This window comes from Mus caroli, unplaced genomic scaffold (genome assembly GCF_978045245.1).
Source record: "Mus caroli unplaced genomic scaffold, Mus_caroli_1 scaffold_2, whole genome shotgun sequence".
Lineage (NCBI taxonomy): Eukaryota > Metazoa > Chordata > Mammalia > Rodentia > Muridae > Mus > Mus caroli.
The window spans coordinates 149,683,744-149,926,848 of record NW_028227257.1 but is presented as its reverse complement, the minus strand read 5'-3'; the positions used below and the strand labels follow the sequence as shown (position 1 = coordinate 149,926,848).

Sequence of the window (243,105 nt, the reverse complement as noted above, 5' to 3'; positions counted from 1 at the left end):
TGGCGACCGGAGCCCGTCAGAGGATGAGTTTCTGTCCTGTGACTCGAGCAGTGACAGGGGTGACGGTGATGGGCAGGGGCGTGGTGGAGGCAGCTCAAAGGCCGAGATGGAGCTGCTGATCTCAGACGAGGCGGGCCGAGCCATCTCTGAGAAGGAGCGGATGAAGGACCGCAAGTTCTCCTGGGGCCAGCAGCGCACCAACTCAGAGCAAGTGGATGAGGATGCAGATGTGGACACGGCCATGGCTTCCCTTGATGAGCAATCCAGAGAGGCCCAGCCACCATCACCAAGGTCTACCAGCCCCTGCCAGACCCCAGGTATCTGTCAGCCATGTCAGTGTTTGGGCCACTGGGAAGTCACAGCTTGTAAGCCCTGTGCCCATTGCCTGCCTAGCACTAACATGCTAGAGGGTGAGGGGTGGGGTTAGACTCCGCCCCCAAGCCTTCCTCACAGGCTGGGAGCAGCCACAGCCCTGCCTAGTCTTGGACCTCAGTTGGAAATGGACTGGATGGCATCCCCGTGTGTTGGATGGGGTTAGGGATAGACATACAGGAAGATGGGGAGTCAGGCATTATGCCTAGGAGGAGATGCTGGCAGGCTCTCTTGCTCTGGCCTCAGAGCTGGCATGGAGGGCACCAGCTTGGCCACCCTGGCCCAGAACTTCCCCTTCTTGTCCCCAGAACCAGACAATGAAGCCCACATACGCAGCTCCTCTCGTCCCTGCAGCCCTGCTCACCACCACCACGAGGGCCACTCCAAGCTGTCCAGCAGCCCTCCTCGTGCAAGCCCTGTGAGGATGGGGCCGTCGTATGTGCTCAAGAAAGGTTCGGGGCAGTGATGAACTCAGCTGGGGGTGACATAGTGACCAGTTTGGGGCACTTCAACCTTTGTCTAGGCTGTGTGCTGCTCACTTGAGCCCTTGAGCCCTTGGAACAGCCTTGGGGTGTGAGAGGGAGCCCCATTTTATAAACAGTAGCGCTGAGGTGCCAAGGGGTGAAGGATGTAAACAGTGAGGGTGCCACAGTGTGGCTGAGGAGTCCACTGTCTGTGCCTATGCCTGCCAGGCAGGGGAGACTGGCTTAGCCCTGTGCTGTGCTCCTAGCCCAGGTGCCAAGCACTGGTGGCCGGAGGCGGAAGGAGCAGAGCTACCGCAGTGTCATCTCAGACGTCTTCAATGGCTCTGTCCTCAGCCTGGTGCAGTGTCTTACCTGTGACCGGGTAGGTACCTAGGGGAGGCTGGCATCGCTTACCACCTGGGCAGGATGGACTCTCCCATGGCATTCCCCCTCCCAGGAGCAGGCTGTCTGCTTTACCTGTCTGAGCAGCAGACCCTGGCAGGAATGGGCAGCAGGCTGATCTTCACCATTTAGGTGTCTACCACAGTGGAGACATTCCAGGACCTGTCATTGCCCATCCCTGGCAAGGAAGATCTAGCCAAACTCCACTCTGCCATCTACCAGAATGTACCAGCCAAGCCAGGTGCCTGTGGGGACGGCTATTCCTCCCAGGGCTGGCTGGCCTTCATCGTGGAGTACATCAGACGGTATGCCCATCCTCCTGCTAGCTGGGGCTTCCAGTCTGGCCTGGCTTTCCTGGGTCTACAGCAAGGCAGGGACAAGTATTCATGGGGCCATGGAGAGCCCATGGATCAAGGGAGCTGGAGCCCAGAAGATACAGAGGAGTGTGCTGGGTTCAGGGTCTTGGTCACTTTGGGATAGCCTGGACTAGACACCCCTTGAAGGTGGAAAACAAGTGACAACCCAGAGAGTGACCAAGCAGCACATAAAAAAAGAGGCACCATCTCACCTACCAAGGCCTGATCCGAAGCCACAGGCAACTTCCTTAACCCCTGAGGCAGCTGGCTTAGGGCGAGAGCAGTAACCCCCACCCCCCCCTCCAAGCCTTTGTATACAAAATGTCCAGCTCCAGGCTGAGTCAGGCTGCCAGACAGGTCCTAAACCGACTGCCATACCCCATGCCCTGGGCCTCCAGCACTATCGTTTCTTTCCTGTCTGTCTAGGTTTGTAGTATCCTGTACCCCCAGCTGGTTTTGGGGACCTGTTGTCACACTAGAAGACTGCCTCGCTGCTTTCTTTGCTGCTGATGAGCTGAAGGGTGAGTGGCCTGGCTAGAGAGAGAGGGGATTGTGTAGGTAGAGCCCGTTGGGGGCTGTGCCTCAGCTAGTCTGCAGCCCAGACCTAATGGACCCAGGGCCACTTTGCTTTATGGAACTGACCCTCTTAGATTCCACTGATAGCTTACGGGGCAGGGGTGGTGGTGCATACTTACAGCCCAGTGCTTCAGAGGTAGAGGCAAAAGATTGGGCTTTAGGGTTATTCTAGGCTACATAGTGAGCTCTAGACCTCACTACCTGAGGCCTGGGCTACATGAGAAACAAGAAAACAAAGGAGATAGGTAAATGTTCACCTGCTATCTACCGGGGCACGCTTGGATACCTGGCCTCCCAAACTGCTGCCTGTGACTCTTAGCTGTTGACCTGTTGTTATTTTCCACCAGTTCAGTGGACAGAAGGGATGTTTCACTTAAGCTCTGTGCTTCCTTGAGTATTTGGGTTTTTTGGTTTTGTTTTGAGAGTCTCTTGCAGCCCAAGCTGGCCTCAAATTCACTGTGTAGCCCAGACTGGCCATAAACTACTGATCCTCTAGCCTCTGCTTCCTCTAGCTGCGGTTATTGGTGTGTACCACCGTGACCAGCTTGGATGCCCAAATGTAGTTTAAAACTATTTATCTATTTACTTAGTGTGTGCGCAGACCACTCTCCTAGTATGGAGTTGATCTGTCCTTCCCAAGTGTGGCTCTGGGGATTACACTCAGGTTGTCAGGCTTGGTGACAAGCACCTCTACCTATGGAGCCAGGTATCAGCAGCCTCCTGACCTTTTCTTCTCCAGTTGTAAAAATACACCACATTTGCCAGGCGTGGTGGTGCACGCCTTTAATCCCAGCACTCGGGAGGCAGAGGCAGGCGATTTCTGAGTTCGAGGCCAGCCTGGTCTACAAAGTGAGTTCCAGGACAGCCAGGGCTATACAGAGAAACCCTGTCTTAAAAAAACAAAACAAAACAAAACAACAAAAAAAACCACACCACATTTTACTAGTTTATAAGTGTTGTGTATATTAACATCACTATGCAGCCACTACCACCTCCATTCTTAGAATATTTTCAACTTGCAAATATAAACCTATATCCATCCAACAGCTCCTGCTCCCCCTTCTCCAGTACCTGATAGCCAACGTCTACTTTGATGTGTGCCCCCTGCCCCCATCCCGCACACATAACACATTTTTTTTGTGATGCAAAGGTAGAATGCAGGGCCTTGCGTTTGCTGGGCTTGTGTTCTAGCACAGAGCCACAGCCACTGGTCTGAGTGTGAGACTGACTCTTCTGATTCCTCCTGCTTCCTTAGGAGCACGGCGCCCTCAGAGTTCACCATGGAAACGTGGCTCAGAGCTTTCTTCCCTTTTTTATCTGTCTAATGGATAAGATAAAAATTTCCATTTTTATCTGTTGTGTGGACAAACCACAGCCTCTGTGACTCAGTGTGGACTTGGTCTGCCTCTGCATAGGCTGCTGTGAGTGCCACTGCTGTGGACATCTGTGAACACTGATGTGACCTCTGCCTACCTGTGCTCAGCAATAGTCTGGCTAGATCCGTGGACGCCACAGATTTTTTTTTTTTCTTTTTTCTTTTGGTGCCATGCTGCCTATCCCCCGACCCTGAAGAGGTCCACACGACTCAGGTTTCCTTCCCCGTTTCTTGCCAGGTCATTGCTGCTTTTTCTGAATAGCTGTGAACTTACTGAGCATGAGGCGTTACCACTGTGGTTTCCATCTGCATCCCCAGTGATCAGTGATGCTCTGCGTCTTAAAAATGTGGGGTGGGGAGCTGGTGAGATGTCGCAGCAGTTAGGAGCAGTTGTTCAGCTTCCAGCACCCACTCGGCAGCTCACAACTGACTGTGACTCCAGTTCCAGGGCATTCATTCGGCCCTCTTTTGATCTGACCAAGCACTGCATACATGGTGCACAAATATACATGGCAGAATACCTGTACACAGAAAGTAAAATAAGTAATCCAAAAAACAGCCTGTTTGTCAGTGGGGATGGGCGGTCACTCAGTGGGCAGTGTGTTTGCTGAGCTCAAATGCCCAGCAGCCAGGTGAGAGCCAGTGATGGTGGTGTGTGACTATAACTCCAGTGCTCAGGGTGGGCAGATGGGGGAGGGGTCCAGGGCCTTCCTGGCCAGCCAGTCTAGATAAACTCCAGGGGTTTGGTGAGAGACCCTGTCTCATAGAATAAGGTGGAGCTTAATAGAGAAAGATGAGCTAACGTTGACCTCTGGCCTCTGCACATGAGCACACAGGTGACTGCTTAAATGTGCACCGACAACGAGTGTGCATACAACAATTTCAGTCTTTGGCGACATCTCTTCTAGTCTTTCGTCTGTTTTGATATCAGGCAATTTTGCTGTTGAGTTTTAGTAGGTCTTTTTTTGTTTGGTTGGTTGGTTTTTCAAGACAGGGTTTCTCTGTGTAGCTCTGGCTCTCCTGGAACTCACTCTGTAGACCAGGCTGGCCTCGAACTCAGAAATCCGCTTGCCTCTGCCTCCTGAGTGCTGGAATTAAAGGTGTGTGCCACCACTGCCTGGCAGAGGTCTTTGTATTAACCCCTGTCAGGTACAGATTTGGAGGGATTGGAGGGGTTGGAGGAATGGCTCCGTTGATAGAGATTGCCTGGTTGTACCGGCATTGCACAAACCAAACATGGCAGTCCAGCACCCCAGAGGTAGAAAGAGGAGGATCGGGGGCTCAAGCTTGTCCTGGGCTGTGTGGAGGAGGGACGGCCAACCCTGTTTCAGGAGTGGGACACAAAGATGGGGTTTGCGAGTGTTCTTCCCTACCGTATATTGTTTTCCTTTTTATATTTAGCTTTACTATTCTGTGTGTGTGTGTGTGCGTGAACACGCTCATGTGCAAAGGCCAGAGGTCTTGGGAGGTTGAATGTTTTACCTGAAGGTGTGCACCACGTGTATGCAGTGCTGCAGAGTTTAGAGAAAGACATAAGACCCCACGGGGCTGGAGTTACAGCTGTAAGCTGCCGTGTGGGTGCTGGGAACTGAACCTGGGTCCTCTGGAAGAGCAGTCAGTGCTCTTAACCACTGAGCCATCTCTCCAGCCATAGCAGTTGGTTTTCATTCTGTTAGTTATATTGTTGATTCACAGAAGTTTAAAATTGGTATTGAGACAGGGCCTCATAGTGTAGCCCAGGCTAAGCTCATACTTGCTGTGCAGCTGAGGATTATTTGAACTCCTGATTTCCCTCCACCTTTTTAATGATGAGAATATGGGTGCATGCCACTACACCTGGGATATTAGAGGCTTAGCCTCTACTTTTACTTAGATTTTAAAAAAAATATTTATTTGTTTGCTTGTTTGTTTGTTTATGTGAGTACACTGGAGCTGTGCAGATGGTTGTGAGCCTTCATGTGGTTGTTGGGAATTGAATTTTTAGGACCTCTGCTCCCTCTGGTCAGCCCTGCTTGCTCCAGTCAACTCCGCTCGCTCAGTCTCTTCTCTCTCTGGCCCAAAGATTTATTTATTATTATACATAAGTACACTGTAGCTGACTTCAGATGCACCAGAAGAGGGTGTTAAATCCCATTACAGATGGTTGTGAGCCACCATGTGGTTGCTGGGATTTGAACTCAGGACCTTTGGAAGAGCAGTCAGTGCTCTTAACCACTGAACCATCTCTCCAGCCCTTTACTTAGATTTTTGATCTATTTTTAAAAATATTTTTATTGTTCTATGTGTGTTCACAAGCCACATTGTGCAATTGGAGGCCAGGGGACAACTTGAGGGAGTCGGTTTATTTTGTAAACAGTGTGAGCCTAGCACCTGCCTGCCCTCAGTGTTGGGTCCCCTCCTGTTTTGCCTCCACCTTTTCATTTGTTGTAGTCCCGCACATAGGGGAGTTTCAGTGCTTCTAGGGTCAAATCGTCTCTTTTTTGTTTGATTTGTTTTCTCTTTTTGGTACTATCTCTGGAATCCTGTCACTTCCTGCTGGATTTCTTTCCCCCTGAATGTAATTCACGTTTGCCCTTTCTGTCCCCATCTCCTATCCCTGCTGACCTCTGGCCCTCTGCTCCCCTGTGCAGGTGACAACATGTACAGCTGTGAGCGGTGTAAGAAGTAAGTGAGCGGTATAAGAAGTAAGTTGTCCTTGGGGCCTGTCCCCAGCTTCCCGGTCCCAGAGTCCTCTTGCTTGCACTTGCCTGGGGCTCCCTCAGCTAGCCGTGCTGGCTTCCTAGGTGACTGGGGTTGGGAAGGCACTGACCGAGGCTCTCATGTCCTCCTTTGTAGGCTTCGGAATGGCGTGAAGTACTGTAAAGTCCTATGTCTGCCTGAGGTGAGTGAGCCACCCTGGCCTTGTCGGGCCAGGGTCCCAGTGGATAGGGTGTGTGAGTGGCCTGTGGCCTGCACATGCACAGAAGGCCGTGAGACCTGCCTGAGATACCCCAAGGACGGTTGACAGAGGGATCCGTCGTGACAGGTGCCCCTGAACTTGAATTCATTCTTCTCTTGGGGCTTGCTGAGCTCCCCAAGGGAGCAGGGTAGCTGTGGCTGGTACAGTCTCCTGTAGTTGGAACAGACAAGGCCCAGGCTATGGCTGGATGGTGTGCTGGAGAGTCTCCTCAGAGTCCCCAAGCCAGTGCCAGAATTCTTGGGAAATAAGCGTGGCAGGCTGGGGCAGCATTGGGCTCCCTACAGGGACCAGTCCCTCTGGCAGCCACACCATAGGCTGCCAGTCCTTAGAAGATGGGGCTGTTGGCTCCCATGTGTAGGTCTCTGACATGTGTGATAGATTCCATGCAGGTCCAATGGCCTGGACCTGGGCTGGAGCTTATCTGTGAGCTTCCCTGCCATCTCCCCCAGATGCCCAGCATGACTGGCACCTGCCCTCTCCCCTCAGATTCTGTGCGTCCACCTGAAGCGCTTCCGGCATGAGGTGATGTACTCCTTCAAGGTCAGCAGCCATGTCTCTTTCCCCCTCGAGGGACTGGACCTACGCCCTTTTCTGGCCAAGGAGTGCACGTCCCAGGTCACCACCTATGACCTCCTCTCTGTCATCTGTCACCATGGCACAGCAGGCAGTGAGTATGGCCCACCAGGCCCCGCTTGCAGTGCCTAGTCCCTGTGGTCTCCATAGCCTCTTGCTTGTCTCTCAGGTGGGCACTACATTGCCTACTGTCAGAATGTGATCAATGGGCAGTGGTACGAATTCGATGACCAGTACGTCACCGAGGTCCATGAGACGGTAGTACAGAACGTGGAGGCCTATGTGCTGTTCTACAGGTGAGACTGGGGACCCTGCTGCATGTCTCCCTGTGGCTGCAGTCTGAGCTTTTCCTGTGGTGTCCCAGCATGCTAAAGGGTGGCTCTGCACACACCCTGGCCATGGCATGGCTTGTGTCCATGCACAACCTGCCCCCAGCTAGTGGCTCATACCACACCCTCCATCCCAGGAAGAGCAGTGAGGAGGCCATGCGTGAGCGGCAGCAGGTAGTGTCCCTGGCTGCCATGCAGGAACCCAGCCTGCTCCGCTTCTACGTGTCCCGAGAATGGCTCAACAAATTCAACACCTTTGCCGAGCCAGGGCCCATCACCAACCACACCTTCCTGTGCTCCCATGGAGGTGAGCAGTCCATGCTGGGGAGGGGTATGAAGGGGGGGGGTGCGGTGGGCCAAGCCCCAGCTCCCCCCGTGCTTCTCTTCACAGGTATCCCACCCAACAAATACCACTACATTGATGACCTGGTGGTCATTCTGCCGCAGAGCGTCTGGGAGCACCTGTACAGCAGGCAAGTGCTGGGAGCCGTTTGGGTGGAAGCTGGGAAGCACAGCAGCAGCCCTGCCTTCTCAGTCCCAGTGAAGGAGGCAGTGAGAATCAGTCTGCCTGAGGGCTGTGCTGTGGAAAGCCCTTTGAGTATTGCCTTCAAGGCTGAGGTTGGTGGTAAGCTCCTATCAGTAGCCTCACCCAGCACAGGCTCCCTGGTGTGGGGCCGGGACTGGTCACTTATTGACGACTGATCTAGCCTGGGGACTTCCAGGGTCAAGTGCAGTGACACCAAGAGTAGGCAGCTCTCCCTGTAGCCCAGTCCAGACCCAGGTTCCTGTGGTGCTGGGTTTGTGGGATCTGCCCTTGGGAAGGAGCTCCTGCCAGCTCCAGTGGGTGGTGAGAAACAGTCCCTTGACCTGTAAGGCCTCAAGGCTGGTGACCTTACCTTCTACCTGCAGCCTCACTGCCCTGCACTTGGGCCACGAGGCCCCAGTGCCGCTTAGGATGAAGCAGAGCTCTAGACACCTTGAAGAGAAGCAGACACTGGGGACCTTTGCCAGCCTCTGTGCTCAGGAGTATGATAGAGCTGATGGCTGAGGGCACAGAGGGGACCTCCCTGCTGATGCTGGCTCTCTCTATCTCTTCCTGAGCAGGTTTGGGGGCGGCCCTGCTGTGAACCATCTGTATGTGTGCTCCATCTGCCAGGTGGAGATTGAGGCCTTGGCCAAGCGCAGGAGGGTGGAGATTGACACTTTCATCAAGGTGCATGTGGGCAACGGGGACCTGGGGACCGTGTGCAGTCAGGCTAGCAGAGGCACTGGCTGTAGTGAAGTGCATAGTGCTCTGCTTGTGCCTTGGGTCAGTGTTTCAAGCTGAGTGACACAGGAGTACTGCTGTCCCTGGGGAGCACTCCTAGCTGAGGATCGCTAGGCTCTCATGTGGAAGGTGCCTGAGACTCATGGAAAGTGTGAAGAGCTCACTCGCTACCTGGGGAGTGGAGCACTGGCCTGTCAGGAAAGAGGCTGCTGGGACAGGGATTGCTGTGGGTGGGACCGTACCCGTCCTCATACTGGTTACAACAGGATATAGGATGGGTCTGAAAGCATTTAAAATAGTAGAGGTCTCCTTTTGTCCTTGGAGAGGCGCTAGTGCCAGCCCATAGGTGTGGCTTAGCACCTGTGCTGCCCTGGCCTCATGCCCAGCTCAAGCACTGGAGCTGTTGGAATGGCGAACCTTGTGAGCAGATGTTCCGTCCAGTCAGTGAAAGAGGAGAGTCTGTTCTGTGAGCTAGTCGGCTTAGGAGATGCTAAAGGCCTTATCTGCCATGACCTGGTGGGTCAGTGGGGGAATTGCCCTCTTTCTGTAAGATTGATTTCATGTATTTGAATGTTTTGCCTGTACATCTATGTATGTGTACCATGTGTTGCCTGGTGCCCTCAGAGGTCAGAGGAGAGTGTCGGAATTGGAGGTATGGATGGTTGTGAGCTACCACATGGGTGCTGGGAATTGAACCCAGGTCCTCTGCAAGAGCAGCAAGTGCTCTAAAGCACTGAGCCATCGCTGCAGCCTTATGAATTTTCTTTTTTCTTAAGTATGTCAAGGAGTCCTTGATTTTCTGTCTGGGGTATCCAGTGTTTATGAGAGGTTCAGGGTCTGGGGTGGGACTTTGGGAAGTCATGAGGAACAGGGGACAGATTGACTGACTGCCTCCTGCCTTACCACACAGCTGAACAAGGCGTTCCAAGCTGAGGAGTCTCCTGCGGTCATCTATTGTATCAGCATGCACTGGTTCCGAGAGTGGGAGGCCTTCGTCAAGGGGAAGGACAGTGGTGAGTAGCCGCCCAGGCCTTCTGGGATAGGGCCTGCCTAGCAGGGCATTAGTGCTTTATCCAGGGATGCAGAGAGCATGGCTTCCTCCAGGCTAGCTCCACTGCTCTCTTAGCCACTGTGGGAGAGCCCTGTTCCTACCCTACATCCCCTGTCTACTCCTGCTGACCCCTGGGCAGCTGCCCTTCCCTCCTGCAAGGCTGTGATCTTGGGGTTTGATTGCCTCCTTGGGGTTCCAGACCCTTAGGATGGCTGGAGGACTTGGATGTGCAGAAATGAAGATGGCCTGGTGATAAGTGAGCTCTCAGGATTCCTCAAAGTCACCAGTAAAGAGTAGCAGTCCTGGAATTGGGCCACTGTCATAGCCAGGCTCTTGGGGGCCTGGCAGGTTGGCAGAGCCCAGAAGTGTCATGTTGATAGGATTTGCCTCCATCTTAGAGGATGAACAACCAGGACTGGAGAGCGTTAGACCACTGTTGCCCAGCACACTGTGCCCTGCTGGCTGAAGCAGTCAGTGCGGTTGTGGTTTGGAAAAGTGCTGGGCTTTTGACTGTGGCCTGGCTACTGGCCTTGCCTTCCATCAGCTCTGAGCTGGGCAATGCTCTCCATCTGCTCAAACCTCTGTCCTATATAAACAGTTCTCATTCCCATAGCCGCTGAGGGCTAGATGAGGTGGAGGATCAGAAAAGTGCACTCAGTGCACGGCAGCTACCACTGATGGCCATTGCCAAAACACTGGTCTAAAATGAACTCAGGTTTATTAGGTGTCCCCTTTTCTGGGTCCAGAGTCTGAGAGGTTGGGTTAGAGTCAAGAGGAAGGCTTTGGTGCACCAAGTTTCCTTTGTTAGCCATGGCTGTGACCTGAGGCTAGGCTGGCCCCGTGGGCGCCTTGATGAAGGATAGTCCGATAGTCCTGCCTGTAACACTAAGCTGTCTATTCCAGAGCCTCCCGGGCCCATCGACAACAGTAGGATTGCCCAGGTCAAAGGCAGTGGCCATATCCAGCTAAAGCAGGGTGAGTCTCCCAGGACCCACTAGCCCTGCCACCCTTTCCCCCTTCAGACCACCAGGTCACCACTGAGAGTTCCCGTCCTTCCAGGAAGCTTTACCATCTGTCTCAAAGTCTTTTATCCAAGTCCAGGCCATGTAGGGGGATTTCAGGCACTTGGCCTCCGTATGGGTCCTCCAGGCCCTGCACCACACCCTGCCTCTTCTACCCCCTGCTAGCCTAGTTGACCCTTTGTCCTCTGGCCCTGGGAAACAAGAGTCAACAGGCAGAGTCCTGTCGTCCTGGCTCTTCTCTGTGCAGTAGCTTGTGGGAGGGCCTGAGGCACCATCCCCATCCCAAGGTAGGTTCCCTACCTGGCAGGTGTTCCCCTGGCCTGGTACAGAGTATGGCCTCTGTGTAAGGGTGCCTCTCCTATTCCACAGGGGCTGACTGTGGCCAGATTTCTGAGGAGACCTGGACCTATCTGAGCAGTCTGTATGGGGGCGGCCCTGAGATTGCCATCCGGCAGAGTGTGGCCCAGCTCCCAGACCCAGAAAGTTTGCATGGAGAGCAGAAGATTGAGGCTGAGACCCGGGCTCTGTGACTTGGGCCATGCTGTGTTGCTGTGGCTGGCCCTACTCCCTCTCCAGACAGCCCTGCATCCCTCTGAAGGCTGTGTCCTGCTGAGTGCCCACTGTCCCTGAAGGCTGGTGTTCGACATTTCCCCAGAGGGTGTGTCTGCCCTGCAGCTGAGCTGCTGTGTGCCTGGTACAGAGGCTGAGAGCGGCTGGTCCGCCCTGAGAGATGCTGTGCTGGGAAATATATTCGCTCGGACTTCTGAGGACTCTGACTGTCATCGCTGTGTCCCCAAATTTGCCCTCTTGCTAACTTGGGCCCAGCTTTTGTCCCAGGAGCCCCATGCTGCCCCTTAGGTAATGCTGACCCCTGGGATGGGGGGCTAGGAGCAGCTGCAACCTTTTGGGTATTATCTGCTGTATACTTGGCCCAACCCCTTGGGGACTCAGAGAAGTAGATGTCTACACACAGGGGCAGAATGGATGCAGGGCTCTTTGTGTAGGCCAGCAGCCCCTATATCATGATGGAGGCCCCTGCTGCCCGTGTTTGTTCTGTTGACTATTGTAGTGGGACAGAGAAAGGGCAAGCTTTGCTTTAGAGGGTAGAGGACCTGCTACCTTGTCCTGCTGAGACCACTGGCAGATCAACTGTCATTTGCTCTGTGAAGCAGCTCCTAAGACCCTGGGGGGAGGGAAAACAGATACCTCATGCACTGGCCCACTGTTTGCTGCTTCTTCATCCCTCTGTGCGGTCTAGAGTGAGCCTGGTCCCCTAGCCACCCCCTAGCCTTGGTGTCTTGAGCCAATTCTGAGATGTGATCTGTGGCCACTCACACAGGCATGTGTCCTGCTAGGCTGCTGCAGAGGTCCTGGGACCTGCTGAGCCTAGAGAGATTGTCCTATGTCTGAGATCCTGGAGAAACCTAACAGAACTTCCAGAGCAGGGTGTTCAAAGCTAAGTCTGGAGTGGTGAGGGGGGAGCCTGGGACCAAGAGGGCTCCAGTGGCCACCTGTCTCTTCAGAAGTGGGTACCAGCAGCTCATCCCCAAAGGCCTGGGTATTTAGTGTCCCACTGTGGTAGGTGGCAAGTGGGTCCATGGCCGGCTGCTGCTGGGACGTGCCCTGTTGGCTGCCATCTTTTGAAGTCTCTGTTGTAGAGCCCTTAGCTCATTGCACTACTGTGACGCAGTCTGGTCTGTGTTCAGAATGTCACAATAAATACTTGTTCCTCTCCTGTCCCTAGCTTGTACTGTGACACTGTGGTGTCTGCCTTCAGTGGTGATGAACACAGCCAGAGACCCTGTGAAAGCTTCTGGCAAGAGCTGGTGGAACACTTGAAATACCAACTGTGTCTTTACCCCACCAACCACACAGAGGGCCCAGCAGGGATGTGTTAGTGGCCAGCACATCCCACATGTTGGCTTCCCAACTCCAGACCCATCTATATTTGCTTTCTGGGGGAAGAAGAATTAAGAGTTTGTATCACTTTAAAAGCATTGAGTTAGGGACTTGGGGTGTAGCTCAGTGGTCAAGCCTGTGATGGGTCCCACGTTTAATCAGTTCTGTGTGGGAGAGTTGACTGTGGCCATTGATGTCCCACCATACTAAAGGGCTTAGGAGCACAGAATAGAAACCAAGGTTAAAACCTTTCCAAAGCCAGAAGCAATGATGATCTCCTCTAGACCAGCGTTGGCAAGGCAGAGGGAGGAGGGTCAGGAGTTCAAGATCACTCTCAGCTGCATAGTGGGCTGGAGGCTAGCCTGGGCTATAGACTTCATCTCAAAACAAACAAAAAGTCCATTAAACCAAAAACCACCTGTAGAACTGGGATGTGCCTCTGTTGATAGAGAATCCATCTATCTGATATGCATGGAACCCTGGGTTCAGTCCCCACCACTTAATCCAGGACTGGTGGAACCAGCTTGAGATAGAAACTACAGGATGAGGCAGAAGGGTCAACCTTGGCCACCTGATGAAACGAGGAGGCCGGTCTGGACTACACGAGCCCCTGTGCCCCGCCTCTGTTTACATGTAACAAGTTACTACCTGTGGGTGGCTTCCCAAGGTGAAATTCTGTCTGGAGTTATTTCAGGGGCTTGGTAACTGTGGGAAAATGAGCAAGCTAGAGATGACCCCAATTTGCCTCAACATACATCTGTAGTTTTTCTTGAAATAAATACTCAGCTCTTAAGATGCTCTGGTGAACCTATCTAGCAACTCAACTAGTTGGTAGCTATTTACCCAAGCTGAGACACACAGGAAGTTCCTGGGGCCTGGAAGGTGGGACCAGTTTCCCAGCCCTAGGGCAGGTTCTTTGAGGAGGAGTCTGGGAAGGATGGTGCCTCTCTGTAGAAGCAGGTGACCATCCATCACTGCAGAGCAGGTGGCTGGCCCTTGGGGACCCATGCAGTTCCTAATTGTCTACGGTTCTGTCCACAAAGTTGCATGGACTGCAAGCGCGTACTTTCTGTCCATGTCCTGCTTTAGATCCAAGGCAAAGACAACCATCCTGAGTCTACCTAATTCTGAGCCAGAAATCAGTCGAATTTTAGCATCAGGCTTCCTCTCTCTCCAGGACCTGGAGAATGGAGCAGGGAGAATTGGTATAGATGCACCAGTACCAACCTGCAGGGAGCCTGAAAATAGAGCAGCTAACCTTGCGGTCCTCACATGGAGAGGTTGTGTGTGTGTGTGTGTGTGTTTGTGTGTGTGTGAGGCCACACAGACTGTTTGGTGCTGTCCCTTTCTGGAGCACTGTCCAGCAGGACACTGCAGGATTGGAAATATCCTTCCTGCCTGCCTGGTTCTAAGGACAAAGGCAGTTTGTCCCTAGTTGATATCACTAAAAACCAACTGGACAGAGACGGGTGTGTTCCAGACGGAGTGTAATGGGTACCTTATGTAACACGGAGGGGCTACTGGGTGCTGGTTGGTTGCCTCCCCGTGTTTGGACACCAGAGGGAAGGACTGCAGGGACGAGGGAAGTGAGGATTCCTTTTGAGTGATGGGCAGAGTCAGAAGACATCTATCCCTCCAAGCTTAGTCTACCTTTTAATTTTTTGCTGAAACAGGGTTCTGCTATGTAGCCCAGGCTGGCCTGGAACTCCTGAAAGCCCGGGTTACAGCTGCCACATTCACTGCCCAGCCACCACCTACTTTCTCAGAACACAGTGCTCACGTTTGATAGCAGCAATTTGAGAGTCCTTTCTTTTGATTCTCTGATTTGGGAGCCACAAAGACTCTGCTGCCTCCATCCCCTGAGCCATTCTACTGTCCAGCAGCAGCAGTTAAGAGTGTGACTTGGCGAGCCGGGCGTGGTGGCGCACGCCTTTAATCCCAGCACTCGGGAGGCAGAGGCAGGCGGATTTCTGAGTTCGAGGCCAGCTTGGTCTACAAAGTGAGTGCCAGGACAGCCAGGGCTACACAGAGAAACCCTGTCTCGAAAAACAAACAAACAAACAAACAAACAAACAAACAAACAAAAAAAAAGAGTGTGACTTGGGGGCTGGTGAGATGGCTCAGTGGGTAAGAGCACCCGACTGCTCTTCCGAAGGTCCAGAGTTCAAATCCCAGCAACCACATGGTGGCTCACAACCATCCGCAACGAGATCTGGTGCCCTCTTCTGGAATGTCTGAAGACAGCTACAGTGTACTTATAATAATAATAAATAAATAAATCTTTAAAAAAAAAAAGAGTGTGACTTGGGGGGGCTGGTGAGATGGCTCAGTGGGTAAGAGCACCCGACTGCTCTTCCGAAGGTCCAGAGTTCAAGTCCCAGCAACCACATGGTGGCTCACAACCATTTGTAATGAGATCTGACTCCCTCTTCTGGTGTGTCTGAAGACAGCTACATATAATAAATAAATAAATCTTAAAAAAAAAAAAGAGTGTGACTTGGGGTCTCACAAAGCTGATATTGGAGGGGATGAGGGGAGATGAGGGATTTCCCAGCCCCTTAGGCTTCCTCCATAGTCACTTAGGGATGCTACTTCAGTTCTGCTTTCTTCCACTAGGGGGCGACATTCCCTCACCAAGGCGCCTGGGGCCTGGGTGTGGCCAGGGCAAGGGGGCCCGCTGAGGGTGCCTGGGCCAGCTGGTATTTCCAGAATATTTGGAGCTGGTATTTGGAGAAATCCAGCCGAAGAGCATGTGGCTGTTCTGATCTTGTGAACTAAGAACGTCTCTGCAAACCCAGTACCAGGATAGCAATTACAGCCCAGTCCCTGGTTTGGAGCCATGTCACCTGCTTTGTTAGAGTGTCAGAGCCAAGGAGACACCTGGTTCAGATCTAAAGTCCTTTCTGAAGTGTGGTCTCTCTTCTCCCAGCCTGGAATTTGCCTGCTCTAGGGCGGAGCTACCGGCTCATTCGTCCTGCCACGCCCACTGCTGGAACCTGACTCTGCTGCCTGGAGTCACACACGTGTTTGTCCTGCTACTGGACCCTGAGTTACTTGGCGGGAAATTGGGTTCCCTCCTCCTTCCTTTATAAACTGAGTGTCTGGAAATATTAAATTGAGTCTTGATCAGAATCTGTTTGTCTTGACTCCATTGTTTCTTCCGCCCTATCTAGTTACCTCTCTTTGCAGGGAACTGCCATTCTCAGTGAACCGTTCGTGTTGTGGACCGCGGGCGGGCCGCAACAGTTGGCGCCAGAACTGGGACCTGAAGAATGGCAGAGAGATGCTAAGAGAAACGATTGCTGTGTGGAGCTCCACAAGAAAGGAAAAAATCTTCGTATCGGAGGAGGAGCATCGGAGCAACGGACAGGTACACATGCTAGCGCTAGCCCAAAAAAATTTCAGTTTTGAAAGTGTTGCGGGGATGCAGTAGGATACAAAGCAAGTTTGAAGCAGTGCTAACCCAACACTGGTTCTGCTTGGGTTCAGCAGTTCGTAAATCAGAACTAGATACAGAGACAGGCGGTGTGCCGCAGTTTTTTTTAGAAAAAACTGCTTAGGTAGAGGAAAGAAGGGTTCAAAATCATGATTAGGCCGTTGAGTTTAGTTTTCAGGAGTTGCTTAAGGATAAAGAAAATTCATACCGGAAAAGGTATGGGCTAAGCTGAGACAGCGTTAAGCCCAAGCGCTGGTTCACTTAGGTTCAGCAGTGAAGCTTAAGAGGAGCTAGGCACAGGCGGTAGGCCGTGGCTAGAAAAAAGCTACATTGTTAGGTGTGAGAAAGGAAAGGGTTTATTAAAAAGAAATTAATACAGGCAGATTGCCCCAGTTATAAAAACTGCATCATGAGGGAGGAAATTGTCCCAAATAGCAGGAGTACTCTGCCCCATTTTGTGTCTTGTTTATGTCTGGTGCACCAATCTGTTCTCGTGTTCAATTCATGTATGTTCGTGTCCAGTCTGTATGAATAAATGTTCTATGTTTTATGTTGGATAATAAAAATGGTATAAAAAACTTTATCTGCAAGGCCGAGAGCTGCCACGTGTTTCAGCCAAAAACCAGACACGTGGCAAAAAGGCCCCTGATTGGAAAAAATGTTCGTTTTAAGAAAAAGCAGCGAGTACACAGCCTTTTAGTTTCGAATCTGATAAATGGTTCATGATTAATGTGTTTGACAATGGTAAAGTGCTTTTTTATTCTATGATTGTAGCTACAAAGATTAATATTCTCTGATTGGTCTAAAATTAACTGCTTCATTTGGTTCTTTATTAAAAATGTGCTCTGCATGTTTTCGCATTCAGCTCATAAGTTGTTGGTTAAAATTAATAATTGTTACATTGCTACAGATGGTTAATGTTAAATTTGATAACTCAAGTTTAGAGTCCTTCCGACACGTGGCCTAAGGCAGCCCTAGAGGCTGAGTCTCTTAAGATATTTCTAGTTTAGATAATGATTAATGTGGTTCCTATCCTAAATAGTAAAATTTAAGATAAGATATAAAGCAATGCCTCTTTATTAAAGCGTTAAAGCTTGCTTTAATAGGTATTCATAGGTATTAATTGATATCCAAACTTCGTAATATGATAGTAATGCTTCTAATATTGATTTTAACAGTAATAAATTGTTTTAAACATAGGTTTTGCTTTCCCAAAGTTGTAGGTATTATCCTAACCTTGCACAAAAACTTAAAAATTATGGTTAAAACTGCCATTGTTCCATTGACTGCAGCTTGCAGTTTGATTGCAAATTTAAGATTGATGCTCAGATTACAAAGTATTTTACCTTTGAGTCAATACAGGGCTCTGGGCAGTCCCAGAGCGGCTTGTGGCCTTTTCTTTTGTTTTACAAACAATACCTAAAAAAGTTTTTCCCTGTGTTCAAGAAAATTTCTTTTTAACAGTGTTACAGATCTATTCAGATGTTTAAAATAATGCTTAAATTCAAAGATTTTTGCTTCTAGTAAACTGGTAATCACTAGAAAATTTTGCCTCTATGTATGGCTAATATAGCTTTACATTATGTAAGAAAAATGTTTATTGTTTCTGCTTCTTTACAAGAAGCCAAAAGTTTTAATCTTTCAGTATATATTGTTTCCTAAGTGGAAAATATTTTATTAACTAATGCTTCTCAAGGAAAGTTTACCTTAAATCCTTGCTCTCACCCAAAAGATTCAGAGACAGTATCCTTTTGTTATTTGGTGTTTTGGTTTGCTGCAAGGAGTTTTGCAAGAAATAAAGAAAGCTTTTATAATTGTTGTTAATTGGTAATTAAAAATTAGTTGTGCCCAAGACAATTCTTTGGCCAGAAAAAACATTATTGTAAAGTCATTTTTCTCATCCTCCCAGCCGATCGTTAGCCCACGTGGGCCCAACTAGCTGCTGTAGAGCGGAGTTTTAAAACACACAGTTGCCCCTATTCCAGCACAAATAATCTGGTTGTGTGCTGTAGATGGTGTTTTAAAATGCTGAACAATCAAACCTTAATTTATATATTGATAGTCAATGCTATATCTCTGAGCTCATAATTACTTAAAATTGTTCGTCCCTCAGATACTATTAATTCTCAAATTTACAATTGCTTATACATATTTTTAGTTAATAAATAAATAAATTATGCACGTGTGACTCTTAATAACTTTTCTAGCTTTCTAGTTACAACCGTTCCTTAAGAAAAATAATTAAAAGTGCAATTAGTCACTGCCCCTTTACAGCCAAATATTTAAAATGTTTTGTCCAAAAAGTTATTAATTCAAAAGGTTAGATATTGTAAAATTTTAAACTTTAACCTCTTAAAAGACAAAAAAGAGAAATTGTATCCCCATATATACTGTTTAGTGCATTTCCATGCACACTATTTAAAACATACCTTTATTTTCAAAATTTGAAATTAATATGTCAAATTTAATAAATGCCTTTTAGTATCTTAAAAAGATCTACTTATTGGCTTATAAATTGATCCTAAAACAGCTACCTTATTAAGAAAAAGGGAAAAACAGGTTCTCTCCACAGAACTCTACAGAAGCATATTGGTAATTCGTGTGCTGAGCTAACAGGTAAGTTAACTCAGTGTCCTAATTAAAAGGACTAAAAGATTAAATTCATGTTTTAGATCCATCCTTGCTTGTCATTTTTCCAGTTTGGACTAGCTTCTAGCCTTTTAACTTTATGGCAATAGTACATCAGAGACTGTATATTCAGACTTAGTAAAATTAGTCATTTAATAGAGTCATAATGATTTTTCACTCTTCTTCAGTGTGACCAGCCATTCTAACTCAATCTTAGACTGGTCTAATATTCAGTTCAATTATTAGAGATTCCTATATTCTAAATTACCTAGTAAAGTTAATTCAGAGCATATCCCCCAAGGTCACCAAAGGCTCACCTTGCCTTTACCTCTAAAGACTAAAATTCCTCTTGACCTGGGAGTGAAAGCTCTCAAAAAACACTGTTTCCTCTGAGCCAATTCCCCTACAAAAGGCCGAAGACAAACTTTAGCTTTACAATTTGCATCCAAATAAAGTACCTTGACTTCTCCAAACAGAAAATTTACATTACTACACTCTAATTGTTTAGTATTCTTCCTTCTCTCGAGCAGGTAAATCTACATTCTCCGCCCCTAAGAGCAAACAGGTGGTTCTGCTAATCTCAGCATGTGGCCTTTCAGTGTAAGATAAGACTTAGATTTACCAGGAGAGCTAGGGAAGTAGAAATTTCATATATATTTACAAAGATTAGTTCTTATTTTGATAGATATAGGCTTAGTCCCTTAACTGGCCTCTGGCTTTTCACCCTTGCTGTTACTGCAAGGTGTCCTTAGTTCCTCAAGCTACTGGGAATAACAGAGATAAAGAAAAAAGACTTTTAGCTCCTATTTTAACCAAAATTAATGGTGTTAATACTGACATAATTCTTGTCTAGGCCTTACTAAATCTGAGGTTAACAAGTCTCACATAGAGGCCTCGCAATAACTCAAAATTGCGATACTGATTCATAATCATATAAATACGGTATGGGTACCGCTTGGCGCAGGAGATCACTGCAGAGGAAAGGTCCAATTTGACCGTTTCTGAGTTCCCTGTGAGACACACCTGATTTAAAAAAAGGTTGGTATCTGACTCCAGATAAAAACCAAAATACTTACGGCTCTGCCTCCCCTCCCCAAAAGATACCAAGAGCCACAGATGTGAGTTGTTACGATACTCACGGGAGAAATCAGGTTAATGTCCACCCAAGTCAAGGTTAAGGCCCACTCATCTACGAATGAGAAAATCTTTTGATCACCTCTGTTAAACATTGCCTATTTAAACTTAATTAACAGGGGGGAGAGAGATTGGAGACCTTGCTGTCGTAAGAGCAGGCCCTTCACTGCCTCCCACCCAAAAAAATAAAAAAGCCAATTGGCCTTGTACTAGGAGCCAGCCAGTCTTAATCGCTTCTCACTGTTTCCCCTGCCTGTCACCCAAAATTGTGGATAATTATCAGTTCAGTGTTATTCTAAAATTGTTTAGCTAAACTCAGCCAGGGTTCCAACGCCCTACTTAAAAGGCAAACAGGTAGCTACCTATTCAGCACTAATTAGCATTATAAAGTCAGAGCCTACAGCCTTAGCCAGATACAGTTTACCATTAGAATAGTTAAGAAATCCCACGGAAATAGGTTTTTTCTTTAGCCCTAGGAACTTAGGCAGAACTATTAAACATAGATAATCTTTCTGCCACAGGCCACCCCTTTTTTATTTTTATTTTTGTTATCTAATGGGGGGAAATGTGGTCTCCCTTCCCCCAGCCTGGAATCTGCCTGCTCTAGGGCGGAGCTACCGGCTCATTCGTCCTGCCACGCCCACTGCTGGAACCTGACTCTGCTGCCTGGAGTCACACACGTGTTTGTCCTGCTACTGGACCCTGAGTTACTTGGCGGGAAATTGGGTTCCCTCCTCCTTCCTTTATAAACTGAGTGTCTGGAAATATTAAATTGAGTCTTGATCAGAATCTGTTTGTCTTGACTCCATTGTTTCTTCCGCCCTATCTAGTTACCTCTCTTTGCAGGGAACTGCCATTCTCAGTGAACCGTTCGTGTTGTGGACCGCGGGCGGGCCGCAACACTGAAGGAACAACCAAGTCTTCAAAGGACATTCTGGAAATGGCTTTCCAAAATTAATCTTTTGCTAGCAACAGTCACCTGCTACCCTCCAGCACACTGTCCCTATGATGAATGGTAATTTACTAGCCCAGACCAGCCTTGAACTGGCCCTGGCCCTCCTGTGTCTACCTCCTGAGTATTACAGGCTTTCAAAGCCAGCTGTGGGACCTTGCTCTCCAACAGGCAAACCAGTGGTTATCAGGCATGTGCCACCCACCCGCTTTAAGACAGGGTCTGACTATGTAGTCCTAGCTGGCCTGGAACTCACAGAGATCCTCCTGTCTCTGCCTTCTGAGTGCTGAAATTGAGGGTGTGTGCCAACACTCCAGGCCTGCAATGTGGTCCTTTAGAGTCAAAGGGTGCTGACCTGGCTTACAGATCTAGCCTAGTCATCGGGAAGAGGAGCATAAGTGGACCGTGACCATGTCCTCCCTGCTTAAACTCCCTCACACACATCGGCATCCCTGAGGGCAGAGGCCAACCAGCTGGAGGAGGAGGGGCATAAAAGGGAGTGCTCACTTTCCAAGGAGTCACCCCCATCAGAACTACTTCCCCCACATGCCTGCCATTCCTGGACACCATGTGTCACTGTGATACGACGTGGAAGTGACATTTATAGATAAGGAGGTTCCTAGCCTTTCCCTGGGACCAATGACTCCTCTTGAGTTTACATAGTGATAGAGAAGACCAGAGGCCAGCCATCAGCCTTGGGAGCTTCCGTGACTAGAATCCTTCCCTCCCCGAGTGTGTGTGTGTGTGCGCACGCGCGCGTGCACTTTTTTATGGGTGTGTTTCATCAACTTACACATATAGCAGGCCAGATCACTATCATTGGGTATTACCCTCTGTCACTTTCTTAAGTTGTTTGAGGCAGGTCACACTGTGTAACCTTGGGTGTCCTGACTGTCCTTGAACTCACAGAACTCCACCTGCTTCTGCCTCCTGGGAGCTGGGCTTTCCTTACTTTTGTGCCCCCCACTCCCTAGTGTTGAGGGTTCAGGCAGGCGCCTGCTGGGCTCAGCTTTTTACCCACTAAGCCATCTCCCCAGGCCCAGCGTCATTTCTTCATACAACAGAGAACCAGGTACACTAGAAGTTATACTTTATTTAACATTGAAAGGACTAACATTTAATTACACGGGTAAGAGTGCTCTCTACTGAAAGCACTTTGTTTGGTTTTAATTCCGCCTCCAGAGTCACAGGCAAGACCAAGACCTGACAGCTCTGAGGGCCTTCCCAACAGTGCCCTACCCTCAAGGCTTAGAATTAGCACACACACGCGCGCACACACAAACACACACACACACAAACTTGCACACGCATGATTTAAAAGGTGCTTGATGTCAGGTTAAAAGAGAAGTTGGGGCCAGTATTAGAGACATTTTGGATGTTATACATACAGACACAAAATCAAAAGGAATCACAAAATGGCAATTTCTGGGAAAAATACTGGCAGGAACGGAACTTTTTTTTTTTTTTAAACTTCATGTGGACATTCTACGTTCACTACAGATGCCACCAGAAGGCATTAGTGGCCTCCCTGTGTGTTGTTTGGGCTGGGGCCCTGGATAAGCATGCTCAGCCTAGAGGGAGGGGCCATTGCAGCTTCACGTCCTGCATAGAAAAAAAAAAGCGGTAAATGTCACGTTCCTTTATTTCCTTCTCTAAGTCATTTGCAGGGCAGGTTCTTTTACAGTGAGTCATTCTTGTCTCAGCACACTAGCAGCTAGGGGTGACAGGCAGTGGGGTCCTGGGGACAGGGAGTGTAGAGCTTCTGGGGAAATCCTGCATTCCCTTCCCCCCACAGCCAGTACAGTTCCACAGGATGTCCACGGCAGACCGTCTTTCTCAGAGAACGGCCTGAAGACGCTCAGCCACCATCCTTTCTGGATGTAAGGTAGTACAGGAAGTTAAAAAAAGAAGTGAAGGGACACAGGGACAGGCGCAGGCTTTAACGGTCATCTGAAGATTGGCAGCCTCTCCATTTTACCTTTGTGGCAAGTCTTTCCTTGTCCTTCATGCCTTAATGAGATCTGTGAACAGACCCATAAAAACCACTCTGGAGGGGACTGTGGTCAGCCCAACTTAGTGAAAATCAGAGGTTCTGGAGTTAGATGCCTGGTAACCTGCTGGAGCAAAACTGCCTGGGCCACAGGTCAGACTGACTGTGTCAGTGCTGAGACCCTGACAATCTTCACTCTTAGGTACCAGGCTTCCATACTGTCCCCTAGGTCTTCCTCATGTGAGTCCTGAACAGCCTCACAGGGGCCCCAGAGGGCAGAGGGCAGTGTGCCGGGCTTGGCCTTACCTGGGAGGAGGCCAGGCCAAGAAAGCCTGAAGCTAATCCTTGCTTGCTCTTGAAACCCAAAGCCAGGCCACCTTGTCAGCTGCTCCCCCACCTTGGTACCCTCCCCTCTGTTCTGAGGTGGTACCTCACAAAATGTCTGTAATACCGGCCCCAATGCATGGATGTCAGCACTTCCACAAACCGTAGACAAAGCACAGGCCCAACCCTGAGGACCTGCCCTCTCTGCCCCTGTCTCTGGTTTTGTAAGACTCCCCTGTCTTTTATCCTCTGACTTGATGCTAAGCTACCAACTGCCCAGAGGAAGACGCCAACCTCCTCAATCTTATACTTGTGGGGCACCCTTCACAGGGGCTTGTGGCCAAGCCTTGAGTACTTCTGTACTGGGAAAGGAGAGAGAGAGTGGCTCAAAGGTGTGAAGGACCACCTCCGTACTCCCCCCAACAAGCTCCACCACTCTAGGAGGGCAACAGCTTCAAAAGCAAGCTCCATCCATTCTCTGGGGCTTCTGGAGAACAGGATCCGATGAAGAAGCAGTGGCCAGAGCCATTGGAGGGACCACAAGAGGCACAAGGTCTTTGGTGGGAACAGAGGAGAGTCCTCAAATGCTACTTATAGGACTCCGCAGGCCCGCCTTACAGTAACTAGTGTGGCTGTGAGGCCCTCCATCACAAGGTACCACAAACAGGTAGACACAGACAAGACAGCGGGGCTGGCCCACAAGCTGGATTTGGGACTCCAATATGGATTAGGGCCATGTAGATGGTTTAGAACCAGAGTGGGGGTAATGGGGGCTGGGTGCCCCAGTCCTACTCTAGATCCCCTGGAATGGAGTGTGGAAGGTAACAGTGCTAGATGACAGGGAAGGCCTGAGGCAGCAGCCTCTGGACATGAAGGACACATCTGACGATGAGTCCCAAGAGATGCATGGATGACAGCTGGGTGCTCAGTCCACCTGATGCACAACTGGCCCTCCTTGTCAGGATTCTGTTAGTCACCAGGAAACCAGGGGTGACAGTTGACAAAGGCACAGTGTGAGATGTGCAAGGAGTGGCCAGGCGATGAACAGGTGGACTGGGAGCCCGGAAGGGGCAGGGACACAGGGCACATGTCCAGCTGTCTTGGTGGCCTGGGTGGGAAGGGAGCAGAGTAAAGTGGACAGCCCCCGTGGGGGGCTGCAGGAGAGAAACACCCGTGCTATACACAGGCAGAGGGGCTGGTGGAGCCACAGGAACATGCTGTGAAGGAGAAGGGGAGGCAGGATATGGGGACCCAGCCTGCAGGTGGGCTGGAGGCTGCCCAGCCAGCCTGAGTGGTGCTGGAGGCCTGTGGAGACAAGCGGGCTGGACGATGATGGCTCCCTCCCCGGGAGGTTCTCAGGGGACTCTGGCCACATGCACCATGCCTTTAGGAACCTGCGGCACAAAAAGAAAGAAGAGAAAACCCTGAGTTAGGAAAAGCGGCAGGTGAGAGAGAGGCAGGTAGTTTGCCGCTGGCAAACTGCTTGCCTTGTGGAGAAGGGAGGGGCTTAAGTAACTGGTTACCACAGTGGCTCTGCCATGGGGAGCTTTCGAGGCTAAATCTTCTGTTTGGAGACAGGCTCTCAGGTAGTCTAGGGTGACCTCAAATTCTCTATATAGCTGAAGATGAACTTAACCCAGGATCCGCCTGTCTTTGCCTCCCATCCTCTGGCACAACAGGCCTGGCCTTTTAGTTCCCATGTTTAGCTGGCCCCATTTCTGGACCAAAAAAGATTAATAAGTTTTCCCACTTGCTCATCTTCTTCACAAACTGAATCTTTTTTTTTTTTTTTTGGTTCAGGATGGTGTGAGGAAGTTAAAGGGCAAATTCTCTCTCCCGTTGTGACCACAGGTCTCTGTAGTAAGGTGAACCTTTAGTGAGAGGGGAACCTAAGGCTGCCCGGGGCCTCACTAAATGCGAAAGCTCTCCATCGCCAGAGGGAGACAAGATGCAAGAAAAGCAGATGCTCCAAGCCCTCAGGACAGGAGGCGTAAGAAAGAGAGGCACAATTATTTGCGAGGGGGAAAAGTATTTGGCTTGAAAAGTCCTCAGTACTAGAGATGAAAGTGTTATACTTATTACAGAGAATAATGTTCTCAAAAAAGAGAAAAATCACTTAAAATACACAGCACTGAGAAAAATAATAATATTTATTAGAGAGGCAGATACGAGGGCACAACTGGAAGGCGACAGAGAGATTGTTTTCTCTTAGGATAAGAATAGAAAGATGCAATCATGATGGCTATATTCAAACGACTTACTCAGAGCCCAGGGGTTTACAATAAAGTCAAGTGCGCAGCAGCCAGCCGGGGACCTAGCTACAGTGCAAGAGTCCAGGGGCCTCCCCAGCAGTTATAAAAACAAAAAGGTGGTTAGGCAGAAGAATAACAAATAAAACAACACTACGTAAGGCATCCTTCTAGGTTCCAAAGTGCAATATATACAAATATATCCTGCCGTGCAGGATCACAGACATGGTCAAACAGGAAGTGATGTCAAAAGCCACCGTAAGGCAAAGGTTTGGAGGAGTCTAAGGAGTTTGGCAATGGTTAGGTACATCATTGATACCAGAGAGAGAGAGAGAGAGAGAGAGAGACAGAGACAGAGACAGACACAGAGAGAGACACAGAGAGACACAGAGAGAGACACAGAGAGAGACAGAGAGAAAAAGTGCCCTTGCGTTATTTTTTAAAAATCTGAGAAGTGCTGAAGTGCTTTGAGTTTCTGGGAGTTGGGGAAGAGCAGCTGGGCCCACTGGTGTGGGAGGCAGGAGGGCAGGGTGTGGAAGAGGCTAGCTGGGGGCGGCTCCTGCATGGCTGCTAACCTCAGATATGGTCCTCAGCTAAAAGGCTGCAAGCAGCTCAGCTCTCCCCTTATTTACTTATTTTCTGTTGTTTTGAGTCAAGATCTTACTCTGTAACGCTGGCTGGCATAGAATTCACTATGTAGACCAGGCTGGCCTTGAACTGACAGGGATCTACCTTCGTCTGGGTCCCAAGTGCTGGGATTACAAGCATAGACCACCACACCCAACTGTCTAGTTTTTATTTTTTTACATTGATTTGTATGTGTTTTGTGTAAGTGTGCACATGTGCCATGGTGCACGAAGGTCAGAGGTCAACTTCTGGGACACAGGTCAACTTAGGGGAGTTGGTCTTTTCCTTCAACCATGCGAGTCCCGGGGACAGCACTAGAATTCCTCAGGCTTGGGGACAAATGTCTTTCCATACCGAGCCACCTTCCCCTGACCACATCTCCAGTCTCCCTTTTTAAACAGCAAACTATTGGAAGAAATTTCTGTGTTCACCACTGAGGAGACAGAAACTACAGAGCATCACTCAGTTAGTCAATGCTGAACTCATTCATCTGTTCGGATCCTAAGGTAGTCAACTTAACAGCACACACTTAAACCAGGACCTGCACAAACCAGAGGGGAACCCCTCCGGGTCACCCAGCAGGCCGTTCACCAGCTCACGGCTGGACCTCTCTTTGAGATGTTTTGGGTTTTGTTTTTAAGACAGGGTCTACCTTATGTAGTTCTAGTTGTTCAGAACTCACTCACTGTGTAGACTAGACTGGTCTTGAACACACAGAACTCTGCGGGCTTCTGCCTACCAACGGAGTGGGAGTGGTGCACGCCTTTAATCCCAGCACTTGGGAGGCAGAGGCAGGTGGATCTCTGTGAGTCTGGGTCCGGCCTGGTCTACAGAGTGAGTTCAGGCTGTCCAGGATAGCCAGGGCTACATAGTGAGACTCTTTCTAGAAAAACCAAAAAGGAGAAGGAGGAGGAAGAAGAGGAGAAGAAGTAGAAGTGGAGGAGAAAAGAGAAGGAGGAAGAGAAAGAAGAGGAGGAAGAACAGGAAAAGGAGGGGGAGGAGATCACAGCCAAGAAGTGAGTTCTGGATAAAGAGGGCTTCTCCAGTCTTTCTAGCCACCTGGTCACATGCCCAATTTGCCCTTCCTCCTACCCAGTCAGAAGGCTCTTCAGGGGTTCAGGGTACCTGCAGGGGGATTGAAACTTTGCTCCTTCAGGAGCCCCACAATGGCTGACCTTAAAAGTACTGTGACAGCAAGACTCACTCAGAGAAAATGTGAGCTACAAAGCTGATGTGTATTAAACAGGTCCGGTGGGCTGGGTCAGCTCGAGACTGCACTAGTGTGAGGTGTGGCTGCTGGGGCTTCAGGAAGGCCATGAGGACCTCTTTGTGTCACTTATGTAACTGCCAAGAGCCAGTCACTACTATGAAATATTATCTTTATCTTGGCTATCACGAGGCTGAGGCAGAGGAATTGTGAGTTCAAGGCTATCTTGGGTTACACCGCCTCAAATTTAAAAAAAAAAAAGAGCAAAAAAACAAAAGCTGGGCAGTGGTGACACACACCTTTAATCCCAGCATGGAGGAGGCAAAAGCAGGTGAATCTCTGAATTCAAGGCCAACCTGGTCTACAGAGGGAATTCCAGGATAGCCAGGGCTACACAGAGAAGCCCTGTTTAAAAAAAAAAAAAAAGAAAGAAAGAAAGAAAGAAAAGGAAAGGCTGGATGTTTTCTCATTTCCATCCATTTACAGCTGGCTCTTGATGGCCTTGAGGGGGGCTGTCATGATGGGCACCATTCAGTCCTGGGCTTGGCAGCTGCCTCTGCACATGCCCAGTGTTATCCTCCCCCCCACCCCCAACCAAGCATCAGTACTGACTTAAAAATGCAAATTCCCACATGGCCCAGATTCCTTTAAAACACTAAGACTTTACTCTGGCTGTAATTAGGCAGGTCAAATGTGCCAGCCATCTCAAAGCCTCTGGTACATTCTAACTTTGAGTCTTATAGATGTCAACGATTAAAAAGGAAAACAGCCTTCCACTTAAAAGGGAACATGTTGAGTCCACTGCTTGCAACGGCTGACACACCAGGCTCTTTTGGCAGCAAAGCTGCTCCTCTGGCCACAAACAGGAGTTGAACCAAGTCTGAGCAAAATCAGGCCCACAGGGGCGTTGGGGCACTGGGCTGCTACGCAAGCTTGCCTCAACAGCTTGAAGATACTCTACTACCGATGGAGCCAGGAGATGAATGTCAAGTCAAAATGAATCACTCAAGGAGCGCACCTTCCTGGGCCTCTTTTGGTTGTTTGGGACACTCAGATAATAAACGGGTAACACAGGAACCCTGAGCTGCAGCTTCAGGTTACTCAGTGTGGGTACCAGGAGAACGTTCCAGGCTTTAATCAAGGGCAGGGAGATGCTACTTCCATCGATGAAGGAATTTTTATTTATGACTTATTTTTACTGGGTCTTACTCTGAAGCCCAGGCTAGCCTGAAACTCACTTGGATGCTCTGAAGCCCAGGCTAGCCTGAAACTCACTTGGATGCTCTGAAGCCCAGGCTAGCCTGAAACTCACTTGGCTACTCCTGGCTCTGCTTCCTGAGAGCTGGAATTATAGGCATGAGCCACCACCATACATCGTATTTTAAATTTACACATTTTGTTGAATGGAATGGAAACGCCGATCAGATTTCAAACGACACAGATGTAAGCTAGCCGGTGGCAGTTCTGTACACAGCCAGATTGGACAAGTGAACCCAGGCACAAGACGCCCCCAGTTCCCCGAGTGTCTGAGTCGCTTGCTCTCTGCTGACCTCTTGAAGGCCTGAAACAGCCACAGTGGTGGGGAGAGACAACTCCAGTGCTTTTTGTTTTGTTTTAAGTGGATTAAATATAAGTCTTAGCACCTTTGGCGTTTTTGTCTAAATAGACTTCGACGTAGGAAGTGGGGACATAGCCCTCCTCGTCTTCGTTTCTGCGGATGCGAGTCCACCCATCGCCTTTGTCCTCCTCAATCACGCTCAGCGTCTCTCCTTCAACTACGGAAATGGTGCCTTCGTTCTGACCTGCAGGAGTACAGTGAGGCGTGAGGTCTCAGGCAGTGCTGGGAGGGCCCTGCCAATGGCGTATTAGAGGCAAAGTGAGATCTGTGCACAGAATGTCCCCTCGGTCCTCTGATGCACGCTGGATTCTCCGCCCTAAGTGCTTTCCTTCCGCTTGCGCATCTCTAGGTTCCTCCTACCGTCTGTGGACCCTTCCTCAGGTCCTCTGAGGTCACCCCTCACCCTCCTACCCGCCACTCTGGACTACTCACAAGCCTTGCAGAACCTACTCCTCTAAGCCACTCCCCTCAGGGGTTTCCTGGGCCAGGGGCAGGGGCAAGGGTCCTCCCTCAGCTTCCACTGTACCCTCATCTCTTTCCTTTCTGGCATTTTCTAAAAAGTCAAGGTTCTACTTTCCCAGTTCTTTAATGTTGCCTAGTAGCCTAGGAGACTCGGGTTCCCTGGGACACTCTTCTCACTAGTCCTTCCCCAGGACATCTCGAGGACCTAAGGATGAGCCAGCGGGCTAGCCTTGGCTCTCCTCTACCTTTTGCTCAGGTCTTTCAACCACAGTATGGCTGTGTCCTCTTTTTTAGCCAAGGCCGCCAGACAGTTCTCTAAGATCATTTAAAAGCCGGCCACACCTGTCGGCTGGTGTGGGAAGCGTGTGATAATTAGTTCTCAGCTGTGAAAACCACCAGGAAGAGTGAGTGAGGAATTGTCTACAGCAGGTCGGTCGGCCTAGAGGTATGCCTGTGTCTGTGGGAGGCTGTCTTTTTTTTTCCCCCCTCTGTGTAGCCCTGGCTGTCCTGGAGCTCTGCTCTCTCTGTACACTAGGCCTGCCTCTGCCTCTGTCTGCTGGGATTGAAGGCTGGGATTGGTGCCACCACCACCTGGCTGGTGGGAAGCTGTCATAACCACCGTAATTGATGGTTAAATCCCTGGTAAGGTCCTGGGCTGTGTAAGAGTAGAAGCTGGCTTAGCACAGGCATGAGCAGCCATTTCTGCCTTGGCTGCCCTCCTCTGATGGACTGAGACCTGGCCTGTGAGTTAAGATTAACCCTTTCTCCCCCGACTCTCAGGATATTTCATCCCAGCAGTAGAAATGAAATAGGGCAGGCAGGGTCAAGTGGTTTAAGGACCTGTCAGCAGGGTCAGCGATGTGCTTGTGTTGGGTGTGACACAAAGCTAAGCCTCACTGATGAAGCCCTGGTACAGCCTTTATCACAGGTCCTCAGAGGCTCTTCTCTCACAGCATCCTTTGTACCTCTCTGGACTTCATTATGTCCAGGCTGACGCTCCACCTGTTACCCGGCTGATCCTACGTAGGGGACAGTGGTGTGTCTATCGGCAGCTTAAATACCATCAGCAGCTCCTTAGTGCCAGGCAAGTAACAGCACCCAGGTACCCTATTCCCTACTCTGAGGTGTTTGTGTGTGTTGTGTAATGTGTGAGTGTGTAGTGTGAATGGATAAGAGTGTGTAGTGTGTATGTGAGTGTGTAAGAGTGTAGTGTGTGAGTATGTAATATGTGTACGTGTATATGTGTATGTAGTGTGTAGTGTAAGAGGGTGTTGTGTGTGAATGTATAGTGTGTAAGGTATGTGAGTGTGTAATGTGTGTGTTGTATATAAGAGTGTGTGTGTGTAGTGTAAGAGTATGTGGTGTGTGTGTAAGAGTGTGTAGTGTGTATATGAATGTGAAATGTGTGAGTGTGTTGTGTGTGTGTAATGTGTGAGTGTGTAGCATGTATAAGTGTGTAATGTGTGTAGTGTGTATAAGTGTGTAATGTGTGAGTGTGTGTGAATATGTAGTATGTGGTAGCCAGAGGTTGATGTCAGATGTCTTCCTTATTGATTTTCCATCTTATTTATTAATTTAAATTTCTTTTTCTGGAACTGGAGATATGGCTCAGGGGTTAAGAGGGCTAGCTGCTCTTCCAAAGGACTGGGATTCAGCTCCCAGCACCTACATGGTGACTCACAACCATCTGTCACTTCAATTGCAGAGGACCGGATGCTCTCTTCTGGCTTCCACAAGCACCAGGCACTAACACAGTTCACAGACTCACATGCAGGCAAAACACTCATATGCATAAAGTAAATAAATACATTGTTTCTATAATTTTATCATATGTATGAGAGAGGGCAGCAGCCCAGTCAGTCTGGGAAGGCAGAGGGCCTCCCGTGGGCAGCGGTACCTTCAAATGTGTAGAGGGCCTTGCAGGTCCCTATGGCCGGGAGCGGCTCCTCGTCATCAAATTCATCGTCAAAATCCGGGGCCAGGGCCTTGTGCTCGCTCTCCTGGCTTTGCTCCTCTGTGTAACTACCATCTGGGCTGCTCAAGAGAGGAAGACACAGGACAACTATAGCGAGCAACCTGGAGACTTGCTCTGCCCCACCCCGTGGAGCAACGCTCAGCCAGGCTGTGGGAGCTGCTGCTACCTCAGACCACCAGCCCGGACTGGATGGTAAGGTAAACTGAGATAGTCTCCCGTTGGATGAATCAGAGGCCACACAATAGACACTCTTGCCTTCTGTCCGTGAGAGGTTATTCCAGAATTGAAAAGTAAGTACAAAGCTAGACCGTCTCTCTGCTAGAGGCAGGGCCTTGCAGGTACTGTACCTCTCCCGGTCCTGGGCACAGTTAGTGACCGTCTGGTGTGTCTGGCCATCATACAGTCCACTCTGCCGGCGTGCCTGCTCACTCCGAGCTGGGAGTCTGCCTTCCACCTCAGCCAGCCAGGCCTGGGAGCAAAAGCCACAGAAGACTTAGACCCAGGCTAGCCTAGGCTACATCATGAGCTGTTGGGCCTTAATTCAGAGCTAGACAGTCACTTAAAGCCTGATGTCTCAGACCCTGCACTATACAGGTAGGCTCACAGGCAACAGCTTCCTTCTTCTGAAAAGTTGGGGGAGAAGTAGGAAAGCCCCCACTGACCAAATTTACCAATCACCTCACAGGGCAGACAGCAGGCTCCACTGGGCCAAACTCTTGGGCAGCCATGTAATCACAGATAAAATTATTCTATACTTCCTTTTGACTCAGTCCGGTGACTGTGAGGTCACCCTGGGAAACCCCACACTCCACATGTCAGGCGGTTGGTTTTCCTCTCCTGGGACACAGCCCAGCTCTCCTGTAACACCTACCACTGAAAAGGTAGGGGGTGGGGGTGGGGATTCCCCCGGGGGCCTGCCCAGAGACACCCTTCCCCTTCCCACTTCTCCCTGTTCTCCACACCTCAAACTTCTGAGCCTCCAGCCGCAGTTTTTCTATGTTCTGGGTGACTTCGGTGAGCTTCTGGTCCAGGCTGGCTGGGTCTCCCATCTGAGGGTTCTTTAGGTACACATCTTTCATTTTGGTGATGGCATCTCTGAGAAAGGGATAACAAAAACACGGGGGCTGAGACTGAAGCCAATGTTTTTGTTTGTTTGTTTGTTTTTTTGTCACTGTCCTTTCCAGAAAACCCCATCTCCAACATCACAGGCTCCACACCACCTCTTACTCAATTTTTTTTCTTTAAATGACAAGGAGCTGTTGGGCTGGAGAGATGGCTCAGTGGTTAAGAGCACTGACTATTCTTCCAGAGGTCCTGAGTTCAATTTTCAGCAACCACATGGTGGCCCACAACCATCCATAACAAGATCTGACGCCCTCTTCTGGAGTGTCTGAAGACAGCTACAGTGTACTTAGGTATAATAATAAATAAATCTTTGGGCCAGAGCGAGCAGGTCAACCGGTGCAAGCGGAGTTGACCCCATCAAGCAGAGGTCCTAAAATTCAATTCCCAACAACCACATGAAGGCTCACAACCATCTGTACAGTTATAGTGTTCTCATATACATAAAATAAATAAATCTTTAAAAGAGAAAAGGTGCTTTTTTTTTTTTTTTTTGGTTTTTCGAGACAGGGTTTCTCTGTGTAGCCCTGGCTGTCCTGGAACTCACTCTGTAGACCAGGCTGGCCTTGAACTCAGAAATCCACCTGCCTCTGCCTCCCAAGTGCTGGGATTAAAGGAGTGCGCCACCACAGCCCAGCGAGAAAAGGTACTGTTAAAACCTATCACCCTGCTTGCTTGGCGACACACACTGGTGATCTCAGCACTCAGGTGGTCAAGGCAGGAGGCTAGCCTGGGCTACACAGTGAGACCATCCCTTTGCTTCAGATGAATCTCTTTATAAGTTCACTGATTTTAGTGTGTGTGTGTGTGTGTGTGTGTGTGTGTAGGTATGTGTGCACATGGAGGTAACGTTGGGAGTCTTTATCTGTTGTCTACCTTTTCTTTTTCTTTAAAACAACAATTGTGTGTGTGTGCTTGTGCACACTCGTGCCCGTGAGACGCACACCTGTGTGAATATGCAGTGGCCACTGGAGGCAGTCCTGTGCCTGCATCACTCTGTCCCCTTTCCTCTGAGGCAAGGCCTGGAGATCCTGCCGACTCCACCCACCTCGGAGCTTGGGTTAGAAGTGTCTGAGGGATGTTGGGTTTGTTCTGAGTGCTAGAGTCTGAACTTGGAACCTACGATTACACAGCATGGGCGCATAATTGCAGAGCCATTTCTCCAGCCACCTCACTTGTTTTGTGAGTCAGGACCTCTTACCAGCAATGGGGTTACAGACTCTCACTACTGTGCCTGGCTTTTTACGTGGGATTAAAGGCGCACGCCACCACCGCCTGGTTAAAACACCCTTTTTAACCTCTGAGAAAAACCTCCTAAGACTCCCTGTACCCAAGGCAGAGCTGCACACAGGATGCTAGTTTGTTAGTGACCAGAGCAGACCAGTTGCAGTTTGTTTCCAGACCACTAAACCACTCAGAGAAAAGACATACGGGGTGCAATCCTGTAATCCCAGCCCTTGGGAGGCTGCAGCAGGAGGATTGCTACTCTGAGTTGAGGCCAGCATGGGTGACATAATGACTTCCAGGGTAGGACTCTTTCAAAAAACAACCAACCAAGCAACCATCAAAACAACGAAGGTGTGTTGGGGTGCTTATATCTCCTGTAGTCTCTTTCAGACGGCAACCTGGACTGCAAATCAACTGACAGACAAACAGACAAGAAGAAGGAGAGGGAGAGAAGAAGAAAGGAGGAGGAAGAAGAAAGAGAAGGAAGAGAAGGAGGAGGAGAAGAAGAAAGGAGGAGGAGGAGGAGGAGAAGGAGGAGGAGGAGGAGGAGAAGGAGAAGGAGAAGGAGAAGAAGAAGAAGAAGAAGAAGAAGAAGAAGAAGAAGAAGAAGAAGAAGAAGAAGAAGATGACGACTACGACAATGGGGGGTGGGAGGAGAGGAAGGAGACTTGAGAATCTGCTGGAAGTCTAATATTTAATTATCCTCAACTAAAAAGAGAAACAGATTTTTAGACTCAAAGGCAGGATATGGGGGAGAAAGGAGAGAAGCTTAGCCATCCTTTGTACAAAAACAAAAAACAAAAACGCCTTTGACCTCCGAGAGAAAACCCCTAAGAGTACTCATATTGAGGCGCTGTGGCTGATGCCAACAAGAAGTTCACAAGGGCCCTGACAAGGGAGACCCTCACGCTTGAGGTGGAGTCCATCACTGAGACTGTCCAGACCGAGACCCAAGACAGAAGACATCCTGTCTGACCAGCAGCAGCTAATACTGGAAGGCAAGCAGTGGGCAAACGACTGTCTACTGTATGACTACGACCTCAAGAAAGTGTCTACCTTGCACTGTCCCATCGCCAGTGTGCCCAGAAATAAAACAGAGACACCGTGATGCTCTGCTTGGAGAGTCATGGATGCCTGCACCCTGTGCCTTGATGCCTGCATCAGAAGTACAGCCGTGCCAACCTCTGTACCTTGGGGCTGAGGGACGCTCTGGTGGCCTCTCCAGCTCATGACCCTGGGACCCTAATATCTTCCTTCCATTGACTGGGAAAGCAAACAATATGCCATACATTCACTCAGAACAAGAGACCTATGAAAGCTAGCCACGTGCGTTTTGTTTCCCAGACTCAAAATACAACCTCTGCAGAGAAGCCCTGCACTTGACAAACAAAAGCACCCGCCAAGACTATGCCTTTCTATGTTTTAGAGGCCGAAGAGACGGCTCAGCAGTAAGAGTGTGTACTGCTTCATCACAAGGAGTAAAGCTTGGTTCCCAACTTGCCTATAATTCCAGCTCCAGGGGTTCTGATGCCCCCTTCTGGCCTTTATGGGTACCACATGCATGCGTGTATATGCACACACACAGACTCATACACACACACACACACACACACACACACACACACACACACTGGATTTCTTCTTTCCAGACTGAGCTTGGGTTCTTTGACAGGGCCTTACCTCTGGTCCGTCTCCTTCTGTATCTCTCTATTGAGATCATCAACTTTCTGTTGTAGTTTTTTCCTTCTCTGCTCAGGTGGGAAGTTGCTGAAGTCTTCTGGTGTGACCCCCTGCAGACACAAACATAAATGAGACACCAGAGAGCCTGGCAGTGCCCCTCGGCAGGAGCAGGCAGACCAAGCCTGCAGACCTGCTGAGCCAGCTATGCTTCCCTGCTGCACCAGCTGAGATGCAAAAACCAAAACACATGCAGACCTGGGAAGTCCCACAAATCACCACGTGTCATCTGCAAGGGCCAGAGCAATGCAGGGAAGGCCAGGATCAACCACACCGCAGGAGGAGAGATGGAGGGAATAGATCTGACCCAGAAGGAGACCGGAAGACACATTTAGAGACTTTGCATACTCGGACTATTCCCACCCAGGACAGGAAGTGACGCTTCTCTAATGTAATCCAGTCCCTGTCAGTGTTGTGTCTAGGTCTCTGCTTTCCCCTTAGTTGAAGTGTCCCTAACCACCTCTCCTCTCAATGCTGAGGCAGTCAGAGCTCCTGCCCCTGTGAAATGACAGACAGGCTTTCCACTGTGAATGTGAGCAAAAAGTACGATTTAAAAACCATCACCCCCTTCTGGTGTCACTTGTCCCTCGCTGACTCTGGAACCCCAGAATTACTTCCCACAGTGTACAAAACCAACCTCCCGTGCTTCTACTGTCAGAGCGTGTGGTAACACACCCTGACCCCTTCTCTGCAGGGTTGAACCTGAGGTCTACGTGTGCTAGACAAGCATTGTACTTCCAGGCTACAGTCTCAAACTCACAGTGATCCCCCTGCCTTAGTTTTCTAGGTAGTGGAATTAAAGGTGTAAACCGCCACATCTAGCTCCTGATCCCCCCTCCCCAAACTTAAAAAGATTTTAAAATTGTATGTGTGTGTGTGCGCGTGCCCATAGCCCATATGCACACGTGCACCTGTGTGTTCAGTGAGTCCAGAAGAGGGCATTAGGGTCCCTGGAATGAGTTACAGGTGGTCGTGAGCTACAGGATGTTGGAAAAGAACTTGGGTCTTCTGCATTCTCCTAACTACCAAGCCGTCTCTCCAGCTCCGGCTCAGCTGAGTGCAATCCTTCAGACTCAGACTCCGGAGTGCCAGGGTCGCAGGCATGAGTCACCACACCTGGCTGGGACTCTCTTAAGCTCCTACTGCACTGTTGGCTCTTCCTGTACTTTCAGTAGGCGCTCTTGGGGAGCTGGTCTTCCTCCAAGGACCGCCTCCTTGGCTTCAGGGCAGTACAAGAGCTCTTCCTTAAGTGAGGCCGTTTTCATAAAGAATGAAATGTATTCAATGGACTCAGAGAAAGCCAGGAAATTTACAAAAAGAGATTTTCCTTGAAAACCTCAATTCTTTTCAAACAAGAACGAGACTGACTTGGTGGCCCAGAGAACGTGATCCTGGAATCCAGCTGAATTTGCCAAGCAGCTTACATGGGGGCTTGTGACAGAGGCTTCTAGGCTGATTAGGAGAAGCTGCTGGCGAGGGAGCACATGAGTCAGCAAATGGCCGCCTCTTAGGCCAGGTGGAGGTCAGCACTCCATCCTGAGACCCCCGGGTGTGTGGTGGGTGGGTGTGTGAGCGGGAGAGGATGGGCAATATTCCTGTCACCAAGCCAAGCATGGTCCTACAGGCCAGCGGCTCTCCTCTCCCACGCACAGTAGTGAAACATCACTGTCTAGCTTTCTACTCATTCTATTTAAGCACTGAGCTTGGAGGAAAAATCCATCTTTACAATTTGTATTCATTCTACAATCTGTGGGAGTCAGCTCCATCTTTCAACCATGTGGGTCTCTGGAATTCATCGGGTTAGCACCAAACAGCCCATCCCCGTGAGCCAGCTTGGCGACCCTGATCATTGTTTCCTAGATTGGTGTGTGTGTGTGTGTGTGTGTGTGTGTGTATGTATGTGTGTAGTTTGAGACAGGGTGTCTTGGTTGTTTCCCATTGCACACTCTATCTACCCACACTGTGCTAGGCTTACATACACGTCTGCCTGCTGCTGGGCTTATAAATAAATACTTTCGCCTCTGGACTCATCTTCCCAGCCCTGAGGTTTTGTTTGTTTTGCTTTTAAATCTCAGACGGAACAAAATTCAACACAAGTCATGGAGTTGTGGCAGCGAGGTGATCTGGGCAGTGGCCAGAGAGCCCTCTAGAACTTTCTGTGATACTGGGGACATTGTGTGGCTGCACTGTACAGCTACTACAGCTGACTGCCCTACTTGAACGTGGCTGGTTCTGTGGTGATCTGACTCTCAGGACATGTGTGAGGCTTGGACAGCATCTGAATGGCTATGGAGACGCCTGTAAGGAACACTGCAGGCTGGTGGCTTGTGACTGGCCACAGAAGAGGCAGGGCTAGTTACTCATGACTACAAAATCATCATCTTCAATTGATAAAAGGTCTACCGAAGAGCCAGGTCCCTCTCAATAGCTACCCTGGCTATGTCAATAGTGTTATTACTTGAAAACAAGTCACTGGGGAAAGCCTCACACCTTGGTTGCTATGGAGATTCAGGTCAGCAGCTTCTCATATAAACTTAGGATCTATAGAAAGGGTGCCTCACCCAATTAGGCTTTTGAAGTTTACATTTTCTCAAACAAAGCTGTGGCAGGTGACTCACTCTGCGGAGAAGGGGCTCTTGTTTCTAGCGCTGAGTCATGGGGGATGTCTCTGACACAGCCAGAGTGACCCAGTTTGTAGAATGGTAGAACCTGCCCTGGAGGGTGTGGCCAGACACACCCAGGTTAGAGGGGTCTGTAGTCGGCCTTGCCCCATCTTCTGATGGGACCCACATTGCTCCCGGGCACAAGCCCAGATAAAACAGATGTTTGCTTGTACAGCCAATTCATTTTCTACCTCATAGTTCACGTGTGTGTGCATGTTTGTGGCACATGCAGATGCGTGCATACCCAAGGGGTTGCTCCAGCTGGACGTCAGGTATCTTTCTCCCTCTGTACCTTACAGCCTTGAATCTGGCTTTTCAGAGAGGCTGGGTGCCCAGTGCCTTCCTCACACTTACCTATCTCCACCCCTCAGTGCCGGGGCTGACGATATATGCAGCCATACTTGGCTTTCTTGATGGTATCAGGATCTAAACATGCCCTGAAGCTTGTAAGGACAAGCAGCCCTACCCACTGTGCCATCTCTAAATGCCATGGAAGCAACAGCCCACTCCCAAGCTAGTGAAAGGATTTGTTTCCCAAAAGGAAAGACTGCTTCAAGTCATTCAGCATCCAAACCTCTTCCGTCTCTGAGAGAGACCTCTCTTGACTGCAGACTCTTCCCGGGGCTTCGTTTTTGAGAAATATTATTTAATAAAAAAATTAATTCTATATGTCTTTGAGATTGACTGGACTGTGGATAAAATAGAGAGTCAGTTGAGAAATGATGTATGTACACGTATGCACGTGCACAGCTACAGGACATTCATGGGCACATGTCATGCCAGGCCATCAAGAGTAGGACACCCAGCAAGAGTGATACCCCAGGTACTACTCTGTGGTTAGCCTCCGTGGTTAGCCAACATGGTCCATTACTGTGAGAATGGAGGAATTGCTCTGCCTTGGCATTCAGGAAGATTCCATGACTTTAATCTTTGTGTGTGTGTGTGTGTGTGTGTGTTGTTGTTGGGGATGGAATCTGGGACTTTGCCTGTGTTAGACAGACTCTACTACTGAGCCATGAACCATGTCCACAGTCCTCATTCATTCTCAAAGCATAGTGGGTTATGTTGGTTAAGATTTTCTTTGAATAAATCAGTTACTCAGGCTGTTTGCTTGAATTACACCATGAAGGAGAAGCAAGACAGACAGACGCTAGGTAGATAGCTCAAGCAAGGATGGACCAGGGAGTTCTCTTTGTCCATCAAAGCATCTGTGGCCCCTGGAATCAGCTTTACCCAATGCTCCCACCGAAGGTCCTAGCTTCCCACTGGTCTTCCCTACCAGAACCCTGAGCAGTCATGACAGGCATGACACAGGCGTGACTGTCTCCTTCAGGGTCTCTCTAAATAGCTCTGGCTGGCCTGGAACTCACTCTGCAGACCAGGCTGGCCTCAAACTCACAGAGATCCGCCTGCCTCTGCCTCCCCGGTGTCTCCTTTAGGCTCTCAGTTTTGTTTTGTTTTGTTTTTTGTTTTTACCTATCTACTTCTGTGGCTCCCAGGAAGGGGCTACCTACCCAGGATGATCCAGTAGGAAGACCACCCTGCTCCTTAATTTCTGACATTTACATTCAAATGAATATAGATAATTGATCAGTGCTTGGCAACTCTAAGGTCCCCAAAGTAAAAAAAAAAAAAAAAAAATTAAATTAAATCATGTTAAGCATTAATTTTCTTAGTAAATAAGACAGTCACACAACCAAACACCAACAAAAGCACCCACAGGAGAACGAAGGGGAACAGTTAATGTCGGGGGCAGGCTGCCCGGGGCATAGCACACACAGCACACACCAGAACCCAATTAGACCAGGGACATGCACGGGATGTGGTGCTTACCAGCTTGAGAGAAAGCTTCGTGGGAAATTGAAGAGGTAACAAACGGGAAAGAGAGGGAGAGAGAGAGAGAAACACAGGTCAGAAGAGGAGGCACTGGCCGGTCTCACTGGACGCATAACAGCGGCTCCCTGCCGATTTGTGAAATGGCCAGGCAGATCTGTGCAAAAGTTCACAGGAGGGGCTGCTCGGGAGAGAGACTCTTTTTAGCATCTTGGGGGCCAGAGCTGAGACAAGGTGTGAGAGGGTCGCCATAGCCCTGCAGAGTCAGTCACCTTCCACTGGATGCCTCTGAAAGTCAGCTTCCTGGGGAGGGTGACTTGGGGAAGTGCTGGTAACAGACCCTAGGACTTTAAACCTGCTAGGCATATCGGTGACACATAATGACCCTAAGAGGGAAAAAAATTGCATAGCACTTCTCTCCCAGGACATCTCTATGCAGAGTCTTTTTAAAAATTTTACTTTTGAGACAGGGTTACCCAATGTACATCCCTGGCTGGGATGGCCTCAGTTTTCAGGGAACCTTCCTTCCCTTCTGTCTCCTGAATGCTGGGGTCATAGGCAGCTTCTCCCCATAGCCCCCCACTCCCCACGATTCTTCTCTTCTGTCTACCACCCACACCCCACCCCCAGTGCTGGGGTCATTGGCAGCCAGCCCTCCTTCTGGTGTTTAGTTTTTAATTTTTTTAACATTGGCTTTTTAAATGAAAAATACTTATTTTTACTTATGTGTGTAAATATGTGCACACACACTCTAGGGCATGCACAAGCTCGCCTAAAAGAGGGCAACAGGACCCTTGCAGCCGGAGTCATGGGGTGTGAGCAGACATGTAGGAGCTGGGATAGAATTCTGGTTCTCTGTAGTAAGAACGGCAAGGGCTCTGAACTCTCTCCAGCACGTCCCACCTTATGCTGATGGTATGTGTGCTCGGGGTGTGTGTGTGTGCTCCTGAGCGCATTTGTGTAGGCGTGTGGTGTGCACACATACCACAGCCTGTATGTGGAGGTCAGAAGCTGGAAGGCCGCTTGACAGCAGGATGGAGATGCTGGACAATGTGATTTCCCACCTGTCACCAGCACCCCTCCTGGGCCGGGAGGGTGACTTTCAAAGCTTGGTCTTTTTCAAAATGAATTGCTCTCCTTTGAGGGAGCTTGGGTCTTGCTGTGTAGCTCAGTCTGGCCTTGATCTCTTGATCCTTCAGCTCCTGAGGAGTGGGATGCCAGGCTGCCTGAGGCTATTGGACACCATGCCTGTCCACAGAGGCTACACAGCATTGGCATGGGACCAGGAGCTGCAGCTTGTGGAAGCTGACTTTAGGGTGGGGGTAAGCACTGCCTTAGGTCCCAGTGCTGCTACTGCTGTGTGTGTGTGTGCGCGCGCTAATTATTACAGGGCCACAACAGCTCCGTTGCTGCTGGGCCTAGAGACTAGAAAGTTCCCTCGATCGCTGGAGTAAAGCATAGTAGGACAGCTCTGAGAACTCAGAATAGAAACCTGAGACCCTGCTGTCTGCCTAGGGAGTGCTCAACATGAGACACTCTGACGATCCTAGTAGGGGTGATATGGTGCAGACATGGATAAACTACCAAAGAAAGCACACTTGGATTGCTAGGCTGCATAGGGAGGAGTTAAAATTTCTTAGCCAGTTTTTATATTATTTGCATCCTTAAGATTATTTAAAGCTGAGACCTCTAGCTAGGCTTGATGGCGCACACTCAGGAGGTAGAGGCCTGGTCTGCACAGTGAGTACCAAGCCAGCAGGAACTGCATAGATGCTGTCTCAAAGAAAAAAACAAAGTTGATACTCCTTTGCATATAGGCAATCACTTTTTAAAGAAACTGTTCCCATGTAGAAGGAAGAGATTGTTAAATAGGAGAGAAATTGAACAGCTTTTCAAGAAGTGTCTGCTTAGGCACGGCCGTGAACTTGTTGAGCCTCCTGGAGCTAAAGCACAGATTGTCTGTCACAAGCGGAGCTCATCATTCAGACAGACAACACCCATGGTGCAGAGCAGGAGACGGCGCCCACAGAGCACACCAGCAGACACTAGCAATTCCTCACACACAATCCTCTTGTGAAGTTCTAGAACCCGACTCACTATATATTCTCTATGGGGCTCCTCTCATGACTTGAGATTATAATCGAAATCTCCTCCCATCGAATTTGTAATATCAATTGGAAGGTTTCCAGTTCAAAATAAGAGCAAATGATTAAAACTGAACACCTGATCCAAGAGAGGAACAGGAAATACTAAATTCTCACACTCAGTTTTTTGGAAACACCGGAACTCTCAAATTCCATTTTCTGAAGTGGGTGGTGACAGATCACCTGCCAGAGGTGCCACCTCAGTGTGCGGAATTCTTTTTAAAGATGACTAAAGTGTTTTTCAGGTCGTAAGTCATAAATAAGCCAGACAATTAGGTCACTTCCGATTAGAAAGCAGTCTTCTCCTAGAAGAATAACGGCAAAGACCCCATGGAGTGTGTGACTAGACACTAAGGGACCAAACGCCATCAGCTTCAGGTGACAGTTAGGGGCTCTGGGAGAAGCAAGCATCAATAACACAGGAGGGAGACAGAGCCAGCGTGTCCATGTGTCATTGGACGGTCACAGCTACTAACCTCAAGCGCAAAGAAAGGGGACGGTAAGTGCCCGAGCAGACACAAGTTGGTGAACTCTCCTGGAACCATCTCTGCCCATGCTTCTTTGAGTTTTTGTTCTCCAGGCTTGTGACATGACTCCCTAGTGACCTACAGGCTACAAACACAGATGTGGATCTCTGCACGGTCAGATCACCAGCCCTAAACTGTTGCTTTCTGTTGACCACACTCAATAGCTGTATTTGGTGGGTAAATTTCTGCCATAAAACTCATATCCAGAGATACCATGGATACCTCAGGAGGCTGCTGCAGCTCTTTGAAGATTTTACCAGAACTAAGACAAACAGTGGGCACTCAGAGACTAGACAGTGAGCTAGCTCAGTGGTATCACTGGGGCATTGGATGCCCACGAGAGGGCTTGGATCTTTCTATTCAGGTTTTGGAGCTACGGTAGCTGTTAATTTTATACAGTAAGATCCCCTCCTTGTCCCAGAGAATTTTGTTCGGTGGGATAGAAGGGTTACAGCTGCACCTGTGTCCCCAGTCTTGGCGCTGTCCAAGGAGTTAGTGCTTTGGCTGTGACTGTCTTATCTGCATCACAGGCGGACTTACAACATAGTCCCTAGCCTCCAAGGCGTGTGTGGGTTTCCCTAGAGTCCTCTTCATGAGCTCTTTGTGGTAACACAGAGACTGAGTCTGCCAACAGTCAGCAAGAGAACAGGGTAAGAGAAATAAAAAAGGAAAACCACGCATTCACAACGTAACATGCAACAATGGACACCTAAAATGTCTTGCTCTACTATGATGGCTTTTCCTAAGATTAACTCTAAACAATGAGGGAAGCCATCTAGTTTTAGCTGTACTTTGCACAGGTTCAAAAGGAAACCCTCATTTAAGACAACAGAATTACCTTTTGTAGACTCAAATTAAGGACAGGTTCTAGCTATCATCTATCTATCTATCTATCTATCTATCTATCTATCTATCTATCTATCTATCTATCTATGCATCTATCCATCCACCCATCCATCCATCTCTATCTCTCTATCCATCTATCTATCCACACATCAATCTCTATCTCTTCCACACCCCTTGCCTTTCCTGTCACGTAGCTCACACCAGTCTCAAATTCCCTGTGTAGGGAAGATGACTCTGATCTTCTGGTCCTCCAGTTCTCACCTCCCCCCCTGGTCTGGAATCATAGGCGTGTGCCTTCGCACACAGCGCTAAGGACACATTCTCCACTCTAATCTTTATTTGACATGTGTAAAGATGGAACAGTGATGGTCTGGCAGTGCAAACCCTCTGTAAATATCACAAAACTATTTAATCTTGTTTAATTATTTTAAAATAAACTAAGCTATGTTAAGAAATGTTTGCACACTGAGCCAGGTGGGGGTGGTGCAAACCTGTAGTCCCAGCACTCAGAAGGCAGGGGAAGGCAGATCACTGTGAGTTCAAGGCTAGACTGGTCTACATAGCGAGTTCATGGACAGCCAGGGTTACACAGTGAGACTCCGTCTCAGAAAAAAAGAAAGAAAAGAAAAAGAAATGTTTGCATACAATTTCCACACACTCGTCATTAAACCAGATACTTAGAATTCAAATCTGAAGGCTGTGAAATATGATAAATTATAAGACACACCACAGGGCCCGGGAGAGATGGCTCAGTGGTTAGGAGCAAGTGCTGCTCTTGCAGAGGATTTGGGTTCGATTCCCGGCACCCACGGGGTGACTCACAACCATTGGTAACTCCAGACAGAGCGGATCCAGTGCCTTCTTGTGTACTCTGAGGTCAGTGGACATACATGTGGTGCAGGCATGCCCACAGGGAACGCTCACACAGACAAAACACAAAATGAAAAAATCTGAAGGGAATGAATGAGAGACACCACAGCCACAGCCACAGCCAAGTTATTCTCCGAGAATCCTCCCTGGAGCGCATTTGCTCAAGAGTCTCAAGTTCAGGTGTAGGGGAAAGTGAAACGGGAGAGAGGGCTCCCTGCCCCTGGCCTGCATGGACCTACCAACGGCATCCCCCCACCCCACACTGAAGCTGCTTAACAAATAGGGTCTCTCTAGTTCCCCAGATGTTGGGTTTAAGATGTTTTCTTTTCCAAGGCCTGCTGTTCCCCTCTTCCTTCCTTCCTCCCTCCCACCCACCATCCCCCAGTTCCCTTTCCCCCACCGCTCTTGGCCAGAAGAACCGTCAGATCTGACCCTACACAGATCTGACGACAGCACAGCCGCTCTCCCTGTCCCCTGTCACAGCTTCTAGCTTGTCTGTCCCTGGGAGAATGCACTTACCTTCCAGGAAAGTTTCCATCAAAGAAGTTTGCTGAAATCAAACTTTTTTTTAAACCATCTTTTCTTGTACTAATCGAACACAGACATTCTTTGGCCTTTGCCAACACACTCTGGGGACACCAGAACACAGACGCAGAAACCATCGATGACCAGGAGACGGTGGGGTATGGTGTCATGGACCATACACGCAAATGGATGGTATAACTGAAGCCACTCAGCACGTCTCATCCCCCATGTCTGACAGACAGATGCAGATGTTTATAAACACGAATGATCATGTCGTAATGTGATGTAATTAATGACTCTGAGCCTGGCTCACCCTGGTTACATTCATGGAAATTTCTCTGATGAAGAGTGAAGTTCTAAAAGCCAGAATAATCGAGCCAGGAAGCGGCCGATTGCTTAGCCAGTCCCAACAACAGAGCTCAGCACAATCCATCATGCACGTCTGAAGCTACTCTGCCTGCTGACAGTGGCTGTCCTGACACTTTTAGGAAATTAAATTTCTGATTTAATTAAAAAAATGATTACATTCATTTATTCAGTGTGTGTGTGTGTGTGTGTGTGTGTGTTCAGCACTAAGGTGGGCATGTGGCGATCAGAGAGCAGCTTGCAAGGGTTGGTTCTCTCCTTCCACCTTGTAGGTCCCAGAGATGAAACCTAACTGTCAGGCTTCGCAGCAAGAGCATGTACCCTGAACCACCTCACCAACCCACATTTCTGATTTCTTTTTGTTTTTCCAAGACAGGGTTTCTCTGTGTAGCACTGGCTGTCCTGGAACTCACTTTGTAGACCAGACTAGCCCCAAACTCAGAAATCCGCCTGCCTCTGCCTCCCAAGTGCTGGGATTAAAGGCGTGCGCCACCACTGCCCGGCAATTTCTGATTTCTAACTTGGCCTACTAAGTAGCCTTAGAACAAGTTCTCTCAAGTGTGCCCTTCCTTCCTTCAACCTTCATCTTTTTGGATACTATTCTTCTTTTCATATACTCTTCCTTATTTATTTATTTATTTATTTATTTATTTATTTATGTATTGATTGATTGATAGATTGATTGGCTGTATGCATGCGATGGCAGTGGGCAGCTTTGGGGAGATGACTCTCTTTCACTGTGGCCGAGGAACTGGACTTAGGTGATCAGGCTTCCCTCAGCACTTTCACCTACTGAGCCATTTCTCCACCCAGGCTTTGTTTGTTTGTTTTATCTAGACGGGGTTTCTGTGTAGCCCTGGCTGTCCTGGAACTCAGAAATCCACCTGCCTCTGCCTCCCGAGTGCTGGGATTAAAGGTGTGCGCCACCACTGCCCAGCTTCTCCACCCATTCTTTTATTTCAGTTTTGAGACAGGATCTCACGTAGCCCAGGCTGACGTTCTGATCTTCACAGGCTGAACCACTGCATGTTTTGTGCTGTGCTGGGAATTCGTGCAAAGTAAGTACTCTATCAGCTACTCCACACTCCAGGCCCCTCCCTCCCTTCTGTCTGTCCGTCCTTCCTTCCTTCCTTCCTTCCTTCCTTCCTTCCTTCCTTCCTTCCATCCATCTTCCTTTCTCTCTCTCTCTCTCTCTCTTTGGAAATAGGATTTCATTATGAAGCCCAGGCTGGTCTTAAACTTACTGCAATCCTCCTGCTTCAGCCTCTGGAGTACTAAGGTTAGATATAGACCAGAACACTGTTCCTATGAAATGAAGAGTCTCTCAGTACTGGGATTCTGCAGATAAAGAGATCCGCCAGCGGATGGATCTGAGGCAGACACTCATCTAAGTAGCCACGGCTGAAAGTTCTTCCCATGCCAGAGGACGGTGGGGTAGAAAACACAAAACTTGGGAACTTTCCATTTGCAAGAATGCTGCTTATCAGCCCACGGTCTGGACCCAACTCTGGCTTTAGGGATAACTGAGCTCTCAGGGACTACACTGAAGTGTCTCCAGCTGGCCATGGTGGCACATGACTTTAATCTCAGCACTCCAGAGAGGCTCTAGGCCAGCCTGCGCCACAGTTTCAGGACACACAGGGTTAAATGTAGAGATTGTCTCCAAAAAAAGAAAAGGAAGAAGTGTCTCAGTACACAGCTGCTTGGATGTTTGGAGATCCCAGAAGGAAGGCATTCAACTACAGGCCAGGACCTGCAGATGGGTGCGGCACTGACCATTCCGCTACAGACTTCTTGTCTGTTTGAGGCAGGGCCTCACTTTACATCCCAGGCTAGCCTGGAAAGACGTGTAGTCCAAGCTAGCCTTAAACTTAACATTTTCCTGCCTCAGCCTCCTAGCTGCTAGGATTACAGATATGAGCCGCCACGCTCAGCCCAGACATTTATTATAAATACAACTAGAGGAGGCTCACTTAGTTTTACTTGGGGGGTCACAAATTACTTTTTTTCCAGCCTTTTCCCATTAAGCTAAGCTGGTATCTATGCTGGACGACTGCCCAGTTCCCATAGAGGTTCATGTATGGTAACAAACTGTTTTGTGACAGACTCTCATGTAGCTCAGACTGGCTTGGGACTTGTTCTATACCCAAGGATGTCCCTGAACTTCTGATCCTCCGAAGGATTTCAAACCTGAGTCGTAACAGCAACGGCATTCTAAGAGACTGTTCCCTGAACTTGGGTGCCACAGAGCACAGGACCATGTGAGCTGACACTTATATCCTGGCTCCACAGCTTCCAGTAATTCACTGGCTTCACCACAGAGGAAGGTGGGGACTGAGTGGAGAGGGAGCCGTGGAGGAATGTCGCTGCTGTGGTGCCTTCTCCCTTTGCAGAGAGATGCAGGTGTGAGAGGTATTCTATTGTTACCCCTTAGCTTCACAAGGGAACCAGTAAGCCCGGTCCGCTTCCTTCCTCCTCGCCAGCAGCATCATTTGGGCAGCAGAGCCTGTGCTGCATCCCTGTCTGTAATTACTCAACACAGGTTTTCTGACTGTCCAGTCGCTTCCACTTCCTCATCTTCTACATTGTCTGAGAGAGCCAGTCAGAGTTGGTGAGACCAAGGAGGAAAATGAATGACTCGGGAGTCTCTGAAGGGGAAGTGTGGGGTGCATCCAGCACGGACTAGAGAGTCAAAGACCTCAGGCCTCCTGGCTCTCTGCTGCTCATTCCCCTCCACACGGCTCTTTCCTTCCTCTCTTTCTGTCATACGTCTGCTCTCTGGGAGTCTAGACTTGGGCTCTCTCTCCCTCTGAATGTTACAGGAAAACACACTGGGTCCACTCACAAAGTAAATACGCAGAATGAGACATGCAACACGGTGCGCAAGAGACGCAGGACTCCGGAGCGGAACTTACCCCACGCTTTAGGCTCCGGAAGCAGTGGATTTTGGGTTTGGAGGTCATGAACTCGTTGAAGCGGTGGGAGAGGGGTTCCTTTGGCTGCTTGGGAGACTGGGGGCCGTTGGGAACAGCAGAGGGTGAGGCAGAGGCAGGGGGCGGAGGGGGAGGCTGATGGGGGGATGTTAAAAGGGACATAAGCTACAATGTGAGGGGTGGAATGATGACAGAAAAAAAAATCAGAAACAAGAAGACACAAAACAGAAATAAGCATCAAATCATATTCAAGATCCAAAGCAAGTAAAACACAAACCATTAATATCGATGCCACGGTACAAAAGAAATCATGGAGGATGCGGTCCACAGAGGGGGTGGAAAGGAGAGGGTCCGTGAGTACGCGACAGGACAGCAGAAGATTATGACCCAAAGCTCATGCAGACAGTGACATGCAAGCTAGGCTCTCGTTAGTCGTTCTAGAACCATTTTAAGCCAGAGGTAAACACGTCCACATCTAAGCTAACGCAGTTCGATGTGGGGAAAGGGGTCTAAAACAGGGGGACAGTCCTGTCCTGGAAAACTCAGACAATCAATCTAATCTAAGGTTAATACAGTAAGGCCACTTCCATCCGGTTTAGGCCGCCGGGTTAGCTGTCATGCACCTACATACCACGCTATGAAAAGAAAAGGGAAAAATATTCACAGAGACAGGTTAAAGTGTCAAAACCAAGGTCAGGCTGGCAAGCTTGATTAGCTGGGACTCGGTCCCCTTGCTCCCAGCAGTCTGGGAGGATGGGGGTGGGTGAGAGGGCTGTGAGGTCAGTGATGTTAGTGTGGGTGACCCGGTCCTGGGACAACGCATCTGCAATAAGACAGAGGCCATGGCAAAGACTCCAACACCAGAGACAGACCGTTTGAATCGTGAACTGAACGCAGCACGCTAACTGTCCTCTCTCGCTCTCTGGAAGTCCAGATCTTAGTTTGATTAAAACCAAAAGATAAACTCTGAGACTCTGCACCTGTAGCTCACAGCCCACGCAGGGTCCAAATGGCCAGTACCTTGTTTTTCTTGATGAACGGCCAGAGCTTGCCTTTGGACTTGCCGCCAAATCTGAGCTCGGGCTTGCCTTCTTTGGAGCTGGAAAGGCTGTTGTCTGACACCGTGCGTTTCATTGGCTGTGTGTAATCTTCGAATTCAATGTCTCCAGGAGGCTCGAATCCTGACTTATAGGCTTCTACGACCAGCTGGGAGTCCTGCAATCACACCCACGGACAAGCAGGTCACCACCAGAGTGGCGATGATACAGACCAAGGAGGACCCAAGAAATGCCGCTGAGAATCCCATTCTTTCTCAGCACTGTGGCCCTTAGCACTGTGTTTATTGCTAGAGAGATTGTCTCACAAAGTTTTGCCTCCACCTCCCATGATGCTTTGCTTTTGAAGGACTCATCCTTTGTCCACGTGTTGTATGACGTGTCACTGAACCCTTAAACAGAGTGCCTGGAGGGAGCTTCGCTTAGACGGTTAAACTTTTCTGAGAGATCTTGAACTGGTGACATAATTATGAAGAAAAAAGAAATTCCAGTCACGGTAAGATTGGTTTGAGCACCTCAGGTAGAAAGCTCTCCTGTAGGATGCAGTCAGAGGCGGGGAGGGTGCTGTTCCTTTTGGACCACTGATTTTTTTTTTCTTACAAATGTGGCGGAGGCCCCTGAAGGATGCTCAAAGCCAACATGTCTTAATGAAATGGGAGGCAGGATATCTTACCATCAAAACTCTACACAAGAAAACCACCTATTGCCCGGCACTTCCTCTTACAGAAATCTACCATTTAAAACATTCCAAGGCAGCAGGGCACACCAGGCTGACAAAACTCTTTTCAGAGATCATTAAAAGTGGAACGTGGGCTGGCAAGATGGCTCAGTGGGTAAGAGCGCTGATTGCTCTTCCGAAGGTCCCGAGTTCAAATCCCAGCAACCACATGGTGGCTCACAACCATCCGTAATGAAATCTGATGCCCTCTTCTGGAGTATCTGAGGATAGCTACAGTGTACTTACATATAATAAATAATAAATCTTAAAAAAAAAAAAATGAAACGCAGGGAGCCGAGCATGGTGGCGCATGCCTTTAATCCCAGCACTTGGAAGGCAGAGGCAGGCGGATTTCTGAGTTCGAGGCCAGCCTGGTCTACAAAGTGAGTTCCAGGACAGCCAGAGCTACACAGAGAAACCCTGTCTCAAAAAAAACAAAAAAAAAAAAAGTGGTATTTTCAACAAAAGGCAATTTTGTCTCCCAGGGGACTTTTGGTATCACCTGAAGGTGACATGGACTATCCAATGAGGGGTGCCATCAGCATCTGGTGTCAAACACCCCACGCTCTGCAGGCAGCTGGGTCCCGGATGCCGCAGAGAACTTTGAATCTTTCCAGAAATCAGTCCAATCCCAGCAAAAAACTTCCATTCAACTTAGTGACATCCCTGTGTTTTGTGAGTGGGGACTGGGGGACTAAACCCTGAAGGCTTCAAGAAAGGGCTTTCAGGTAGAAAAAGACAAAGACCACACCCAGCAACTCCCAGGGTCCCTGAACGAGGTGCTGCTGGTGGGACAAGGAGAGAGACGATGGCCCCAGGAGAAGCCCAGGGAGCGTGCTTACGTTTTTCTGGTCGATAGACTCGGCCGCCTTCACTATCCCGTCCAGGCACTTCCCGATGATGGGTATCACCTGCCGGTCCACCTCTGCATACGTCTTCATGGACTCCCCAATGCGCACAATCCGCCTCTCCTCCATCTCTTGTATTTTCTGCAAAAATCAGACAGTGTATAAAATGGTCTGCGGCTAACCCAGGTAGTGGTTTGGGGGTGACTATTGCTCCCCTGCGTTTACTGTAGGGTCATAGATCAGCCTGCTGTGCTGTGTTCAATGAACGGCTGGGCTGCATAGTGATTGCTTCACACAACTGTATTGTAATTGCTGCAAGACTCCTGTGATGTGGAACGTTGATTTCAACTGGCAGGATCTACCATCACCAAACATCCTCTGGGCATGCCAAGGAAGGAGTTTCTTGATTAGTTTAATTAATTAGTTTAGGATGACCCACCCTAAATGTGGTGTCATTATTCATTGTGTTGGGGTTCCAGCCTAGGGGAAAAGGGCAGACCCACAAGACCCCTCAGCAGGTGTGACGGCTCATGCCATCAAGCTTGATAACCCAAATCCAAAACCCAGAGCCCACCTAGCAAGGAGAAAACAGTATGTCTTCTGCCCAGTGTGTGCTGTGATACAAGCATCTACCCCACACATAGCCACATACTAAACACATGAATAAATACATGTAAAAGTGTTTTTATATATATATGGAGAGGGGGCTGGAGAGATGGCTCAGTGGTTAAGAACACTGGCTATTCTTCCAGAGGACCTGGGTTTGGTTCCCAGCACCCACATGGGGGGCTCACTATCATCTGTAACTATAGTCCCAGGGGCTTCAGTGGCCTCTTCTGGCTAATGCAGGTACTGCATGCATGTGGTGCACAGACTACATACACGAAGACAAAACACTCAAATATACAAAATAAAAATATAGGAAAAAAATTAAAATAAGAAGGCGAGCCAGGCTCTAGCATGCATCATTCCTTGTCCCCAGCTCCTGACAGCATGTGACCTCCTGTTGCAGTCAAGGCCAGGATATCCTGCTCCATACCCTCAACTGGGAGCCAATAAACCCTTCCTTCCTGAAGCTGGCCTAGAGGGAGGACCTTATCACAGTGCCAATGAAAGGAAGTACAACCCATCACAGTGGCTCTATTATGCTATTTATTATTATTACTTTGTTGTTTGGAGACAGGCTAGCTTTAACATGATCCTCCTGCCTCCACTTCCCAAGTCCTGGGATTACATCAGAGGGGCATGTTTGATTTTAGTTAGTTAGTTAGTTAGTTTGTTTGTTTGTTTTTAGCTTTATTAGTATCCTCCCTGTCAATATACATCCCTCCACTTTCCATCTTTTACAAAACCATTTTGGTAACAGTCTCAACACAGCCCAGGCTGAGACAGAACTAGAATCCTGCCCTCCACAGCACACAGCAGTGATCTCAGCCCCTTACACTGTGACCCTTTAATCCAGTTCCTCATGGTGTGGTGACCTGCCACCTCCAACCATAAAAGTATTCTGTTGTTATTGTACCTTTGTTACTGTTATTAATCATAATGTAAATACCCGTGGTTTTCAATGGTCTTAGGTGACCTCTGTGAAAGGGTCGTTCAACCCCTAAAGGGGTCTTGACCTACAGGTTGAGAAATACTGACCTAAAGATTTGTGGTGGGGACCCTGAGAACCTCATTAGGGGTTTACTTCAGTCAGTCACTTTGGCTTTTCTACATTTGGACCTCAAATCCTAAAAGATTCCTCAAATGGCGTGGTGATATAATCCTTGTGTTCTAAAAGCTGAGGCAGGAGGATCACTAGTTTGAGGCTGGCCTGGAATACATAGCAAGACTCTATCTCAAAAACAAATAAGAAACAGACAAAAAGTTTCCAAACAAGAATGTGTGTGTGTGTGTTGACTGATTGATTGATTGATTGATTGATTGACTATCATGCTGAAATGGAAGGTAAGGCTTGCTGTGACTGTGACAAGCCAGTGCTCCACAGTAAGCATCACCCAGAGTCTCTTATACCATTTTGAGAACTTGAGATAGAAAAAAAAAAAAAAAAAAAGATGCAAGAGCCAGTAGCAGCACACACTTTAATTCCAGCACCTCAGGAGGCAGAGACTGGTGGATTTCTGAGTTCAAAATCAGCCTGGTCTACAGAGTGAGTTCCAGGACACAGAGAAACCCTGTCTTGGAAAAATAAATAAATGGGATCCAGGCTCAGTTGGTAAAGTGCTTGCCAGAAGGACATGTCAACAGTCACGCAAAAATGCCAGAGCAGGGTGGGATAGGGTGCAAATAAGCCTAGCACTGTGGCAGCAGAGCTAGGAAGATCTCCAGCACTGGCTGCTGACCAGCCCAGCTGGGAGGGAAGGCTGCAGATCAGTGAGAGAGCCTGCCTCCACAAAGAATAGAATGGTGGTCCAGCGTAGTGGTGCACACCTTCATCCCAGCACTCAGAGGCAGAGGCAGATGGATTTCTGTGAGTTCAAGGCCAACCTGTCTACAGAGCTAGTTCCAGGACAGCCAGGGGGCCACAGTGAGATTCTGTCTGTATGCGCTTAAGAGTGTGCTTTCGTTCTTTCTCTCTTCTCTCTCTCTCACAAAGATTTTAAAAAGAAAAAGAGAACAATTCCAGGGAAACAACAATACTTGTTTGTTCAAATCCCACAGCTCTGAATGCTGCTTTGTCTCCTAAAGCTAGGCAGGCGATTCTTGTAGCCAGAGTGTGCTTTAAAGAGGAAGCGCTCATCTAAAAGGCACAGTTGTAAAATCTCAGCCCCTGCAAAAAATGAGGGTGCAATGAAAACCAGGATGTCCACACAGGCACCCAGTGAACACCGGGCTCACATTGTGCTTCATCCTTATTGCTGGCCATCGCTTGATCTACATGCTAAGGGGAAACGACTCAGCGGGGGCCGGGGAGATGGCTCGGTGAATAAGATGCTAGTCGCGTAGGCATGAGAACCTGAGATTAATACCCAAAACCTCTATAAAAAAGCTGGGCGTTGGAGGAGGGGCGGGGAAAAAAACTGGGTGTGTGGGACACACCTGTAAGGGTACCCAAAATAGGAGAATCCATGGGGCTTGCTGGCTAGCTACCCTAAGATTTTAAGATTTATTATTTGTGTGTGTGAATTTATGTATACTATGTATGTGCAGATGTCCTCAGAGAGGATGGCAGATCCCCTGGGGCTGCAGTTGAAGGCAGTAGTGAAGTCACCTGATGCAGCTTCTGGGAAACTCCCTACAAATTAAATTGACCTCTGACTTATGCACACACACATACACACACACACACACACACACACACACACACACACACACACACACTCACTCAGTGGGCATTTGGGAAGCCAGATGTGTTTATGCATACTTGTTATACCAGGAGGCCAAGGCTAGGTGATTGCCAGCTGAGGTACAAAGTGACTTCCAGGCTACAGTGAGGCCCTGTCCCATCCTGTCTTCACAAACCCTGAGCACTGGGGAGCGCTTACCTGGAAGATGTTGGGGATGTGGGTATGGTAGTATTCCCATTGCTCCTGGTTGAATCTCTGCAGGATTAAGGAGTAATCTGCTTTGCTGTCCTCTGCCATTTGCTGGCGTATCTGAGCTTGTTGTCGTGCCTTGGGACAAAAGTAAGAAAATACTGTTTATACAGATAGACAAAAGCCTACATCGGGGCATACCAGAGCCCAAATCACTTGATAGACTGTCTATATCCTACACACTGAAAAATTACTTCTAGGCTACTAAGAGGCTGAGGCAGATAAATCTCTGTGAGTTTGAGGCCAGCCTGGACTACAGCATGAGTTCCAGGACAGCCAGGGCTGCATAGAGAGACCATGTCTAAAAAAAAAAAAAAAAAAAAAGGAAAAGAAAAAACAAAAAAAAATTACCCTTTTGTGGTACTGGGGACTGACTGAAGAACTTCATGCTTGCCGACCAGTGGTCTCCCACTGAGCCACACCTCCAGGTCAGCAGGTGCTTAAAAACAAACCAAACACAGTCTCAAATCTACATTATCTATCTATCTATCTGTCTGTCTGTCTATCAAGACAAGGCCTTGAACTCCCAGGTATCACAGTCAAAAGCGCATTTGCTTTTAGAAGGGCTCAGCTTTCCCAGGGCACATGAGCATCTATCTCACTTGCTTCGACTGTCTTGTCTGCACCCATGCCATAGAGGATTAAGATCCAGGACTGAAAGAAGGCATGTTCAGATGTGAATACAAAGACCAAAGCTGCCTGCCATATCTGCCCACTGCCTGGCACAGCTCAGATGAGGTTGGGTTTTTTTTGTTTTTGTATTATTTTTAACATGTATTTTTTTAATAAATAAATAAATAAATAAATAAATAAATATATTGTTTGTTTGTTTGTTTGTTTTGTTTTTGTTTTTCGAGACAGGGTTTCTCTGTATAGCCCTGGCTGTCCTGGAACTCACTTTGTAGACCAGGCTGGCCTTGAGCTCAGAAATCCGCCTGCCTCTGCCTCCCGAGTGCTGGGATTAAAGGAATGCGCCACCATGCCCGGCAATAATTTTTTTTTTTTATTCTTTGACAACTTCATACATGTACACAATGTATCTTGGTCTTGTAAACCAAAATCCTCCCTCCCATTCCCCTGACTTTTAACATTTACTCATTTTGTTTATGAGTGTGTGTGTGTGTGTGTGTGTGTGTGTGTTTGAATAGGTTTGGCCCCCACAGACTCGTGTGTTTGAATGCTTGGCCCTCAGGGAAGTGTGGTCTAATTGGAGTAGGTGTGGTCTTGAGGCTTGCTTTAGCTACACCCAGTGTGGAATTACACAGTCTCTTTCAGATGTAGATGTAGAAGCCTCAGCTCCCCGCCCCCCCCCCCCCCCCAGCACCAAGTCTACCTGCAGGCGGCCATGCTTCCCGCCATGATGAGAACAGATTAAACTTCTGAACTGTAAGCCAGCCCCAACTAAATGTGTCCTTTTTTAAGAGTTGCCATGGTCATGGTGTCTCTTTACAGCAATGAGACCTAACTAAGACACACACTTACCCACTAACCGCCGCAGGCGCCTCAGGAGGGTTTTATTTTGTTTTAAATGTACTTGGATGTTTTGTGTGCACATATATCTATGCACTGTGTGTGCTATTGGCCAAGGAGGCCAGAAGAAGGCATTGGATCCCCTAGAGTTATAGGTGGCTGTGAGCCGCTATGTGGGTGCTGGAAATCAAACCTCAGTTCTCGGAGGAAAGAGCAGCCAGTGCTCTTTAGTGTCAGTTTGGGGGAGGGGTTCTGGGTGTCAGTCAAACCCATGGGCGGGCTCATGCTAGGTGCGGTCTCCAGCCTGCTCAGGGGAGTTTTCATTCTCCAAGGTTCTCACTGGCTTCTGACCTGGTGACCTTAACCCGAGTTCCCACTTTCCCCACATGTTCCAGTCTTGCTGGGCAGGCCCAGGGGACAGTCCTGGTGGACTTCCTTTATTTTCTTCCCTATTCATGAGCAAATGTCACCTAATATTTCCAAGTGTTTCCTTATTCCCTGGGGCTTTTCGGTCCAGTATGGCCGGAGTCTTCTCAGCTAACCCAGGCAGGTTTCAGCCACCACCTTCTTCCCCTTCGCTGGCAACCTGGCAGCTCATCCTAGCCATATGCTCAGCTAACCTGGGAGTGTTTCAGCCACTACCTTCTTCCCCTTTGCCAGCGAGGAGGCCTGTCAACATCCTGGCCATGTGCTCTGCCTTCCGCCACCGACAGAGTCCCCCGCCAAGCGCATTAACTGAAGTCTCTGTGACAGTCATCCCTAGCTACCTTCAAAAATCCTCCCCTCATGGCAGACGGCAGCCATCCAGATCACCATCTGCTGCCCGCCTTCCATCTCCATGGCCAAGGGCTCCGACCTGAGCACCCCAACTCCTCCACTATCATCGTCACAAATATTCTAAAAGGGGAATTCCCAACTGTGCTAAAACTTCTAAAACACCTGCTTCATTCATAGACCTTCCTCGGAAAGTCTCATAGTGGAGGGAAAGAGAGGGGAGGGCAGGGAAGGGAGGGGATCCCACTCCAGACACAACATTGCTGCAATCAGATAAAGCGGTTGCCTGTTTATTTCAGAGAAATAGTCCTAAAACAGAATATGTATGTGTGGATGTCACACACACACACACACACACACACACACACACACACACACACGCACACACACACACACACACCAGAAAGGGGTGGTGGTGGTCTAAATCTACTCATGGCGATTTAACTGCTAATAGCTGTGGCTATGGTCCTCCAGCATTGTCTGGCACTGTCCCTCAGCTCCCCTGAACCTCTCATAATGTCTCAACCCTGCCATGGAATCACTGGTATAGCTTATTAACACCTGAAGTTTCAGGTGTCCTTCCCCAAGTCCCATGCAGCAATGAGGATGAAACCATTCGGGACCTCAAGGCGAGCTGCAGAAGTTCCTCCATGAAGCTGCAAATGGGACACGGGGGTGGGGAGGTTGGCGGGAGGACGGAAGGTAACAAGTCTGACACGGTGTGTCTCCTGGTATCTAAGGCCTTAGCCAACATGGTTTCTCATTTCTCGGTAAACTTGTGTAGAAACAGCCATGGTCAGTAGGGCATAGGTGGCACAAACATTTAACCCAGCACTGGAAGGCAGAGGCAGTAAGATCTCTGTGAGTTCGAGACCAGCCTGGTCTATAGAGAGAGTTCCAGGACAGCCAGGGATACACAGAGAGATCTTGTCTCAAAAAACTAAAACCTAAAACTAAAAAAAAGGAGGGGGGCGAGGGGAAGCTGTGGTTAGCTATCTCAGAGGCCGAATTTCCTCTCCTAACCCAACTCACTGACTCACCAGCTTAAAAAAAAGTTCCTATTCTAAGAACATCTTACATGCAACACTGCTGTAGGACAAAGACACACCGAGGTGGTGTGTGTGTGTGTGTGTGTGTGTGTGAATGAATCAGACTTTCAGAATGGATCTACACAATTCAAAAGGCCCACATCGCCAGTGGACGTAAGTCAAAGACAAACTGAATGAGACTCAGGTTATCTTGTTGCCATTGGAAAGATCAAACCTTTACTTCAAAATTCTACTGAGAAACCCCGGGGAATCTCCCCAGATAAATCCAAATGAGCCAGGTGTGGGCCCTACCATGCATGATTTTGCTTTAAGAACTTTTTTTTTTTTTTAAGTAAATATTTTTACTTAATGTGTGTGTGGTATTGCCTGTGTGTGGTCTGTGTACCATGTGCATTTATCGTGTCTGTGGAGGCCAGCAGAAGGCATAAGAATCCCCTGCGACTAGAGTTACAGACAGTTGTGAGCCGCCATGTCAGGGCTGGGAACGGAATGAAACCTGGGTCTTTTGCAAAAGCAACCCGTGCTCTTTACAACTGAGGCATCTCTCCAGCCCCCTCGGATCTCACTTAACACTGTTCCCACCTGGCCTCTGGATGGGAGGGAGGCCTTTGGTTGAAAAGGTCAGAGGGCCATTGTTAACCAGAAACAGACTACAGCCCAGTGTTCTGTACTGCTAAAGATAAAACCACTCGTCTTCTATTGGGTCATCTCATCTCATACTCTTCAAAGAGAGTTGACTACTATCTGGTTAATCCAGTGTGATTTTCCTTCCTTGGGGCTTAGAACATAAAGGAGAAAATGACAGTGTGGTCTCTGTCCCCACCGTCATTAGCCAGGAATGCAGGGTGCGCTAAGAAAACATGCCAGGTGTGCTCCTCTTAATGGTTATTTCATGACTGTATCTGGCTCTCAAGAGACTGTATTTGCTTAGACAAAGGCTGGTTCCATTTATGTATGGCCCGAGCATGTGAGTGACGAGATTAAATATTATTACATTGCTTTTTATAAAAAAAAAATTATTTATTTAATGTATGAGTGCTCTATCTGCATGTACAGCTGCATACCAGAAGAGGACATTGGATCCCATTACAGATGGTTGTGAGCCACCATGTGGTTGCTGGGAATTGAACTCAGGGACTCTGGAAGAGCAGCCAGTGCTCTTAACCTCTGAGCCATCTCTCTTGCCCTAGATTGCTTTTTTTAAGACAGGGTTTTCCTGGGCTGGAGAGATGGCTCAGCAGGTAAGAGCACTGACTGCTCTTCTGAAGGTCCTGAGTTCAATTCCCAGCAACCACATGGTGGCTCACAATCACCCGTGATGAGATCTGACACCCTCTTATGGTGCATCAGAAGACAGCTACAGTGTACTTACATAATAAATAATAAATACATCTTTTTAAAAAAAAAGAAAGAAAAAGATGTGTTTACTCCAAGAATAAACTAACATATTGGAAAAAAAAAAAAAAAGACAGGATTTTACTACGTAAACCAGGCTGGCCTTGAACTCAGAGGCCTGCTTATGGCTCCTGAGATCTGGGGTTAAAGGTGTACGCATGCCATTACGTCTGCCCAGTTGTTTGGCATTTGAAGTAAATTGGAAAGGTGTCCAAGTACAGGATACCTCACGAACAGCTGTCCTCTTTTGTTCTATGAAATAGTAGAGTCCTTTTCTGGACACGTTGTGATGTATGATTAAAAAGTAGGTTGTGCTGGGCGGTGGTGGCGCACGCCTTTAATCCCAGCACTTGAGAGGCAGAGGCAGGCGGATTTCTGAGTTCGAGCCCAGCCTGGTCTACTGAGTGAGTTCCAGGACAGCCAGGGCTACACAGAGAAACCCTGTCTCGAAAAACCAAAAAAAAAAAAAGTAGGTTGTATGTGACAAACTGCTCACTGGCTGGAAGGGGTGCCATCCCCAGTGTTTCCCAAAGCCAGTTTGTACCAGAGAAGGTCAGCCACAGCCAGTCACTGTTTGGTAGTCATGCATGGGTTCTGATCCTCTGCAGCAGTGGTGTAATCTCAGAGAGCCCGCACATCAGATATTTACATAACAGTTCATAACAGCAGCGAAATTATGGTTGTGGAGTAATAATTTTGCGATTAGGGGTCTCCACCACATGAGGCACTCACTGTATTAAAGGGGTGAAGCAGCGTCAGGAAGGTTGAGAACCACTGCTCTCTCTAGCTTTGAGACTCAGTGAAGCCCTGACAACAAAAAAGGCTTGATTTCTTTCCATGGCAACACCTAAGGGGATACCGCACAATCAACCCTTCAAAACTTGAGGGAGCTGGGCTATAAATTCTTCTCACCTCTCACCAATTGACTAACACTCCTTCAAGGATCTCAACAACTCACTGCAGGAAAAAAGCACCTCCACAAAAGTGCAGAAACTTCTCTCTGAGAGTTTCCGGAATCCCAAACCATGGGGTAAGGGCTGGCAAGATGGCTCGGTGGGTAAAGGCGCTTGTTGCTAAGCCTGACGCCTGAGGTCCATTCCAGGGTCTCACATAAAGAAAGGAGAGAACCAACAATACTCTTTGTCATGAGTGCGCGCGCGCCCACACACACACACACAGGATAACAAGGGAAAGCTTTGGACCACAGTGGATAGTATAACAGGCAGTCTCCTCCCAGCTCTAGGTTCCATTTGCAGTGCATCCTGGGACGACAGAGGGCCCATGTGACCCTCACTCAGGTAAGACCACAAGTTGGAAGCCTTGCCATCGTCCATGTGACTTTAGTGAGGTTGAAAAAGTGGTACACTGACCTTCAGCCAGACTTGACAGTCTTGGAGACAGAAAAATGCCGATCAATCAGAACTCTTTTTATTTCCATGGCCACCCTCAGGACCTCAGCCTTTTCCTGTGTCATGATGACCATGATGACCCCGAGTACTGTCACCAACTCCTGGTGAGTGACAGACAAAACCAACCTAAGCTGCATCTTCTCATCTGTTGTCCCATGGCACCTGTGACAGCCAGCGAAGGGGACAGCCTTGTTTGCTTTGATACAGGATATTAGGAATAAAAGCAAGCTAGGGGCATTGTGGCACATGCTTTTAATCCCAGAACTCAAGAAGCAGAGGTAGGGGATCTCTGTGAGTTCAAGGCCAGCCTGGTGTACTGAGTGAATTTCAGGACTGCTAGGGCTACATAGTGAGATCCTGTCTCAAAGCACAAACCATTCTCTGCTCTTGCAGAGGACCGGAGTTCCCAGAATCCCACATAGTAGCTCATAGCTATCCTTAACTCCAATTCCAGGGGACTCAATGCTCTTTTCTGGCTTCCATGACCTACACATGTAGGCAAAACACTCATACACATACAATGAAAATAAATAATAAAAAAAAATTATAAAGATCCAGATGGGTGGTGGCAGAGGCAGGGGGATGTCTGTGTTTGAGGTCAGCCTGGTCTACAGAGTTAGTGTCAGGACAGTCAGAACAGTTACAGTTTCAGGACTAGGCAGAAAAGCCCTGTCATGAAAAACCAAACAAATCCAGAAAATAAAAACCCTATCTTTTATTACCAAAAGTTTGAGGCTTGGGGCAATCAGTAAAGACCACCTTAGGAAGCCCAGTGGTCAGAGCTCTGCATGGGTCGGTTTTTCAGGAAGGCCTGGGCTGGGGTTTACATTGCAAGAAGAGGCGGCTCACACTGCCCTTCATCCCCCTGCCTCGGGGAGGGCTCCATGGAGCATGGACACAGGCTGCTCAGAACCCGCAGTGCTTGGCAGTCTGTCCCTGGAACTGGCAGATGGGCCTGACTTCCCTGCAAGGGAGGCCCTGGGGGAACCCAGCAGGGTCTCTGGATTCTGGCACTCCTCAAATTCCATGTGCCAAGAGAAAGGTAAACTCAGAAGGGTAATAGTGGGGTCAGTTAGCCTTTCTCCACCCTGCATTCATTTTCTTGGGATGACCAAAACAACAACAACAACAACAACAACAACAACAACAACAACAACAACAAGGGGTTGCTGAAAATAACTTGTTTACAGGATGTTTTTCTTATCTGTCTGTTTTGTTCTATTTAAATAGGACCTCACACCAGAGCTCTAGCTGGCCTGGAGCTCCTTATGTATCCCAGACTGGCCTCAAATTCACAGCAATCCTCCAGCCTCAGTCTCCTGAGTGCTGGGATCACAGACATGCACACTATAGCCAACATTAAACTTAGAGTTTATGTAGTTTATAAAGTAACACATTCCTGCCCATCCCAACTGCCGAGCCTGTCTGTCTGTCGGATGCGGCCAGGAAAGAGAGCAGGACATACAGATACTAATAATGTGATAGGATGTTAGTAACATAGCACAGTATTACCTGTTTTCTAGGCACTTCTACCTCAAAAGATACAAACCCACAGATGATCCCAGGATACCCTAACCAATAAAGCGAAAGCTCTCTAGACACTGCTGACACTTAGGGGCTGGCCAGAATGACTCTCGGCCAGCCTCCGGCCAGCAAGCAACCTCGAACATATTTGATTGATTCGACTACTTATTTTTAATTTCGCGGCAGACCCCCCTGCCTGCCTAGGCTGGCCTCCAGCTCCTTGTGTAGCTGAAAATGACCTTGAACATCGGGGCTTGCCTGACCGCAGGCAGGCTGAGACGGCAGCTTGTGCTGCTTCATGCAACCCACAGCAATCCGGGCTGCTAGGCAGGCAAGCCCTTTAAGGACTCAGTTGCCTATCCAGCCCCAAAATGCTCACCACAGGTAGCCTACAAACCAGGCCTAGAGTGGACCACTCCTATAATCCCAGCATTTGGGGCGGTGGCGGGGGGGGGGGGGGGGAGGCTAAGATCATGAGACTCTGTCTCAACAAACAAGCCAAAAGAAAAGAGCTAGCTAGTGCACTGGCTTTACTCAACAGCTAGTAATTTGAACTGATCATCGGAAACTAGGGCTGGAGTTTGGCTCAGGGCCTGCTTCGCATGCACAAGGGTTAGCTCAGCCTCTGCATTAATAAATAAACAGATAAACAGAACCCAATGTTCAATCTGGTTCAAAAAGAATCATGTGGGCCAGGTGTGGTGTAACACACCTTTAATCCTAGCACTCAGGAAGCAGAAGCAAGAGGATCTCGGTGAGTTTGAGGCTAGCCTGGTCTACAAACAAAGTGAGTTCCAGGCCAGCCAAGGATACACAGTGGGACCATGTCTCAGAATAACAACATAATAATGATGATGAAAAAAAAAAAGAAAAGAAATGAAAGCTTCGTAGCTTTATATAATGTTTTAAAGACGTCAAAACTATACATTTTTTATTATTTTTTAAAAGATTTATTTATTTATTTAATGTAAGTACACTGTAGCTATCTTCAGACACTTGTTAAGGATGGTTGTCAGCCACCATGTAGTTGCTGAGATTTGAACTCAGGACCTTCGGAAGAGCAGTCAGTGCTCTTAACCACTGAGCCACCTCTCCAGCCCCCCCCAACTATATTTTAAGATTTATTTTTAATTGTGTGTGTGAGGGGGAGAGCAAGTGAGTGCAGCTGCCTGTGGAAGCCAGAAGAGAGAGTCGGATGCCCTGGAGGTGGAATTGTAGGTGGTTGTGAGCCTCCTGATGTGGGTGGTGGGTCCTCTGCAAGAGCAGCAAGCGTCCTTAACTGATGAGCCCTCTCTTCAGCTCCTAAAGAGCATACCCAATGCACACCCAACCGGGATCAACACACACACACACACACACACACACACACACACACACACAAGCTGTACCACAAGCTAGAGGTGTGGCGCATGCTTTTAATCCCAGCACTCAGGAGCCAGAGACAGGCGGATCTCTGCCAGCCTGGTCTACAGAGCGAGGTCAGCCAGAGCTGCACAGAGAAACCCGGGGTGGGGGTGGGGTGGGGAGCTGTACCTCAATGCTAATCCACCGGCATGAACAATATTTATAGCCTAATTGCATTATTAAAGAATATCATCCTTTGTCCGAGTCAGAGGTTGGAGAGGCAGGCTGGCCTCTGAGGACCGGCTCTGTGAAGCCAGCAGAGGGGGGAGGGGCAGGAACAAGGGAGAAGAAGCCAGCCTTTGTCCTGTCCTGTGGTGGTGTAAGTGGCATTGTTGAACTTTTCCAGCAAAGGGTTGCATCTAGAATACATTTTCAACTTCAAAACTAAGAGACAATTTCTATTCAGTCAGAGTGCTGGGAGCTGGTGTTGGGAACGGCTAGGCCGAGGGCTTGCCAAACAATGCAGTCTGTCTGGGATAAATTATGAGGCAGTGAAAACACAAAACAGAAAAAACTTCAAAATAAGTTAACCAAAGAAATATGCCTGAACTATTCCAGCAATTTCCTCAAGTTGTTTTTTTTTTTTTTTTTTTTTTCCAGTCTTACAGAGTTCCAGCCCCAGGACTGCGGGTTACTCTGGTGCACAGTCATTGAAATAGGAGAAAACAAAACAAAAAACCCAAAACAGAAAGACAGCAAATGAGACCAGGATCTCCATCCGGAGGCCATTCACTTGCTAAACAGGGTTATAAAAGGCTTTCTGTTGCCCCGTACCCCAGTTACCCAAAGTAGAATTCAAAATCTCTGTTAACTCAGGCAGAAAGGCAGCTTCTGCTGAGCCGTGCAGGCTGTGCGGACCAGTCTCCAGTCCAGAGAGGAGACCGGAAACAGTCCTGGTGTGAGCTCATACTCGCCGAGGTAATGAGTCACGGTCCCTAGGATAAGACCATGCTCCCCCCACCCCCTGGCTTCTACACTGCCATTGCAGCAGTCAGGAGTGTTTCATCATGGGGTGTTTGAAACTGATATCTCACTATGTAGCTAGCCCTTGGTAGCCTGGAATGGAACTTTCCATGGAGACCAGGCTGGCCTCGAACTCACAGACACCCGCCTGCCTCTGTCTCCTGAGGGCTGGGACTCCACTCCCTCCACCTTCTCTCAACAGCCAACTCCACCCAGGGTCCCCAAAGCTCCCAACACCCGTTGCCGAGGATGCTCTGGAGAAAGGTGAAGGGCAAGGGCACACAGCCAGCCTAGGCCACCGGGGTTAACATAACAGTGCTGCATTTGCTTCTCTGGGTCATGGTAGAGACACTTAAAGGGTTTGTAAATGCAGCGTTAGAAAAGAAACACCCTAAAGGAGGCTCACACAGAGTCCTGCTCACACAGAAACAAACCCAACATTGTCTTAGGGTTTCCATTGCTGCAATGAAGCACCATGACCAAAAAGCTAGTTAGGGAGGGGAGGGTTTCTTTGGTCTACAATTCCACATTGCAGCTCATCATCTGAGGAAGTCAGAGCGGGAACTCGAGCAGGGTAGGCGCTGATGCAGAGGCCATGGAGGGGTGCTGCTTACTGACCTGCTCAGCCTACCTACCCAGGACACCACCAGCTCAGGGATGGCACCACCCACAGTGGGCTAGGCCCTCTCTCATTGATCAGATAACCAAGAAAATGCCTTACAGTGGGATCTCAAGGAGACAGTTCCTCAAGGGAGGCTCCTTCCTCTCTGAGGATACTAACTTATGTCAAGTTGACACATAAACCAAGCCAATACAAACATGCTTCCTTTATTTTATTTTTTTTCTCTTTGGTGTGTGCGCATGTGTGTGCGCGCACCTTCGCGGTTGGTGAGTATATGTGCATGTGTATGTACTTGAGCTGGAGCCCAGGATATTGTTCCTCAGGCACCAGCCACATTTCTTTATTGACAGCCTGTCACTAGCCCCAAACTCACCAACTAGGCTAGTGTGCCTGACCAGCAAGCCCTAGGATCCAACATGTCCTCACCTCCCTAGTGCTGGGATTGTAAATGCAAGCCACCACACTCAGGGTTCTGCTTATTTATTTTTTTATTAGATATTTTCTTCATTTACATTTCAAATGCTATCCTGAAAGTCCCCTATACCGCTCCCCTACTCACCCACTCCCACTTCTTGGCCCTGGTGTTCCCCTGTACTGGGGCATATAAAGTTTGCAAGACCAAGGGGCCTCTCTTCCCAGTGATGGCCGGACTAGGCCATCTTCTGATGCAACTGGAGACACGAGCTCTGGGGGTACTGGTTATTTCATATTGTTTATTTCTTAAACAAAGTAGACTATAGGATTGCACTCTGGTCCTGGTGCTTGCCCCCGACTGAGCTGTCACTCTGGCTCTTTCCTCCATTTCTGAGGTTAATCTGAACTTTCCTGGTAGCAGCTGTTGTCCTTTATTGTCTACGTCACAACAAGCATCTAATGAAGACTGCTTGACACAGCCAGGTAGTGGTGCCACACACCTTTGGTTGGAACTTAGGAGGCAGAGGCAGGACAGATTTCTGAGTTTGAGGCCAGCTTGGTCTACAGAGTGAGTTCCAGGACAGCCGGGGTTACACAGAGAAACCCTGTCTCCAAAACAAACAAAACGGAATGCCAAGCTTGAGACAGCTCAGTGCTTGGAGCACTTACTGTTCTTCCAGAGATCCCAAGATTGGTTCCCAGCACACACATAGTGGCTCACTGCTGCCCCGCTGCCTGTAAGTCAATTTCCAGAGGACCCAAAGCCTGGAGGAGGCCATACCACACACTTGATGCACACATATATATTCAGACTCTCACACACATATGCATAAAATCATCAATAAAAAACTCTTTGAAGGTGACAGCAGATGCTGGCGAGGATGTGGAGAAGAGGAACACTCCTCCATTGTTGGTGGGATTGCAAGCTTGTACAACCACTCTGGAAATCAGTCTGGCGGTTCCTCAGAAAATTGGACATAGTACTACCGGAGGATCCAGCAATACCTCTCCTGGGCATATATCCAGAAGATGTCCCAACCGGTAAGAAGGACACATGCTCCACTATGTTCATAGCAGCCCTATTTATAATAGCCAGAAGCTGGAAAGAACCCAGATGTTCCCTCAACAGAGGAATGGATACAGAAATTATGGTACATTTACACAATGGAGTACTACTCAGCTATTAAAAAGAATGAATTTATGAAATTCCTAGCCAAATGGATGGACCTGGAGGGCATCATCTTGAGTGAGGTAACACAATCACAAAAGAACTCACACAATATGTATTCACTGATAAGTGGATATTAGCCCAAAACTTAGGATACCCAAGATATAAGATACAATTTGCTAAACGCATGAAACTCAAGAAGAATGAAGACCAAAGTGTGGACACTGTGCCCCTTCTTAGAATTGGGAACAAAACACCCAGGGAAGGAGTTACAGAGACAAAGTTCGTAGCTGTGATGAAAGGATGGACCATTTAGAGACTGCCGTATCCAAGGATCCATCCCATAATCAGCTTCTAAACGCGGACACCATTGCATACACTAGCAAGATTTTGCAGAAAGGACCCAAATATAGCTGTCTCTTGTGAGATGATGCCGGGGCCTAGCAAACACAGGAGTGGATGCTCACAGTCAGCTATTGGATGTATCACAGGGCTCCCAATGGAGAAGCTAGAGTAAGTACCCAAGGAGCTAAAGGGATCTGCAACCCTATTGTTGGAACAACATGATGTACTAACCAGTACCCCGGAGCTCTTGTCTCTAGCTGCATATGTATCGAAAGATGGCCTAGTCGGCCATCACTGGAAAGAGAGGCCCATTGGACTTGCAAACTTTATATGCCCCAATATAGGGGAATGCCAGGGCCAAAAGAATGGGAATGGGTGGGTAGGGAAGTGGGGGGCGCTATGGGGGACTTTTGGGATAGCATTGGAAATGTAATTGAGGAAAATATGTAATAAAAATATTAAAAATTAAAAAAAAAACTCTTTGAAAAAGGATGCCAAGCCCACAAATTAGCATACAAGTTGCCTGGCATAAACAATGCACACCTTCACTAGGTTGGCATTTCCACAGTCCTACACCTCCAGAAGAGAAGCAATCACTGTTAAAGATAAAGATTACAACACACCAGGGAACAAGCTACCATGAGACCCAATACCACAGAGAAGAATAGTTACCACAGAACCTAGACTATCCGAGTGCCTGAAAGAAATAAGACAAGATGCAAAAAGCAAATCTGAAAGTAAAAAGCAACAGAGGTCACGTTAGTAAGAAGTCATCAGTGAAGGTCTGAAGACTCAGGGAAACTTCTAGAAATGGAAAAGGAGTTGCTGAAATTGAAAAGCTCAAAAAAATGAGCTAAGAGAATGAATAAATGTTACACAAAAGTTCACATCTGGAGATAAAGGAACACAATGACACCAGAGAGATGGCTTGGTGGGCAAAGGCTCCTTCCACACAGGCCCTGTAAGTGGAGTTTGATCACCAGAACCCATGTAAAAGTGGAAGGAGAGAACTGACTCCTGACGTCAATGTGTCACCCTCACAAGGATGGTGGTGGTGGTGGTGGTGATATGAAGAAGAGGCCAACGGGATACATTGAAGAAACACACATACATTTAGCACAAGTCCCTGAACCATCAGTCACAGAGACAGAAAGATATAAATAATTTTTGAAACTTTTTGTTTGGTTTTGCTTTTTGAAATCAGGGTTTCTCTGTGTAATAGCCCTGGTTGTCCTGGCACTTCTTTTGTAGATCAGGCCAGCCTTGAACTCAGAGAGGTCCACCTGCCTCCGCCTCCCCCTACCTCTGTGACCGAGAGCTGGGATCAAAGGTATGTGCCACCACACCTAGCAATTTTTGAAGCTTTAATGCCTAAAGTTTCCTTGCATTTATAAAACAAATAGATACTCAAGGACGCCTAAAAAGAGGAAATTAAAAACAAAACTATGAGTTTTGAAATATGATAACCATGCCATAGAACATTAAAGACAAACATGGGGTCTCAGCCAACAGAGAATAAAGCCAGCTCTCTCGGAAGAATGCTAAAGCTAGGTAGATGACAAGTTCCTAACAAAGTATGAGGTGGCTGATAAGGGAATAATTGCTTCAAAATGTTGAGAGAAGAAAAAAGACAGCCTTCTGAGTTGGAGGCCAGCCTGGTCTACAGAGTGAGTTCCAGGACAGCCAGGGCTATATACAGAGAAACCTTGCCTTTCAAAAAAAAGGCAGCCCGGAATTTAATACCTAGCCAAACTATCGCATCAACATCATGGTGGGTAGGTGGTGAGTAATAGCTGTTCCTTTAGAAGGAACCTAGGCTGCCTGGTCCAGGCTAGTTTACACCTCTGTGTTTTGGATCTTCACACCTTGTACTGATTCCCACTTGTTGGTTTTAGTTAGCCTGCTCACTTACTCTCTTCTGCTTCTTTCATATCAAGAGCCTTGGCTGACAGCAAGGATTGTGAGTTTGAGGCCAGTATGTGCTACATAGTGAGTTGGCGGTCAACAACGGTCACATAGTAAGATTCTTTCTCAAAAAAACAAAAACAAGAAAACCCACAAGTTTGAAAGAGAGAGAAAGAGAAGATGATAGACTATTGAGATGGCTCAGCAGGTAAAGGCATTAGCCACCAATCCTGATGACTGGGTTTAGTCTTAGGGACTCAGGTGGTGGAAAAAGAGAACTAACTCTCTCGCACACGTTGTCCACTGACCCCCATGTGTGCACTATGACACACACACATAACTTATATAGGAATAGACTCGAAGGAAGGAGGGGAGGAATTGAAAAGGTGGCTTAGAGGCAGAGCGGCTGGGCCATGGAGAACTCTTGCACTGCAGAAGGCCCACTGCACGTGTGGCCTTGCAAGAGAGGATGGGGGACCTGAAGTGGCGAGATTGGGGACCCTGAAGCATCTCAGAAGCTGGATGTAGGGTGATTGTGACCTTCTGGGATGCTCTGAAGCCCCTTCCTCAAAAAGCGTGCACTGAAAATGCATTAGTCTGAGCCTTCCCCATAATCATCCCACAGCCATACAAAGGAAAAGAATGGAGCTGAGAATGTGTTAAACGTCAGGTAGCCTACATGGGCATTGCCAGTATTGGGGGTTGGGACGGGGTGGGGTAGGGTTCTGTGCTACATGGTCATGGGTCATGGTTCTTGCCAGGTGGCTCTACCACTGTGCTGCACTGAATAAACTCCTTGCTGTCAGCCAAGGCTCTTGATATGAGAGAAGCAGAAGAGAGTAAGTGAGCAGGCTAACTAAAACCAACAAGTGGGAATCAGTACAAGGTGTGAAGATCCAAAACACAGAGGTGTAAACTAGCCTGGACCAGGCAGCCTAGGTTCCTTCTAAAGGAACAGCTATTACTCACCACCTACCCACCATGATGTTGATGCGATAGTTTGGCTAGGTATTAAATTCTGGGCTGACTTTTTTTTTTTTTGAAAGGCAAGGTTTCTCTGTATATAGCCCTGGCTGTCCTGGAACTCACTCTGTAGACCAGGCTGGCCTCCAACTCAGAAAGCTGTCTTTTTTCTTCTCTCAACATTTTGAAGCAATTATTCCCTTATCAGCCACCTCATACTTTGTTAGGAACTTGTCATTTACCTAGCTTTTGCATTCCTCCGAGAGAGCCACGTCTGGCTTTGAAGGTCAGTCTTGAATGTAAACTTGATTGGACTGAGAACTACCCATGAGGTGAGGCACTTCTGGGTGAGTCTGCAAGGGCTTGTCCACAGAGGGAGATGAGGGTTCTGGCACAGCCAATGGACTAAGCCTTCCATTGAGTTAGCATTTGAGCAAACCACTGAGAGAGGATGGGCTGTATCAGGTGAGGCCTGGCTAGAGGAAGCAGGTCCCTGGACATGTGTCTCTGAAGAGCTCTTGTCCTGCCCTCTGTCTGGGTCTCTTTTTGCTGGCTTCTGTGATGGGAGCTGCTCCTCTACACCATGCTTATTCTGCTAGGACAGAAAGAAACTCCTAGAACCTTGAGCAAAGCCTTTCCTCCCTCTAGCTGTTTCTGCCAGGCCTTTGGTCACAGTGATGATGACACTAACAGGCCACTTGCTTTTCACGGAATGTTCGCCATCCATATCCGACCACCTCCACTCTTTGTGTGTCTTCTCTTAGTCGGAGTCCTCATGAAGGCATCTATTATGACCTAACTAGTGCGAAGCGGTACTTGCCCAATGAGTGCTCTGCTGAACGCCTAGATGCTTGCAACTCCTTGAGGCCACCTATATTCACTTGATTAGCAGAGCATTAAAGCCATGTGTGGTGGCCACGTGCCTTGGATCCCAACATTTGTGAGCCTGAAGCATGAGGACTGCGAGCTGGAGGTTAGCCTGGGCTACTTAGCAAACTGTGCTCTCAAAGACCTAATGTCGGGTTGGCGAAACGGTTCAGTAGGTAAAACGCTTGTATGCTTGATGGCCTGAGTTTGGTCTGCAAAATTCACAGTGGAGAGGACTGTCTCCCAAAAGCTGTCCTCTGACCTTCGTGTGAGATCTGAGGCACACGCATGTGGTCCTGTAGGAGAGGGCTAGGCCACCCCACTTACCATTCATCACAGGCCTCGGAGACCTCAGACAGCCCCTGAGGTGTATAATCCTATTCCTTAGGAAGGAGACCTCAGAGATAAAGTAAATTGCCTCTGCTCTTCCCATTAGTAAGGCAGGGATACACTCTCCGAGCGGTGGACGGCTTCCTGCCCCCGCAGGAGCTAAAGTGTTTGGGGTTCACTGGACATTTTTGCAAATTAACTCAAAAGCTGCAGGTTTGCTTTTAGAAGGAAATGCAGTCTCCACAGCTCTGACTCCTGATTATAGCCCAGAAACAAACACAGAATAACAAAGTATCTTTTCAGGACCCACTTATAAAAGACCAATATCTACGATTTTCCTTTTAGTTTTCTACAAATTTCTCTTGGTTTAAATGAAAAGTATTTTAGCTTGGTGTCTCTCAGCAATTTGGTAGGCAGAGGAAAACCGATCTGCGGGGTCAAGAAAGACAAGTATTGGGCTGGCGAGATGGCTCAGCAGGTAAGAGCACTGACTGCTCTTCCTAAGGTCCTGAGTTCAAATCCCAGCAACCACATGGTGGCCCACAACCACACCTGACGCCCTCTTCTGGTGCGTCTGAAAACAGCTACAGTGTACTTATGTATAATAATAAATAAAATCTTAAAAAACAAAACCAAAAAAAAAGAAAAAAAACAAAAACAAAACAAAAAAACAAACCACTGGTTGCTTTTCCAAATGATCAAGTTTCAATTCCCAGGACATACATGGCACTGTCTGTTAACTTCAGTTCCAGGGGATCTGACACCCTCTCACAGACACATGAATGCAAAACACTAATGTATCTAAATATAAATGTACTTAAAGATAAATAAATCATTGCTGGGTAGTGGTGGTGGTGGCGCATGCCTTTAATCCCAGCACTCAGGAGGCAGAGACGGGAGGCTCTCTGAGTTTGAGGTCAGCCTGGTCTACATTGCAAGTTCTAAGACATCCACGGTTACAACAGAGAAACCCTGTCTCAACCTCCTCCTAACCCCCACCCCCAAAAGCAAAGAAAGTGTTTTTAAATTCTTTTAGGTTCCAAGATGAAGCTGCAGTTGCAAAATATATTTCCTGCATTTGTACCAACCAGTTCCTCTTTTGATCTTTCTTTTTTTTTTTAATTGTTTTCTAGATCTCTATCAGGCTATGGGTGTCCCAGGTACTGACAGGATCACACCATTGCTGTCTTTAAGAAACTTGCTGGGTGCTGGCGAGATGGCTCAGTGGTTAAGAGCACCGATTGCTCTTCCGAAGGTCCCGAGTTCAAATCCCAGCAACCACATGGTGGCTCACAACCATCCGTAACGAAATCTGATGCCTTCTTCTGGAAGATCTGAGGACAGCTACAGTGTACTGTAATAAATAAATAAATAAATCTTAAAAAAAAGAAACTTGCCTTCCCAGGAGGAAGAGGCAGGCGGATTTCTCAGTTTGAGGCCAGCCTGGTCTACAAAGTGAGTTCCAGGACAGCCAAGGCTATACAGAGAAACCCTGTCTCAAAAAAACAAACAAACAAACCCCCCCCCCCCAAAAAAAAACCAAAAACAAAACCAAAAAACCTTGCCTTCCATGGCCTTCCTGAGTCCTGCAGGATTCCGTCAGAGAACTAGTCAGACCCTTTCATCTAAAACAAAATTAGGGGCAAGCAAGCAAGATGCTTACACATTCAATAAAGATGCCAACTCAGTTGCCCAGGGACTGCAGAGGAAGCTCGTAACCATGTCATTCCAGATGTGCCCAAAACGAGCTGGAGACACACTATTTCCTCAAATGGTAAAACAATTTAACACTCTGCGGCCCATCTGTATCCAGTCTCAGCAGATCTGCACCCCCGGTCCCTGCTTCAAGCACTAGGACTGGGTTCTTAGGGTGGCTGTGTCCTAGGCTGCCCATGGCAAGGGTCTTAAGACAATTACCAGACAGTCCTGTGAGCAAAGTACCTTCTTGCTTAATAATGGCAGATGTTCTTGGCTTCAATTCTCTTTAAAACAGTTTATCATATAATCTAAGACCATTAAAACACACCACATATACACACACTCTCACATGATCCATGGACATCTAAAATATTCTATTTTTATTTTTTAATTGTGAGTGTGTGTGTTCGTGTATATGTGTGTGTATTCTGTAGGGACCTGAGGAAGACAGACGAGAGCATCAGATCCCATAGAGCTGGAATTACATGCAGTCATGAGCTTGCTGTGGGTTCTGGGGAACTAAACTCCGGTTCTCAGCCAAAGCAGAGCACACTCTTAACCACTGAGTCATCTCTCCAGCCCCAGAACACTTTTCTTTCTTTCTTTCTTTTTTTTTTTTTGGTTTTTCGAGACAGGGTTTCTCTGTGTAGCCCTGGCTGTCCTGGAACTCATTCTGTAGATCAGGCTGGCCTCGAACTCAGAAATCCACCTGCCTCTGCCTCCCGAGTGCTGGGATTAAAGGCGTGCGCAGCATCCTATCTCTGACACATTTCCTTAACTGATGTTTTACATGGGAGGACATAGCTCACTGTGGGCGGTGCCAGCCCTGGGAAGGTGGTCATGGTAGGATAAGGAAGCAGGCTGAGCAAGCCACGGGGAGCATCCAGTAAGCAGCACTCCTTCGGGGCTTCTGCGTTCTCGTCCTTGCTTTCCTTCATCACGGATTGTAAGTAGCAAGATGCGATACCTCTTTTCCTCCTCACGTTGCTTTTGGTTACGGTATTTTGGTTATGGTGTTTACCAAGGCAATGAAAAGGCAAACCAGGACAGGCTTCACAGTGAGTTCCGAGCCAGGGCTACAGAGTGAGACCCCTGTCTCTCTCTCTCTCTCTCTCTCTCTCTCTCACACACACACACACACACACAAAGGAATCAAAACTAAAGCCTGAAATCAGGGGTGAGCAAGATGGCTCAGAGGGTAAAGGTGCTTGCGGCCAAGTCTGACAATCTCCAGAGCCCACATGGTGGAAAGAGAAACTCAACTCCTGAAAGCTGTCCTTTGACCTCAACTGGTGAGCTAACCCCCCCACCCCACCCCCTATGAATATCTAAATACAAAGACAAATGTAAAATGCTGGACTTAGCTTCGTGGGAAAAAGTGAGAGATTCTAATTCCATGCCCAGGACCTAAATCAACCACACCCCAGCTTCCACTCCTCTGTCCATACCTCTTACAATTCTTTTTTTTTGGTTTTTCGAGACAGGGTTTCTCTGTGTAGCCCTGGCTGTCCTGGCACTCACTTTGTAGACCAGGCTGGCCTCGAACTCAGAAATCCGCCTGTCTCTGCCTCCCAAGTGCTGGGATTAAAGGCGTGCGCCACCACGCCTGGCCCCTCTTACAATTCTTACAATTCTCCCTTCATAAAGACTCAGGCCCGCCTCCTGTCCAACTTCAAAATGGAGACATTTGTGTTATGGCTTCCACTCAACTACCTTCAAACTCTTAGAACTTCTACGCTTTTATTGTCCTTACTTCCGGGAGGGGTGATCAGAGAGTCTTTCTCTGTCTCCTAGGCTGGCCTGGAATTTGCTGTGTTGCCCACACTGGGCGTGAACGATCATCCTGAGTGCTGGTGTCACAGCTGTAAAGTGTTTCCCCCCAGCAAACTTCTAGAAGTCATATTACCATAGAGAAATGAGAGGCACAGTCTCACAGAAACCGGGCTGCTCTTTGGAATTTATATTGAGAATTCTAGTCTAATTTAACCTTTTTGTTTTGTTTTGTGTTGTTTTCTGGCTGGCCTGGAATTGGTAGACAAGCCTGGCCTCACAGTCATGGAGCTCCACCTGCCTCTGCCTCCCGAGTGCTGGGACTAAAGGTGAGAGCCACCACACCTGGCAATAATTTAACTTTTCAGTATTTCCTCAAATTAAGTTGTGTAACAAAAAGCCCTCAGGATTAGGCCAGAGAGAAGGTCGCCCAGGTGGCGGTGGCGCGCACCTTGTGTCCTAGCAGGCAGATCTCAGTTGGAGGCCACAAAATGAGTTCCAGGACTATAGAGTGAAACCTTGCCCAATCATGCCCAATCATGCCCAATCATGCCCCCCCCCAAACGCACAAAGAGGAAGGGGAGGGAGGAGTGAACACACAAAAAACATCTAGAGTTCTGCCTTGTCACCCCTCTAGAAATGTGAAGAGAAGCCGTACAAACTCTTTGTGGCTAAGAGAGACCATACATTGAGACTGGAACCACAAAAGAATTGTATTTCCAAGAAAAGTAAAGGGGTCAGGAGATGGCTCAGTGGTAAAGACATCTGCTGCCAAGCCTGACAATCCGAGCTCTGTCCCCAGCGCCCACACGGTAGAGGGAGAGAACCAACTCCTGAAGAGCACTGTGGGACACACACACACACATACACACACACACATACACTCATACACACACACTCATACACATGCACACATACACACACATACATACACACTCATACACACACACACACACACAAAACAAGAATTTGATACTGCAAGTTTATAAAAAACAAATAAAGAACCCAGCTCAACCATCACTGTCTATCTCTGCAGCTGCCGTAGCAGCCACTGCCTGTAGTTTGTTAGACAATGCCCTGTCTTGCAGTAGAAGTTACAGAAGGGACAGCAGTCACAGGACAGGGTCAGGCTCTGCACCAGGCCTCAGCTACACTTCAGTTTAACTCGGGTGTGTAGAAAACAGTGCACTCTCTGTCAGGAAGCTGCTTCTCAGGCTGCTTGTGTTGATGGCCTTCCCCTCCCAAGCCCTACCGGGCTGGCAAACCATGGCGCTTTGGGGACTCCAGGAACCCCTGCCTGGCTCATCCAGCGTGGCTTGATTCTAAGCAGTTTCATAGCGATCCTGACATCACAGTTTTTGCCACTTGAAAGTCATTCCAGAGTCATCTACAGGAAAAGCCACTGCTCGAGAGCATTGGGGAGGCCACGGAAGGCAAGTCCCTTTAAGGCCGCAAGGGTGACAGCCACACCTCACCAGCAGTAAAGAACAAAGGATCAGAAATGGATTCAAACAGTTCAAATATTAGAGATCCCGTCAACTTGCTAGATTTTCTGAAAAAATAAGACATAGGTCTGGATGTGTAGCTCTGTTGGAGTGTAGCTTGCTTGCCATGGACATGACATGCATAGGATGACAGCATGGAATAAGCTGTCATCCTGGTACTTGTTACGGTCAGCCTGGTCTTCAAATGGAGACCCTGTCTCAAAAAGTAAAATACAAAACCAAACCTCTAAAACAAATACTGAAATCTCCTATCTCTAAGGTAGGACCAAGGCCCAAGAGAGCTGGTTGGCATCCCTTATCTTGTTCAGAGGTTTCAGGAGCTGTCACCCACACGATGGGGCCATCGGTCTCCAGGATCCACTGGGCTCTGCTTCCCAAGTGCTGAGATTCAGGCATGTATTACCATGCCTGGTTTTTACATGGGTCCTGGAGATCCAATACAAGCACTTCACCCACTGAGCCATTTCCCCAGCCCCAGAAGGGAGCTTAAGGGTTTGTGTTGGGGAAAGGATATGATCTGTTTTTACAAAAACCAGAAAATATATTCCAACATATTTAGATTCTAACATAACTAGATTAAGCAACTGAACCCCCCCCCCCCCAAAGCTGATGAGTCCAGACTCTCTGACAGCTGTGTCTTGGTAAAGGACAACTTACATTCAGCCTGTCCTCTTGTGCATCACCAGGCCTCTGAGGAACACAGTATCCAGGTAACATGCAAATACATGCTCCTGCCCAGAGAGAAACAAACCCTTCCAGGGAATTAACAGGCCCCTGGCCACGGGCGTCATGAGGTGGGAGGGATTGTTTATGCAGGAACTTTGAACATAGTGCCATGGCAATCACGACATACAGCCACAGCAAGAGGGACAATGACGTCTTCAGAAAGAAAAGGAGATTCAGCTCATAACTAGACCCAGACATTCATGCAAACTTATACTACATCCCCTGGGCAGAAACTAGAGTCTACACAATGTAGCCTGGGAGATACATCATAGCACTCTATAACAACAGGGAATTCAAGGAGAAAAGCTGACATCATGCCTCCACGTGGCCTGTGCTAGACAACAGATTTTAGGTCACCTTCAAAGCCAAAGGACTGAAAATATGCAGTGTTTGGACACTGATGCTTGTGGTCTGATGTCTGTGTCTTCCAAATTAGGATCCTCACATTCCTGAGGAGGGCAGCAGTGGTGCTTTCAGGAAAAATAGCAGCAGCAACAAAACCACGGCTTCACAGCCAGGAAAGCTCAAGCACAGGAATAGGCAAGGAGTCCAGGTAGAGATGGCTCAGTGGTTAGGAGCAGTCTTCTCTCCAGTGGGGGAGTGAGGAATCTGCGTTCCTTGGGGGGTGGGGTCCTAGCTGCCAGTAACTCTAGCTCCAAGGGATCTGACACCCTCTTCTGGTCTCACGTGGTACACAAACATATATTCAGGCAAATGCCCACAAAGTAAAATGAAGATATTTTGGCAAAACAAGAGCAAAAATTTCTTTCATGATAAAAAGGACACTAAAATCAGTCTTTGGCTTCCTCTTTCTTCCCCTGCCCTCCCCTTCCTTTCTTTTTGTTTTCAGACAAGGTCTCCAGTAGCCCTAGCTGGCCTTGAACCCCTGTCCTCTTGACTCCACCTCAGATTAGAGGCCTCTGCTTTAAAATCTAAGTAGGAAAAAAAAAAAAAAACGCTGAAGCACTCTCCACAATCAAGAAGAAGATAAAGAAAGCCACAAACACTTCTGCTCTGGATACAAAGAGGTCACAGAGTGTGGAAGAAGATAAGAAAAATAAATACAAAGTAGAAAGACAGAGGAAGTGGTAGACTGACTACCATCAGTACAGGCTGCTGAAAGCCAAAACAGGGTCACCAATGGGAGGTTCGGGGCTCCAGTAGAGATAGAGATATGCAGCCTACATTCTAGACATCCGAGAAGGAAGGTCTCAGAAACAGTGTTGAAGGTTGCTGGGCCTGCTACCCAGCTACCCAGGCTCCCTGAAGCGCAACCACTGCTCTCACCCACCGAGCCATCTCTGCAGTCCAGAATTTCAGATTTTTTGAGAGCCCACTGTATAGCCAAAGATGGCTTCCCTCACCTGACTGTCCTGCTTCCACTCCCAACTGCTGGGACCTCAGGCTTGAAAGCACCACCCTCAGCAAGGTAACACTTTTTTTTTTTTTTTAAGATTTTATTTATTTATTTATTATTTGTAAGTACACTGTAGCTGTCTTCAGACACTCCAGAAGAGGGAGTCAGATTTCGTTACGGATGGTTGTGAGCCACCATGCGGTTGCTGGGATTTGAACTCTGGACCTTTGGAAGAGCAGTCGGGTACTCTTACCCACTGAGCCATCTCACCAGCCCCCTAGGTAACACTTTTAACGTCTGAAGAGCGGCTGACCGCTGCAGTCAAACTCGTTGATTCCCGGGCCCCACGTGGTGGGACCACCTCAATAAAGTTACCCTCTGCCCAGGCCACATGAGTGCTACCAGTCACAAAGATGCTCACACAAAAATAAAGGATTTCAACTTTAAAAAAAATTAAGCATCACTTTAAATTCCTAGTTAGTAGAAATTTATGGTAAGTATGGTCACTTAAAACATGAGTGTCTTGCCGGGCGTGGTGGCGCACGCCTTTAATCCCAGCACTCGGGAGGCAGAGGCAGGCGGATTTCTGAGTTCGAGGCCAGCCTGGTCTACAGAGTGAGTTCCAGGACAGCCGGGGCTACACAGAAAAACCCTGACTCGAAAACCACAAAACAAACAAACAAACAAAAAAACATGAGTGTCTTTTGGTAAAGTAAAAGTCTATCCTCATGATGTCAAGAATATGCATTTTAGTATGCTAAGTAATTAAACACACACACACACACACTTTTCCAACTGAGACACTGCCCAACTTGAGGCATTTCAAACTCATCTGGCAGAACCGAGTGGTACCAAGAAAAGCAGGGTTTTTCCAGAGAAAAGCTCAGACTGCGGTGCCCAAATGGCCCTGGGCATCGTGAATGAATGCCACTATTTAATGGCATAATTGTGTTTACATTATCTTGATGACTTTCATAAAAAGAAAATGGGGCTTCTAGGGAAAGCCCACATCCACTGGCCCGGAAGACAAGGAGCACTTTATGTCTGAGCCGTCAGAGGAAAGCTCTCGCTCGCAGACTTCCAAATGCCCCTCTCACCCCAGCCCAGAGGAATCCGTGACGCAGCGGGCCAGAGGGATCGGCCTTTCTGATAAGGCTGAACTGACGGACTCTCCCTCGTGGGCTGAGATGGCTGCTTCAGCTACCTGGACATGGAACTCGGCCTTCGACAAGCCACTACAGAAGAGTGTGGCCTCCTGAACCGCGCCCGCTGTGACGTGTCCAGGTCTCCCCATTATACTCGTTGGTGACTAAGCACATCACCTCAACCCTGGTCCCAGGGTGATGACATAAAATGAAACCCTTCCTCCCATCAGGTACCCTCTTGTGGTTATGACTGAAAGAGGAAGCCAAGGCCGGGCCTCTCAGCGGCTGTGCAGGAAGCACGCTCCAGGGAAGTGAGACCGAGACCCCTTACCTTTTCCACATCCGCCTTGGTCACGTTGATGTCAGCGTCCATTTTCTCGAAGTACTGCTGTGCCCGGTCGGCTTCCTTACAGTCCCGCTCAAACCTCCTCTTACTCTGCAGAGAGAGCAGAGCCAAGTCTGCTGGTCACCCACCCTCCCTGCCACCTCTAGAGAGACCTCCACGGCCATTCTCCCAGGAACCCAAGCCTCATGCTTGGTCATTTCCAGAAGTGACCTGAGCACTTATCTACACTGGAGTGACCCCATCTGTTCTCTGCACAGGAGCTACCTGCCTCTACCAGAACACACTTAATGAGTGTGTGTGCGCCTGCTGCTTGCACAAGAAGAGGTCAGAGGTCAACACCGGGTGTCTTTCTCAATCATTCTCTACACTGTTTTAAATAAATAAATAAATAAATAAGATTGCTTTTCATTTTGATTGCGTGTGGTTATGTGTGCACCGGAGTGCAGCGTAGGTACCTTCAGAACCAGTGGTATTGGATTCCCCAGGAACTGGAATGTCAGGTGGTTGTGAGACACCTGACATGGGACACACCAGGTCCTCTGCAAAGTATCAGGTGCTTGTGCTAGCAGAGCTGTTATCTCTGCACCCCGCCCACCTTGCTCGCTGAGAGTCTCTCACTAACCCTGGAGCTGATATGCTAGGCGGCCTGGCCGGACAGTGAGCCCCTGCGAGCCTCCTGTCTCTGCATCCCCAGTGCTGGCATTATAGGCGTGTGCCGCCGCGCCCAGCTTTTTAAGTGGTGCTGGGGATCCAAACTCAGGCCCTCCTGGTCCCTTGGCACATGCTCTACTCACTGAGCCTTCGCTCCAGCATCCAGTATGTCCAGCTCAGCAATTTGCCATAATAGTTTTAGGAGCAAAGTAAGTGAAATACAAATGAGAAAAATCTAGAGAGAAAGAAGCCTCCTTAGAGGTCTCTGCCTGATTTTTTTTCCCTCTTAGTGAGCCATTCAAGCCAGATTCAGATAAAAATGAGCTGGTCTGGGGAAGAGACTGGTTTAGCTGCCGGCTTCCGGCTACCCACTTACCGACTCCAGCTGCTTCCAACACGTCTCAATGTGCTGCTGAGCCTTCCGTCCATCGTGGAAGTTCTGTGAAGTAGAAATCAGAGCAGGGGTCAGCACCTACCCTCCTCATACTAATGCAGGAGGAAAAACCCTCTATCAACTTAAGTAGCTTTAAAGATTTGTTTTTTATATATGTGTGGTTTCCCTGCGCGTGTATGTGCACTGAGTTTATGCAGTGCCCGTGGGGGCCAGAAGAGGGCATCAGATCCCCTGGGGCTAAAGCTATAGATGATCCTGAGCCACTAGGGGGATGCTGGGAACCAAATTCAGGTCCTCTGCAAGAGCTTTAACTGCTGAGTCTCTCCAGCCCCTTAAGTAAGCCTTTAGGCATCATCTGGGCTGGAGGTGCAGCTCAGTGGAAACCTGTCTGCCTAGTATGTGTGAGACCCTACAAAACGAATAAACAAACAAATATTGAACTTCTAGTCTGTGTGGTCCAAAGAAATGTAAGAGTTCAGGCTGAGCCAGGCGTGGTGGCGCATGCCTTTAATCCCAGCACTTGGGAGGCAGAGGCAGGCGGATTTCTGAGTTCGAGGCCAGCCTGGTCTACAAAGTGAGTTCCAGGACAGCCAGAGCTACACAGAGAAACCCTGTCTCGAAAAACCAAAACAAACAAACAAACAAACAAACAAAAAAGAGTTCAGGCTGGTAATCCAGGACAAGTGTGGTTGATGCAGGGGGATTTCCAGAAGTTCAAGCCAGACCCTAAACCCAAGTGAGGTCCCCATCTCAAACAACAACCAAAGTTTAAATGATAAACAAGTTAAGGGGAAATGAAAATAAGACGGCTTGAGGAGTTCCTTCTCAAGTTTCAGACACAGCAATATTGAATGTGAAATTGTGTGTCACTTGCAAAAACAACAGCCACGCCTCGCTGAGATAGTCCTCACACCAGGAGACGTGGCCCAGCACACCTTTCATCCCAGGCTTGGAAGGCAGAGGCAGGAGGATACTTGAGACCGGCCAAGGCTGCACAGTGAGACCCCATCTTAAAAAGAAAAGCATACAGCAATCACTGGGGTCATCTTTTTTTTTTTTTTTTTTTTTTTTTTTTTTTTTGGTTTTTCAAGACAGGGTTTCTCTGTGTAGCCCTGGCTGTCCTGGAACTCACTTTGTAGACCAGGCTGGCCTCGAACTCAGAAATCCGCCTGCCTCTGCCTCCCGAGTGCTGGGATTAAAGGCGTGCGCCACCACGCCCGGCTTGGGGTCATCTTTTGAGCACTGGTCATTTAACATGTTATATTCCACGTCCCACAAATGAAGAATTGTACTTCTTAGTTGTCCCCCAGCCTCTCCTGACTTTATTTCTTCCTGTTCACATGAAAGAACGCTTTCAAGGCTCGTCCTGTCGTAGTACGTATCTGCCCACTAATTCTTTTGTCTGGCTGAGTAAGATTCCACCGAGAGGATGGACCACATTTCTGTAGCTGCTCACTGGTTGGTGGATATTTGCTTTGTTCCTAGTTCAGGGAGATACAGATGTTGATGGTACAAGCAGTGCTGTGGGCTCTCTGTGAATAGAAATTGCACCTTAGAACCTTTAAAATGGTGAATCATTACTGTGTTTGGGTGAGCATATGATAGGTGGATGCCACAGCTCATATGGAGGCCAGAGCATAACTTGCTGGAGTTGGCTCTCTCTTTTCAATGTGTCGGCCATCTCACTAGCTCTAGAATCTTTTAAAACAGAAAGGCCTCACGGCAGGCATATGACTAGTGTTAACTTCCAAGGACCCCAGAGAAGCAGGTCAGGGTGAGTTGTTAGGAAAGGGGATGAGAGAGGGGACCTGGTGGCTCAGGGTCTGACTGAACAGAGACCGTGGGTGAGTCTGGATTTGGATGGTGTGAAGGGAAGATTCCAGAATGGAGGCTGTTGCTGGTGACGCTGCAGGTGGGAGAACTCTAAGCACGCTACTGCCAGCTCCACCAGCAACCACCATAGATGTCCTCTGATTAGCCAAGCCACTGGGAGGTCAGAATCAGACATGAATAAACAGAAGTCCTGGGTCTTTGAGATAGCTCCGTGGATAAAAGTGCTTGGTGCCAAGACGGATAGATACCTAGAGTTCTACCTGGGGTCCCACGGGGTAAAAGGAGAGAATGAGAACCACCTTCCCAAAGCTGTCCTCTGACCTCCAGTCACGTGCTTCCCCTGTGCACATGTGACCTGAAGGCATGTTAGCAGAGTCTCTCAAGGCAGAAGGAGAAACCAAATCAATCCACAGAGCTGTCCTCTGGCCTCCAACTGAACACCGCAACACACATGCCCAATAAATAAGTCTCTTTTTAAAGTCCAGAATGACCCTGCGTTTGGCCTGAGTTTCAGAGGGAGGAAAAAAGGGGGACCATGGTGGGAGGGGGTAAATATATCTTGAGTTTTAAGGCTAGTATTTCTAGAAGATCCCAGAGTCCTGTCCAATGCAGCCTGGGGTCTGAGAGCTGAGAAGGGCTAGCATGAAACATACACCAGAGAAACCTCCTCCTTAGGTGGGTAGTTAGAGTCAGGAGAGACCACCGAGGACGAAAGCGCTAGGAAAACAAACAAACAAACAAACAACAACAGCAACAAACCCGCTACAGCTACACAGAGGAAACAGCATCTCTCTCACTCAGCATCTTAAAACTACCACTTCCCTTTAACATACTTCCAACAGACACATTAATGGGATCAGTAGACCTTGTCTGCGTGGCCAAAGGCTGAAGGACCTGTGCTGGGTAAAGGCTCTGCCCTCTGGGTCTGATGAGATTTGCTGCCTGAAGCTGCCCAGCCAGGGAGGTTGCCAGCTTGGCTGAGTCCCTTGACCAAGGACACTGTAAACTCAGGGGTTCCCCCTTGACTTTGAGGACAAGGAGCAGGGGCAGCCCCCACTCCCCCGGTTTTCCTGGTAAATACTCTCCTGTGTGTATGTGCACCTGTGGAGACCAGAGGTCAAAGGCTAGTGGCTCCCACCATCACTCTCCACATTATTATTATTAATGTATTTATTTTGGAGCTCTCTTACTGAACCTAGAGCTCACTGGTTCTGCTAGACTGGTGGGCTGGTGACCTCCTGGGGTCTGCCCACCTCTGCTTCCCCTCGCTGGGTTACAAGTGTGCACAACCACACTGGGGTTTTACATGGGTGCTAGGAATTCAAATTCAGATGGTGTTTATAAAGCAAACAGCCCACTGAGCCTCCTGGGCCCCTACATGCTCCTTTGGATAAACTTTCCCTTCTTAGCCACTTGCTTCCTGACTGTCACGGTAAGGAGGGATGGCAAAGTGATTAACAGGAAGTGTCAGGTCCCTAGCATCCTACTCTGGGCTTCTGCAAAAACCTCCTTTCCTTGAGCCTCCGTACTCAGATCTATTAACTCAGCAGAGTCTGGGGACAACCAAGTGCTGGGGAAGCCTGGGGGACAAGGCCAGCCTTTTGCCTGAACAATGATACTTTATAAAGGGACAAGTTCTTGTCTTTCCGGAGGTCACTGTTCCAAGGTCTTACGAAGTTCAACTTTGAACATCCTGTTTTTTTGTTTTAAAGATTAAAGTTTCTTTTATTTTGCTACTTTAATTTTATATGTCCAAGGGTTTTGGGTGCGTGTATTTTGTGTATCTTGAGCATACCTGATACTGAGGAGGTCAGAAGAAGGCCTGGGGTCTCCAAGGCTGGAGTTATAAATAGCTGCAATCTTTCATGTGGGTGCTAGGAACCCATAAATCCAGGACCTCTGTAGATGCTCTTAACTGGGGAACCATCGCTCCAGCCCTAACCCTTCAGTGTTTGGTCTTTACTGCCTCAAAGGGCAGGGGAGAAGGGAAGACACAGCCTCAGGCTTAGAGGAGCCAGGGGCAAGGCTAAGGGAGAACCAGCTTGCGGATTACAGGGTGTGAAGAACACTGCAGGGGAGGATGGACCGGAAGCTGTGCACAGCTTGTAAGAAGGAAGGAGTGGAGGCCAGGAAGAAGCGGGAGGGATGTCCTGGGGGAAAAAAAAGGCAGTCAGAATGGAAAGCCCATCTCAAACCACACCCCACTGGGGTCTTCTATCCAGAGAACCACTTCCACACTTCCCGGGCTGTGTGTTGAAAAGAACTTGAGGTTCAAAGAGCCAGAAGGTGGTATACAAACAGAAGTCCTAAACACACAGGCTGAGGCAGAGAGAAGGGAAGGTAAAGGCCTGCCCGGGCGATTTAGTACATAAATCTTTAGCCCTGTCTCAAGATAAAAAGCAAAAGAAGGGCTGGGGATTCAGCTTCCTAGTGAAGCTTAACCGGGCTCAACTCCCCTTCTATCCCAACACAGACACACACACAAGAATAAAATGAATAAGCTGATATGTACAATGAAAAATGAAAAGTCAAGACTGGACAGAGACTCAGTTCCCCTCTCAGCCCATGTGCCTGGTGGCTCACAGGAGGGTCCAACGCCCCCTCCTGGCCTCTGCAGCCATTGCACTAACGTGTACAGACACACACAATTTAAAAACAATAAAAGTAGCCAGGTACGGTGGCATACCTTTAGTCCTAGGACTAGGGAGGTAGAAGCAGCTGGATTGCTGTGAGTTTCAGGCCAGCCTGGTCTAGAGAGCAAGACCCTGTCTCAATAAATAAATAAACCTTTAAAAAAAAATCATAAGCCGGGCGTGGTGGCGCACGCCTTTAATCCCAGCACTCGGGAGGCAGAGGCAGGCGGATTTCTGAGTTCGAGGCCAGCCTGGTCTACAAAGTGAGTTCCAGGACAGCCAAGGCTATACAGAGAAACCCTGTCTCGAAAAACCAAAAAAAAAAAAAATAAAAATAAAAAAAAAATCATATGTTGGGTGATTCTGAATAAAAACCCAGACAGGAAATTCTCTGGCTGTCCGTTAGGTAAGTGTGTGGGAAGCACTCACATTTGCTATGCGCCTTACATGGCTGTCTTCCATCAGGGCACCTCAGAGACTGACCCTCACTACCAACACCCAAACACTGAGCATGAGGGGTACTCCCTCCAGCCTTTCTTCTGCTGGGCGTGCCCTCCCCCTCCCCCATGGAGACACGCACCCCCCCCAATCCCTCTGCGCATGACTGCCCTCAGGAGGAGGTCACCAGCTCCAGCTGGCTCCTTGGAGGGGAAACAGTGGTTTGAACAGTTAGAAAACTTAAACAAATAAAGCAGCTTTGCCAGATGCACTTGTTGTTTACGAACAAACAATGGCAGGGCACTTCTTCCTGGGACAGTGAGGGAGTGTGTTGGAGAACCATGCCCTCACGGCTCAGAATAAAGAGTGATTGTTCCCAGGACAAAGATATAAGGGCTGCTTTGGGAGCCCAGGATGAAGTCACCAGCGCTCTTCTCTCCTGTCAGAAAAGCGACAGGAAATGCCATCTCTGGGGACTCAGAGGGACACTAGTTACTCTCCCTGTAATAGGAAGCTTTGGTTCTCTCTTTAAAACACAAGAATAGACTTTAAAAGAGAACAAGAAAAACAAAGAAAAGAAAAAAAGATAAATGGAAGAAAAAGAAAAGAGAAGCCAAGAGGAATCTGAGGTCAGCTACAAAGCACTTGTTTTCATTTTCATGTCAGGTTTGTTTTTTAATAAGACAGGGCAGGGCCTTTCTGTAAGCCCTGGCTGTTCTGGAACTCTCTGGACCAGGCTGGCCTGGAACTCACAGACATCCCCCTGCTTGAGTGCTGGAAGTAGCACAGTAATGCTAGCACCAGGGAGGCAGGCATAGGAGGAACCCAGGCGGGGTTCACTGGCCAGCCAGCCTGGCCAAATTGTCAAGCTCCAAATTCAGTGTGGGATCCCGTCTCGGGAAATCAGGTGATGAGCGAAGGTGCCCAGTACTGACCTCGGCCACCACAGGTACAGGAACAGGAGAGAAGGGGGTGGAGGGATGAAAAGCCTGAATTTGGCAGTGCTTCCCAGCACTCGGGAGGCAGAGGCAACTGGATCTCTGAGTTTGAGGCCAGCCTGGTCTACATAGCAAGATGGATAGCCAGGGCTACATAGCAAAACCTTGTTTCAGGGGAGAAAAAGATGGACCCTGTATCATGAGGCTGAAATCCTGACACTTGGGGGTGGGGTGAGATAAGGTGGGCAAGGCAGGGGCTGAGGCAGGAGATTGCTAAATTAGAGGCCAACTTGGCCACCTACAAAGAGAGTTTCAGGCCAATTAACGGTTCATACAAAGACAGTCTCAAAACAACCTTGAACCGCAGCAGAAAATGAATGAAAGGGCATCTGGAAGCTAGTGAAAAGGGAACATCAGCTTCAAGGGACACAGAGATGACAGTTCTTTCAGTGACTACTGTCCTGCAGGTGGCAACGTGCTTACTGCTCGCCCTGCAAGGCGGCAGTGTGGCCAACTCATCCAACCCCTGATGGTTAAGAAAGCAAAACGGAGCTGTTGTGGAAACAGCCGCTTCAAACACCAAGCAGGAAAAGTAAAGGAGCGAGCACACATCGGGCGCAGTCACCCCTCTGGAATTTTAAACACAGCTCAGTTTCCACAGATGGAAACAAAGGACACAGAGACTTTAAAAGGACAAAGACAGAAGGAGCCCCCAGACAGCACGTGTGGCAGGGGCTGTCTTGTGAGCTGGGATGATATCACCCCCAACCCTGACTCCAGGTCCCCTGGTATAGTCTAGCTGGCCTTGAACCCTCCACCCCTGAACACCACTAGGGCTGGAAGGGCAAGTACACGCAATGAAGCTTAAACTTCTTGGTCCATGTGATGGAAATGGCTCAGTGGGCCTGGATTATCCCCAGCACCTTACAAATGGGGCGGGCCAGTGCATGCTGACCATCCTGGCTTCTGGGCTGTACAGCCAGGAGGACCAGGTGTATCTTTAGCTACACAGCAACTTCACAGCCAGCCTGGCCTGTAAAAGACCCTGTCACAAAACAAACCAATCAACCAGCAGGTGAATGCTGAGGCTTGTGAAAGCTTCAAGTGCCACCAAGGGCATCGGTGATTGTTTCCTCTACAACTTCCTAGTTAGTTCCTGCTGAAGAGCCTAGCTCAGTGCCCACCCAGTGATTGGTGAGGCAGCCTCTCCAGCCGCAGAGATACGTGCGTGCGCCTGGTGCTCCACTCTGCACGGGCTGACAAGAACATCTGGGCTCCTTGGTCTCTACAAACTCTGCCTCTGAGATTAGAGGGTTTCACTGTGCTGGACCCCGGGTGGGTGGGTCCCTTGCTGTACAGACATCATCGGTGGAGCTATTTGTCACCTCCTCAATGGCCTGTGTTGACATCAGGACCTCCCAAACCTATCACATCACATAGGCGACAGCGGGACCTGCAACCTGTAGACCTGTTGCCAAGGCAATAGGCACCATATTCCCAGCATCCACTTGGCTCACCTCCCACCTTTATCTGTTCCATATGAATAAGAACACCCTTCCCTCCCTCTCTCTCCCCCTCTTCTCTTTCTGCTGCCACCTTCTCTTTTTCTCTCCCAATAAAACCTCTTCCATGTGGAACTGTCTTGGCCTAGTGTGCTGTTGAGACGCAACCCGCCATTCTAATACATCAACCTGGACCTCAGTCTGGGTCTCGGTGATGCAGGGCCCAGAGATGCTTGGGAAATGATTGGTATGGGCTGGAGACAGTTAATCTAGTAAATGATAAGAGGTTGACCCAAGGCCATAAACCAGTATGCGGAGAGAATACAAGCTCATCTCACTTCTGGGAACTCAGTGTGTGTGGGGTTGGGGTGGGGGTAGGGGTGGGAGGTGATCTTACCTCCCACACATAGGAAAAAGCTAGTCCAGATGTCATGGGGCCAGCTTGCGGTCCCCTTAGAGGCCGAGCCCCCTTCAGCTACATCCTAAATTCCAGGATAGCCTGGAGCATAGCAAAACCCTGTCTCAAAACAAAGAGCTAAGAAGAGCTGACTGTAGAATTGTTTAACTAATCTAAGCCAGTCAAAACCAGTAAGCCTACAGATCAACACAACAATAAAAAGTACTTAAACAATAAACAAACCGCTGAACTGTGAGCAAAGGGCTCAGAGTACTAGTGTAGCTTGTTCAAGGGTCTGGCTTTGAGTCCTGGAGTGATAAATTCATTTACGAATGAATGACAAGTTATCTGTTAACTATCTGATTATGAAAACAATCCATTTTCCAGAACACACACAGAAAACAATTCTTCTATTAAATTTAAAGTACAGGGAGATGGCTCAGCCAGTGAGTAAACCCGCCAACCAGAGTTCAAGCCCTGTAACCTACGTAAAAGAGGGACAAGAAAACAGACTTCTCAGATCAACACTTTGTTCTGACCTCAGCAGAAACCCAGAAATGAGATCCTCTGGCCAGTGTTAAGGAAAGGCAGGGAAGCCTGGAGTAGAAGCAGGAGCTTTGATACCGTACAATTCGTGGCCTTGTGGGTAACCTAGAAATAAAATCATACGCTAGCCTTGAGGTCCAGGGTGCCTGTGTGTCACCCCCAGGTGTATGACCCAACAGACTCAAACCACCTCCTTGTGCTCCAGGCTCCTGAGCAGTAGGTACCATACCAGACCTCCTATGGGAAAGGTTAACCTGAAGTCGTAGCAAATGTCAGCTACTGCAATCTGAAAGAGGGTGTGGGGCTAACCAATCTCCCAGACTATCAGTGTACTGAAATACCAACAGGACACAGGACACAGTCCTGCATGCTTTTTGTTTTGTCTGTGATTTTTTTTGTTGTTGTTTTGAGACAGGACCTTGCCATGTAGCTCTGGATGTCTTGGAACTAGCTCTGTAGACCAGACTGGTCTCAAGCTCACAGAAATCCCCCTGCCTCTGCCTCCCAAGTGCTGGGACTAATGGCATGCTCCACCACTCAGGCTGTTTGCAGCCCAAGCTGGCCACAAACTCACTGTGTAGCTGAGAAAGATCTTGAGTCCAGGATCTTCTTGCCTCTACCTCCTAAGTATTCTCCACCACACTGGCCTTTTTTACTTTATCTTTTTTATTTGTTTGTTTTGTTTGTTTGTTTTTCGAGACAGGGTTTCTCTGTGTAGCCCTGGCTATTCTGGAACTCACTCTGTAGACCAGGCTGGCCTTGAACTCAGAAAAATCCTGCCTCTGCCTCCCAAGTGCTGGGATTAAAGGAGTGCTCCACCATGCTGGGCTTTATTTTATCTTTAAATGTTATTTTGTATCTATGGGTGTATGTACGCATCCTGTGTGGAGGTCGGAGAACAACTTGCAGGAGTCAGTTCTCTGCTTCCAAAATGTGAATCTTGGGGATCAAAAGAGGGTCATTGTCATCAGTCTTGAGGGCCAAGGTCTGTCCACAGAACCATCTTGTTCTCTCTTACACATATTCACACATACAAACTCACACACACTCACTCAAACAAGCTCAAACACACACATACACATACTCATGGTCACAACACACATTCACACATACACATTCACTCTCTCACACACACTCTTACATACTCACACGCGTTCACATACATACATACACACACACACACACACACAGACACACACACTTTTTTGAGGTGGTGTCTTGCTAGATAGCTGGTTCTATTCTCTAATTTGTAATCCTCCTGCCTCAACTCCCAAATGCTGAAAAGGCCTGTGTTGGCACATTTAACTACTCATTCCTTCAAAATAATGGTAGCTATGACATAGGAGAGAAGAGATGGCTTCATAAGGCCACGTATGAACATCCCACAAGTTTGTATTTGTTGACATTCTTTCCAGCATGCTAGGGATTTCACAATGCTCTTAAATGCCAGCCGAATTTAATGCTCCAACAAATAGACAAATAGAGTGGTGTTTGCAGATCTCCTAACAGAACCTCTGACTGCCAGGGCTGCACTGGTTATTGGTGACTGACACTCCTTAAAAACAAAAGGGTGGCTCAGTGGTTAAGAGTGCTGGCTGCTCTTGTGGGAAGAGCTGGGAGCTTAGTGTGTGAGATACCCTTTTCTGACCCCACTGGGACCAGGCACACAGGTAGGCAAATACTCTTTTACACACACACACACACACACACACACACACACACACACACACACAGACACAGACACACACACACACAATGTTTTGAGACAGGGTTTCTCTGTGTAGCCCTGGCTGTCCTGGAACTCAATCTGTAGACCAGGCTGACCTCAAACTCAGAAATCCACCTGCTGCCGGGCATGGTGGTGCACGCCTTTAATCCCAGCACTTGGGAGGCAGAGGCAGGCAGATTTCTGAGTTGAGGCCTGCCTGGTCTACAGAGTGAGTTCCAGGACAGCCAGGACTATACAGAGAAACCCTAAACCCTGTCTCGAAAAACCAAAAAGAAAAATGCCAGGAAATCCACCTGCCTTTACCTCCTCAGTGCTGGAACTAAAGTCATGTGCTGCCACTACCTGCCTTAAAAGAAATAAATCTTTAAAAAAAATTTTTAAGGCATATGATTTAGGAGAAGACATAATAGATTGTAAAATGATGATTAACAATAAATAAATGAGATACTCCATTTACAAGCTACCCAAGGCATATAACGATCCTTATCTACAAGCTAAGCAGACATTAACGTGTGTGTGTGTGTGTGTGTGTGTGTGTGTGTGTGTGTGTGTATGCATGCTAGTGTGGAACACAGTGCTCTGTATATGAGAGGCAGGTCTGCAGCACTGAGCTGCACCTCTGGTCCCTTACTGGTAAACTTTAGGAAAGCACTCACCATTGGGCTGCACTCCCAGTCCTGGCCACATTTATTATTTCTCAGCTATTGCCATTCCTTTCTCCCCTGCACTTCCTGCATGCCTGCCTTCTGTATGCCTGATGAAGTAGGCATGGACATCCCTGTCCTAGAGGAGCAGACGTCTTCATATGAGATAGGAAAAAACCCAGCAAGCAATTCCACACAACACCTCACGGTGCTGTGGGGCAGGGTTAGTGGGGCGTGTGATCGCATGATTAGGATACACACAGGCCTGGTTCTGTTTCTAATGCTTCTCCAGCTTCCCCCAAAATATGGATAAACACTATACAAAAAGAATAATGCAAGGGATTAGAGAAGGCTCGAAAGTTAAGAGTACTGGCATGGCAGGGGGATCTCTGAATTGGGGACCAGCCTAGTCTACAGAGTGAGTTCCAAGACAGCCAGGGCTACACTCACAAAAACCCTGTTGCAAAAAACCAAAACATTGCAAAGCAAGAAAAGGTGAAAAGGGAGAGGCATTTTAAGTGCAGTAGATGGGAAAGTCCGCAGGGAGAAGGAAACATTCCTAAGGAACGGGCCTGAGGTCTGGCAAAAGGCTTTCTCAGGGAGGAAACCTGTACAAAGACCCTGAGGCCAGTGAACCCAGCCTCGGACAGGACCACACAGCTGGAGGCGAGGGACCGGGAGGGGCGGGGCTCTCATGGGCTGTCCATCTTCTGACTCATTCCTGAAACAGAACCAGTACTTGCTACAAAGGTGAGAGCAGTTTCTGTTTGGGGAGCAGGCTAAAATGCTAAACCCTGTGAGCAGAGAAGGGTCAGTGGTGAGAACTGAGAGCCCTAAACAGGAAGAGAAACCTTTGCAAAGGTCAAGGCAAGGTCAAAAGCAGGACAGCAGGCCTGGGCTGGCTGCAGATTCTGTGCACACATTTTATCTTTATACTGGGTGGTAATGTTTTCTTCTGAGCCCCAGGGTTCAGTCTTACTGCTTCCTAGCTGTTTCACAAATTAAAATGTCTTGCTGGGTGTGGTGTCGAACACCTTTAATCCCAGTCCTACAGGAGATAGAGGCAGTCAAATCTCTTGAGTTCAAGGCCAGCAGAGGTCTACAGATCGAGTTCTTGAACAGCCTGGGATAAACAGTGAAACCCTACCTTGAAAAACAAAACAACAAACAAACAAAACAACAAAACACTGTCCTTAATGGCTGGTCCAGCAGAGACTGTTGTCAGCCTTAGGTCTCCAACCTTGGAGCTGAGGATGGCCGCTTGGCTCGGCTAATTCAATCTTGTGGGAAGCCTAACTAACAGGAAGCTTTTAGAACCTCCACTGGCAAGACACAGCTGCAATGAGATGGCTCAGCAGGTAAAGAAATCAACTCCTGCATGTTGTCTTCTGACCTCTACACACAGGTCACAACACGGTACGTGAACTCGGGTAGCACCCACCGCTCACCCACCGGCCTTGCATGTCTGATCAGCTGCCCTTCCGTGTGCACTGTCCCACCTGGATCTAATTTTGTTGGCTTTATATTTATTTTTAATCTGTATGAGCATTTTGTCTGCATTCATATATCCATGCCACACTTGTGCTTTGTATCCAGGAAGGTCAGAAGAGGCCTTGGATCCCCTTAGAACCGGAGTTAGAGATGGTTGTGAGCCACCACGTGGGCCATGAGAACCGAACCTGGGTCCTCGGCAAGAGCAGCTAGTGCCCTTAACCAAGGAACCCTCTCTCCAACCCCCTGTTTGTTTTTGAAACAGGGTCTCACTATGCCACCTTGACTGGTCTAGCACTCATTACGTAGACCAGTCTGGCCTTGAATTCACAGAGATTCACCTGCTTCCTCTACTTCTAGATTGTTTAAAGTGTGCAGTACCACATCTGGATCCTTTTGGGTTGTCTTTGCCAAGACAGGGTCTCACTATGCAGCCTTGAAGGCCTGGGATTCATTGTGTATCACATGTGGTCATCGAATTTGCAGAAAACTTTTCGCCCTGCCTCCTCCCAACACCCCCAGTGCTAGGAGCACGGGTGTGAGCCACCACACCCCACTCCTTGTGTCTCCCAGGTAGAACATCCTGGTCTTTGGAGGAGGACACCCCAATATGCATTACCGATTTCCTCTCCTGCTTCAGCTCCTGAACGTAGCGCGTCAGGTCCACCGTGATCTGTGACGTCATGTTCTCAGAGATGACCTCGTGCTGCCCGGCGTAGTCATTCATCTCATTCAGGGTGGAAAGAAAGGCTTTACAAGCCGTGTACCTGAGGACAGATTGCACCGGTTCAAGCCCACCTCCAGCCTCACTCGCTTCACTTGAGGAAATAGTAATTAAAATCAGTCTGCCCTGCATCTGCCTCCCAGAGGATCTTGCCGGTTCATTACACAACAGCTCAGAATTAATTACAACCCAAACCCGGCCACAGGTGCTCTGTGAAATGCAGCCTCTGCCTCTGTTTATTCTCAGGCCAGAGATGGTCGCAAACTCACCCACCCGTGTCCGCAAAGAACACCAGGCCCCTGGACCTATATCAAAGATGGTACTTCCACCTCGCACAGTGACCCATTGCTGCTGACTGAGACAGACAAGGCTCTTGGCTGGATGAGCAGGTGAGGTAAGGCTTCTGGCGATACAGAAGGGAGCCCAGACTCTAGGGCTGTGGTTCTCAATCTGTGGGTTGTGACCTCTTAGTGGGGTGTCAAATGACCCTTTTACAGGGGTTGCAAATCCGATGTTCTGCACATCAGCTATTTATATTACAATTCATAACAGTAGCAAAATTATAATTACAAAGTAGCAATGAAATCATTTTACATCTGGGGGTCACCACAACACCAGGAACTGTATGAAAGGGTCACAGCGTTGGGAAGACTGAGAGCCAACGCTCCAGGGCTTACCCAACCCCCACACAGGCTTGCAGCACTTCCTATACTTTTTCTTATAGTTTAATGGAAACAGTCTCAAATGGGTCCAGTGGCTCAGGGTCTAGGTTCTCATTGTGTCCCCCCAGGTTCATGGACACAGACAGGAAGGTAGGACGGTACTTATATGACAAGATGCAGTTCCCACCCACTTCCCAACCACCAACTACACACATCTCACTACACATCTGCTAGCAATGCACCAACTACACACATCTCACTACACATCTGCCAGCAATGCACCAACTACACTCATCTCATCTCACTACACATCTGCCAGCAATGCACCTACTTGTACTCTTCCTCTTCCTTCGAGTTCTTCTTAGGTTGGTATTTCTTTGAAAGATTCCTAAGACCAAAATGAAAGATATGTCACCTTATTTGGAAGTACACAGAGGAACCAGGAATGACAGATGACGCATGCACCTTACGAGTTTTGCTTTGTTTTTTTTTTTTAAAGTCATAAAGTTGTACAATTAAAGCCCATTGTGGGGCCATCAAGATGGCTATGGCTCAGGGGTAGCGGCAGCTTGCGGAAAAGCCTGATGGCCGGAGTTTGATTCCCCAGGACCCCACAGGGTTGTCCTGGGATGTCTGCACACTGTGGTATACACACCCTCAATACACATATGATATACAGCAATAAATAATTTAAAAATGTTTAAAAATTTTGAGTCCAACAAATAACAGGATATACATACACTTAAGCCCATAGACCACTCTTCTATAGAAGTGTGCATATGTACCAGATTTACCTAATAAACACATTTAAAAAGCAACATTTTGAGCCGGGCGTGGTGGCGCATGCCTTTAATCCCAGCACTCGGGAGGCAGAGGCAGGCGGATTTCTGAGTTCGAGGCCAGCCGGGTCTACAAAGTGAGTTCCAGGACAGCCAAGGCTACACAGAGAAACCCTGCCTAGAAAAAAAAAAAAAAAAAAAGCAACATTTTCTGTAAATGTTTGTTTTAAGGGAGGAAAAAAAGGCAAAAAAGGAGAAGCACTTCATACTGAAAGAGCAATGAAGGTTAGTCACTCCAAAGCCAGGTGGGAGGGGTGGGGAGGGGTGGGCAGGGAACAAAGTGGGGTGGGCGGGGCTGAGTTCAGCAAAAGATTTCAAAGAAGAGCCCTGTGGCTGCCTTCCAGATATTTTTAGTATGCAGTTTTAAATAGTAACCACTTCTTTTGTTAATCATAACTTACAAATTGAAAACTCCACTTCTAAGTTCAGACCTCACATAAAAATTCTCAAACTGGTTTAAAAAGAAACAAACATACATTTGCCAGGTGGTAGTGGTGGTGGCACAAGCCTTTAGGTAGATCTCTTTGAGTTTGAGAATAGCCTGGTCTACAGATTGAGTTCTAGGACAGATAGGGCTACATAGAGAAACTCTGTCCCCCCAAAAAACCCCAACAACAACAAAAAACAATAACAAAAAACCCCACCTCAAAACAAACAACAAAAATTAAATCCACATTTTCATTTTTTAAAATATTTATTTATTTATTTATTTATTTATTTATTTATTTATATGAGTGCACTGTAGCTGTCTTCAGACACACCAGAAGAGGGCATCTGATCCCATTACAGATGGTTGTGAGCCACCATGTGGTTGCTGGGAATTGAACTCAGGACCTCTGGAAGAGCAGTCAATGCTCTTAACTGCTGAGCCATCTCTCCAGCCCCCCACATTTGCTTTTTAGCCTCTAGTCCTGAACATAAGGTAATTTAAATGTTAAATGGAACAGAAGGAAGTGGAGCCTGACTAGCTGTGGCAAATGTTGCTTTATAAGGTCTGGCAAGAGGGATCTGTGGATAAAGGTTGGTCCCTAGACCCAATAACATGAGTTTGATCCCTAGAACTACACTGTCATAAGAGAGAACTGACTCCCACAGGATGCCCTCTGACCTCCATATGCACACTGTAGCTGCCCACAAAAAAACCTAATTAATTAATTAAAAATGAAATAAAATTTAAAGGCTTGTTCAGTGTGGCCTAGATTGGCCTAGAATTTGTGGTGATCCTCCTGCCTCAGCCTCCTGAGTGCCTGAGGTCCTCTTTTTCCTAGAATTCAGTAGATAGTCAGCTGGCCTCAAATCCAGAGATCGCACTGCTGGAACTAAAGATGCGCGCCACCATGCCCCGCCCCCTTACCCCACTTTTTAGCAAAGCCTCCAGTAAAAGTGTGTGTGTAGTCATACCCAAGTCTCGACAAACACACGCAGAGACTAGAGGCCAGCAAGTGCCCTCTTCTCCCGCTCTCTGCCTTGTTTCCTCGAGACAGAATTCAGGGCCAGGCTGGCAGCCAGCAAGCCCCGGTAACCTTCAAGTCTCCAGTCCTTGCAGCTCTAGAATTATCGATGTAAACGGTCACGATCAGCTATTTCTGTGGGTGCTAGGGATTTGAACTCATATCCTCATGCTTGGCCAACAGACACTCTTATCTACTGAGGCATCCCCAAAGCCCCTAGTCCAAGGTTCTTTCTCTATAAACCCTCCCCAACCTCTAGCCCTGGGACAGGCTTTCCAGCCTTGTATTAAGTTAGTTTTTTGTTTTTGTTTGTTTGTTTGTTTTTTAAACACGGACGCAGGGAATCCCTCAGAACACTATCTTTACATTTTCTGGATCTGCTGAGTGTGTTTCCTATACTCATCCAGCTCTTTGGGTAGACGAACAAGCAGAGAGGAAAACATGAGTTCCCGAGGCTGCTGGCTCCGATCTGGCCGACCCTGTGATCCACGGGGACTTTTACAGCAGATACTTGGGCCCTTTTCCAGGTGCCCTGAACCAGAACGTCTAGGGTGGAGCCTAGGAATGTTTGGATCTGTTCTTTTATTTTTCTGAACAGTTACCACGAGACATCTGAATCAGGGTGGCAGAAGGTGGAGGCTGCTCGCCCAGCAAATGGAAGGCACCAGAGAGAAGGGGACCAGGAATCAGCCCAGAGCACAGTCCTGAAATCCCAGCTACTTATGAGGCTGAGGCTGGTAGATCCTGAGTTCAAAGCCTGCCTGGACTATGGAATCAGCTCAAAGCCAGCTGGGGCTTTTATGCCTTAAAAAAATAAAATAAAATAAAAATTAAAAAATCATATATATGAATACACACACACACACACACAGACAGAGAGGGGGGAGGTAGGAAAGTTTGCATTATCAGACAATAAACAAATGAAGCAAGATGCTCACCTCAGTCTAAACAACTTGGAAAGGTGTTCCTGAGAACAGCAGAGATGGAGGATGTTGGAGGCAACTTAGAATGGACACAAAGGGAAATAAGGCCATTGCCCTGAGCCAGTTCAGACAGAAGCAAACTGAACAGAGAGGACACACTCAAGGACAAGGTACCTGCCCTGACAATATCACTGGAAGTGACTGTCCCTTGCAATACTTCTATTTTTTTCTTCTGGTTCTCTCTGGGGCTGACCTGTTGGGTTTGTTCTCTCTAGAGGCTGGACACAGCTGCCTCTGAGAATCAGCTGGGGAAGAGGTCCAACTTAGGGATGCGGAGCAATTGTCTGTCCCGAAACTCCTAGCGCTTTGGGCCGTGGCAGGGTTATTCAGGAGAAGAGGCATGCCCCCATGGGATCCCTACGTTTATGAGGGTTTCCCCATGCTTGAAGCTTGAGACCTGAGGAGTGGAGACCACAGACAAGCCCACACTTTGCCCAGGTCCTCGGAGTCCACAGATGGGAAGGGACAACATGTGATGAATGTGCTAGCGTCACTGTGCAATGAGAATGCTGGGGTCAGCCAGAAGACTCTCAACTTTCTCTCCTTGGGGTCTTGTGGCCAGCTAGCCTCCGTTTCCAGAGAGGTTTAGCTGAGGAGGGAGGATACACCCTGTATGGGTCGGCACCATCCCACGAGCTGGGGTCTCAGACCAAACGAGGAGGAGGAAGCGTGTAGAAGTCACCTCTTTGCTTCCTGACCACCCTCACTGTGGAAGCAGCTACCTCAAGCTCCAGCCATGGTGATGGACTGTGTCCCCCTAAAACTGCAAGCCAGAGCAAACCCTTCATTGTTTACTATGCTGGCATTTGGTCAGCGGGGTGAGAAAAGTAACTCACCAACTTTAAAAGGCAAAAATTCCCACCATTCACCTTTTACAGTTGTTCCCAGGGTACAACGTGCCCCAAATCGTACAGCTGTGAAGTGAAGCGGGCACAGGATCGCCCCCTGCACTGGGGAGTAGGGGGTGAGCACAGCCAGTTAGTTCATCAGACTGCCCCAGGTCAAGCATACCCAATGTGAAGAGATTTGTCAAGCACTGTCAGAAGCCGGGGGTAGTGGGTGGGGTGGAATGAGGACGATGATGGCAAGAACAAGGGAGAGGGACAAGGACATGGAGAGAAGAAGGGAAAACCCAGCCTGGAGAAAAAATGAAAACACACAAGAAAAATAAACAACTCACACCCCCAAGAGTATTTCACACTAGAGATGAACTTAAAACACAAACCGGAATGGCAGAAAAGCCCGAGACAGACAAGACCTGCAATGTCAGACTCAGAAAATGAACTCTGGGCAAAAAACCCACACCGTTTGGCCATTGAATAAACACACCAGGCTTTATCTAGTTTAACAAGAAAGGAGCAAGATAACCACAGCGCCAAGACAGGGACATTAAAGAGCATTCTCAGCATCCAGTAGGAGCGTGGACGCATGCACCGTCACACTGCATGGAGTTATTCAGAAAAGGCAAAGCTGTCCACAAGGAAAATGTTCTGACTGGCCCCAGCCTTCTCAGGGAGGCCATGTAGGGATCCTGTGTAAAGGAAAAAGGCCTGGCCAGGGAAGAGCCCAGGCCCGGCATGCGAGACTCTTAGGCATCCTCCCTGGGAAGAACTTTGGAAATCTAATCAGAAGGAAATGGGGAGTGGCCAAGGAACTAAAGTGTCTGCTTCATAGAAAGCCAGTAGAGGTGGGACAGCACGCAGACGCAACTGGCAATGATCTGGGCAAGAGACAACGGTGTCCTGGACCCAGAGGTAGCACACAGCCAACCAGAAGTGGCTGGATCCTGGGTCAGTATGGACAGTGGAGTGGATGGTGTGTCCTGATGGGTTGGTGAAGAGAGCCCTGGGGCTCCTGTCCTAAGGATTGGAGGGTCACACACTCCCAGGAGAGGTGGAAAGGTCAAGGGTCGGGCAGATGTGGATGCAGGAAGGCATTATTTAGAAATCCTTATGAGTTTAGGTAAGCTGTTTCTGGAGTCTGGGAGAGGAGCAGCTGGAGAGCTAAGTCTGGGGGTGAGTGATTGCTCCATCCACAGGCACTACAGACAGTCACAGCTGGGGTCAAGGAGAGAGCACGGACTGAGACAGGAAAGAAACAGGAACTGACCGCTGGACGCAAGGATAAAATCTTCGAGGTGGGAGGAACCCAAGAGACTGTCATTTGGTCTCCAGGGGAGAAGGATGCTTCCAAGGAGGACAAAAGACCGCTCTCAAGTTCACTATAGTCACAGACAGACCTCCAACGCACCTGGACTGAGGCACCAGGAGGAAGCACAAGAGAAACAAAGACACAAAACTAAGGAAGTCCAATGGACCCATGGCTGGCTCTCCTTCCACTTCAAACTCACAGAGATCCACCTAGCTCTGCCTCCCAAATGAGCCAGACATGTAACTCATCTTCACGAATGGCAACAGATCGGTACTAACTGGTGAAGCAGCCATTTGCGAGTGAGACCCAGCCTCTTGCAGAACTCGAGGGATTGATCTGGACCCAGCCAGCAGGGAACATACTTTCTTGGTTGGTTTCTGTATGCCAGCTACTCAATGTAAACAGAATGTGTCCGTCCTGCTGATGACACAGCTGAGGATAACTTTGAACTTCTAATTCTCCTGCCTCCACCTCCAGGTGCTTCTGTGATGTACCCTATCCGAGTTTATGTAGTGCTGGGGACGGAGCCCAGAGCCCCATGGGACATAGACAAGCCTTTCCTAGCCAACTCAGGCCCCAGTCCTCTATCAACAATTTTAAAATATCTCATGTCCCACATAATTTCTCAGATCTTAAAGGGTAAGGAAAGCGCATGCGCTCGCTCTCTGCGGGAAAGAGAACAGAATACAGACGCATGCCTTATTCCTTTCAAACAGCGGCCTTTGAGAAACTAAAATGTCCCAAGGAATTTCATGCTGGGGCTAAAAAAGCTAAAGCTGGGCTGGAAGGGCAGGAACATGGTTATAGGTGGAAGGAGAAAACCTATTCCATGGAGTTGTCTTTGACCTGTGTGTGTGTGCGCACACACACATATGCATGCATGCACTCATACACACACATACACAATACACACTATACACACACACCGGAATACATACCACACACATACATTCCACATATCACTCCCCCCCACTCCATACTCCCATACACACTTCACAAACACAACACACACACACAAACACTTCCCACACATAGATATCATATTCACCCTACACACAAACACTTCCCACATACACACATACTCCACACCTCCCATACACACTTCTCTCTCTCTCTCTCTCTCTCTCTCTCTCACACACACACACACACACACACAGTGGTTGTTACTGTGATGATGAAAACTTCAGACACCTTATCATCACCATGCAGGACATACTAGAGCTAAGACATGAACAGACCATGACGGACCAAGACTGCCTACCCTTGTACACTCTTGCTTTATATTTACTTGACCTGTCAGGACCCAAGGACAGACTCGGAGGCCTCTGGACTTCCTGGTTTCTCTTCCCAGTGTGGCCACACTGAGCGAGTCTCCTTTCTCTGCTTTTTTACTTTGACTTGTCTCTTTGGGGACAGGTGCCTGGAATTAGCTAAAATCAATCGATCTTTAGGACAGTTCTTTTCAAATCCTGCCTCCTGGGACTATTCCCACTGCAAACACTAACCAAGTCCAAGTCTTACTAAAGCCAGGCAGAGTTTCTCTCTGTCAACACAGTCCTGCTCCTACGATAAAGCTTCCTTTAGGGTGCCGGGCGTGGTGGTGCACGCCTTTAATCCCAGCACTTGGGAGGCAGAGGCAGGCGAATTTCTGAGTTCAAGGCCAGCCTGGTCTACAGAGTGAGTTCCAGGACAGCCAGGGCTACACAGCGAAACCTTGTCTCAAAGAAAAAAAAGAAGAAGAAAGAAAAGGGCTCAGATATGCACCCGCTGGAGTGTGCTGGGCTGGCGAGATGGCTCGGTGGGTAAAGGTGCTTGGTGCCAAGCCTGCCAGCCCGAGTTCAATCCTAGAGACCTGCATGGTGGGAGGAACCACCTCCCGGGAGTTGTCCTCTGACCTCACAGGATGCAATAGTGGCACTTTCACCTCTTCCACACACAAGATAAATAGATAATGTAACTAAATTTTAAAAGAGAAAAAGAAGAGGGGGGAATCACCAGGAATGGGGACAGCCAGCTTCCAAGTGACAGCAGACCCGAGAAACCTTGGAGACCCGCATCGCAAAACAATAAAGGCAATGAAAACATAAACAAATGACCACAGTGCAGACAAAGCTTACAAGAGTCAGACAAAGTCAGACTCTTAAGGATTACAGCCAGGGCTCACCTCCGAGGGAAACTCACAGCAGACTCTGTGGAGCCAAGTTACTTGGGAGAATTGGGGATCCGTGGGAGGCTGGGCTAATTGAGAGCCCCACATGTGGGGGTTACCTACAAATGGGTATTCCAACGTGAAATTTACTGGTAGCCAAGTTTCTCCAAAATTAAAGGGAAAAAAAATCACTAAAAAAAAACCACAAACAGGGCTGGAGAGATGGCTCAGTGGTTAAGAGCACTGGCTGCTCTTCCAAAGGACCTGGGTTCAAATCCCAGAACCCACATGGCAGCTCAGAACTGTTTAATTCTAGTTCCAGGGGATCAGATACCCTCATACAGACATGCATGAAGTTAGATAACCAATGTAAATAAAATTTTTTAAAAATTTAAAAGAAAAAGAAAATCTGCCAGGCGTGGTGGTGCACGCCTTTAATCCCAGCACTTGGGAGGCAGAGGCAGGCGGATTTCTGAGTTCGAGGCCAGCCTGGTCTACAAAGTGAGTTCCAGGACAGCCAGGACTACACAGAAAAACCCTGTCTCGAAAAACAAAACAAAACAAAAAAAAAAAAAAAAAAGAAAAAAAAAAATCTAAAAACCTGAGCCTAGAGGCCGAGTGCAGAGGATGGAGTTGGGGGTGGGGATTTACATAGAGGCACACGACCCTGGCTTCATTGGGAAGTGCTGCCAAATAAACCAGAACACAGCACAGCAAAAGAAACCATAACGAAACACAGTACCTACAGCAGGGACTGAGCTCAGAGCGACGGCGCACACCTGCAATCCCAGCACTCGGGAAGCGAAGGCAGGAGCTCAAGGCCAGACTCCACTATACAATGAGTTCAAGGCTAGCCTGGGTTACATGAGGCCTTGAAAACTGAGCAAACCTAAGTTAACAGATTTTTTTTTAATTTTGCTCTCATAAAAATTAATTTTCCATCTTAATTTTCTATATTAAAAACAGCTATTTCCAGTGATATATTACTTCACAAGAACTGTCTCTCTCTCTCCCCCTCTCTCTCACACACACACACAGTGAAATGAGAACAGAAATCGTGCTTGCTTGCTTCTGGCAGGCAAGATGCGGGCGGGCGTGGGGGTAGGGGGGGCTTGCTGCCAAGCTTGATGATCTGAGTTCAATCCCCAGGACTCACTCACACCATAGAAGGAGAGAAAACCAACTCCTTGGGTTGTGTTCCAACTCCACACAAGCACCCCGGCACACACTCCCCTGCCCTATAAATAAATAAATGTAATGAAAGTTTTAATAAAAAGAGAAATGAGCCTTTTGTGTGTGCAACACCCCAGCCGTCTCTCCGGGCTGTCTTACCTGAGTTGCTTGGCATAGCTGAGCTCAATCTCCGTCCTCTCCTTGACAAACTTGATGTATTTCTCAAGAATATCGATTCCCCACTGTGTATGTTTTTCCAAGTTGTCAAACTGATCCTGTTTGAAAAGAGAGAGAGGGGGAAGTTTATTGTCTCTTTCTATGGCTTCCAGTTCCAGGGAGCCACCCTCTCCATCATTCACTGGTCCCAGACAGCAGCTCTAGCATTTTCCATGATGACACTGAGGATGGAGGTGGTGTCTGTTGAGAGCTTTACATCAACAGTACCAAATTTGGTTTGAGCATCGTCCAGAGTTAGCATCCCTGCTCTCTCCTCCTTTTAGACACATTGTGTCTATATATAATTAATGTTCCATTACAAAAGAAAATGTCTCAGATGCCAAAAGCTGACAGGTCACACACACACACACACACACACACACACACACACACACACACACAAGCACTCTAGGGCAGACGAGATGGCTCAGTAGTAAAGAGCACTTGCTGTTCTTGCAGAGGGCCAGAGTTTGCTTCTCGGCATCTATATCAGGCAGCTCACAGGTTTAACTCCTGTATATCAGAAACCCTTCCTAGACTCCTTAAGTACCCTCATGCACACGTGCGCACACTTACCCAATGAAATAAAAAATAATTTCTTATATTTATTTTATGTATGTGGATGCTTTGCCTGTATATACATAAGGGTACCAAGTGTGTGTGCCTGGTACCCATGCTAACCAGAAGAAGGTCTCGGGTCCCTGGATCCAGAGTTACAGGCAGTAATGAACTGTCATATGGGTGCTGGGAATTGAACCCTGGTCTTTTGGAAAAAGCAGTCAGTGCTTTTAACTGCTGGGTCATCTCTCTAGCTTTCCCCTCTTTTTGGTTGAGACAGGGTCTCACTATGTAGCCTTGGCTGGCTTGGAACTTGATAAGTGGGCAGGGGCTTGGAATTCACAGAGATCCACCTGCCTCTGCCTCAGGGATGCTGGGCTTAAAGACATGCATCCCACCCTGCATCTTTTTTTTTTTTTTTTTTTTTTTTTAAAGAAAGAACCAGCTGCTTGCACTTGGAGAGCAGAAAGGGTCGGGGTACAGTTATCACATTTTGCTTTTTCTCAAGTGAGTAAGATAGCTCACTGTGGACTTCGATACACTATGTCTCATGGACAAAAAAGCAATTGGACCCAGGGAACCGAAACTGAATGGGGTTAGACTACACCTTGTACAGAGGCTAGGGGTTTCTGCTTTGAAGAGGGGGATGGGTAAGTGTGCCAGCCACTGTTGATGCCTGGTTGTGGAGACAGCCAGGACTCCCATGGGTTTGTCTCCCTTGAGAGCAGGTGAGGCTGGGAGGACACCAGGGTATGGGCAGGGGTGATGGAGCTGGAGAGGGTATAGGGTCAGATTTTCCAAGGCCTTCAATGCACAGAGAAGGAGCTTGGACCCTTTAGAAAGCACACGCTGCTCTGCAAAATCGTGACCACAGATCTGCCTGGAGTCACGGGAGACCGAGGCCCGGAGACTGTCCCCACAGTCTGAAGGTGAGAGCAGCAGGAGGAAGCCATGCTGACACTTGGCAAATGCAACCGTAAGTGACAGATTGGCTGCAGACTCTGAGGGAGTCTCGAGCAAAAGGGGGAAGGGCTTCAGGGTGAGTCTGGGTCTGCTTCCTGCACATAAAGGAAGAGTCCGCACAGGGGAGGAAGACTTCGTGTACTCTGGCCGTGTGAATAAAGGGTTTGGTACACACAGCAGAGCCTGCAAGCACAGATGGACCAAGCTCGCAGGAGGATGTCGGGAAGTGGATGGTCTGAAGCTACAGCCACAGATCAGAGTGCCAGGGGGAGGGCAGCCCCACACAGGAGCAGCAGGGAGGACTGGCCCAGGAAGCGGAGCCGGAGCCGAAGAGCAGTGGAACAGAGCCAGAGAATGCATTAGAGCATCCCAGGAAGGGTTTCGAGCCAGGTCAGATGGGAGGCGTGCGAGGGTCTGGCCAGCTCCAGGACTTTACTGACACAGTCTCAACAGCTCTGCTAGGAGTCCCTAGCACGCCCAGGAATCCCTGCTTCATTTCTCTAAAACATGCAAGGTCTTAAGACATGCAATATATAACTGGCACACTTCGGGCATTCTTTCCAGCCCCATCCCTGAGATATGACTGCCATTGGTACAGCGCTGGGGCTGCAGCTCAGTTGGTGGAGTGTTTGCTTAGCGCAAACCCAGGCAGCCCTGGGTTCCATCTCTAATCCCTCAGGAACTGTGTGTGGCCCGCACCCCTGTAAATTCAGCACTCGGAAAGTAGAGGCAGGAAGATCAGAAGCTTGTGGTCATCCTCAGCTACATAGCAAAGTTGAAAACAGCCTGGTCTACATAAGAAGCCATCTCACAAAAGGGGGAGGGGGAACTGAGAGAGCTCAACCGTTAAGGTCGCATATGGCTCTTTGTCCTGTGAAATTCCAACTCCAGGGGATCTCAAGTTTCTGATCTCCACAGGCACTGTATTTATGTGGTCAAACCTACACTCATGAACATATACATACAAGTAATAATTAAAAATAAAATCGCGGGGGCTGGAGAGATGGCTCAGTGGTTAAGAGCTCCGACTGCTCTTCCAAAGGTCCCGAGTTCAAATCCCAGCAACCACATGGTGGCTCACAACCATCCGTACTGAGATCTGACTCCCTCTTCTGGTGTGTCTGAAGACAGCTACAGTGTACTTACATATAATAATAAATAAATAAATCTTTAAAAAAAAATCGCCTACCAGGGCTGGTGATTTTAATCCCAGGACTTGGGAGGCAGAGGTAAGTGGATCTCTGAGTTTGAGGTCTTCAGAGGGGGCTTCAGGACAGCCAGGGCTACACAGAAAAACCCCTGTCTCAAGCCAACCCCTCACCCCCCCCAAATAAAATAAAATCTTCTTTTTAAAGAGGCTGCACACAGTGATGTGTACATTTAAAATCTCACCTCTTGGGAAGCTGAGACAGGAGGACACGAACCCAAGATTTCAAGGCCAGCCTGAGCAATATAATGAGATTCTGCCAACAACAAGGAAAGCTATACACACTTAACATATATAACCCGAAGTGTCCAAAGGTAAGTGTGTGCCCATGATACCAATCATCTCCACAATCTACCCCACAAATACATACCCACCCCTTCTAAAAGCGTTCTCTTGTCTTTTGATTCCTGGTACGTGATTCAACCTCTTCAAACACAACACAGCTTTGTTGAAGGCTGGAGCTGAGCTATGCTTTCAGCTCGCTTCTGCATCAGCCTTGAGTCAATCAGAGTCATGTGTCCCAATTTCCTTCCTGTTACTGTGATAAAACACCCTGTCTTGAGACGACAGAGAGGAGAAAGTGTATGGTTCAGTTTACACTCTAGCTCATAGCCCATCACTGAAGAAAGCCAAGACAGGAATTCAAGGAGGAACTCAAACAGAAACTGTGGAGGATGCTGGCTGCCTGCTTGTCCAGAGACTTATGCTTAGCTAGCTTTCTCATGAGGTCCAGGACCACCTGTCTAGGGGATGGTGCTACCCACAGTGGGCTGGATCCTCCCGAAACAATTAACAATCAAAGCAAGCACCCACAATCATGTCCACAAGCCAATCTGGTGTGCACATTCCCTCAATTGAGACTCTTTTTCTTAGGTGACACTGTCAAGTTGACAGCTAATGCTGAGATTACTGGCTTACGGTCACCATGACTAGATTAATGACCTTAGCCTTGCTTGTAGCCAGGAGCAGAGAACAAAGAACTGTCAACTTAGGACACACGGAGTCTTATGCCACTAAAATGCCCTGAAGATAACTCCTGTGAAAAGTGTTTATCCTTACAACCCATCTTTTAAAATGTTGTCGTAAAAAAAAAAAAAAAATCAAAGGACGAAGATTTAAAATTCTCATCACTTTTTTTGTCCTCGACCCACCCCCACGCCTCCCAGATTCCATTGTAAGAAACACTGCTCAGAAGATTATTTATTTATGTTATCTCTACAGGAGGCTTGCTGAGCAAATGAGCGGGGCAAACAAGACGGCAGGTTTCTGTAAACAAGCGGAAGAGGCAAATACACAAGGAACTCAAGTGATGGTTAGGAATGAACAGCTCCCAGCACTCAGGCTAAGACTTCCCACAAGTACTCTGTTGGCCAGTGACCCTGCCTTGGTCTAGTTTCATATCGACCAGGTTTACAGAAAAGTAATAGCTGGGGTGATGGCTCTGTGGTTAACACACTTGCCTTGAAGGCATGAACACCAAGGTCTGATCCACAACACCCATGTCAAAGTGCCCAGTGCTGGGTAGATGGAGACAGGTGATCCCTGGGGTTCACCAGCCAGCTTACTCACCCTGTATCTAAAGAGATGTTTAGATGGTGTGTCTGAAGATAACAGCTGAAGTCAGCCTCTGGCCTCCCCCCCCCTCACCCATATATATATATATATGTGTGTGTGTATATATATATATATACACACACACACACATATCCCTCCAATATATCATATCCTCTGTCTATCTTTCTACCTATATATCTTTATATATATATATCTACATCTATATCTATATATTGATATATATCACGAGCTGGGGCTGGAGCTCAGTAGTAGAAACGTGGAGTTCAAGGTTATAGCCTCAGCAGTGAAAACAAGACAAGTCTTCCCTTCCTGCCTCCCCTTGAGTTTTTTCTTCAGCGCCATTACCTCTGAAAACTCTGACAGCTTCTGCTCTTGGATTTTACTGTCTCGCTGACAGTCTCTCTGATACACCTGCCTGACACTCTCTATAGCAAGGGTGGATAGCCCTAAGTTCTTCCAAACAAACAAACAACAAAAAGAAACCTGAGTTCCCTTTAAAGTTCACTGACCAGTTATGTTTCCATTGGCTTTAGTTTTGAGACAGGGTGGTACTTAGTCCAGGCTGGCCTCAAACTCGCTATGAAGCCAAGATGACCCTGAACTCCTGATCTTCCTGCCTCTACTTCCCACACAAAGGAATGACAGGCATGTATTGCCAAGCCAGTACCAGCGATCAAAGCAGGGGCTTTGTGATGCGAGGCAAGCACTCTATCAGCTGCACTACACTCCAGACCTCAGCAATGTGCTTTCAACAGTCATCAGTTACCAAAACCATTTTGCCAACTGTAGTAAAGCTATTTCTCAAAGCACAGGATCCAAACAGGACAGAGAATCCTCACAGCAAAGCCTCAAGTAGCAACGAATACATGAATGCCTGCTGCCTCCACGCAGCATCCTCCGTAGGCGATGTTAAGGCATCCCTGAAGGGACCACGCCCCACCGCTACTATTGAAGGACAAGGCAGCCACAAGAAAATTCAAAACAGATGAAAAGCCAATCGGCCCACTTACATTCTTGACTAAAATGTGGAAAATTTAATGGGAAGAAATTCCAAATCTCAAAAAGACTCCTTTGTGGCAAACATTATAAATGGTCCTTAGAAAACTATCCCAGACTCCAGCGAGGATGGTGGTGTTATCGAGACTCGAGACTACATTCCTTCCTGAGGTGCCCAGGTGGGGCAACCCGCTACCCAGCACCTGGGAGGCTGCAATGGAAGGATTGTCATGTACCTGAGGTCAACCATTTTTGTGCTTAGAAACTGCAGTTTTCTAAACAAAACTCCCTAGTGGGAAGAGTAGCCTCACAGAGACTGGCTGCTTCTGTTTCTGTGGCCATTCTTGATGAGGTGAATCTGGGAAGAAAGACAACTGCACTCAGGCAGGCAGAGGAGGGTCAGGGGGGAGCTGGCCTAGCCACAAATGATGCTGAACTCCTGAGTTCGGCCTCTAAACCTCTCAAGTCCTGGTATAACAGGTGTGCACCTGATCAAGTCTTTACCCTTTTAAAGTGGTGTGTGTGTGTGTGTGTGTGTGTGTGTGTGGTGGGGGGCTGTGGGTAAACTCTTGGCATACTGGGCTCTGGCTATACATTGATTGATTCACATCCTCAGCCTTAAGAAGAGTAGCTCAATGGCCTTTGCAGATAGCCGGATCTCTTCCTTGGGTAACACACCAATAGTTTCCCAAAGAGTAGGCACCATATGATATCTGCAGCCATAGTAACTAACCATGGCAACAAAACATCCTTGACAGTTACAATGAAACCCACCAGTTCACCTTACACTGAAAATGATGCTTTTACTGGGCACCATTACCTATAATTCACTGGTGGCATAGTTAGCCTCAGCTGTCAACAAGATGTTCCAGGGAAGAGGGAACCTCAATTGAGGAGTTACCTCCATTAGCCTGGCCTGTGAACTGTTTGTGGGGCTTTTAACTTAATTACTAATTGACATAGGAGGGCCTAGCCTAGCCCTCCTATGTAGGGCAGTGCTATCCCTACGCAGGTAGGCCTGGGCTGAATAGGAAAGGCACCTGAGCAAGCCAGGGGCTGAATCAACAAGCGGTACTCTTCTAAGGTCTCTGCTACATACAGTTCCTGCCTCCAGGTTTCTGCCCTGGCTTCCATCAGTGACTGACTATAACCTATAAGACAAATGAACCCATTCCTCCCCAAGCTGCTTTTCATTATGTTTTATGACAGCAACCACACAAGGTTTTCATTTAGAAAATATTTTCCTTGATATATGTGGATCTTCTAAGCATTGACATTGAAGTTACTGTACCATAAGAAAAAGAATTTATTTGCATTTGTGTTATCATTGACTGTCTCCTCTTTTCCGGGTATTCTAATTTGCTACATAGAAGGCAGAATGCTATAATTAGCAACAAGTATTACCAGTTGCTCTACATTCAGTGAGAAAACGGCTGTCACATAAGCAAGAGCTTGTCTTAGAGGCAAGGAAAAAAAAAAAAAAAACACCAGTCCAACGTTTGAAGCAAATAAATATGCAAATGTTTTGCCCTACACAGACATACTAAAGCACGCATTCTGTCACAGCACGGACACTAAGGAAAGAGACTCACACAACAACCAAGACTTCACAAAATGAAGAATTTCAGCCAAGAAAGGCAGTGCACACATGTACACCCAGCACTAGGGAGGTGGAGGTTGGAAGATCCGGAGTTCAAGGACATTCTTGGTGCCACAGCAACGTTGAGAGCAACTTGAGATATGTGAGACCCTGTCTCAAGACAAACCAAACAAAAACTCCACCATAGGCAGGGCTGGAGAGATGGCTCAGTTGTAAAGAATATTTTTTTCTTCCTCGTGCAGAGGACCTGAGTTCAGTTTCCAGCACCCGAATGGCAGCTCACAGCAGCCTGTAACTCTACTTCCAGGGTCCAACACCCTCTTCTGACCTCTAAGGGCCCCTGCAGGCACGTGGTGCAATACTTACACAGACATAAAAGTAAACAAGGACGAAGAGGGAAGGCTCAGTGGGCTATTCAAATATGAGGACCCCAGTTAGCATCTCTCGTATCAGAAGCCTAGAAGCCTCGTTTGGGATCCTAGCCCCTTAGAGGAAGAGACAGGAGGATGTCCTGGCCAGCCAGTGTTGCTAAACTAGCAAGCTCCAGGTTTGCTAAAAAAGCCTGTCTAAAAAAAATATGTACGAGAGCAACTGAAGAAGACATTTAATGTCAGCCTCTGGCCTTGTGGATACACTGCCCCTCTGCCCCAAACAATAAACTAGGTATAAGTGTGCTTACAAAATCACAAACTTCAAGGAAGCTAATCGTGTCGCCATTCCAATATAAATACACCCAACGCACGAGCTTGTATGTGTACAGAAACACAATAGAAAAACATAATTTTAAAAGGTTTATGGATTTATTTATTATTTGAAAAAGTCTCTATCTATAGACTAGGCTGGCCTCGAACTCACAGAGATCCACTACCTGTTTCTACCTTACAAGTGCTGGTACCAGAGCGGTGTGGCATTGTGTCTGGCTTGTGAATACATACACGCGTTTTCATATATCCCTCTGTAATATGTCACAAGTATTTGGTCTGTAAACATTTATGAGCTTATCTGTAATTGGGCTGATGGGAAAATCCTCACGATGACAGAAACATAAGGCTACTGGAGCCTCGGCCAACCAGTGACAAAAAATGAAGACAAATCATTTGGAAGAGAAATACCGACATCAATTTTCCAAAGCCTGTCACAAAGTATTGAACTATGATTTTTTTCTTTGATTGATACATTTCCTATTTTGTCTCCATAAAAAATAGAAATCATCCTTCAGAAAATGGCACCAAGAAACGCCCACATATGGATTGTTTATCAATTGCATACAAGCTTTCACACTTAGGGAAAGAGAAAAAAAAAAAACCTTAAAAATCAATCCAGGGGTAGTTGGGCATATTGAATCATCATAAGTTTGAATTGAGCCTGGGCTGCGGTAAGTCCCTGTCAAGAGAAAGAAAGAGACAGAGAGATAGGGGAGGGATGGGAGAGGGAGGGGAGGGGGAGAGGAGGGAATGGGGAGAGGGAGAGAGACAGACAGAGAAAGAGAGAGAAGGGGGAGAGGAAGAGAAGAAAGATAACTTAGAGGTTAAAAGTAATTGCAGCTCTTCCAAAGGACGTAAGTTCAGTTCCCAGCATGCACATTGGACAGCTCACAACCATCTATAACCCCAGCTCCGTGTCCTCTTCTTCTCTTCTGGCTTCTCTGCACACTGGTACATATTCTCTCTCTCATATTGTCTCTCATATTTTTTCTCTCATATTCTCTCTCTCTCTCTCTCTCTCTCTCTCACACACACACACAAAACTTAAAAAAAAAGAGAGAGGAAGAAGGAAGAGAAAGTTCAGGCTTAATATTGTCTAAAAGCCAAGAGTGTAGATAATTTAATTCCCTGTCAATCAAAATGTTCATGGATGTTGTAAGCACAAAATTTTTTTTACAATAAGTAACATAGGCTATGTGTGTCTTAGCCATGGTCACTATTGCTGTGATGAGACACCATGACCAAAGCAAACTGGGGAGTTAAAGGTTTATTTGACTTATGCTTCCACTGATCATTAATGAAGGATCTCAGGACAGGAACTGAAGCAGAGCAGAGGTCATCAAGCTTCCCCTTCAATCACTGATAAAGAAAACGCCCTACAGGGCTATCTACAGCCCAACCTTCTACAGGCATCTATCTCCTCAACTGAGATTCCCTTCTCTCTGATGACTCTAGCCTGTGTCATGTTGACATAAAACTAGCCAGCACAGACTGTTTCACGCCCAGCGTTGGAACTTCATATGTAGACCTGAAGTTAGCCTCAGGTTCCCAGAGACCTCCCTGCCTCTGCCTCTGAAGTGCTGGGATTAAAGGCATGTACCACCACCCCTGACCTATCTAACCACTGAGCCTCCCCAGCCTTTGGAGTTTCCTCTTGTTCCTATACTTAATACTTGCTCATTTTCTATGAACTTTGTATTTCTTGTATTGTTTTGGGGAAGCTCTTATACCTTCAGGTAATTAAGTGTTACATTTTGAATAAATTCTTTTTATTTTTTTTGTAGGGACCTGAAAGATGGCTCAGCAGGTAACAGTTCCTTTTGTTGTTGTTGTTTTGTTTTGTTTTGTTTGTTGTTGTTGTTGTTTTTTCGAGGCTGGGTTTCTCTGTGTAGCCCTGGCTGTCCTGGAACTCACTCTGTAGACCAGGCTGGCCTCGAACTCAGAAATCTGCCTGCCTCTGCCTCCCAAGTGCTCGGATTAAAGGCATGCGTCAAAGGTAACAGTTCTTGCTACCATGTCTAACAACCTGAGTCTGAATCCTGACTCCACACAGTAGGAGAGAACTGACTCCAGAAAATTGTCCTTTGACCTCAACATGTGTGATATAAACATATCCACCCTCCACATACAATTAAAAAATTTTTTCTTAAATTGTTTGATTTGAATTTTTTTTTTTTTTTTTTTTTGGTTTTTCGAGACCGGGTTTCTCTGTATAGCCCTGGCTGTCCTGGAGCTCACTTTGTAGACCAGGCTGGCCTCGAACTCAGAAATCCACCTGCCTCTGCCTCCCGAGTGCTGGTGATTTGAAATTTTAAGCCTGGTCTTAGAGAGTGAGTTCTAGGACAGCCTGGGCTACACAGAGAAACCCTGTCTCGAAAACAACAACAACAAAAAAAAAAAAAAAAAAAAAGGGAAAACGCAAAGAAAGAAAGAAATTTTATATATAATTGCTATAGACTGAATGTTATATGTGACCCAAATCCAATCCAACCTAAGAGGGGCCTTCATGATATGAATAGTTTGATTGCTGCCCCAGTAACGGCAGCCACTGACAGCTTCCTTCTAACTTCTACTAAGAGCGGTTTAAATGATAAGGCAGTGCCTAGTGTCTGCCTGCCAGGAAGTGGTCCCACACCAGACACCATATGTCTGCGAGCCTCTGACCTTGGACCTTCAGTATCCAGAAGCGGGAGGGATAAATGGTTCTCATGAGCCACTGATTTTATGGCTTTTACAACAGCAGACCGAACTGGCTAAGACAGTTTTTGATGCATAGACTAAATGCTTGGTGACCTTCGGGGCAGGTCCTGGAAGGTCCCCATGCCATTTTACACTTCTGTATAAGAGCCAAAGCTTCCTCAGCAAACATCTCTTTGTGGTTACCTATGCATACCATATGGACTTGATTCACAGTTCATTACTTTAAAGGCACCTAAGGAAGTCATGCAAAGCAAGATCTACTATGAATATAACATCTGGGGACTGGAGATAGGACCCGCGGAGAAGGCCGTGCTCCTTGGAAGACTGATGTTTGGACCTCCAGCACCCACACATAAGCCCAGTAGATAACTAACTATGGGAGGTGGAGAGTGCAGGTCTCTGGGCCAAGCCAGCTAGCCAGACTAACATAACGAGCAAGCTTTGGGTTCAGTGAGAACCCCCACCTCAGTAAATAAAGCGGTGACTCAGAAGGACAGCAGATGTCAACCTCTGGATTCCACAAGCACACACATGCATACATGTGCTCTCCACCCAAGAGAAAACTGGCACACACACTCTAAAAAAAAAAAAAAATCTACCTTTGCCTGGCTGTAGCCTCATTTCCTCTTAGACAGTACCACATGCTAAAATAGCAGAGATATTTTGTTTCAGTTTAATATTTTTTACTAAAAGAAAAAAGGTTTTTATAAACAGGCCACTTAACATGAAATAGAGAGGCCAGATGTTTGTAGCCTGGCGACCTGAGTTTGATCCCTGGGTCCCACGTGGTGTTAGGAGACAACTGATTCCCACAAGTGTCCTCTGACCTCCACATGTGTGCTGTGGTGTGGACACACACACACGTAATGAATTTAAAAAATGAAAACAGAAACCCACAGCCCAGGATTTCTTTTTCACCACCTTACCATCTTTTTACATGTTCAACCCACAGCCAAAAGCATCTCCCCTTTCATCGGGCTATCTTCCATGAAGTGCTTCTGGCATGGCTTGTATAACCCCAGACGGGCCCCCTCCTTCTCACTGTGTGGGATTCACCACATCCTGTTACACAGGTCCAGAGGCACAAAGCCTGGGTATCCTCCAATCAATATTCGCTGAATGCATGCTCAAGTCAAAGGAAACCCACCCCCACCCCAGTTACTGAACCGCTCTGGGCATCGGTCAGAGTCAGCTGTTCCCGTGCATGGCTCCCTATTCTGAGAAGCGGGATGAGTGGCAGATGCTCTGCAAGAAGACTGCAACTGTCATCAATGAAAGTCTGCTGCTCTTGAGAAGCTAGTAAACATCTAACCCATGGGGCGGGGGATGTGGCTCAGTCAGTGGAGCACTGGCCCTAGCATGCACAAAGCCCTGGGTTCCATCCTCTCTGCATTGCATAATCCGCTGTGGTGGTATTCCTAGCACTGGGAGGTGGAGAGAGAAGGGGTCAGCATTTCAAAGTCATGGTCTCAGCAATTAAAAGCACCCGAGTCCCTACCAGAGGTCCCAGGTTTGATTCCCAGCACCCAAGTGGCAGCTCTCAGCCATCAGCCATGGGTAACTCTAGTTCCAGGGAATTCGATATGCTTTTCTGGCCTCCACAGGTACCAGGCAAGCACGTGTGGCAGACATAAATGTAGGTAAAACCCATCCACATAAAAATAAATAAATAATAATTTCAAGGCCCTTCTCAGCCAGTTCAAGGCTAGCTGGGAATACAGGAGACCATCCTTAGAATCCAGAGCATCTAATTTATGAAGAAAGTTATCCACTGAGCTATCTCCTGGTCCTTGGACATGACTGTGGTGAGTAGGGCAGATGATGGACAGACACTAGCTGCCTGGCAACACACCATCCTCCGAAGCACCGCCTCCTTTTTAATTTCATGTCTACATGGCTTTCTTTGAAGGTAGGCATCAAGAAGTTATTTCTATGCTGAAAATTCCTAAACGCACACCTTTAGTCCCAGCAGTCAAGAGGCAGAGGCAGGCAGATATCCCAGTTCAAGGCCAGCCAGGAGGAAACACTCTCCAAAAACCAAATAAATCCTTGTGTAAAAGTTGACCAGAGCTGGGAGATGGCTCAGTGGGTCCGAGTGTTTGCACAGCAAGCATGGGAACCTGAGCTTGGAGCCCCATCACTGAGGGAAACATGGAGCAGGCCACTGCAAGTGTTCCCTGGTACCCCAATCCTGAGGTGTGTGGTAGAGCTTTTGGATGGCTGCTGGGTTTCCTGGCTGGCTGCTAGCCTTGCTGGAAAACAGCAAGCCCCAGGTTCACTGAGGCCCTGCCCTGAGATGACAAGGCAGAGTTTTAGAGCAAGATAACCAATATCTTCCTTGGTCCTTCATGTGTTCATATGGGTGTGCAGTTTCATAAACACACGTTCCCATAACACATGCGCACGCACACACACACACATGAATATGCTTGGCCCAGAGAGTGACACTATTAGGAGGTGTGGTCTTGTTGGAGAAAGTGTGTCACTGTGGAGGTAGGCAGCCTTTTCCTAGCGGCCTTCAGGTGAAGATGTTGAACTCTCAGTTCCTCCTGCACCATGCAAGCCTGGATGCTGCCATGTTCCCACCTTGATAATGGACTGAACCTCTGAACCTATAAGCCAGCCCCATTTAAATGTTGTCCTTATAAGACTTGCCTTGGTCATGGTGTCTGTTCACGGTGGTGAAACCCTAAGACACACACACATGCCAATCAAGGGTTGAGGAAGTGCTTCAGGTTCTAGAGTGCTTGTGTAGCACACAAAGAGCCCTAGGCCCCATCCCAGTGTTTAATAGCCTGGGTGGCAAAGCCCATAATTCTAGGACCAGGGATGTGGAGCTGGAAGAATCAAAAGTTCTTTTTTGTTTGTTTGTTTGGGTTTTTTTTTTGTTTTGTTTTGTTTTTTTTTTTTTGGTTTTTGGTTTTTGGTTTTTGGTTTTTTGGAGACAGGGTTTCTCTGTGCAGCCCTGGCTGTCCTGGAACTCACTCTGTAGACCAGGCTGGCCTCGAACTCAGAAATCTGCCTGCCTCTGCCTCCCAAGTGCTAGGATTAAAGGTGTGCACTACTACTGCCAGGCTTGAATCAAAAGTTCTTAGTCATCCTCTCCCGGGGGGCAGGGGTGAGTCAAACTGTTCCATTTTTTTCCCAGAGAAAAGCCAACGGGAGCTGGCAGCCAGGGAGACTTTTTTTGGTTTTTCGAGACAGGGTTTCTCTGTATAGCTCTGGCTGTCCTGGAACTCACTTTGTAGACCAGGCTGGCCTCGAACTCAGAAATCCGCCTGCCTCTGCCTCCTGAGTGCTGGGATTAAAGGCGTGCGCCACCACGCCCGGCACCAGGGAGACTTTTTAATGAAAGTGGCAGTCTGAATTGTTTTCATACATGGCCTTCCTGGGTTTGGCAGTGACTCCGAAAGTAGGTCACATCTGTGGCACGATTTAAGAAGCATTTTAGGTCACCTTTTTTTTTTTTTGCTGGTGTTTCATTTTGTTTTTTTGAGGCAGGTTTCTGTAGCCCTGGTTGTGCTGGAACTCACTCTGTAGACCAGGCTGGCCTCGAACTCAGAGATCCGCCTGCCTCTGCTTCCCCAGTGCGGGGGATTAGAGGGAAGTTCCAGAACAGTCAGGGTTCCACAGGGAGGAGATCCTGTCTCAATAAATCATTTTTTATGACCAGTCTTGTAATTTGCTCTGATATTTAGCACAAATCAGTGAGCGAGGTTTCCAATCAGATAACCACGGCTGCTCCATCTGGAGCCCAAATCTGCCTTATAAATTCTGACTTGGCTGGTACTAACTGGAAGGAAATGAGTTACCCCACAGGCTTATTTTTGTTGTTCATTTTGGTCTTTGAAGGGGGTGGCCTGACAAACAGAAGAAACCTCGAGATTTTCAAGTGGTCAGATGGGCACATTACTGACTTCATCTATACAAACATGGAACTGTTTTCACAAGACCTCAATAGATTTAAAAAACAAAAATAAAAACAAAACAAAACAAAAACCAAAAAACCCCAACTGCTATAGAGATTCAGGGAGTGAGGTTGCTGGGCTGTGGTTTTCATCGAAGTTCCCAATCTGAATACTAAGAGGGGAAGCCCTGTGAATCAATGCCTGTGTGATACAAGCCACACCAGTGGGGTGACTCTGTCCCCAAGGCAGAATGACTCGTTCATTTCCATGCCAACCGTACATCAACAATACATCCAACTAGGTACTTTGGGGACCTGTAAGATGGCTCAGCAGGCAAAGGAACTCACTGCCAAACCTAATGACCTGAGTTCAATCCCAAGACCCACGTGGTAGAAGGGGAGAACCAATTCCCACAAGTTTTCTTCTGACCTCTACACACACCCACAAAGGACATCCATACACAAAATAAAATGTAAACGCACAAACAAAAGACAGATACTTTATGGCCTCGGAGATGCTTGACCAGCAGCCACAAAGTCTTCAGTTCAGTCCTTAGCACCCCATAAAACCAGACATGGTAGAGCATGCCTGTAGTTCCAGCACTGGAGTGATAGAGGAGAACCGTGAGTTCAAGGTCCCCTCAGCCACATAATCAAGAGCTACCTGTGAGGGGGGTTTACTGCTGTTGGTTTTTGTTCTTAAAGAGATTTAGTTGTGTGGCCCCATGCCCATTTTCCATGATGCTGGAGATAGAAGTCAGGGAGCCGTGCCCACCAGGGGAGCAAGGTCAGATGAGCTGCTTTCCTATAAACAAGTGGAAATCCATGCGTATCTGGTAGTACTTTGAGTTAGTTTCCCTAACAGAGGACATCTGCCCTGAGTCTGTCTGACTGAACCAGCATCCACCACCCATCTTAGTTTGTATTCTCTTGGCGTTCCTGTAGCCCAGGGATGAAGGGCTAAAAGCGGCCTGCCACTTGAAAAGATGGCAGCGTTTCAAAGTCCTAGAGCATTCATCTCCTGCGAGTCTGGTAAGGCATTCAGAGGGAGTGCAGGGAACCCGCTGCTCCAGCTGGACCGCACCCCTGCTGAGCTGGCAGGGCACCCTAGTCGCTGTGCCCACGGGTAACCTGTGGTACAGCTAGCTCAGTTCTCCACGCTTGAGTTTCATGGTGGTGCGGGCCAGTGTAAGTGTGTCGGAAACAGAAATGTTAAAATGATTGTGCTGCTGTGTTCAAGGGGCACTGTTTGCGAGAGCAGAGAGGAAAAGGAAAGCCTGCTACAGAAGCAGTCAGAGGGTGACTCGGTTCGATGAGAAGGGATCTGCTGGGCTAGGGAGATGGCGAAGGGGAGTTCAGAGCACTGGCTGCTCTTGCAGAGGACCTGCAGCCTATAATGCTAATACTTGGGGGTTTAGGGGGGGGGGATCAGGAGCTCAAGGTAATCTTTGGCTACTTAACAAGTTCAAGGCTAGCTTGGGCAACATGAGACCTTGCCTCAAAAACGAGATTAAAATAATAAAAATCTAAAAAATAAAAATAGAAAAGCAATAAGCACTTTCCAGCCTCTGAGAGGTCTCAGGTTTGATCCTCAGCAAGGAAAATCAGACGAAAATGACAAGAAGCCCAAAGTAAGGACCTCCAAAAATCACATCAAACTACAGGCTATTTTCCCCAGTCTATTTCTGATATAACATAAAACTAGACATTCAGAATAGATGGATTTTAGATCATGAGTAAGGACCTCCAAAAATCACATCAAACTACAGGCTATTTTCCTCAGTCTATTTCTGATATAACATAAAACTAGACATTCAGAATAGATGGATTTTAGATAGTGAAAATCATGATAGCCATTTCTAGAAATATCATCTTGGAGAATCTGAAGAGAGGTTCCCTGTGGGTTCCCACAGCACCCTGACCACCCAAACACAATAATGTGTTTGTGGAATTGACCTGGACCGCAGGCAAACTGTGTGGCGTGCCTAGTCCATCTAACTGTAGTGGTTTTAAAACAGAACCAGAGGTCTACTCGGCCAAGCACTGTAATTACAATAAGGCAGAAAAATGTCAATCCCGGACATACCACACATGCCATACAGTGAACGACATTATCTGAGCTTTAGCTCCCATCCCCCATGCTGGTTTTAGTAGTAGTAGTAGTAGTAGTAGTAGTAGTAGATCAATTGACAGCTGATTTGATAGAACTTTACTTCCATGGAGAGGAATTCCTTTCCTTTGTGTATTCTTAAATAGCATCAGCTCAGCCCTTCCAACCTATTTAGCAACAAGAGTCCTCCACAGTTCATTAAACAGGGCCCTAAATAGGGCCATAGTCCTTCTATCGCCCAGGAGGACTCCGCCTCCAGCTGAAGATCAGCTGTCTCCAGCAGCATTCACCTTGGCTCTTAAATTTCTGAAGACAGAGGAGTGTCTCAGATTAGTCCTTTGACATTACAGCCACAACCAAAATGCCCCAGGCAAGCTGTCTTGTATATGTGTGTGTGTGTGTGTGTGTGTGTGTGTGTGTGTGTAAATGCAAGTGGAGGTCGGAGGTTAACATCAGCTATCTATCTCCCCTGACCGCTTACTACTTGGGACTTTATTTTTACTGAGGCAGGGTCTTTTGTTGAACACAAAGCTTAATGATTTTGCTGTTCTCGTTAACCAGCTTGCCCTGGAAATCCTGTCTCTACCTCCCAAGATAGAATTACAGGAATGTGAACGTGCCTGGCCTTATATTATATGTATTTACTGTGTATGTCTGTGGACATGGCACAGTGCTTATGTGAAGGTCAGAGGGTAACGTATGGGATTAGGCTCTCCATCCATCATGTGGGTCCAGGGGCTCAGACTCAAGTCAGCGTAGGTTTGGCAGCAAGCATCTTTACCTGACAAGCCATGCAGGCTCGGTTCATCTGTTTCTGTAGTACTAGAGATACTAGGCAAATGTAGTATGCCTAGGCCACACCCCAGCTCTGTTTTCTTTCTTCTTTTTCTTTGAAACAGGGTTTCTCTGTGTAGCCCTGGCTGTCCTCAAACTCGGAAATCCACCTGCCTCTGCCTCCTGAGTGCTGGGATTAAAGGCGTGCACCACCACTGGCCGGCTCCCTATTTCTTTTTTTTTTAATCTTTGGACTTTCTGTTTGGCTTGTTTGTTTGTTTGTTTGTTTGTTTGTTGAGACAAGATCTCATGTAGTCTAAGCTGGCTCCAAACTGGGTATGGAGCAGAAGAGAAAACCAGAGCACCCGATCCTCCCCCTCCCAAGTGCTGGAATTCCAGACACACACACAACTATGCCTGACTCTCCCAGTCCTGTTTGTTCCTTCATTTCTGAGTCAGGGCTTCTCTGTGTAGCCCTGGCTGTCCTGGAACTCCCTCTGTAGACCAGGCTGGCCTTGAACTCACAGAGATCCTCATGCCTCTGCCAACACTGCCTAGCTCCGGGCCTGTTTTTTTAAACTCTGTGCTTTGAGATAAGGTCTTACTAAGTTTCACAAGCTGGCCTGCAACTCCCTAGGTGGTCCAGATAGGCTTTGCCCCACTATGGTTAGAAAGAGGTGTGTCCCCTGGTAGGTCATGTATTAAAACTGTAGCTCCTTTGGTGGTGGCACTATTTGGGGAGATTATGGATACTTTTGGGGGTGCCGCTTTGCTAGATGAAGTACATCACTGGAGTAAGCTTTGATGTTTTGTAACCTCACTCCACTTTCTGTCCCCTCTCTGCTTCCTGTGTGTGTATAACGATGTGACCAGCCAGCTTCCCGCTTCTACCAGAAAGCTTGTTTCTCTGGCCATTATTGCTTTTCCCTTTCGAACCTTAAGCCAAAGTAAACTCTTTCTTCTGGCCCAGTGTAGTGTCACAATCCCTTTGGTTTGGTTGGTTGGATTTTTCAAGACAGGGTTTCTCTGTGTCTGTATAACCCTGGCTGTGCTGGAACTCAGAGGTCTGCCTGCCTCTGCCTACTGAGCACTGGGATTAAAGGTGTGCTGTGCCACCACTGCCCAGCCAGTGTTGTGCACCTTTTATCCCACTGATCCCAGCACTCAAGAGGCTATAAAGGTAGATCCCCGGATCCAGGGCCAGCCCAGTGTCTACACAGTGAGAACCTGTCTCAAAATCAAACAAACACAATCTCTTCCTTTCCTCAGCTGCTTTGGTCAAGGTAAGCATCAGAGGACCAGGAAAGTAGCCATTCCCCAGTAGCTGGAATCACAGGTCTGTGCTGCCACACCCGACAAGAACTCACCATCCTGAATCAAATGATTCAGTGATGTGTACTGTGTTCACAGCTTGTTTAGCCACTGCTTGCTCCCATTGGTACCCAGACATATCCATCACCTTAGTAGCATACACCATGTGCTATGAGGCTGTCATTTCCCGGCCTTCAACCTCAGGCCCTGGCAACTACCAGTGTGAGTTAGCTTTCCATGGACCTACCTGCTTTTCCTGTTTTATCTAAACAGATTCATACAACACACCTGGCTCCACCCACTTAGCACCTCACTCTCAGGGTTCCCTCAAGTTGGAGCGCAGGCCAACAAGTCATTCCTAGTTATGGCCTGATATGGAGACATCCTGGGGGTTTGTCCTCTGATGTCTGAGGTTTTCTATGCTTTTCTGACGACAGTCCCTCTGATGAGTGGGATGTGGTATCTCGCTGGGGCCTTGGTTTGCATCTCTGGAGGCAGGCACAGCACTGAGCCTCTGCACTCTTTTTGTCTGGGTATCGTCTTCAGGGATGTAGCCTGTCTATAGTCTTCACGTCCATGACAGTTGGTAAAAATAACCTTGACTTTTAGTGATGCTTTCAAGGTTTCCATATAAGAATGTTCCTCATGAATCCTGAATTCCACAGCCTCAATCTCCTGACCCCTCCTGCTCCACTGAGTCTCCTTCCTTCTCCTAAGGCACTCCTACTTCTGTTTCTGGGGCAGGTTTCATATAAAATCTAGGAGCCACAAATAAAGGAAAACGTGTGTGTGTGTTTGTGTGTGTGTGCCTGAGTATGCGTCCCTGTACACTTGGTTATACACTATTGTTTTAAAAGAAAATTTCTTTTTGAGACAGATTGTTGCTGTGTAGCTCTAGCTGGGCTGTGGCTCGCTATGTAGACCAGGCTGGCCTTAAATGCTGGAACTGCAGGCATGTGCCAGCGCAAGTAGCACTTAGGGACACTTTCTCAGAAGGAGTCCAGCTGAAAGTCTGCTTGGGTCTGATCTCCACCTGCTACCCACATGTCTCAGCAACATGGCCGCTAGGTGACAGGCAGAGCCCATTTTATTCAATTCCCTGTCTGCTGAGCATGTTCTACACCCCCTTCAAATCTCTTTCTTCCTTTTGCCTCACATGATATCAGGCCCTAGAATGAGACTCCCCATCCAGAGTGCTAAGCAGCAGCCTCTACTCTTAGGCTACCCTGGTTGCTGCCACACCAAAGGATAAAGACATGTACAGCTCTTCCCCTGGGCCTTGCAAAGTTGTTCAGACTGTCTCTGAACCCCTGGGCTCAAGTGATAGGCCTGCCTCAGCCTCCCCAGTAGCTGGGTCTGCAGACATGCCTCACTTCCCGGGCCTGAAATAGATATTATTAGCCTGGCTCCCATCTGCAGTCACTTACCAGGCAGCCCCAAGCATGTGAGCAGGGTTGGGTCCAGACCACAAACATTGTTTATTTTTAAATAAGCAAATCTTTTTATAGCCTGCCACACAAGGGTGAGACCCACTGAGTACTACCAAGGATGCTATTCTCTGTCCCCCAGTGCAATAAACTGAAGGAAGATTGACCTGAGAAACAGGCAGTGGCCCCTTTAAGAAATGTTCTCCTTATCCCTGGCCCTCCTTCAAGTTGATGAATCTGCTGAAAGTTTTCCAAAGTGGTTTTTACCCAACTGCTTTCAGTGGTGTCTTCCTCTTCCTCCTCCTCCTCCAAGAGAGAGTTTCTGGTAGCCCAGGTTAGCCTGGAGTCACTATGTAACCAAGGCTAGCCGTCAGCTCTAGATGATCCTGCTTCCAGATGCTCTGGGGTGCTGGAATGGCCAGAGCTCCCTCCCACCACTTCCAGCTCCGGGGTTTCTTCCCCATCTACAGAAGTGTCTGCATGTTCACTTCCTCAGACAATTCCTGGCGTTCTGTCACCCAAGGAAGGCCAGAAGACACTTCTAGCCGGTATTGATGACATTTATCAAGCAAGGCCCATGACTATCTAAGCTTTTCTGGAATGATACTATTGACTCATCTATTTGCTGACCTACTAAAGCACCATAATCGGTAGCGACCTTTTGGGTCTCTTGGCCAAAAAGTTGCACGTGCACGAGTGAACGTGTGTGTGCATGTGCATGTGCGAGTGTGAGTGTGTGTGCAAGCATGAAGTTCAAAGGTAAACATTAGGTGGTCTCCACAATTATTTCTCCATCTTATTTTTATTTTTAGCTCTCCCCCCCCCCGCCCGCCCCCGAGACAGGGTTTCTCTGTGTAGCTCTGGATGTCCTGGAACTCACTCTGTAGACCAGGCTGGTCTTGAACTCAGAAATCTGCCTGCCTCTGCCTCCCAAGTGCTGAGATTAAAGGCATGCGCTACCACTGCCTGGCTAAATTTAACTTACTTTAGCTTTGGAGTTAGGCTCTCACTTTGGTGGCATACATACATACATACATACACACACACACAGACACACACATGCACACATGTATACACATAAACACGCATGCAAACACACTCGCACACTGAAGTGCTGTGTGTGTATATAAAAGTCAGAAGAAAACCTGTGGGAGTCTTTATTGCTTCCACCATGTGGGTACCAGGTATTGAACTCAGTCCATCAAGCCTGGCAGCCATCTTGACAATGCCTCTTTTAAGATACAAGACCTCTTATTCAACCTGGATGACATGCCAGAAAACTTCTAAGGTCCTCCTGTCTCCACAGTGGCGGGATTACAGGCACCCACCACCATGGCCGGCTTCTATGGGTGCTGGGGATCCAAACTCAGGTCGGCAGCTCTTGTGAGGCAAGAACTTAACTGGCTGACCCATCGTCCAATCACAACCAACAAGTTTTGACTTGGCAAAATAGACCTGGGTATTTTTACCGGGAGAGTCGTGCCCAGGACACTAATGCCTTCAGGAGGCCTAATAGCCTACGGAGTATGTCTAATGATGCTGTTTATGTGCCACTGTGCAATGAGCCGACCTCTGTAACCCCTCTATTAACATTATTAGCGTGTCTTTGAGTTGCAGTGTGGGAACTGAACATAAAAGTTCTAAAGAGTTTCCAAGCTCAGAAGCCAGCATAACTGCCATCAGTCACATTAGTGCTTACCCACACTCCTCGGGACTCCTGATCAAAGAGCTTTGTTGGGCAGCTGAGCCCAGAACTGTAAAATATTTATTTCATTTACTTGTGTGTTAGTGTGCCTCGTGCGTGTGAATGGCTGCAGAGTCCAGAACAGGGTGCTGGATGTCAGAGAGCTAAGGTTACAGTAGGCAGTTGTGAGCCACCATGTGGGTCTTCTGTGGGAGCAGTTAGTGCAGGTAATTGCTGTCCATCTCTCCAACCTCTGGCTTTAGAACTTGTGAAGGGTTGGGTGAAGGGATCTGAGGGGGTGCAGTCTGGTTCCACTCAGTTTGTTGACTAGACTAGAAGCCAAACACACCATAGCTGGCAACACACAAGGAAATGGCCAATCTTAGCGATCAACTTAAACACATCTGTAATCGACGAAATCCCAGGCAGCCAGGCACTCCTGGGAGGGATCTTTTTGTTTACATTTTTTTGGAATCATAAAGACCCATTTTAAATGTGGGTGACACACCTCCTGGTGGCAGCCCAGGACTAAGGACATGGAAGAGGGACAGTGCTTTGGGAGGGCTTGCCCTCACTCTTGCTGGCAAGATGAGGTACTCTGCCAGAGAGGCATCCCTTCTCAGAAGGCAGGACCTGAATGACGATGAGGACAGGGCCACACCTAGGCCTGGCTGGGAGGGTTTTCATCATAGATACGAGGGAGAGGACAGCCAAGCAAAAGGAAGGGTCCAGCGTGAACGTGGCCAGCAGACCGAACAGAGACCATAAAGTGAGTGGGGAGGGTAGATGCAGAGGAGAGAGAGGAGCCGTAGACCAAGAGGCCATGCCAGGGCAGAGCCAAAATGGCTGAGTTATAGAAGGAAGGGAGGCTGGGGGAAGGGAAGCGAAACTCAGGCTCTGGGAAAGAGGTTGGGGGGAGGGGGGCCATGCTGGGAGGAGCCACAGGTACTGAAAGTGGCCAGCAGCCACTTTGATGTGTTAATAGGCGCCTCAGCCATTTGTTTCGGGTTTCTTACACACACACACACACACACACACACACACACACACTATACATACATATAATGATATATAATAAATATATTTTTTCTGTCCTCTTTGTTAGCTCCTCTTAGTTAGGCTCCACCCAACAGTTGCCTAGCAACAGCCAGGTAGGCTTGCTATAAAAGGGACTGTTTGGCCTCCCTTCACTCTTCTCTCTGACTCTCTTCTCTCTCTGACCCCTTTCTCCTTCTCTCCCCTACTCCCCCCCCCCTCCCCGGCATGTTCTGGCCAGCCTCTTCCCTCCCCCATCTCTCCCCCATCTCCCCTCCTTCTCAACTCCCCTTTCCATGCCCTAAATAAAGTCTATTCTATACTAGACCCGTCTATCATATGGCTGGTACCTCAGGGCATATGAGGCACCCCTCCCACCTCACCATACTGCACTCTACAGAACATATCCTTGACTTGATAAAACACACCACTCTTCTCAGTCATCCTCTGGGGCAGACTTCACTGTGTCCCATTCAACAGCTAAAGGAACCCAGGTTGAATGGCTTGTTCAAAATGACTCAGCAAGTTTGTAACTGGAGAGGAGCCACGGGGCCTGGCTGGCTCCAGAGAAAGGCTATTGAGCAAGACCACACAGTCTGCAAAAACCTTATAGTAATAACAATGATGATAATAGTAACAACAACAACAATAATAATAATTAGCTGGGTGTGGTGACCTACACTTGCAATCCAAGCAAACAAGAGACTTAGGCAGGAGGATTGTCAAGAGTTCAAGATCAGCCTAGGCTGAATAGGAAGTTCCAGGCCATCTTAACCTACAGAGTAAGACCTTGGCTCCAAAAAACACAAAAAGGCCAGGTGTGGTGGCACATCGCACACCTTTGAGCCAGGCACTTAGAAGGCAGAGGCAGGTGGATTTCTGTGAGTTCCAGGACAGCCAAGGCTGCAATATGAGGCCTTGTCTCAAAACAAAACACCAAAGAGAAACAAAAAAGCCCTCAGACAGCAGTCCAAAATAGCCAAGGCAAAGCAGATGTCTTCTTTATAATCCTTCCTCAGAAATCATGTGGTGGAGCCGGGCGTGGTGGTGCACGCCTTTAATCCCAGCACTTGGGAGGCAGAGGCAGGCGGATTTCTGAGTTCGAGGCCAGCCTGGTCTACAGAGTGAGTTCCAGGACAGCCAGGGCTATACAGAGAAACCCTGTCTCGAAAAACAAAAAAAAAAAAAAAAAAAAAAAAAGAAAGAAACCATGTGGTATTGCTTCCACAACACACATCAGTATTGACATCGTAAGATGAGTCTGTGGGACAGAGACAGGCTTGTGGCCGGCTTTGCAAAATAGAATCTGTTGGCCATATGAGGTAAGCTCTCTCAAAATCAGATTTCTTTCACAAGTTGTCAAGAGGAAAATTAAACAATATTAGGTCTGTGGTAACAAGGATGTCAGTCGTCCAGGTGAGAACTGAATAATTCTAAATCCCATTCATCTTGTAAGTCAGAGGCAGCCTGTGGGCAGCCTTCAAATGATGTTCTAATGGACTGCACGTGGAGTTCTCCTGACAGTCATTGTTCCCGGCTACCCAAAGCACAATGCCCACCAGTGGCCGTTTGTGCTAACTGTCCCCTCTTCACTTGGAAGGGCTGTGTTCCTGGAGCCGGTCTATGGAAGCCATCCATCTGAAAGCCAAGCCCTAACTTAAAACAAATGTCTCACAGTGGCCATGAAAGACAATGACAGTTCACCATGTGACAATCTCAAGTTAGACACCGGCATCCAGAGGACTGAGCCTGTGAAAACCTTCCACCTCTACTGCCTTAATCCCTGTTTTATGATGGTCCAGCCTGGACTCCTTCCCTGACTTCCGGATGCAAGTGTCTGTTCCCTCCAGCTTGCACATGTCAGCTATCTACTGGTCTCCCTGTTTCCTACTCTCTCTGGAGCACCTGTCATCCTGACACCTAAGAAGGATCACCATCATTCATCAAAGTGCCCAGATTTCTACCAGTGGGTGCCCCACCCTTTTCTCTTTTCTAGGACAACGCCTACCCAGTGTGTGTGTGTGTGTGTGTGTGTGTGTGTGTGTGTGTGGTGTGTTTCTCAGCTGGACACTAAAGGTGCATGCCTTTGATCCCAGCACTGGGAGGCAGTGAGTTCCAGGGCTACACAGAGAAACCCTGTTTCAACCACACTAACCCCCGCCCCCGGGAAGAAAAAGAAAAAAGAAATCAGTCTGTAGTTTCATACACCTTTCATTTCAGCACTCAGGGGGCAGAGACAGGTGGGTCTCTAGGAATTTGTGGCCATCCAAGTGAGACCTTGTCGAAAAAAGAAAAAAGAAAAAGAAAGGAAGGAAGGAAGAAAGAAAGATAATAAAACGAATAATAAATCTTTTGTTTAAAAAAATGGGTCAACCGGTAGATTCCCTGCTCTGCCGGATCTGGGAAGTGCTGGAACATGTCAGATGATCCAGCTTTAGATTCAGGATGACTGCAGCTAATCTGGGAGATGCAGGACTGGACAAAGGCTGAAGGAAGGATGAGAGCGAAGTGTGCTGCCCTTGGCTTGGGGGAGAGTCATTCTGTAACATCCAAGGAAGAGGCTGCCTGCTCTCCCAGTCAACAGCCCCGCCCTCCCCAGGCCAGAGGAGCTTCAGGTGCCCACAGCTTGCTGTCACAGCTATTCAACTCATCAGATCCTGTCTGGACTTTCTGCTCTCCAGGAAACTCAATACAGAATCGAGTTTTCCACACAGATCAGCCTCTGGGGAAGGAGTGTACAGACTGGCACCTCTGCCCCTCATGAAGTTTCAGTTTGCATTCTGTGTTATCCGTCAGTCTTGGGGATTTGGTCAGTAAGAGTCACCTCCAGTCACCACTGTTAGGTTGAAAGAGCTGGGAGCAGAGGCTGATAACCCTGCCGAGGTTGTGTGAGTAGCACAGGAGTGGAGAAGACAGGGAAGAAGCCACGGCAGATTCCATGTGCGTAAGCCTACATGCGAGGATGCTGTACACACGTGTATATACAGTACACGCATGTGGAGGTCAGGAGGACATGAGATTTCCTATTCAATCACTTTTGCTTCTAAGACAGTGTCTCTCACTAAACCTGCTGCTAGGCTGGTGGTCAGCAAGCCCCCAGTGACCTTCCTGTCCACTAACCCTAACCCTGTACAACCATGCTTGGCTTTCTACATGGGCTCCGAGGGTGTGACCTCGGGTCCTTATGTTTGTATGGCAAGTGCTCTCACTCACCAGGATATCTCCCTAGTCCAGGCTGGAGTTTAGTGTTCTACTAACGAGGAGAAAGACTAGCTACCCGCATCTGAAAGTCATGGAACACGCTCTGAAGGAGGAGCCAAGTCCTGTGTGGCTGTGGCTAAGCTCTACCCTCTCAGGCCCCTCTCACAACGCCATAGCCTGCCTGGCTCAATGAACAGCTTTGGGTTCTCTCACGCTTCTAGGCTGTTGGTCCTTACTTCCTCTTCCTGGAAAGGTAGTTTGGCCTCCACCCAACCTGATCATACTTCCTTGACAACTGTAGCCCTTCAGCACAACACCAGGATGGAACTCTTTCCCAAATGGGCTCTGCCCTCTCATTTCTTGTTCATTTTATGTGTGTGAATGCTTGCCTGCACATACATGTGTGTGGTGGTGCTCGCAGGGGCTAGAAGAGGGTGTCGGACTTCCTGGAGCTTTCCTTGAGCTGCAGGCCTGGAGTCCTTGGAACCATATAAAACAAAGGCCCTCAGCAGGAGCAGACAGTGCTGGAAACTGCTGAGCCATCTCCCCAGTCCCCAGCCCCCACCCGGATGTCATTTCCTGCCCACCTTCTTATCACACCCAAAAACTGTTTCTTAGTATGCTCAGTGGATGCTCAAAAATAAATAATGTGAGGTTAAGTTGCACAAGTACCACACACAGGCAATGTGGCTGCTCCTCTGACCTGGCTCACGGAGGGCCAGATAAACTCCACTTTGTTTCTGGTCTATGGTGCTGACATTTCATTTTTTTCCCCCACTGACGTTCACCCAGAATAGATCGTCACACGCATGGGCTGGGTACTGGCTCAGTGGGTATACAAGTGCCCGAGTTTGAATCCCTAGTGCGCACACAGATATCAGAGGCAGATCTCAGCAGCTGGCCAGCCAGTCTGGCCTAAAAGGCAGGGTGCTTCAGATTCAATGAGACCCCGTGTCAAGGAAGAAGGTGGTAAGAAATAGAGAAAAAACCCACCAGGGTCCTGCTCTGACCACACACCAACCACACACACACACACACACACACACACACTTGCGCACACACAAAGGTAATTTTAAAAACTCAGAGCCTTGGTGAAATTTCTATTTATATACTGACAGACACTCAGGCAATCCAAATGCCTTTGTCTAAACACTTACAGGAATTTCCACGTATATCTTTCCTAAGGTAAATATTTTTAAATCTTAGTTATCTTTGCTGAGAAGAAATCGATCCTGAGATAAGCTGATACGCAGAATAATTTATTAGATGTCTCAAGTGGCAAAACCCCAGCTTTGCGAGGGGAGAAAGAATGTGACTTAAGTATCTGTTTTTAAAAGCGGTAAAAATAGCCTGAGAGAACTATTAACCTCAAGGATAAATTAAATGTATACATTTGGTGGGCCCAAGTATGTGGTAAACCTTAGTATAGTAGGGTTTGGTTTTTTTGTTTTTTTTTTGTTTTTTTTTTTTTTGCTTTATATGTGTGTGCCTGAGTGTGTGTTTGTGCACCCCACACATGCAGGTGCCCATTTGGATCCCCTGGAACTGGACTTATAGATGGTTGTGAGCTGGGTGCCCAAAACAGAACTCTAGTGTCTGAGAGCGCAGCCGGGCTGAGCCTGTTCTGCAGAACTCCATGTAGTGGTTTGAGGGCTCATTTTATTTCTTTAAATAAAAGGAAAATCACACTGTGCTATGGCCTCCAGAGAACTGGCCTGCTTCATAAAACAACCACATACAGACATTCCCCCAGATCAGTTTGTTTTGGTTTTGTGTTGGTTTTTTGAGACAGGGTTTCATGTCGTGGCTGTCCTCACGTGTAGGTGAGATGATGGGGAACTTCAGGTCCTCCTGACTCCACCCCCTATCAGCTGCGACTACAGGCATGACCCACCACACCCAGCCTAATATCAGGTTATTTTATTTTATTGTTAACACATGCAAAGTATCAATTTTAAGACAAGGAACAAAGAGCCCAGAAACTAGAAGGCAGGTGTCATGATGCGGAGCCTTTGTCAAGCCAGCGGGCATCTGAAGAGCCCTTAGTTTGTTCCCAGGGACAAGGTCCTTTCCTCCCATAAACATACCCTTTATTACAATTCCTATGGACTCAGTGGCTCTCACCCAGCGGACACACAGTCCCTTCAAGCAAACACATGCCTTCCTGGGAAGGAGATCTCCACACAGCAGAGGTCAGCCAATCGGGGAGGAGGAGGGATGACTGCCCAGCATCATCCCGCCCACGCTCTCCAGAGCTGCTCTCTCAAGTGGAGGCCTATGTGCTAGGTCTCCCCAGAGAAATGTCATCCCATCTCAGGAGTTCACAGGCATCTCGGGCTGTACAAAAATCAGTGCAAACCCGAGGGGATCAGATCCTTTAAAGATCCACGTCCCCCTCCCCGCCCCCCATGGATAGGAGATGCAGAGCTTAAGATCTTGTACCAAAACTTTGAGGGACTAGGGTGGTGGCCCAGTTAGTAAAGCCCGAGGGCCCAAATTCAAATTTCTCCACGGGGGTGGGGTGGGGTGGGGGGGAGGTGAAGTCAGTGGTGTCCTGGGCACAGGTCGTTCCCAGGCGCCTGCCAAACCAACGGAAACTGGGAGCTACAGCTTCAGAGAGAGACCTTGCCTCAAAAAAAAATTTAAAAGAGGGGGGGTCGAGTGACTTACTAAGACATATGATGTCAACCTCTGGCCTGCACATGTGTACACATACATATAATACACACACATGTGCGTGCGCATGCATCACAAAAAGAAATAAAAAGACCAAAACTTTGAAAGCCTTACATGACATTCAGAAAATCCAAAATTTAATTAAAAATGCTTTTTAAACAAACACTTTTGTTAGAAAAAAACAAAAACAAAAAAAAACCACTTTTCTACTTTCTGGCTAAGACCTATATGAACTAACTTCTTTGCATTAGGGAATAACGTCTTCAGGGATGGGATCCCTAGGGGAAGACTTACCCAGCACTCATGAGAACCAGGGTTCTCACAAAAGATGGTTAGCTATTACAGAGAGCTCACTGCTCTTGCAGAAGAACCAGGGTCAGTTCCCAGAACCTGTAGCAGCCTGCTCACAACCGCCTGCAACTGCAGCTGCAGGAGCTCCCATGACCACCGTCCTCTGCCCCTCCAGCACCAGCACCAGCGGGTACACATACGAGCATACTTAAGAAGAAAGACCAAACGAACACAACAAGGCATTGTGCTACATGCCTTTAATCCCAGCACTCGGGAGGCAGAGGCAGGCGGATTTCTGAGTCCGAGGCCAGCCTGGTCTACAGAGTGAGTTCCAGGACAGCCAGGGCTACACAGAGAAACCCTGTCTCGAAAAACAAAACAACAAAACAAAACAAAACAAAAAAACAAAACCAATTAGCCAAACAGACAAAGAAGTGAGGAAAGAGGGAAAAGAAGAAAATTTGAGAGGCTTACTGGACAAATGGCAGATACCAGCTTCATTGGCAATCACGCCCATACACCAGGTCTGCAGCCCACAGCAGTTGGCCAGACCTCCGCTTCTCAATAATAGTAGCATCAAATACTTCATTAGCCAGGCCCAAGGGCACAACCCTCTAAGCTCAGCTACTCGAAAGGCGGAGGCAGAAGACTCAAGCAACAAGGAGCCTGGCCTACAGAGCTAAAGGTCAGTCTGCAGCGCTTGCTGAACTCTGAAAAGAAAAAACAAAAAAGGAAGAAGAAAGGAAAAAGAAAAATCTGGGTGGGGGGTAAATCTCTGGGGAAGAGGATTTTTTTGGGGGGGGGGAATTTATTATTATTTTATGTGTACAGTGCTTTGCCTGTATGTGTGTCTGTGCACCCTATACACATAGGGCCCTCAGAATCCAAAAGAGAGCCCTGGATTCTGATAGGACCTGAGTCACAGGTGGCTGTGAGCCACCATGTGGGTGCTGGGACTCTGGAAGCCAGGTCCTCTGCCTAACTAGCCAGTGGTCTTACCCTCTGAGCCATCTCCACAGCCCTTGGAAGAGTATTTAACAAACATGTGTCATGCCCTAAATTCAATCCCGAGTAAGAAAAACTAAACAGGTTTCAGGGACCCAACCCTGTGTCAAGTGACAAGTGAAACAGAAGCTGGGGAAAGAGACGCAGGGGGAGCAACACACTTGCAAGCTTTGAACTGTGATTGACTGACTTGGGTGCCAGAAGAGAAACTTTCATTTACATGTGGGCAGCTCTCATATGGGAGGGAGGGAGGGAGGGAGGGAGGGAGGGAGGGAGGGAGGGAGGGAGGGAGGGGCTCCACCTGCTAGAGACTCAGCTACAAACTGGAACTAACTAGCTGTTAGGTTCTGGGAAGAAATGCTTAATATCCTCTCCTTACCTCTGAAGAGCTACTTCTGGATTCTGGCTCTCCGGATTTTAAGCCTGGGGGAGAATGCAGGGTTTGGGCTTCGGTCTCCAGAAAGCCAGGAAGCAGGAAAGCGTCGTGATGTTTGGGAGAGAAACCTACAAGAATACGCTGGGTACCAAATGGCATAGGATGGCAGAGCCCGGCCATTCCTGAGCCTGGATGATGGGGAGTATGTGTGGCAGGGGTGGTGGGGGTGGGGGCTCGGGATATTATTTTCTCTACTATGTGTTTATTTGGAATTTTCTATATTAAAAGGCTCAAAGATGTGAGAGAGAGAGAGAGAGAGAGAGAGAGAGAGAGAGAAACAAAGCAAACTGCTGAAACAATAAACTTAGTTGTTTTGTTTGCTTTGTAAGGCGGAGCCTTGCTATAGAGCCCAGCCTGACTCTGTAGAGATCGAGATCTGCTTGCCTCTCTCTCTAGTGCTGGGATTATAACTGTGAGCCACTAGGCCTGGCTTACACATAATTTTTTGGGCCCGTGAAATGGCTGCGTGGGTGAAGGGGGCCTGCCTCCAAGCTTGGTGACCTAAGTTTGATTCCAGGAACCACACAATGGAAGGAGAGAGCTAACCGCAACTGCTTGTCCTCTGACCTCCCTCCGGCTATGGCGCATGTGCACCCCCTTACTTACGCATGCCAAGTTAATAGAAATGTTATTAGTTATCTTCTTAATTTTAAAGGGGAGAGCACTAGGGTTGATGCAGTAGAGTTTCTGCCTAGCATGTGAGAGGCCCTGGGTTTGTCCTCAGCACTAAATACAGAAAGAAAACTATTTCAGACTGCCATAGATGTAGGATTCTGAGAATCTGTGATCTTGGGTAAGATGTTTCACCCTCTTGCCTGACCATGAGAAGAGGTGCAAAAATGGACTCACTGCCGAGCTGCTCAGCCTGTGATAAGCAGCCTCTCTGGGCTTTGTCTCAACACCTGTCGAAGTCAAGGCCTTGATCACTCACCGTTGTCCTAGGCAAGGAGTAATGGAGGTGAAGGGAGGTCAAAGTCACGTTCTTCTTGGGGGCGGAGGGCGGCCATTTCTGCTCAATGTAAGCCTCCCTGAAATGGGCCACCTCTGTCTGGATCTCCCTGATGGCTTAGGAGAGGTTGGCATGGTGACCTGCTTGCCGGTTTTCTGTCCCAGAGTGACACGCCCCAACCCCCACTCTGGCCGGAGGCCTTGCACACTTCTGAAAGCATCTCAGTATCTTCTTCCTGAAAGCTGCCACAAGTGGAACTTGGCCCACCACGTCCTTATGGGGGAGAGCTAGGGAGTGGATGGGATATTCCCACAGTTCCTGGGACTCGGAAGCCTTCAGCAGATAGCAATCAGGACTGCAACACTTCAGCTGAGGTTAAGGTCACTGAAGGTCATGGGGCAGTGTGTGGGGTGTTACAGGTCTGCGCCGCTGAGGCCGTTAGAAGCCAGTTTTGGGAAAGGAAGAAGTGCAAAGGGAATGCATGCAAGATGGCTGGGGCTGGGCTAAGATCCTGGCTGGGCATGCGGCTCAGCTGGTAGAGTGCCTGCTAAGCATGCAGGAAAGCCTAGGCTTCCCAACCCCAGCTGCATACAGCCTTGCAAGCTGCAGCATGCCTGTAATCTCAGAGCTCAGACTCAAGGTTATCCTCACAGATAAATGTAGGCCAGCCTGGGTTACATGAACTCTGTATCAAAAAACAAACAAACAAATAGTAAGCAGATAAAGGAAAAAAAAAGAAGCACGGAAAAAGAAAAGGAGGAAGAAGAGGAAGAAGAGGAGGGGGAGGAGGAGAGGTGACCAAATAAGCAGGGTGGTGGTGGTGCAGGTCTTTAATCCCAGCACTTGGGAGGCAGAGGCATCCAGATCTCTGAGTTCGAGGCCTGCCTGGTCTAGAGTGAGTTTAAGAACAGCCAGAGCTACACAGAGAAACCATGTCTCGAAAAACCAAAAATAAAAATAAGCCAACAACAACAACAACAACAACAAAAAGCAATACCACCAAGCAAACAAACAAGCTACAATTCCGACTGTTAGGGCCGTCTGTCCTAACTGAAACCTCTCTCCCTCTCCCCCAGCTTCTATGATGTCACTGTTTCTTTTTTCACTAATTTGTTTGTGTGTCAGGGGCGCCTGTGCTGTTAACAGCGTGCGTGTGAAAGTCAGAGAACAACCTGCACGAGTCAGGTCTCCCTGACTTTATGGAACTCAGCTGAGGCTTGGCAGCGCATGCCCTTACTTGCCTGGGTTACGGGTGGGGTGGGGGGGTTGTTTGGTTTAATTTTTAAATATTGTAATGCACATAAATTTTTGGGTATTTTGTCTTCGTGCTTGGTGAGCACTGAGAGCGCAAAAGGGCATCCAATCCCCAAGGGCTGAAGTTACAGATGGTTGTGAGCCACCACGTGCGTGTGTGCTGGGAATTGAACCCAGGTCCAAGGTTATAGTTTAAATGTAAAGGATATCTTGCCCTTTGCAAGGAAACAAGGTGGATATTCTGCTGGGTCTGGTGGCTCATACCTGTAATCCCAGCACCTGAGAAGCTGAAGCAGGAAGTTTTCTGAGAGGGGAAAAGTTCAGGCTATATCATGAGTTCTAAACCAGCCTAAGCTATATAGTGCAAGACTCTGCCTTCAGGATTTAAAGTGTCTTATCACACTAGGAGTCTAGCTCATACAAATTCGGGTACTAAAACAGGAAACGAATATCTCCATACAAATTCCTGATGACTTCACACTCACATTCTAAAGTCTAATTAGATTAATTCCCCAGAGCATCTGTGTATTCTTGGTAGTGTACAATTTTTCAGTGTCAAAATCAAGCCTAATTCTTTCGTGTGGGCGGGGCTGTGAGCTATGCTTCCCGGGAAACACGCATCAGGGCTGAGCTAGGAGTTGAGGATGCTGGACTGGAGCCTCAGTCCTCCCCACAGCTCACTAAGGCCAGGTGTGAGCTCCCGAGAGCTCCACGGTCAGCATGGGCAGACGCAGAAGTCACCGTATGTTTGAGATCCTGCTCTCCCTGGCGCAAACGCAGGGCATCCCCGGCTGCAGGGCGTGCAGGTCCCTGGTCTGCCTGAGTGGTGCTGGCTTTGCCTTGTTTCTGCTAACCAGAAGGGCTGGGGGCAAAGCTTGCCCCGAGGAAGAAGGAACGACTGAATTTGTGCTGCTGGCCTTGCTGTGCTCATCCCAAACAGAAACTCTGTGAAAGGTCAAGAAAGGCCAGGGCACTGAGGAAGACTTGGGAATGGGCTGTTAGTGTTCTATCTATGCCCATTTAGAAGTCAAGGGCAGCAGAAGCTCACACCTCTCCCAAACCAGACACCACTTCAGGTCGAAAAAGAATCAGTATTGCCTAGCTTAACACTTGGCACATTATAAAGGGCCCTAATATAGCTCCTAGAGCTACCAGGCCCAAGTGCCATGAACCACAGGAAAGAAACTGCTTTTCAAAAACAACTTTCATATTTGCGTCTGTGTGTGTGTTTATGTGTGTGTGGTGGGAGTGGGAGTGCGTGCCAAAGCACATGTGTAGGGGATAAAGGAGAAACGTAGCCAGACAGTGTTCATTTGGGGACAAAGAGCACAGGGGAGGTGACAATCTCTCTATCACCTACTCACTTTTTCTGGGAATCTCAAACCATTCTAAAAAAGCCTATTTTAAGGTATCTAAGAATATATGTATACATATATATAAAACACCTAATATTATATAATACATATACATGTTAATAACTATATATATAATATATATATGTACACTATATTATACATTACACACATACATACACACCAATCTAGCTCAGGGTCTTACAAATGCTAAACAAGCACAGCACCAATGAGCTACACCCCAGCTCTGTTTTGATGAATCTTTTGTAGAAACATAAATGTCCCCTGAGATTTTGATGTCCCAGGCTAGCAAATGCTGTCAGGAAGGTAAGTGCCATCCCCAGCCTGTACGAGGGGCTCACAGCAGCGAGGCTTGCGCCATTTGAACTTAGCAGTTGTTCAACGTTATGGAGTTACAGAAAAGATCATAACCCAACGACAGGAAGGCTGCTGAAGCCTGTACTGAACTGATCTCCCTTTTCCTCTTTTTTGCCACACTGGAGATGAACCTAGAGCCTCCTACATGCTGGGCAAGCAATCTATCCTGGAGCTCAGGCTTCAGCCTTAACCTAATCACTTTAAAAACTGCTGTCTAAGGAGGCAGAGGCAGAGGCAGGAGGATCTCTGTGAGTTCAAGGCCAGCCTAGTCTACATCATGAGTTCCAGCTCAGCCAGGGCTACAGTGAGACTGTCTCCAACAAAACAAAAATAAAGAACTACATCAACACATACGATTCAAACCTGCCATTTATACTTTGTCTTTTCCCCACCCCAGTACCATGGGTAGAACCCAGGCTTCATGTGTGTGCTATGCAAACTCTCCAGCACTGAGCTATGGCCCCACCCCTTTCCGTGTTCTAAATTTTTGACATAAACTCACTATAAGTTTGTCCGGTGGGCCTTGAACATTCAGTCCTTCTGTCTCTGCCCCCCACTAGCCAGCAGGCCTGACTTTAGTTCACTCTCGATACGAAAGTTTTTCTAACTTCCTGACATTTTACAGTTTCTCAAAAGCTCACCTAGACTGTGAATGCTTTCTGCCATAAGAAGAAAAAGGTGTCGTCACTCCTTAACAAAGCAGGATGTGGCTTAAGAGTGGGCTTTTTACCTAGAACAAGTGTTCGAAACCAGAAGGGTTTTTTTTAGGGCCTTGATGGACTTTCACTGAAGTCCCAAAACTGCATACAATCTGTTAAGATCGGTGCCGGTCCTGAGCACTGAGGCCACCTGCCGCCAATCACTTGCGGCCACCCAAACTGTGCCATCGAATCCAGAAGTATCATTCTGCCAAGTGAGACTTTAGCAACCCATCATTATCTCATTACTACAGCGAGGTCCCAAAGCCACCAAGTAAGGAAAACCCTCAATCAGGGCCTTAGCCTGGCCGCCAGGACACTGCACATCCAAGCTTCTGACCACTAGACCCAGCCGGAGACAGCGGGCCTCTTCAACCCTGCTTTCCCTCATCCCCCTAGGCTGGCTTCCTTTCCTTCCTTCCTTTCTTTTTGTAAAACTGTTTTAAGAGAGCTGATAGCGAGTATTTTTTGCCTCAAAACTCATGTTTTGCACTAGTTTTTCTTGATAGTGTCATAACACGCTCACCTATTCCTTCCATTAAACTATAAGCTACCCAAAGGTAAAGGCCTGTACTCACCATGCCTTAAAAACAAAACCAAAAATAAAAATTAAGTCACCCTTTTTTTTCTCATTTCCATATACTTCATATATAGTATGGCAGGCCAATCTCCTATTGGCTATAAGTAAACTCACACATTTATCAAGTAAGCTAAATCCAAATACTTTATATCTCTCACCATTTAAAATACTTCCCGACATTCTCTTCTCTCCACCTCTGGTGCTAGGTTCAATCTCTAGTGCCTTGTCCAGGTCCAGGCCAGGCAAGTATTTTACCTGAGTCACATCCTTGGTAGCTTTTTGTTTCGCTCTTTCAGACAAGGCCTTACCACGTAGCTCCTGCTGACTTGGGAGTCACTATGTATTCCAGGCTGGATGCAAACTCACAGCAATCCTCCTGCCTCAGCCTTTCCAGAGTTGGGGATTACAGTGTGAGTCACCAGGAGTGGCTCCTGTGTTTGACGTCCGTCCTCTTATCTTCCACTCCTCAAAGATGCAGGAAGAACAGCCATGATGTCAGCTCTTTAGCCCAGCTACCTGCCCTCTTCTGCTAGATCACCAGCTAGAACCTTCACCAATATGGCTTCAAAATGTCCACCTCCCTAAGTCACTCAGGAACCAAGTATTTTCTGCCTTCAGAGTTATGCCCTGCTGTTTGAACACATGCCCAGACTTCCATTCTGTTGCTGACCTTGACTTCTGATGTGCCCCCACCACGGTGAGAAAGAAAAACAAAACAAAACAAAACCCAATCAACTAAACCAAACAACACACCCCCAAATCAGAAAAGAAAATAGCACTCATAGGCGAACAGTTTTGCCTACTGTGGATGTGTACAAGTTGCTTTCAAACTATGTGTTATATTTATTTTCAAAATGGGCATTTGCCCCGTCACCTGACATTTTGACAGCCGAATGAATGGGAACCCCTTTGACAGAGGATATTTATGAAATGAGTTATCTTGGGAGCTAGTGCTCCTGGGATTTTAGTATTAGCAGAAGCCACTGTAGTCTAAGGAATGGTTATGTAAAAACAATCAAGGCAAAGAAAACAATTTAAGGAGGATGCACAGCATTTCCCTAATTGCCCTAACCTTATTTTGACAGGGCATTTCTTGGCCTCATCTTGGATGGCAACACCACCCCATACTTTCCCCTCCACACCCTTCACAAATGGAATTCAGAAAGGTAGTCAGCGGGCACTTAGGATTCATCACTGAGAAGGACTGGTATCGGGCACATTTCGGCGCAGTAACCGCGGTTTCTTCCCCACCTTCACCCAGGCCATTGCACCGCAAGCCTATGACCAGCTTTTCCCCGGTGCTCGAGTCCAGAGGAAGGCAGGGCAACAGGCCCTGCCCCTCGGCCAACGGCCTCCCTTTCCCGGAGATGCCCTGAGAGCTGTCCTGGCGTCCTCTGATCGCCCTCGATGGGACCGTTTCCAGATACAAGCTGATCACTAACCCACCTGCACCCCCAAACGAAGGATCCCCGCGAGATCATCCCCTCTCAAAACCGTTTCGTTTCCTCTGGGCAGCAGGACAGAACCAGGTCCCCGGCAATCGTCCCTCCGTGCTATCTTATGATCTCCCCTACTGCTGTCCCCCTGCGGACCAAACACCGCAGCCCCCCTCAAATTCAGAATCTGAGCTGTCTCCAAGATACAAGTGCGCTCCAACCGCCTCGGGGCTAAAGTCCTCACTTTCAGAGAGAAGACCTTACCTCTCGCTACCAGTACCCCCGAGACCCGAAACCCTGTGCCTGCCAGGCCGCCCCGCCCCCGGGAGTAGCGCGGGATCCGCCCGCACCTCCAAGCGTTTAGATCGGCCCCAGAGCTCCGGCCAGGGGCGCGCGCAATTACGCAGCCCGGCACAGCGCGGGCCCCACGCCCCCGGGGAACGCCCGCGGGTTGCCGCTCCGGGAGCCGGGACCCAGCTCCACGCCGCCCTGAGGCCGCCTGGGCCACCCGATCCGCGCTCTCTCTTTGCTGGGCGACGACGCACGCCGAGGCCCCTCGATGCGCCTCCCGCCCAGGCCGCCCGCGGCCCGGCCCCTCACTCACCCAGAGCTCAGTGCCCCAGCTCATGGTGCAGGGACCGGGAAGGGGCCTCCGACCCCCTTCGCCGGCGATCGCTGCGGCCCTCCGAACCTTGCGAATGCGGAAAGCCCGCCGCTTCCCCCGGCCCGCGCCTCCTCTAGCCGGAGCTCGCAACCTCTCGTCGCTCCGCGCGGAGCAAAATGGCCCGAGGAAGCAGCAGCAGCGACCGCCGCAGCGCGCCCGCCCCGCACCGGAGCCAAGGGGCGGGATGGGGCGGGACGAGAGGCGGGACGGGGCGGGACCGGACTGACAGCTCGTGCATACCGTCCCGCCCACAGGCTCCCTTTGGCGCAGTTGCCCCGGGGGTCTGGAAGGACGTGAACCCCTGGGGACTCCTGCACGTCATTGGTATTCGGCAACCAGCGAGCCCAACTCTTTTGGGACCTGCGCTCTCTGCAGACTGGGCTGCTGGTGATCACGTCCCTCCATCGCCGTCTGCCTTCTACCCATCGCGCCTAGCGCTGTTTTGCATTTCAGAACTTTCGCCAGGTGGCCACCGACGCCCACCTTAGAAGCTCCCGGAGTGGCGTCTTCCACTATCCAGCCACTGTGGAGGCCCAAAGAGCTCGGCAGCCCGCGTAGGAGTGGGGCCTGGGACCGTGACGTCGGTGCACAGTGTACACAGGACGTTGAAGGGAACAGCAATCCAGCAGATCCAGGAACCCAGGGAAAGAACTCGGGTATGTGAGCCCAAAGAATTATAATCAGTGCCTTTTTCTGCCTGTTTGGCCAGGAATCTCGGCAGTGAAGTTGTTACCCCGCTGAAGGACAGAAGGGTTCAAATTCAGCCTCTGCACTCTTTGGCTGGGTGGTCTAGAACAGTTTTCACCTCTATCTGGGGGAGAGCCTCAGCTGCCAAAAGGAGGCAGTGTCTACCAGTCCAGGCCTAGAGATGTGAACAGAGGAGGTGAACTGGCCAGTGAGTGGCTGACGCAGAACAGGAGCCATCTCATTAACTCTTCCAAAACTCCACAGAATGTCATTTCTCACATGCTGTGGAGAATCTGGGGGCTTCCAACGGTCTCCTCAGAATCTTTCTTTCTCTGAATTCCGAGACCACTCCTCCAGAGTCCTGACCCTCTCCTACACAATTCTCCACTCCCTGTTATCCTGAACCTGTTCATCTTTTTCTACCAGAGAGTTAAATCTCCTTAAAGGGTGAATCTCAGCCCAGTGTGTGCCGTCCCAGACTTGGAGTCCTAACACTCCTGAGGCAGAGGTAGGAAGACTGCTGCAAGTTCAAGGCCAACCTGAGCCACATAGTAAATACCAAGTAGGATGACCTGGACCACAAAGGGAAAAGCCTCGGCTAAATAAAATAACAATGGTAAACAATAATGGTGAGGTATGGAGGCAGAGGCAAGTGGATCTCTATGAGTTACAGCTACATAGTGAGACCCTGTCTCAAAAACCAAAAATAAGCACAAAATAATAAATTTGTTGGAAAAGGAAAAGGAAAGAAAGGAAAAAGGAAGGAGGGGCGGAGCTGAGAAACCTTGCCTTAAACCTCAGGGCCTCCCACTTCCTTTGCAGGGCAGTTACAACTATCAAAACTATTTTGGTCTGTCTTTTGTCAGCCTCAAGACATGGCCTTCACCCTTTGTGTCTGTTTTAAGTATTTTGCTCCCACATTTACCAGGTCTGAGCACTCTTTACTCTCTCGCCTGCCGGGTATGCAAGCGTCAGGATGGTCAGGCACCTTCCTTCCAAGGCAGACTTATGGCAAGGGTGAGCTGGAGGGCTTGGGACTGTAAGCAGTGTTAACCACGCCGCAGGGTTGTTTTGTGTTCCGTATGAGTGTGTATCAGTGCACCCATTCATGGCTGGGGCCCTGGGAACCCCTGGAAGTGACCTGCAGATGGTTGTGAGCCACTCATGGGGATGGAGAGCCAAACCTAGGTCTTCTGGAGCAGCAGCCAATACTCTTGGTCTCCCTGAGCCATCTCCCCAGGCCCCGCAATGCCACTGGGTTTTATTTTCTCCAAGCTGAAAATGACCACTCTAGGGAGACCCTGCCTGCTGGCATCCTTATCACCTTGCCTCTCTCCCTGCTTGTTTGTCGTTTCCTTTGCCGTCCACAAAATGATCTAATCCTGACTTCGGAAAACTAGAATGACCACTTGAAAAAATAGGCTAGCCAGGAGGTAAAGCAACCTGTGCCCTGAAGAGAAAGAAGCGGAAGGAGAGAAAGATGCCGAAAGAGGAGTCGTTTTATTCGAGTAAGCAGAAATTGTTAGCGGCAGAACCTCTGGAAGCCACTGTGGACTACAGGAGTCGAGCTAACTACAGGAGTCGAGCTAACAGAGCACGCTTACCCCGTATCTTTCATGGTGGATAAGGCTGGATGGCGACTGGAAGATGCTTGAGTCAAAAGCTCAGAAAATGAAAAGCAGCTGCAGTGCTGATGCTTTAGTTGGGTCGGCCTCAGCCTAGCAAATGCTGACCTCAGCACGGCTGCATACCTGCTCCACCTCGAGTCACAGAGTTGCGGTCTTTGCCCTTGAATGAACTGATGATGGCGTGGAAGGGGTTAACTCTAAGCATCTGGACAAACACCACCAACTATTCCTGCATAGGCTTCTGGCTGCTTGGTTTGCTCTTTTTCTTCTTTCTTTCCTTCCTTCCTCCCCCCAACCCCTCGCAGGGTTTCACTGTGTAACACCCCTGGCTATCCTGAAACTCTCTTTGTAGACCAGGCTGGCCTTGAACTCACAGAGATCCACCTGCTTGTGCCTCCCAAGTGATGATGGACTAAAGACTCATGCTACAACCTTGTAAAGCTTAGTATATTTATATATTTGTTTAGTTGTGTGTATATGAGTGTGTTGGTATGCACATATAGCACATATGTGGGAGCCAGTTTTCTCCTTCCACAGCACAGGTTCCAGGGACTGAATTTAGGTCATCAGACTTGATGGCAAATGTCTTTACTGGCTGGCCATCTTCTGAGTCCTTATTTTCTGAGACAAAATCTTACTGTGTAGCCCAGACAGCCCAGAACCTTGGTGGGTATCCTCCTGCTCCAGTCACCATTTCTGAGTAATTAGAGACAAATCTATCAGGTATTTGGCCCGTTCTAAACCTGACTGGAATTATTGACTATTTGACGTGGGGTTCAGTGGCAAATAGATGGAGTCTCTGAAGCAGACTGGGTTTTCTGTTTGTTGGGGATCCCAGGGTTCAGTCCTTACTCAGCGTGTGGCTTCTGGTAATTTACACCATGTGCACTTGAGCTATGCAGAGCTCCGTGCAAGCAGCTGCAGAGCTTCCCCTCTCCAAACCTCAGTTTCCTCTCTTACAATAATACAACAGTGACCTCATGGCTCCTTCAGATGGAGAAGACAATTTCTGCAAAGCACTTAGCAAAGAGGACACAGACACGGGTCTCCTTCCCTCCGTGTGCCACAGCAAGGAAGCAATGGCTTCCCAACTGCTCTTACATCTAGACCCACAGGCCTGAGTGACAAGGCAGATGATGGTTGTCTATCACTAAAGTTTCCCAATGACATTTTTTGTTTTGTTCAATAGTTTCTACACTATTTTAGCTTAAAATTTCCCATAGCTCAACTTAAAATGGAGTTAAGTCTCAATCCACCCCCTCGCCCCTTTTATTCTGTGCATTCATGGCTGGCTTGGAAATCCCTATATAGATTAGGTTGCTCTTGAGCTCACCAAGATCTGCCTACTCTGCCTCTTCAGTGTTGGCATTAAAAGGGCATGTGATCAAGCTTGGCTTACTGTTTGGTTTCTATTTGGCTGGTTTTGTTGTTGTTTGTTTTGCAGACAGGGTCTCCCTGGATGTTCTGGAAGTCTCTCTGTAGACCAGGCTGGCCTGGAACTCACAGAGATCTGCCTGCCTCTGCCTCCCAAGTGCTGGGGTTAAAGGCGTGTGCCACCAGTGCCAGACTTTGTTTGTTTTTTAAAGATTTATTTATTTTATTATAGGAGTACACTGTTGCTAGGAGGGCATTGGATTTCATTACAGATGGTTGTGAGCCACCAGGTGGTTGCTGGGAATTGAACTCAGGAAAGCTGGAAGAGCAGCCAGTGTTCTTAACCACTGAGCCATCCTCCAGCCCTGTTTGTCTTTTTTCAAAGACAGGGTCTATGTACTCTAGGCTGACCTCAAACTTACTATGTAGCCAAGGCTGGCTTGGAAATGACCTGAGTCCAAAAAAAAAAAAAAAAATGCATTTAGTATTCCTGTAAGCCCACAACTGTTGGTGAAACTATGGTAAATTTAGAACCAGCTGCAGCCCTGTATGCAGCCAAGCAGACACAGGATCAGAATAAATCCAGGAACTTTCTAGTGAGCGCAATCTTACAACTGCAACTAGATTTTAATACCCTGTTGCTGAGTCTACAAAGACTCGGTAAATCAAGAAACACAGTCTGTCACTGGTAGAGCAGGATGTAGTGTCCCAGGTTGAAAAGTGACTCTCAGGTTCACCCCCAGCTCACCTTCAGTGGGCTGAAGCCACTGGACTGCCATTTGCCCACTTGCCAAAAAGATGTCTTAAGGGTTTCTTCTCTGTCTCAAGAGATGCCTGAGATTCCCACTGCAATCTGGAAGACATGGCCATCAGATGCTACCATGCCCCGACAAATCTCTGCTTCCTTTCACTGTGCTAGCTTTGGGTTCTCAAAGAACTCTTCTGAAAAGATACACAGACCTGTGGGACAGTTCAGCAGGCAAAGGAGCTGTAGCCAAATCTGCCCACTTGAGTTCTATCCCCGTGGCTCACATGGCAGAAAGAGAGAACAGATTTTGAACATTATCCACCCTCCCCCCACCTCTGGGGGCATGTGTCCCTTCCCACATACATACATACATACATACATGTAATAAAAACTTTGGTAAAAGGAAAAACAGACAGCAGTTATATCTTATTTCCTCAACTGTCCAAGCCCAAGCTAAATCGTGTGAATAGCACTATAAACAAACTACGAATTTGAATTCAAACCCTAGTTTCCTACCAGTGGCATCTTTGAACTGACCCTGCAAACCAAAAAGGCTCTTGATTAAGAGAGCAAGGCCCAAAGCCAGGGCTCAGGAGCTCTGTCCTTCCTGACCTCCAGGCTTTTCCAGTCAGCCCCAGGTTGAACGCCCCTTGAAAGCACTGACAGGGAGAAGCAGGCATAACTTGTTTTGTTACTCAACAAGACGTGCGGTTGCAGCATCCTGGTTTCGCAAATGATCTTTTCTGGAAACTCAGAAGTCATGTGTTACACCTTGCAGGGACGCAGTGTTTGAAGAACATTCCATACTGACTCCTTGTAACAAGTTTTCAAAGACTTGTAAGGGGTCTTCCATGTTCCTTCCTCTGATTACATAATGACCACACCCATAGAGTTCCCTTTCCTCACCACTGCTGAGCAGACCTGATTCCTGTGGCCTTATAGAGGTTCTGCCATAATTCTCAAGGTTAAAAATGAAGAACCCCTGAGAGGCAGAGGCAGGACAATTTCTGAGTTTGAGGCCAGCCTGGTTTACAGAGTGAGTTCCAGGACAGCCAGGGCTACACAGAGAAACCCTGTCTCGAAAAACCAAAAAAAAAAAAATTACAGTTCTATTTCTTTATTGTGTGTGTGCACTTGCATTGGTGCACACATGGAGGTTGGAGGACAACTTTCAGGAGCCTCATGCAGGTCCCACACCAAAAGAGGGCATAAGATCCCATTACAGATGGTTGTGAACCACCAAGTGGTTGCTGGGAATTGAACTCAGGATCTCTGGAAGAGCAGACTGCACTCTTAGCCGCTGAGTCATCTCTCCATTTGCTTGCTTCCTTTTTTAAAATATAAACTTATAAAAATCAGACAGGCGAGGCTATAAAGGCAGCTCTCGGGAGGCAGAGGCAGGCGGATTTCTGAGTTCAAGGCCAGCCTGGTCTACAGAGTGAGTTCCAGGACAGCCAGGGCTATACAAAAAAAAAAAAAAAAAACCAAAAAAAAAAAAAACCAAAAACAAACAAACAAAAAAAGAGCGTGCCCTGCTCTTGCAGAGGACCTGAATATGGTTCCCAACACCCATGTCAGGGGTTCTAACCCTTTCCTGGCCTCCAGGAACCTTGCACTCACACACACACTCCCCAACCCCACATATACACACAATAAAATATAATAATACATCTTTTTTCTTTTTTTTAAAAAAAAAGTAAGAAGCTCTTCATAATACTGGGCAAGAAGCCGTGAGGGTGTTCCATGGCAATTTCAGTCCTGGTTTCACAGATGCCAGCTAAAACTGCCCAACGGCTGGATAATCTTCAAAAAGCTACCTAATGTTCTCTGACACTGATCTCACACCTAGTAAACAAGGGGAAAAATCTGGGTTATCTACACAGCTTTCCGGTCCAACAACGCATGCCACGGCCTCGTTCTCAATGAGGCAAGACGGGCTCTTGTCCTGGGCTTTGTGAGCAGGGTGAGTCTGCCTGTGCTGGTGGGCCATTTATACACAGACAGACTGCCTCTGAACTAATCTAACCAAACCTGATCTGATGAAAGGAAATAAGACATCTCACAGGACTCTTATAAATGACATAGCATACATATAGATCACATAGCCAATCAAGTTCACTCAGAAAATAATTTCTCACCTCTCTGTGTAGGGCTGCAAAAGAGTAATTCCAGGGTTTCCTGCTCTAGGATTCATTAGGGGGTGGGATCAGATGAAAATCCTGTTCAAACACGGAAGATTGCATATTCAAAAGAGATGGCCCAAGACCCAAGCGAAGGGAAGACAAGGCTTGCCACCAGCCAGCCAGTGTCACTGCCTTTCCCTCCCACGAAACTGAAATGCGTCTTAAGATAAACCCCAATCTCTGTGTCTCCACCTGCATGTTCTACTGTTGCCTCTGAGGAGGGTGTGACTGAACTTGGCCTGGTTTTTAAGTCAGGGGAAGGATTCGGGGGGCGGGGGGGTGTGGTATATCAGTGTATGAAGATTGTGCAAGCACAGAGGCAAACCCAGGGCCTCCAAAACCATCTCGCTTTTAGTTCTGTATTTTCCCAAGTGATTTTTTTTTTAATTAGACAGCGTAGTCCCAACAAATCGATTTGTTTGTTTGTTTGGGTTTTCAACTCGAAGTTTCTCTGAGTAGTTCTGGTTGGCCTTGAACTCAGATATCCACTCGCCTGCCTCTGCGTTCCCAGTGCTTGGATTAAAGATGTGTACCACCACCTCCTGGCTCCAAGTGAATTTGTTGAAGTTCACAGTTTGTGGCATTAAAGTATATCATATTGGGCTGAAGAGATGGTTCAGCAGCTAAGAGTTCCTGTTCTTCCAGAAGACTGGAGTTTGGGTTCCCAGCAAGCACAATGGATGGCTGACAGCCACAGGTAACTTCAGTTCCAGGGATCTGATGCCCCCTTCTGGTCTCTACGGGTACACCTCATGGCATTTATAAACACACAACATAAAAACAAACTTAACTACCTATCTCTATGTATTTATATATACAGATCTATCATGTTGGGTTAGAGACATTGCTCAGTGGTTAAGAGCACTTACTGCTCTTATAGATAGATACCTGACTCCTCTTTCTAGTACTCATGATGTCAGGCAGCACACAACTGCCAGCAATTCCAGCTCCAGAGGATCTGACACCATCTTCTGGTCCTCTGAGGTACCTATACATGGCACACACATACATAAAAGCAACCAATCAGACCTTCAAAATATATCCTGTTCCTAGTTCCAGTTAAAAAGCTATAGGAATCTGATTCTGTCATAGGTGTTCACACACCTACATAGTGGTGGTTGCCTGGTAAAGTTCCCTGTGTTTTTATTGTGTCCTATTTTGCTTAAATAATTACATGCACATACACAAAAGCATATGTTGTGTGTCCAGCTAAAAACAAGAATCTAAGAACTAAACCAACTTGGTTATCAGCAATTTTAATACGAGTGTTTCCTGTAAGCCCTGGTACCAGGGACCTACTACCAAGTCCTTCCATTAAGTGCCAAGGACTAGAAGCTAAGTTTCCAAGGAGACTAAAATAGAAAACATTAAGGCTCAGACTCCAGGGGTGGCATGAAATCACACAAGACAAAATGATGTACCAGTTAAAAATCTGCATGTGATCCCCAGCTCAGACTGGACAAAATGACCATTTCTTAGAGTTTAGGTAGAACAGAGGAATAGCATAACACCTACCTCTTATCTAATTAGATTGTCCCAAAGATTAAATGCCACTTAAAAAAAAAAAAAGGCCTAGTGGATTGCTTCCTATGGACTAAATAAATCCTATTACTGCAACTATTTCAAGCTGAAGTTTGTGTAAAGGGCCTAGGATGATAATAAGTCAAGGAATCTAAGGCAGGCCAGCAATTTCTAAGTTATTACCACCGACCGCAGTCCAATCATCCGCCAGGGTCAGTGGCGGACATTGCGGGTTCCAGACTTTGGTCCAGGCCCCTCAATTCCCAAGCCCGGCGAGGCAGAAAGGAGGCCCGGCTTGAACTTGCCCCGCCATGGTTGTCATGGCAAACGCTTCAGGGTCCTCACAGGGGCTTTGCCGGAAGTCCGTCCTGGGAGGCCAACTGAAGAGTGCCGAGGTGGTCCGCTCAGGTCCCTCCGTGACCAGCGTTGCGTTTTGCAGTAAAATGATCCCAAGGACCTCGGAGGCGGCAGCCGCGCCCCCTTCCAGAGCACCTCCGGGACGCCGCACTTTGACCCGGAAGAGGGTGGGAGAGGAAGCAGCTGGTGATGCTGGAACAAACATGGCCGTCCCGGTACCCCTCGGCCGCTCCGGCTCCTTCTGCCTGCGGCTGCTACGACTGCTGGCGTTGCTGGAGCTGCTGGTCCACCCCGTCTTGGGCCGCGTCCATCACCTGGCGCTCAAAGTAAGGCCTGGCAGGCTGGGGACAGGATCAGGGAGTGGCGACGGGGGGTGGGGGGAGCGCGACCGCTGTCCCGGGCTGAGCCAACTTCAGCCCAGCGGGATCTCTAAGTTCGGCCCCTGAGCCAGGGGGTCTGCGCCGCCCCGTGGGGATGGACTACGCCGTGCGGCCGCCTCGGGTAGTCTGGTCCCTGCAGGTTTGAGGTCCTGAGGAAGGAGCCCAGCCGCGGCCTAAATCCCCAAAGACCTGGGAGGCCGCTCCTGCCATTCCTGCTGGCTTCCCTGGATTCCACGTTGGTGGCAACCTTCCCTAACTCACCCTTTCATAACTTAAATTCCAAGTTCTCTTGTCCGCGATCTCTGCCCTTCTGTGCTCCTTGATCTGGCGCTTTGAAGTTGTGCGGAATCTTAGCCTGTTTCCTTGCTTGATTTAGGGTGCTTGATTGACTGACCAAAGCCAGGATCCCCAAGAGGAATTCAAATACATGCCTTGGTTTCAAGAAGAAAAAATAAGAAAGAACAAGCCTGAGGATTTAAACTCAGCGTCCAAAGTGTTTCTAAGTAGTGGGCCTTTTTCATTCCCCCTCTATGGCCATTGCCTAAGGAAGATGTTTATGACAGGCCTGAAGTGAACACCAAGAACCGCTATGGTAGCTAACCCACAGTAGAAAGTTCTCTAAGGCTTACACAGGATTGGCAGCCGGTTAATCTACCTGGAGACCAGAAAGTGACATCATTATGACTCAAAGCCTTGTACATTTTCCTAATAGTCAGTGTACCAAGAAGTTGTGGATCTGGACACAGCTGTCTGTAAAAACACTTTCCATTAGGTGTGAAGGATCAAGGCTTGTGAATGTAGCGTTTAAAGGGTCCAGACAGACTGTAGATTTGAAACCTGGCCAAATCCATACAGGCACACTTGGGCTGTCAGCCTTTGATTGTAAGTTAAAATGATCTTGAAGCTGGGCGGTGGTGGCGCATGCCTTTAATCCCAGCACTCGGGAGGCAAAGGCAGGCGGATTTCTGAGTTCGAGGCCAGCCTGGTCTACAGAGTGAGTTCTAGGACAGTCAGGGCTACACAGAAAAACAAACCCTGTCTTGAAAAACAAACAAACAAACAAATGATCTTGAGTAAAGTGACTCTTACCTACAGCAAGACAGATCAATCTTGGCTCCTTATAAAATCCACTGAAAGCTGTAGGCACTCTCCCCAGAGAAATGCTTTTTGAAGTAAGCCCATCGTACATCTTAACAGCTTTCTTGGCCTTTCTGTAGCTTCATAATTCTGGTACAGTTTATCAAGGTATCCGAGTCTGCGGGCTCATCACTCTGAGGGTAAGGACTCCTCATTTCTAAAGTCACGCATTTTGAGGTTTGCAGATTGTTTTTTATTGGGTATATAATTTAGCTGAGTTTACAAAGCTTAGGAATTAGAAACAAAACTACTTGTAACAAACAAGACACACTGGGACCACAGCTCCTGGCTCCCTGTCCAACATTTCTTTTTTTTTTTTTTTTTTTTGGTTTTTCGAGACAGGGTTTCTCTGTAGCCCTGGCTGTCCTGGAACTCATTTTGTAGACCAGGCTGGCCTCGAACTCAGAAATCCACCTGCCTCTGCCTCCCGAGTGCTGGGATTAAAGGCGTGCGCCACCACACCCGGCTCTGTCCAACATTTCTAGTGTTTAAGTGCCAGGTGTCTGGTATCACTAGGTAAACGCTGGCAGTATTTTATATTGGCCAGCCTGAGTGATCAGAATATTCCAACCTTCTGTACCAACCTTTATCTGTGGTGGAAGCAAACTTAGAGTAGTTCTGTGGTTGACTTCTCTGTGTCAGATGACTTGATGGTTTTCTCTCTTGTAACAGGCTCCCCACGATTATCCTATAATTGGTACTAGAATCTTTTTTCTTGGACAGCCTTTACTTGTTATCTAAGGAGAGGACACTCACCAGCAGAGGGTCTACCAAAGAAGCATCAGATGGTCTTACTTTGCTTGAAGTTGGGAAGCACAGGCTTGATCAGGTTAGAAACCCAGGCTTGCAAGTACATGAAGTGATCACCAAATGTCAGGAATATGCATTGATTTAAAAAAAAAAAAGATTCATTTTTCTGTGTGTGTGTGTGTGTGTGTGTGTGTGTGTGTGTGTGTGTGTATGTATGTGAAGGTCCCTTGGAGCTGGAATAACAGGCAGTTGTAAGCTGTCCCATATGTGTGCCGGGAAATGATCTTGGGTCTTTTTCAAAGTGCCATGAATCCTCTTAACTGCCCAGCCATTTCTATAACATTGATCCTTATAAATATGTTTTAACGTGGACAATTTCAAATGCACCAGAGTAGGTACAGTTGCATAATAAACTCGCATGTGCCTGTCCTGTGCCTCTGTAGCCATTAGCAGCCAATCCTGCCTCCCACCTGGCTGAGGTCACTTCTCTGTTCTCAATGTCTTTAGTTTTGTAAATAAATTCAACAAACAGAAAGAACTTTTCATTTTCAGTTCCCTTTCTTTATTTTTCATCTTTTGTTTGTTTTCTTGGTCTTCTTACATCCCTTCTTCTCTGACCTTCCTATATATTCCTTAGTTTTCAAAAGCAACTCTTTTGAAGGTATAATTTGCATATATAAGTCATATATTTTCTTTTCTCTTTTTTTTTTTTTTGGTTTTTTTCGAGACAGGGTTTGTCTGTATAGCCCTGGCTGCCCTGGAACTCACTCTGTAGACCAGGCTGGCCTCGAACTCAGAAATCCGCCTGCCTCTGCCTCCTGAGTGCTGGGATAAAAGTTATACATTTTCATCATTAGACCCTTATTTTGATTCTTTACCATAATTGTTACCATTACCCAGCTATAGGACATCTCTGTTGCCTTCCATAGATCTCATATGCTGACTTATAAATCTCCTTTTTACTCCCATGCCCAAGCATTGCATTCAGGGGATCCAATGCCCTTTTCTGCCTCTGTGGCCACCAGGCATGTGTGTGCAGGCAAAATAGCCATACACATAAAAAATTAAAAAGGTGCTCGCTTCGGCAGCACATATACTAAAATTGGAACGATACAGAGAAGATTAGCATGGCCCCTGCGCAAGGATGACACGCAAATTCGTGAAGCGTTCCATAAAAAAAAAAAAAAAAAAAAAAAAAAAAAAAAAATTAAAAAGTAAAAATTAGGGGGACTGAAGAGATGGCTCAGTGGTTAAGAGCACTAACTGCTCTTCCAGAGGTCCTGAGTTCAATTCCCAGCAGCCGCATGGTGGCTCACAACCATCTGTAATGGGATCTTATGCCCTCTTTTGGTGTGTCTGATGACAGCTACAGTGTACTCATATAAATAAATAAGCCTTAAAAAATAGCACAAACCCTAGATTTTGGGTTATATATATAAAAAAAAAATTAAAAGTTTGAGTTCTTTCGTTGCTGTTTTTTTGAGACAGAGTTTCTGTCTTGAAGACCTGCTGTGTGTTTCATAGAGCTGTCCTTGCAGGTACTTTGTGAGAAATGGAGCTGTCCAGCAGGTAGACTTCTGTCCCTAACTTCTTACATGTTTTAGATTTATCCACGTTGTGCCATGGTTCAGTAGTTTTATCTTTTGTATGGGCATGTACTGAGTGTGCATCTGTTTATGTGTGTGCATTGAGGTGTTCTCGTAGAAGTCAGAGGACAGGCTTGGACCGCCCTTACCTCCTATCTTGTTTGAGGCAGGGAATTTATTTTTCTGCTTGCTGTTGTATCTGTCAGCTTAGCAAGTTTCTGGGAGCTCTCCTGTCTCCACCTCTCCTAGACAGACATGTTGGAATTACACTAGTGCTGCCTCCTCTGGCTTTAGGTGGGTCCTGGGGATCCTCCTGCTTGCATGGCAAGCACTTTACCCACAGAGCCTTCTCCTTAACTCAGGAATTTGATGTTAGCTATTGTTGAATACCAGTGCCCTCTGTGGGTGATCACCTTTTGCCTAGTATAACTGACCTCTGTCCGCCCAGTGCTAGGATTACAGGTACAGACCCCATGCCCATCTCTGGTCCTGTTTTATTATGATGGATGTCCTACCAACATCATTCATGTGCAAGTCTGTGAAACTTGGGTGACACCCAGGGCTGGAGTAGAGTTGCTGGGCTATATGGTAGGGTTGTAGTTAAATTTTTTTTAAAGATTTATTTATTATTATATCTAAGTACACTGTCTTTGGACATACCAGAAGGGGGCGTCAGTCTCATTATGGATGGTTGTGAGCCACCATGTGCTTGCTGGGATTTGAACTCAGGACCTTCGGAAGAGAAGTCAGTGCTCTTAAACGCTGAGCCATCTCTCCAGCCCCCTGTTGCTGTTTGTTTGTTTGTTTTTGTTCGTTTGTTTGCTTGTTTGAGACAGAGTTTTTCTGTGTAGCCCTGGCTGCCCTGGAACTCTCTCTAAAGACCAGACTGGTCTCAGACTCAGATTTGCCTGCCTCTGCCTCCGAGTGCAAGTGCTGGGATTTAAGGCCCAGCAAAATTAGAATTCTTAATGTGCAAGCTAAATTCTTAATTCTTAGCTTGCAAGGAATTCAGTGATAAAATAGGACCTGGGGATGTAGCTTCTCAATGGAACACTTGTCTAGCATGCGTATAGCCTGAGTTCAGTCCCAGCATTTCAAAAATCAAACCAAACCAAACCAGGAGCTGGATGTGTAGCTCAGTAGTGCCACATTGCTTGGCATATCCCAGGCCCTGGTTTACTCATCACAAAAACAAAGGCAGCAGTGCGTTGCCTGCACACCTTATCTGCACAGGCAGGCTGGGACAGCCTGAGAGTACCAGGCAGTAAGCTGATCCCTATCAGTCTATTCTGTAAAGGTTAAAGAATGAAGCTGAGTGGTTACCCACTTGCTTTACTTATTAATATGTATGTGACATGTGTGTTCTCACGCACGGGTGCTCATGTAGCATGGCGTGCATATGGAGGTTAGACAAGAATCTTGAGTGTTAGTCCTTGCCTGTTGGGGGGTGGGGGGCTCGTGCTCCTCCCCACTGCATACAGCAGGCTGTATGCTGCATGTAGCTGGCCCGTGGGCTTCTGACGTTCTGTGTGGCAAGCACATGCACTGGGCCATCTCCTCCGTCCTGGTTGTTACTCTTTTATGTTTATCTCGTATGTGGTGTGGTCTGTCTGTCTCTGTCTACATAGTTGTACACGTGCATTTCTGTCAGTGTGTATGTGTGTGTACATGCATGACAGACATAACAAGCATGTTGTATTGAAGGAAAATTTGGGAGCTGACTCTCTCCTTCCATCATGTGGGTCCACAGGACCAACTCAGGTCAGCAGTCTTGATAACAGGAGCCTCTGCCTGCTGGGCTATCTTAACAGTTTTGATTAGTTTGGATTTCTTGCTTGTTTTTTTAAGGAAGGTTCCATATGGCTTAGGCGTGCCTCATACTCATTATACAGCCAAGAATGGCTCTGCACACTCTCTTCCTTTCCTTCTTTCTTCCTTTCCTTTCCTTCTTTCTTTTCCTTTCTTCCTCCCTCTTTCTTTCTTTCCTTCCTTCCTTCTTTCCTTCTCTTCTTTCTCTTTTCTTTTCTTTTTTTCTTTTTCTTTTTTAAGTGGTTTTTCTGAGACATAATTTCTCTGTGTAATAATCCTCAATGTTTTGAAACTCACTTTGTTGACTAGACTGGAACTCACAGAAATTTGCCTTCCTCTGCCTCCTTTGAAGTGTTGGGATTAAAGGTGTTCACAGTAAAACCTGGTTTGTCTTTGAACTCTTGATCTCATGTTCCTCTGTCCCAATTATGGGATTCCAAGCACAGGCTACCCCATCTGTCTTCTTTACCTTTCATAGTTTGGTATGTTGGGGTAGGGTGGCCAGACCTGTGAGTGTTCAGATGCTCTCATTGTCTTCTGTGTTGGTTGGGCTGTCCTCCCCACCCTCCACCCCCAGCCTGTGTACTCTCCCTCCCACTTTGGGTTTCTTAGTAACTAGACCACTGGCTGTTCATTTCTCAAGCTGGAAATCTGTCATTTCACCAAGTCACCAAGTTTTGTAGAATACTCTAAATAGCTCCCAATCCCCTGTCTTCTTGTGTGTTATTACCACAATTGCTGCTTCCTGTGGTCCACCCTTATGACTCCTGGACCAGTGTAGTCTACAGCATCTTCTAGCTCATAGAGTTTTACATTTTACTTATTTATTTAGCCCACTAGGGTGATTCACTCTGTGTGTGTGTGTGTGTGTGTGTGTGTGTGTGTGTGTGTGTGTGTGTATGGATGTATGTATGTATAGGCGCCTGCATGCCACAGGAGGGCATCTGATCCAGGATAGATGGTTATGAGTCACCATGTGGGTGTTGGGAATTGAATTCAGGACTTTTGAAAGAGCAGGCAGTGCTCTTAACCACTGAGCCATCTCTCCAGCCCTAGAGTGATTTTCTTAAAAAACTGGATTTATTTTTATTTGTTTTTGTTTTTTGTTTTTTGAGACAGGGTTTCTTTGTGTAGCCTTGGCTGTCCTGGAACTCACTTTGTAGATCAGACTGGCCTCGAACTCAGAAATTCGCCTGCCTCTGCCTCCCAAGTGCTGGGATTAAAGGCGTGCACCACCACGCCCAGCCCAAAACTGGGTCTTATCATCTGTGATAGTTTGAATTAGAAATATCTTCCATGGTCTTGGGCATTTGAATTCTTGGTTCCCAGTTAGTGGTGCTGTTTGGGGAAGCTTAGGTGATTGGCTTTGCTAGAGGAGGTGTGAGAGCTTTGAGAGTTAAAAGACTCCACCATTTCTAGCTCACTGTCTTCTCTTTCATGCTGGGAGTTCAAGATATGAGCCTTTAGCCCCTGTTCCAGTCGCCATGCCCCTGCTCTGCCATTATAGACTCTTATCCCCTATAACTGCAAGTTCGTGTAAACTTCCTCTGTGAGTTGCCTTGGTCTTGATAATTTATCACAGCAACAGAAGCGTAGCTAATACACGATTTCACTGTGGGTGAAACTCAGCAGTAGCCTCCTATTTTTCCCGGGAGGGATGTCCATGCTCATTGGCGAGCCAGCTTTCTCTCTCTAGAGCTACTGTCCTTGCCCTTCTTGCAGATGTGTGCAGCTGGATGAAGTTTTCCTTAGACCTGTTACTTCCAGCTTCAATGGCATTATTTGCTCCCTGGGGCTTCTTTTGCCCACTCTGTCTTCTCACCAATCACCAGTAGCTCTAAGTAGCCAACAGAAGTGCACACAAGGAGGGGGGAGGGCTCTTACTTTCTTCAGACTCACAGCCTGAAGCCATGTGACAGGAGGGGAGGTCAGCACAGGAGGCAGAGGTGTGAGTGTGACATCTGTGCAGATGTGGGATCATAGGATAATGGGGCTAGGAGATGCTGCTGCTAAGTAGTCTTAGCACTTTGCAGTGCCCACCTTATACTTACACAGAAATATATGCTGTGTAGACAAATGTTTTGGAAAGAAATATCCATGAGCATTCTATAACTTTGGATTCAAGGATTGCTTAAATGTAACTAAATAGTTGGTGTGTGTACTTATGTACACACAGGTATGCATGCCTGAGCGCATGTATAAAGGCAGGATTAGGGTGTTATGTGTCTTCTTCCATCTCTGTCACTCATTCCTTTGAGATGGAGTCTCTCTGAATCTAGACTTTGTATCTTTAAGGTTGGAAGTCAGCAACAGTCACCTCAGAGCTGGGGTTACAGGTGTTCTGGTGATGGGATCTGAACTTTAGTCCTTTGACTGCTGAATAGGATTCAGACTCTTCACTGCTGGACCATCACTTTTTTTTTTTTTTTTTTTTTTTGGTTTTTCGAGACAGGGTTTCTCTGTGTAGCCCTGGCTGTCCTGGAACTCACTCTGTAGACCAGGCTGGCCTCGAACTCAGAAATCCGCCTGCCTCTGCCTCCCGAGTGCTGGGATTAAAGATGTGCGCCACCACACCCGGCTGGACCATCACTTTTCAGCCCCAAAAAGAATTTAAATTTTTTTTTTTTTTTTTAGTACTACCAGGAGGGCTGGTAATGTGTTTGACTTACAGATTTGAAGACCTGAATTCAGTCGTTAGCATCCATGTAACAAATGTCAGGCACGCCAGCATTCATTGTGATCCCAGTGGGGAAGCAGAGACAGCGGACCTGGGACTCACAGGTTCGTCTAGTCTAATCTGTATGTTCCAAGCATTGAGGGCCTTATCTCAAAGAAGGCAGAGTTTGAAGCTGGGGGTTGTCCTCTGGCCTTGCTGCATGCAAACACACAAACAAGCATGGATGTTAAATAACTACTAGCAATAAAGATTGATAGGCTTTCTCCAGAATTAAAAAATAAAAACTCATATGACAACATATATCACACAATGTTAAAAAAGAAAAATTTAAAGACTGGAAGAGAGATGTGCAGTCTAAGGTCAAAGGTGAGCTCTCAGGCTGGTAAGCTGCTCAGCAGGCACCACACTTGCTGTGCAAAGCAGCTGACCCTGGAACTCTCAGAAAGGTGGAAGGAGTGACATGGAGTTGTTTTCTGACCTCCACACCGTGACCACACTCTCCTCCTACCAATAATAGACAGTGACAGTGGTGCTAGTAAGAACGTAAGCAGCCACAGTGTATCACGGACTTGCAATCTGCAGGCCTGGTACAAAGGTTAAAAACATGGATGGATCACAGTTCCAACTCCAGAGCATTCTTTTCTGCCTCCAAGGGAATACATGTATGCAAATAGATAGACAGACACAGTAAATAATAAAAATAAACCTTAAAAAGTCTATTAAAAGCTGGGCGTGGTGGCGCACACCTCTAATTCCAGCACTCCGGAGGCAGAGGCAGGCAGATTTCTGAGTTCAAGGCCAGCCTGGTTTACAAACTGAGTTCCAGGACAGCCAGGGCTATACAGAGAAACCCTGTCCCGAACACCCCTCCCCACCCCCCCAAAAAAAGAAGAAATGGCTGTATGCTCCTGGTGTGTGTGTGTTGAGAGCTGTGATGATGTTTGGACAGATGGACTACAAGCACAACAGGAAAATGTATCCACATAGAGACCAGGAAGGATAGATACATTGTTGCTGAAAATGGAAGTTGCAGATCTATGTAAGCATTATTGATTTAGCCAGATTTTAAAGCTGCTACTTTGTGATATTTATGTTCGACCTGTGAGTCCTTCCTTCTTTTCTTCCTTCCAAGCAACCTTCTGCCCAGGCTAGCCTGTACCTTGCCACCCTCTGCATGGCCTGGCAAGTAGCTGCAGTTATAGCCAGGGATCACCAAGCCTTGTCAGGGACTGAGGTTTTTGTTTTTGAGACAGGGTGTAATTCGTGTCAGGCTGGCCTCAAACTTGTTAAAGAGCTGAGTATGGCCTTGACCTGATCTTGCCTCTACCTCCCAGACTTGGGATTTTAGGCCTGTACCATGGTTGGTGTATGAAGTGCTGGAGATCTGAACCAGAGCTGTGTGCAAATGAAAGAACCTAGTGGGGGAAACCCTCACTCAATTTTTGTTCAGTGTGCACCCAAGAATCACGAACAGATGGCCATCTTGATGTAAAAGCATGAGGTCGTTTAATGGAGCTCCAGGCCGACATATATCTCTCGCAGGAGACAGAGGTGTTGACCACATGGTGGAGCCATAATGGCGGAGCTCCGGGTCGAACCAAACCGTATCTCACGCAGGAGACAGTGGTTTCGACCCGAAGGCTTGGAAGCTAGGGGCTTTTATAGGAAAGGGGTGGGGCTGGGGAAGGAATTGGCGCGGTTTCACATGATTGGCCCATTTAAACATCAACAGACTGTCAGAAGGGGGAGAGATAGGGAGGCACTAGGCCAGTCAGGACATGTAACGATGGGCCTGCCCGGGCATGTCCTGGCCTGTTCTGCTATGTTCTCAGCCCCAGGTTTCAAAGCTCACAAACAACTCTTTGGGCTATTTGACACAAATTACATGAATCACAGGTCTCAAGTTTTATTTCCTTTCACATGCAGGCTCTCTAACAACTAAGCTACACCCTCAATTCTAGAGATATTTTTGTTTGCTTTTTTTTTCTTCTCCTGGATATAGAGTTACATTCTTAGAGCCCAGGGTAGTTTGTCATTCATCTAGTTGAGGCTGGCTTTGAACTCATGGCAGTCCTCCTGCTTCAAGCTTTCAGAACCAGTATTTCTTGCTTGCCAATATAAGTTAAAACCTACAAGAGGACCTAGCCATTTTCTGAGGAGGGAAGGGATAGAGAAGGATGAAATCCAGAGACACAAAGGACATAGTCGCTCACTGCTGCTCCTTCCCCCTTTTCCCTCGCTGTGATCTGGAGTGCGAGTGTCTAGGCACCTGATGCTGGGGCCATTAGGGACACAGACTTCTTCCTCCTCTAACTGAGTGCCCGTTCCAGACTGAGTGTTCTGTTGTCCACACACTTCTCTGCCCAGCCACGACCTCAGCTTGGCTTCTGCCAGCCCAGTAGTAAATGGTGGTATCTCATTTAAATTGACTGTTGGTGAGGTTTTGGCTGGCAGCATGTTTATTAGCTTGCTGTTGTCTTTTAAAAACTTATCTTATGCTGGGTGTGATGGCACAGCACGCCTTTAATCCCAGCACTTGGGAGGCAGAGGCAGGCGAATTTCTGAGTTCGAGGCCAGCCTGGTCTACAAAGTGAGTTCCAGGACAGCCAGGGCTACACAGAGAAACCCTGTCTCGAAAAACAAACAAACAAACAAACAAACAAAAACAACTTATTTTATTTCGGTAAACCTGAAACGTACTTTAGTAAGATTTCACTTTTGTGTGTCTCTCTGTCTACATGAAATACATTAAAATTTTTGGGGGGATGACAAGATCTTACTTTATAGCTCTGGTTAACTTAGAATTCACTATGGAGACTAGGCTAGCCTTGATCTCACAGAGAGCCACCTGCCTTTGCCTCCCTAGCACTGGGATAAAGAATAAAAAAGTTCTGTATAACTCAGGATGGCCCTTCAGTCTATAATCCTTTTGCCTCAGCCTTCCTAGTGTTGGGATTGCAGGTGTGTACTGCCAAGTGTGGCTTTAACTATTTATTTTATCATTTAAGAATTTTTATTTCTCTAATGTGGGGTGGGGCACATAGGCACTGAGAACTTGCGGGTGTTGACTTGTGGGAGCAGGTTCTCTCCTTTCACTGTGTGGCTCCTGGAAGGTGATCTCAGGCTCTCGAGCTTAGAGGCAACAAGTCCCCTACTCACTGAGTCATCTTGTAGGCCCTTATTTATTTATTTGCCTCTGCCTCTGCCTTTCCAGTACTGGGATTAAAGGCTGCTCCCACTATACCTGGGTTTTAAAATACAGTTTCAGTTTAACAAAATAGATCATTGAAACTAAGAGTAAGCCTTTCCGAATAACTTCCCATATTCTGGAATCATGGGCTGCATTTTCCTCTCTGATGACTACGTCCAGGCTTGGTGTGGTGCATCGGCAAGGCTGAAGAAAGATTTTGAGTTGAAAGTCAGTACGGCCCTCTCCATGAGATCCCATTTCAAGAAAAACAAAACCAAACAAGCCAGAACATTAATCAGCAGTGTTGCATCTTCAAACTGGGGCTGCCCCTCTGTGGACTGTTGACAGAGCGCCTGCGACCTTGTTTGGGTATCTAGGTGCGGTGATATATTCCAATCTAGCGGCTCATTTACACATTCCAGGCACCATTCTCCCTCTGAGCTGCATCCCCTCTCCAGTACAGTGTTTCTTGTCCCTGCGACCTTGACTTTCCATAGCTGAATGATCTTGTTGAATTCACCTGATGTGCAGTTTACTGTGATCAAGCGTACAGCACACTGTTGCTGTTTTTCTTTTGGCCCACATTGGAGATACATACCAAGAGAATTGTAGATGAGGTGGTGGGTCTTCTGGGATTTGTTCCCCTAATTGGCACAGGTGTGTGTGTGTGTAAGGAGGGACAAGCCCTGGCACTTTCTCGACTCCTGTGTAATGCAGACTAGTTCAAAGCAAGATAAAAGGTGCACTGTTTATTTGCTTGTGAAAGGCATGTGGTGAGTAAGAGCCCAGGTGTGGAGTTCCTGCCTAGGTTGGGTCTGCTTCTCTGGTCCAAGCCAGCGCTTACCTGTCTGGGCCTGTTTCTTCCTTTGTAGCCTGAGCAGAGCAGCACCCGCCTTGTAGAGTTGTAGGGAGGCAGCTCCGTGTTGCAGAGCGCTCCTTAGAGCCTTGCTGGGTCCTGTGCAGGCGGTGGCTGGTGCATCCTCTCTGTTGCTGGTGTCTGGCAGGGTCAGCCTTGGGATGCTCTGGCAGACCCTTTCTGTCCCCACATCTTCTCCCTGTACTGTCCTATTGTCAGGGAGCTTGGCTGCTGAAAGTAGCAGGGAGAGGGCAGGAATACTGAGCTGCCACCCAACTTCTCATCCTCTTGAGCTCCTGATCCTCCTGCCTCTGTGTGCCAAGTGCTGGGGTGTGCTACAGGTGTGTACTGCAGGTGTGCTGCCGTGTCAGGTGCATGGTGCTCCTCATAGAGCTTTGTTTAAAGATGAGGTCTCACTGTGTAACCCTAGCTGTTCTAGGCTTGAACTCACAAAGACCCACATGCCTCTGCCTCTCATGTGTGTCTGCTATAAACTTCCTACATATTGGACAGAGTAGAAGACTTATACTCTGAAAATGGAAGTTTGGGACCAGTGAGATGGCTCAGCAGTGAAAGCCTGATGACCTGCCCCCCCCCCCCATGCTGGACTGGACTCCTACAAGTTGTCTTCTGACTTTTTCTTTGTACTGTGACATGTGCATACACACACAAGTAAATAAACAAAATACAAGAAAAAAGTAAAATATGTACGTGCTGAACAGAAATGTACAACTCAGCTTATTTCCCCAATGTAAACACACTGTAGCCAGCAGGAAACAATTATTAGTGCTTTCACAATTTTCTCAAGCCTTGCCTTTCCCTCAAGTGACTGGAAAGTCCCTTTTTTTTTTGAGGAGCAGTCACCGTCCCCTCCAAATCCTGTCCTGTGTGTGTGTGTGTGTGTGTGTGTGTGTGTGTGTATTGTGAGTGGGCTTGCTTTGCTCTGCAGATTGCTTCTCTGTGGGAGTGTGGGTTTGTCTCAGTCTCCTGTCACTGGGAAGTGAGAGGCAGCACACTGCTCCAAATGCCTAGCTGTACTCTGCAGTAAAGGAAATTCCCAGAGGACCAAAAAAGGGAAGAGGGAGTTGAAAACACTGGCTGGAGGAGGGAGGGGGAGGGGAGGGGAGGAAGTGAGTGCCATTCTGAGATATTGCAGGAGTCTGGAGAGAGTTTGCATTAGACCGTTGCTGAGGACCAGTGCTCCGACCCTCAGACCTAGTTGGGATGAGGAGCCAGAGTCAGCCAGGAAATAAGACCCTCCTGGTGGCAGCTTTCCGGGCATTGTCTCTTGGCCTTGTGGGTGGGGATTATCCTAGCCCCTCAGAAGGTCCCATTGACAGCCTCTGAGGCCTGGAAACTTGTAGCTATAGGCGAGGGTCCCATCAACAGCCGCTATTGTCTGGGTAGCTCCAGCAGTATGAGTAAAGAGCCACCTTGTCACAGACAGTTCATGTATTCTCAGGAATGTGACATGTTAGGACGAAGCTGTGTTAGAAGGCTTTGCTGATATCTTGTCCTGGTCCAACTTCAGTTGAGACATGGAGGCAGGCAGGGGTTGGGCTTCTCTGTGGGCTGAGGCTTGAGCATGCCCGGGATTCCCCTGCTCAGTTGTCTGTCTCCACTTGACTTGTTCCTGGGAGGGCCTCTGCATTAGCTTCTGCCCTAAGGCCCAGCATACTGGGTATCACTTAGGGTCAAGTGAGAAAAGTCTGGGAGGAGCTGAGGGCAGCAGGGCGCTTGTACTTACTTCAACACTCCCCTCCCCCGACAGAATTGGTTTCTTTTATACATTACAAAATTGTTTCTGGGGGGGGGGGAGTATTTTTTTAAAGATTTATTTATTTTATGTATTTTATGTACACTGTAGCTGTCTTCAGACACATCAGAAGAGGGCATCAGATCCCATACAGATGGTTGTGAGCCACCATGTGGTTGTGGGGAATTGAACTCAGGACCTCTGGAAGCGCAGTCAATGCTCTTAACCACTGATCCATCTCTCCAGCCTCATAAATATTAAATTTTAAATTATTCTTAATTCTGTGTAGGTGTATGTATCTGCATGTGGGTATGTGCATATGAATGCAGGTGCTCACAGAAGCCAAAGGCAAAAGATCCCCTGGAGTTACAGATGGTTATGAGCCTCCTAATGTGGTTGATGGGAGATAGTTGACGGAAGAGCAGCAAGTGTTTTTAACTGAACTAGGTCCTAGCCTCCAGCCCCCTATGTTTTTTTGAGGGGCCGTTGTTTGTCTTTCTTTCTTTTTTTTTTTTTTTTTTTTTGGTTTTTTTGAGACAGGGTTTCTCTGTGTAGCTCTGGCTGTCCTGGAACTCACTTTGTAGACCAGGCTGGCCTCGAACTCAGAAATCCGCCTGCCACTGCCTCCTGAGTGCTGGGATTAAAGACGTGTGCCACCATGCCCGCTTGTCTTTCTTTTAAACAGGTTCTCACTATATACCCCTGGCTGGCCAGGAACCCAGTGTAAACCAGCCTGGCCTTGAACTCACCCTCCTGCCTCTGCCTCCTGGGTGGGGATTAAAGGTGTGCACCCTGTGACTTGGCCTCCTCTATAAAGTTTTGCCTACCAGAAGACAGGCACTCTTCTTTCAGGAAGAATGCAGGCTGATTAATCATGGTTCACCTTGCTGTGGGATTCACATGTCAACTTGACCCTGACCAATTTGCCTAGAGCCCATACATGTATGCTGAAATGAATGAGTCCACAGTTGCCCTCTGCAGGGCTTTGACATCTATCGGAGTCCTTTTCAACATTTAAAGGGTAGCTTGTGACAGCTTGTGGGTCTGTCTTTGCACCAATGGGAACTTAGACTGCCCACCATGAAACCGGACACGTAGCTAGCTTGTCAAGCAAATGAACAAGCTGACTAATGAGACATCAACCCCAATCTCTGTAGGATGATGTGCGGCATAAAGTCCATCTCAACACCTTCGGGTTCTTCAAGGACGGGTACATGGTGGTCAACGTCAGCAGCCTCTCTGTGAACGAGCCTGAGGGAGCCACGGACAAGGATGCTGAGGCAAGTGTCTTCCTGTGGGTCAGGGGTTACTCCATCAGCCTCCTCCCTCCTTGACAAACTGGAGAAAATTCAGTATTGACAGTTCCAAAATACACTGTACCAAAGCACGCTACAGGGCCAGCTTTACTTTTCTCTATTTAAGATTCATTTATTATTATATGTAAGTACACTGTAGCTGTCCTCAGACACACCAGAAGAGGGCATCAGATCTATTACAGATGGTTGTGAGCTACCATGTGGTTGCTGGGATTTGAACTCATGACCTCTGGGGGGGGAAAAAAAAAAAAAGCAGTCAGTGCTCTAACCACTGAGCCGTCTCTCCAGCCCCAGCTTTACTTTTATGCTTCCTATAGTCCGTGCAGTGCTGGGGTGGAACCCAGGGCCTTACCCATGCTGGATGAGTGTTCCCAACCTCAGGTTGTGGCCTGTGAGTGATTTATCTGCATGTGCACCTGGACACCAGAAGAAGGAATTGGATCCCATTGCAGATGGGTGTGAGGCACCATGTTGTTGCTAAGGAATTGAACGCAGGACCTCTGGAAGAGCATAGCAGCCAGCACTCTTGACCACTGAGCAGTTCTCAAATCCTGGAGTTCTTGAATAAATATTTGATTAATGATTTTACTTGAGCAGCTGTGTCCTTCTTACAAGAGAACCCTCAGGCTGGAGAGGTGGCTCAGTGATTAAGAGCACTGACTGTTCTTCCAGAGGTGCTGAGTTCAATTCCCAGCAACCACATGGTGGCTCACAACCATCTGTAATGAGATCTGATGCCCTCTTCTGGAGTGTCTGAAGACAGCAATGGTGTACTTACATATAATAAATAAATAAATAAATCTTTGGGCCTGAGGGCGCAGGGCGAGAGAGAGAAGAAAAACAAACAAACAAGAGAGCACTTAAGAAAAATGAGAGGCCAGGCGGAGGGGACTGCTTTCTGTGTTTGTTGCTCTTTAAGTTAATTTTGCTCTTGGAGTAAGAAAGGCAAGGGCAGACGATGGTGTGAGGGGCTCAGTCTGTCCTCTCTTTGCTGCCTTCAGATCGGATTCAGTCTGGACCGGACTAAGAACGATGGCTTTTCTTCTTACCTGGTAAGTTGCCTTTTAAAACAGTTTTGTGTGTGTTGGTATTTTGCCCACATGCTTGCCTGGTGCCGTCAGAGGCTCCCCTGGAAATGAGTTACAGTTATGATCATGGGTGCTGAGAATCAGGACCTCTGCAAGAGCTGAATAAGTGCTCTTGACAACTGAGTCTTCTTTCTAGCCCCTGTTCCCTTTTTAAAGAGACAGTAGGGGATGGCAGGGTTTCATTCTGTAGTCCAGGGTGCTCTTACACTTGGAGCAGTCCTCCTGCCTCAGTCTCAAGAGTCCTAGGATTACAGGCACGCTCCACCACACTCTGGATCTTAGACTATCCCAGAACACACTGGTTGGTGTTCCCACCTCTACTTCCCAGGTGCTAGGATTGCAGTGGCCTGACTGCAGTCCTTCACTGGGGCTCAGGACACCCTTCAGCCCACAGTCCTATTTGAAGGTGGTTGCTGCTGAAACTTGTAGGCTCTGTTGGAGGGAGCAGGAGCTGTTGATGTGCCTCATTCTTCCATAGTGAACACGATGACACACACTTGCTCTTCCTTTGGCAGGATGAAGATGTGAATTACTGTATTTTAAAAAAGAAGTCCATGTCTTCTGTCACTCTTGTCATCTTAGACATCTCTGGAAGCATGTAAGTAATTCCAAAGTTCCCTCTGCTCGCCCTCAGTGCCGTGAGGACAGTGACGGCAGTTGGCGCTCACACATCTACTATATGTCTATCCTACACTGAGTGCTGGAGATGGAGCCCATGTGCAGGGAGACAGAGCCCGCCTGGGGAAGGCGGACAGAGGACAATCCAAATGACTGACTGCAGCACAGTAGAGGAAAGGAAGAGGGGTTTGCATGCCATGGAAGGACGGTTTCAGGTCAGCCTTAGGCCGGCAGCTTTATGGTGAGTCAGCTTTTCCAGATGAATGAGACAGGAAGGGCGACTGCATCCGCAGGAGAGGGCTGGCCCAGTACAGGAGCATGGTGATGAGCACCGTGTTAGCATCCGAGGTGACTGGTGGGGAACACATTAGAGGAGGTAGGGAGGAAACTTGACAAGGTCCAGGCAGCATCTGCCACTAAGAGGCTGTGTAACTCCAGGGCTCAGTCCCTTTCCTGCCTCACAGTGCTAGTGTCACCTACGAGATTGTCCTTGAGGGATGGCTACTACAGAGCACAGGTGAAGGCCTTTGTCCTTTTGCACTAAAAAAAAAATTAAAAAAAAAAAGGTCACTGGTGAGGAGTCTGACAACTCAATCCTTTTAATAAACACATTGGAACTTAGATGAATTAGGGGATTTTGTGTTTTCAAGTTAGAAATATTTCCATCTGGCCACTGCCTGGGTTTCATGTTTGGGAAGTGCAGCAGAAGATGATGTTGGGTGTCTTCCTCAATCATACCCCATTCCCCCACTCCCGTGAGCAGGATCTCATGGTGTAGACCAGGCTGGCCTTGAACTCAGAGATCTGCCTGACTCTGCCTCCCTAGCGCTGAGATGAAAGATGTGCATACCATTAATTAATTCATTAGTCTTAGCACTCACTCAGGAGGCAGATCTCTGTGTGTTCGAGGCTAGCTTCGTCTATAGAGTGAGTTTCAGAACACCAAGGGCTACACAGAGAAACCCTGTCTGAAACAAACAAACAAACAAAAAAACAAAGAAAAGGGTATACGCCACCATGGCCAGGGTTCTGCCATTTTTTCTTGATGAAGAATCTATCTCTGAGCCTGAATCTTTGCTGAATTGCCTAGATTAGTTGGCCAGTAAACTTCAGGAGACTCGTGTCTCCACCTTCCCACTACCACGCCCACTTCTACAGGCTCTGAGGATTAGATTCAGGTCTGTATAATTTGGAGGCAAGTCCTTTGCCAACCAAGCATCTCCATGCCCAGCCATCCCAACTTATCTGCAACTCCCCTCATGTCTTAGGTTCATTTATTGTGTGGGTGCTGGTCAGAGCATATGGAGGTCAGGGAGCACTCTATGGGAGTCAGATCTCTTCTTCCACTGTGTGGGCTTCTGGGCTGAAGTCAGGTTGTCAGACTTCAGCACCAGTGCTTTTCCCAGTGAATGAGCTCTCTGGCCTGTGTGCAGTTCCTGAGGAGACTTCAAAGGCTTCCAAGCCAAGAGTACTGTGTCCAGGTTGTTGTCAGACCGAGCGGCCACTTCGAGATATACATGGTCAGAAGCAGAAAGAGGAAGCTTCCAGTGAGGAAGTCTCTTAAAAAAGGAAGCACGCCGGGCGTGGTGGCGCACGCCTTTAATCCCAGCACTCGGGAGGCAGAGGCAGGCGGATTTCTGAGTTCGAGGCCAGCCTGGTCTACAAAGTGAGTTCCAGGACAGCCAGGGCTATACAGAAAAACCCTGTCTCGAAAAACCAAAAAAAAAAAAAAAAAAAAAAAAAGGAAGCACTTTGTCAGAGCTTCACTAAGACATCTACCCCTGGCTGCCTCTGCTTTCATCTGTCAGGATGACAGTCTCCTAGGTTAGGGTGTTTGGCACTGGGTAGAAAAGGGACTGACTGAGCCTGGCAAAATGAATGAACCAGGGATTGACTCCCCACCTGGAGGCCCTCGGTGGCAGCAGGCTCAGGAAAGGGCAGCTCAGTGGCAGCTTGTTCATGCTGGAGACTGATTAGGGACCCTTATGCCTTTTACCTCCACTCTCCCACTCTTAGTGGGCACTTCTCAGGAACACACACACACACACACACACACACACTGTCTTCAGACACACCAGAAGAGGGCATCAGATCCCATTACAGATGGTTGTGAGCCACCATGTGGTTGCTGGGAATTGAACTAAGGACCTCTAGAAGGGCAGTCAGTGCTCTTAACCACTGAGCCATCTCTCCAGCTCCTGGTGACACATATCTTTAATTGCAGCACTCAGGAAACGGAAGCCAACAGACCTCTTTGAGTTTGAGGCTAGCTTTGTTACACAGTAAGTTCCGGGCCAGGGTTACATAGTAATACTCTGTCTTATAAAAGAAAAAAAGAGTGGCGTGCTAGATTGATGGCTTGGTGGTTAAGAGCACTCATTAGTCTTACAGAGGACCGAAGTGTGGCTCTCAGCATTCACAGGGAGGCTCACAACCACCTAGAACTACTTCAGCTCTGGGGGCTTGGAAGCCTTCCCAGGACCTTGCATGCATATAGTACACATGCACTTGCATATGCACACACAAACATATATTAATTGTTGAAACAGGGAGAAGAAGGAAATGGCTTTTAGGCCAGTAATTAGTAGTGTCCCTAATTCCTCACACAGTCCCTGGACTTGTCCTGACTGTCTTATAGAAGCTGTGCCTTCTGTTTTTCTTTACCAGTGTTCTGAGCACACTAAGAATCCTTAAGGGATGTGTGAACAGCATAATTATGTATTTGCTACTACCCTGGTTTAGAGAGAGACTCAGGCTCCTCACTCAGCTGCTTCCTAGCTTGGGGTGGCAGGGCTGGGGCCAGGGTCTGGGCCATGTACAGACTAGGCAAGCACTTTGTCCCTGCATGGTCTCTCTGGTCCTTGGCCAGTATTTACCTTTTCTGCACTTCAGTTGCAACATAGAATGTAGATGGCAGAATCTACATCTCTAATGTGGCAGGGGTGGCACAAGGTGCCAGACTCAGAGCTGGAGCTGGGCATGGTGGCATATACTTTGAATCCTAGCAGCTGGGAGGTAAAAGTAGGCGGCTCTCTTGAGCTTGAAGCTAGTGTGGTCTGCTGAGCTAGTTCCAGAACAGCCAGAAACCTTGTCTTCAAAACAAACAAACAAAAAGACGGCTTGAACTGGGCCTATGGCAGTGTTAAAGTGAAGTCTGGACTGCTGCTCTGAACGCTCCTTTCTGTTTTCCATGGATATAGAGTCAAGGTCAGATCCCCACCAGAAGCTGGTAAGCAGTTACCAGAGATTGTCTTCAGCGAGGATGAGAAAATCTTGAGTCGGAGCCAGGAGCCTGCTGTCAGCTCCAACCCCAAAGTCAGTGAGGCTCAGAGAACCCTCGGTAAGCCTGCTTTGTAGAGATTTTGTTTTCAAGAACTGCAGCCTGGTCTGTATTGTCTGAGCACTGTGCTGTGGGGGCCACACAGGAAGCAAGTAGAAGGGAGAGGAAAGAGGCCTCTCCTCATCCTGGCTCAGCACTTTGGTAACTGTTCCTCGTCGGCTCATTTCCTCAGCATAGAACATGCTGCCTCAGAGCTCTGTCGCATGTCAGCCTGCGCATGTGCGTTGCTTGACTTTGATTCCATCCTACCGTCCTAGTAAGTTGACTCTCACACAGGCTCAGCCTCAGCCTTTCCCTAAAGTGATACATTGTCATCTCCAGGCATTGTCATCCAGGTACTGTGGCATTGGACTTACTGTAGGGACTGCAGAGATGGCTCAGCCGTTAAGAAAACTTGTTTGCCCTCCAGAGGACTCTAGTTTACCTCCCAACATCCACATCAGGTGGTTCATGAAACCTGAACACCCAGTTCCAAGGGATCCGAAACCCTTCTGGCCTCCACAGGCACCCATACACAAGGCGCACACACCACACACACCACACACACACACATGCAAATAAAGATGAGTCTTTTTTTTTTTTTAAAGATTTATTTATTATGTGTTCTGCCTGTGTACCAGAAGAGGGCACCAGATCTCATTAGAGGTGGCTGTGAGCCACCATGTGGTTGCTGGGAATTGAACTTAGGACCTCTGGAAGAGCAGCCAGTGCTCTTAACTACTGAGTCATCTCTTCAAACCTAAGATGAGTCTTTTTTTTTTTTTTTTTTTTTTTTTTTTTTTGGTTTTTTTCGAGACAGGGTTTCTCTGTGTAGCCCTGGCTGTCCTGGCACTCACTTTGTAGACCAGGCTGGCCTCGAACTCAGAAATCCGCCTGCCTCTGCCTCCCGAGTGCTGGGATTAAAGGCGTGCGCCACCACGCCCGGCTAAGATGAGTCTTTTTTAAAAGGAAGATTATGGTATGTGTTCTATTGTCTTTAAGATGGTTAGTAGAGGGCTGGTGAGATGGCTCAGTGGGTAAGAGCACCCGACTGCTCTTCCGAAGGTCCAGAGTTCAAACCCCAGCAACCACATGGTGGCTCACAACCATCCGTAACAAGATCTGGCGCCCTCTTCTGGAGTGTCTGAAGACAGCTACAGTGTACTTACATATAATAAATAAATAAATCTTTAAAAAAAAAAAAAAAAAAAAAAAAAAAAGATGGTTAGTAGAGCTGGGACCTCTGGCTCAAGGATACAGTTGCCTTTGAGAATATTGGCACTCCACATCAGGTCAGGTGGGTGCTCTGCACCCACCAGAATGCAGGCGAAACATAATAGCTTATGCTGGACACTGAGCATGTCTGCAGTCCTAGAACTTGGGAGGCTGAGGCAGGAAGAAAGTCTGTGCCCAGTTAAGGTGAGGCCTATGCAGCAAAGAGAGACCAAGTTTGGGGGGAAATGCTAAAATGAAAGTCAGAAGAAACCATGTTGGATTTTGGTTTTCCTTTTCCAATGTTTTAGGGAGAGGGGTTTGTGTGACATTTACTGCTGTTCTCAGACTGCTGCTCTGAGGCTGCAGCTCTCTCCCGACATCCTTGTGCGGTAGTAACTCCTGGTCCCATTGGTGACTCCTGCACATTCTTTCGAGGTCATTCACCACTTACGTTGTTGTTTACTTTTCCCTTGATTTGTTGAAAGCTGATGCAAATTAAGAGTCAGAGGAAAGAACTAGAGTGTAGAGTGCTGTTCTGTGCCCACTCTGGCTCTGCTTGTCCAAATCCCTTGTGTTCATCGAGTACCCTCTTCATGCAGTAGGGTTGAATTGCCTTCCCCAGGAAGCTGTCCTCAGGACAGCAAGGCAGGTGCCCACTGGTCCATGAAAAAGCTATTTGGTGCCAGAAGAGGGCGCCAGATCTCCTTATAGAAGGTTGTGAGCCATCCTGTGGTTGGTGGGAATTGAACTCATAGCTAGCCTTGAGTTCTTAGGTAGCTGAGGATGACCTTGAACTTCTTATCCTTCCCCAGCCATCTACTACTAAGCCTTTTAAATTAAAATATAATCATGTCATTTTTCTGCATAGTAATCATAATACACTGCTGGGGAGGGGGGATCGGCGCTAAGAAAAACAATAGTGACAGACGAGTCAGTTTCCCATGCACAGGCTGAGTGTGCGGTGTCATCCCCGTGCCACACAGAGAATGTGGCTATCCTGAGCTTTTCTCCAAGTGAATCGCATCAGTTAGATTCTTGTTAAAATGTCTCAGAAAGTTGTTCCGAGTGGCATCTCTGCCATTCACATTGTTTACACAGGCTTTCCTGTTGGTTCTGCTAGGATTGGTGCAGCAACATTTGTAGTGTATACATCACTTTGATTTGCTGTTTCTTTGGCACAGTAATTATCTCTGGGGACTGGAGGAGGTGGAGGTCCTGAGGTTTGTTTCCTGAGGTTTGTTTGTTTTGGTGATGGGTTATTGATAAGCCAGAGCCTCATACAATGAGCCTGTGAGGGATGTGTGTGAGCTGAGTGAGGCACTGATATCTCTCAATGTTTGTGCTTCTAGGTGGTTTAAAGGCTGGACGAAGTACAGTGGACTCAAAGGTAAGCACAGAGCTCCATCCTGTCAGCTTCTCTGGATGTGTGTGTGTGCCTGCATGTGTGTGTGTATGTATGTATGTATGCATGTGCAGATATGTGTACATGATACATGCTTGTGTTTGGAGAGACAGCATCAACTGCCTTCTGCCTCCACCTCTAAAAGCTAGGATTACAGGTGCACACAGCAGGGCTGGCTTTGCTTGCTTGTTCATTTTCTTCCTTCTAACAGTATTGTGAAGGTGTGACTGGGTGACAATAAACTGCCTGTGCCTACAGAGGCAGTTAGATACATTTGACCTGTCAATCAAGATGGTGAATGTGGGGCTGGAGAGATGGCTCAGTGGTTAAGAGCACTGACTGCTCTTTCGAAGGTCCTGAGTTCAAATCCCAGCAACCACATGGTGGCTCACAACCATCCGTAACGAGATCTGGCGCCCTCTTCTGGAGTGTCTGAAGACAGCTACAGTGTACTTACATATAATAATAAATAAATCTTAAAACAAACAAACAAACAAAAGATGGTGGATGTATTCATCACCTCAAAGATTTCTCCTGCCCCTTTGTCATCCTGTGTCCAGTAGATGGCAGCTTTAGGGAGCCTTATAGAAACAAAACCATGCAGATGTATTTTTGCATTGCCTTCGTTCAGCTTAACCACCAGCGTGTCTCTCCTGTGTGCTTGAAGCTGCTTTCTTCCGTGGCTTGGTATTAATCGTTTTGCAAATGGCAGCATCCTTGGTCTTGCGAAAGCTTTAGGTAGAGATGTGCTCACAGGAAGACCAGGGAAGGAGTTATAGAGTAGCCAAGAAGGAAGGAAACTGAGGAAGAAAGTGGGAAAGGGGAGCTGCCTTCTCTGAGACAGAATCTCAGATCTATCTGGAAAGACAGTGAGTGGCCTTGTCAGAGAGCTCGTGAAGGTCAGCAGTGCTTAAAGAAGAGACTTGGTGGTTTTTTGTTTTGTTTTGATTTTTTAAAAATATTTATTTATTTTATGTATGTGAGTACACTGTCTGTCTTCAGACACACCAGAAGAGGGCGTCAGATCTCATTACAGATGATTATGAGCCACCATGTGGTTGCTGGGATTTGAACTCAGGACCTCTGGAGGAGCAGTCAGTGCTCTTAACCGCTGAGCCATCTCTCCAGCCCCTTGTTTTGATTTTTTAGTTAGCTTTAACTACTTTTATGTGTATGGCTGCCCTAGTTAGGATTACTATTGCTATAAAGAAACACCATGACCAAAAGCAAACTGGGGAGGAAAGGGTTCATTTGGCTCACATTTCTGCATCCTCGTCGTCCATCACTGAAGGAAGTTAGGACAGGAGCGCATGCAGAGCTGGAGCCTGGAGGCAGGAGCTGATGCAGAGGCCGTGGAGGGGAGGGAGCTCCTGACTGGTTTGCTTCCATTGCTTGTTCAGCCTGCTGTCTCACAGAACCCAGGATCACCAGCCCAGCGAAGGCCCCACCCACAAGGGCTGGACCCTCTCCCATCAATCACTAATTAAGAAAATACTCTACAGACCAGATTTTGGAGGGGCTTTTCTCAATTCAGTTTCCCTCCTTTCAGGTGACTCTAGCTTGTACCAAGTTGATGTAAACTAGTCAGCACAGTGAGCGTCTCCCTGCATCTATGTTTACACATCATTTGTGTGTCTGTGCCCATGTTAGCCAGGAGCGAGCCTGTTGGCTCCTCTGGAGCTGTCCTTAGAGAGAGTTTAGAAATCACCCTGTGGGTACTGGGAAGCAAATCCGGGTTCTCTGCAAGGACATCGAGTGTTCTAACCACTGAGTCATCTCCCCAGATAACTAGCTTTAATTTTTGTTTGTTTCTTGTTTTTTGTGTTTTCAACACAGGGTTTTTCTCTGTGTAGCCCTGACCATCCTGGAACTTGCCTGATAGACTAGGCTGGTCTCAAACTCATTGGTTTCCCCCTCTGCCTCCCAAGTGCTGGGATTAAAGGCTTAGCTTTACTTTTTTAAGTGTTTGCATTGTAGGTGTGTATGTGTATCATATGGATTCAGTACTCACAGAGGCCAGAGAGGGATTAGATTCTCTGGGATTGGAATTACAGACACCTGCAAGCTGCTGTGTCTGGAAATTGAGCCCATAATCTCTGTAAAAATAGCCAGTGCTCAGTTGGGCGTGGTGGCGCATGCCTTTAATCCCAGCACTCAGGAGGCAGAGGCAGCCAGATTTCTGAGTTCGAGGCCAGCCTGGTCTACAAAGCGAGTTCCAGGACAGCCAGGGCTACACAGAGAAACCCTGTCTCAAAAAAACCAAAAAAAAAAAAAAAAAAAAAAAAAAAAAGCCAATGCTCAGGACGGGAGAGATGGATGGCTCAGTGGTTAAGAGCACTGACTGCTCTTCAAGAGGTCCTGAGTTCAATTCCCAGCAACCACATGGTGGCTCACAACCATCTGTAGTAGAACCCAGTGCCCTCTTCTGGTGTGTCTCAAGACTACAATGTAGTCACATATATAAAAAAAATAAATACAAAAAATAGCCAGTGCTCTTAATCATTGAGCTCTTAATCATTGAACGTTCTCTTCATCCCACCCTTACCCCACTCCCATTAGTTTTGATTTTGCTAAGCATGTTTTTTGCCACCGTTGTGTCTTTTCAGGCTATCACAGAACGATTCTTCTCAATTCACAAGAATGATGGGGTGGTCTCATTTCAGGTAAGGTTCACTCCATCCTGCCATGTGTAAGCTCCAGTCTCTACTGGCACCCTCATTATAGGGACAATAACTACCTGTGTGTGGTCCCTGGGCTGCAGGACCACTCCCCCTCCCACCACTAGGCTGCTAGCTCCATCTGCTAAGTTCTGAGGCTCTGACCCTGGGAAACCTTGTGAAAGTGCAGTGAAGTAACAGGCCCAGACTCCAACCCTACTCAGGTTGGACTTAGGTCGCTGGGGGCCTCTGTGCTCCATTCGCAGTCTGTGTGTCTCCCACCTCAGGCTGACAGTTCTACGCCTGGAAGGGCCCGTGCTAAGAGTTGAGAGAGCTGTAGTTTTAGAGGCCTTGGGTGCCCTGCCCAGTCAGCCCAGCTCTGAACTACATGTGGAAGTCTCCCGGCCGTGGCACATGGTGCTTTCCCATGCAGCTTGTGCGTGTGTTCACTTGGAAGAGCCACTGAGCTGGAACATGCCTACAGTGACACACACTGGTCCTGTGTGTACAGGACTTTTGATCACTGTGACAATTAGTGGGTGATGGAGTCCACTTCTGAGAACGTAAAGTTGTCTGTTGACTTGAAAATGAGCTGCTGTCTCACCTTTGGCTGTCTCTGCTGACCTCAGCAGAGCCCTCGTGGATATGGTGGAAGTGGAGTTACAGAGCCCAGGCAGTGGGCACAGGTGATACCACATGGCTCCAACACTGTCTGCGCTTCAACACTGGCAGAAAGTACTAGAGGCTCACAGGATGAGGACACCCTGTACTGGGGGTTCCAAGCCTGGCTAACCTTCTGTCTCCTGAGACCCCTAGCTGTAAGGACCTCTTTCCTCCTTCTTCCAGTTCTTCTTTAACATCAGCACCGATGACCAGGAAGGCCTCTACAGCCTTTACTTCCACAAGTGCGCAGGCAGCAGCGTGAAGCCTGGTGAACAGGCCTCATTCAGCCTAAATGTGAGTACCTCATGGGACATCGATAGGGAGACTGTCAGGGTGAGACAGCTGCTTCTCTAGGCACTAGACTAGCGTGGGATCTGCGAGAGGCTTTCTGTTTTATTTTGCTTTGGTTCTGGTGCTAGCGACACAGCAGGGCTTTGTGCATCCTGAGGGTATGTGAACCGCTACTGTGAGGACATGGGGCTGGTCAGGATGCTCCCGAAGAGGACTGGGTGGGATGTGTCCTTCAGCCCAGACAGTAGCGACCTGCTGTTATAGGCTGGCGCACATGCTCTCCAGAAGTGAGACAGCTGAGTGTGTATGCCTGACTAGAGACGGCCTGTTTCTAAGGGGGATGCACCTTATGTTGGTTTCAGATTGCTATCACAGAGAAGAACCCTAACAGCTACCTCTCTGCCGGGGAAATCCCTCTCCCCAAGTTATATGTTTCCATGGCCTTGTTCTTCTTTCTGTCTGGGACCATTTGGATTCACATCCTTCGTAAGAGAAGGTAAGTGCTTGAGTGTGTGGAGAGCTGCAAGATTTCATCCTCCTGGATTTTGCCCCTGGGGGAGGTGGCACTGAGCAGCCCTGCTGTCTTCTAGGGTGTCTTCCCTGAGACCCAGAGGCTAGGCAGGAGCCTCTCTAATGAGAGGCTCACTCTTAGTGTTTTGTTTAGGAAGCAGGTCCAGATGTTAAATACACAAACAGCCCAAACACACAGTGTCGCCCTTACAGAGAGGTTGAAGCCCAGGATGCGGAGAGTGTGGGGTTGGTACCTTTTAGGAGATGCCCATCTTTTTTTTTTTTTAAGATTTATTTACTCATTTATTTATTTTTTAAGATTTATTTATTTATTATATGTAAGTACACTGTAGCTGTTTTCAGACAGCTCCAGAAGAGGGCGCCAGATCTTGTTACAGATGGCTGTGAGCCACCATGTGGTTGCAGGGACTTGAACTCACGACTTTCAGAAGAGCAATCAGTGCTCTTAACCGCGGAGCCATCTCTCCAGCCCCTATTTATTTTATGTATATGAATATATTGTAGCTGTCTTTAGACACACCAGAGAGGGCATCAGATCTCATTACAAATGGTTGTGAGCCACCATGTGGTTGCTGGGAATTGAATGCAGAACCTCTGGAAGAGCAGACAGTGCTCTTAACCACTGAGCCATCTCTCCAGCTCCAGGAGACACCCATCTTGAGAGGAGTTAGTGATGACATCAGTCGCTGTCCAAGTGGAAGCGTAAAGCTTCCAGCTCTGAAGTATCGGCTGAGAGCCTCCCTGGACTCTCTCTGTTGACCGCCAGGAGCTTGACTCTGGGAAAAACCCATTTGGAATCCATCTGCCTTTCACCAGGACCCTTGTCCCAAAACCCTGAGGCTCTGGCTTTCTCTTCTCTGTTGCTGAGGGACGTGGCTATGTAGGTATGAATTCTGTCTCCTTGCCCAGAAATCTTAGAACAAAATAGTGTAAGACATTTTTACATTAAAAGGCCTCTAGACTTAGGATGTACAAAACCGTGTTACCCAAGACTCACATGATAATCAAGTGCCCCAGACACCTCTCCCTGGAGCTGAAACCCTTGGTGTCTTGATTGCATTTTAATGGACACTCAAGAGTCTTGGATATGGGTCCTTTTAAAAGGATGTTCCATGCTGTCAGGATCATTTAGTGGGTAAAAGCCCTTGCTGCCTAGCCTGATGACCTGAGTTCAGTGCCCTGCTTCTGCATGATAGAGGAGAAAACTGACCTGACTCCGGCAAGTTGTCCTCTGGCCTGCACTGGGCACCATGCACGACTCTGTCCCAGGCACAGCTTGCCTGTGACCTGTTGCCCCTCTTCACCGTGCCTGTTCCTCAGCTGCAGCCCTGGAGCAATAGTAATTGCCCTTCTTCCTGCCGAGCCTCTCACGTGTTTAGCTCTGCTCTGTCTTTGTACCAGGATGCTGTGCAGTGAGTACTTGTGGACCTGCTCGCTTGCCCACACTCCCAGGTGTTTCCTTTTCTTTTACTCAGCAGTGGCAGTGTCACTGTCTCAGTTACCTTGTCTAAGATGGTGGTTAAAAGGGGCTGATCTATTTTGTGCCAGTCATGTTTTTAACTGTGAGTGGATGTGTACATATCCAAAAAGATGCAACTTAAGGCATCCCATGTAACAGCCAGTGAATGCTGGTAGACTGGAAGTATGTATTTTACATGCAGGAGGTGTTTAAGACACTTGTTAGGGCTGAGAAGAATTAGACATCTTTGTCACATAAATGTACTGAGGCCCAGAGAGTGGAAGTGAGAGGTAGACACTTACCTGACTGAGCTGGGGCTGGAGGCCAGGGCTTCCTGCTGGTGCTTGTCTCTCCTCTCAGGTTTATATGCTGTGCACCCCAGAGTGGGAGCAAGCAGTGCTGGCTGTAGGGTGAGAGGCAGTGCTTGCAGGTTGGCTGCTTTTCAGGGGAGGTGGAGCTATGCCACTTCAGAGATGAAGGTCATCAGGGCCAAATCAGAGTCAAGGCCGGGTCGCCATGACTTCCGAGCCTTTCATTTTCCCAGCATGGGTGTTTAATTGAGGACCGAAAGTCAAACTGGCCAGGATGTGAGTGGCCTTTTCCAGTGGGCAGTGTTGTATTCTGGGTAAAGCCACTGCCATTCAATAGTAGACTGCTCTGGCAATGGCTTCCCTTTTGACCTTCAGTGAGGAGTCACCAGAACAGGAAAGTACCCAGGAGATAAGCAAGAAGCCCAGTGTGCATCAGGCTGTGTGTGGTCTCATCATCTCTCTATGCGTGCTCCTTTCCCAACTGACCATCCCCCACTACTTCCTGTCCCTCACCCACTTCTCAACCACAGAAAGTCACCCCAATATGCTGAATATATAGTTTGGGACATTATATATTCTCGTAAGTAATGTCTACGGTTCACTGGGTTTTTGTTTTGTGTATGTTTTAAATGTATAGAAAGTGTTGTCTGCAGATATAACTGTTTAAAATCAGTGACACTGCCAGGTAGTGGTGCACACATTTAATCCCAGCACTTGAGAGGCAGAAGCAGGTAGATCTCTGTGAGTTTGAGGCCAGTTTGATTTACTTAGTGAGGACAGCCAGGGCTGCACAGGGAAACCCTATCTGGAAAAAATATAAATTAGTGACACTTTTCCCATCAGCTGTTCTGCTGTCTGCATCCAGATGGCTGATTTTAGCCACACCTCCATGTTCCATGGGCTGCATCCTCTTGGGTTCCTCTGCTGTCCTGAGAGACAGGAGTACATGCAGGTTGCCAGCTGCAGTCTATATGCTACTCCACAGTACTGGAATAGCCTTGTCTCCTACTTCTGAGCTCTCCTAGGGGCCTGTCCTTTGAAAGTTTCCTTGAATGTTGTCAGATTGCCCACCTTGTAGCTGCACCACTTTCTACTTTGTCTGGGAGCTGAGCTCTGTCACCATCCTCTCACTATAAGTGGCCTCTTGATGTAAGCCAGTCTGGTGTGTATAAACTGTTGGGGTCGTCTGTCTTCTCAGTGTCCCCACTGGAGACGTTCATTGCAGGCCTCTATTGCCTGCGTATTGGATTTTCTCATTGTCTAGCTGTTCTACATGAGCAAAAGTCTTCTGTGTTCTAGATCAGTTCCTTGTCTGGCTACACATGCAAGTCTTGTCTCCAGTCATTATGGTCACTAGGCTTGTCAGCAGTGCGTGTTGTTGAATGAAAGTTTTGACTGTGATAGAGCCCCACCATCTAATTTCATCTTTGGGCCATGCTTCTTGGTCCTAGGGACCCTTTGTGATTCCAGGCCACAAGGCATGTTTCATTCACAGCCGAGCTCATCTGGAATCGCTCTAAAGAAGCAGACAGTGAATCCGGCTTTACTTCCTCTTCTTCTTCCTCCTTCTCCCCCTCCTCCTCTTTTCCTTTCTTTCTTTTTTTGGAGGGAGGAGTTGGTTTCTCAAGACAGGGTTTCTCTGTGCAACCCTGGCTTCCTGGAACTCCCTCTGTAGACCAAGCTGGCCTCAGACTCAGAGATCCACTGCCTGTAACCTCGAGCTTTCCACCCACACTCAAGTTCACACAATAATGACACTGAGATTTAGGATTTCAGTGCCTAGGCCGATAGCTTTGGCTTGTTCCCCAACTAGCTCATAACTTAACTACCCATCTATTATATTCTAAATCCTGCCTTGTGCTTGGTTACCTCTCCTTAGTTTCATGCTACAGTCCCCTTCAGTGTTCCAGGGTGTATATCTCCCTAACCCCCAACACACCCCCACACCTAACTATCCCAGAATTCCTCCCTCTGTACCGGACCTTCCACCTCACTATTTCCTGCCTAAGCTAATAGGCCAACAGCATTTTATTGACAGGTGATCCTTCCATACACTGCACAAGAGATTCTCTCTACCTGCTTCTGCCTCCCAAGCACTGGGATCAAAGGTGTGCACCACCACGGTGCGGCTGCTTTACTTCTTCTAGGTGTCGGTTCCAGAGGATTTTTTTTTTAAGGTTTATCTATTTATTATATGTAAGCACACTGTAGCTGTCTTCAGACACTCCAGAAGAGGGAGTCAGATCTTGTTACAGATGGTTGTGAGCCACCATGTGGTTGCTGGGATTTGGATTCAGGACCTTCGGAAGAGCAGTCAGTGCTCTTAACCGCTGAGCCATCTCTCTAGCCCCCCCAGATGGTTTTTTACCACTGTAGTCACTAAGTAGTCTGTCCTTTCCCACCAAGCTGGACTGGCTTCTTTTTCCTCTTCCATCAAGCTTGTGTACGTGTGTGGGTCTTTCTTCTGCACTGTCATATCTGCCGCACTGCTTCACTCCCCTTGGAGATTAATATCCTGCTCCTGTTTCTTGTACTTATTACTGTGCTATTCCAGCGTCTTCATGTGTGATGGTGTGCACACGTCCTGTGCTCTGTGTACTTTAAGAGTCTTATTTGAGTTCCTTCCTGCAGGCGTCGGGGTGGACATAGAAGGAAGGATGTAATACCTGGAGCTCAAGGGTGGCCTAGAGCCCGGGAGAGCCACCAGGCTGCTCAGGGGGGAGGAAGGGCATGATGTCAGTACTTCTCCTCACCTGTCACCGCAGCCAACTCCCAGGCCATCATCTGTGTTGGGCTCAGACATTCTCAGATACAGCTCATTTTCTGTCTTCCCTGGGATTTCATGTTGTCTTCAAGACGGCCCTTCTTATTCCTGTGTGGCTGATTCAGTGTGGTTTCCAGGGAGGATGCTGGTGCGCTGTGCAGATGTCCATCTTAGCATGCCTCAGCAGACGTTACACCTGCCTGCAGTGCATAACTCTGGTACTGCATTAAACTGTGTGCTGTAAATGTCGCAGGACTTAGCTTAGTTCCTTTTCTATTGCTGTGATAAGACACCGTGACCAAGGCAACTGATACAAGAGAGAGCTTACTTGAGGCTTCCAGTTTCAGAGTCCTTGACCATCATGGTGGGGTTGTGGCAGCACATAGGCATGCACTGAAGTAGCTGAAGGCTCACATCTTGATCTATAAGTGTGGGGCAAAGAGCCAACTGGGAGTCCTCTAGCTAGGTCACACACACCTCCTAATCCCTCCTAAAAGAATGACTTCATGTTTGTGGTTTGTTCAGATCGTACTTGTTGCTTGCTTAGAAATTTATCTGATGGAGCCAGGTGTGGTAGTGCACACCTTTGATCCCACCCAGGACTTGGGAGGCAGAGGCATGTAGACCTCTGTGCATTTGAGGCCAGCATCATCTCCATAGTGAGTCCTGGACAGCCAGGGCTATGTAGAGAGAGCCTGTCTCAAAAAAAGAAAGAAAGAAAGAAAGAAAGAAAGAAAGAAAGAAAGAAAGAAAGAAAGAAAGAAAGAAAGAAGAGAAAAGAGAGAAAAGAAGTACCTGATACTGTGGCTGCCTTTGGGGAAGTGGAAGTCTTTTAATTCTTTCTTCTCTCTTTTTACAGGAATGATGTATTTAAAATTCACTGGTTGATGGCGGCCCTTCCTTTCACGAAGTCTCTCTCGTTGGTGTTCCATGCAGTATGTATTAGCATTTGGGGTCACTGGTGAAATGATGGATGTACATACTTGAGTGGGGAAAGAAGTTGGAGGCAGGGTCAGGTGGTAGACAAAGGACAAGAGTGTGCTTTCCATAAAGTCCCTCTGCAGAGAGCTGGCCATGATGGGCCTGTGAGCTCAGCCTGCATCCTACCTATAGGCCACAGTCTTTCCAGAATTCTGGCTTTTAATATTTTATTGTTTTGGAGACAGTCTCACACCGTAGCCAAGGCTAACCTTGAACTTGTGAGGTCCTGCTGGCTCAGCCTCCTGAATGCTGGGATCATAGGTGTCTCTAAGCATATTAAACACTTCTCCCCCAACACCCCTTGTTTCTGTCATCTAGAGATGAGAGCGCCCCCTGGTGGGTCATTCCTGGACTTCCCCTGTTTTACTAAGCATCCTTGTGTCTCAGTGAAGTTCAGTGTTAGTAAATCAGGTCTTACTCAAGGCCAGGAGCACAAGAACTGAGCTTTGAGTGCTGAGAGCCGGTGCACATCAAAGTGAGCCTGCCTCTGGAGTCAAACTGAGGCTTCCCGGATTTAGGGGTCAGGGTTCTTTGGGGTGTGCATAAAGCAAGTGCTAGGTTCTCCTTCTGTACTTGAAAATGGGTCATAGAAGAAAGCAAAAATCCACCCAGTTATGGAAACAGGACATAGAAGTTACTTTGGATTTAAGTTAAAAGATTCTCAGGAGGGCCCTGAGCCACTTTAAAACCTAGACGGCTTTTAGAAAATAAGTCTGTGCTATGGCCAGCTTTTCTCGTCCTGCTAGCAACCAGCCTCTGAAGTTAAAATGTGCTGCAGCTCTAAGTATCCAAGCTTAGATTGCTGACGCCAGGTCACTGTGTAGATCTTCTGACTGACCAGCTGGCTATTGTCTTACTGGGAGCAGCAGGAATTCAAGACAACGTACCTGGCCGAGAATGAGGGTGTTTGCCAGTGTGAATTGAGAAGGTGTTAGGTCACTGATATTTCTGTCAACTTTTCTAAGTGTTAGCACACTCATGTGCTGGCTGGTATCTCGGCAAGGGAGGGATTAGACAGTGGGGTGGGCGGGCACAACCCGTTCCTCATCCCAAGGATGAGTCATTTACTGCTTTACCCTGCACTGAGGTGCATGGCACAGCCTCTCTGAAACACAGCTGTTTGATTTCAGATCGACTACCACTACATCTCCTCGCAGGGCTTTCCGATTGAAGGCTGGGCCGTTGTATACTACATAACTCACCTGTAAGTATGCAGGTCCACAAGACAGTGGTGCTAATGCCTGCACCGTGAAGTGGCTTACAAAGACACTAATGGCTAGAGATGGAGTATGGATCAGTTGAGGGGGTTTGCCAGGCTTTCCCGAGTCCCTGGGCTCCACCCCCAGCACTGCATAAATCAGGAATGGTGGTACACACCCATGATCCTAGCACTCGGGACGGGGAGGGAGAAGCAAGAGGACTAAAAGTTCAGGATCATCTTTGGCTGCATTTTGAGTAAAAGTTTGAGCTAGCTTGGGTTACTCAAAATACATACATACATACATACATACACACACACATACACACACACACACACACACACAGATACATACTTGGGGGTGGGGGCTGGAGAGATGGTACAGTTGCTGAGAGCACTGGCTGCAATTCCAGAGGTCCTGAGTTCATTTCCCAGCACCTACATGGTGGCTCAAAATCATCTATAATGTGATCCTATGCCCTCTTCTGGTGTGCAGGCATACACGCAGACAGAGCAAAAGAAGAAGAGATGGGGGCCATAGAGTCATTGAATGAGCTGACAGGGTGACCGATAAGAATGGAGTCTCCCGAGCCTGCTGGTACCTGGGAACTGTTCTGTCTTCCAGGCTAAAGGGCGCACTCCTGTTCATCACCATCGCTCTCATCGGCACTGGCTGGGCCTTCATCAAGCACATCCTGTCTGATAAAGACAAGAAGATCTTCATGATTGTCATCCCGCTCCAGGTACAGGATCTGTGCCTACCTTGTCAGTCCTCCCTGGCTCTGGGCAGGGCTCAGCTCCAGGCCTCTCTGCAGGGAGTCAGCTCACTTGGGAACCTGAGCTGATATCATTGTGGGCTGCCGATGGGGGCTTGTTTTCTGACTGCTGACAGACCTAGGCTTCAGGTGTGTGTTGGAAGCCCTGGTGGCCTCTTGTCTTCAGACAGACCAGGATGCCCAGATTGTGGTTAGAAAGCTGCAGAGAACTGAAGGAAGAATGCCCCTGCTTTCTGCATCAGATGCCTCTGACATCAGTGAGGTTAATGAGTAGGTCCAGGTGGGTGCCCTGTAGTATTTTAGAACTGAGTGTCACCAGTGAGTTTTTTTCTGCAAGATACAGGACAAGAGTGGCCCCATAGGGCTAACATTGATTACATCACCTGTGTTTGGAGGCCATGCTCTGAGGCCTGACTGACTAGCTCATAGGTCTTCAGAGAGGACCCATGGCTTATCTTACACCAACAGTCTGCAAGGTAGCAGAGCCTGGAGCTGAGGGAGGGCACCACAGCTATAGGTACAGCTTCCCAGCTGTCTGGCCACAGCTCTGCCTTTCTTTGATGAGGTCAGCTCCTGTTCAGACTGCAGCATGGGTATGGCTGGCAGGAGAGGAAGGGAGAGTGGAACTTCTAGGTCACGTCATCTCCGGGGATTGATTGGCGCCTTGGCAGCATTCAGCAAGTGGGTGGACTCGCACCAGACCAGTGACGTAGACCAGTTGGTGTGGGTTTTCAACGAGGAATAATCGCTCAGAATGATTTGGAAGAGCCATATAACGGAGATGGACTTGGTTGGATGTTTAAGAAAAGGAGTGTGGCAGAGGAATCGCCACAAATACCTGTGACACTGCTGTCAGAGGAAACACAAAGGCTGCGGTCTTCTGGTGACCAAACCACCTCGGCCACTGCTAGGCAGATGGAGTTCCATAACCTGCAGTGGAGGCCTCAGAGCGTGGCCTCCAAACACAGGGCATCCGTGACAGAACCTGAGCTCTCTTTCCAGCTGTGGGAATTGCTGGTAGTGTCCCTTCTGACAGATTTGGGCTTTCGGTCTGTTGGCTCCTCCCCAGCCTAAGCTGCGGTATGATGGAGACCTCTGTCCTGCTCAGTCCTTAGAATGGTGAACACACAACGTCACACCAAATGTTCCCCTGAGGAAATATGGATGTTTGAAACTAAAGATAATGGGACTGCTCTGGGAAGGGCTTGACCAAAGTCTAAGCAACTTCCTTTTGCACTGGGGAGTACAGGAAAGTTTCTCTTCCTCCTCTTCTTCCTCCTCCTCTCCCTCCTCCTTTCCTTTGTTTTTCTCATGGTGCTTGGCATGAAAACCAGGGCCTTGAACAGGCAAGGCAGGCACTCTGCTGAGCTCCCACCCAAAGCAGGAGAGAGTAACATGGTATTGAAGAGCACTGTGGGGAGTGGCTCAGCACTGCTTCTGGAACAGTCTATCTTCCATGCAGACTGCAAATCGAGGTCCAGTTGGAATTGGGGTTTTCATTTCTAGACTAGGCTAGCAAGCCCAGCCATCATCCTGTCTCCATCCCAACTCCGAGCTGAGCTAGGGTTATAATTGTGCTCAGGACACCTGGCTTGTTAGGTGGATGCTGGGATCTGACCTGAGCCTCATGATTGCTTAGCAAGCACACTTAACTGCGTCTCTCCAGCCCTAACATGACTCATCTTTATTTCTGCATCATAGCTCATGGTATTCACTAAAAGGAAATACCATAAATCATAAACCTGCCTGATGCGCAGTGGGGTCTCATTTAAGTCACTTGAAAAATTGTCCATAGTCTGCTAAGAGCCCAAGGACAGGGCTGAAAACACAAGACAGAGCCTTACTGTGGCATTAGAAATAAGACAAGGAAACAGATGAGCCTCAGGAGGCCCTAGGCTAGCTAGCCCCTTCCAGGACCCGCGTGGTCTCTGAAGTCTGCACTTCTTTTTTTTTTTTTTTTTTAAAGCTTTATTTATTTATTATATGTAAGTACACTGTAGCTGTCTTCAGACACTCCAGAAGAGGGTGCCAGATCTCGTTACGGATGGTTGTGAGCCACCATGTGGTTGCTGGGATTTGAACTCAGGACCTTCAGAAGAACAGTCAGGTGCTCTTACCCACTGAGCCATCTCACCAGTCCCAAGTCTGCACTTCTTGCCACTCTGACCTCTGGTCTCAATATCAGCTACTTAGAATTATTGTCCCTGAGGACCAAGAATTCACAGGAAAAATGAAGCCTGAGGAGTGTTGACATCTTAGCTATGAGGGGTGTAAAGTGCCACCTGTCAGTAGTTTGGGTGCCCCATTGTTTCTATTACCCACTTCTACATGCCACCCCAAACTTGATGATAGCAAGAAACACTAGCAGGAAATCTCAGTTTCTGTGGGCTAGGGGGTCTTGATTGCGTAGGCTTGACCTGATTGCAGTTTGTTGGTTCCTAGAGTCTGGGTTTATTATAGTTTGTTTGTTTGTTTGTTTGTTTGTTTGTTTTTTAAGAAAAAAAAAAGAGCCAGATAAACTCTTTTTTAAAAAAAAAAAGATTTATAGCCAGGCAGTGGTGGCACACGCCTTTAATCCCACCACTTGGGAGGCAGAGGCAGGTGAATTTCTGAGTTCGAGGCCAGCCTGGTCTACAGAGTGAGTTCCAGGACAGCCAGGGCTACACAGAGAAACTCTGTCTCAGGAAAAGAAAAAAAAAAAAAAAGATTTATTTATTTATGTGAGTACACTGTTGCTGTCTTCATATACACCAGAGGGGATCACATCCCATTACAGATGTTGTGAGCCACCATGTGGTTGCTGGGAACTGAACTCAGGACCTTTGGAAGAGCACTTAACCACTGAGCCATCTCTCCAGCTCTGAGTTATATAGTCTTCACGGAGTCTGTGTCCTAGGCTGGGAAGACCTGATCACATAGTGAGGCCCTTGGGTGTCTGTTCTTCGCATGGTTTCTCCATGGCAGCTTAAGGGAACCTTAGAAGAAGACTTGAGGTTCTGCAGATCCAGCAAGGTGGTGGGGGCGGGGCAGGGCAGAAGGAATCTATACCCACTTTGGAAATCACATGGCAATGTAGATAGTTCTCAGGATCCACAGGTTTAGGAACCAGCTAGGAGACAAGGCTCTCAGGGAGCTTGTGGGTGGTGCCACAGGCCCAGCACAGGTGAGGTGGGGTGACATCCCACTGGGGCCACTCTCGTAACAGCACTCATACTTTGGGTCTCATGCCTGTAGGTCCTGGCGAATGTGGCCTACATCATCATAGAGTCCACTGAGGAGGGCACAACTGAGTATGGCCTGTGGAAGGACTCTCTGTTCCTGGTTGACTTGCTTTGCTGTGGCGCCATCCTCTTCCCAGTGGTGTGGTAAGCAACCTTAGGGCAGTATGTGCAGAGTCACAGGGTAGCTCTTTGCATAAGACTGCCCTGTGGACCCCAGGCTGCCCCAGATAACTAGCTCAGAGTGCGATTCTGGGACTCCGGTACCCCAGGCCTTTGATGCTGAGAGTTACCCAAGGGACTCCTGTAGAGCTGGTCTGGACCACAGGCCGCAGGGTCCAGTGGTCATGTTAAATATCAGCCACAGTTTGACAAGGGCTGAGTAGGAGAGTAATTTTTCTTGCCAGGTTAGATGGAAAATGGGAACATATGCTCACATAAACTAATGGTAGTCCTCAGGCCACCCAGGTTTTGGGCTCTAGAGAATAGCTTGCTCTGATCCAGAAATAGCAGGCTTTGATTGTACGTTAAAGGTGTCATTGCTGTGCTCTTGTGAAGTCATGGCAGAGAAATGCCGATTGCTGCTTTAGTGCAGTCATGTAGGCAGAACAGGCTGGTGATGGCGCATCTCCCGCTCATCCTTGGTGTCTGGCCGCTGCTTCTGACAGAGCTGTTCACACCGAGTTAATGTTGAGGAGTGAGATGCGGTCTTTGGTAACGCTCATGCCAGTCAGTCAGTGCTTTCGAGGATCCTAAGGTTGTCTGGTATGTTGTCCAGCCACTCTGATTTTTCATGGTTCTCGGTAGAGTCACCCTCCCCACTGCTGCCAGAGTAGAAGCAAGCTAGGAGGCCTGGGCTGTGGCCCGTTGGCAGAGTAACTTGCCTCCTCGTTCTTGAAGGTGTGCATTCCTTCCCAGCACAACATAAACCTGGCAGGGTGGTGCATGGATGCAGCACGGAGGAAGTCAAGGCAAAAGGACCATGAGTTCAAGATCATCCTCTGCCACGTAACATCCTCTGAGACCAGTCTGGGCTACGTGAGATCCTGTCTCAAAAAAGAAATTGGGTGCTGCCTTTGACTCCCCCTGAGACACAAGGACGGGTTAGGTTGCAGTACCATAACAATTGCTGGCACATAACTGGGACTGCCTGCCCATTGCAAACAGCCCTAAAAAAAGAAAAGACATGGGGGTAAGACCATTACCATGCAGTCTCACAGCTGCACTGCTGTCCTGCCCGCAGCAGGCAGCTCAAGCACCTATCCAGAATAGTCAGTGCTGTTGCTGGGTAGTGATGACCTTGTTGGGAGCAGGAGCTAAGTCCTGCTCCTAATGTCTGCAATTGTTGAAACACTGAAGTACAAGGATCCCAGCTGACATGGATACCATGACCAAAGCAATGTATTGAAGAGAGAGTTTATTTGGGGGTTATGGTTTCAGAGTGTTAGAGGCTGGGAGCATGGCAGCAAGCAAGCAGGCATGGCACATGAGTAGCTGAGACCTCATATCTTGACTGTAAATAGAAAGCAGAGAATGCTAACTCAACTTTAAAGCCTGTGTGATGGTTTGAATATGGCTGGCCCAGAGTGGCACTATTAGGAGGTATGGCCTTGTTGGAGGAAGTGTGTCACTTTGTGGGTGGACTTAAGACCTCTTCCTAGCTTCCTGGAAGCCAGTCTTCTCCTGACTGGCTTTAGATCAAGATGTAAAACTCTCAGCTCCTTTTCCGGCACCATGCCTGCCTGGACATTGCCATGATTCCTGCCTTGATGACAATGGACTAAATCTCTGAACCTGTAAGCCAGCCCCAATCAAATGTTGTCCTTTATAAGAGTTGCCATGGTCATGGTGTCTCTTCACAGCAATGAATCCCAAAACTAAGACAACCTACCTCCAGTGACATGCCCACTTCAAGAAGGTCACACCCCCTAATCCTTCCCAAACAGTCCCACCAGCTGGAGACACAGCACTCAAGTATATGAGTTTATGGGGGGCATTCTCATTCAACCACTGTAAGCATAGAGCTGCTAGTGGTCATTTCTTGTCACTTGATTCAGCACTGAGCAGGTGCCTAATGACAAGATTCCTTGTGCACATTCTGAAAATTGCTGTAAGAGATGAGATTTTAATAAATATTGAAGAAACAGTGTCAGTGGGCCACTGAGATGGAGTTTTACCCCTGGGACCCACATGGGGAAGGAGAAAACCACTGCCAGCAGGTTGTCCTCCGCCTTGCACGCATGTGCGTGTGCACACACATACACAGTGATCTAAATACAAGTAAATAGCACTATTAAATTTTTGAAATACTTGATTCGGCCAGCCTTGGTTCAGCACTGTCATAAATCACCTTTAAGCTGATAGCATTGATGTCTCATTTCTCATGAAGTTGGGGGAGTACTGGGGTATTTTACTGAGGCTTTATCTATAGACGAGAGGGTCAGCGTTAGAACAGGAGCCCTGCCTGCAAATCCCTGGCTCGCTTCCCTTGCACGTCCTTGTCTGTCTGCTCAATGCAGGCTTTCCCCTGTGGCTGTGAGCTGTACCTGCAGCTCCAAGTCTTTCTGATTTTATGTCTTGTTCTTTGAGCAGGGATTCACTGGGGAGCTCTGTCCAGCCTGATGCTCACCATAGCTCAGGGTGGTCTTGAGCTCTCAGCAGGCCTCCTGTGTCAGCCTCCTGAATGCTGGGGTTGCAGGCCTGCACCACAGTGCCGCCTGTCTCCAAGGCGTCTTTAATAATGTTAATGTCCCGGTCTAGACCATAATGGCGGTGATTAGTCATTAGAGACCGGCCTCCTCCAGGTCTGTGAATCCTACCAAGTGCACTGAGCTCATGCCAAGCCCCACACTGTCACAGCTTCTAGGAATCAGCAGTCACTTTCTCTGGGGTCCTTTCCCTGCCTAGCAGTGCTGCTTGTCTTCGGAGGGACGGGGAGTCTGCGGAATGAGCGCAGAGTTAAGTGTTTCTCTCGCCCCTCCTGCTGGCCCTGATTCTGCCAGCAGAGGCCTGAGCACCAGGCCAAGGGTGGACTGACACAGGTCTCTTGTTTTACGGAGGGGGCTGTCTAGTCATCTGGTCCAAATACTTTGGTTTATAATGGGGCTTGGGTCCCAAGCTTCTAGAGCCATAAATAGAAGCAAATGCAGGCTTGCCCACTAACCTTTGTCTCCACGTGGTTATTTTTAGGTCAATCAGGCATTTACAAGAAGCCTCCGCCACAGATGGAAAAGGCAAGTGTCTGCTGTTCCCCGTGCTCCTTGGGCTGCGCTGACATTCCCCCTGACCACTGGGGCAGGATCGGGGACAGGAGAGGCAGGTCTGGGATGCACTCTGGGGGCAGCAGGTGCTGTGTTACAGGGAGGCCTGGGGCAACAGCTGTGGGTCACTTCTGCTGGCAGTTGTGATTGTGATCTTTTTTTTTTTTTTTTTTTTTTTTTGGTTTTTTCGAGACAGGGTTTCTCTGTGTAGCCCTGGCTGTCCTGGCACTCACTTTGTAGACCAGGCTGGCCTCGAACTCAGAAATCCACTTGCCTCTGCCTCCCGAGTGCTGGGATTAAAGGCGTGCGCCACCACGCCCGGCTGATTGTGATCTTTACTTCTTGTTTTAATTACTAAAAAATTTTGTTTTGTTTTCTTTTTTTAAATTATGGAACGCTTCACGAATTTGCGTGTCATCCTTGCGCAGGGGCCATGCTAATCTTCTCTGTATCGTTCCAATTTTTAGTATATGTGCTGCCGAAGCGAGCACTGTTTTGTTTTTCAAGACAGGGTTTCTCTGTCCTAGAACTCACTCTGTAGATCAGGCTGGCCTGAAACTCAGAGGTCCATCTGCCTGCTGAGATTAAAGATCTTCACCTTTCAAAACCAAATCCAATAGGAAATCTTGCGCATTGTTCTGCCTGCATATAGTCTATATACCATATGAGTAATTCACAGACAGCTGTGGTGACTGTGCTGGGAATTGAAACCAGGTCCTCTGGGGGAGCAGCCAGTGCTCAGAACCGCTAAGCCACCTCTCCAGCTCTTTTTGTGTTTTTGGTTTTGTTTGTTCTTTGAGACCAGTCTCACTGACTATCCTGGAACTCACAGAGATCCTCCTGTCTCACGCTACCTTTCTTCCTACATGTTTCTAAATTAACATCCTATAGGTAGTGCCCCCCAAGTGAAAAGTTCTGCCCGATTGTCTCCTAGGCTGTGTGGTCGGTCCCCTGGTGATGGAATGGCCTTTGGCCCTTTTTTACCATCGTTCGCTGCTTGTCATTCTAGCCTCTGCCCATTTTGCTGTCCCTGCTTTGTCCTCCATCTTGTCCTGGGTGTGACTGAAGACTGGTCTGTGATGATTCATCCACAGTGCTCTTGGTTGAGGATGGCAAGAAAGAACTTAGCCTTGGGTAGACAGCACGGCAGGCCCTGCAATGAAGACAGTCTGCAGAAAAGTTATCTTTTTCTCAACCTTCCTAACGCTGCCACTCCTTAATACAGTTTTTCATGTTGTAGTGACCCCAACCATAAAGTGATTTTTTTGCTACTTTATAACTAATTTTGTTACTGTTATGAATTGTAATGTAAATAATTGTGTTTTCAGATGGTCTTAGGTGACCCTTGTGAAAGGGTTGTTAAACCCTCAATGGGGTCAGGACCTACAGCTTGAGAACTGTTGGTGTATAGATCAGGGTCACGCGAGGCTGTTCTTCTGTCTTCCACTGGGTGGCAGTATATTACTTCTCTATTTGTAAAAATGATCTTGCATCCCAGCCTAGGAGTTACACCCTCACAGAACCCCTTGTTCAGAAGAAAAGCAAGTGACAGAATGGGGGACTCTTCTCTACAGGGTGTTTTTGAGCTGACCCATAAGTGTGGACTTTACTCTGTTTTTCGAAAAACAACTTCCAGAGTCAAAGAAGCCATGTTCCCATAGAGGAAGTTCCCATAGAGGAAGTTCCCACAGAGAAGCACGGGGATCAGCATCCTGGGCTAGCAGGCCAGGGTCAATGTCACCACAGTATGGCCTTGCCTATGGGGCAGGCGCTGGCTTCTGGTTCCTAGTATGTGTTGGGTCCTCCGGCCCCTTGGCCACTCTCTGTGGGTCTTGCCTGTCTTAGAGACAACCAGCCTCAGTCTGTTGAGGGTGTGGAGGTCCCAGGGTCAGCTGGAGCCTGGTGCTCCACTTCGTCTTCTATTGCCTTGTTCCCTGGCCTTCACCATGACTCGGGCTTGTGTAGGCACAGTGAGGCTGAGGAAGCAGGAAGATGCTATTGAGCTGTTGAGCGTGGCTTTTGGAGAATGTTGGTTGCGCTTGAGTGTACCCCTGCTCTCTGGAGTCCCTTTGGCTGAACTTGAAGAAGCACCGAGGAAAGCGATAAGGAGCAGCTGCCTGAGTCTGCCCTTTTCTTTCCCACCACATGCCGAAGCATCTCCCTGTCCATAGCTTTGAGGCGCCTGGGTTTGTCTAGTAAGACAGTGTGCAGTGGCTCTCTGTGCTCCAGCCTCCAGCCAAGATCTGCTGACTGCTTGGCCCTGGAACCTGCAGGATTCTTCCTTGCTCCAACTCTCTCTCTTACAGCACTGGCTTGGGGACAAGGTGATAACTTGATTGACGGGCCCTACCTCTTGTCATCCATTTTTGCCTTCTGTTCCCGAGGGAAAGGCAGGAGAAGTATTCTAAAGAGCCTTTCATTTTACATCCACTTCAGAAAGATGTAGTGATGGGAGGGTTGCAGGCTGGTGGAGGCATGGCCTCATTCTGAGCGACCTCTCCATAGAACACGGTTTCAACACTGTCTTGGGGCTCTTTAGGTCACAGTGGCTTCATAGCCCATTTTTAGTACAGTCTTAGTTTATTGCTCTATTGCTTTGAAGAAACACCATGCCACAACAACTCTTATAAAGGACAGTGTTTAATCCGGGCTTGCTTATAGTTTGATTATGGCAAGGGACGTGGTGGCAGGCATGGCAGCATGGTGCTAGAGAGCTACATCCTGACCTAGAGAGAAAGAAAGAGAGAGAGAGTGAATATCTAGACCTGGCATGGGCTTCGAAAACTTCAAGGTCCTCCCACCAGTGACACACTTTCTCCAACGAGGCGGAGTCCATAGGAGCCTGGGGGCCATTCTTACTCAAACCATCACAAGTAGCTCTTTCCTCAGAGTGCCTCACGGGTGCAGAGGTGTTACAGTGGTGTCTGTGCAGGGTCAGAGCTGCCCCACCACAGCAACTACCACGTTCTTTTATTTATTTTATTTTACTTTGCTTTGTGCACGAGTCTTTTGACGTGTATATGTATATATACCCGATGCATGTCTGGTACCCTGAGGCCAGATAAGGGCACCAGATCCCCTGGGGCTCGGGGTTACAGACTGAGCCACCACATGAGTGCTGAGAATCGAACCCAGCCCCTCGAGAAGAGCAGTGAGTGCTCTTACCCTCAGAGTCATCTCGAGCCAGGCCACCAAGTTGTTCCCTGGTGTCTGCTTGTGGGGTGAGCCAGGTTTGTGTTCTCTGAGTGTCTGTGTCGATCCAGCAAGTGTTTGTGTCATCAAGTCTCAGCCCCAGGGTGACAAGTAGAAAGTCTATTTGGTCCTGTGGTGTATGGGTCATAAGCCTTGTGTCTCAAGAAAGGACAGCTGCTGGATCAGCGCTCATTGCCAGGACACAAGCTGTACTTTGAGTATAGAGTAAAGCATAGGAAAGTGCACGGTGGCAACGTGAGCAAAAGCTTCTTAAACCCCTTACAGGCATGCAGAGGGGACACACCAATGTGGAGCTGTTTAAGAAATGCTTCAGCGGCTGAGAGGGCAGTGCTGTCACTGAAACAGTGTGCTCCGCCTGATACATGGCATCACACTGTGTTCACCTGGCAGATGACGTCACAGGCAGGCAGGCAGGGGCAGAGCCTCAAAAGGCAGAATCTGGATCTGTGAACATTAACAGCAGCAAGGTGTTCCACACTGCAGGACACTTGTGTTTATTTCCGGTGTCACTAGCCTTGGTTACCTCCTGGGAAGGTGCTGTTTTACTTGGGTGTGTTCACAAGAAGCCTGCAGGATGCACCATAGTGGTGATTACAGTGTCATGATTCTGTTTCATCTTGAGTCCCTGCAGGCTCGGCTTCTCAGCCAGTGTCTGGGCAGTAGATTTGTTTGAGGGTTTAGAAAGATTCAGACCTGTGTGTCTATATTAAGTTGTTTGTTTGCTTTTCATTCCATTCTCTCTGCATGTATGTGTACACCATGCCATGCAGGTGGAGGCTATTAAGGTCTCCTCCGTTATCAGCTCTGTGTACCCCAGACCGGGGGTCTTCACCTGCCACTGGCTGGAGCAGCACTCTGGGAAGCAGATGGGCAGGCAAGTGGCTACATTGGCTCTCATGTCTGGGGACTCTGACTTCCTGGCTTCCTGCTTGTTCAGCGGGTGCTTTACCCACTGAGCCTTGGGTGTTTGTCATTTTTGAGTCAGGATTTTGCCCTAGCCCAGACCAGATCTCACTCTGTAGCCCAGGCTGGTCCAGAACTCATGATGATCCTCTGCCTCAGCCCCACAAGTGCTGGGCCCAACTGCAGGTGTGAGTTCCATGTCTGGCTGTGTGAAGCTTTCTGTGTGACTTGTGGGGCTCGGGCCCACTAAGTCTGCCTGACAGGAAGATTCTGTCCTCCTGTGCTGTGATTTGCATAGCAGCACTCACGTAACAGTGTGAGACTCCTTGGCTGGCTCTTTCCTCAGGAGACTGAAAGAAGCATCTGCTCCCCTGAAGTGCAGGGAGGGTCCTAGAATACCCAAGGGGGCAGCTGAGCCCAGTGTGGTGAGCCAGCCAGGCACGAGTCCACCTTTCGTTCACGCCTTACTTAGGGGCAGGTGAGCTCTCAGGGAGAGAAGAGGCCTTGTGCCCTCCACAGGAGAGTCACACAGGCCATCACTGCTCTGTGTTACAGCGATGGTTGTATCTGGCCCAGAGGAAACCGTGCCCCTCCCAGGACTGAGTCCCAGAACAATCACTGCCAGCTTTATGTGGCCCGTAGCCCGTGACGTCTCACTCTCACTGAGCGCTGCACCTCCTAGCATCTCTGCTCTGCTCTTTCTGCTGCTGTGCTGCAGTAAACTTGAACTGTACTTGAGCATGCAGTTCCGTGGTGGTCTGCACTTGGTCCCCACAGTTGTCAGCTGTCAGCACCATCCATTGCCAGTTCTCTAAGTTCCCAAGCTGAAACTGCCTTCCCCTACTCTTCTCACCCTAGCTGCTGATGGAATGCCCTCCCCCCTTCCACACACCTTCTGCCTTTATGAATTTGGCTGCTGTTAGTGGTATCTGCACTTTTTTGTGTCCAGCTTGTTCCACACAGCAAAGTGTCCTGAAGTCGGCCCATGTTGTAGCCAGGTCTGAATTTCCTGGCTTTTTAATGCTGAATGATATTGCATGCTATGTATGTGGAGTTTTGTCGCCATCCATGTGTCAAGGGTCGCTTGAGTATGATGAACAGTGCTGCTGTGAACTTGGGTGCACATACATACAAATTCAGAGACAGATGAGCCGTACAGGGAGGCCTGGGGCAACAGCCATGGGCCACTTCTGCTGGCCGTCGTGATTGTGATCTTTATACACGCTGTTCAGATCTACTGTGTCATATCTGCTCCAGAGTGGCATTTCTGAGCCTCTCAGTGGCCCTGTGTCTGTCTGCCATGGTGTCGGGGCCAGTGAGCAGTCCATGCCAGGACTCTGTGTTAGATGCTGACTCTTGTCTCACCACCAGCACCTTCATCGATAGGGTTTTATGGTGTGTCAGATTGGACAGCAGCTCACAGTGCTCAGCACTCGCCCACTCAGCGAGTTTACATCCACAGCCTCTTTGCCATATGTTCTAGTTTCCTCCTGTTGCTGGGAAAAAATACCCTGGAGAAAAGCCTAAATGGTAGAAGGGAAATGTAGGTTTATAGACCATTATTGGAGAGAGTCAAGGCAGGAACTTAAAACACATTCACACTGAAGAGCAGAAAGAATCAATACATAGATTCTTTTTTTTTAAGGTTTATTTATTTATTATATGTAAGTATACTGTAGCTGTCTGTCTTCAGACACTCCAGAAGAGGGCTTCAGATCTCATTACGTATGGTTGCTCTCTCTCTGGCCCTACTTGCTCCAGCCAAAAGATTGATTGATTGATTGATTGATTGATTTTATGTAAGTACACTGTAGCTGTCTTCAGACACTCCAGAAGTGGGTGTCAGATCTCATTACAGATGGTTGTGAGCCACCATGTGGTTGCTGGGATTTGAACTCAGGACCTTTGGAAGAGCAGTTGGTGCTCTTAACCACTGAGCCATCTCAACGGCCCCACATAGATTCTTGCTTGCTCGTTCTCAGCTACCTTTCTCCTCACTTACACTGTTCTATACCTCCTGCCTAGGGAATGGTTCCTCCTAGAGTGGTTGGGACTTCCTGCATCAACTATCAGTCAAGAGATAATCATCCACAGGCCAGCCTGATCTAGACAATTCCCCACTGACTCTTTCCAGGTATCACTCAACAGATGGTTGAACCTGTCAACTTTGTGAGACTTAGAATCACGGGGAAACAAGTCTCAGGGCATATCCCTGAGGGATTATCCACATAAGGTTAGTTGAGGTGGGAAGACCCACCATCCCTGGGCTGGGGTTCCAGATTGCATAAAAAAGATTTATTTATTATTGTACATAAGTACACTATAGCTGTCTCCAGATGCTCCAGACGAGGGCATCAGATCTCATTACGGGTGGTTGTGAGCTACCATGTGGTTGCTGGGATTTGAACTCAGGATCTTTGGAAGAGCAGCAGTGCTCTTATCCGCCGAGCCATCTTGCCAGCCCCATGGCAGCCTATCTATTCTGCACATATGTAGCAGAGAGCTGAGAGCACAGTGGTTGCCATTCTGGAGCTCAGAGCAGAGGGAGTTGAGTGACAGGTGCTATTGGAGCATACACGCACTGCATGTGTGGGGTATGCACATAAGTGCAGATGCCCCTGGAGCTAAAGTTAAGGTGTTGTAGCTGCCTAATGTGGGTGCTGGGAACTACATCCTCTGTAGGAGTAGTGTGCTCTTGGTGGCTGAGAACCTTTTTTTTTTGAAAGAAAGAAAAGAAAGAAAGAGAAGAGAAGAGAAGAGAAAGGAAGGAAGAAAGGAAGACAGACTGTCTCCTAGCACCCAGGCTATCATTGACTCACTATATAGTCAAGGCTGACCTTGAACTTCTGACTCTTCTGCCTCTATCCCATGTGTTGGGATTGTATGCCTGTACCACCACACCCATTTTTGTAGGTGCTAAGGACCAAACCCAGTGCTTTGTGCACACTAGACAACCTTAACAACTCAGCTATATCCCCATGTTTTTATAAATAGAATTGTGCTTGACAGTAGCCATGGCTGTTGATGGCTTGCTGTGCCCTGCAGTGGCAGAGCTGAGTAACCACAGAGGTTACAGAGTCTAACATCTGCTGTCCTGCCCTGCCTAGTATGCCATCCCAGCTACTCTAGACATCTAAGAGATGTCATGTCTCAGACCACATGTGGCATGTCCTGGTAATGACTGCTGGCATGTCCTTGTACTTGAGCATAAGCCATGGCTGCTTTTAAGTGGTCACTTGGTGGCCAGAGCTGTACTCAGTATTTTTCTTTAACCAGTTACTGTTGCGTTTGAGGATTCTATTTTTTCTAAACTAGTTAAGGAGGCTAGAGGGATGACTCAGTGGTTAAGAGCACTGATTGCTCTTCCAAACGTCCTGAGTTCAAATCCCAGCAACCACATGGTGGCTCACAACCATCCGTAATGAGATCTGACGCCCTCTTCTGGAGTGTCTGAAGTCAGCTACAGTGTACTTAAATATAATAAATAAATAAATCTTTAAAAACAAAAGACTAGTTAAGGCCTTGGGGGTGAGGGTGGGATGACACTCTGTTCTTCTTAACCAGATAGCCTTGAACAAGGAACAGCTCTGGCTTTAGGGGTCTGTAAGCACAATCCTCCCCAGCTCCTTCACTTTAGTGTCTTTCCGTGGCAGGCTTGTCCAGTCTTAGTTTTCACTTTCCAAGTAGGAGCCACGATGCTCTGGTCAGTGAGTGAGAGCTGTTGCCAAGGGAAGCCTAGAGACTCCAGCTGGAAGCCCTCAGGAGAAGAGGGACCTCCCCACTATACTTGTGGGGACAGCCTGCCTGCTGAGGGGCCAACCTGGCTGTGTCTCTGCCCTACCTTTATATGCACTGCTGCTCAGCGTTGGTTGTTAGAACCCTCCCACCTACAGCAGAGTTTTTAAGAGAAGAGGCAAAGAAATGAGTCCCTGATCTAATCACAGAGCCTTGTCACCATCCTTTTGTCCCTGTGTCACTAAGGACATCAGGTCTGGAGCTGCTGCCTTGGATGCTCACAGCCGCCTGCAGATACCTTCTTTCCCAGTGCTGTCGTGGGAGCACTGGAATGTGCCTGTTTCTCTTGCAGCACACAGTGGTGCCCAGAAAAGCCTCAGAGGGTTCTGCTCTCCTCTCAGGACCACCTCATGTGTAGCAATTGTCTGCCCAGAGTCTGCCGGTGCCTCCCTCCCACGGGGCTCCTGGGCAGCTGGGACTTCTACATGCTTTCGAGCAAGGCTCAGAGGGGGTGATTGAATATGTCATAACACCAGATTAAAACAAGCATATTTAATATATGTTATTCACCAAAACCAGTTTTTTTTCCTACCTCAGACACACACTCAAAATTCCTGAATTGCTACCAACCTGTATCTTCCAACACTATGAAATAACTGATCTCTTACTTAATAAGTAATGCCATTCCAAGGTCATGGAAGACACAATCCAAAGCCCAGGGACTTCTCACAGCACAGGCTGAGATGCACTGCTTCATTATCAGCACCTCAGTGTGCACACTTTATGGTAGCTGCCCTCCCTCCCCCAATAGCCTGCTCTGTCCAGGGCTGCTGGTGTGTCTCAGGATTGCAGGCCGCGCTTCCCGATGGACTGCTGCAGTAGACGGGGAGGTCAGAGTCTCTGACCTGGAGAGTCTCGCCTGTGTTATCAAGCAAGCATAAATGTGACCTTCGTCCTAGCTCACTGCTGGTTGTGTCTGTGTTGGAGACCTGGGGTTGACTGACATGCGCTCAAGCTTGGCTGCAGTCTCTACTGTAGTGTCCATCTGATTAGCTCATGGACTTCGGCTGTACACTGTGTGCTGGAGAGAGCAGACGCTGACAGAGCCAGTCTGGACCAGCCCTTTGGGCCCCTCCTTGAGCAGTGCTGATGATGGGTTCTGGAGTCAGAGGGAAGGAGGAAGGGCAAAGGAGCACGGGCTTCCCCTGCCCAGTGGTCTTTGGACTTTTTAATTGATTTATTATTGATTGAGGCAGGTTGCTCGTCCTGAACTTCTCTACTCTAGATTTTCCTCTCAGCCTCCTAAGAAACTGGGGCCTCTGTAGACCTGAGCCACCTGTCCTGCTGGCCCACTTTCCTTTCTGTCACTGATGCTATGGTCTGCACAGAACAAGATGCATACCCTAGTGGTTTAGCTCATTTACCTCTGACTTCTCTTGGGCTGTTGCTTTAAATGCGTGTAGGAGTGAATTGGGATCAGTTTTCACAGCCTCCAGAGGAAGTGTCCTGTGCTCTGAGGAACCGAGCCACTGGCAGTTACAGCTCTTTCCCCTGCTGACTCCCCCAAACTGTCTGAGGTTTGTTGGTGAGATTTCCTTTTGAAGGCTATAGAGCCCCATTAACACTTTAAGGCCAGTGTTGTCTCAGGTCTCTGGCCTGTGGCCTTTCTCGATGCTCCCAGGGACAGGTGATGGGGTTAGCCTGCACAGGGAGACCCTCTGCCCCAGGAGTGACTTTGAGCTGCCACTCATGCAGATGGGAGGATGGGCAGACGGGATCACACTGCTTGGCAAAAACCCCTCCCTCAGCCTGGGCACTGCAGTGAGGAACAGGACGTGGGTGGTAGGCCAGTGGACTGTCTTAAGCCTGAGGCTTTCTTTACACAGAGGCAAAGACTTTAAGAAGCTGACCTGGGCCCTGTAAATTAGTAGCCCATGCTGAGAATGGCACTGGCAGTCCCCAGCAGGAACTACGATGGCAGTGGTCAGAAGGTCAGAAGCTGGGGCTTGCGTTTCGCTAATGTGGAGAGAGCGTGGCGCTGAGGGAAGTGGCCTTGGGCTCCAGTGGAGGCCTGGCTTCTCCACTTAACAGGCTGTGTATGGCTAACCTTCGCCAGGCCAGTTCACTCATCCCAGACACGTCCCTGACAGTGTGGCGTTCTACACAGAGGAGCCTGTGAGATGAAGCAGAAGCAATGGCAGTGCCTATATCTCTCCATGGACAGTGGCAATCAAGGTGGTTCTTAGTGGGTTTGGATAGCTTCGAAACTGTCAAAGGGAATGAGCTGGGAGCAGGTCTGATCTGTCTCTGGCCTTCTTGGGGGTTTTGTTATAATTTTGAAAAAAAGTTATTTCTATATCATGGGGGTTAGGGTGTGCTATACACATGCATGCAGAGCCTGAGGACCAGAAGATGGGCTCAGGTCTCCTGGAATTGGAGTTGCAGGCGGTTGTGAGCCAGCTGATGTAGGTACTGACAACCAAGCTTGAGTCCTCTGCAAGAGCAGCGTACACTCTTAACAGTAGAGCCACCTTCCCACTCCCCCTTTCGGAAGTACTTTTTTCATATATGTTTATAGTATATTTGATTACATTTTCCACCCCTTTTATCACCCACCCACTCCTTCTGGAATCCTTAACTTCCCCTTCCTTTCATGTCATTTATTTTTTAAAAAACTCTGTGTGTGTGTGTGTGTGTGTGTGTGTGTGTGTGTGTGTGTATGTGTGTACATACATGAGCACATATGTGGCATGTGCTTGGGTAGTCGTGATGGTCAGCAGGTACCTTTCTTGAATCTGTCCTCTTTTCCTGTGTGGGCCCCGGAGATGGGGTCAGATTGTCTGGTTTGGTAGCAATCACCTTTACCTGCTGAGCCATCTTACTGGCCCTTAATTTTTATTTTACTATTTGTGAGTGTGCACATATGTTCATGAATATGCACCAGAGTGGGGGAACGTGTGAGCCATAGAGCTCTTGTTGAAGGTCCTGGGGTCACTATTAAGGAGTTGATTTTCATCTTATTCCATGGGTTCTGGGGATTGAACTCAGGCCACCTTTTTCCTCCTGAGCCTTCTCGCCAGCCCCCAGCCAAGTTTCAGGATTGCCTGGTGTGGCATACTGTGGGGTTATTTCCAGGGCCATGGGGAGCCACTGGTGAGAAGCGGCTCCTGCTGCCCTCCACAAGAGCTGTCACCATGCCTGGGTAGGAGGTGGCAGTCTGGGGAAGGGCGGCAGCACTTCCCATGTGCAGGAAGAAGGGGGCCCTACCAAACTGCAGGCTCCGTAGTGGCCCGGCTCCTTGGGGGGAAAGAAGAGTGCCTGTGCCCTCCCCGGGGAGCTCCAGCAGCTCTGGACTGTGGCCATGTTGCTTATTGCTGGATGGGGCTAGATTCCAGAAGAATCCTTTAATTTATGCCAGGTGGTAGTAGCACACACCATTAATCCCAGCTCACGCAGAGGCAGGCAGATCTCTAAGTTCAGAGACCAGCCTGATCTACAGACCAAGTTCCAGGACAGCCAGAGCTACACAGAGAAACCCTGTCTTAAAAACAAGCAAAATACTTCAACTAATGAAGCTCTGGCCCACTCTGGTGTTCACTGAACAGGACCCTCTGCCCTAACGAGGCTTACCTCCAGAGGAGGAACATGGCCAGGAGAAGGACGCATGGGCCAGGGGCAGGCACGTGGAGTTACAGTGGTGTGACTGAGGACTCCTGGCTCCCAGTCATAGTGTTTCCCTTCTTGCCTGCTCATTCTTTGACCATATTTGCTGCTCCAGCGTGGCCTAGTCAGAAATAGCCAGCCTAGCCTCCCTCTGCAAGCTTGCACTCCCATGAGAGACCAGCTCCCTGTGGTTCAAGGAGCAGCAAGCTGTCAGCCTCCTAGACTCCTGGGAAGTCTTTGGAAGAGAGAGAAGAAAGGGAAGCTTGGGGTTCCAGGCTGTGACACTCCTGATGCTGAGAGCCTCCCCTCTGTGGCTGCTCCTCCTCTGCTCATCAGTCCCATGTGACCGGCAGGGCTGTTTCCAGGAGAGCCTGGGTGCTGGTAGTCCCAGCTTCACCTGGGTTCCAGTATTACTAGAGTCTGGCTTTCTACCAGTTACAGTGCTACCTTCGATGCAGGCTAGCCCCATATAATCCTGACAGGAGTCTGATAAATATTGTAAGAGTGTCCAGGGGCTGAGTTCGAGCCATTTGCTGCCCACCTTTGTCCTGCTGGCTATCCCAGTAACCCTAAGGCTAGATATTCTTGTTCCTGCCTTAACAGATGAACAAATTGAAGTCCAGACCAAGAGGGTAGAGGATTTGCTTACTGTCACATGTGTACCAGGCAGCAGAACTGAGGTTTGAACCCTGGCCATACAGCTGCGCTCAGCCTGCTCTCCTTTCCTCCAATGCATGTGTGTAGGGCAGAGTGTGTCAGGGGTGGCCAGAAAGAACCAATTAGCAGGACTGTAGCTCCGGGGTCCATACCACACCCCTCTCCCAATCCCCAGAGCAGGAAGACCCAGCCGGGGGCCTGAGAGGCCAGCCTCAGTGCTAAGTAATGTCATGGAATTAGCAAGGATGTTATCATGATTTAGGAAATGGCCTAGAGCTCGTCACATTCTCCAGGACCTGTTTGTCATCCCTAGGAGTGCTGGGTAGCATGATGCTGTTCTGTAGTGGACCCTCGTGGTGTGAGGGTGTGAGGCACACTGGCTCAATTACAGAGCTGCATGTAGCCTGCCTCCCTTCAGAAATCAGTGTGTCTGTGTAGCCTGCAGGACTGATGTGGCCTGTGGTGCTAGGGGGTGCCCATGTGTCACTTCCTGCTCTTACTCCCCAGGATTAGCCCACTAAGGCCTGCGGGGCCTCAGCTCGTCCTTCCCGTGCTGTCTGCCTCCTCATTTCCTTCATGGTTCCTTGTAGGACTCTTTAGTTCCTGCCCTTGTCAGCCAACCAGTGTCTGGGTGAACTTGCTGCTTGCTGCCCTGACCTTGGTAACAGCCTAAAACTCCCCAGGGCCCTTAGACTCAGAAAGGACAAGTTCACAGTCTGTGTCTTCACCTTGCTTTACTCTCTGTCTATCCCTGTCACTAGCGTCCTCAAGGTCCAGCATGCTGAACCCTCTCTTGCCCATCCATGAGGCTGTCTCATAGGAAGGGAGAGCATTAGTGGTTGCCCTGGATGGCAGGCTGTAGTACCCTCCAGCTTTGGCCTACTCTGCTGCAGTGGGGTGAGAACAGGCCCTGTCGTGGAGGCAGGAGATGGAGGGCTGTGCATGTGGATGGAAGCCAAGGCCTAGGACACTCTGATTCACCTAGTATGTCTCAACTGTAGCATCTGTCCTCAGGAGCACCCCTCCCAGTGCCTAAGTGGGGTGTCCCTGAGAGCAGGGAGGAGGCTGCATCTGCCTAGAGCACTGCTTGTACCCGATGCCTGGTGCAAGTCAGAACTTGCTCACTGAGTATTGATGGATGAACAAAGGGTGAGAACCAGAGAGTTTAATGTTAAACCAACAGTAACAGCAACAAACAAACAAAACAGTTCTCAGACCTGTAGAGAGATGAGAGTGTTGGGCAATCTGCCAGTTATTGCCCCATGCCTACTGGGTGTATGTACTTGCTCCTATTGCTTGTATGAACATGTGTATGTGCATGTACACACATATACATGGACACACACACACAAGGACACACACAAAGACAATGTATCTCTGGACTTCAAAACTCTCAGAAGGCCTCTGGCAGAACTCTAGTTGTTAACCACCTGGCTAATTTAGGATCTCTGGAATTTCTGTGGGTATCCTAAGCATATTCCCCACCCCATCACCACCACCATCATCACAAATCATGAGCCAGAGGGGAGAGGAAGAAGAAATTTGAATGTCTGCCACCCACAGTCCCATTCTTAAACTGAATCAGTAATTGAATGCTATTAAGCAAAATTAATTTGCCTCCTGCAGGAAGGCTATGATGAATGAAAGCGTTGCTAATGGGGAGGGAGCCAGGCTACCCTCTACGGTCATCAATATTTCATAGCCATAGGCAGTGTCAGGAAGCCGCATGTCCTGGTTTAGCTGACCTTGAGTGTTCTTGAAGGTAGGGCTTAACGAGGGAGTCTGCTTTCAAAGGACTTACTATGAATGAAGCCCGAAACGGATTGCACCTGAGAACTAATTGAGTTTGCTCCTGTGGGAGGTCCTCGGGTGGTCATTTATGCCAGCCTGCTGCTGATTCTGATTAGGGGGCAGCTATCCCTCTCAGCTGCAGTGTAGAGCTGGAGAGGTTAGCCCTGGCCCTTGTCTATACCGAGACCCCAACCATAGCCCCAGTTTCTGCTCATAGCTTCCCATCTCCAAGGGAGGAGTCTCCCGAAATAGTTGAGATTGTACCATGCCACTGGTCAGGTACTCAACCTGCTCCATTTCTTCTGCTTATGGCATGAGAGAGGGGGTGGCCATATAGATGGAATAAGATGTTAAAAATTGAGGAAGTTTAGGCATGATGTCTCCAAAAGGGTGGCTGGGAGTTAGCGGGCAGGACAGAGGGATCCGGAGTGGGTGAAGAAAGGAAGTTAAAACACTTTTCATTCTGTTCTTTGTAGCTGCCATCAACTTAGCAAAGCTGAGGCTTTTCAGACATTACTACGTCTTGGTGAGTAGAAACCAAAACAAACAAACCCCTAAAACTGTAAATGAGATCAGTGAGCAGACCTGGTGACAGCGGCAGCCACTGTGCCTGGACCTGTCAGCTGCCTCACAATCTCACATCGCTTCTCTGAAAGTGGGAATGAAAAATGTGGGTTGCTCTGAGCCTGTTAGAAGTAGCTTTAACTTCGTACAAAAGTAGCAGATCACTCACTCACAAGCAGGAGCCATGGAAATGGCTCAGACCCTTGTATGGAGGCCAGGGTAGTGTTTGATCCCCAAGGGCACCTCTAGGCCTAGGCCAGACCTAGTCATTCCTCAGCTTGCCTTTTCTGCCCACTTAGGGATGTTGGGTGCACCCTTGTGCTCTTCTACAGGCCCCCACAGAAAGCCACTGAGTCTGCACCACTCTCTCCAGTTACCAGGCAGGAAACTAGTTTTGTTCTAGGGATGTGTCCTTTAAAAACAGAAAATTGAGGTTGGTTTTGTTTGGGGATGTTTGGTTTTGGTTTTTTGTTTAAGAAAGGGCCTCACTGTGTAGCCCTGGCTAACCTTGACCCATTGCCCCTGGCTCCGAAGTACTGGGATTAAAGGCCTGCACCATTGCATCCAGCAAGTCAGTGATGGACACAAAGCTCTGTGGCGTGAGCACAGAGTATAATCTCCCAGTGTTCCCTTGACTCCCACAAGGAAGCTTGACAGCTCTGCCCAAGCAAACAAACGTTCAAATGTTAGAGGCAGCAGTAGGAAAGCAGGACAGACCTCCATCTAGCTGGTGTTCTTGTGCCTGTTCGCTCTCCTTCTCACGTTGTCTGTTCTGTTGACGTGGGCTTGTAGCATCTGTCACAACAGGTGTCACAGAGCATTTCCTGATGCCTATGACGATGCAGAGGAGACCCCAGCCTGGTCTAGTGTTCTGTGTGGTCTCCTGGCCAGCTTACTGAGACCTTGTCACAGGGTGGCCAGAGGAAGGTGTTAACAGGTTAGAGTGTATGGTTCAGTATGTCCTGGAGTGTGAGACTCAGCTGCTCACTGTATCTGCGTGTTTCCCATGTGACCGTTTTTCTATAGCTGCTAGGAACTGCCCCCAAGCCTGGGGTGACAAGAGTGCCCTTGGAGATGGAAGGAAGACCTGAATGTGAGTGGCAAGAAACAGAACAGCCATACCAAAGGAGCTAGCCTCCCAGGAGGGTGTGGTCAGTGTCTTAGCCACCAAGAGTAAGAAGACATGCATAACCAGGGCTTCGGGCCACATCTATTCCGTCGGGTGACTGTTTCCTGCTTTGCAGTTATTCAGTGGCAGAACGTGGCGCTCTAATTTCTGCTTTCCTCTTTCCTGTAGATTGTGTGCTACATCTACTTTACCAGGATCATCGCCTTCCTTCTCAAGTTTGCTGTTCCATTCCAGTGGAAGTGGCTCTACCAGGTCTGCTGCTCTTAGGGGACAGTTTGGAGAATTTATGTCTGAGGACCACATCTTGGGGTGTAGCTTAAGATTGTGTCTGACCTTCCTGGGAATGAGTACTACGACCTTCTGCCTCCTCTGCTCTCCAGATTGGATGATCTGTGTGCCCAGAAGAGCTGCTGGGCTACATGATAAATCTGGATGTAATTGCATTATTGATTAATTCTAAGTCTTTGAAGAGAAAAGCCTCAAGCAGAGAGAGAGAGAGATTTGTCCTGTGTAATTAGAATTTATCCACCTTTGCCTTCAGCCGCAGTTTGAGTGGTTTTCAATCCAGTCCTCCTGGCTTCAAGGATTTGTTTTTGTTTTTATTTTTGGGGTTTTGTGCCTAGAATAATATATATATATAATAGATCATTATAGCTATAAACTATCTTTGTAAGATACTAGAGCTGGTCATCAAGGCTGCATATACATTCGAACCTTTGTTCTTGGGGCTAGAGAGATGACTCAAAGGTCAAGAGCATTTGCTATTCTTCCAGAGGACTAGAGTTTAGTTTCCAGCAGCTGTGTAGGGTGGGTGACACACATGGCATTTTGAGTCCAGCTCTCAGGGAACCAGCGCCCTCTTCTGGCTATGTAGCCACTGGCATCTGAGAGGTCAAACAGAGGAACGCACTAACACAAATAAAAAAATAAAGAAAAAGGGTTTTTTGGTTTTTTGGGGTTTTTTTATAGGCAGGATTAATTTACTAGAGCCTCTTGTTCTTGTTTCTGAAAAAAAAAAAAATGCTCATCTGGTAAAGGCACCTGCTGCCAACACAGGTGACCTGAGTCGGATCCTCAGGACCCACATGGTGGGAGGAGAAATTGCACTCCCATAAGTTAGTTGTCCTCTGACCTCCACATTCAACTCCACAGTGTACTACACACATACGTACATACACACACACAAACACTAACAAAAAAGGAAGAACAACAGGATGGAGAAGGTATAAAATGAACCAGTATGATGGCACACTCTAGCATTTGAGAAGCTGACACAGAAGGTGGTAAGTTCAAGGCCAGCCTAGGTTTCACAGCAAGACACTCTCATCATTAAAAAAAAAAAAAAAAAAAAAACAAAAAGACAAAAAACAAAAAACAACAGTGGGTTCCCATGGAGACACCCAGTGTCTACTCTGGCTGTGATCTTGGCATAGACCTTCTCACAGACCTGAGGAAGTGCTCAGGAGCAGGCGACTGCGGCTGCGGCATTGCTGGAACACCATGTGGAGACTGAGAGAGGCATGAGCTTGCTTAGTTCCATTGCTTTCTGTAGAGTGCTGTTGCTAATCCTTTTATCTGTGGGCGGATTTTAAATTTGCAGCTGCTGGATGAAACAGCCACACTGGTGTTCTTTGTCCTGACGGGGTATAAATTTCGCCCAGCTTCAGATAACCCCTACCTGCAGCTGTCTCAGGAAGATGATGACCTGGAGATGGAGTCCGTGTAAGCTGCCCGCCCTCCCTCCCTCCCTCTGTTGAATGGTATTGTATGCAGGGCCCTGCTCTCGGCACTCTGCAGCTTGGAGGCACCCCTCTATTCTTAGTGGAAGGATGTGGACACTGCAGCCCCTGCTGTGCTTTGCTTAGTCTGAAGTGCAATGTCTGCCAGCCATTGCTCAGTCTTGTCAGGGACAATCAGAACTTACCACCCTCTATTATATATCCTTGGAGCAGCTCCCAGTGACCCAGTGTTCTGGGCCAGTTTAAAATGGGCTCTCTGGCTGCAAGCATTGCTCCTGGTATTTGGAAATTGCATCTTCTGGGTCATCATAGGTTGACAGCAGACTGCACCTCCAACCTGCATCTGAGTGATGGGGCTTAGGGTGAGGTTCAGGGAAGGCAGTTGTTTTCCAGATGGATCATAACCTGTCTGCCAGTTCTGACTCTAGTGAGCTGAGCTCTGTGTGTGTGTGTGTGTGTGTGATCTCAGGCCGAGATCCCCACTGCCCCGCACTTTTACCTTTCTCCTCTCCACAACTCAAAGGCTGAGGTTAACCCAGGCTGGGCTGCCAGGCACATCAGACCTCGTAGAGCAGCTCTTGGTGCTGGCTGCCCCACTAGGGCAGTGTGTGCAAGGTAGATCCTGGGATGGGCCCTGAGCAAGTCACTCCCATGCAGCAATACCCTTTCCACACAGTGGGAAGGCAGGAGGACCTCCAACTGTGCCTTTGCCAGAGGGAGCAGTCATTGCAAGTGGAGGTAGAAAGGGCTACAGATCCAAGTCAGCCTACCCTTCCCTGCAGTGCCAGCTGTGGGGCTGAGTGGCTGGGCTCAGTGCCGCCCTCCACTAAGCTGAACTGTGGAGTGCCCCTGCGGGAGCTGTGCTCACCATCTTCCATTGTGCCTTGGGCAGGGGGGGCGGGTTGATCCATGGCAGTGGTTTATTTTTTTGAGACAGGGTCTCACTATGTAGCCATGGATGGCCTGGAACTCTATATAGATCAAACTGGCCTGAAACTCGCAGATACACTTGTCTCTCTCCCGAGTGCTAAGATTAAAAGAGTGAGCCACCGTGTCTGACATTCATGGCAGTGTTGAAAGTTTTACTTTGGTATCAGTCTGAATGTTGAACTTTATGACACAGGTCTGGGCAGGAAGGAAGAGGAAGGTGCACAGACTCCGTAACTAAACAGGGTACATTCTGCAGTTTGGCAAGGCATAGGCCAGGGCAAATGTTGGAGATGTCAGTAACCCCTTGGTGCTCTCAGTTACCCGCCTGTGACAAGGAGCCAGGTTATTCTGGGTGTTCTCTGGGGCTTCATGGAGCCTCGAAGTGACAGGAGTGCTCCAATGGCAGAGAGGCTGCGTGCTTAGCAGGTACACAGGGTTACTTATCTAGGGCCCTGGCACCAGCAGGCAGCCCCAGCGCAGTCTGGGCTCTGAGGGGAAAGGAAGCAGGAGTTCAGGAACTGATGGAGGCCAGGTGCCTTAGCTCAGTAAGGATACTGGGGCAGGGGGGACGGGGGGCTGAACCCAGGACAGAGACCTCATCTAATGTATACAAGACTCTGGTCCCATCTCTAGCACTAAGGAAGGAGTGAGGGAAAGAGGCGGACAAAAGCTGTTGAAAGCTCTGGAGAGTGAGAAGATGTGAAGGCGGAATAGACCCTCATGGGCCTGCTGCCTGCTGCCAGCGGTACCCTCCTGTAGTGAGCAGTGGGCTTACTATGGCTCTCAGACAGGCAAATGGTGCAACAGCTGGGGCTGTGGAGTGCCTTCTTGATGGCACCTCTCAAGTCCTCCAGAGATAACTCGTCCCAGAGGCAAGCAGAGCCTGGCTCAGAAGGTCTTTAGCTCTGTAAAGCATCAGCCACTAGGTCTGATCCCACCACAAAAGACACTCCAGCATGTACAAGAACTCTGCCCTGTGCCCTCTGCCCTCTTACACACCCTCAGAGCAAGTCCAAGGCCTTTCTGACAAGCCCTGAGGGTGTGTCCAGGCCCCAGGTCATTCCATTGTCTCTGCTCCTCTGCTTGGGAGCCAACGTCAGGGACCGGCTTCCATCCTTGTGCTGGCCCAGCGTGCCTGTGGAGCCTGCGTGGCTGTCAAATGGCTTTCTGTTCAGCCTAGGAGCCTAGGGGCTTGCATTCCCTTCCTGTTTCTTTTACATCTCTCTTTGGGCCTACCAATTTTGGTTGCAAACTTCATTGTAAAACAAAAACAGTAAGTTGAAAAGTATCGGGAGCTGTTTCACTGACCCGGCCAGCCTTGGTCGTGTCAGCCACGCTGCACACACTTACTCTCTGATTGTTTCTGACCTGGGAGGTGGGGAGGGTAGAGAGGGCTCCAAGTCTCCCCAGGCTCCTATTCCACAGGGGAGTCAGGAGAATCCAGGAGAATCAGATGCCCGGGATCCTCTTACTGAGGCCTCTCACAGTAGACCCCTCCAAGTATGTATTAGGCAAAGAAATAGACGTGTCATGGACAGCTTTAGCCAAGCTAAATGAGGAGCTGTATTCTTTTTTTTTTTTTTTTTTTTTTGGTTTTTCGAGACAGGGTTTCTCTGTGTAGTCCTGGCTGTCCTGGCACTCACTTTGTAGACTAGGCTGGCCTCGAACTCAGAAATCCGCCTGCCTCTGCCTCCCGAGTGCTGGGATTAAAGGCGTGCGCCACCACGCCCGGCTGAGGAGCTGTATTCTTTCTGTACTTTGGGTTTGGGAAGATGTGGGGCTCTGTAAAGCAGGGAAGAAGGACAGATATAAGTGAAGGCAGTATGGGTCCCCAGCACCTTTCTGTCCTTGATACACTATTGGCTGGCCCTGTGGGCCATGCTGCTCACAGCTTAGGAACTGAGGCCCCCAAGAAGTCTCACTTCCCACCTATGACCCGGGAGGCTCCAGAGCCTGTCACTGGATCCACAGAGCTGCAGCTCCCCCCGGCCCCCTCTGTCCCAGTGGCCATCTCTTAACGTGAGTTTTCTAGAGTTCCTTCCTGCACAGGCTGTGAGAACACGCTAGTGACTGTGGTCCAGGCTACTGGGCAGATAGTGTGTGTTTGCAGGGTTTGTAGCCTGATGGAGCTGCACTTCATGGCTAGGCCACCCTTCTTCCCTGTCCTCAGAGAGTGGTTGAACATCTCATGGGCCCAGCCTTGTGTCTCAGCTGTCCATCTTGGTACCACTGCCCTAGTCTACGGGCTGCTCTCTTGCCTTCCCCCTTCTGCACATTCTCAGGGCTGCAGGGTCACCCTAGAGAGCTCGTGAGATCAGAGGGGAGCCACAACCACTAGCAGGTTGAGAGCAGCAGCCCAGCCCAGCAGTGCAGGTGGGCACAGAGCTTGGAAACACGAGGGAAAGGTGGCATTGAACTGGCAGCTAGGGGAGGGGCAGGGAGAGCGTGGGTAGGGTCATTGTGGAAAGAGCTGGGGCAGGCAGCAGCAGCCTGGAGAGAACCTAAGGGCTTCTTGGAATGGCTGGGGAAGGAAGAGCAGACCTCGAGGAAGTAGTGTTAACTGTCCTTACTTAGCAGGCAGAGTTTTGAACACCAAGCCTGTGCTTCTCTCCAGTGCCTTGGGAATGTCTGTGTCTGCCCCACTAGTTAGTCATCTTTCCTGAATACCTGTAACCCCGATGCTGACCTGAGTGTGGCCTCAAGTCTCTGGCCACTGCAGGGAAATTAATGCTGGCAGTGAGGACAACTTGATCGGGCATGTGGGGAATATTTTTCTTGGAAGGTAAGAATTAGGCTCAGAAAGGTCAAGTGGCCTAGCCAGTAGCACACAGCTGTGAGGGAAGGCCAGGTCCCCACCTTAGCCTAGAGTTCCCTACTGTAGGACTCTGAGTCACCTGACACTTTGGCTTTTCTTTTTCAGAGTGACGACATCGGGTGTAATGGAGAATATGAAGAAGGTGAAGAAAGTGAGCAACGGTGCTGTGGAGCCCCAGGGCAGCTGGGAAGGCACCGCATGACAGCAGGGCTGAGGACTGCTGTCAATGAAACTAGCTTATTCATAGCCAAGCAGTGAGCAAGCGCGTTCCTGACAGAACGATGGCATCTCCCAGCAGTGACACTCCAGCGGGCGCTGAGCGCTCATACCGAGGGAGTGCCACGGACACACATTTTTGTACTCTTAGGATCTGGATTGTGGTGTGGGCTACAGGCAGCTAGGACTGCCCTCAGTGAGGGCGGGAGGGGGCTTAGAGGGGGAGTAAAGAACTGGAGTCTGATTTACCTTGCTAATTGGGAGCCTGGGTCTGTGCCAAGGAGCCCTGTGGCTGCTACTCAGAAAGGCTATGGGGTGGGGGAGCGGGTCTGCGCTGGTCACAGTGCTGTGGAGGCTGGGGAGGGTGTGACTCGCTGCTCAGCCTAGCAGTTTATAAGGCTTTGGGTTCAATTCCTAGCACCAGGGTGGGGGGAGAAGAATTTACTTTGGGAACTAGACAGATATCTACCAAGGGCATGAGAAAGGGATTGTCAGCCTTTGGGAACAAGAACAACAGAAATGAATGAAATTCTTCTAGATAGCCAAATAGACACCCTAGGTGGCATGACACCTGTCCAGGGAGGGCCACTGGTCCCCAAGCACCACTCTAAATGTCCCCACCCTGATGTGACCTACACCAGTGGTGCTAGAGGCCAGCAGGGAGGACCCAGTACACAGCTGGCTGAAGGGAGAAAGGCCTTGGAGCTCCAGAAGTGTGCTCCAGCTGGCTCTCCTGACTCCATCCCCCTGCCTGCCCAGAGCAGCCGCCTGGCTTCCTCTCCTTCCACCTGTGTCTTCTGATCCGAATCAGAGAAAACAGAACTTTCCTGAAGGAGCAGCTGAGGACAGAAAGGGTAGTGTCTAAACGAACGCTTAGGTAAGCATCCTTCCACAGCTTGCATGGGCCAGGCAGGACCTCTGAGCCTCAACTACGTAGTCCAAGCATGCGTGAAGGGAGTGAGTGTCTTTGAGCCACTCATGCTCAGAGACCTGAAACAGCCAGATCTGCTCAGAACTTGGGCAGGAACACCAGCGGCTGCCTGCAGAAGGCATGTGACGAGGTCACAGGAGACCAGCTCAGCACCTCAGAGCCGCTTAGTGCCCAGGACTTGCAGGTGAGTCACACCTTCAAGGAACAAGCACTTCCTAGGGTGAGTTACTCTACCTCCCAGTGCAGAAGATCTCTGTCCTGAAGACAGTGTGTCTGTCTCCACACCCCCAGCCCAAGACCTAAGTCACCAGTGAGAAGCCGCTGCTTGTGCTGCCCTAGCAGGTCCGTCCCTACCACAGGTGTTCCGACAGGCCTGAAGAATCTATTTAAGGGACCTCTTCCTCCTAGTTCCTTTTGTTTGTTTGTTTGTTTGTTTGTTTGTTTGTTTGTTTTGTTTATACTTGTTTAAAGTATGTGGTGGGAAGGGAGTTGTCGAGCAGTCGGGGGATTGGTGCTTTGTTTTCTGCACGTAAGCAGTCCTCCAGCACTGCAGAAGCTGGAGTGTTCCTGTGGTGACATCTACGCCACAGCCTGCCTCTCAGAGGGCAGGGTCTTTTTGAAAGGGGCCTCGTTTTACTTGCTGGGTTTTAGGAGAGCCAGAGGGGAGAAGTTGTACCACCCAGCCCACAGAGCTCTCTTGGTGCACAGCTGAGCTGGTGTAGGGGGACAGCCTGCTCCTTCCAGGGCATGGGTGCAAGGGCTGGGAGGTGTGCTACAGCAGTGTGCTCCCAAGTCTTGCCCTGGAACTGCTGTAGGTGGGAAGCCAGGCATGGCGGGGGAATTAGAAGCCTAACCTAAGGCTGGGAAGACTGGCCTGGTGCCCAGGCTGTGGAAAGGAAAGCTTCCAGCCCTTTATCCTGCACTGTAAGTGTATCGTCTCCATCACTTGAGAGCTGTGAGCCAGCATTCCACGGTGTCCTTGGGTAGAGGAGTCTGATTGCTAGTCCAGTCGCCCCAGCTCACGAGCTGCCCTCTGCAGCCTTGAGTCTTAGCCCACCTGGCTTCACACAGCCCTGTTTCAATGGTAAAGCCCATGTGTTGGAGGGGCTGAGCAAAAACGGGGTGTGCATTGCACTGCCACTCTGGTATTAATAGCTCTGCTCTGTGTCTCTCCCCCCTTCTGCCTGCGTGAGGTATCCATACTTTTTTTGAGAGTGCTGTGGACTGGAAGCTGTGGGCTGTGACATTTAATAAAGTGTGGTAGATAATTATTTCTTGGACAACAGGAGCAAGTGTTCAATTCTGAATTCTGGCTCTAACAGGACTCAGCCTCTCATGTTTGAATAGCAGAGCATAGTCTAATGTTGAGCCTGCCTGGGCTTCATTCTCTCTAGATAGAGGAGCAGCTCACTCCAGGTCACATCAAGCCTGAGTCTTCAGTTCTTCAAAAACCACTTCAGAGTAAATACCTAAGTGTCCCCACTCTAGCCCTCACCTGTGCTGCCAGCCAGGGCTGCCCAACTCCTGAAGTGCTCGCAGAATTTCTGCTTCCCTTGGTCCTCGTGTCCTCCTCTCATCCCTCTCCTTCCCTCGTGCCCCCTCCTTTTCTCTCTCCCTCGCTCCCCACACTCCCTCCTGCTTTGCCACTGACTCCCTGGCCTCTCTGGCATACTCAGCCGCAGGCTGGTGCACTGCAGCATTGGCTGCCTGCAGCTGCGTGCAGAATGTATTTTCTAAACCAGGGAGTATTTTATCAAGAGAGTGCAAACTATGCAAACTCACTCTGTATTGCTGCTCTGACCACATGGTGATCTCCGCACACCGCAATGCCTGTCTGGCTCTTGGAGTGGAGTCTAAAGCAAGTCTTTGCAGAACGGGAAGCCCATCAGCAATCTCTGTGTTCATTTTCAGTGGCCCCTGGCCACCCCCCACCCACATCCCAAAGCGTGGTCCTTGAGGAAGCATTAGTCTGATGCGGTTGCTGGCCCATTTCCACACACCCAGAAGGACAACCTCGCTCTGCCAAGCTGCTGGTCCTCAAAGGAAGACTCTAGCCTACCCCCCAGCCTTGTTCCCACGTTCCATCACCCACCTGAGCTCACATGCTGACCTGCCCCAGCTTCAGCACTCACCGTGTGCTCCTCAGGGGCCTGCGCTGCCCACTGCTGCCGCCTTTCCTGTCTAGGGCTCTGTGAGGACTTTATTCACCCTCTCAGCTATTTAGAGCAGACTAGTGTTCTCAAAGGTCTGCCTTTTGTTCCTCCTTTCCTGAGGCTGCCCCGGCAAGATTCTGTAAAAACATTCACAGGAGTGCCCCTCATACCTGTACCACCTAGAATGTGTTCACAGGCCAAGGAGTTTCCCAGTTCCTCCAAGGCCTTGTCTGTCCCATAGAGGTGTGTTTGTTTTGTGCTTTAAAAGTATCATACAAAGCCGGGTGTGGTTGCACACGCCTTTAATCCCAGCACTCGGGAGACAGAGGCAGGCGGATTTCTGAGTTCCAGGACAGCCAGAGCTATACAGAGAAACCCTGTATACAGAAAAAAAAAAAAGCATCATACATTTAGGTGACGCTCTGCCTGGTCAGGGACCTCCTGCCTGCTTCCCTACACTATAAAGAGGGACAGACAGAAAAAGCTTGGGAGCAGATGTGGTCATGACTGGCATGTCAGGACCTGGTATGATTTTGACCACAGAGAGACTTGATCCTGGCCAGTGGTGAAGGCACACAGGCTCCTGTGGTGAAGGCATACAGAGCAGAGTGAGGCAGACACATTTCTGAGACAGGATGCTCATTTGGAGTTGAGGTGCAGTGGATGGGGAGGGAACTGGAGGGCCAGTCTTCTTAGCATCCAAGCGCTGTGTCCTGCTGCTGGGCCTGGAAAGCCTGTCCACATGAAGGGACTCTTCCGTCCCTAAACAGCTTTCCTAGATGACCCAAATAATTGTCAGACTGAACCCAGAGGTGTCACCTGCAGGAGGTCGTCTGGCCTGTATGCCTTACTCAGGTTGGGGTGCAGGGGCTGGGGACCACTTAGTAATGTTTAACATTAATCACTGAAATATTTCCAAGCATGGGATTTAGATGTGCTCAGGACTGGCCACTGTATGGAGGCACTTCACTGCAAAGCAAATACGCCCAATAAAGATTCCATGTGGAAGCTTGTGTCTGTGGTCCTAGGGAAACCCAGGCACTGCCTAGCTTCCTCCTCAAAATTCAGTGTTCATACAGTTCCTCATGTTGTGGTGACCACAAACCATGGAATTGCTTTTGTTGCTACTTCTTAACTGTAGCTTTGATACTCTTATGAATTGTAATGTAAATATCTGATATACAGATGGTCTTAGGCAATCTCCTTGGAAGGCTCATTTGATTCCCCCAAAGAGGTCGTGACCCACAGGTTGAGAACTGCTGTAATTCCTTATTATCTGTGCTCATTAAATCAGCTGGCTGCCTGCCACCCACTCTCACTGACAGTAGCCCCACCTGGTGAAGCCTGACTACCAGGCCTGTGGTACCAGTGCACACCGCTGATGTGTGGTCATAGGAGATCCAGGTCAGGACCCAGTCCTGCTGCCACCTCAGGATATGACAGCAGAGATCCGGGGCTAAGCCCCCACTGAAACAGGCTTCCTGGGTATCCAATAGGGTTGTCCCTGAGGGAATCAGACATTCAGGTAAGTCATTCATCTCTGACCCCTTCACTAGGAACGCTTTAGGTTGGCAGACTCTGGGCTGGAGAAGTAGCTCTGTGGGCGAGGTGCCAGCCACACAGGCGTGGCACATTGAGTTTGGATCCTCAGCACCCACATAAAAGCCACTCTAGCTGGCCAGTGTGCCCTGGGTCCTGTGAGAGACCCTACCTCAGAACACAGCTGAGAGTTAGAGAGGACACTGTGTCAAGCTGGGCCTGCTCGTGCACAACGCTACCCATAAAAAAGGAAGTGCACACTTCCAAGTATAAGAGTGTGGTGCTGAGGCCTTACCCCAGGTATAACGTTCATCTCCCATTTCCAGCTGCCTCACCACAGACTCCTTCCCTACTCAGAGATTCTGGGAGGCAGGGGGCACTCAGGGAGCTGCTGATTGTGTGACTTCCATCCAAAGCCTGGTCTCTGCATACCATGGAACCTGAAGAAAGCTATGTGACACTGCTCACATGCCGCCCAGTCAGCAGCTAAGCCCGTGTCTGCTTGGAGGAAGCTAGTGGAGCCCAGCCCGGCTTGAGTGGGGCTTCTGGCTTCTGCTGTGCAGTTGCAGTAATGATAAACATGCCTTGTGCTTTACAGAGCCTCAGAGTATGTGTCTATTAGCTAACAGTGTCATGTTTGCTCCACAGTGGCCCCACTATAACCCTTGTCAGTGACTTTGGGTTTGTAAAGGTGTCTAGAGCAAGGGATGAAAAGGAGGGACTGACTCTACAAGACTCCAGGAGAGAGTGCTGAGGTAGGGGCAGCTAAGAATGACAGAGTAGTGACCCTGGGGTTGGGAAATCTAGCCATCCGATTTTCCAGGAGTACCAAGAGCCCCATTGGGTCTAGAGTTTGTGGTTCTGGAGGTCTTTGGGGACTGACTGTGCTTCCTAGCAGTGCCAGGCAGGGTGGATCAGACTGTCTTTGGTGATGCTTTTGACAACAGCTGTGATCAGAACTTTTAATCCAGGGGTGATGTCTAGCTGGGGCTTGAACCCATGTTTCTGTAGGCCCACCTACCTAACAAGGTCTGTGACTGATTATGTGTCATACAAGGGCCATGGCAGAGGTGAAAGGAGGAAGCCAGCTTAAATGGGGCCCTTGGCTGTTCCCCATTGCTTCCCTGGGAACATCCCAGCTGGAGATGCTACTGCTGGGCTGTCTGTGAACTCTGACTCCGCAGACCCAGTTTGGCACTGGGAAAACAGGAGCCTGCTATCTGACCTGTAACAGGTTCACCTTCTGGGGCCAAGAGACCTTACCCATTGCCCCTACATATTGAACCCTAGGACCTCATTTACTAAGTGTGGTACGTGCTGAGCTCTAGCACTGGCCTCAGCCTTAACATTAAGAGTATACAGTGAAAGATGGCTCAGTGCTCTTACGAATGACCTGGGTTTAATACCCAGTACATATGTGGTGGTTCACATCCATCCATCAGATAAACTCCAGGGCTCTGTTGCCCTCTCTAACTTCAGGTACCAAGCACGCATGTGGTACATAAGCATACATATGATCAAACCGTTCATAATTTTATGTTTTTAAGTTCACAGTGAGTGAAAGGACCCAGAAAGGGACATTCAGCAGTCCCCAAAAGGAAATCCAAAAGCCACTGTAGAGACCCATCCCAGTGGCCAGTGCACTTGTCCATGTGCCTCCCTTCTTCCCTGTATACACAAGCCTGTCACGTGTGGCTCATCCTTGGCTGGTCCAGGGCAGCCACCCTTGATGGGAGGGGTGATTGTACTGGCCACAAGATGGTCTGATAGGTGGTGTTCTGAAGTCAAAGTGCTGCCCTGGCCTGAAGAATGCGAGGGCTGAGCCCTTCTGCTCTCTGTTGTCTCCGTGTTGAAGTATGCTGCACTCGTCGTGCCATGGTCCATGCAACTGTCTGGCTTGGTGTGCCCTGCTGGGTCTTCTCAGCCCTCCACTGCTTCCCTCCTGGGCACAGCTGCCTTCGGCGGCCCTCACCAGGAATCTGTCAAGTAGACAACGCTATGTGCTCCTTCCATGCAAGGGTCTGGGGGAGTGGGTCCTGTAAGGGGGCCATGCTGTATGTCACCAGGGTAGCCCCATCACATTACAGGTTCCTTAGCCTTTGAGAACTTAGCCCTGGCCCCTGGTACTGTCCTGTCTGCTCCAAGAGGATTTTTTCTCAGCATTTGGGAAAGTAGAAGTGACCCACATAGGAACCGTAGGGCATGGCTGACCTGCATAGAAGTGAGGAATCGTCTCCTTCCACGGGTGTGGAGGCACAAACTCACACATGCCTTGTCAGCCCTCCTAGAGGTGTGCCGCAGAGGGTCTGAATCCGTGGGCTCAAGCCTGTGAGGACTGAAAATCACCTTCTGTGCTAATATCTGCCAGGCCAAGACTGAGCAGTCGTGGTTTCATCTGGCTTGCAGAGAGTGCTGGGAGGTAGAAGACAGACAGCGAGCCACCAGGATCTGTGGTACGTGCAGCAGGCTCATCTTTATCAATTTCGCCACAACAACAACAACAGCCCCTATTGATACGATGCTCTCCCTAACCTGAGTAGCTTGGCACAATAAGACATTCTTCTCCTGTCTCTAGACGGCTGCCTCCTGCAACTCATGCTTTTGTCTGAGTCACCTTGCTACTTGGGTTTCCTGTGTCCTTCCTTGTGCTAGGTCCTGGGGCTCTGCTTCAACTCAGGGCAGCCTCCCCAGCCTCCCCAGCCTCCCTGATAACCCAGATTTGGTTTCAGCCTAGACCTGGTCTGAGCTCTGCTGTGGCTTATTCAGCTACACTGGCACACATCAAAGCCACATTATCCAGGTACCACATCCCACCCAGCCCTGGTCAGTGTGACCTAAGTGGAAAGCCTGGGCTCTCCTTAATACCCCTCATTCTCGTGTCTATCTCAGCTCTGTGGATCAAGCCTTCTCACCTCTCTTCCCACTGCTGCCCCCTCCCACACAACATTAGACCCCACTCCTGCTGCCACCTTCCTCCGGTCTTGCCCTGCTGTGTATGAGTCAGAATGGCTTCAGAAGCTCCTGCCCCCTGGGTTAAGCACAAGAGATGTGGATGTGATTGTGCAAAGTACCAGACCAATACACAGAAATTAATTGTGGAGCCAGGAAAATGGCTCAGCAGATAGATACCTGCCCCAGAGCCTGGTGACCCAAATTCAATCATCCAGGGTCAAATGAAAGATGAAGAGAATAGGTTCAGACAAGTCCTCTGATGACCACGTGCATGCTGTGGCGAGCGTGTGCACAGAATACAGGACTTCTAAATTCTTTTAGAAGTTGGAAGGGGGCTCAGCAGGAAAGATGCCTGTTGCTCTTCCAAGGGACCCAAGTTTGGTCCCAAGCACCCACTCTGGGTGGCTCACAAGCACCTGTAACTCCAGCCCTGAGAAATGGTCTGATATCTGAGGAAGGGCACTGCATTGCACCCACATTAAAAGAGAAATCCTGAGAGCCAGCCAGCGGTGGTCAGAAGAAAGACACCCAAGCACTGGCTGCAGGCGTCAATACATGAATGGATAGAGATACATTCTATCCATTCAGCTACTCTATCATGGACACACAATAATAGAGATACATTCTATCCATTCAGCTACTCTATCATGGACACACAATAATAGAGATACATTCTATCCATCCAGCTACTCTATCATGGACACACAATAGAGAGGAACAGTAGAGTATGTGCTGGAGAGGTGGAAGAAAAAAGCGAAACCAAGGGGTTTGTACACTGTGGAGAAAAATGGCACTGGAGACTCAAGCAGCGAGAAACGGGCAGATGTGAGGAGGCCATGGTGAGATCCTGTCCCTGGCTGCCACTGAGGGCCATGTCTGGGTCCACAGTCCTACTGCAACTGGGATCTGTATTGGTTCTGTGGCCCAGGTTACCACCAAAGGCCAAGTAGATGTCTGGACTGGGTGGCCACTGGAGACCATGTGGATATTTGAGGGGCATGCTGCTGAGGGGGGACATGCTGATCTAAGTGGCCTGTGTTGCCACTTAAGGCCATAGGAACATCTAGGCCCAGGCTGCTGCCAAGAGCCATAGGTCTGTATCTGTGATCTTATGGTAGCTGGGGTCTGTATCCATGTTCCAGGCCCATGTTATCATCAAAGGCCATGGAGATGTCCCTCTTCTGGACTGTCCCCTAAGGCACTGTGCAGAGCTGACCCTGCTACTCACAGCCACCACACTTGGGAGAGCTGGCCCCACCACTCACCTAGCCAGCACAGTAGAGCTGACCCTGGTGGTGAGGGTTCAAGTAAACTGTCCTCAAGAACATGAGAGCAGGAGAGTTGACCATGCCCCTTGAGGGCTGTGGCACTGGGTGAGCTAACTGGGGCAGTGCTAGAGAACTTGCCCTGGTGGGGCAGGCCCAGGAGAACTGCACAGGTGGCAATGAACTCAGCTGGCTCTCAGGCCCAGATATGGGGCTTTGAGTTGGTCCACTCTAACATCTACCCCATCTATGATCATCTGCTGGAGCACGTGAAAAGGCCAGTCCTCCAGATCCAAAGATCTCAATGTCACAGGGCAACAACAGGAAGTCTGAGAGGAGTCCAATGAGGATCCAAAATAGATAATGTAGCAGAAGCCAGAGGCCTCAAACCAGACTTGCAATGACTCATTGCAAGTAAAGATGTATGCACAAAAGGGTATACTCTGGGACACACTGTGACATACTACAGCTTTCATCACAAGACTTTATATATTTATTATTCTATCTTATTTTCTCTTGTAGGGGGGTTTCAAAGGGTGGAGAGCAGATGTGAAGGGACAGGAAGATGAGTGGGATTGGAGTGCATGATGGGAAATTCACAAAGATCCAATACAAATTTAAAAAAATATGGCTGAGAAGCCAGTACAATAGTTCTGGAAATAAAAAAAGTTCTAAGAAATAATTTTAATTAATTGTAAAGAAGTCCAGCTGGGAACTGGAGAAATGACTCAGTGGTCAAGAACTCTGACTATTCTTCCAGAGGTCCTGAGTTCAATTCCCAGTAACCACCCAGAGGCTCATAACCATCTGTAATGGGATCTGATGCCCTCTTCTGGTGTGTCTGAAGACAGCTACAGTGTACTAATCATATATCTAAAACAAAATCCTTAGCAAAAGAGAAGTCCAGCTGGCACGGCTGCGCACACCCTTGTTCCCAGCACTTGAGGCAAAGGCAAGCAGATTTCTGAGCTCCAGGACAGCCAGGCCTGCGTCAGTGAGACCCTGTCTCAAAAAACCAAAACGGTCCGTCATGTTTACAGAAGTGACCAATAGACCAGAAGAAAACAGTGCTATTTCCTGAGAAGGACAATACACCTAGGAACAGGCTGATAAATGGAAACTTTGTTCTGAAAAGGAGTCACACTTTTTTGTGTGTGTGTGATTGTTTTTGTTTTTTGTTTTTCGAGACAGGGTTTCTCTGTGTAGCCCTGGCTGTCCTAGAACTCACTCTGTAGACCAGGCTGGCCTCGAACTCAGAAATCCGCCTGCCTCTGCCTCCCAGGTGCTGGGATTAAAGGTGTGCGCCACCACATCCGGCTGGAGTCGCACATTTTTGGAGGGGGTATTGGGGAGAGAGACAAGTAAAGGGAAAACCACCCTCACTGATGGCCAGAGGCAATGTCATGGCGATGATAATATTCCCCAGACAGTAAAAAAGACCCAAAATAAAAAGCCATAATACTGCCTGGTCTCCCTGATTACAGACCGAGCGCTATCCTGCCTGTCTCCCTGCTGGCTGCTTTAGCAGATTCACAGTTGGGTTGCATATCCCCAAACTGGTGAGTTGGCTCAATGGGTAAAGTGCTTGCCAAGCAAGCCTGAGGATCTGAGTTCAGCTCTCTAGAATGAACATAAAAGGCCTGGTGCCGCAGTGCTCACCAAGGCATGGCCCCAGCGCTGGAGAGACAGAGACAGCAAGATCTCAGAGCCTTGCTGCCCATCCTGTCTAGTTGAAATGCTGAGCTGAGGTTCAACAAGTCAGATGGAATGTGATGGTGTGCTCTCAGCACACGCCGATTCTGAGGCCAGCCTGGTCTACATAGTGACTGCCTGACGAGCGGGTACCAAAGTGGAGTGACAGCCTTAGACCCCTGGTTTCCCCATGTGCTCACGTTGGTAAGTGCATCCTCCCCACCCCCCACCACACGCATTTCAAGGGCTCCAGGTTAGCAAAAGCAATGTTAAAAAAGATTTATTTTAGGCTTTATGATCCCACATACTCAGCAAAGAGTGACAGACGTTCAAGGCCAACCTGGACTACAAACTGTGACTCTGTCTCAAAACACAAGATAGTTGAGGGGTTCCATATTTGATTTTAAAATGTAAATGGGACAAAATTCAAAAGGGTGTGGTAATGGTGCACAGTTAGACACACAGGTTGATTGGTGAAGTAGAATTAAGAGTTCAAGGGCACGCCGGGCGTGGTGGCGCACGCCTTTAATCCCAGCACTCGGGAGGCAGAGGCAGGCGGATTTCTGAGTTCGAGGCCAGCCTGGTCTACAAAGTGAGTTCCAGGACAGCCAGGGCTACACAGAGAAACCCTGTCTCGAAAAACCAAAAAAAAAAAAAAAAAGTTCAAGGGCTGGTGAGATGGCTCAGTGGGTAAGAGCACCCGACTGCTCTTCTGAAGGTCCAGAGTTCAAATCCCAGCAACCACATGGTGGCTCACAACCATCCGTAATGAGATCTGATGCCCTCTTCTGGTGTGTCTGAAGACAGCTACAGTGTACTTACATATAATAATAAATAAATAAATCTTAAAAAAAAAAAAAGAGTTCAAAAATTACTTGGGAGGCAGAGGCAGGCGGATTTCTGAGTTTGAGGCCAGCCTGGTCTACAGAGTGAGTTCTAGGACAGCCAGGACTACACAGAGAAACCCTGTCTTGAAAAAAAAAAAGTTCAAAAATTCATCCCCACCTAAACAAGGTGCTAAAATGATTCAGAAATCAGGAGACAGGAGAACCCTCTCCCACTCCCACTCTCACCCCATCCTTGACTGACGCCGTTCCTTGCAAAACCTGTTACATGAACAACCAAAACCATGTAACCCAGACTGGCTGGAAATTAGAACCCCAGTGCCTCACAAGGCATCACCAAGCGACAGTGAGGGAAGGAGCACAGAGAAGCATGTCCACGCTCTCAGCTACTCAGAAGGCTGAGGCAGGAGACTTGCTGGAGCCCAGCAGTTGAAGGGCAGCCTGGGTAATGATGCCACTGTTCAGAGATGATTATGTCAAGAATGGTGGCTTACCTGGAACCCCAGGACGCAAGAGGTGAGAGTGGTGAAGGGAACATGCTGTGATCTTGAACTATGTTGGTTTTGTTTTTTTTTTTTTTTTTTTCTGAAAACAAGAAAAAACATTTAAAAGTTAGTTGGTAGGAGTCGAGTACTCTCTATCCACTGAGCAATCTTCCCAGCCCCTTCTCCGTGCAGCGCACCCCTCGCCCCTCTGTGTGCTACATGCCTGTAAGTATGCACATCTGTACATGTGTATACAGAAGCTGGAGCAGGACCTTGTAAGTAGTTCTGCTCCACTCTGCACATTCTTGCCTTGAGACAGGGTCTCAGAGAACCAGAAGTTCATTGATTTTGGCTAGGCTGGAAGACAAGCTTTCAGGATCTATCTTACTCAGTTCCCCAAAGTTGAGCTCAGAGACACCTACTACTAGGCCCAGCCTTTTACATGGGTGCTGGGGATTTGAACTCAGAACCTCGTGCTTGCACGTGGGGGTTGACTTTTGTGAACATTGGTGTGAACACTGGTGTGCAAATGACTATAAAGCCCCAGCTGTCCTTTTCTTTGGTGTCTATACCTAAATGTGGGCTCAGTGGCTCATATGGTAATTTTGTATCTACTTTCTTGGAGCAGTTGCCTTGTCGATTCCTGCTACAAAGTTTCAGGTACCCACAGCAATTCACAAGGTTTCTGACTCAGATCCTTGCCAACACTTAATTAGTTTTTGGATATTATTTTGTTGTTAACAGTAGCCATCTAGGTGAGTAAGAAGTGGGAAGGTATTGTGGTTTTGATTGACATTGCCCTGGGGGGGGTCTTTTCACGTGTTCTTTGGCCATTTGTAAACCTGTAGAAAAGCTTAAGAGTCTTTTTCCCATTGCTATTAGATTTTTCCATTGTGATTAAAATACTTACCCTATTGATTAAAAAATATTTAATTGGGCTTTGTATTGATACATATCTTTAATCCCAGTACTTGAGAGGCATAGGCAGACAGATCTCTGTAAATTTGAGGTCAGTCTGGTCTACACAGAGTTCCAGGCTAGCTTGGGAAATAGAGTAAGATGCTGCTTCAAAAAAATTAATTTTTGAGCCCGGCGTGGTGGCGCACGCCTTTAATTCCAGCACTTGGGAGGCAGAGGCAGGCAGATTTCTGAGTTTGAGGTCAGCCTGGTCTACAGAGTGAGTTCCAGGACAGCGAGAAACTCTGTCCTGAAAAACCAATAATAATAATAATAATTTCTTTTCTTTTTTTTTTTTTTGTTTTTTGTTTTTTGTTTTTTGAGACAGGGTTTCTCTGTGTAGCTCTGGCTGTCCTGGAACTCACTTTGTAGACCAGGCTGGCCTCAAACTCAGAAATCTGCCTGCCTCTGCCTCCCGAGTGCTAGGATTAAAGGCATGCACCACCAAGCCTGGCAATAATTTTCTTTTATTCTTAATTATAGGGGGGAGGTGCACATGTGTGCAGGTGCCCACAGAGGCATCAGATCTTCAGCTGGAATTGCAGATGCCCTGATCCACTGGGCTAGGAGCCCAGCTCTAGTACTCTGAAAGAGCAACAAGTGCTCCTAACCACTGAGTCATCTTTTCAGCCCCTTAATTTTTAAAATATGTCATATGATTTTTTAAAAAAATAGTCATATACCTTAGCCTGGACTCAAACTTACTATGTAACCAAGGCTGACTTTGGTTTCTGACCCTGAGTGCTGGGGAGTACAGGAATATAACATGTATCTGTGTCTATGTATATGCACATGTGTGTGCAGGTGCTTATGGAAGTTAAAAAGGGCAGGAGATCCCCTGGAACTGGAGCTACACGTGGTTGTGAGTTGCCAGGCATGGGTGCTAGGAACCGCACTCAGGTCCTCTCCAAGAGCAGCAAGCACTCTTATTGGCTCAGACACCTCTCCAATCCCAATTTCACTTTTTTAAGTACACAGTTCAATTGTGTGAACACCTACATCCTGCTGTGCAGCCAATCTCAAGAACTTGTTCATTCTGGAAAAACTGGTGCTGTGTCTGCATTAAAATCTTCCTTTCTTTATACTTCACACCACAAAACTCTGGTGTGTGTGTGTGCACACGCACGTGCGTGCGTACACGTGCATATGCCTGTGATTCTATTTCACCTAGCATGTTGAGGTTTTCTTATTTTCCCTATTTTGTTGTTTAGGTTTTTTGATACAGGACTTCATGTAATTCAGGCTAGTATTGAATTTGATCATCTAGGAGTTGGACAGATTCCCTGACAGACAGACAGATGGGGCCAGGATAGGGCATGAGTAGGTAATAAAGATGTTGAACTTCCAAGATGGCTGGCTTCTTCCTCAACTTCCCGACCAGAGACAAAAGCCTGACAGCTGAAAACAAAGGCTTAGCAGGCTTTTGCTCCTTTCAATACCAGCACACACTCCAGCCTCCCTCTTGCTATGCTGATGCAAGCAAGGAAGCCAGGAAGCAGGGCCCAGCCAGGTTATGTTTACACCAAATTTGTGAACCTATCAGCCCTGTCTTTGTTTAAAACAACCAACCCTAGTTATGTAAGGGAAAATCCCACAAAGACCCTTAAAATTCCCAGCCCTGAAGGAGATCCTGTATTTTCAGGCTCCCAAGTACCCCTCTGCTTTGTAGAGGGGTGTTCTCTCTGGCACTTACTGTGGATGTATAGATTTCATTAGCTTTAATAAAAGGCTTTCTTCACTGGCTAATTCTGTCTGTTGTGCTTGAGTCTTTTCCTGCCTTTAATTCCTCAACTAGCAGAGAAAAACAAGCCTGAGCTGGACTTCTAGACAGTAACAAATTCACGATGTAGCTAAGGATGGCCTAGAACTCCTGATCTTCCTCTCTTCTTGTCTTAGTTAGGGTCCATTGATGAGAAGAGACACCATGACTAAGCCAACGCTGATAAGGGAAAACATTTCATTAGAGTTGGCTTACAGGTTCAGAGTTCCAATCTATTACCATCATGGCAGGAAACATGGCAGCATCCAGGCAGGCATGATACTGGAAGAGCTGAGAGTTCTACATCTTCATCCAAAAGCCAGGAGCAGACTGTCTCACAGGCATCTAGGAGGAGGGTTCTCAAAGCTTACTCCCCAGAGTAACACACTTCCTCCAATAAAACCATACCTACTCCAATAAGGCCACACCTACTCCAACTAGGCCACACATAATAGTCAAACATATTGGGTCAAACATATTGGGAGCTGGAGAGGTGGCTCAGTGGTTAAGAGCACTGACTACTCTTCCAAAGGTCCCTCAGTTCTTATCCCAGCAACCACATGGTGGCTCACAACCATCTGTAATGAGATTAGATGCCCTCTTCTGGAGTGTCTGAAGACAGCTCAGTGTACTTACATATAATAAATAAATAAATCTTAAAAAAAAAACATATTCAAACCACCACACTCCTCCCCCCAAGGGATGAGGCAAATAAAACATATTTGCCTGTTTTAATTTGATGTTTGTTTTTTTTTTTGTTACACTGTAGATGTTCTTTATATATTCCAGATATTAATCCAAAATCAAGTCTATGATTTACAGATATTTTTTTCCATCCTGAGTTTTCACATTTTCAGTAGTGTTCCTTGATACACAAACACTTTAAATTAATTTTTCTTACTTAATTTTGGTATGTGTGTATGAAAGGGAATGTGTGTGTGTGTGCACGCGCGTGCATATGCATGTATCATGTGTCTATTAAGTGTGTATGTGTGAATGTGAGTGTGTTTGTATGTGTTGTGTGTGTTGTTATGTTGTGTGTGTGTACAGATTAGTGCACATGGAGGCCAGAGGAGAGCTTTGTGAACTTGACTCTTTTCTTCTACCTTTACGTAGGTTTAGAGATCAAACTCAAGTAGCCAGGCTTTTACTGCAAACACCATTATTCTCTGAGCCATAGTGCCAGCCCCATTTAAACTTTTTAGGATGTAATTGTATGCTATGTAGCCAAGATCCTCCTACCTCTGATGTCCAAGTGTTGGAGTCACAGATGTAGGCAACCATGCCTAGCCAATATTTAAAATATGTTCCAATGTGTTGGTATTTTTCTCTTGTTCCTTTGTTTTAGGATCATGTCTGGGAAACATTTGAAAAATTTAATATCATGAAGTTTTTATGTCCTTTTGAGTTTGAATGTTAATTTAGATAGTGTTGGGTATAGAACCCATGGCCTTGAGCACGATAGATGAGCATGCTACCACTGAGCTATATCCCGAGGCCAGAGTTTCACAGTATCGTATCCAGCCCATTGGTGGTTACAGTGGTTCTGCAGATACGTAGGTGGCCGTGAGAAATGTGCATCCCACGGGAATATAAAGGGAAAGCACTGTGCAATGTTGGACTCACACCCAGGAGAACTGTGATCAGAAAGACACTGACAATGGTGAGGACAAGGACAAAGTGGGGATGCACAGTGAAACAGCTGCCTGGGGACATCTCAGCAACTCCACAGGAGACAGAGCACACAGGGTAGGGAGTAGCCCGGTGAGTAAGATGCTCTTGGTATAAACTAAGGACCCAAGCTCAACCCCCACTTAAAAATCTGGGTGTGGCCTTACACACTTGTAACTCCAACACTAATTAGAGAGGCAGAGGCAGGTGGATCCTGGGGTCTTGCTGCCTAGCCAGACTAGCCAAATCAGCAAGCTTTGGTTTTAGTGAGAGACTGTCTCAAAAAAACAAGGTAGAGAGCCAGAGAGACACCTGACAAAACTCTAGCCTTCACACATGAACATACAGGTAGGCATTCATGCACGCATGCACGCACGCATGCACACGCGCGCGCGCGCGCGCGCACACACACACACACACACACAAATACACCCCCCCTACCCACACAAATACACCACACATATACACACACATGAATACACCATCCTTCCACACACACACAAATACACCCCCAACACACATGAATACACCCCCACACAAATACAACACATAATAAATAAATAAATACATACATACATACATCTTTTTTAAAACCTTTTTAAAAGAATATAGAGATGGCTCAGTGGTTAAGTGTGGGACCGAGAAAGGCAGCTTGTTTTCTGGTTGAGCTAGGTTTAAACCCTGGAGACCCAGCAGATAACTCTGTACGGGACAGAAGGCTCGTTTGCCATGCTCCCAGATACTAGGCTCCTGACATGAGGCCCCAGCTCCATAATTCTGTGGCCATCAATCATGTAGGGCAATGCCCCAATCTCCTGCCATTCTGTCTGGACTCCATCCCCACAGTTACCTGGCAACAGCCAGGTAGGCCTGGCCCACCATAAAAGGGGCTGTTTGCCCCCTCCTCCCTCTCTTTCTCCTGCTTCCCGCTTGCTTTTCCCTTGTTCTCTTTCTCCCAGTCTCTCCCCATTCCCTTCCTCCCCTCTCCATGTGGCCATGGCCAGCCTCTACTTCCCTACTCTCTCCCTCTCTCTGCCTTTTTACAATAAATGCCTTAAAGCCATAGACCGTCTCTTCTCATTGGGATCCACCGTGCTGGAGCAATGGAGCAGATCTTCCCCTAAGGAGCTGTGCATCTAATCTGCAGAAGGCCTTTCAGCTCTTCCAGACATGGTTTCCACCAAGCCACCGGCCGAGCAAGCCTAGGACATGCTCCTCCCTGCAGGACCCAGCCAGAGTGATCTCCTCTCGCCAGAGCCAGCCCCACGGGTCCCCACTATGTTCTCAGCTCTTCTGAGACGTCCAGCAGCATCTGAGGTGTCCCAGAGCCTGAGAACATGCCGGTCTCAGCCTCCGTGTGAGCTGGGACTCCCGAGCCAACTCTAGCAGTTCCACGGACATGTCAGACTGCATCTCCCACCCCTAGAGCAGGGTCTTACAGCTTCTCACAGGCATCGGAGTGGGGTGCACGCAGTCAAGCTTCCTGTGTCCCGCCTTCACAAGCGGCCCTAGCCCTGTGGCAGACTGGACACGGGACACCATTTTAACACATATTTAAGGGCATTTACTGCTCTTCTAGAGGATCTCAGCACCCAGATAGGTGGGTCAAACCGATTTGTAACTCCAGCTCCAGGGGATCTGAAATATTCTTCTGACTTCCGTGGGTACCTATACTCCATGCACATAACATACACTCTGATAGTTTGAATGAGAGTGGCTCTATAGGCTCATATATGTGAATGCTGGGTTCCCAGTTGGTAGAACTATTTAGGAAGGTTTAGGAGGCATGGCCTTGTTGGAGGAGGCGTGTCACTCGGGATGAATTCTCTCTGCCCTGTGCTTATGATCTGCTCCAATGCAGTGCCATGCCTGCCTGCTGCCACCATGGTTCATGTCATGATGATCACTAACACTCTGAAACTGTAAGCAAGGCCCAATCAAACGCTTCCTATTATAAACTGCCTTGATCATGGTGTTTAATCGCTTCCTATTATAAACTGCCTTGATCATGGTGTTTAATCACAACAATAGAACAGTAAACAGGACAGACAGAAAGACAGACAGACACACAAATTTTAAAAATAAATCTTTTTTAAAAAGACATAGAGGCTGGGGCTCAGCAGTTAAAAACACTTGCTGCTCTTGCAGAGGACCCGTATTCGGTTCCCAGCATCCACGCGGTGGCTCACAACCACCCCCAATTCCAGTTTTAGAGGAGCCAATGCCATCTTCTGACCTCCATAGGCACCAGTAATACACATGGTTCTTGTATATGCAGGCACAATACTCAACACACACACATATATGAATCTTTTTTAAAGTTTTATTAATTTTGATGTATATGAGTACTCTATCTGCATGTACACCAGCCTGCCAGAAGAGGGCCTCAGATCCCATTATAGATGGTTGTGAGCCACCATGTGGTTGCTGGGAATTGAACTCAGGGCCTCTGGAAAAGCAGTCAGTGCTCTTAACCACTGAGCCATCCCTCTCGGCCCAAGATGAGTCTTTTAAAAATTATAAAAGGAAGGTGCAATCTCAAGCTCAAGTGCCTGCAGGAATAGAATGGGTTTACCAGCCCTGGTGACATGTGGTCAAGGAGGGCTGCATGGAGGAAGCACCATTAAGCTATCCAGAACATGATGACTTGGCCATAGGAGTTGGGAAGTTTGAAGGTGTGTGGAGAGGCTCAGCATATAGTAAGGCACATGGTGAGGGTGTGTTCTGAGATCCCCACCCCTCTATCCTTCATCCCCTATTCACTATTCCAGATTACACCTCTGCTTTCTCAAGTCTGTACCTAGTTCTAGGCTCAGACTGTGATTGGTTTTAATGAGAAGCAATGTTCCTTGTCTCCCTCTCCCATGTACCAACCAACTGAGTCAAGATACTGATAAAAAGGTGATGAAGTAAGGGAGCCTGCCTAGCATTTAAAAGACCCCCAGCTCCATCTCAGCACCAAGTGGGCATGTACACACACACACACACACACCACACACCACACACCACACACCACACACCACAGACCACACACACAGGCTGTGGGTAGACTATAGACAAACTCAGATCATTCCAAGTCACTGGGACCCAGCACTGGAGGCTTAAGGGACAGACTAGGGTATAGGGAGGAAATGGCCCTCTTTAGTGAGATGGGAACCCAAGATGGGAGCCTTCAGCTGCTGCATTTTTTTCTGCGAATGTCCTCAATGTGGAAGAATCAGAGGCAGGAACAGAGAAAACATCAGACTCATATATAGCCTAGGAGCTCAGATCAAGCCTTGGCAGATTCTATGGGACTCAGTTGTACCGATCAACTTCTGCTTTTGCCATTTGGACAGTAGGGTTTCCACTCTGAAAGAGGTGAGGGAGAATCACACAGGCCTCCCTGGGTCCCTAGTGCATCTAGGAGGCTTCCCCCAGAAGGTGCCCAATAAGAATATTTGTTTGCTTTCTGAGATTTCTCATTGTGTAGCCCTGGCTGTCCTGGAGCTAACTCTATAGATCAGGCTGGCCTCAAACTCAGAGGTCTACCTGCCTGTGTCTCCCGAGTGCTGGGATTAAAGTGTCTTCTCTCCTAGGAATATGGCCAGAACACCTTGTTGAATTTCACAGGCTGTCGCAGAAGAGCCCTGACCCAGTTTGAGCACAAGGGAGCTAAACTGTCACTGCTTCCTGGGTTATTTATCCTCTCACGGGGTTCTGTAGTGAGATCCTAGGGGCCAGTTGATTTTCCCAGTTACCCGAGAGTCATACAGGACAGCATCAAGGTATTTGTCCCCTGACCCAGTCCTGTCCATCACGGAGGCCTGGCAGAACTGATGTTGGTTTTGAGAGAAAGCTTTTCCACCTCACCTAGAACTCCCCATCCCGCTCCGTCGGCTTCCCTGCTTGTGCTCTGCCTCTGCTGTCTGGGCTTCATAAAATCCATCCACGGGTGGCTGCATTGATTTTTAATCATGTTTTACCTCTGCGTAATGAGTCTCTCGGGCCCTTTGCAGCCACTCTTGGCGTCACATACCCAGAGCCAACACTGGTGATTCAGATAGAATTATTAACAAGACTGTATTTATTCCAGAAAGACTTGCTGGGAGCCCTGTTCGTGCAGCAAACTGGAGACATAGACTTATGTCTTGACCCCCTCCCCCCCGCCCCCGGACTGTGATAACAGCCAGGTAGGCCGGGCTGGGGAGTGGCCTGCGGGCTGTGGCTTCAGTATTCTGGCTGGCTCTCCCATAGTTTTGTTTTTGGTCATTTGTTTTTGGTTTTGTTTGGTTTTTCAGGATAGGATTTCTCTGTGTAGCCACCCTGACACCCCCCTGTCCTGAAACTCACTCTGTAGACCAGGCTGGCCTCAAACTCACAGATTCCCCTACCTCTGCCTCGTAAGTGCTGATGTGATTACAGGTGTATACCTCCACCTGTCAAAAGTTGTCCTATGTCCTGGCTACAGGCTCCCTTCAGGGTAGCAAACACTTGCAGGTGCCTGAGGGCAGAAGGGGGCACTTGCCCCTGGACTGGATGGACTTCTGTGGCATTCATAAATCCTCCTGGCTTACTGCCCCATGGAGTAACTTCTCCCAGGCAGAAGCTTGTTCCAAGGCCCACAAATAGCCCTGCAAGCAGCAGGTGGCCAGGAGTACCACTGTGCCCACTCGTAGCCAAAAAACAGAAGCGCAAAGGGCTTCAGTGTGTGACAAACTGCAAGTCAGGCCTCTTTCACAGAAAGTTCTACTGACTATTTCTTTTTCTCTGTCAAGATATAAGCTGATGCAGCTGAGTGGTAGAGGGCCTGCTTGGTTGGCTTTTATAATGCCTGCGTTCATTCCGTAGCACCCCACCATCTACAATTATCTTCATTATCTCCACTCCGCCATTATCACCTCCATCTTCTTCATCTCCACCACCACCATCACCATCATCTTCGTTATCATCCCCACTATCATCTTTATCTCAGCCACCACCATCATCACCACCACCACCGCTATTACCGCCACCATTGCCACTGCCATCATCAACAGCATTACCACAACCACCACCACCATCGTGTGAAACTGAGTAACAACAATTAACCGCACCCTGCGCTGTAGTTTTTCATGTCAACCCTGTGATCTTGTAACAATATTGTGATTCCTTCCTTTCCAGATGAAACTGAAGCTTAGCTGCAGTAATCCCCATGACCATACAGCCAAACTGGGCTAACTATCGTTTGCCTGGTTTTCCTCCATGGGGAGGAGGTGTCCAGCCACTTACTTAGGTCATAAGACACACAGACTGGGCCAGGAACCACAGAGGGAAAGCACCAGTCTTTCTCTACTTGTGAGTTCTTCTTTTTTTCCCATCATTTATCCCTAACGCAGGACAGAAAGAAGGAGAGAAGGGAGAGAGGAATTAGGGGAAAAAACCCTGGATCACATTTCTTCCCTTTTGCTTCTTCTTTGAGCAGGACTACTATCAAACCATACCCAACCTCCCGAAACAACCAAGAGCCACCCACCCCACCTCTCGTAGCCCTAGCATTTATTACACCCTTTGAAAGTTCCCAGAATTCCAAATGTCACACATGCACAGAAACTCTCTGCAACTGGCAGAATCACGCCCCTGCTAGAGCCAGAGGCAAGTTATGGTCAGCTGCTCCAGACAGTCCGAGGCAGCCCCTCATTCCTATACCAGGGATTACAACAAAAATGCATTCTTATAACAGCTTTAAAGAAACCAAAGTTGGCGCTACACATTGAGTATGAAAAATACTTTAGGGGTGGGGGGGTGGGGGGCTGGGGGGGGAGTGTATTGGGGACTTTTTGGATAGCATTGGAAATGTAATTGAGGAAAATACCTAATTAAAAAAAAATACTTTAAAAGATAAAGTTGGGCCAGGCGTGGTGGCACACGCCTTTAATCCCAGCACTCGGGAGGCAGAGGCAGGTGGATTTCTGAGTTCGAGGCCAGCCTGGTCTACAAAGTGAGTTCCAGGACAGCCAGGGCTATACAGAGAAACCCTGTCTCGAAAAAAAAACAAAAAACAAAACAAAAAAACCAAAAAGATAAAGTTGGTTTTGTGTGTGTGTGTGTGTGTGTGTGTTTTAATCCCAGCACTCAGGAGGCAGAGGCAGGCAGATCTCTGTGAGTTTGAGCCCAGCCTGATCTACAGAGCAAGTTCCAGTATAGCCAGGGCTACACAAAGAAGCCCTGTCTTGAATCCTGTGCCCAAATAAATAGGTAAATAAAGTTGGAGGCTGGAGAGGCTGGCTGAGGGTATGCGGCCTGCTGTTCGATCTGAACCCATGTAAAAAGCCAGGTGCAGGACTGTGCATCTGTCACCCTAGCGTGTGCATCTGTCACTCTAGTGCTCCCTGGTTCAATGAGAGACCTAGTCTCAAAAAATAAGGTGGAAAGTAATGGAAGAAGACACTTGATATTGGCCTCCACGTCACACACACACACACACACACACACACACACACACACACACACACTTCCTGTCTTCTCCAACCTTCTATTAGGATGGCGCTCACTGTGACTCATTAGGAAGGCAGAGTCTAGCCAGGTGTGGTGGCGCACGCCTTTGATCCCAGCACTCGGGAGGCAGAGGCAGGTGGATTTCTGAGTTCAAGGCCAGCCTGGTCTACAGAGTGAGTTCCAGGACAGCCAGGGCTACACAGAGAAACCCTGTCTCGAAAAACAAAACAAAACAAAACAAAAAGGCAGAGGCAGAGTCCTAGTTAGGGTGACTGTTGCTGTGATGAATCGTCGTGACCAAAAACATCCCAAGGGTGGAAGAGATTCTTTTGCTCACAGTTCCATGTGACAGTTCATCTTCAAATGCCATGTGGACAGGAACTCAAGCAGGACAGGAAGCTGGAGGCAAGAGCTGATGCAGAGGCCATGGAGGGGTGCTGCTCACTGGCTTGCTCCCTCTGCCTTGCTCAGCCGGCTTTCTTATAGCACCCAGGACCACCACAGTGGGCCTGGTCCTTCCCCATTAAGCACTAATTAAGAAAATGTCCCACAGTCTTGCCTATGATCTTAAGGAGACTTTTTTTCAGTTGAGGATCCTTCTCTGATGGCTCCAGCTTGTGTTGACATAAAACTAGCTCAGGCAATGTGGCTAGTGGGAAAGCCCTTGCCTAGCATATTTTGAGCCATGTGGGGAAAAAGCCTTGTGTTTGATCCCAGCACTGCTAAGCAAGCAAAGAAACCTTATTTTGGCTGTTCCCAAGAGCATGTGATAGAGGGAAATTTTTGCCACATATCATACTTAGACACTGTTTATTGCCCATCGGAGAGTATACTTCTGAAGTCTCTAATTTGGAGAAGTACTGTGGTTCAACTTGACTACATCTAGAATTAACTAAAACCCAAAGGGCTGGGCATACCTGCGAGGAATTATTTTTTCTTAATTATTTTTATTTATTTATGTATACGAGTACACTGTAGCTGTCTTCAGACACACCAAAGAAGGCATCGGATCCCATTACAGATGGTTGTGAGCCACCATGTGGTTGCTGGGATTTGAACTCAGGACCTCTGGAAGAGCAGTTAGTGCTCTCAACCACTGAGCCATCTCTCCAGACCTCTTTCTTTCTTTCTTTCTTTCTTTCTTTCTTTCTTTCTTTCTTTCTTTCTTTCTTTCTTTCTTTCTTCCTTCTTTCCTTCCTTTCTTCTTTCTTTCTTTCTTTCTTTCTTTCTTTCTTTCTTTCTTTCTTTCTTTCTTTCTTTCTTTCTTCCTTCTTTCCTTCCTTTCTTCTTTCTTTCTTTCTTTCTTTCTTTCTTTCTTTCTTTCTTTCTTTCTTTCTTTCTTTCTTTCTTCCTTCCTTCCTTCCTTCCTTCCTTCCTTCCTTTCTTTTTTCTTTTCCTTTTTTTTTTGAGACAAGGTTTTTCTGTGTAGCCCAGGCTGTCCTGGAACTCACTCTGTAGACCAGGCTGGCCTCGAACTCAGAAATCTGTCTGGCTCTACCTCCCAAGTGCTGGAATTAAAGGCGTGCACCACCTCTGCCTGGCTCCAGCCTTTTCTTCATTGTTTTTAATCATTTGAAGTGGGAAGACTTGGTTCTAATCCAGATTCTAATTCGGATCTTTGAGATGGGAAGACATACCTTTAATCCAGATTTTTTTGTTTGTTTTTGTTTGTTTGAGACAGGGTTTCTCTGTGTGGCCCTGGCTGTCTTAAATGCTGTAGACCAGGCTGGCCTCGAACTCAGAAATCTGCCCGCCTCTGCCTCTCTAGTGCTAGGTTAAGGGGATGTACCACCAAAGCCCAGCTTCATTCAAATCTTCAGAGATGGAAAGATCCATGTTTAACCTGGAGCATACTTTTTGCTGGAAGCCCATGTAAGGCCTGGAGGAAGGGAACTTGCTCCACTGTTGCCTGCTTGCTCTCGTTTTCTGTAGCAAGTCCATCCATCCCTTCATTGGCACAGAGCAGACTTCCTTGGTATCCGAGCACATACTGGAGCTGAGCGGAGGCACCCAGCCTATCCGTATAAATCTATTCATTCTGTAAATGCTGTCCCTTCAGAGAAGCTTGAATAATACAAGAACATGGTATAATTACAATTAAATTAAGAACTGACATATTAGCACGTGCCAATAGTCCCAGCACTTGGAAGTCAGAGGCAGGAGGATCAGAACTTGGAGAGCATCCTCAGCTACATGGCAATTTTAAGACATGGTAGTGCATGCCTTTAATCCCAGCACTTCGGAGGCAGAGGCAGGCAGATTTCTGAGTTCCAGGCCAGCCTGGTCTACAGAGTGAGTTCCAGGACAGTCAGAGATACACAGCGAAACCCTGTCTCGAAAAACAAAAATCAAACAAAAAAAAATGCACAAACACAAAAGAATACAATCAATTCAAGTCACAGAGTACAGAGATTTTTCTTTGCCTCACACAGCTGGAACATTCTACAGTCTTCTGGAAGCTCTGTGTACTTGCACTGGATGTTGATCTATAGCAGACATAGGCTGTAGTTAAGTAGTATGGCATCCCATGGTAACAACTGAGAGGCCAAGCCTTAGACTTCTCCTGTTCTTGGTACAGATGCTGTTTTAATGACACTTTTGAAGGCAAATGTTTATGTAGGTCTCAGACTGATCCCCTAGAAATGGAATTCTGGGATATATGCATGCTTACACCTATCATCACTGCTAAAATGATAACATTGTTATCACCGCCACCATCACCAAAGGGTATATTATCACCATCATCATTACCACCACCACCACCACCATCACCATCATCATCACTACAATCTTCCAGTTTGTTTTGTGCCTCTTTGGCCACTTGGAGGAGACAGCTCTGGCTATGTGGACACCATCTACAGTTGGTTCTGTACACTTGCCTTTTCAGGGAGAGAAAGCAACTTAGGGAAAAAGAATCTATTTTGGCTTCTGGGGTATGGAAACATTGTTGGGACTGGGGAAGTGTCTTCCTGGGTGAAGCATCTTGCTATGTTGCTTTGCAAGCTTAAGCACCCAAGTTTGGATCCCAATCCCCACAAAAAAATCAGAGCGTGGCAGCGTCCTTTCATAACCTCAGCAGGAGAGAGACGAGACAGTGGACCCTGTAGGCCAGTAGTAGCCTGACACAAACCAAACCAAAACAAGTAAGGAAGTAAAAAGAGGAAGCTGCTGAAGATGGTGCCCAGTGTGGATCTCCCGCTTTTGTATGTACACATGTGCGCGCATATGTGTGTGACACACAAACATATACGGCCACCACCACCCTACACACACAAGATACACATGTTCGTCACTGGGGGAAGCCACAATAGGGCTGATAGGGCTCGTGGTAGCAACAGCGTGACTCCTCACATCTCAGTTGAGGTGAGAAGCAGAAAGCAAGGCATGCTGGGATTCTTTCTTTTATCTTTTGTATCTAGTCCAGTAGCCCAACCCACAGGATGACGCTGCTCACGTTCAGGGTGGCTTCTTGTTCAGTTGAATCTCTTTGGGAATGCCCTGACAGACATGTTTGCTCTGTGATCCCGTTTCAGTCAGGTCGACCAGTCACTGCCCTCACGCTCCTCGGAGGGGCTCATCTTTCCCCACTCTCTGACAATGCTCTATTTTAAAAGTTAAAGAAAGTGGTTGGGCCTGGTGACTCACTCTGTTAATCCTGGCTCTCTGGGATTTGGAGTCTGAGGCCAGCCTGGTCTACATTGTAAATTCCTGGATGATCAGGGCTACGCAGTAAGATACTGCCTCAAAAAAAAAATTTTTTTTTCCAGTGCTATGGGTTGGGCGCAGGGCCTGGCACATGCAAGGCAAAGCTCCCTCACTGAGCTCAAGCCCAGCCCTGGGGACAGGGACGTGCTGCCATGGCTTATGCAATGCCTTTTGAGGACATTTGATTGACGCATAGCAATGGTATATGCTTGTAGCATACAGCATGGTTATTCCCTACAGGAATACCCAAATTCCAAGCTTGGTGACCAAATCCATGAGCGTGGTGTACTCAGCTCCTCAGATGGTCGGTCCTTGTCTTTGTGGGAGAGCTTAGGAGTTCTAGTCTAGTTAGCTATGCCCTGCATAATTAGTCAGTGTTAACAGCCATGGAACTGAGTTTTCCTGTCTGGTGGGTTTTACGTTTGTTTTTCTTTTCCAGTGCTGGAATGGAACCCGGGCCTGGAGCATGCTAGGCAGGTCTTCTGCTACTGAGCTCCACCCCAGCTCCTAACTGTATTTTCCTAACATGTTATCCAGCCTCTCTCTCTGACTGCTCTCCTTCCAGCAGCCCTCCATGCCAGTCTGGTACCCACTTCCAGATGGATTTTTAAATATTCATTTATTAATAGTATTATATGTGTGTGCATGCACACACACATGCCATTGGACACCCTGTAATTGAGGTTACAGATGTGAGTGCTGGGCATTGGTGACGTCCTCTGCAAGAGCAACCAGTACCCCAGTCACGGAGCCATCTCTCCAGCCCCCAGACAGTCTTAGAAACAAATAGGAAGGGTGAGGGGTGGAGCAAGTGAAGGCTTAGGTGTGCTCTCAGCCCACGTCATTCTGATTCCGCATGTCTGGGTGACAGAGGACAAGCTCTCAGATGGACGTGTGGTCCAGGAGGGCCTCCTCTTCTTCCTCAGGCTGTTTGCACAGGAGAAATGATGTGACCATTAGGGATGTGACCCAGACGTTGAGAGCACTGTCTGTTCTTGCAGAGGACCCAGTTCTGCTCCCAGCACCCACATGGTGCTTCACACCTCAGTTCTAGGAGATCCAACTCATTCTTCTCACCTCCATGCTCATCAAGCACACACCGCACACACAGGGTGCACACACATACATGTAGGACACTCAGACACATAAAATAAAAACATACCTTTTTTATGTGGGTGTAGTAACACATGCCCTTAATTTCAGCACTCGGGAGGCAGAAGCAGGCAGTTCAAGGCCAGCCTGGTGTGTAGAGTGAGTTCCAGGATAGCTGCAACATACATACATACATACATACATACATACATACATACATAGTGAAACCTTATCTCAAAAACCAAACTTAACAACAAAAAACCCATCTTAAAAAACAAAACAAAACAAAAAGCTATATATCCACAATAAGTTTTCTCCCCCTTCATCCCTAGGAACAGTCCTTCTTTCCTTCCTTTTTATTTCTTTTTCATTCAGTTGTTTTCCTGTATTTGCATACATGCATCACATAGGCACCCAAGGAAGCCAGAAGAGGGAGGCGGATCTCCTAGAACTGCAGTTACAGATGGGTTATGAGCTGCCACATGCGTGCGTGGAATCAAGCTAGGGTCCTCTGGAGGAGCGGCATGTCTTAATCCCTTAGCCATGTCTCCAGCCTGCCTCTTACCTTCCTCAGGTCCTCCTCAACTCCCCCTGAGCCTTGGAGGGGAAGAAATAACCAACGTATGTGCTGTTCGGTTGCTTTACTTTTTATTTTATTTATTCCCAGCGTTTGCATGTGCACATGGAGGTCAGAGACAGCCTTGTGAAATCATTTCTCTCCTTCACCTGTTTGTGGAGATGAACTGGGGATCTCTTACATCCTGGGCTAGCCTCAGACTCACTCCTCCCAAGTGTTTATGCAGCATTAGGGATCACAGCAGTGGCCCGTGCCTTCCCACTGAGCACTTTCTCCCCATCCTCACTTGCAGATCCTGTAGACATCTTGGAGTCAATGCTTTAGCTCATGACTCTCTTCTTCAAACCTGTTTCCCCCAAACGGCCTCAGCTCCAAAAATGCACTTTTCTAGTAGGCTCAGCCCTTGACCCAGCAGGACCACACCTGACCCCTCGAGCATCCTGCATCCCGAAGCTGCCCTCTTAGCACCTCACCCGAAGTCAGATTTTCACAGGTGCTGTGCTGTCCCCACCCATCCCAAAGCAGCCCAAGGGGATCTCTTCCCCCAGGAACAACTTGCTGTCTGCACAGCGGCTCTGAGCTTCCACCTTCCCGACTGGCCCTCTTCCATGTCACTTCTAGGACACTCTGCCCAAATCTTCCAGTCCCTCCTACTTGACCCCCTGGTCTTACAATCCCTGGGTAGCCTTGTCCCTGTCTGAGCTGCCACCAGGACTTCAGCCTAGACCTGCAGCCTGGGCCTGTCCGTCTGTCGATGGCTCCTGTATCCGTGTCCTGCACTTGTGCACGTGTCTGACAGCATCTCAGCCTCACCCCTCATCACCAAGCTCTGCATTTCCTGCCTATGGCAATGACCTTAGGCAGGTTAGATTGCATGGCTGCCTGGAGTGAATCTCCCTGATTGATGTGACTCTCACCCCAGTCTCCAACTTCTACCTTGCCATCTGCAGTGGCTCACACTGGTGGCTTTTTAAACATTCAGATTTCTTTAGGTATATTTATTTTGTTATTTTATGTGAATGTATGTCTTGCGTGCATTTATGTACTCCATGTGCACACCTGGTGCCCTTGGTGGTTAGGAGAAGACATCGGATCCTCTAAAACTGGAGTTATGAATAGTTGTGAGCCAGCATTGGTGTCTTTAAAAAAATGAGTATGTGTGTGTGTACAGGTGTGTGAGCAGGCACATGTATGTGAAATCAGAGGCTGGCTTCGGGTGTCATTTTTCAGGAGCCACTCATGTTGTTCTTTTGAGACAGGGACTGTCACTGGGACATGGGCTCCAACTAGGCTAAGCCAGGGAGAGCTCAGTGATTTGCCTGTCTCTGCCTTCCCCAGCCCTGGGATGACACGTGGCTTCCAGCCCCCAACATGTGTGTGTGGGGTGTGTATATGCATGCAGGTACACGTGTGCATGTACACACGTATGTACATGTGTGCACGTGCATGTGGAGGTTAGAGGTTGACATCAGAAGTCTTTGGTTGCTCTTCACTTTATTTTACTAAGGCAGACTCTCTCATGGAATCTAGAACTCACGGATTAAGTAAGCCTAGCCAGCTAGCCATCTTGCCAAGGGCTAGAAGTACAGGCAGGCTGCCACGCCCACCTCACACTCACAGGGGTGCAGGAGTCTGAATTCCTGCCTGCACACTGAGGTAACTGTTTTCCCCACTGAATCGCTCCCCAGCTCCCAGCGGTTTGTGGAGATCTAACTCAGGTCCTCAGGCCTTCAAAGCAAGCACTTTATCAACTGAGCTATGATCTCAGCTCACTGCCCTCCCTCCCTCCTCCCCCAAGCTTCAGCCCTTCACTTCAGCTGGGCAGAGAGATGCTTGAATCACTGGTGTGTACCACAATGCCTGGCAAATTTGGTGGCTTTTATGCGAAGGGGCAGAGGGAGTGCTCTCTCTCCCTTTGCCCCTGTTTTTTTGCCCAAGGCTCTACCAGCAGGGCCACCACCAAGTAGAGTCTTTGGACCGTGAACCTCCACAGCCATTAGCCAGAATAGACCCCATTGGATTATAATTCCCCCAGTCACCCTCTTGCCCTTTCTCACCCACCCTCTGAGACTGCTTTTGTCTCAGCTGTGCTCCCTGGCTCTACACAGAGCCTTACTTGGTCCTCAATGCCCTTCTCCCTGCTTCAGGTCATTGATCAGATTCCCTCCCAGGGGCCTCACAGATCCTGGCCTGTACCTGGCATCTCTTGCCTAACCTTGCTTGAGCCATTTCTCCTTGGTTACATAACATAGTGTCTGTTTTGTGAATTGTTCATGATTTCTATTGTTCCCTGGTCACTAAATTGTGAGTTCTATTGAGGCAAGGATTTTTTTCAACATCCCCAGGGGCCTGGCATCAGTGGGTGCCTAGTAAATACTAACCCGGTATCAGTGGTGTCAGTGACTATGAGAAACCAGCCACTTCCCTGACTCCTGTATCCTGAGTCCTGGTTCTTCTCATGGTGTTAGTGACCAGTTGTTGTTGGGCAGGCTTGAGACACGACCATTTCTCATGTTGCTCACTGCAGTGTCTTCAGTCTAGCACCCAACACATGGAACAACCCCTGGGTTTCTGTAGAGCATAGAACTGTCCTTGAACTCATTATACGGCCACGGTTGCCACTGAGTTCCTGATCCTCCTGCCTCCATCTCCCACGAGATGACAGGCCTGGCTCACAGCTCTCTAAGGCTTCAACTGTTAACCCCATTGCCTAAGCCATGGTCCAAGGTTTCTGTCTGAGCAGGATGTTCGAGTGAGGCTGGCCAGTTCTGAACCTCTTTCTGTGGCTTTTTCTTCGTGTACATTTTGAATCGATCCTCAAAGCTGGGACACCCTGGTCCAACCTCTAGCGAGAATTCCTCTAGCTGTGGCACATCGCCAGCTTCCAGGATCCATGTCTGCTCACTTCCTGTATCGATCGGGCCCTTCACACCAACAAGCTGGGACCTGGGTCTGGCCTGGGCTCATGTAAAGGAAGGAACAGAGACCATCTGAAGACTGGAGACATCCGAGAGGTGGGTTTGAAAGATACCATTGCCCCAGGCAGGGTTTTACACCCTCTGAGAGGGAAAAAAGAAATTCTGTCCGTGATTGCATCCCTGCTGGCTCAGGAGGGAATGGCTTCATCCTGCCATGGTCTTTCCAGGGCTCTGGCTCCTGGCATGGGTCATTCCTCCCCTACCCGATCTATTTTCATGCCTTTCCCTGAGAACTCTTCCTCCTAATGTTGTCTAAGCCGGTTGTGAATCAGGGATCCTACTGCCTCCCCACCCACTCCCTGTTTAGCTGGGCTGGCTCCCTGGCCTCCGCTACTAAGACTGGCTCACAGAAGTTGCCACTGGCCCTCAGGGCCTTTTGAGAGCAAGACATATTTCTGCTCCCCTCCCCCTGGGGCTCATTCTTTGGAAGAAGCAAGCCCCAATGGACTAAGAGGTCCAAGTTTTCCTGAGCTGTTAAGGAGATAGAGTTGAGCAGAAAGTCAGGAGAGGTCTCAATTACGATGACATTTCGGGAGGAGGGGAGGGCAGGCCATCCTTTCTCTGGAGTCCTTCCCCAGCTGCAGTCTTCCAGGCATGGAGCCCCACCAACAGGCTCTGTTCCC

General features: G+C 48.2%; 3 protein-coding genes, 1 long non-coding RNA gene and 3 other non-coding genes across 21 annotated transcripts in view; 4 read left to right on the top strand and 3 right to left on the bottom strand.

Annotated features, from left to right (window-relative positions):
* The window catches only part of Usp20 (ubiquitin specific peptidase 20), a 43,324-nt gene extending 29,753 nt beyond the window's left edge, over positions 1-13,571 (top strand). For 4 of the 5 annotated variants that reach the window (XM_021185598.3, XM_029473481.2, XM_021185595.3 and 1 more), the window contains 15 exons: positions 1-317; positions 681-824; positions 1,103-1,218; positions 1,371-1,543; positions 2,021-2,115; positions 6,176-6,209; positions 6,381-6,426; positions 6,991-7,171; positions 7,247-7,373; positions 7,544-7,713; positions 7,798-7,879; positions 8,511-8,619; positions 9,584-9,686; positions 10,628-10,699; positions 11,116-13,570. The exon at positions 1-317 is cut by the window's left edge and continues 131 nt beyond it. In XM_021185598.3, the coding sequence (XP_021041257.1) occupies positions 1-317; positions 681-824; positions 1,103-1,218; positions 1,371-1,543; positions 2,021-2,115; positions 6,176-6,209; positions 6,381-6,426; positions 6,991-7,171; positions 7,247-7,373; positions 7,544-7,713; positions 7,798-7,879; positions 8,511-8,619; positions 9,584-9,686; positions 10,628-10,699; positions 11,116-11,276 (1,930 nt within the window). In that variant the 3' untranslated portion in view covers positions 11,277-13,570. Of the gene's footprint in view, positions 318-680; positions 825-1,102; positions 1,219-1,370; positions 1,544-2,020; positions 2,116-6,175; positions 6,210-6,380; positions 6,427-6,990; positions 7,172-7,246; positions 7,374-7,543; positions 7,714-7,797; positions 7,880-8,510; positions 8,620-9,583; positions 9,687-10,627; positions 10,700-11,115 lie in introns of all 5 variants that reach the window. The other variant, XM_085835039.1, reaches the window with a different exon arrangement.
* Positions 13,572-21,868: 8,297 nt separating this feature from the next.
* Fnbp1 (formin binding protein 1) lies at positions 21,869-140,519 on the bottom strand. 11 transcript variants are annotated; one of them, XM_029470991.2, is made up of 17 exons: positions 140,305-140,519; positions 102,837-102,952; positions 94,263-94,319; positions 93,165-93,312; positions 80,377-80,439; positions 79,335-79,439; positions 54,150-54,278; positions 50,656-50,802; positions 49,061-49,255; positions 48,023-48,205; positions 43,041-43,124; positions 39,830-39,844; positions 35,277-35,386; positions 32,210-32,342; positions 31,595-31,716; positions 31,170-31,309; positions 25,242-28,994 (listed from the first exon to the last, which is right to left on the bottom strand). In XM_029470991.2, exons 1-17 carry the CDS (start codon positions 140,326-140,328, stop codon positions 28,816-28,818), a joined length of 1,950 nt encoding a protein of 649 aa, XP_029326851.1. In that variant the 5' UTR covers positions 140,329-140,519; the 3' UTR covers positions 25,242-28,815. The 11 variants fall into 11 exon arrangements, 10 of the variants coding, with proteins under 10 accessions (XP_085691163.1, XP_029326851.1, XP_021037684.1 ...); XM_085835037.1 differs by lacking the exons at positions 39,830-39,844; positions 43,041-43,124 and adding an exon at positions 21,869-24,503 and having other exon boundaries at positions 28,836-28,994; XR_015046552.1 differs by lacking the exons at positions 39,830-39,844; positions 43,041-43,124 and having other exon boundaries at positions 25,242-28,425; positions 28,464-28,994.
* A 6,052-nt stretch (positions 140,520-146,571) lies between these two features.
* Positions 146,572-148,992, bottom strand: LOC147005947 (uncharacterized). The gene is made up of 2 exons (XR_015046553.1): positions 148,689-148,992; positions 146,572-147,972 (listed from the first exon to the last, which is right to left on the bottom strand). It is a non-coding gene; the product is annotated as an uncharacterized LOC147005947 (long non-coding RNA).
* Positions 148,993-149,013: 21 nt separating this feature from the next.
* Gpr107 (G protein-coupled receptor 107) lies at positions 149,014-215,517 on the top strand. Its single transcript, XM_021149672.3, has 18 exons — positions 149,014-149,188; positions 164,161-164,283; positions 165,321-165,371; positions 165,923-166,005; positions 169,226-169,365; positions 171,909-171,946; positions 174,568-174,624; positions 175,465-175,575; positions 175,935-176,068; positions 181,497-181,572; positions 182,749-182,822; positions 183,442-183,559; positions 186,827-186,957; positions 190,000-190,043; positions 204,509-204,558; positions 205,894-205,977; positions 207,326-207,447; positions 211,315-215,517. Exons 1-18 carry the CDS (start codon positions 149,066-149,068, stop codon positions 211,409-211,411), a joined length of 1,656 nt encoding a protein of 551 aa, XP_021005331.1. The 5' UTR covers positions 149,014-149,065; the 3' UTR covers positions 211,412-215,517.
* On the top strand, positions 152,202-152,308 carry LOC115030571 (U6 spliceosomal RNA). The gene has a single exon (XR_003836143.2). It is a non-coding gene; the product is annotated as a U6 spliceosomal RNA (small nuclear RNA).
* On the top strand, positions 187,878-188,000 carry LOC147005946 (small nucleolar RNA SNORA76). The gene has a single exon (XR_015046585.1). It is a non-coding gene; the product is annotated as a small nucleolar RNA SNORA76 (small nucleolar RNA).
* LOC115030575 (U6 spliceosomal RNA) lies at positions 190,454-190,561 on the bottom strand. The gene has a single exon (XR_003836147.1). It is a non-coding gene; the product is annotated as a U6 spliceosomal RNA (small nuclear RNA).
* Positions 215,518-243,105: the final 27,588 nt, after the last annotated feature.

Bases quoted from the DNA above. Each gene is read 5' to 3' on its own strand.
- Fnbp1 (XM_029470991.2), bottom strand. From the start codon at position 140,328: ATGAGCTGGGGCACTGAGCTCTGG. The intron at 48,206-49,060 runs GTACTGGCCATT...CTCACATTGTAG, and splicing joins CGTTCATCAAGAAAAACAAG to CTTATGTCCCTTTTAACATC. The intron at 31,717-32,209 runs GTGTGGAGAACA...TTTTGCTCCCAG, and splicing joins TGGAGGCTCAGAAGTTTGAG to GCCTGGCTGGCTGAGGTGGA.
- Gpr107 (XM_021149672.3), top strand. From the start codon at position 149,066: ATGGCCGTCCCGGTACCCCTCGGCCGCTCCGGCTCCTTCTGCCTGCGG. The intron at 169,366-171,908 runs GTAAGCCTGCTT...TTGTGCTTCTAG, and splicing joins TGAGGCTCAGAGAACCCTCG to GTGGTTTAAAGGCTGGACGA. The intron at 207,448-211,314 runs GTAAGCTGCCCG...TTTCTTTTTCAG, and splicing joins GACCTGGAGATGGAGTCCGT to AGTGACGACATCGGGTGTAA.